The following is a 245,262-nucleotide window of genomic DNA, read 5'->3' on the forward strand; positions in this document are numbered from 1 at the left end:
TGATGCCAGGAAAAATTGAAGGTGGGAGGAGAAGGAGATGACAGAAGATGAGATGGTTGGATGGCGTCACTGACTTGGTAGACATGAGTTTGAGCAAGCTCTGAGAGTTGCTGATGAAGAGGAAAGCCTGGGATGTTGCAGTCCATAGGGTTGCAGGGAGTTGGACATGACTGAATGACTGAACTGAAACTGAACTTGCATCTTGGAAGGATAGTTATGACAAACCTAGGCAGTACATTAAAAAGCAGAGATATCACCTTCCCAAAAAGTTTTATATAATCAGTGCTATGGTTTTTCCAGTAGTCATGCATGGATGTGAGAGAAGGCTGAGCACTGAAGAATTGATGATTTCTAATTGTGGTGCTGGAGAACACTTGTGGGATTCCCTTTGACTGCAAACAGATCAAACCAGTCAATCTTAATGAAAATCAATCCTGAATATTCACTGGAAGGACTGATGCTGAAGCTAAAGCTCCAATACTTTGGCCACCTGATGCGAAGAGCTGACTGATTGGAAAGGACCCTGATGTTGGGAAAGATTGAGGGCAAAAGGAGAAGGGGGTGGCAGTGGATGAGATAGTTAGATACCATCACTGACTTAATGGACATGAAATTGAGCAAACCGCGAGATAGTGAAGGACAGAGGAGCCTGGTGTGCTATAATTCATGGGGTCACAAAAAGCTGAACATGACTTAGTGACTGAACAACAAGTATGTATATTTGTATGTATATTTATGTGTGTAAAATACCTAAAATCTTCATTTACTGTTTTAATAGGTCAATGGATGATGTTTTAATTTGATAAATCACAATATAACTGGGTAGCAGTAGACATAGTTAGAAACATTAAAAAAGTTTTTGCCTTTGGCAATACGTAAACTGGATAGTAAACAGAAGGAATAATCTTAAAAAAAAAAGTATATAGTGCTGTTAGTAATGGTCAAATTCTTCAACTGTATGCTCATATTTCTTTAATTTTTTAAGTTTGTAGATCTTTCCCATCATTGCTACTTGACCATCCCTGAATCTATCAGTTTCCTCTTTAGCTTCACAATGCCTCCTTTCTCTTTCTCCCAAGTTGTCCCTTCAGTAACATGGAATTGGGCTAAAATCACTATTATGCACATTCAGAGTTCTTAGAAAGATAAGAATTTATTCCCCCTGTGGTGCTTCTTTTTCAGTTCTGAGCACAGCAAAGACATGTTACATAACTCGGAGTTTCAACAAACACCTGGAAATCAGGCTGTGTGTATTGCTCAGATGAGCCCAGACATGAAGAGATTGGTAGTGACAAGTGTTGTCACTTCTCTCTCTGACAGCAGGCAAGTGGCACATTGTATATACAAGGTCTGATACCATGCTCTCAAGATGAGAAAAAAAGGAAAAGGTAAGTGAAAAATAACATTTCAGAGAGAGCTAGCTGGGGAAATAATGGCAAATTACACATGATTTAGCTTTGCTCTTGGCTTTTATAAAGACTCAAGAACTATGAACTGAGCGGTTGAGCCCTAATTAAGTCTCCTCTTGATGTCTGCACTGCACACCCAGTTCTCAGGCTGCGTTTTAAAAAGGCATCATATCATCCTCTAATTCATCTGCTTTTTTTCCTGCCTGGCTTTTTTTTTTTTAAATTTCCCCTTTGTTTTCCTTGAGTAAAATTGAGGTTAAAGTGAGTCATTAAGAATTTTTAAAAAATTAAATAATGAAAAAATAGCTCAGATGAATTTTAATTAGAGTCTAATTTAATGGGATTTGAACCCACCACACTGAAAGTCTATAGCTGTAACTTCAGTCATTAAATTGCAAGGCCTTTGCTTAAACTCAGTGGGAGTTTAGAGAGATTATTTTGGCTGCTTGAAGACACCATGTTTTTTCCATTAATGCCAGGGAAATATATTGAGCAACTAAAATATTACTAATAAAAATAAATGTGAAAGTTGTAAATTTCAAACAATGTAAGACCCATAGTTCATACCTGAATTTCCAAATGTGTATGTGACATTTCATTAAGCTTAAAGCTGAAGGCACACTGTATTATGTCTGACCTCTTTGAAATGAGGAACCTAAATATTTCTGCACTTTGTCATCCCTTGAAATCTAACAATAATAAGGCAGAAAATATGATAGGGTCTAAGTCTAGAGAAGGCTGTGATGGAAACTCCCTGGTCCTGAGCTCAGACATGAGGCATCACCATGAACTTTTAGCATCCCCAGTCCTCACGCTGCCTTTCAGTGGGTTGTTTTCATTCATAAAATGGGAACAGTGACATATATCAATTTGGATGGGAGATTATGAGGTAGATCAATTAAAATCAACACCTCAAACCTTTCCAGAAAAGGTAATGCATGTTAAGGGTGAGGCAGAATTCCCAGAGGGATTTGAACTCATTATCTCAGAAGTGAAGTGCTTCCACCTTGAACCACTAGGCTGAACAGCCTCGAGAAATGCCCCTGTTGGTTTCAGTCACTAAGTCAGCCACTGGAGGGAGCCAAGATGACTCCCAGAGTGTAGTTGAATATGCTGAACTGGTAGGGAAAGATAATTTTAAAATGGCACGTAAGGATGACAGAATTTGAACAAAATCCCTTTTATTTATTTATGCCAAAATCTGTGTGAATGTAAAATGCCATCTCAATCATGCTTTATTTATGGTGTGGTTTTTTCTTTTGGGGAAAAAAAGAAAAGAAGCAGAATGTTGGCTTGATGTTCTCCTCTGACTGATTCTCATTCCCACTGGCAAGGGAGCCATGTGGAGAGCTCGGACCCCAGAGCAAGCCCCAGCACAGGCCCAGCCAGGTGTGGGCACGCTCCCTGACTCAACTTGCCTGGTCTGATCTGAGCAGGTTAGAAAAGGCATTGCTTGTCATTTCATGCAGCTAGAAATCATGCCTATGCCTCTCCTTGAATAGAGAGATGTGCAATATGTAAAATTCCTAAAGACAATTTTATTTATAGCTGTTGCAAACAATGTTTATACAAAGTTTATTAAATATGTCACCCACATTGATTTATCCCAACCATTCTCTTCAATCACTAATATTTATGTGATCGGTTCAGTTGCAACAATTATTTTATATGCTGTAGAGTATGTTATAACGAAGGATTCACCCTGGCAATTATATGAAAGATAAAATGCTTCCTGAAGACCTTGGGGCAGGCCAGGAAGTATATTATTGGACACAAGGTGGTTTTAACTGAATGCCACAGCACTTAATTTAGAGCAAGAAATGTAGAGCATCTTACACTTTAAAAATGAAAGCTAGGTTTGTGTTCTTTCTGAATTTTTCTTATTTCTGGGATAGTAGTAAAATCTTCTGCACAATTCCTTTCTCACATCCAAACCTTGGGCCTGGAAACACTTTCATCTCTTTGAAACACTTGTCATCTCTTTGAAATTCTGTCAGTTTTTGCTTCTCTGCAGCATTTATCTTTATTTAGTGCCCAAAGTGGGCAGGAGAGTCTACTTGGCATTTATAAACACCTATGGAGGAAACTAGACACGTGTTCATTGCCTGAAAGGAATTGGCATCTGATGTGAGGGGCTGAAGCATGGTTAACAAGAAACCAGAATTTTCTAAAGAGCCCAAGGTAACTGTTGAAACTATGAGATGATAAGCCCAACAAAACATAAAAAGTTATTAAAAACTCAAGTGAATGCAACTTCTTCTGTTACCTAAGAAAGACTCAAAAGTCCTTTGTTTGGCAAAAATGATTTGACAGACCTATTTCAGTTAGGAGAGTAGGGCCTCGGGGCATGGCAGGAAAATAGACAATAAAACAAAGAGGAATCTAAACTGTTTTCCAAAAGAAATTAGCAGTCTTTCAGGGCTGTAAGTTCACTGTAGAAAGGAGAGAGGGCACAAGTTTGAGATCTAGAAAGAAAGAGGAGGGTGAACAAGAGGAGAAGATGATCACTGAAAATTGTTTTCTCCCAAGGCTGGGAAATGACCTTGAGTGCAGATGTGTGTCATATTCAAGTTGGACAATTTTGCTTTGTTGTTGTGTATGCCTCTGCTTGCTCCCAAATCAATGTTTTGGGACGTGGGGAGTCCAAACCAAAGTAAACTGTTTCATAAAAGCACATAGTAATAACTGAGAAACTGAGACAATTTGGTCTTTGGTCAAAGCAAAAATACAAAACCAAAGGTAACTAGAAGTGTTTTGTCAACACTCACCCTAACTTCCAAAATCTCTGGAGAGACTGGGAGGAATCCTCACTGAGAGATGAGGACTCCTTTTAAAATGATTTAATCTCAGGGGACAGAGTGAACCCTGACCTAAGGGTCGTGTAACATTGCCATAGGCAATGAATGGGTTCTTCCAGTTCTGCAGTAGCAACTGGCTTCTACCCTTTTCTTCCTCCTACTATGTATTTTTTCAAAAATACTTATTTCTCTGCCAGGGGAGATTTTTTTCCACTAACCAAATTGTCCTCTTTAGTTGCTATTAGATTTGATTTTCAGGCTGTTTCATTTCATAGCCCTTTCTAGCAATTAGTATAGACAATGAAGAACTTTGGGGCCATGGATTTGAAAATACTTGTGTAAAACCAATCACTCTCAAGTAGAATCTATTGAACTTGTAGAAACTTTGTGGTCAACTCTTTTAGGAAAGCAATTATCCATGAGTCACATGAATATATCAATTGATTGACTGTTCATTGAACAATCCTGACACCAGGCTGCAAGCTGGACAAAAGATGAAGAAATCTTCATCTGCAGCAAGTATGTATCTTCATGAGGAAGGAAGTGAATGACCATTCATTTAGGAGAACCATCAAAACAGTATGGAGTGACTCTCATCTTTTTTGGTCCAATTTATCATTTAATGCAAAGAGAAAAGATTTGACTTCAACTTGGTAGTAGAAATTTGGGCTTTGCCTCATATGTTCATAAAAGAGGGTTATCTGTTAGGAAAAGTTTGCAGAACCTAAGATATTAGAGACCCTCATTGTGGCTGCTAATGGATATGTTGTAACCTTAGCATTAAGTTGGTATTCAGAAAAAAAACTATATAACCTACTTAAGGGCTTCATAGTTTTACACGGTAAGATGTTATACTATTCTTTTACACTCTTCCTCTGGGAATCTTAGTTTACAACTCTTGACAAAGAATGCTCATTCAGTAAAGTCCTACAGGGATAAATATAGGATAACATTGCTGACAGTAAGATTCCCCAAATTTCTGTGTCCTATGAGACCGTGATGCAGAGTATCTGGGGCCTACTTGATATACTCCCTCTGAGTCCCAAGTTCCATTGAACTGCCAACCCGCATTGCTATCCGATTGCCACAATTCCTTGATATATGAAATCATGGTGGAATTTCCTTGGAATGATATATCTTAAGCCAGGATAGCATTCAATGACTTCCAGATGCCTTCACAATGATGGTCCACTGCGTAAGGAATTACCACAGATTATCTCCCCTTTGATTTGTCACAGTTTTGTATGGAGTTTATTATCAGAAGAAATATTAACCTAACCTTCAACAGCAGCCTATTTCTGAAATCTTCAGACAATATTGCAAAAAAAAAAAAAAGAAAACCAAAAAGGAGCCTGTTATTCTTTTTACTGACATGAGAATGGTCAGTTACTTCTGCTAAGCTCCCAGAAAAGAAATGAAGGAAAATCCCACAGTCCTGAAGTGCTTTCTCTCCTAAGCATGGAACAAATATCCAGTGGTCTAGAGAGTGCTCATCTAGAGAGTGAACTCAGTGGCAAAGGTAACAAAGTGGGAAGGTACTGTCAGCAGCGCACTGAGCGGGGAAGAGCAGAGTTCTTTCTGTCTGCCACCTACCTTGGCCTCTAGGCTGCTGCCATGCATGTGATCTTGGATTCTGCACCACAGACCTATACAAAACTAATTGTTCATGTGATTTTCTTTCTGAGCCACTGCAGATGTCCTTTTCTGTAACAATTTAATTAACACTTTAAAATAATGATGCATTAATTAATGCCAAATTACAATGAAAATCCTGGAGAATTACACTTTATATCAACATTAATGCAAAATGAGTTCCTCCTGGATAATTTTTCTTACAATGAATACAAAAAGAGATAATACTAATTAGGCCATCAATTTAAATTTACCATAATTTCAATCCATGTCATTTATCTGCTTCCCAGCACAAAACAATTCTGGTCTACCACACATCTGTACTGCAGTAGGGATGTCTGTGCAGCAATCAGGCCAGGGTCAACTTTAACGTATTGTAAGATGGGCTCAAATTTTGTATCTCAGTTATTGAAAACAGTGTGTGTGTGTTTAAGAAAAAGAAACAAATTCAAATCTTTAGTAATAAAATGTCTTGATTTGAATAAAGTTACATGCTCGATGTTATAATATGCATGGCATAAGTCATCAGTCTATCAAGTCACATATAATTCAGTTCATTTTTCAGTCTCAGGGTCATGACCCAGGAGTTAGAAGAACTGTTGTATCTCAGGGCCGTTAGTTCCTGAGCAGACCTAAATCACCTCTTCTCATGTTCAAAAGTGATACCACCAGCACCTGTTATATTTCATTTTCATTGCTTCTAATAAGCAGATGTTCCTTTCAGCATGAGGAAGAGAGCAGGTTCCAAAGGTTAACTTTACAACACCTGTGAAGAGGGAAAACATAGCAGTGGCTCTTCCATTTTATCTATTTTTTTTCTTCAGTGACCCCTCACACTTGCCTTTCATATTGAGATTCACTTCATGTCTAGAGCATTGAGGATCTGTAGACTATTGTGCTTCTAAGTTAAAATGCCTCAACTAAATATTTTCAGAAAATAAATGTTTTATTCTTACTTAACTCTTTCAACAGGAAGAGAGCTCGTTGGGTCACATTCCTTCAGGTGTGTGCATGCTAAGTTGCTTCAGTTCTGTCCCACTCTTTGCAACCTCATGGACTGTAGCCCGCCAGGCTCCTCTCTCCATTGGATTCTGCAGGCAAGAATACTAGAGTGGGTTGCCATGCCCTCCTCCAGGGGATCTTCCTGACCCAGGGATCGAATCTGTGTCTCCCACATTTGCAGGCAGATTCTTCATCACTAATGCCACCTGAGAAGCCCATTCCTTCAGGGCTTAATCTTAAATTATATTCTCTTTTTGACAAGGAAGTTTAAGATGATGGAAATTCCCATCTCTTATGTTTGGGAATCCTGACATACACTTTGCTAAACTGCTGCAAAAACATATTTAATAAAATGGCGAACTGTAATGCAGAAGTAGATATGGAAATATGACAGCTAAATAAAGAAACTTTCAACAGTAAGAATCTCTACCTTCAGAAGTGATAACATCAGAATGTGGTATAGTTCTTGTACCTCTGGGGCACTTTCCTGGATGTGGGCTAACTCCTTTTAGCAATTTATCACCATGCCCCTCTTGAAGATCACTTTTCCCTTGTATTAAATGACAAAAACTTTGCTCTTTATAGTTTGATTTTCCCATGTTCTAAATCAGCAGTGGAAATTTCTGCTTGCCCAGGTGTTCTCAAGGAAAGTAGGCAATGGGCCTAAATGAAGTCTGGCAGAAAGAAATTAATTTTAAAAAATCAATAAGCTCTACCTTTGTTTTTATTCAGCTTTAGGGGAATACATATCACTGACATTTACCTTGGACTGTGTCTCTATGCCTGAAATAACAAGAGCATGTCAGAGCGGATCGGGGGCATAGGTGATCCATTCCACCTTCTCTGCCTGGTTGACTGCCAGGTGGTAGATGATGAAGACAGCTGAAAACTCGGTCTTGTAGGACTACTTGGTATCATACAATCATCTTTCAACCATATGTACCTACCAGAGGCATCAAAATGATGCAATTCAACATGTGTTCCTTGTTTACATCTGTAGAGTTTTTCATGAAGATGGTAAAAATCTCTAAGCTAGTTCATCATATATGCCATTAATTATACGCTTGAAATTTCTTAAGGTAATTCTAGAAATTAAACAGCATATCCTCATAGCTTAGCTCAGTATCTCAATATTTGTTTATCTGCCTCTTATGATACTTATATTCTCTTCTTACTCCATTCCCCTATCAGGAAATACTAGTAAAAGACTATGCAAATTTACGAACTTTCTGAAATGCAACTGTTTTACAAAGATACGAATTGTGTCATGTTGCTGGCAGATGAATGTTTTCAAATCTGTTCTTTTAATAGTCTCTTAGCAAGGTTATTATACAAAGAAACTATTTAGACTATTTCTCAGTTGACATAATTTAATCCTTCCAGTTTTAGGTTTATTTTGAATGGTGAAGGCAATGTCTCTCAAATGCTGGATTTCATTGAGTTAGAAACAGTAACTTTACAAAAACAACAAAAAAAGTTAACTTTCTTATTAAATGATCTTCCTGATTTTATTCACCCACATTTATCCAAACACAGAACAAGCAAGAACCATAACACCCTAGTGGCTAGGTCTCAACTTAACCTCATGAGTAGAACCTGTTAGCCTCAAATCTTCTTCCCCTCTGGGATTTTTGCTTTGCTACTTTGCCGATAAACTCTGGAATTAGATGGGAATTCAAATTTCAGCTCTACCCTAGGAAGCTACCTACCCTCTCTAAGCTTTGGTTTTCTCATCTACAAAGTGGAAATGATAGTACAAGTGGTTTTGAAGATGGATGGAATGAAAGTACTTATACAGAGTTGTGTACCTTTAGTTCAATTTCTGTTGGTTGAAAATTCATTCGTTGTTTCTGCAAACCTTGACTGATCACCTATCGGTGACAGTCACAAGCCTCTGGCAATAATAAGATGATTAAGATAAATTCTTTATCTAAAAGAACTTCACAGTCTAGGTGCCCATTTAGGTACAAGATCAGTTCAGTTCAGTTCAGTCGCTCAGTCGTGTCCAACTCTTTGCGACCCCATGAACCACAGCAGACCAGGCCTCCCTGTCCATCACCAACTCCTGGAGTTTACTCAAACTCATGTCCATTGTGTCAGTGATACCATCCAACCATCTCATCCTCTGTCATCCCCTTCTCCTCCTGCCCTCAATCTTTCCCAGCATCAGGGACTTTTCAAATGAGTCAGCTCTTCACATCAGGTAGCCAAAGTATTGGACTTTCAGCTACAACATCAGTCCTTCTGATGAACACCCAGGACTGATCTCCTTTAGGATAAAGTGGTTGGATCTTCTTGCAGTCCAAGGGACTCTCAAGAGTCTTCTCCAACACCGTAGTTCAAAAGCATCAATTCTTTGGCGCTCAGCGTTCTTCACAGTCCATCTCTCACATCCATACATGACCAATGGAAAAACCATAGCCTTGACTAGACGGACCTTTGTTGACAAAGTAATGTCTCTGCTTTTTAATATGCTGTCTAGGTTGGTCATAACTTTCCTTCCAAGGAGTAAGCCTCTTCTAATTTCATAGCTGCAATCACCATCTGCAGTGATTTTGGAACCCAGAAAAATAAAGTCAGCCACTGTTTCCATTGATTTCCCATCTATTTGCCATGAAGTGATAGGACCAGATGCCATGATCTTAGTTTTCTGAATGTTGAGCTTTAAGCCAACTTTTTCACTCTCCTCTTTCACTTTCATCAAGAGGCTCTTTAGTTCTGCTTCACTTTCTGCCATAAGGGTGGCGTCATCTGCATATCTGAGGTTATAGATATTTCTCCCAGCAATCTTGATTCCAGCTTGTGCTTCATCCAGCTCAGCGTTTCTCATGATGTACTCTGCATATAAGTTAAATAAGCAGGGTGACAATATACAGCCTTGGGGTACTCCTTTTCCTATTTGGAACCAGTCTGTTGTTCCATGTTCAGTTCTAACTGTTGCTTCCTAACCTGCATACAGGTTTCTCAAGAGGCAGGTCAGGTGGTCTGGTATTCCCATCTCCTTCAGAATTTCCCACAGTTTATTGTGACCCACACAGCCAAAGGCTTTGGCATAGTCAATAAAGCAGAAATAGATGTTTTTCTGGAACTCTCTTGCTTTTTCAATGATCCAGCAGATGTTGGCAATTTAATCTCTGATTCCTCTGCCTTTTCTAAATTCAGCTTGAACATCTGGAAGTTCACAGTTCATGTATTGCTGAAGCCTGGCCTGGAGAATTTTGAGCATTACTTTACTAGCATGTGAGATGAGTGCAATTATGCAGTAGTTTGAGCATTCTTTGGCATTGCCTTTCTTTGGGATTGGAATGAAAACGGAACTTTTCCAGTCCTGTGGCCACTGCTGAGTTTTCCAAATTTGCTGGCATATTGAGTGCAGCACTTTCACAGCATCATCTTTTAGGATTTGAAATAACTCAACTGGAATTCCATCACCTCCACTAGCTTTGTTCATAGTGATGCTTCCTAAGGCCCACCTGACTTCACATTCCAGGATGTTTGGCTCTAGGTGAGTGTGAGTGATCACACCTTCATGATTATCTGGGTCGTGAAGATCTTTTTTGTACAGTTCTCCTGTGTATTCTTTCCAGCTCTTCTTAATAGCTTGTGGTTCTGTTAGGTCCATACCATTTCTGTGCTTTATTGAGCTCATCTGTGCATGAAATGTTCCCTTGGTATCTCTAGTTTTCTTGAGGAGATCTCTGGTCTTTCCCATTCTATTGTTTTCCTCTATTTCTTTGCATTGATCACTGAGGAAGGCTTTTTATCGCTCCTTGCTATTCTTTGGAACTCTGCATTCAAATGGGTGTATCCTTCCTTTTCTCCTTTGCCTTTCACCTCTCTTCTTTTCACACCTATTTGTAAGGCCTCCTCAGACAGCCTTTTTTTTTTTTTTTTTTTTTTAGGTACAAGAGTAAATAATTAAAATACACTATGTTATAATGGAGGCATGAACAAAATACCATATAGTAACAGAAAACTGGAGAGATTAACTTTGGGGCTTTGGAGGAGGGATTCACATAATAGGTGATATTTTCATTAGAGTCCAGTGAAGAACAAAGGCAGCACCATTCTAAGAAACCAAGACGGATGCAGAAAAGAGGCAGGTTCATCATGTGACAAGTTGTGGATATGGACATATATGGATTCATAGCAGCTTGTTTATGAGGACAGTGATTAAGTGAGTTTGGATGTTAATGATCAAAAACATGTATTTTCCTTCTTATAACTCTGGAGAGATTGGTAAACATAACCAAAGTCTTAAATTTTTAGGTACACTATGCCATAGCATTTCTGTTTGCAGGAATTTATTTTAGGAGAATTGCCATGAAATAAGAATAAAGTTGTGATATGAGTTTCTGATTCTCACCAAGATGGTGAACTAGAAGGCCTGTTGGATCCCTGCCTCTAATCAATCCTAGAAACACTAAGAAAAAATGAGAAACAGACTCTAAGACAAACAATATCACAAAACTGTGAAAAACCAACGAGACCACAGTGGATGGTTGACTTTTGAATGTGTGGTAGTACTGGACGCACAAAGAGACAACAAATGGAGACACAAGATATAACTGGTTATGGCAATGAACATGTGAACCTGGCCAGAAAGGTTTAATTTTTGTTCTCACCTTTCCTTTCATTATCTTGGGACCATTAATGTCTGCTATTTTGCTAGAGACCTACACTCTCAGTATTTGAGTCTGAGGGATAGGATCAAAGTAGCATAGCAAAAATCCCTGAAGGTATGAATAATCGGAGTGAACAGGTTCCTGCCCATCAGTTGTCCTCAGGTAACTACTGGTTTGCCCTGGCCCTCTTAACCCCAGAGTTGGGGGTCACTATGCAGTTTTCTTCCTGACACTGTTGCTTGGCAACAAGACTTTCCCAGAGGAGTTACCTGGTGGGGCTGCAACAAAAGGAAGTGGTCAACAATGATTGTATACTGACTCACATCTCTGCTCTGGGCTCATCCTTCCTTTTCCTTATACTTGCTTACCTGTCTTTGGTCCTTGGGCTCTTCCACTGCACGTTTTACCAAACAGAGAGCAGCGGCACTCACAAGAGAACACGGACTCATGGACTGAGATAGCAAGCATACTATGGCATTTAACTTTCTTACAGAACACACATCAGATTGGGCAACATACATCTTATGAGAGCAAACTTTTAGAAGAGATGGATGAATACTCTAAAATAAGTATGATCAAAATATTTTTGATTTTTGATTAAAATGTTTTTGGAAAACAGAACGAGGAATAATTTAAAAGATCAGAATGAGAAACTCTGGACTTCCCTTGTAGCTCAGTTGGTAAAGAGTCTGACTGCTATGCAGGAGACCTGGGTTCGATCCCTGGGTCAGGAAGATTCCCTAGGGAAGGAAATGGCAACTCACTCTAGTACTCTTGCCTGGAGAATTGCATGGACAAAGGAGCCTGGCAGGCTACAGTCTATGAGGTCACTAGAGCCTGACACAACTGAGCGACTAAGAACACGACAGACAGCAGGCACCCAGTCAGCAGGAGGTGGGATGAGGAAGTAGAAGACAGAAAAGCTAAGTCACAGCAGCTAGAAATAGAAGTGACATTATGTAAACACCAGAAAGCTCAGGGGAGAAAAATTGAATGAAATAGTTAAAGAAATAATGAAGAAAAAAGTACCAGGATTTTTGAAAATTTCAAGACCTTAGAATGACAAGGGCTAGTAGAGCACCAAACAAGAAAAATAAGGAAAGCCTCCCACAGGGACTAGCAAAGAGAAGTAGTGGACTTTACTAGAAAGAGCAGTTCATCTACAAGGAAAGAAGAATAAGATTGGCATCAGATTTCTCCACAGCAACAGTAGATGGAAGAAAAATTAGTGTGCTTAAGAACTAAAAGTAAATATTTAGTTACAAAAATATTTCTTGTTACATTTCTTGTAATAGCGAAATACTGAAAATGCCTTGAATGTCCATACAATGACATACCATGCAGCCACTTAAAATTATGTTACAGAAAAATGCTTTAAACTTAAGAAGATATTCACAATGAATAGATTTCTCTATGAATACAAGAGATTCTGCACATGCATAGGATGATGCCATTTTTGTGTATGTGGAAAGAATATATGCAGGAAGTTTAGTTTTTATCTCTGACAGTTAGCTGGAACTACAGATACTACTTCCTTTTTGCTTTTATAGCATCTACATTTTCTCGTATGAGATTTTGCTACTTTTTTAAAGGAAAAAAAAATAATACTTAACTATTGATTTAACTCTGAGAGAACTCCAAGACTAGATACTAATTGGGAGTGATTTTAGATGCTCAGAAGCTGTTACAACAGTTCTGGGAGATGTGGCAGGATTGAATTAAGACAGTGGCAAAGGGGATGGATCTAGGGGGCTCTATTGGACTGACATGCAGGAAAAATGAATTGGAATTTGTTAGCAGTTGGATAGGGGACATGTCAAGGATGACTCTGAAGTTTCTAGCTCCTCTCATATTTTACTTATCAACTCCTAAATTTAGGTTTGAAAGAACTATTATACATGCCCTTCTAAAGAAATGTTGTGATACAAAAGGCAGATATTTATACTGTGTTTCCAGCAGCTCCTTCTATGAAAGCACTTTTGAAGCTGATTTGTATGTACACCTACATTGTGAGCCACAGATATTTTATTTTCAAGAAAAACATGCTCTACAAACTCTTTCCCAACCTGTGTCATTAAGCAAAAGCAATTGCTTTATTCACCACCAACCTCTGCCTGAGATCTTTTGAATGCAGCTTCAAAGGTACATTCCATGAATATATCTTTTTCCCATGTGTGTTGAAACCTGCTGGCAAAATATGTGTTATTTCATACCTCTATGAAAAAAATGGGCCACGTACATGAATGGGCAATTTACAACAGAACCGAAGCAAATGATGGCTACTATAAGAAAACGTGTTAAATTATCTTAGTAATGAACTTTAAATCTAGTTTCAAATGGCAAAATTATCTCTTAAAAAGATAATGCACAATGCTGGCAGGTTGTTGGTGAGATGGACATTTTCTTACATGGTTAGCACACTTTGTGGAAAAATTCTTCACTATTTGAGAAGAACATTAAAACTAATCTTTCCTTCCAGCCCAGCAATCACATTTTTAGAAATTTATAGTAAAGAAATAATTAGAAATATAGTTAAGGATTAATTAATAGATGCTTAAGACAGGATAATGTCAAAATAAGTTGTATATTTACTAAAAGAACATTTTCCTCAAAAGTTTAATGATATGAAAGAATATTCATGATACCTAAGTGACGAACTCTGTATGCCATAGAATTTTTATTTTAAATAGCTTATTTTTGCATTTAAAAAAAGAAAAGAAAGAACCTGAAATATCAGCATTAATTATCTCTAAATAGTGGGATTATTGATAATTTTGTTATCATTATTGGTTTTTTAAGCTTCTAAAGTGAAGCATAAGGATTTCAAAATGGAGATAATTATTAAAAGTAATTTATTTCTGATACACTTTCAGTGATGTTGAGCACTCAACATTACCTTTTTTTTTTCTTTTTGTATATGTATATAAATAGATAACTGGCACAGATATAAAAATCAGTTCAGTAATTTAGGAAAATTACCACATGGCCATAGACATGTGTTTATTTAACTAGGATGTTGTCTAGGAAGTGCTCCTCATTTAGTAAGAATTTACTGAGGGGCATAAATCTGCAATCTGTCAAAGGTGGAAGGGACAGAAATAATACAGTCCAAGCCTCATTTTACAAGTGGGCTTTGTGAAAATTTTTTTTTGTTATGAGGCTCTGAGAAGCCATTGAAGGCTTTCAAACGCAGAAATGAGGTAATTAGACAATTTTGGTAATAATGTGGATGGTGGATTGGCAGAGTAATAGCTGAGGGACAGGACATCCAGAGAGAAGTCTATATTAATAATCCAGAAAGGAAGCAATAAAACCGTGTATTGGGAAAGTGGTAGTGGGTCTGAAGAGCTGATGAGTTAGGTTAGGTCACTATAGAAGGTGATACCATTGTCTGAGATAAATTATCAAATGTGCTCAGTCGCTCAGTTGTGTCTGACTCTGTGACCCAATGGCCTATTGCCTGCCAGGCTCCTCTGTCCGTGGGATTCTCCAGGCAAGAATACTGGAGTGGGTTGCCATTTCCTCCTCCAAGGATTCTTTCCAACCCAGGGGGAAAACCCATGTCTCCCGAGTCTCTTGCATTGGCAGGCAGGTTCTTTACCACTGAGCCACCTGGGAAGACCTCATATTTGTCCACAATCTTGCCATACTGTGCGCTTTTAATAAATATTAACTCATTGGCTAATTAGGCTACATTTATAGCTTCTTTAGAGGAACTTGAGTTTGTATTAATAAGTATTTACTTTTAACTTCATATATTTTGAGAAATATAAGAGGAGACCTATGACTTACGTAAATAGGACAGAGGCACTAAACTTTAAATATACATTAATACTACTTAGCTAGGTTATGACATATCTTCCAAGCCATTTTTGTCCAGCCCATCATTTTCATAGCAACAATGCCAAAAGTAACACCTAGAGAAATAGAACTATGTTTAAGTTTTCTAGTTTATGTCAATTAGAAACTAATTTGAAATGTTTTAGTGTAAAGGTGGAAGGTATTTCTGGTCCAGTCACCAGCTTTAATTAGTTGTTTTAAAACCAATATATTTTCTTCCCTTCTTTGGGCACCATATGTTCTTCTCCACTGAGATATGGATTTATGCCCTCACTGAGACACAGTAAAGAGGCATATTCAGAGGGGGTGCTTTCTTGCAGGCATGTTCTGTTGACATGATCTTGAATATAAGAATGATCTTAGGAAAAAGGAAATTAAATGATAGGAAGTGCATTCTTATATTTTACTGAAGTTGTTGTGGATTCAGCTAACAGCATTAGAACAATCTCAAAATTATTAAACTCCAGCCATCCAGCCTGTGATTCAAGTGGTCAAGTCCTTTTCTGAATATCCCACAAAGGGTCTATTTGCTTTGTAAATATATTGTAAAATTTATCTTTTATCTAGGTGAAATTTATTCCCTTGTAGCCTGTATTTGTTGATCTTAGTACAAGAAGCCAAGTTCCCATTTTGTATACCACTGCAAAGATCCTTCGTGTTGTTTTCTTCTTCATCCCCTTCACATGCTGTCAATATCTTTTATTCTGTTCATTATCCTGATTGCTATGTTATGAATGTGCACTAGTTTTGTACATATTTTTAAAATAAATTTATTTTTTAAAGGATGGAAATAAAAGTCCTTAACAATTTCTAAATTTGGTGAGCTACTATTTAAAATAAAATTTTAAGGAAGATTTCTATATTGTTCTTCCTGCCTCCAGATATTTCTGTTCAATTTCAGTTTCCAGCCAATCACTGGAGTTATCTGTCTAAACTGCACTTCCCACAAGTGTGTGTTAAGTCTGTCAGATAAGCAACAGCAAACCAAATTATCAGTTCTAGGGCATTATTATGGCTATTTCCTGTATGCCTGTAAAAATAAATTGGAAGGGGCTGGACAAGATAGTGAGAGTCTTTACTGAGAAGTGGATCTGCTACTTGTGAAAGAAGAGGAGGAACAGAAGGAGAGTGAATAGACAAAGTCTTAGGCTGCATAGTGCAAAAAATGTACAGAAGACATTGTGTGTGTGTGTGTGTGTTAGTCACTCAGTCGTGTCTGACTCTTGCGACCCCATGGACTGTAGCCTGCCAGGCTTCTCTGTCCATAGAATTCTCCAGGCAAGAATACTGGAGTGGGTTGCCTCCCCTGATAGCTCAGCTGGCCAAGAATCTGCCTGCAATGAGGGAGACCTGGCTTTGATCCCTGGGTTGGGAAGATCCTCTGGAGAAGGGGGAAGGCTACCCACTCTAGTATTCTGGCCTGGACAATTCCATGGACTGTATAGTCTTTAAGGATGCAAAGAGTCAGACATGACTGAGCCACTTTCACTTTGCCATTCCCTTCTCCAGAGAATCTTCCTTACTCAGGAATTGAACCTGGGTCTCCTGCATTGCAGGCAGATTCTTTACTGACTGAGCTACTACAGAAGCCCTATTTGCAATGTAATAAAGTCATGCTAGCTTGAACTAACAATTATTCAAACAATATATTATTATTCAGAGTCCGTTTGGGAAACAAAATTCACTACAGAGACATCCAACAGAAAGAATTTTTTTTTCCATCATGGTTTATTACAAAATATTGACTAGAGTTCTATGTGGTATACAATAGGACTTTGTTGTTTATCCATTCTATATATAATAGTCTGCATCTGCTAGTCTTAAACTCCCAATCCATTCTTCCCACAATGCACCTTCCCCTTGGCAGCCATAAGTCTGTTCTCTATGTCTGAGTCTGTCTATTTCATAGATAAGTTCATTTATGTCATATGTTAGATTCCACATATAAGTGATATCATATGGTATTTATCTTTCTCCTTCTCACTTACTTTGCTTAGTATGATAATCTCTAGGTCCATCAACATAGCTGAAAATGGCATTATTTCATTCTATTTATTGATGAGTAATATTTTGTTGGATATATGTACAACATATTTATCCATTCATCTGTCATTGGTCATATAGGCTGTTTGTAAATAGTGATGCTATGAATATTGGGATGCATGGATCTTTTCAAATTATAGTTTTTTCTGGATATATGTCCAGGTGTTAGATTACTGTACTGTATGGCAACTCTATTTTTAGTCTTTTGAAGAAACTCCATGCTATTCTCCATAGTTGTTTCACCAAATTGCATTCCCACCAACAATATGGGGGAGTTCCCTTTTCTCCACACCTTCTCCAGCCTTTGTTATTTGTAGATTTTTAGTGATGGTCACTCCCAACAGAGAGAATGTTCTATGAAGACACATTGATGAGTACTGGAAAGGTTAAGACAGCAAATAAGGAAAGAGAGTTGGAGGAATAAAGCTAACACTAAGGAAAGTGACCACCTGTGCCCACTCTTCTTTCATCTAGAATCAATCAACCTATTCCTGCTGCTACTACAGAACTGCCAGCAATTGCCAGCCACTGCCACAGTTTTGGAGCCAAAAGAGGAAGCTTTGCTCTGCCACAACATCGGAGCTGAAGGAGGAATCTTTGCTCTTCTGCTATCTTCTTATTTCTCATTAGTACCTTCTATTAGCAGAGCTCATCAGAAAGAAAGCAGTCAAGGAGAGCTGAGAAATATAGCTTGCAGACTTCTAAACTTCGATATACAGAAAAGCACAGAAGAGAGAATAAGGGTTGAGAGCAAATAGGCAAATGTCTGGCCTAGTAGGTATGCCAGACAGCAAAAACTCAAGAATATGAAAGTTATAGTGTAACATAAAAATGAGATTTTAAACTACAAAGAAGTCCTAGTTCCATGTTTTTCTTATAGTTTCTATTTTTTAATCATGAGAATTTTTTAGAATATTAATTCTTGTACAAATATTTTAAAAGAACTAGTATCCTTTGCTCCTGGGGTAAAAAAGATGAAAATTACACATATACATTGGTTTATTCTTAATATTCTTATTGCCTTCACCAATAATATTTTTTAAACTGTTCTTCCATGTAAGCAGAAACATAAATCACTATTTCCAAAAGAAGTTCTGGGCAATTGGGCGAGGTAGGAGGATGGAAGGAAATTAATCATGAATTGCAAAGCTTACAGATCTTGGAAGATCTATCAAAGAAACATCAGACTCTTCTTCATGTCCTGAGTAAAATCCTCTTTGTCTCACCTCTGATTTCAGCCATGGTTAGAACAGACATTTTCTTGAGCCTTCCACCCCTCTCATGCTGATAGTGTCTTGTTCAGACACTAGAAGACCTAGTATCTCTAGGTCTTTCATTTCTGGCTGGGCTTCTCTCATTTCACAGAAGAAGCTGGTAGGAGCAACCAGCCTGTGAAACCAAGAGGCACCAAGATGTTAATGTTCCCAAGTGCATCTCCTAATCAGTGGGAGACAGGTTGATATATAAATAATTCTCCTGGTCTAGCCTCTGTAATGCTACTGTGAGTTATTTTTTATGCTCCTCAGAAAGTTCTGCTTGGAATTGAACCCCATTTATATTTGATATTTTATTTTGTGGATTTCAATACACCATTTAGACTTTTTAGCTTCAACTCTTTTTTTCAATGATGGTTGTCTTCTCATAATTTTATGAATTTGGTTGACTTCAAAATTACCAGTAAGTATTTATTTGTTTATTTTTAAACTGAAGTATAGTTGATTTACTTCAGGATCAGGTTCAATCCCTGGGTTGGGAAGATCTCCTGGAGAAGAGAATGGCTACCCACCCCAGTATTCCTGCCTGGAGAATTCCACAGACTGAGGAGCCTGGTGGGTGACGGTCTATAGGGTCACAAAGAGTCAGACACCACTGAGCGACTAATACTTTCACACTTTCATAGTTGATTTGCAATGTAGTGTTAGTACAGCAGAGTGACTCAGTTACATATATTCCTATATGTAGCAATAGATATATCCTCGTTAGTATTCTTTTTCTTTATATATCCTCATTCGTATTCTTTAGTAAAAGATATGGAATGTTGTTCTCTCTGCTATACAGTATGACCTTGTTTCTTGTCTGTTTTATATAAAGTATCATGTATATGTTAATCCCAAGCTCCTAATTTATCCTTTTGCTGCCCTTTCCCTTTTGGTAACCATACTTTTGTTTTCTATGTCTATGAGTTTGTGTCTATTTTATAAATATGTTATTGATATCATTTTTTTAGATTTTACATATAAGTAATAAGTATGATATTTACGATTTGTAGCAACATGGGTGGACCTAGAGATTATAATACTAAGTGAAGTAAGTCAGAGAAAAACAAATATCATAAGACTTCTTTTACTCAGCATGATGTTTTTGATATTCACCCATATCATGTATTCTAATAGTTTGCTCCTTTTTTTCTTTTTGGTGAGTTATATTTCATTGTATAAATATGTCACAGTTGATTTATGTTTCCGTTTATGGACATCTGATTGGGCTATTTTGAATAAAAATATAATTTGATTCAATAATATTTTATTAAGTATTTTTGGAGATTTAAGTATAATGTTTTGGCATCTATGTCCATGAGAGATATTTGCCTATAATTTTTTTGTTAATTTTTTTGTGAGATATCAGTATCAGGATTATGCTGGTTTCACAAAGTAAGTTAGCAAATATTCCTTCTTCCTCTAATTTCTGTAAGCCTTTGTATAAATTTGGTACTATTTTCCTTATATTTTGATATAATTCACAAATGAAATAATCTGGGCCTGGAGTTTTCCTTGCGCAAGTCTTTTGATGATTGATTTGACTTTATTAATAGTAGGGCAAGATAGGGAATCTACCTGAAAAAGAATTTAGAATAATGATAATAAAAATGATCCAAAATCTTGAAAACAAAATGGAGTTACAGATAAACAGCCTGGAAACAAAAATTGAAAAGATACAAGAAATGTTCAATAAAGACCTAGAAGAAATAAAAAAGACTCAATTAAAAATGAGTAATGCAATGAATGAGATCAAAAACACTTTGGAGGGAACCAAGAGTAGAATAACGGAGGCAGAAGATAGGATAAGTGAGGTAGAAGATAAAATGGTGGAAATAAACGAAGCAGAGAGGAAAAAAGAAAAAAGGATCAAAAGAAATGAGGACAACCTCAGGGACCTCTGGGACAATGTGAAACGCCCCAACATTCGAATCATAGGAGTCCCAGAAGAAGAAGACAAAAAGAAAGGCCATGAGAAAATACTCGAGGAGATAATAGCTGAAAACTTCCCTAAAATGGGGAAGGAAATAGCCACCCAAGTCCAAGAAACCCAGAGAGTCCCAAACAGGATAAACCCAAGGCGAAACACCCCAAGACACATATTAATCAAATTAACAAAGATCAAACACAAAGAACAAATATTAAAAGCAGCAAGGGAGAAACAACAAATAACACACAAAGGGATTCCCATAAGGATAACAGCTGATCTATCAATAGAAACCCTCCAGGCCAGAAGGGAATGGCAGGACGTACTGAAAGTAATGAAAGAGAATAACCTACAACCTAGATTACTGTATCCAGCAAAGATCTCATTCAGATATGAAGGAGAATTTAAAAGCTTTACAGATAAGCAAAAGCTGAGAGAATTCAGCACCACCAAACCAGCTCTCCAACAAATGCTAAAGGATCTTCTCTAGACAGGAAATGCAGAAAGGTTGTATAAACGTGAACCCAAAACAACAAAGTAAATGGCAACGGGACCACACCTATCAATAATTACCCTAAATGTAAATGGGTTGAATGCCCCAACCAAAAGACAAAGACTGGCTGAATGGATACAAAAACAAGACCCCTATATATGCTGTCTACAAGAGACCCACCTCAAAACAAGAGACACATACAGACTGAAAGTGAAGGGCTGGAAAAAAATATTTCATGCAAACGGAGACCAAAAGAAAGCAGGAGTCACAATACTCATATCAGATAAAATAGACTTTCAAATAAAGGATGTGAAAAGAGACAAAGAAGGACACTACATAATGATCAAAGGATCAATCCAAGAAGAAGATATAACAATTATAAATATATATGCACCCAACATAGGAGCACCGCAATATGTATGGCAAACACTAACGAGTATGAAAGAGGAAATTAATAGTAACACAATAATAGTGGGAGACTTTAATACCCCACTCACAACTATGGATAGATCAACTAAACAGAAAATTAACAAGGAAACACAAACCTTAAATGACACAATGGACCAGCTGGACCTAATTGATATCTATAGGACATTTCACCCCAAAACAATCAATTTCACCTTTTTCTCAAGTGCACACGGAACCTTCTCCAGAATAGATCACATCCTGGGCCATAAATCTGGTCTTGGAAAATTCAAAAAAATTGAAATCATTCCAGTCAGGGTTAGCAGAAGGAAAGAAATCTTAAAAATCAGGGCAGAAATAAATGCAAAAGAAACTAAAGAGACCATAGCAAAAATCAACAAAGCTAAAAGCTGGTTTTTTGAAAAAATAAACAAAATTGACAAACCATTAGCAAGACTCATTAAGAAGCAAAGAGAGAAGAACCAAATTAACAAAATTAGAAATGAAAATGGAGAGATCACAACAGACAACACTGAAATCCAAAGGATCATAAGAGACTACTACCAGCAGCTCTATGCCAATAAAATGGACAACTTGGATGAAATGGACAAATTCTTAGAAAAGTATAACCTTCCAAAACTGAACCAAAAAGAAATAGAAGATCTTAACAGACCCATCACAAGCAAGGAAATCGAAACTGTAATCAAAAATCTTCCAGCAAACAAAAGCCCAGGACCAGATGGCTTCACAGCTGAATTCTACCAAAAATTTAGAGAAGAGCTAACACCTATCTTACTCAAACTCTTCCAGAAAATTGCAGATGAAGGTAAGCTTCCAAACTCATTCTATGAGGCCACCATCACCCTTATTCCAAAGCCAGACAAAGATGCCACAAAAAAAGAAAACTACAGACCAATATCACTGATGAACATAGATGCAAAAATCCTTAACAAAATTCTAGCAAACAGAATCCAACAACATATTAAAAAAATCATACACCACGACCAAGTGGGCTTTATCCCAGGAATGCAAGGATTCTTTAATATCCGCAAATCAATCAATGTAATACACCACATTAACAAATTGAAAGATAAAAACCATATGATTATCTCAATAGATGCAGAGAAAGCCTTTGACAAAATTCAACACTCATTTATGATAAAAACTCTACAGAAAGCAGGAATAGAAGGAACATACCTCAACATAATAAAAGCTATATATGACAAACCCACAGCAAGCATCACCCTCAATGGTGAAAAATTGAAAGCATTTCCCCTGAAATCAGGAACAAGACAAGGGTGCCCACTCTCACCACTACTATTCAACATAGTGTTGGAAGTTTTGGCCACAGCAATCAGAGCAGAAAAAGAAGTAAAAGGAATCCAGATAGGAAAAGAAGAAGTGAAACTCTCACTGTTTGCAGATGACATGATCCTCTACATAGAAAACCCTAAAGATTCTACCAGAAAATTACTAGAGCTGATCAATGAATATAGTAAAGTTGCAGGATATAAAATTAACACACAGAAATCCCTTGCATTCCTATATACTAACAATGAAAAAACAGAAAGAGAAATTAAGGAAACAATACCACTCACCATTGCAACAAAAAGAATAAAATACTTAGGAGTATATATACCTAAAGAAACAAAAGACCTATACATAGAAAACTATAAAACACTGATGAAAGAAATCAAAGAGGACACAAACAGATGGAGAAACATACCGTGTTCATGGATTGGAAGAATCAATATTGTCAAAATGGCTATTCTACCCAAAGCAATCTATAGATTCAATGCAATCCCTATCAAGCTACCAATGGTATTTTTCACAGAACTAGAACAAATAATTTCACAATTTGTATGGAAATACAAAAAACCTCGAATAGCCAAAGTAATCCTGAGAAAGAAGAATGGAACTGGAGGAATCAACCTGCCTGACTTCAGACTCTACTACAAAGCCACAGTCATCAAGACAATATGGTACTGGCACAAAGACAGAGATATAGATCAATGGAACAGAATAGAAAGCCCAGAGATAAATCCACGAACCTATGGACACCTTATCTTTGACAAAGGAGGCAAGGATATACAATGGAAAAAAGACAACCTCTTTAACAAGTGGTGCTGGGAAAACTGGTCAACCACTTGTAAAAGAATGAAACTAGAACACTTTCTAACACCATACACAAAAATAAACTCAAAATGGATTAAAGATCTAAATGTAAGGCCAGAAACTATAAAACTCCTAGAGGAGAACATAGGCAAAACACTCTCCGACATAAATCACAGCAAGATCCTCTATGACCCACCTCCCAGAATATTGGAAATAAAAGCAAAACTAAACAAATGGGACCTAATGAAACTTAAAAGCTTTTGCACTACAAAGGAAACTATAAGTAAGGTGAAAAGACAGCCCTCAGATTGGGAGTAAATAATAGCAAATGAAGAAACAGACAAAGGATTAATCTCAAAAATATACAAGCAATTCCTGAAGCTCAATTCCAGAAAAATAAATGACCCAATTCAAAAATGGGCCAAAGAACTAAACAGACATTTCTCCAAAGAAGACATACAGATGGCTAACAAACACATGAAAAGATGCTCAACATCACTCATTACTAGAGAAATGCAAATCAAAACCACAATGAGGTACCATTACATGCCAGTCAGGATGGCTGCTATCCAAAAGTCTACAAGCAATAAATGCTGGAGAGGGTGTGGAGAAAAGGGAACCCTCTTACACTGTTGGTGGGAATGCAAGCTAGTACAGCCGCTATGGAAAACAGTGTGGAGATTCCTTAAAAAACTGGAAATAGAACTGCCATATGACCCAGCAATCCCACTTCTGGGCATACACACTGAGGAAACCAGATCTGAAAGAGACACATGCACCCCAATGTTCATTGCAGCACTGTTTATAATAGCCAGGACATGGAAGCAACCTAGATGCCCATCAGCAGATGAATGGATAAGGAAGCTGTGGTACATATACACCATGGAATATTACTCAGCCGTTAAAAAGAATTCATTTGAACCAGTCCTAATGAGATGGATGAAACTGGAGCCCCTTATACAGAGTGAAGTAAGCCAGAAAGATAAAGAACATTACAGCATACTGACGCATATATATGGAATTTAGAAAGATGGTAACGATAACCCTATATGCAAAACAGAAAAAGAGACACAGAAATACAGAACAGACTATTGAACTCTGTGGGAGAATGTGAGGGTGGGATATTTCAAAAGAACAGCATGTATACTATCTATGGTGAAACAGATCCCCAGCCCAGGTGGGATGCATGAGACAAGTGCTCGGGCCTGGTGCACTGGGAAGACCCAGAGGAATCGGGTGGAGAGGGAGGTGGGAGGGGGGATCTGGATGGGGAATACGTGTAAATCTATGGCTGATTCATATCAATGTATGACAAAACCCACTGAAATGTTGTGAAGTAATTAGCCTCCAACTAATAAAAAATTTAAAAAAAAAAAAAAGAAAAAAAAAAAAGAAAATGCAATAAAAAAAAAATAGTAGGGCATTTCAGATTTTCAATTTAATTTAAAGTCAGTTTTTGTAAGCTGTTCCTCTCTGCCCCCAGGATTTATCTATTTCATCTACATTGTCAATAAATTTGTGATACAAAGTTGATCATAATATTGTTTTAATGTCTGTAAGATAAGCAATGATAGCAACACTTTTCTTCCTGTTATTGGTAATCTGTGTGCTTTATTTATTTTTGATCAGTCTAACTAGAGGCTTATTATTTTGTTGATTTTCTAAAGAAAACCAAGTTTTAGCCTTACTGATTTTTGTATTGCTTGTCTGTTTTTTATTTCATTAAAGTCTGCCGTTATCATGATAATTTCCCTCATTTTCCTTACTTTGCCTTTAATTTCCTCTGTTCCTATGTCTCTGTCCTTTTTGGATTTTTAAATATTTTGAAAGTTGCAATTTAATTTATCTATTGGTTTTCATTTGTATCTATTTGCATTATTTTTAGTAATTGCTTAATGTACATCTTTACATTTTCACAGTGAATCTAGAGCTAATATCGTGCCATTTTATGTAAACTGCAGAATGTTGGAGTTGTGTATAGGATCATATAATATCTCTCACTTTATGTTCCCATGGACATAAAATTTTATTTCTGTATACATTATAAACTCCATGAGATAATGCTGTAGTTTTTTCTTTAAATCATCATATGAATTTTAAAGAAATTTAGAGGAAAAGAGATTAGTCATTTATCTTCATATTTGCTATTTTCAATAGTGTTTATTCTTCCTGAGGATATGAGTTTCCAATTGGCTTAATTTTCTCTAGTCTCAGACCTGCCTCTGTCAATTCTTTTAATTTATGTCTGCTGGCAACAAACTCTCTAATATATATTTTTAATCCAAAAATGTATTTTCCCTACTTCTAGAAGGATATTGTTGCTAGATATAGAATTCCTGGTTGTTGAAAGATTTTGTTTGTTTGATATTTTGCTTTCATTACCTTAATGATATCTCCCGATTCTCTTCTGGGTCCCAAAGTTTCTGGTAAATAAATGGTATAATGATTTATTTTTTCTCTCTGTATGTAATGCTTCATTTTTCTTTGGCTGTTTCAGTTTATTTTCCTCTTTTTCTTTGGTTTTGTGCAGTTTTATTTTAATATATCTAAGTATGATCTCTCATATATTTCCTGCTTGGGAATTGCTGAGGTTCTTAAATCTCTAAATTTGTATCTTCATCATATTTTGAAAAACATTCAGCTGTTATTTCTTTAAAATAACACTCAGTTTTATAGATATGCCACATTTTGTCTACCTGTCCATCAGCTGGTGAGCACTTGGCTTTTTTCCCAGTTTTTGGCTATTGTGAACATCCTGTATAAGTTTTTGTGTGGACTTGTGTAATTTCTCTTGATATACATCTAGGAGGCTGATGAGTGGGTCATAAAGTAACTGTATGTTCAACTTTTTGTGATAAACTTTTTTTAAAGGGATCACATTGACATATTACCACTAGCAATGAACTAGGGTTGATGAAGGAAGATTTAGGTTTGTCATTTTGCTATTTGATTTCCATACGTATTTTATTCCCTTTATTTTCATCACTGCCTTCTTTTATATTAACTACATACTTTCTAGTATGTAATTATTTTGCTGTTTGTTTTATGAGTATTATGAGTTTTTAAAGTTGTTTGCTTAGTAACTTCACTAGGGAGTACAACTGACATCTTGTTTATAACAATCTAGTTCTGATTAGTACCAACTTAACTTGAATAGTATACAAAACAATTTGTCCTAACAAAACCCCATTGCTATTCCACTCTTTTATGTTATTATTGACATACAAATTACATCTTTATACATTTCAAGACCATCAACATAGCTTTATAAATACTGCTTTATGCAGTTGTTTTTCAACTGAGATAGAAGGAATTAGTTACCAACAAAAATATATTTGTACTGTCTTCCACATTTACCTGTGAGGTTACCACCACTAAAGAGCCTTTTGATAAAAGTGAAAGAGGAGAGTGAAAAAGCTGGCTTAAAACTCAACATTTAGAAAACTAAGATCATTACATTGGGTTCCATCAATTTCATGGCAAATAGATAAGTAGCAATGGAAACAGTGACGGACTTTATTTTCTTGGGCTCCAAATTCACTGCAGATGGTGACTTCAGCCATGAAATTTAAAGATACTTGCTCTTTGGAAGAAATGCTATGACTAACCTAGACAGCATATTAAAAGGCAGAGATATTACTTTACCAACAAAGTTCTGTCCAGTCAAGCTATGGTTTTTCCAGTAGTCATGTATGTATGTGAGAGTTGGACTATAAAGAAAGCTGAGTGCTGAAGAATTGATCCGTCTGAACTGTGATGTTAGTGAAGACTCTTGAGAGTCCCTTGGACTGCAAGGAGATCCAACCAGTCCATCCTAAAGGAAATCAGTCCTGAATATTCATTGGGAAGACTGATGCTGAAGCTGAAACTCCAATACTATGGCCACCTGAGGCGAAGAGCTGACTCATTGGAAAAGACCCTGATGCTGGGGAAGACTGAAGGCAGGAGAAGAAGGGGATGACAGAGGATGAGATGGTTGGATAGCATCACTGACTCAATGGACATGAGTTTGAGCAAGCTCTGGGAGATGGTGATGAACAGGGAAGCCTGGAATGCTGTAGTCCATGGGGTTGCAAAGAGCTGGACATGACTGAGCAACTGAAATGAACTGAACTGAACTGAGTTACCATCACTGATACTCTTTATGAATCCATGTGGATTCAAATTAATGTCTAGTATTTTTCTGGGCCCCAAAATCACTGCAGATGGTGACTGCAGCCATGAAATTAAAATACTCTTACCAACCTAGGAAGGAAAGTTATAACCAACCTAGACAGCATATTAAAAAACAGAGACATTACTTTGCCAGCAAAGGTCTGTCTAGTCAAGGCTATGGTTTTTCCAGTGGTCATGCATGGATGTGAGAGTTGGACTATAAAGAAAGCTAAGCGCAGAAGAATTGATGCTTTTGAACTGTGGTGTTGGAGAAGACTCTTGAGAGTCCCTTAGACTGCAAGAAGATCCAACCAGTCCATCCTAAATGAGATCAGTCTTGGGTGCTCATTGGAAGGACTGATGTTGAAGCTGAAACTCCAATACTTTGGCCACCTGATGTAAAGAGCTGACTCATTGGAAAAACCCTGATGCTGGGAAAGATTGAGGGCAGGAGGAGAAGGGGACGACAGAGCTGGTTGGATGGCATCACTGACTTGATCAATGGACATGGGTTTGGGTGGATTCCGGGAGTTGGTGATGGACAGAGAGGCCTGGCGTGCTGCGGTTCATGGGGTCGCAAAGAGTCGGACATGACTGAGTGACTGAACTGAACTAAAGTGTCCTGTTACTTCACCCTGAAGGATTCCCTTTAGTATTTCTAAGGCAGGCTTCCTAGCAACTAATTTTCTTATTTTGTTTACTTGCAATGTTTTAATTTTGCCTTTATTTTTAACCAATAGTTTTTTTTGTTATTGTTGTTTATAGTCTTAATTCAGTCCTTTGAGTTTATCACCTCCTTACGACATCCTGGTTTTCTTGGTTTTTGGTGAGTCAATTGTCACTCTCATTGAGAAATCCTTGTGTATGTTGAGTTTGTTTTCTCTCCCTGTTGCTCCTTCAAGGTTCTCTCCTTGTCTTTTGACAGTTTGGCTATGATGTGTCTAGACATGGATTTCCTTTTGTTTATTCTACTAGTAGTGTTTCAGGATTCTTGGATGTACAGGTTAATGTTCATCAAATTTGGGGAGTTTTCAGCTATTCTTTCTTCAAATATTATTTCTGCCCTTTCTGACTCTCTCTTTTTCTTCTGGAACTTTCACATAGGAGTATCTATCAGGCTTCTAAGTTTCTGGTAGTTTTCCTTTAATTATTTTTTCTATGCCTCAAAGTGGATAATTTCATTTGACCTATTTTCAAGCCTACTTATTTTTCTTCTGTCAGTTCTTACCTGCTGTTATTCCATGCTAGTGAAAGTTTCATTTTTACAATCAGACTTTTAAGCTCCAGCATTTCTGTTTGGTTTCATTTCATAATTTTAATTTGTTCATATTTTCTATTTTGTTGTTGTTGTTGACTCAGTCATATCCGACTCTTTCTGACCCCTTGGACTGCAGCACACCAGGCTTCCCTGTCCTTCACCATTGCCTGGAGCTTGCTCAAACTCATGTCCATTGAGTCGGTGATGCCATCCAACCATCTCATTCTCTGTCATCCCCTTCTCCTCCTGCCTTCAATCTTTCCCAGCATCAGGGTCTTTTCTAATGAGTCAGCTCTTCACATCAGGTGGCCAAAGTATTGAAGCTTCAACTTCACCATCAGTCCTTCTAATGAATATTAAAGATTGATTTCCTTTAGGATTGACTGGTTTAAGCTCTTTGCAGCCCAAGAGACTCTCAAGAGTCTGGTGTAAGACTTATCATACTTCCCTTTAGTTTTTAAAATGTAATTTTATTTCACTAGTTGAGCATATGTATGATATCTGATTTAAAGTTTTTGTCTTGTAAGTCCAGTATTTGGACTATTGGACATGCTTTTCTATTTCTTCATATATCATGTAATTCTTTTGTTGAAACTTGGACATTTTAAGTAACCTAGCATGGTAGCTCTGAGAATAAGTCTTTGCCTCCTCCCCCAGACTGTTCTTGTTGTGGTTTATTTGCTTAGTGAATTTTCTTGGAAATTATGTAATATCTTACTCTTTGTTATGTGTAGCCATTAAAGTTTCATCTCTGCTTAGTTATCTTTCTGGTCAGATAGTGACTGGACAGAGATTTTCTTAAATGGTTGGAACCAGGAAGTTTCTCACCTCTGTTGAAGGACCCAGTGTGTGTGTTGGAGTAGGCTTTCAATGCTGGAGTAGTTTGTACCTTAGCCTTTAGTTCTTGCTTGCACAGATCCTTAAGGTCAGCTATGGATAGAGATTAGAATCTCATCAAGTCTTTCTGTGGCATGTGTCACTGTACTGTACATGCAGATGGTCTTCTATATCCCCAGAAAAATGTTAGGTATCTTCAAAACCCTCCATGGAGATCTCATTTCCCTTTTAATTTTTTTGCTGCTCAGTTACCCCAACTGGCATTGCTGTCCTAGGAAACAGATGTTAAACTATTATCTCTGACTATTTTAGACAAATGCCCCATGGACTTTCCTCATCCACTGAGCTCTGAGTATGTTTGAGTAAGAACAAGCTCTGGGAATGTTTTTTACCATGAAGCTCTAAGACAGATCAGATAATGACATTTCTTTGGGGATGGAATTTTAGGAGAGTTCCAAACCCATTTTGTCCACTCCCATGACTGCTGAAGTGCTGTTTTTTAGTTACCATGGTTCCAACATGAATAGTTCTTAAGGCTATATAAAGCTGGAAGGAAGAAGATGGGAACGGGGTAAGTTAAAATGCCACAAAGCTCAATATTCTTACTGAGATTCAACTAGTTTTCAACTCCTTGGATTGTTGAGAAACTCTTCGGTTAATTCCAGGAGTTCTTAAAAAAGATGATTTAACAATTGTTTATCATTGTTCTCCTTGCTTTTATGTAAGGGTGGATTTTCAGAGACCCTTACTTTGCCAATGTTGCTTTCCAATAAACAGAGCAATTTATTTAATTCATAAATATTTCCATGTACTAAAATACTAATTCTTTAGGTACATCATAAAGTACATATACTTGAAAATAGAAATTTAAAACAAATACAATAAAAAGTAGCTATATATAAAAGTTCTAATATTCCTTGTTGTATTGTAATAGATCGTCTTCCTGGAATATGAGTTTCCTAGATGAAATTTTCTGGGATAGACTTTTGTCAAATTTCACTTCTGGTATTATTGAGACCACAGAAAATTTGTCAGGGATTGTATTCTCTTGATAATAAATGATGATATTATAAGTGTAATTATCAGTATATTTAAAAGGCTTTTAATTTAAGTTTTACAGCATGTGGGTCAAAGCCAGACTGCTGGGATCAATTCCAGCCAAGCCCATTTGCTTAAGCTGCTTTTGTGCTACAAAGGCAGACTTGAGTAGCTACAGTGGAGACTACATTGCCCAAAGAGCCTAAAATGTCTACTCTATGGCCCTTTGCATAAAAAGTTTTCTGATCTTTGCAGTAAATCAAGACTCAGAGTTTGCGCTGGACTCTGATGGTTCTCAAACTTCGGGTTATATCCAAACCATTACCATATTTGTAAACAAAATACAGATTTCTGGGTTCTACCCCAGGAATCATAACATCAATGAGTTACTTGTTCTCTGATTTTTAGTTCAGCTTGGTGGATGAGGAGCCCTAGGAGACTGGAGGAAAGGAAAAAAAGTGAGGTCAAAAGATGCATTTCCCTTATTTCTTTCCTCCAATCTCCTCTGACTTAGATGACTTTCTCCATCCATCCTTCTGTGTATCAGTGTCCCCTCAATCAGCTCCTCTTCTCACACTTTCAGGTATAGAAGGGGTGGTTGAGTTTTTTATTCTTTGGGGTATTTCACAATCCCTTATGGTTTTCCCTATACACACTCTTTTTAATAACCCTTTATTTAATTCTCCTAAATTATACTAATTTTAGGGTATTTTTTAAGCTGGAAATCACACTGAAACTCTAAGTCTTCCTACTCTTCTTTTTTAACATCAAAATTTTAACCTATCCTTTCTCTATATGAACTCCTGTCTTAAAAAAAATATTATCTGTCCCTTTCAGTTTTGTGCTATCTTGAATTTAAAAATTCTACCTTCTATTTCTTTCATCAAGTTGCTAATAAAATTGTGAACAGTTATGACTAAGAATGATATTTGTGGATGGTTACTAAAAAGCTTCCTGGTTGATTTGATCCATTTATAACAGTCTTTGCTGTTACTACACTAGTTACTAATCAGTTTATTAAAAAGCCTCTGGTCTTCATGCCTGTATTTTAGCCATTGTTGCTGTCCATGATGCTTTGATTTCCCTAAAGTCTCATATTCATAGGAAGTACAAAATTTCAGAGATTATACACATATGGTGATTTAGTCGCTAAGTCATGACCAACTCTTGTGACCCTATGGACTGTAGGCCACCAGGTTCCTCTGACCATGGAATTTTGCAGGCAAGAATACTGGAGTGGTTTGGCATTTACTTCTCCAGTGGATCTCCCTGACCCAGGGATGAAACCCAGGTCTCCAGCACTTCAGGCAGATTCTTTACTGATTGAGCTACTAGCCTCTCTCTATTCTCTGATCCTCAGCTTCTGCCAGATGGCTGACTAAAATTCAGATATGCTTGAAAATGGTAATCTAAGTATTTCAGTTTTTTTAAAACTTGACTTTCCTTTAATAGATCCTGTAGAAAGACTGCTTTATGACACTACTGATGTCCTTTTGACACTTGACCCTTTATACTTGATCACCCCTGTTACCTTTGAAGTTCATCAGCATTTTAGCAATAAACATTTCTTGAATTTCCTTTTTTGGCCAGACTGAATAAATCTAAGCTAGAGAATTAAGATCAATGTGAAGTACCTGGTAAAATAGGTCCATTTGACATGACAGCATGCTACATATTATTTATACTACATAATATATGTATATTTTCTGTTCAGAAAGTTCTCTGTATCTTTATTGATGGTGAGCATAAGCAAAGGCAGATTTTTCAAAATTGCCCCATGTATAATTTGCTCATAATTGCTTTTATGGAAATGCTCATCAGAAATCTGTCATTAAATCTTCTCCAGAGAGCATAACACAGGTGATCAGAAATAAATTGCTTTTAGTATTGTGTGTGTATAAAGATATTGTTTTTATTTGTATAATTATTTTCGGCTCCTCAGTATAGTATTTTCATGAGTCTAAGTCAACTTCAAGACTTTATCTCTTTATGAGAAGGAAATCAACATTAGGAAACAGAGGAAAAATATGCAGATAGATTCACATTTCAATTTTGATTCTTGGGAGAAGGGACAGGAAACATGTGCAGACACATTTCACTGTTTGTATTTTCTTAAAGAATTGAGGGGTATCAGCAAGCTAATGAAGAAAGAGGTCAACAGGGGACCAACTGAGTAGGGCAGAAGCATTAGTACTAGCTAGAGATTCCTCTGCCTTTGCTTGCTGGTGCCAAAATGCGATTATATCCAAAATGAAAACATAGTGAATTATGAAACATCTTTGTTCTTTCCTTAAATAATGAATACCACTAATAAATATTTAATAAGTACTTACTATAGATGGCCAAAAAGTATGAAAACGTAGGCAAAAATGCATAAAAAAGTAGTTACTCATATTACAATATATGATTTTGTTCAATGGTCTGACCTGATATGTTCAGTGCATTGCCCCTTATCATGACGGTCAGGATCCTGTTCCCATAAACTTTGCAGAACTTACATTATGTACGATTGAAAGGCATGTATCTGGGAACTCTCTTGTACAATTCTGCTGGTAACTCCAATTCCTTGAACCTTTGGCAAGTTGACCTCTTTGGACTGGCCATGGCCATGTGGCTATGCCAGTTTCATTCACCTTGTTAGAAATGGATGATAATTCACAAAAGTGTTTGCCCAACACACTGTCTGTATCTTTGAATTTTTGAACCAGCTTTCCAGTTGTGCTGTGGGAAATGGCAGCTCTTCCAAAATGATATGCATTAAAGAGTTCTGCTATTCATTGTTATTATCAGCCATTTCATCTGCATAGCAGTATCAGCTCGATCCATTCATTTTTATCAATATTTAAAAAACATAAAATTACAGTATTTGTCTTTCCAAAATTTAAGGACACCCTGTCTATACAGGGGATCTTCTAAGAATTTTTCATTTAATCCTCATGACAAGTGTATGAGTTGACTTCTCTTTTTACCTCCATTTTGCAGAGGTATAAATGGAGGCAGAGGGAGATTAAGTCATTTGTACAGCATCATCGAGCTCATAAATGGAAAATCATGAGTCCTGGGTTTAGGGAAGGAGAATAAATTAAACAGAACAAAATGAGTGAAGAAACACTATATTAACTAGTAGAACAGAAATATTTTGCTGTATGTTTATATAATATGATTAACTATTAATATAACCTACTCTGGCTTGCATATTAGGTGTCAATTTTAAGGGATGCCAGAATGATTTCCAGAGAGTTGTTCTAATAAGCATATTTCACCATGAAAGTGCTATGTGGCCTTTGACAATTTTTTAGCTTCTCTGTGCCTTCAAAAACTGGAGATGATTGTTTTAACCATCTACCAGGTGAGTTGCTATTTTGGAATTTGAATATAAATTGTTTTTTTGATTTCCTTGGAAGAAAGTCATACTATAAAAACAAATTTGGGCTATTATAATGACAAGTGTGTGAGTGTACATTAATTTCCCCCTTATGTTCTTATTGCCAGCAGATGGAGGCCGAAATTGAATTGCTGCTGACTGTTGTCCCTTGTTATGGCCTGTGGAGATATGACAATTGAGGAAGAACTTAGAGAAATGCCAAGTAGTAGAGCATGAAGGAGTGGGTGTGACCCACTGCCTTGGATATTTTATGGCTGATAGCATTTGGCAAGAAAAAATCTGCAGCCTCTATAGTAGTCTTGCAAACAGATTTCAACATCAACCATGCCCCCACTCTCATCCTTATTTGATTTGCCCTGTAAGGTATATGCTTGCCAAAATCCGCTCTTCTAATTTTCAGTTACCTCACTGGACCCCTTGCAAACACCTAAATATTGAGATAAATAACACTTGAAAAGTTCGTTGTTTAATTAAAAATTTGGGCACAGAAAATAGAGGCAAGGCACATGAAATTTCTTGTCCATCCTACTTTTCATTCCTTTTGGACTCGTCCTATTTTCCAGCCTGTTCGACCAGAAATTTTTACCAAGAGAGTCTTTGAATGATCTTCCAGGGGTGCTTGCCCCATGGGAATTAGAAGTACAATATCTGTGCATGCTACAACACTGGGGTTTTTTTTTCCACCAGGAGAGAGTCTGCAGCTTTCATGAGATTCTCGAAGCAGCTTAAAACTTCAAAAAGTTTATGAATCCCTGCTTTGGATCTTTGGTTTATGGGGCAGTGAAACTTTGTATGTTTGCTTTAATGATTGAGACACAGCATTTTATGTGAAAGAGAACAAGGGAGTGGTGGAGAAAAACAGCTTGGAGGGCATTATTACCTTTCCCGATCTTCATTTCTTGTCATGAATTATTAATCATGAGGTAACACTTCATCTGATGCTTTGAAAACTCTCCCTCTGGTAAGAACAGCCTAATTGAATTGGAGGAAGTAGAGCAGGAAGAACTAAACGTGGACGTTGATGGTTTCACCAAAAGCAATTATACACACTACAGCCTTCTCCACCTGTTTGAAAACCCAAGGCCCACTAATCCTCATTCTACAAGGGAACACATGGGAAAGTAGAAGAGAAATGAAAATTGTTGAGCTTCAAGCCTATCTTCCTTGAGAGCACTTGATTTTGGCTAAGGGGAGTATCCAGGGATAAAAGAGGAGAAGGGGTATGGGCAGGGGTCTGATCAACGGGAGATGAATGCATTTTGGCAATGTAACAGAAACTTTAACATAGCATATCACCTAGTAATTTCGATTTTAGGAGGTTTATCCCAGCAACTTGTATACCTAAAAATTTGAAATAATTGGCGAACATAATAGAATATGGAGTCATAGAAATCATGTTTAAGTATATTTTTGATATGAAACTGTATTTTTGATATTTTGTGTAAAAAAGTAAAATAGGCAATAAAATAATACATAGTCTGCAAAGTATAGTATAATTCACATTGATGAGAAATGTAATGCTATGGGGTTAAAGAATATGTGCCTAAGGCACTTTTTTATATGAGATAAACATGGAAAGAATGATAGGATATACATTAAATGATAAAAAAGGTCCCAGTGAGTGATCTGATTGCACTTAATTTATTTTTCCTTTACTTTCTTTTTTTTTTTTTTTTTCAATAGGCATGTGCCCTTTTTTATCATTAAGTGTATGGCAACCCACTACAGTATTCTTGCCTGGAGAATCCCATGGACAGGGAAGCCTGGTGGGCTGCTGTCCATGGGGTGGCACAGAGTTGGACACGACTGAAGAGACTTAGCATGCATGCATGCTTGCATTGGAGAAGGAAATGGCAACCCACTCCAGTATTCTTGCCTGGAGAATCCCAGGGACAGAGGAGCCTGGTGGGCTGCCATCTATGGGATCGCACAGAGTCAGACACGACTGAAGCGACTTAGCAGCAGCAGCAGCATATTAATACAAGTTTAGACAATATCTTCTTTTGAAAGTATAGACTCCAGGTTAAAAGTAGATCGTCCCATCAGCAAAAGACCAAGTCTTGCCAACTCTCAAAGGTTGAGTTCTACCTGAAACTGAAGCAGACAGAGGTGACTCAGAGGGTGTCCGGGCTCCCCTGAGACGAGGCGGAAAGGGCAGTCCAGGCTGTCTCCCTGGGTCTGCACCATCTCCTTCTATCCACAGCCAGGTCAAACTGAGAGAATTTCAGCCATGTGAAGTACCACACAGAAAAACTTTTAAAGACATTTGAACACAAAAGGAGAAAACAAAATCAACTCAGACCCTAGCAGAATTTCCTACTTCGTACTGCTTACATGCTAACTCCCCTTAGCTCCCTGTGCTTACTCTGATTGGATCATTTCCCAAACTCTGCTAGGCTCACCTTGCCTGTCTTTGTTACAGAATGCAGACTCTCTCCTTCTTGATTTTCACTGTATTCTCAATGCCTAGCACAACACTCCATTCGTCAGTGCTGAGTGAATAAATGATTAAAGAAATGCATGAATGAAGAGCATCAAGGAACAGCATCTTAGCTACCTTGGATTCCTCAGAAGCAAACACAATGAAATCCAAGACTAGAAAACAGATCTTTTACCAAAGATAACCAGAGTAGAACAGGTGTCCCTGAGGAATAAGAAATGATGACTCAAAATAGTGCACATGGGGATTTGGAAGGGTAACAAGGAAAGAACTGCTGCAGAAAACAAGCTGAAATGAAAAGGAAGAGGTGGGCTGTGGCAGTTATATTCTACCATTACACATGACATTACTGTAGGGATGGAGGAACAAAGGTTGTTTAGTTTGCAGAGAAGTGGATTCTTGAATGGGTGAAAATTAAATCTGTGGTATGATTTGAAGTGGAGACAGCACACAGGACGATTTTAGTCACATAAACAAGAATGGCTGTATGCAATGATTTCTATTCAACCCCCTGGCTTCCTGGCCTAAGCTGATTATTATTAAGCATTTATGTGGCATTTCATATGTACAAGTGCTTTACAATCATTTATTATTTATTCCTCACAACGTGAGAAAGCCACAAATCAAGGGCAGGGATAAAGTTAATACAATTTTATTAAACAAGAGGGGTGTACCTAGCAGCAGGCTCAGCTACAACCAGAGAGTGTGACCTCACAGGAGAGAAGAAACATGACAATTACTTTTTTTTTTCTTTTTTGTGTTGCAATTTACACTTTTAATCAGCATTAAGTCAGATGACCCTGCACACCTGGGAGAACTCCTGGGAGCCTGGGAACCTGGTGTGTCAGCTCCAGGGAGAGCCTGCCTCAGAATCTATCCCTTTTATCATACATCTCCTCCTCGGGTCCTGTTTCTCCCCTTTCTTCCTTCTGCTTTCTAGATTCAATTTCATATATCTCTTCTTTATTTTTCTTTCCTTTCTTTTATGCCCTATCTCACTTCTCTTTCCTTCCTATTTCTTTCTGTCTCATCTTTGTCTTTTTACTTTAGTCTTCCTCCTCATCTCTTATCTCTCTCTCTGACTCTTCTTTCTCTTCTCTGCATTTTTCTGTTTCTCTCTCTTTCTCTCCCTCCTCACCCCGGATACACATAGATACACATGGACACCAAATACAGAGAAAGAAGCAGAATCTAATTGTATGAGGTGCAGAAGGTCATTTTCCTCTCAAGACAACACTCCTTCACTGCCTTCTTCTGAGAACTGACACATGGAAAATTTTAACTCGATTTGTGCAGGGAGAATAATGCCAGTGTTAATCCAAGTTGCTTGGAAGGTCATTTAAAAACCATTCTAGGTTGTTTTACTCCCACTGCTAGTGTTCTTCAGGCACTTCTCATAAATGCTAATGAATAATTCACCTTGGTAGTATAGACAAACACAGGCTGGTGTGTTATTTGGAAATCATTCAAATTGACCAATTAGCCATTTCCTTTCAATTTTATTTAACAAAGAAAAAGGATTTTGAGATTTTCAGTGAATCATACATCATTACATTACAAAAATTCTTAATGATTCATATTAATTTGGGGAAGGGGTTGATCACATTTAGTATAAAAGCCTGAATGGTTTCAAATTTTTAAATTACATATACATTTATTACATTTTAGGCAGAATTTTATTAGACAGTGAATGAAAATAGCTTAGCTAGAAGTTTCACTGGTCCAATATTGAGAGTAGATAAGAATCATTTGTTATTGACAGATGTATTGGAAACAAAGAACAGTAGATGTATACTCTTCTTAAAATCTCTTTAAATACTCTTATTCATTCATGATAAGTGAATCCCTACTATGTGTAGGATACACAGTTCTACATGCTAAGGATAGATAGAAATCTGGAGGAAAAGTTCCTTGCTTTCATGGGATTTAGATTCAAATTGGGATATTTTACATTTAGAGAAAGGTAATTAGATGGATGATAGATGGAAGGATAGATAGATGATAGAGACATATGGATGTCACATAATGACACATGGTAAGCAGAAAATAAAAAGTGTCTGGGGGTTTTTTGGGGGTATGTTGAGTGCTGTTTAAGAAGGGTCAGGAAAAAGCTCTAAGGAAGGTGACAACAGATCAGAGACTAAATATTGAGAAGGAGCCAACGATGTTAAGATTTGAGCATTCCAAGTGGAAAAGCAAGGTGTAAGAGCCCTAAACTGAGAACAGGCTCAGTGTATTGTAATCCCATGTTTGAAACTTAGTGATGAAAGAAAGAGTGGTAGGACAAAAGGGCAAAATCTGGCCAGGGACCAAGTCACACTGATTCTTTCTCTGTTTATCAAACTCTCCCTAGTGCATAAAACAGCATTTCATCCCAGCAACTAAATCACAATTGTCAATTACTGGCTGGAACAGGATGAGTCTGTTCAGTTATGACCAATGCATTTCCCCTTTGCACACTTTTCAAATTTGTAACCCTCCCTATTTAAGGCAATAGATGTGAGTTTCCAATATACCAAAAGAGAAATCTCAGAGAATGAAAAAATAACTTGGTTTTTCAATAAAGTAAAAAACCGAGCATAATTGAAATGATATATACCGAAGTGCATTCTTGAATTTTCTCTTCAAGATTATACGAAGATCTTCTTCGATAGGTAGATGGAGACTATCTGGACTCTATTTGCACCCTATCCAACCCAGACCAAATCCAGAAAGAGAAAGATAGATGCCTAACCTCAGCAGCTGCCAGCTTTGGAGCTGCAGGCACTGTGTCAAAGTCCATCTCCATGCTTTACTGCTTCACTAGAAGGTGAGGGTTTGGCCAATTGGGATAAATCTTTACTAGTCCCAGTGGTCAGCAACCAGTGGTTGGAGTTTTAATATAAAGATTTACTGGGAGATGTAGCTCAAAAGAAATTTTGGAGCTAGTTGGGATGGATAGTATGATGTTGGGTGATATATAGAGTCTTTGATTTTACATGTATGAAGTCTTTGATTTAACAGAAGTTAACAAAATATTTGATTTTACAGAAGTTTTACAGAAAATATTGGATTTTAGAGAAATTATCAAAATATATGACTATTTCCAGTAGTCACATATGGATGTGAGAGTTGGACTATAAAGAAAGCTGAGCAATGAAGAATTGATGCTTTTGAACTGTGGTGTTGGAGAAGACTCTTGAGAGTCCTTTGGACTGCAAGGAGACCTAACCAGTCCATCCTAAAGGAAATCAGTCCTAAATATTCATTGGAAGGACTGATGTTGAAGCTGAAACTCCAATACTTTGGCCACTTGATGCAAAGAACTGACTCACTGGAAAAGACTCTGATGCCGGGAAAGATTGAAGGTGGGAGGAGAAGGGGATGACAGATGGTGAGATGGTTGGCTGGCATCACTGACTCAATGGACATGAGTTTGAGTAAACTCTGGGAGTTGGTGATGGACAGGGAAGCCTGGAGTGCTGCAGTCTATGGGATCACAAAAAGTCAGAAATGACTGAGTGACTAAACTGAAGTGAACCAAAATATCAGAGACAAAGTGAAAGGTAGGGTTTAGAACGTAGTTCTTTTACATTATTTTCCTTTTTCTTTTCTTTAATCTCTGTCACCTTCTTACTCCCCTTCCTCCTTCCCTTCTTTGCTATTGCTTTCTAAGTATTGGCCTCAGTAACCATGTGGTAAAATGAGAAATCTAATTCATGGGTCAAACATTTGAAAGTCTGAAAGCCCCAAGTTTCACTGCAATCACCTTGTCGTTGTCCTACTGGTGATGGAATACTTAATGTCTCCCTTTCTTCATATGCCTGAGTAACTTTGGGCTCATCTTTTCCCTAGACATTGCTACTTCTGCTAAATTCTCAATCACTTCTCTACATGTTATCACTTGCATAACTATCTAGTTTCCATGCTGAATCACACTTTTCAACACTGATATAATCTCTTCACTTTCTGAAATGCCACCTACTGAAGGCTATGTATGTAGTAGATTTTACTGAGGATTTGGAATCAATGAATGGAAAATGGGATAGTGGAAAGATTGAAAGGTGGATAGATCACAATCTGGTAAAGTCAACTTACAAAAAAAACAATTAGATGTCTTATTTTTCCTTCTTAGAAACCTCGATTGTAACAGACTCTGAAAATTTTCCATTTGTTTTCTCCAACCAGTTTTATTCCCTTGCTTTGTTGAAAATACTCTTCCTTTCTACTTTCACATCCTTCCCCAAGCATGCTGCTCTTTCCCTCCAAAGGCAGAACAGTTTATCTATCTACCTGACTCCCAATTAAAACAGAACAAATTCTAAGAACTGTATGCATTGGTCATGATTCTCCCAAGAAACAGAACCAATAAGATGTGTAGGAAATGGAAAGAAGTTATTTTTAAGAAATTGTTTCATGTGATTGTGGAGACCCGGTGAATCAAAAATCTGATAGTGTGTGTGTGTGTGTGTGTGCACGCGTGTGTGTGTTGGGGAGGTTGGAGTGGACGTAGCATGAAGACTCTGAAAGGGTTTCAGTCCAAGTTCAAAGGCAGTCTGCTCGAGAATAAGGAAAAGCCAGTAGTTCAGATGAAGTTTAAAGGCAGCCTGCTGGAAAATTCCCTCTTGCTCAGAGAAGGTCACACTTTTGTTTCATTCAGGAAGATGCTCGCTCACATTACGGAGAGAAAATTTCTTTACTCAAAGTCCACTGATTTAAATGTAAATACTATCCAAAAACACCTTGGAAGCATCCAGAATAATATATCATCAAATATCTTGGCAGTGTGGCTTAGCCAATTTGATGCATAAAATTAATCATCACACTATCCAAAACCTAAAGACAGGAGAGTGTTGTTTCAAAGAATTCTCTCCTCTATGACTTTCTATAACCAGCTTTTAAACTCATTTCTCTTCTAATCAGTACAGAAAATTCCTTATTTGTCACCACTTCTTAGTTTTCTCTCTTATTTGTCAAGACACACAAGGTGCTTAAAAGGTGAAGGTGTAGAGGGGTGTATGTGTATGTGTTTCTGTGCATATAGTGAAAAATGTAACTCATTTGGTAAGGTTTAGTCTGTCATAGGGGTTTCCCTGGAGCTCAACTGGGAAAGAATCCACCTGCAATGCAGGAGACCCCGGTTCGATTCCTAGGTTGGAAAGATTCCCTGGAGGAGGACATGCAAATCCACTCCAGTATTCTTGCCTAGAGAATCCCCAGGGCAGAGGAGCCTGGTGAGCTACAGTCCATGTTGTCACAAAGAGTTGGACACAACTGAGCGACTAAGCACAGCTCAGCAGTCTGTCATAAACTATGGAAGAACTTTTCTATCAGTCTGAACAAACAACTTTAACGAATCTAGATTATACTCAACTCACTGACCACCTCTATATTTTGATGTAGTCAAGGAGTAAAGGAAACTTGCTCCTTCCTTCCCTTCTTTCTTACTCCCCCAGAAAGAACTTATATATGTGGACCTTTTCTTTTCTTGTTACTGTTTTTACTCTCCATGATTTTGTTGTGAGCATGCTATTCTTATTTTTAAAGTTTATTTTATCAATGTATAGTTGACTTACAATATTGTGTTAATTTCTACTATACAGCAAAGTGATTATACATATATACATTCTTGTTCATATTCTTTTCCATTATGATTTATTAGAGAATATTGAATATAGTTCCCTGTACTACATAATAAGAGATGGTTGTTTTATTCATTCTATCAATATATGTAACAGTTTGCATCTGCTAATCTCAAACTCCCAATCCATCCCTTCTCCATCTCTCCTCTCCCTCTCCTCTTCTCCATGCCTGGTGAGTCTCATAGATAAGTTCATTTGTGTCATATTTAGATTCCACATGTAAGTGATGTCATTTGATATTTGTATTTCTTGTCTGACTTACTTCACTTAATATAATAATCTCTAGGTCCACTGATGTAGCTGCAAAAGGCATCATATCATTCTTTTTTATGGCTGATTAGTATTCCACTGTATATATGTACCAGATCTTTACCCATTCATCTGTTGATGGACATTTAGATGGTTTCCATGTCTTGGCTATTGTAAATAGTGCTGCAGTGAACATCAGGGTGTATGCATCTTTTCAAATTACAGTTTTTCCTGGATATAAGCCCAACAGTGGAATTGCAGGATAGCATCTTCATTTTTTCACTTCTCTTCTTTTCATGGCTATTTGTAAGTCCTCCTCAGACAGCCATTTTGCTTTTTTGCATTTCTTTTCCACGGAGTGGTCTTGATCCCTGTTTCCTGTACCATGTCATGAACCTCTGTCCATAGTTCATCAGGCTCTCTGTCTATCAGATCTAGTCCCTTAAATCTATTTCTCACTTCCACTGTATAACCATAAGGGAATTGATTTAGGTCATACCTGAATGGTCCAGTGGTTTTTCCTACTTTCTTCAATTTAAGTCATGGAAAAGAAATGCAAAAAAAAGCAAAATGGCTGTCTGAGGAGGCCTTACAAATAGCTGTGAAAGGAAGAGAAGTGAAAAGCAAAGGAGGAAAGGAAAGATATTCCCATTTGAATACAGAGTTCCAAAGAATAGCAAGGAGAGATAAGAAAGCCTTCCTCAGCGATCAATGCAAAGAAATAGAGGAAAACAATAGAATGGGAAAGACCAAAGATCTGTTTAAGAAAATTAGAGTTACCAAGGGAATGCTTCATGCAAAGATGGGCTCAATAAAGGACAGAAATGGTATGGACCTTACAGAAGCAGAAGATATTAAGAAGAGGTGTCAAGAATACACAGAGGAACTATACAAAAAAGATCTTCACAACTCAGATAATCATGAAGGTGTGATCACTTACCTAGAGCCAGACATCCTGAAATGTGAAGTCAAGTGGGCCTTAGAAAGCATCACTACGAACAAAGCTGGTGGAGGTGATGGAATTCCAGTTGAGCTATTTCAAATCCTGAAAGGGGATGCTGTGAAAGTGCTGCACTCAATATGCCAGCAAATTTGGAAAACTCAGCAGTGGCCACAGGACTGGAAAAGGTCAGTTTTCATTCCAATCCCAAAGAAAGGCAATGCCAAAGAATGCTCAAACTACCGCATAATTGCACTCATCTCACATGCTAGTAAAGCAATGCTCAAAATTCTCCAGGCCAGGCTTCAGCAATATATGAACTGTGAACTTCCAGATGTTCAAGCTGGTTTTAGAAAAGGCAGAGGAACCAGAGATCAAATTGCCAACATCCGCTGGATCATCAAAAAAGCAAGAGAGTTCCAGAAAAACATCTATTTCTGCTTTATTCAGTATTCCAAAGCCTTTGACTGTATGGATCACAATAAACTGTGGAAAATTCTGAAAGAGATGGGAGTACCAGACCATCTGACCTGCCTCTTGAGAAACCTTAATGCAGTTCAGGAAGCAACAGTTAGAACTGGACATGGACCAACAGACTGGTTCCAAATAGGGAAAGGAGTATGTCAAGGCTGTATATTGTCACCCTGCTTATTTAACTTCTATGCAGAGTACATCATGAGAAACGGTAGGCTGGAAGAAACACAAGCTGGAATCAAGATTGCTGGGAGAAATATCAATAACCTCAGATATGCAGATGATACCACCCTTATGGCAGAAAGTGAAGAGGAACTAAAAATCTTCTTGATGAAAGTAAAAGAGGAGAGCGAAAAAGTTGGCTTAAAGCTCAACATTCAGAAAACTAAGATCATGGCATCTGGTTCCATCACTTCATGGGAAATAGATGGGGAAACAGTGTCAGACTTTATTTTTTGGACTCCAAAATCACTGCAGATGGTGATTGCAGCCATGAAATTAAAAGACGCTTACTCCTTGGAAGGAAAGTTATGACCAACCTAGATAGCATATTTAAAAGCAGAAACATTACTTTGCCAACAAAGGTCCATCTAGTCAAGGCTATGGTTTTTCCAGTGGTCATGTATGGATGTGAGAGTTGGACTGTAAAGAAAGCTGAGCGCCGAAGAGTTGATGCTTTTGAACTGTGGTGTTGGGGAAGACTCTTGAGAGTCCCTTGGACAGCAAGGAGATCCAACCAGTCCATCCTAAAGGAGATCAGTCCTGGGTGTTCATAGGAAGGACTGATGCTGAAGCTGAAACTCCAGTACTTTGGCCACCTCATGCAAAGAGTTGACTCATTGGAAAAACCCTGATGCTGGGAAAGATTGAGGGCAAGAGGAGAAGGGGACAACAGAGGATGAGATGGCTGGATGGCACCACCAACTCGATGGACATGAGTTTGAGTAAACTCCGGGAGTTGATGATGGACAGAGAGGCCTGGCCTGCTGCGATTCATGGGTTCCCAAAGTGGCGGACATGACTGAACGACTGAACTGAACTGATCTTCATTTTTACTTTTATCAAGACCCTATATATTGATTGCACCAATTTACATTCCCACTAACAATGGAGGAGGATTCCCGTTTCTAATGTGGAACTGTTTTACTCTTCTTTGTGCTAAAAAAAAAAAAGGATTTTCATGGCAAATGAAAATGATTGAACACTGGTATATTTCAGAGTTTAAAAAAGTGTTCTAAAAACTAGTATAAATCTAGGGATTTGTTTGTAAAATAATGTGCTAGGCTGAAACATTCATAAAAAAAAATATAGAATGCAGATAAATTCAAGTCTGAAATTTCACAGAGTAACTTCTACTGCAGCCTTAGGAAGAGACTTTCTTAGGGAGTGTGAAAAACAATGTGCACTCCACTTCCTACTTGACCTTGTTGACATTCTATGCAAATTCTCTGATGGAAGTTGGGCTGAAAAGACAAAGCTGTTTTTTCAAGATTCTTTCATTCTTAAGGCCTAAATATTATTTTTTTATCTGTAAATCTATATCTACCGTTACAGGTGGAGTTTATTTTTCAAATACACATGGACTTCCCAGGTGGCTTAGTGGTGAAGTATTTGCCTGACAATGTGGGAGATGGGGTAGTTGCAAGTTTGAACCCTGGATCGGGCAGATCCCTTGGAGGAGGAAATGACAACCCACTCCAGTATTCTTGCCTGGAAAATTTCATGGACAGAGGAACCTGGTGGGCTCCAGTCCATGGGGTCACAGAGTCCAACATGACTGAGCAACTGAGCAACTCTGCACTCACACATACATATACACACAAAAGCCTGAATTTACAAAATGCAAATTGAGAAAATGATTTCTTTTTGTAGCACAATCTTGTAAACATGACACAGTTAGGAGGAGAGCTTTCTTGCCAAAGAAAGAAGAGATGTTGAGGGGAATGTGGAAGAAGAAACTAGAAGCTTTCTTGTCCTGCATTTGCCCCTTGTGAAGACCTCCTGTAAATACAGCTTGCACATTACTATAGCAGGGGGAAACTGTAAATTTATCTATATAGGAAAAACAATCTTCAAAGCGGATTTTAATAGCTGGATATTGAGTTCATTTAAAATATGTCTCAGTGTATGCTTATTCTAATTGCTACTCATTCTAATAAAACATCACCCCTGTGAAGCCCTTCCCACTGTTCCCCTTGGAGGAGAGGATCCTTACTATCTATAATGTCCCACCAGTATTTGTACATCTATTAGTGTCAGCCACTTTGTGTTTTCTTATATTGTGAGTTTCTTAAGTTTTCATCCTTTTCAACATTGTATCCAACAACCTAATGCAGAGCCAGGGTCAGAGTTATGTGTGACCAGTGAACACACCTATCTGGTAGTTTGTAGAATGTTTTCATGTTTTAAATAAAAATGTCAGGTTCATCCTTACAACTTAGTATACACAAGCTTGATTTTAGGTTTCCAACAGTATACTGTTTCTCCCCTTCAAATTCAGCTTGAATCGACAAATGTGTTATCAAACTAAATATAATGTTCTTCATGTACAGAATAAATTAAAATTAATTTTTCTTAATGTTTAAAATTATCTGTGCTTCATTGAAATAAGTAAGATGTTTGAGAGATTAGGATCTTAGACCTGTCAAATAATTAGTGTTAGAATCATTGAAATATTTTTTTACTATTTTAATATATTTCAAATTAGAAATTAAAGAGAAAAAAGTGGATATGAAGTAATGAGATTAAAACATTCTTGTAATCAGAATTGCAGCTTTATTCTGCTATCTATGTAAAGTAATGGAGAAAATGTGAACATAATTATAAGAACAAGAGGTTTAATAGATTCTACAATCATGGGTTGGAAATTATTTCCCAAGATCCCTCTGCCATGAGCACTTTGAATGAAATACAACTTTGGTTTGCTTTTGGATCACGAAGGTACAAAACCATTATATTTCTGAGTGATTGGGGGAAATGGGCATAGAAAAAGGATTGACCCATACTCCTCTCTCTTGGGGCTACCATCAGATAATCCGATTTTGAAAATTCTCATTGGATTAATTAATTATTTTTTTCTAACAGTGTGGAAATTTTGGCAAGAGAATACCCATGTGTAAGGGTAGAAATCCTGTGTAAGGGTAGGGATCATTGTTAGGGTATTGCTAAAGGAAATGCTGTTCTGAGACGTATTGTTTCACTTTGCTGGGGACTTCCATTTGGTGGATGGAAATGTGCTTCACTGACTACAACATGACATGCTATTCCCATTTCCTGTTATTCTAAAAGAAAAACTATGGAAGAAATATTCTTCATTATTGTTTAATAATTAAACAGAAAAGAATTTCTTTTGGATTCTTCTGAAGTAATCATAAGGAGTTTTTGAAATCTCAGTCAAGGGAATATCCCATATGTTTCTTTTCCTTTTTTTGTGATTCTATGTCATGGGAAGGATGAAAGAAAAGCCTTAAGAAGAAGACTACTGAAACTTATGACATTTTTTAAGCAAATATGAAAGTTGAGTAGTCACAGGATTAGTTCCTTAAGAATGCATATTTACAATTTACAAAGCTAGAGAAGCTTTTGAGGGAAACTGAACTGAAGCACTAGAAGCATATAAAATTCTAGAAAAGGCCCAAGCTAAACATCTGAATGATTACGAAAGAAGTACCAGATCAAATTCTGTAGGTAACATTAAGACTGATATGGATAAAAATTAGTTAGGATTTACTGAGAAAGATACCAAATAATTTGTGTGTGTCATATTATTTAAAAATGTTTCTTTAAAAGTTATGCGCTTTATTACTTATCATTTTCTTTACTTAGATATTTTAATGGATGTATAACATTTATTAAAACTATAATGTACTTTTGTATCAGCTATAATGAACCATGGCATGCACATTACACACACATAAACAGAGTCTTTGGCTTGTATTTTTTGGCCATGGATGAGCACTATTGCTAGCACGAATAGCCAAATATGATCACGAGAAAACATGTAAGAGGAACGTTTCTTAAATGCCAATGCTTAAATCCCAGAGCAGGCATTTGGGCAGAAGGAAAATGAACACTGAATGCTTCTGGCTGGTGTCTGCCTGCCTCTTTTGTATATCCTTTCTAATTGGTCAATGCCGATGACATTTTGATTTAAAAATTTTTAATGTCACTTATGGTGGCATATATAATTATAAAGTGACAGACAGCACTGTAGAAGCTGTCACAAGCTCACTTCTATATGTTGTTGTTGTTCACCCGCTAAGTCATGTTGGACTCTTTGCAACACCATGGACTGCGGCAAGCTAGGCTTCCCTGTCCTTGACTATCTTCCAAAGTTTGCTCAATTTCATGTGCACTGATGTTATCTCACCATCTAATTCCCTTTTGCCGCCTTCTCCTTTTGCCTTCAACCTTTCCCATCATCAGTATCTTTTCTAATGAGTCAGCTCTTTGCATCAGGTGGCCAAAGTATTGGCGCTTCTGCTTTAGCATCAGTACTTCCAATGAATATTCAGAGTTGATTTCCTTTAGGATTGACTGGTTTTATCTCCTTGCAGTCCAAGAGACTCTAAAGAGTCTTCTTCAGCATCACAATACAAAAGCATAAATTCTTCCACGCTCAGCTTTCTTTGGACAGGGACAGAATCCCATTGACAGAAGAGTATGGCAAGCCCCAGTTCATGGGGTTGCAGAGAATCAGACACCACTGAGTGACTAACAGTTCACTTCACCCGGTTTCTTTGTGGTCCAACTCTTACATCCACACATGACTACTAGATAAACCATCACTTTGACTATATGGTCCTTGGTTGGCAAAGTGATGTCTCTGCTTTTTAATACACTGTCTAGGTTTGTCATAGCTTTCCTTCTGAGGTGCAAGGAATTTAATTTTAATTTCATGGCTTTAATTTCATGGCTATAGTCACAGTCCACAGTGATTTTAGAGCCCAAGAATATAAAATCTCTCACAATAGCCTAGAAAAGTTATTAGCATATTCACAAGAATATTCACTGCAGCATTGTTTGTAATGGGAAAACATGGGAAACTAAAGGTGGCACTTTTGGTAAAGAAGCCACCTGCCAATGCAGGAGACATGAGAGACACAGGTTCGATCCCTGGAAGGGGAAGATCCCCTGGAGGAGAGCATGGCACCCCCCTCCAGTATTCTTGCCTGAGAATCCCATGGACAGAGGAACCTGGTGGGATACAGTCCATAGGACTGAGAAGAGTCAGACACAACTGACGCGACTTATCATGCAAAGGCCCATGAGTAGGAGATTTAATAAATTCTGATATGCCCTCACTTTCATATACTGTGCAACAATAAAAATGAATGAGGTAGATCTATTTGTATCCTCATGTAAAAGTTACAAGATAGTTTTTATTGAAAAAAGTTTCAAAAAATAAATACATATAATTTGTGTATAAAAGAAACCCAAACCAGAGAAATTATTATCCCATATGTATGTGTAAATTCAGAGAAAACTGTCCTGGAAGAAACATATCAAATCAATGACAATGATTCCTTCTATTGATGGTATACGATACAGGGCTTGTTGTCAAAATAGACTTTAATCTTATTTCCAATGTCTTCCTTTTTATGAGGGGGATGCATTCTAATATTAACTAACTAAACTTTATTTTAACTTGCTATGGCTATTGGAAAAAAGTCAAAGGGAGATGTATAGCAATGTCTATTACATGGTTTTTCTTCTTTATGCCCAGATAACGCCCTTCAAACATGCGAACATTTCTAGGGACTTGACAAGGCAATTGACTTTATGCAAAACCATCCATTCATTACTGTAGCAGAGTGTGTGGGGAAAGACTGCTGGGTCTCCTGCCCAAACATAAACCTATTTGAAAACACTCTAGATATATAATAGCCCATCTAGGTGTGTCTATTTTCTTTTCCTGCTGTGGCTGTTACATGTGGTTCTTACTAATGAATGCAAAGCATGTTTTTCAGAAGATATATAGGGTTTAATAAAAAAAGGTATAAACTAACATATTATAGAGCTAATTTGAGAGATTTGAACAAAGGATCCATGGAATATAAATGTACTTATTCTGGTGAGTCAGCATTCTGGATGTTAGAAAGATGAATTGAACTATGGACATGACAGAGAAGACATGCTAATAATAACCCTTGGCTATAGTAGTTCTTCGGTGGAAACCCTGGCCCACCTGCCCCTGTCAACAAGGAAAGACTTCTTGGTCATATGCTTATGTGCTCTCATGGAACTGTATTTTGTTCTGTGGGTGAGACATTAAATTAATTGTTGTCTCCTAATAGACAATGAGCTTTATGAGGACAGGTACCACACATGCTCTTACTCACCTTTATATAGGCACAATGCCTGGTAAGGAATTAACAAATGAATTAATGAATGAAATAAAGGAAATTAAGAGCTAATTTTACATGTTGAGGGTGAGCAAAGACTTTTAATGAAATTTTTCTTAATTTTTCTATTAGAAAATAGAGACAAAGCCATGTTGTAAACTGCAGAGCAGTTTAAATAGCATTATTGCTGTTTTAATGAAGATAATGTAAGTAAATATCCATTATGTGCCACTCATTAGTCTACAAATAAGGGATATGGTGATGATGAATGAGCTGTACCACAAAGAGCTGAAATCACAAGGAATTTCACCCTGGGGACTTTGCACAAATGTGAGCAATTACACCCTAAAGCTAAGGAGGCTGCATGATTGTGGTGATTGTATTGCAATGTTCTGGCTTTGATGTATTACTTAAGTGGCATAGCCATAGTAATGACTGATACCATGAACCAATACTTTAGAGCTTACTCTGGGCCAAGCACTCTTTTGAGGTGTTAACATGTATTCATCTACTCCATTTTCCCCCTAATTAAGGAGGTAATACCTACTTGTAGAAAACTTGAAATTATAAAAGACTGAATTTCTGATTGTCCTTAATAAATCTTGCATTTCAATACTTATAAAGTTGTTTTATTCTTAGGGGATTATATTGAATTTTTAAAATATCAATCTGAGAGGCCTTACTTTTTTAATAGGTTACACAATATATTTATATATTTTTATAGCATAAATTTAACCTTGCATTTGCCATGTTTTAGGAATATTCTTTTTTTTATTGTTTGTATGGTTTTATTTTTTCTGATCTGCCCCTTCCTCAGTTTTCTGTGTTTCACTGTTATAGACTTTATTTTAATTTTTTTAACTTTTACACTTATTTGGAAGATAGACATTTTTAATTCTACTAATGGTTGCCTTTTGGTTTATGACATACATAATTTAATCTGCATTTCTTTAATTCTCAAAGATTAGCACAAAGAGATAACATTCATTGTTCTTGGTGCCTAACAGAGAATTTAGCAGCTTGGCCAATGTCATACCACATTCTAACCTTCATTAATTGTCTGGGGTTGTAAATTCAACACATTATTGTACAATTATTGTCTTTACCACATAAGGTTTTCCATTAGTTGTTTTTGGATTTACCACTAAAACTCAAAACCAGTGCTACAAATGCAATCCACAGCCAGATCTGTAAACATATTTTATCATTTAGTAACAGTACTGTTTAGTAAAATAATAAGAATTGTGTATATATATATTTAATACTTTTATGTATCAGACACAGTGCCATATGAACTATGCAACTGTATATACACTCTCTCTCTCTGAGGAGGTATCTATTTTTATCTCCATTTTCTTACTGAAGGATCTGAAATTCAAATAATGTTAGGCAATTAATCCGAGGTCAGTGAATTAAGCAATTAATCCGAGGTCAGCTTGGTGGTGCCCAAGCACCACTCAGAGGAAGGAAGGCTGAACTCTCATTTCTGGCTACACCAGGTGGCAGGTGGGATCTTAGTTCCTTGGCCAGGGAGTGAATCTGTGCCCCCTGAGTGGAAGCGCAGAGTCTTAACCACTGGACTACCAGGGAAGATCCGAGGCTGAACTCCTATAAACCACACTACACCATCACTAGAAAGTTTTCTTTATCTATTTCCTCTAATGTTGCACTTCATTTTTTCAATACATACTGATAAAGTACATAAAACTTAGTAGACAATCTGTTGAATGAAATGGTAAGGCCTCGCCCTCCTTTGATGTGAAAAACTGACTCATTGGGAAAGACCCTGATGCTGGGAAAGATTGAAGGCAGGAGGAGAAGGGGACAACAGAGGATGAGATGGTTGGATGGCATCACTGACTCGATGGACATGAGTTTGAGCAAGCTCTGAGAGTTGGTGATGGACAGGGAGGCCTGGCATGCTGCAGTCCTTGGGGCCACAGACAGTCGGACATGACTGAACAACTAAACTGAACTGACTACCCTCATTTTCCCCAAATCTGATGTTAAAGGTATTTAATCAAAGAAAAGTGTTAAAAAAAAAAGTGTAATCAGAAAAATAGCTGATGTTTTTTAATAATTTTAGTATAATCTATAAGGGCTTCCCTGGTGGTTCAGCAGTAAAGAATCCACCTGCAATTCAGGAGACTTGCAGGAGATGCGGATTCAACACTTAGATCCAGGAAGATCTCTTGGATTGTTGCTATTGTTCAGGAACTAAGTCATATCCAACTCTTTGGAACCCCAATGAGCTGCAGCATGCCAGGCTCCCCTGTCCTTCACTGTCTCCCTGAGTTTGCTCAAATTCATATCCACTGAGTGGATATCTAACCACTGATGCTATCTAACCAACTCATCATCTTCCGCCCCCTTCTCCCTTTGCCTTCAATCTCTCCCAGTATCAGGGTCTTTTACAATGAGTTATCTCTTTGCATCAGGTGGTCAAAGTATTGGAGCTTCAGCTTCAGAGTCAGTCCTTCCAATGATTAATTTCCTTTAGGATTGACTGGTTTGATCTCCTTGCTGTTCAAAGGATTCTCAAGAGTCTACTCCAGCCATAATTCAAAAGCATCAGTTCTTCAGTGCTCAGCCTTCTTTATAGTCCAAGTCTCACATACATACATAACTATTGGAAAAACCATACCTTTGACTATACAGACTTCTGTCAGCATGGTGATGCCTCTGCTTTCTAATATGCTGTCTAGATTTGTCACAGCTCTCCTTCCAAAGAGCAAATGTTTTTTAATTTCATGGCTGTAGTCACTGTCTGCAGTGATTTTGGAGCCCAAGAAAAGAAAATCTGTCACTGCTTCTCCTTTTCCCCTTCTATTTGCCATGAAGTAATGTGACTAGATGCCATGATCTTCGTTTTTTGAATGTTGGGTTTTAAGCCAGCTTTTTCTCTCTCCTCCTTCATTCTCATCAAGAAGCTCTTAGTTTCTCTTAACTTTCTGCCATTAGAGTGGTGTCATCTGCATATCTGAGATAGTTATTTCTTCTTGCAATTTTAATTTCAGCTTGTGATTCATCCAGCTTGGCATTTTGCATGATTTACTCTGCATACAAGTTAAATAAGCAGGATGACAATATATAACCTTGCCACTATCTTTTCCCAATTTTGAACCAGTCCGTTGTTCCATGTCCAGTTCTAATTGTTGCTTCTTTACACACATAAGGGTTTCTCAGAAGATAAGTAAGGCGGTCTGATAGTTTCATCTCTTCAAGAATTTTCCACAGTTTGTTGTTATTCATACAACCAAAGGAAATGGCAACCCACTACATTATTCTTGCCTGAGAAATCCCATGGACAGAGGAGACTGGTGGGCTGCAGTCGATGGGCTCGCAAAGAGTCGGACACGACTGAGCAACTAAACAACAACAACAAATAAAAATATTGAATCACCATGTTGTACACCTGAAACTAATATAACATTAAAAGTCAATAAAAAGCTTAACAAATGTTCTGATAGGGGAATTACAAAGTGCTGCAGCAGCAGCAGTAGCAGAAAATCTCTTGACAAGGATTGAGCTTACTATGTGCATCAGGGCAGGCGCTGCAGAAAGAGGGACTTTATGATGCCAGCATGAAAGGTGAAGAGGAGCTAAGTGGAGAGAAAGAACCTGAAAGAAGGTGAATATGACTGGAAAGTCAGATTATCAATCATTTTGATGGGAAAAAATTAAAATGATGTATTTAAAGAAGATAGAAGAATGAGAAATAAGGCTAAAGAGGTGCCCATAGATTAGATAATAGAACTTGTCTCTGCCCTGGACTCTTGCTTTTAGCCTGTGTCTAATGCTGGAAATCTGCTATTATGTTATTGTGAAATCTAAAATGAAAATTTAGCTTCCAGAAATATTTGCCATAATGAAAAGGAAATTTTAAGAGGACAGCTCTGAATATGTGTTTGTTGAGCTGTTGGAAATGATGAGAAGCTTGGTGGAGCTCATTTTTAACATGTTCCTGTTGGTTTTTGAGGGAAAGGCTCTGAAAAAGTCATTGGAATATTAATGAAAAGTTTTATTATGAGATAAAAATCCTACAACTAGAACAAAAAACACACATTAACCAAAAATAATAGTGGGATATAATTTCCATGGCTACTAAAATATTATTCTGGTTTTTGTTAAGTTGAGAAATGAAATGGATATCTCATAAAGAGGTAAATGGAGTTTAGCCCAGTTACGTTGGCTGGGAAGAAGCACAAATCTCACTTTTTCAATTCCTGCAATCAAAAAAGGTGAACTATCTAAATTTTCAATCTTTGAGATGAAAATTCTAATAGGAATATTTGCCCTATTAATGTGATATAGGCGAAAAATGATCAGTGAAGTCCAGATAAAATACAATATGTATATTCTATAAATAACAATGATTTAACAAGAATAGAAATGATAGACTCTAACATCTTTAGAGATTCAAAACTATCAATTGTAGCAGAAATCAACTTCTCTCACATATTTGCAAAATGAATATATTTTCACTTAAAACCAAGTTCATAGAAAAAGGTAATTGAAAGCCTGACTTTGGAGAAGTGATATAAATGAGGTGATATATGTTAACTTGTGTAGTGAAAACCATAGAGGTGCTTATCTCACATCCTTGTCCTCCACCAAAAAACAACAACAAAAACAAAACAGAAAAATAACACAGCAACCTCCTGCTTAAGGAGAGAAATTCCTGGGAGTGGGAATGGTGGTGGAAATGGGAGTGGAGCCATGTAAAATACACTAACATCTAAAGAGAGAGTTTTCAGATTTTGAAATCTGACAAAATATTTGTCAGAAAGATGGATGGGGTAAGGGTTTGTGAAAGATTTGCAAATACTTTTCCTCAGAATTTTGGTAAGTTCTTGGTACTTATTTTTCTTTATGTGAACTAAATTTATTTTACCGAAAGTAAGCCAGGCACATGAAAAAGCTGGCTTAAAACTCAACATTCAAAAAAAGAAGATCATGGCATCCAGTCCTATCACTTCATGGCAAATAGATGGGGAAACAATGGAAACAGTGACAGACTTTATTTTCTTGGGCTCCAAAATCACTGCAGATGGTAATGTTAGCCATGAAATTAAAAGACACTTGCTCCTTGGAAGAAAAGCTATGATCAACCTAGACAGCATATTAAAAAGCAGAGACGTTATTTTGCCAACAAAGGTCCATGTAGTCAAGGCTATAGTTTTTCCAGTGGTCATGTATGGATGTGAGAGTTGGACTATAAAGAAAGCTGAGTGCCGAAGAATTGATGCTTTTGAACTGTGGTGTTGGAGAAGACTCTTGAGAGTCCCTTGGACTGCAAGGAGATCCAACCAGTTCATCCTAAAGGAGATCAGTCCTGAGTATTCATTGGAAGGACTGATGCTGAATCTGAAACTCCAATACTTTGGCCACCTCATGCAAAGAACTGACTCATTTGCGAAGACCTTGATGCTGGGAGAGATTGAAGGTGGGAGGAGAAGGGGACAACAGAGGATGAGATGGTTGGATGGCATCACCGATTCTAAAAACTCTGGGATTCGGTGATGGATAGGGAGGCCTGGCGTGCTGCAGTCCTTGGGGTCGCAAAGAGTCGGACATGCCTGAGAGACTGAACTGAACTGAAGCCAGACACATGAGAATCATTAAATCAGAAGCAGAGGCATGATTAAAAGCATGGATCCTGGATTTAGACACCCTGAGGTCTTAACTGTGTTATTTTCAAGCATGCACTCTAACCACCTGTCTCATTTTTCCAGTATGTTAAAATAGAAACAAAACTTTCTAACTCTCTGATTGTTGTCAGGGTTAACACGAAATAAAGACAAAGATCTTAATTCAGGAGCATGTATAGATCCTACAAAAATGATTAGACAATGAAGACATCAACAATGACTATATAATAATGATGATGTAGGAAGAAACCTCAATTGAGTGAAAACGTATATTCATCTCTTTTTAAATTCCAACTTCTCAAGTTGGAAATAAGTAGAAAGTAGAAGGTGTCCACCTTGAGACAGCAGCAAGAACTGAAACATTCAGAGAGAGAAAGCTGGGGGGGCACCCCCAACATCAAGTAACTCTCAACCTAATCTCTGTTAGGCAATCAGACCCCAGAGCAAGTCACTGGATCATGGCTTTTGAATCTGGGAAGTTGCCTCTTCACGGTGGTTCTTGGAGCCATAGCTGCAAGAATCCAATTGTCTGTTCTGAATCCTTCTTCCTCCCAGAAATAATATATACACTTGGCCTGCTGGACACTTTCTGTCTTGGTTTTCCTCCTGTTCTTACTGACTGCAATTTCTCAACCTCCTTTGCATGATGATTTTTTATATGCCCAACCTCTAAGTAATGGAATTCCTTAGAGCTCATTTCTTGGAATTCTTTCTTTCTTTATTCTGCACTCACTGTCTAGGTGCCAGGCATATAATGTATACTACATCCTTGTAACTCTCATATTTACATCTAGGCCCTGATTTGTCACCTAAACTCCAAGTTCCTGTATCCAACCATCCATTTCTCATCTCCACTTATATATCTAATCACCATATTAAATTTAACACAAGAAAACAGAGTTCTGCCTCAAACACTATCCACCCATCCCCCTGCCTTCCCCCACTCATTAAATCGTAAGTCTATTTTTCAGTTACTCATGTTCCAAAATCCTTATTCATCCTTGACTTGTATTTTTTCTCTCATACCCTAAACCCAGTCCACCAAAAAAATTCTATTAGTTATAAGTTCAAATAGATGCATTAAATGACCTCTTTTGCCACTTCTATCCCTCTTATTTCCTCTCCCCTGGGTCCAAGCCATCATCTTTTCTCTCCTGGATTATATCGTAGTCTCCTAAGTGGTTTCCCTGCTACAACCCTTGCCCTTCCACCATCTGGTCTCAAATAGCAACTAGAACTATCTTTAAAAAATAAGTTAGATACTATCACATCTCTGCTCAAAACATTCTTAAGATTTTCAACATCACTCAGAGTAAAAATAACCTACATTGACCCAGTGGCCCATTTTCTATGATTCACTTCCTGCTTTTTTCCTTGTTTGCTGTTTGCCAGCCACATTGTTTTCCTTGTTCTTCTAACACTCCAAGTATGTTTCTCCCTCAGGCTATTTGAACTTATTGTAGCTCTGCCTAAGATGTCATCCCCTCAAATGTCCAGAGGACTTGTTCATGTATTTCATTCATTCAGGCCACTTTTCCTCGAATTTCACATTGTCATGGAGCATTCCCCTGTCCCGCCCATTCTAAAGAGCATCTTTCCCGTGACTTTACCTGCTTCTTTTGAGTTATTTTGCCTCACAGAATGTAACACATTCTAGATTGTTTATTATATCTTTTGGATAACTGCAATATTACTTATACCTAGAAAAGTGTTTGGCTCATGCTTGAAGAAATATATCTATTAAATATGAGTAAGTGCCTGGGAAAGAATAGAAGTTTTATCTTGCCAATGAGAAAGGATCTCTTCCAATTCTTAGCTGGGATCTTTGGAACCAAAGCTGAGATGGGCAGTGAGTACTTATAATAATACCTTGCCTAGTAAGGATTTTATTTTAAACACTTGATTTAAAATAGGCTACCTTATGGTTTAAAACTGTCAGTACATACCTCGTGATACATATCTTCCTACAGTTATGCTCTTCTCCATCAAGGAGGGTGTTTAGGATCTTTTTTTTTTTTTTTGGTAAATAAAATGCATCCCCCATGCACTTCCACCAAAAGATTGGTAAAGATTTTTCTGAAAAATGTGTTTATGTCATTTCTGGGACAGAAGGCAAATTGACCACACATTAAAATAAGATTTTTGGAGCTATGGAACTCTCTTCTTCCTTTCTCCCTGAGGTCTCTACTCTCCCTTCCAATAATATCTCTTGGTATAAGCCTGGCTAAACAAAGTAAACTGCACATATATTAATAGGAAAACAGCTGTTGAGCTGTTGCAAGAGCAATATCACCAACTAATATTAGGGCAATATATTTTGGTCTCTGAAGACAAAGAGCTTTTCAGTTCACCTTTGCATTATAACATTTGCACATTCATTAAAAGGGGAGAGGGGGAGGTATCTCAAACCAAGAACTGGAGCCCTTTAGAGGAGACTTTGAATTAGGATTCAGATCATACACCCTAGAAAGAAAAATAATGGAGCCAAGACCTCGTTAACTTGTATTTGAAAAGCTTTTGGTGTATTTGCTTGTTTGTTTAACCAACATTATTGATCAGATAGTGATCCACGGGACTTGTATGCATAGAACCAGTTCTGACTATTATGAGCTTCCCTTGCTAAGCTCCTCTGTTCTCCGACCTTAGAAGGTCTCTGTCTTGTTTCCTCTTCCCTACCTCCATGTCTCTCTCAGTTCACCCATTCTAGTCCTCTTGAGTCCAAGAAGGTTTCCCTTCCATCTCTAATAAATGTTCATTTTGGCCTCCAGTCAGATACAAACTATAAATAATTTTTGCATCATGTCAGCATGTGTAGTGAGTGTCATGTGAGTATATATGTGAGTATGAGTGTTTTCTCTCCTCCAACTAATCTGTAAAGTTATTGAGAGGAGACAGTCGATTTTTACTGAGCCATGTCTCAAAGAATCTCACAGTGCTGTGTACAAAGTTGGCCTCCATGAAGTGTCACTGGGGAAGTATGTGTTTGCATGTATGGATCTGTATGGTGTTAATGTGAGGAGTCTAAGATTTGCAATCTGGACTGGCTGCCCACTCACTGTGTGACTATTGCCAAGTTTATTCACAGTGGAAAATAAAAATGTCTTCCTCAAGGTGGGTGGTTGAAGGAATTGAGAGGTCATACGTGTTAACTGGGTTAGTTCAGAGTCAAGCAAATAGTAACGTCTTACTAAATGTTGAAGTAAGTGAGTGAGTATACAGTTGATGATGGACTATATATAAGTTATTGTAGAGCTGGATGGAGCAGCTAAAACCTTTGAGGGCTTACTCTACCCATAGTGGTATAAACTAAAAAATAAAGAATCAAAAACAAAGCAAAAGCAGTCTTCTGTGGAATTAGATCTGAGTTTGACTCTCCCATTTGCTATTAATAGCTATCTGACTTAAAGATACTTTTAAAGACTTTCAGACCTGTATTTTCCTTTTGGAAATTTTAGTACTTATCTCGCAGAGATGTTATGAGGATAGAATGGGAATGCTGCGCGAAGTCCCCTGAGGAGTTAATAGATGTGAGTTTGTTGATTTATTTCTGGAGCTGATCACTCCTTGAGCTACAGTTGTTGGATTCCACTTGGCTCAGTCAGATTCCTTGATTCCTCAGAGACTGCTGTTCGACTGCCCAACCCTGTTTCTTGGAACACACAGCTAGACGACATTTCCTAAGCACCATCATACTCACTGTGGCCCAAATGATGGCAATTTATCCAGTGAATGTGAACAGAAATGCCACCTGCCTCTTTCTGGAGGGTGTAAAGAACTTCCACTAATTCTTTAGTTTCCTCTCCACTGGATTCAGATGTCAACCATGCACATGGAAACAGTAAAGCAAAGAGATGACAGGGAGCCTGATGTCTTGGATGACCAGATCAAAGCTGCTTCACCAGCCTGAATATCTGCCCAGAAATCTTACATGAAAAAAGGAAACTTCCTTTTAATCAGCCACTAAAAGCTTAAGATCTCTTTGTTATTGCAGGCTAGCCTACTCTACTATTCTAATATAGTCCTCTACCCTCCAAAGTCTCATACATAAAGGTTACTCTGTGCTGTTAAGAACACTGTGAGTGCTAACTTTAAATACTATTTCTACTAGCAGTAAGTGAAAGTGTTTTATTTCTAGACCTGTTGACTCTCGAGGTCAAAAATGTCATATCTTTTTTTCTCATTTTTTTAGTGGTATGGATTAAAACCTTTATATTATTATTGATGATTTATTTTTTTGTCTTATGAATATTCTTTGTCATAAAATGTGTTCATTTTCTATTGGATTATTTACCTTATTCTTTGAGGATTTGGAAAGCTTTTTTACATATAATTATTATTATCTCTTGTTATACTTTGTAGTTTGGACTTCCCGTGTGGCTTATTTGGTTAAGAATGTGCCTAAATGTGGGAGACCTGGGTTCAATCCCTGGGTTGGGAAGATCCCAGGAGAAGGGAAAGGCTACCCGCTCCAGTATTCTGGCCTAGAGAAATCCATGGACTGATAGTCCATGGGGTCGCAAAGAGTTAGACGTGACTGAGCAACTTTCACTCACTCACTGAAAGTGAAAGTGAAATCGCTCAGTCATGTCCAACTTTTGCGACCCCATGGACTGTAGCCTACCAGGCTCCTACATCTATGGGATTTTCCAGGCAAGAGTACTGGAGTGGGTTGCCATTTCCATTGCCAGGAGATCTTCCCATCCCAGGGATTGAACCTGGGTCTCCCACATTGTAGGCAGACGCTTTACCCTCTGAGCCACCAGGGAAGTCTCTACTCACTCACTATTTTGTAGTTTTTGACAATAAATACTTAATAGTGTATAGTCATTAAGTTGACCAATATCTTCTTTATGGATTCATCTTTTGATTTCATGTTTTAAAAGTCATCCCTAACCCTAAGATTAGATCTGAATGTTTCCTATTAAAAAATTGTGAGGCTGTGAGCACACACTTGCTTTCTAAGCTCTCATGTCACCTTATATTCCAGGATATGAAGCACTGATCTGCAGCACTTTTTTAAAATCAGACAATTTTATGTTTCTTAGTCACTTTCCTTTTATTTCTAATTAAAGCATTTGGGATCTAAGTGATCTGAGGAATATTTTCCTCTCTGATATTTAACTTTTATTCTGTCAGTGTATCTCTCATATCTCTTTAAGTTCTTTGTTTAATTTATTAATGCTCTTACAAATGCTTTGAAGATTTCATTAACATGCTGTTTACCCCTTCAGATGCTATTAGTGATGATGGTCCAATAAAGCAGAGTTAAGCTGATCCCCCATTATCTGATTAGCCAGTCTGCACATTCTAACCTGACACCTTCCTATATTATATTCATCCCATGTTTGCTGTATTTGGATATTTAAGATCTACATATTCAGCCAATTTAAATTAATTTAGCTATCAAGATTTCATGAGATGCTGTATCCAGCACTTTACTATGTGCACTATCAAGACACAAAATCGAATAATCATCTACCACATTCCCTTTAGCTAATATAATCTTTGTGATTTCAGCCAAAAAGTTTCTAGTTAGTCTAATCTGTTTTATTCTTTGTGAATCTAGGCTATTTATTGCCAGTGGCCCTGTTCTCTCAGAGTTGGATTATCTATTAGGAGCAGTCTGGATAAATTTTCTACATTATAGGGCTCAGAAGGAAATATTGAGAAGGCCAGGAGTTTAGCAGGAACCAGTTGAGCAGAGTAATCTAATTCCAATATCAATTGATTAATCACTTATTCAACAGGTTTTTATCAAATCAACCATATGCACAGTGCTGAGTGCTACAGGGGCTATAGACATTTAAAACATAGATGTTATAGTCAGGATTCTTTTGGTTGCAAGTCACAGAAGCACAACTCAAGCTAGTTAAAGCATCAGAGGGAATTTACTGGAAGAGTCTAGTTTAGCCTTAGAATTGAAGGAAACAGAGCTACAACCATGAACTAGGAACATCAGAAGTGAGATAAGAATCCAGTACTTGAGGCCTTGAAGCCACATCTCTCATTCTCTGCCTCTTGTCTCTGGATGTCAGTTTCATTCTTGTTCTCCACATAGCAGGACATATGTATTAGTCAGCGTTCTCCAGAGAGACAGAAACAAACAATAGAATGTCAATACATATATGTATCTGTGTGTGTAAAGAGGTTTATTATAAGGACTTGGCTTATATGATTATGGAGGCTGGAAAGTCCCAAGATCTGCTGGGTGAGTCAGCACAATTGAAGCCCAGGAGAGCCAATGATTTAGTTCCATTCTAAGTCAAAATGTCTGAGAATCAGGAAAACTGATGGTGCACTTCCAGTCCAGTGCACTTCCAGTCCAAAGGTCAAAATCAGGAAGAACTAAAGTTTCAGTTAGAGTCTGAAGGCAGGGAAAAAAAAAATTTTTTTTTCCCTGCTTTCAGTCAGGCAGGAAAAGGTCTCTTACTCAGAGAGGGGTCAGCCTTTTTGTTATGTCTAGGCCTTCAAATAATTGGATAAAGTCCACCCACATTGGGAAGAGCAGTCTGCTTTATTTATTCTATCAATTTAAGCATTAATCTCATCCAGAAACACACTCACAGAAACACAGAATAATGTTTGACTAAATATCTGGGTGTCTTGTGGCCGGATCAAATAACAGATAAAATTAACTGTCATAGAACATACCTGCCATCAGTTAAGAAGTCCCACCCCAATGACTTGAATACCAAAGAGACAGGAATATTTCCTTCCTTTCTAGCTGCCACTGGGAAGTACTAGAGAAAACATCTTATTAGTTACCCTATAGATGACCCATTATAATCACTAGAATGTAGTATTATAAATCATCAAACCTTGCTCACCTGGCTATTTCTGTGATGGAGAGATGAGGTGAGTATTTTAACTAGCAATATTGATCCCCAGTAGGAGCATACAGTTAAAATTGGCAAAAGGCAGCTTCTCAAAAGAAATAAGGGTAGGGTGCTGAAGTGAAGGCAGCACAAGACAAAGCTACTATGCAGATCATGCCCTCAAAGAGCTTGCAAATTACTGGAGGAATCAAGCCAACACAGAGATTCAAAACAGCATATACTGTCCTCCCTCAGTGTCCATGAGTTTGGTATCTGCAGATTCAACCAACGAGGCTGCTATTGTTTGAATCCACTGATACAGCAACTGGATACAGAGGCATCTGTGCTATGCCATTTTACATAAAGGACTTGAACATCCTCAGATTTTGGTAAATGTGGGGGTCTTTGAGCCAATTCTTCATGGATATAGGACACCTGTAATGATATACTCCACATTAACATATCCAAAAAATGCCTATAAGTTCATAGAATAGTCGAGAAAACTGTTATAATCTGAGAAGATTTCAGGAGAGAAGTGAAGTGAAGTGAAGTGAAGTCGTTCAGTCGCGTCCGACTCTTTGCGACCCATGGACTGTAGCCTACCAGGCTCCTCCGTCTATGGGATTTTCCAGGCAAGGATACTGGAGTGGGTTGCCATTTCCTTCTCCAGGAGACCTTCCCAACCCAAGGATTGAACCTGGGTCTCCGCATTGTAGGCAGATGCTTTACCGTCTGAGCCACCAGGGAAGTCTTTTCAGGAGAGAAGTAGGATTCAAACTGGGTCTTTAAAGACTGAAGTGTAGGTAAAGAGATTAGGCAAGGCTTTCGAGGTGAGGACAGTGAAAAGATAATGACCATAACAAGCTACTGAGAATTTCCAGAATAGAAAAAAGGGAGGGTAGCAACACATGACCATTTATGGAGGCACTCAAACTACTTGCACAAACTTACCCCATTAATCTTCTCTATAACATTTTGTACCTAGGCACAAAATATTTTCCCTACTTCCTTTGTTAGGAAATATGGGCTTTCCTTAAAGATCCATTTCCCCACTGGCTTGATGGACTGTATGCTTTATAATCAGACTGAGATACTTGTGACTTGAACTGGGAATGGCCTTGGCATTCTTCTCATTTCTCCTGTGACTTCCTTTATTTACCTGTAAAATTTCCGAATCTGAGATTCATGATGTTAGATAATTTTTATCAACTCACTGCTTTTTGCCTACTCACTTCTCCCTAGCTTTGAGTCACTGGAGACTCTGAAACAGTCCCTGAGTCCTCCTTTCCCCACCATATTCAGTAACATCATGAGCTCATGTGTAGTATCCATGCAAAAATTCTGAATTTCTGGATTTCTGTCTCATCCAGCTCTACAGATTGTTGTTCACTTTTGCTTCATTCTCCCTTCACCATGGCCACAGTCTAAACTTGTGGCTGCTCAGAATGGACTACACCATTTCTAAGGTCATAAATTCAAAAAGGTTGTATCATGAGTCTTACCAACAGATTTTCTCTATCCACAGCCTGATTCCTCTCCCTTTTTTCTTATTGCATAGTTGCGTTCTGTTCTAAACCTTTCTCCTTTGACCTTCATCTTTCTTCCTGACACTATGACTCCTCATTTGCCCTTTGAGGCGTTAGTCCATCTTTCCCTACCATTACCTAAAGTATCTTCTACTTTTTCTTTTTCAGGATTCCATCTTCGTGCCTTGTAAAAATGTTTAAAATTTTCTCTCATTAAATACCTCTCTTGTTATCGTACATTTAAGAAATGAATATATGATTTTCTAGTCTTGATTTGCAATTCCCTTCTAAATCCTACTGTAATCTTCCTTAATGTCAAATCCAGTGGAAACTTTCCAGATCATAAATTAATACACCTCTGCATTTGAAAGTTTTGTTATTATCAGCTTCTTTCACAAAACTCTGGTTTTCCTTGATCCACTCAGTTCTTTTTATATCTAATCTGTGGACTCCTTTCTGAATTTTGGTATTCTTCTAGGCTATGACTCTCCTCAAATTTCCTGAATGACCTCACCCACTTCCAGTTTCAACTGACACTTATAGGTTGATGGTTCTGTAATCTACCGAACTACATTTTTAGTTTAGACTCCGTTCTGGATGTTAAACCTAGCTATCGTATTTTTTTCAGAGATATATTTAGATATGCCCTTAATGCTTCACCATCAATAAATACAAAATTGAATTAGTTACCTAAACCTTGTCCTCCAAAAATATCCTCCTCAGCTTCAGGGATCTCACCCACCCAGTCATCCAAATTAGAAATCGGAGAATTTTTCCTAAAATTTCCACCTTTTCCACTACCATACTCAAGTGTTCAACAAGTACTGTTGATTGAGTATCTAGAATATTTCCAGAATCCAAATATTTTCCCCTAATCTGATGTCCTTTTCTACTCCTCCACTTTAAGCTTACTTACAAAATAGCCTTCTAATTGGCTTTCTAGTCTTTATTTTATTCATTAGCTGATCTGACAAACTTAACTTTCATGTTGCAGGGCTTATCTAAAATTCATATGTATGCTTTAATATCCTTCCGTGGCTTTTCCCATTGCTGTCATGTAATGCAACTTCATGGGTCTTAATATGAGGCACAATATCCTCCTTCTCTAACCACCTCAACAGAATTTATTATTTATCTCCAAACTTCATTTTCTATAATATCAACATATAAATTTAAATATAGATCTCCATCATGCTGTCATTTGTTCCTTTGTTCAAATCCTGTCTAGAATGTCCTTTTCCTTAGCATCACTTATTTATTCATTCTTTTAGATATAGTTTGTGCAAGACGTTGTGCAAGAAGTTTCTCCCATTATCTCCTGGTTGGATTAGGTAGGTACCTGTATCAGTCAGATTAATGCAGGAAAATAAAATAAAGCTGGGAATTTAAAGCAGAAAGCTATTTAGTACCAGAAATATTATGATTATAATATCACTACAAATTTCTATGCTAGTCAGAAGACCAAGGTTATATTGAAGAAAGAAATTAACCTCTAACTCATGGCTTAGTGTAACAAAGGATTGTCATTTGTCCCTCATTGCAATGTCTAGCTTGGGTCAATAGAAGGGAATTTATTATGTTTTACATAGTCACTTGAGGCTCAAGCAGACAGAGACTCAAATATATTACACTTGTGCCATTAGAATTTCTGGTCTTCTAAATTGCTACAACAGAGAAGAGTCAATCTGGAGAATTTCACATGGCTTATCCTTATCTTCAGTCATGTCTTTTCATGACCCCATGGACTGTAGCCCACCAGGCTCCTCTGTCCATGGGATTTCCCAGGCAAGAATAATGGAATGGGTTGCCTTCTCCAAGAGATTTTTCCCAACCCAGGGATCAAACCCCCATCTCCTGTGTCTCCTGCCGTGCAGGTGGATTCCTTACTGCTGAGCCACCCTGGTGGCTTACCTTACCCTTATTTTATTCTGAAAATGAAGCTTATCATTTCTGCTTATTTCATTGGCCAGGACAGGTCACATTGTCCCATTCAATGGGACTACTAAAAGGGTGCTAAAAGGGTGCTGGGATTTGTAGTTTTCCATGTGTCCAGAAGAAGGAGTTTAGATATTAGTGAGTGCTGCTCAAAAATGTAGAAACTGAAGCCCAGGGAGTTATTTCCCCACATTTTCACACTTAATATTTGGCAGAACTGGAGTTCAAATTGTACTATTTCTCAAAAGTATCTGTTGCTCTTATTAGGCTCCTCCCTGGAGGAGGATTTTATTTCCAGCCCTTCTGATGTTAGACTTGCTTAGACCAAGTGAGGATGAGTGGAAATAACACATGCCCACTCCCAAGCAGAAGGTTTAGCAGGCATCCTGTGATTTCCTCACAGTGCTTTTCCATCTGCTACCAGAGTAGCAATTTCCCTATTAGAAGCTGTACATTCAACCTGGAATGAAGGGTGTACGGAGCAGAGCTTCGGGCAACCTGCAAGCAACATTTAATATGAGTAAGACATAAACGTGTATTGTTGTAAGCCCTTGAGATTTGGGGTTTGCTCACTATTTCAACATAAACTAGTGAAATACAGCTAATACAAATACTGAAGAACTCACAAAATCCAACCCCAAACTGGGCAAGCATGCTTCAGAACAGAGTGGAATCTAAGTACTATAAAGAATTTCTTTTAGGACTCATGGACAAACTCTACATGGCCTTGAAGTGAAAATTATTTTTTTTCCCAAACTCCTTATTATGTGTCTCTCTGATTAAGATCCAAATTCCTAAGGGAGAGGGAGTGAGACTCTCACTTTTCCAGAATGGCCACATACCCATCTGCCCCTTTGCCAAGGAAAGTGGTAGCTGGTGGCAGGCAGACCAAATAGCTGGCAGTCCTGCTGGAGCTACACAGAATGGGGAAATGGTAATTCCCCAAAACGAATAGGATGCTGACATCCAAAAAGAAGGGAAGAAATGGCATTCTTAATAGCAGTGCACTGAAATAACAGTAATTATTCATCATTGGCATGGCCCTTTATCCCTCTCTTTCTCCTTCGCAACCATGTGAAATCATCTTGCCACTCTCCGCTTTCCAAACCAAGCATCTTTAATAACCTTGTAGAAGTCTTTCATTTGGCAGTGCCCAGCTCCCGTCCCCTCTGCTCAAATCAATAGGAAGAAATAAAGATAATCTACATTAATTTGGTTGCAGTTGTTTTAACATCCCCTGAAACCTTCAAGTTCAGCAGTACTGGGCCAGTTTGAAGAAAACCTTTCTGACAGGAAAGCGAGTTTCAAAAAAAAAAAAAAAAATGTTCCCCAGTTTGCTAGGCTTATAAGCCTAGGGCAAGTTTAATTAAACTCAATGGAGCATTTTAAAGTGAAGAAAAAATTAGGACAGCAAGAAAAACGTGTTGATTGTTTCCTAATTATGCTGTGGACTTTTTCTCTAATGCATCCCCCCCACCTCTCTCTCTCCCTAAATAAAACAACTGGCACGTTAAGTTTGCACACAGAAGATTATATTTCAACCATGCATCTTGCATCAGCCAGGCACTGTGCCTCCCGTTTCACTACTGGGACTGCTTTCTGGAGACATTCATGTTTTTGTTATTTCATGGATACACTTGCATGCTAAATCTCTTCAATTGTGTCCAGTTCTTTGTGACCCTATCAACTGTAGCCCACCAGGTTCCTCTGTCCATGGGATTCTCCAGGCAAGAACACTGAAGTGGGTTGCCATGCCCTCCTCCAGGAGATCCTCCCAACCCAAGGATCTAACCTGTCTCATGTCTCCTGCATTGGCAGCCGGGTTGTTTACCACTAGTGCCACCTGGGAAGCCCTTCATAGATACACTTAATCAAATATAAAAAAAGAGAGAGAAAACAAGGGATACTACATTAGACTCCAGCAACTTCCAAAATTTTTTTTTTTTTCAAAATTTTGTCAGTGAAGATTCCTTTGATTAGTCCTTCCCCCAAACGTGGATGGACTCCTTATTTTAAAAGTTAGTCTTGTGAACAATAGGCATTTTTAAAGACATGATTAATTTACTTCCTTATTTTTATTCACAGGAGACATGCATTTACACAAACTGATTTGCTTTTTCCCTTGGACTGCAAGGAGATCAAACCAGTCAATCCTAAAGGAAATCAGTCCTCAATTTTCTTTGGAAGGACTGATGCTGAATCTGAAGCTCCAATACTTTGGCCACATAATGTGAAGAACTGACTCCTTGGAAAAGACCCTGATGCTGGGAAAGATTGAAGGCAGGAGGAGAAGGGGACGACACAGGTTGAGATGGTTGGATGGCATTACTGACTCGATGGACATGACTTTGAGCAAACTCCAGGAGTTGGTGACGGACAGGGAAGCTTGGAGTGCTGCAGTCCATGGGGTCATAAAGAGTCAGACACAACTGAGCAACTGAACTGAACTGATCTATTTTTCAGAATAGGATAACCATACCTCTGATTAATTAACTTCTGAAAGCAAACAAATAAGACCAGGAGTTATAATCCATCCATTTCACTAACAATGACTACTATGTGCCAGGCACTATACACATAGCTTTATTATGAGTAAAGAAACTCATAGGATTTGAAAAATAATAAAGAAACTCATGGATCTCAAGGACTCCAGAGACTCTGGCTAAAGACCTATGTGCTATTATTATAGTGACAATTACAGCTGTTTAGGACTCCTAGAGGACCACCAAGGAGAAGACTGTAAGTGTGGACATAAATGGAAAGCCCGGAGGCTTCAGGAAAAACCCTTGAGCCAGAGACAAGTAGGACCTAAAGAAAAGTCAATGTGACTCAAGGGGTGCCACCAAATTCTGTTAAATGAAATAAAAATAGGTAAAACTTAAAGGGCCCTTACTGTGAGCCAGCTACTCCTAGAAGCAGTTTACATATATTAATTACTTTTATCATCTCATCCTTCCTATAAGGCACAGGGAAGTTGCATGGTGGACCCAAGATCACACAACCAGTTAGTGCTAGAACCAGGATTGGAAGTGATATAGTCTGCTCTTAATCTAGTGGTTAAGCTTGCACATAAAAGATTGTTAACTAGACATGACCTAACAGAAAAAAAAACAAGACGCAGGACACACACAACTCAGCCATTCCCAACTCTTTCAGCACCGGGGGCCCTTTCGTGTCTTCTTTTGCCATCGTGGGCGCCTGTGCTTTGAAAGATATCCACTTCTGCCATACTAAAGGGGGGAGGGCTCAAAATAAAATAAATTTCATTCAATTTTAAAAATAAATATATCAAGTAGAATTTTGAAAGACTCGGGAAGAATATATGCCAGAAAACTATATTAGCAATGGTACAGAATTTAAACTGCCCCCAAATTCAAGAATCCAGGTAAGCTGAATTTTATTAGATTAGGCTCCCTATTAAAACCTATAACACAGTCTCTCAACCTTTTCTCCCACTTGACAATGAGTTTCTAAAGTGATGATTCTCCAAAGATTCATGAATACAACTTAGAATCTCCCCTGGTGGCAAGTTAGCCTCTCTAAGGGAATAAATTGAGGAAAACCTTCAAGTGACTGTGAAATAGCTACAATGGAGACATTCATGTAGGGAGGATGAATGCTCCCTAATTCTCCTCCACAGCAATCAGATCCCAGTGGAGAATTGGACCCTGCTCACCAGACAGTAGTCAACTGTTCTTCATCTCCATCTAGATCACAGAGAATACTGTATGTGGGCACTTCGGTCTTCTGTGTTGAAGGTAGGTTGTAACATCTTCCAGTAGCATTCAGGTTTATAAACCTCTGCATTATGGTGTTTGGGGTTAGATAATGCTTCATTATGGGGACTATCCTCTACATTGTAGGATGTTCAGCAACATCTCTGGTCTCTACTCTCCTGATGTCAGTACCATGAGCCCACCAACTGTAACAATCCAAATTGTCTCCAGAGTTTGCCAAATCTCCCCTCAGAACAAAATTGCACCAGGGTAAGAACCACTGGTCTAGGTTTTGTGTATCTGTCTTAGCTTCTCTTCCCCACAGAACTTAGTTTAGTACCTGCTAACATAAATATTTGTAGGGGAATAAATTACTAAGTTTTGAATAAGTTTTATAATGAATGGATTATTATTCATTTTACAAATAACTATTTGTATAATGAATGGATTTCTGTCAAATTATTATATTTAAGCTATCTGTTCTATTAAGTCTTGCAGTAAAAGTAGAGGCAAACATTTTTGGTGGTCGGCTGAAAAGACTGCTTGGCAGGACTGAAATTTACCTGATGTTCCTCTCGAACTTTCACTCTGCTTGACTCCATGCTAAAGCATAAACAGCTTGAACTCCTCCTTTGTTTTCCCATCATGACCCCCAACCAACACTTGCCTCTTTTCCAGATACCCCTGTCGTGGAGAGAATTGGCCCCTGCTTCAAGAGACAGTGCCTTTGAGTTTATGTTGCTTGCCAGGGCTGAGAATATCAGGGAATAATAGCAATGGGGTAGGGTAAGGAGGAAGGTAGGGAAAGGCTAGAGCTTGGACATCAGAGATTCCAAAGAAATTCCAGGCCTGGAATGACTATATTTTCCAGAGCAAGTTCATATGTTTTCATGTAGGCTATGCCTTTAGGATATGATGAAATATTTCACAGTAAGGCTAATTCTTTTAATAGATAGGTAGAACTTCTGGCCTCAAGAACATAAGTTAAGGGAGCTGGAATGGAGAGGAGATTTGGGTAGGGAGTGGTCGACAGTGCATGTGAGATGTAGGCTTAGTGAGGCTCTTCTACAGTCAGGGCTCCTGGTGTGCTATGAGGGTGGCAGGTCCCAGGTCACCAGCAAAGTCAATTCCTCTCTCAGAGATGCAGATGAGTATCAGGCACCTGCCAGCTACTAGAACCAAGAGCCAGTACAAAGAGCATCAGCTGACAGTTTGTTTTTCTGTATCTCTGAGGGGATTTCAATTTTTAAAAAATGCCAGCTTGTTGAGTCAGCTGTTGTTTTGGAATTATTTTTTCCTCTCTATTAGCAAAGATAATTTGAGAGCTGACTTAGAGCCTGAGCAGTAAGATTGATGTCTGTTCTGAATGCATTGCCTCTTTTCCTTTCAGCTTAAAGCGCAATCATTATGTTTCTTCCACTACTTCTCTCAACTAAAAAGTTTTATGGATTGGTCCTGGGAATCATTTAATATTCTCCTATATTAATAATATAACAACAGCACAACAACAGTGAGAGTAATAACCCCACCACTACAACAGGTAAAAATTTCAGAGTATTTGTCATGTGACAGGTATCATGCAAAACCTTTACAGAAATTATTAATAATCCTCCTCAGGATAATTCTAGGGCTTCCCTGGTGGCTCAGATGGTAAAGACTCTGCCTGCAATGCAGGCAGATCGAACCCAGGTTCAATCCCTGGGTTGGGGAGACCCCCTGGAGAAGGGCACAGAAACCCAGTCCAGTATTCTTGCCTGGAGAACTCCATGGACAGAGAATCCTAGTGGGCTACAGCCCCTGGGGTCGCAAAGAGTCAAATACAATTGAGCGACTAACACTTCCACTTCTACTTTTCAGGATAATGCTATGAACCATTTTTCTCATATCGAGGTTAAGGGAACTAAGGCTTATATACGTGGTTTAATAAATGCCCAAGGTAACACAGGTGTTAATTGGGTAGATCTAGGATTTGAATCCTGGAAACTGTGTTCTAAACTTAGTTCTAGAAACCGTGCCCATAATCAGAAAAATGATAATTTCCCCCATGATTCCTGGCGTAATACTTTCGATAGGGAATTATTCCAGTGAAGAATAAAACTATGATAGAAAAGTACCCACTAATCTCTCAGTGTCACTCTATTGAGGGCCTCCCAATGCTGTCCTATTCCAACCATCAGTGCAAAGTACTCTTCATTCAGTGGCCTGTATCCCACACACGCTTCTGGACTTCATCGTGCATGGGTCCTGGAATTCACGTGTTAATTTTTTGAGATTATGAAATACAGCTGAGTTTACAGAGATATCTTATTTGTTTGTTGTGCGCCTTCTTTATTTCAGTTTCAGATATTGTTATTAATTTTGCCAAAGAAAGAAAATAAATGGCACTGATGTTTTGAGGTTGACTGACTGCTGAGAGAGAGACCTGAAAGAATGAAAATCTTACCTGAGTAGATGGTTAGGGATAGGAACCCTCATAAACTATGCTGTCTCAAGCCTGACCTTTGTCCCAATCTCAGAATCAAAGTCCATGGAGCCTTTCTTTGGTTGCTACTTTGAATCTGGCCCAGGTCAATAGCCAGTAAAAGGAAATTGTGCTGAATTATCACAATTTTTATTTGTGCTGACTTATTGGAAATAAGGCAAGACAGATGAGTTGCAGTATCTGCACACTTGATTACCCCCTTCCCCAATTTTTCTGTGGCTTCATTTAGATCTCTTTGCTACAGCATTTTAGCTCTAACTTGGGGCAGTGAATCATGCTACAATGTCCCATCGAGCATCTCGGTAATGCGATAAATTCATCCAAAGTCTCGCAGTGCCATCCTGCACGTGACAAATGCAATAACACGTCAGGCTCAGAACGATACCCATCTTAGGCAGATACTCCCTCTGCTGACAGCAGGTGTTTCTGCTTTATCTGAAAATAATTCACTGAATAGATAATTGGTGAATCCCCAGTGGGAACAAAACTTGATTCTGTCTGAGCATAGGTTACCAAGTGTACCACCATAAAATAATTGATTTTGTGATATATTAAGTGGGGACATACTCAAGACTACTGAACTTTTCACTTAGGGCCTGGGGCTGAAGTTGAACTAGGTTCCCAAAGGTGAAGAACCCATGCATGACAAGGGTAGGGCTTCACACTCCAACAGCCAATTTAACTTTCATTTTCTTTATTAATCTAATATGTTCTACCTTTCACCAGGACGTGATGTGCAGGGAGTTTCATTAAAACAGTTGAGTTGTTATTGGAGATAATCACAGAAGGAATGTATCACAAAAGTCAAGAAATTCTGAATCTTTTTTTTTTTTTTTTTTATGCTGTTGTCTTAGAGAAGAGGTTTCGGATGCTGATAGGGAAGTTGCTTTAGCTATAGGGCAAATTTAATTGCGTTTTTAGAAACTTCTTTTAATCCTATAATAACAAAAAATTAAATCAGTGCTGACATTTTTTTGTTGCCAGAAGAAGGTAGTAAAAGGGTAAAGAAATAATTGTTAGTTCTGAGAATATAATTAGGAACTTTAATGCTTTAATCTAAAAAATGCATATTTTGAGCCTGGGTGAATGATTAAAGAAAAGATATCAAAAGTCTTTGAAATTTCTAACTGTGTTTGTTTTTAATTGTGAGTTATGATCACTATAATTAGCTCATTTTAGTGCATTTATAATGCAAACAAATATGAATTTCTACAAGTTCAGGGATATTTCAGGGCAAATATGATCGACATCTTGACCTCTGGCTCTTTGTATTAAGTCTTTCTTATAATGTCTGGTAGAAGTTTATTCTTTGATTTGGATGGGGGAGGAAAGGGCATTAAGAAGCCAGGATTAAATACCCGGAGACTAGAATCAAGGTTGGTGTGTGTTTGGAGGTTTATTCCAGAGTGATAAGGATGGTCCCATTAGCAGCCTGGGCTTCCTCTGGCCCAGAGGGATGACTGTGTTCGGCTCTCTCTGCCCCACTGGATGGAGCCTGAGGCTGGGTCTGAGTTACAAGCTTGGGAGGAAGTGCTGGGTTACAGATAAGGGTGAGCTCTCTGATGTTAAACCTCTGTGAATAAACACGGAACCTGCCTAGCCTGCTCCAGCTCTATCCTGCCCCACCTTGACAAAACCAAGTAACCTCATTACTATGCACTAGAAAAGGGAAAAAGGAAAAGGAAAAAAAAAAAACCCAGAGGGATATGGGGAATGAACTTTTTGGGGGTCTCATTTCTCTCAGAGGTGCACATTAAAATTCTCTCTTTCATTCATTAATGTGAATACAACCTGCCTGAGAAAATAGCTGGTGGGACCTCCCTTAATGAATAGTGGGGCTTTTCTATGCTCTAGAGGCTTAAAATTGGGTTTCATCCCACTGAGGATTTTTCTTTTTTCCTTCTCCTTCTGTCTTCTTAACACTGCATGTTTGGTTATATTTCTAGAACTCACCTAGGCTGTGACCGGCCTCATCCAGTTCCAATCGCTCATACGATTAGATTGGGGCCACCCACAGACTGGCAGGAGGGGGCCACTGTTAGGTATTTTTCCAATATTATTTTAAAGTTTCTACTCTGTCAATCATATGTGATCAAACTCACTCTTGTGAAGTTCCTCATACTTCTTGGTTTAGAATAGGCCAGATATAAATATAAAAATCTTTTTTGTTGCTTTCAGGGTTTTTCACTTTGGTTTGAAATAGAATTAACTCTTCTTAGCCTTTTACAGTTTAGGTTTTTTTAGAATTCTGGTCTTGATTTCCTTCTTTTTCTTCGATACATCCCAGGTATGTTCGACTACTGCATCCCAGTGCACTCATGCTCTCGTTCAACAATTACTGCCCACATCATGCATTTGGGACATTTTCTTGAACTGTCTTATATTGCTAGTTATTTTCCCAAGGACATCTCTAAGTTTCTGAAGGATTTCATATTATTTTATTTGTCTATGTCTTCAGGATCCAATGAATAGTAGTCCTTGATGAGTGAGGATGAAGCTCATGGACATGAAGCCATATCTTCATCAATTTGCTCCTCACTCCCACCACAGGAAAACTAGAATGACGGGAATCCTCAGTCATTATTCTAGATCCTTAGGCCAATTTGTCTGGGGCCAGTAGGGAAAGTGGTTATGGAAAGGGCTCTGCCAATCCAAATACGATTGTGGCAGGAAGAGAAACACTGAGGTATACATTCTCATGCAATTTGAGAAAGAGGTGACAAAGTGACAGCAAGCTCTAGAAGAGCTTGTGGATCAGCCCCAAAAAGATGCCAAAAAGCCTCACACTAGGAACCACAGAAACACTCACAATGGACAGTGACTGTGTTGCACATCAGTTGAAAAACACAGAGTTGTTTTTCTAAGGGGAAAGGTATTTGGAAGTCTGGTTTAAAAGATGCTGTTTTCTTTTGTTTCTCCTTGAGAGTTCTTTTACCTTGTGGTATTTAATTAACTTTTATTGCATCCCATATATTATAAAGCATAAACAACATTTTTACAGTGTATCATATTATTTAGAACAGTATTAATCAAGTAAGTGTATATAGAGAAAAGTAGAAAAAGATGGGGGCAAGTAATAAATACGTAAAAGCCTTGATACAGTTACCAACAGCTCTAGACATGGTTCTGGATCACTATTTGTTTGTTTATATTTACTGAGTGTCTACTATACCAGGTATTATGCCAACATAATTTTATCTGTTCATTGTTTAATATTGTAAAACTATTCCATATACTTTATGAATCAATGAAATTTATAGTCTCATAGATATAGACTATCCAGTATGTTGAGCCATTTAAAAATTCTATGACATATTTATAATCATGACATTCTGAACTTCACATTTGATAGAGAGCTACTTTATCTCCAATTCTACACCAATTTGCCAGTAGACTTTAAAAGCCAGATCATTTTTCTCCGTGGAACCCAAGGAGAATTTGGTGACAGAAATGCCAAGATAAAACTCTTTTTTGAAAATTAGGTTTTAAAGACCTACCTTTAGCACCATGGGCTTTATTTTGTGTCTTCAGGACATATCTGACTGCTCGAGATTTGGCACATATGGTGTAAGGAGTTAATATGAGGGAACGAATAAAGGCAAGGTAGTGCCTCCTCTGTAGGATCAGATCTGTTCCCCATTATTTGGTTCTGCTGCTGAAAGAGAAAAATAAGTCTTGGATATTACAGCTGTCACTGTGACATCTGTTGTTTCAGGATCCGTGACTGCTTCAGTCACCACCTGACCCAGATCATCACCATAACATTCTGTCCACTATTAAACTGTGAAAGGTCCTCGCCCTCCAGGTGGTACTTCAAGGTTGACATACCAAGGTGTTTGTCTCTGTCCCCACAACTGCCTCTCAATTGAAAAATACAGCCTCACTTTGTGCAGAATTGATGGCAAACCAAGTCTCCCAGGGTTCAAGGGGAGCAGCGGAGAGCAAGAGTTCTTGAGGCGTAGCCCCGTTCTGCTCTTAATCACTTGTCACAACTCCTGGAGGGCCTCGGGCGTGTTGCTTTTTGTTCTTTGTTGTTGGTGCTTCTCCTTTTGCTTTGAACAGATGACTCCAGCTATTAAAACAACAGTAAGCGAGCTGCAAGCACATATCCAAGCTTACAAAACAGATATGTAAGGGGATATCTGTTCTCCTGAACACATAAGGAATAGTTGACTTTTGGAAAGTTCCTCTAAATAGAACTCCGCTTCTGGTTGTAAGTGTTTGGTTCAAATCATTAGTGACTTAACAGAATGGCTACTGCTAAATTAGATGCAAAGTGGATGCATTTGGGGGAGAGAGGATACATGCACTTGCTTGGCTGAGTCCCTTTGCTATTCACCTGCAACTATTACAATGTCGTTTATCAGCTATACCCCAATTAAAAAAAAAAAAGTTTAAAAAAATAAGTAAGTTTAAAAAAATAAGTAATTTTAAAAAAGTGTATCACATGAGTAACCAAAATCAGGCCCACACATACATTTACAGGAATGTAATAAATATGTAAAACCAGACACATCTGCACAGTAAAGAGCTTTCATTCCAGGAGCTCATTTGATAATTCATTCATTTATTTATCCACCCTTTCATTCGAAACCTGCTTATTGAGCCTCTATAATGGGTGAGGCACTGCACTGGGAACTAGGGTTCAGCACTAGAGGAGAATTTTCGGTTCTCGTGATGTTTAACCTGACAAGAAAAGGCAGGGTTCACACTTACATTTGTGATCCAGCTTTCTCCCAGAAAAATCTAACCACTCCCAGCCACACAGCCATTTAATAGTCATCAATAAGCAGTTTACTTTCATTACATAATAAAGGTCCCACGTGACCTAAATCATAAAAGAAAACAGAAGAACCACAAGCTGGTTCTCATGTGGTATACTTTGATTTCTTTTCCTACTTCAGTTTCCCTGCGATTTCTAGCCCTAATTCTAGCAACTAGTTACATGATCTTAAACAAGTCACTTAGCTTTTCTAAACCTTGATTTTTTCTCACATGTACGATTCCTTTAGTTAATGTTTAGAAGATTTTTTTTTAAACCTCAAAAATGTACTTTCAGACAAGCTTAAATCTTTTCAGATTCACTGTCTTCAAAGAGCCTCAGGACATTTGCATTATGGTTGATCAGGCAGGACAGGATCACACAGGGTCGGAGGCTGCCCAGTCTCAGCGTCAGGAGTTTTCTACTCACCTGGAGAGCCCCTGGAGTCTGATCCTGAACAAAGACACATTATCCGGACCTGGCATTATTTACCCAGCTCAGAACACAGCGGCAGTCTTGGCAAGAGAGGAGGTTGGAGACTGCTTTTGTGGCACTTGCTGCTGCTTTATGGGTTTGCATTTGTAGTGCTAGGACTTTCTTTTCATCTCTTTTCTTTCCTTTTCCTTTTCTAATTGACACAGTGCCTGTACATTTAAATACTTGCAACCGGGTGTGGACATCTTGTATAATAGCTGTATTGGTTATAATGGCCTGTAACAGAAGTGAGTGATTGAGACCCAGAAGAATGTACTAAAAATGAAACCCCATATTTGATGTTTTCTCTATAACAAAAAAAAACTGCCTAATTATTTAATTAAGAACAATGATCAATTATTATATAGCTGAAAAAATGTTGGATAAAATTTAATATATATACATGTGTATATATATGGCACTTAAAGCTTTTGAATTCTTTTTCCACTAAACCTGGATTTTCAATCTCTGTTTTAGTTATTTTGGTTCTTTGTTCACATGAACTTTCTTTCACAAACAGCCAGTATTCTGAGGTCTTTTGCTGACCAGATCAAATACTTCGAGACAAGTGACATCAAAAGGCCTTGTTTAGATAAATGGGCTTCTGAAGTAGCAAGATTACGGGCATATGTTGATATCATGACAAAATATTTTCAAATATGTTTTTTTTTTTCTTCAGGTTTTGTATTTGTTTTAATGAGGGTTGGAATTTGGAAATGAAGTGCCCCATAATCCTCATGCTCACTGGCTGACAGGTCCTCCACCTCAGCATTCCTCCTCTGGATCTTTCAGGTTCCTTACTTCTGGTAAGGATATGGTAGGGTGGGACATCCCTGGTGGTCCAGTGGTTAAGGATCTGCTTTCCAATGCAAGGGACATGGATTCAATTCCTCGTCTGGGAACTAGGATCACACATGCCCTGGAGAAAGTCTGAGTGCCATAGCTAAGACCCGACACAGCCAAATAAATAAATTAGTTAATTTGAAAAAAAAAAGTGGTAGGACACATTCATTTACACTGAAGGAAGCTTTGTTTTGTTTTTAGGTCCCAGGCCTTTATATAAGAACAAAGTGATGAGTGATGTGGGGATTAAAATCAAGAGCATCATCCTACTTCACCTTCCCTCCAACCAGTTTCTCCAAACTCCCTGCCTCCACACCCTTTGTGTTCCCAATTCCTTTCTTAGTGAATGAAGAACTTAATCCCAAAGCCCTGGTACAAACCTCAGGGTTCTCTCCCTAGCTCTCCCTTCCTCTCCCCCAACACCCCATTCCTGGGGAGAGCAGGCACCTCGGTCTGAATGCACAGGAGAGCCCAGAGAGGTGACAGACACCGAGGGAAAGGCCTCACCCTCGGGGACTGGGACGCAGGGGTACAGTGTATTGACGTGAGGGCCCCCATGGCCTGGGGTACCAAAATGGGGCCCTGGTGTCAGAGGAATGGATAGGGGTCCCCCTGAGAAGGGAGACCCAGCAGCCTCAAAATCCTCTCTTTGGAAATAGTCGCTGCTTGATTGTTTGCCCTTCTGGCAATGGTTGCAGAACCACAGCGGGACCACGTCCTTCAGCCCAAGCTGCTGGGCGAAGTGGCCGAGGTGCTGCAGAGTGGGCTTTGGGCACTGCAGGCTCATGCTCTCCGGGCTGCCTCTCACTTGGTTCTGCACACTCGTCTGCTCGCTCTTCTGGGCCTGCACCAGGGTCTCTCCCTTGCATATCTCCTGCAGATTTTGCTGTTGTCAATTTCCTCCACCCACTTCTGCAGCAGAGGCCGCAGCTTATACGTGTTCTTTGAAACTGAGTTGCAAAGCCTCCAACTGACAGGTAGTCCTCTGGCTGAACACCTTTCCAAAGAGAACCCCCAGGGTGAGCCCCACATTGGTCTGGGTATATCCCAGGGTGATCTGCTTCTGCTTTAGGAGTTTGGCGAATTGTTCCAGGTCTTTCTGAAGAGCTTTGATGTCCTGGGACTCCTCAGGGTCCACTCCAGTTTCTCCTTGCCCAGCTTCGTGGCGCCTGAGTGGGGCGGCGCCATGGTCCGGGGAGGCCCCCTCAGAGTTGCTCTCCACCCTGGCTCCTGCCTCGCCCTCGGGCTGAGGTGCCCTTCAGGACGCCTCGGGGCACCGGTAGGCCATCCTTCTGCACAAGTCATAGGGTCGGGGGAACGGGGAAAGCCCCCACACGTCATGCTGGGCACAAGCCCTGGCTGGATTCCTAACCCACCCGGAGGCCCTGGAAAGCTCATCCAGGTCTGAGGATCAACCCAGCCCGCCTGGCTGTGGCCCTCCCTGCCGATGGCCTCCACCGCCCAGCCGGGGCGAGAAGGCCTGAAGAAAGTTTTAAAGATCCATTAGTGAACTAATAAAAAATCTTTTTTAGGGCAACAACTATGAAGGTACTTTTTATGTCTTCTTTGTGATTAGGGGTGAGAGAAATGAAGAAGCATATGTTTTTGTACATATATATTTAAGTTTGTACTTAAAAACTGCCCCGAGTTCTTGATTATCTCAAGGTGAAGACAGTGTTAAATTACTTGTGGTGACTGCCTGTCCGATTGAATATATAGCAGAAGGACAAGGTAAAGGGTAAAATGGACTCAATGCAGAGTGAGCTGTGGGGTTTGAGACTGCGCTGAAGGAGCAGGCAAGGGAGATGGGGATGGTGTCCTGCCTTAATGAAATCCCACTTGTAGAATGTGGATGGCTTTCTTTTGACTCCAAACTGGAGTCTCTCTTCTCTGTGGTGATTGGCGTGTAGGGACTGGTACTCCTATGAACACACATGAAGGAAACAGGCAACTTAAAAGATGACGATTTATGTTCTCAGAATAAACATTGGGAAGTATCAAGTTCACCCCCCTGGAAACTACAAGGGTCTGTTGTTATATGATAGGACCTGGGTTTACTCAGAACTCACAGGACATGTAAGGTTTTAAAGCAGATGTAGTTGGTAAGAAAATGGTAGCAATATAGACCAAAGGGACTAGAAGGGAAGATGGAATCAGAGAAGGTCCTTAACGCATTAGAGATTTCTGAGTCTACAGTTGCACTGTCTAATTTGGTAGCCGCAGTGACTATTGAGCATTTGAAATGTGGCTGATCTGATTTGAGATGTGCTATAAGTGTAAGATGTAAAATGTCTTCAAGAAAATAGGTTCTGAAGACTTAGTTATGAAAAAGAATGTAAAATGTCTTGTTAATAAAGGTTTCATACTGCTTATATGTGAAAACAATAATATTGTGAAAATGTGGGTTTCAATAACATGCTGAGTTAATTTCACCTGTTTCTTTTATGTTTTTTCTAAAACTAACCCTAACCCTAACCCTATCCCTAACCCTAAGCCTAATTTTGACTATCAGAAAATTTTAAATTACTTATGCAAGAAAATTTTATATTACTCACATTTACAATGTACATTATCTTTCTATAGGGTAGGACTGCGCGCAGGAGCAATCCCTCTATATTTGAATGTGGGTAGATATAAGAAGGATGCTCATGTTAAGAATTTTAAAACCTGTGTTTCTAAAATAAATTCTGTAAAATGGTGTAGCAACATAGCTTATTATGATGTGGAATTGGCTATGCCATAGGTTAAGTAGCTTATCCCACAACTTAATAACACTATTCAATAAAATCCCATGTATGTATTGGCTTAGAATAGAAGTGTCCTATACCTACCAAAATGAAAAAAAGAGAAGGAAAGGATATAAAGAAACTGTGTTAACACTGGGGAATAGAAGCCATTCATTCAATACAACTCCCACAATTAGAGAAATTTCAGAAACAATTAAAGGATTTGGAAGTCCCTGAGGATTCATTCTAAGAAAGTCTGTCATCTTCCTCCTGGAGAGTCAAAGAAACATATGCTTTAATGCGATTTTTGCTATTTGAGGACTGTGTTCTAGGTAATTTCCAACATGCTGAGCATTTCCCCTCATTTTTCTCCAGAAGAGTCCTGCATGAATTGGGTCTTCAAAGAGAAAATTTTTTATTTCCATATGAAGTCACTCAATGTCCCCTCCACGTTAACCCATCCTTTAAGGAAAGATACCTTCTCAGAAGACTGTTCTACCACATCGCTCATCACTCCCGAGATGTTTTTCAGTCCCAGTGTAATTATCTCCATGATGGAGGAGGCTCCAGATGCATTTATTTGCCCCTCTCTGTGACTGGAAAATGTATTCCATATTCAGTTAAAGTCAGTAATTAAAACGACCTAATCTGCATTCACTTTGTAACCACCAGCTGAAACTCCCCCTCCGTCAACCCCAGAGGTGGGAGGGCTGCTGCATTTAAACCCACACTGAAGATCTCTGATTGGCTGGTGCGCAGTTAGAACAGGTGAAATAATCTAATCTGGAATATTGCTCTCCTCACCTTTTTTTAATAAAGATTTGCCTCACCACAGACCTTAATATAACAGCAGTAAAGGCAAGAGAGGAAATTGGAAACACGGCCAGGAGTGTGCCTTATGGTTCATAACAGCCCCAAATTGTTACTGTTTATTAAAACTAACACCCTTTTGTGAGTGAGGGTGTGGATCAAAATATCCAGTGGTTTCTCTTCTTCAATATTCCCTTTTTTTATAGCACTGAGTTTAATTTCAATTTTAGAGTTTCATTAAGTTTTTAAAATTGTTTCTGACTGAAACATTGACTTAAAAAGGCAACTTGTCTGTAATTTGTCCCTGTTCCTTATTTCCGTTATTTATTTCAATCCGTAGGAGATGTCTGTGGATGGATGACCTCTTGGGCCACTGGGACAAGAAAGAGTTAAGGCAGGTGAAGGACCAGAGGAGACAGAAGTCCAGAGAACTGCCTCACAAAATACAATTAAGGGCCTTTCCCAGGCCCATGGCGCTCTGGTGCTGCCAGAGGTAAGGAGGCTGAGCACAATGTTCTCCTTGTCCACACACCTCCCTTTTGTTTCAGCAGCATTTTGCCTCCCACACATGCAAAAGTTTGAATTTCCTGTTGGCTCTGAGGTGAGATTTATAACATTTATTAAGGTTACTATTCATTGTGAATTTACTGGGCAATAAGCCTAAGAGCTTTTAGGGGTTTAATTGCCTATGTTTACGGGGGTTGCAAAGCTCCCCGCAGAGTCACTGTCAGCCAGGTTGGCCAAATGTGGACTTCTTGGAGTGCCCGGGGCACATGTCCTAGTCCAAGGGGAAGGTCAGGGAGAGCTGAAGGGCTCAGAGGAGACAAAGCCCTCAGGGCATGAGATCGGTTTTTTTCTGCTCTGGCTGTTTTGGTCCACTTCCCGCTGGCTCATCTACCTCATTCTGGCCAAGTCTGAAGACATATTTGAATGTTCCATTCTCTCCAGGAAGAAAGAGAAATAATTTGAAATAATTGCATGAGGGAAGAAGAGAGGGAAAGAAGGGCTGGCAGTGGAAGTAAACACATGTTGCAAACGTAATATGGGCTGCATAAACTGTTTCATGTGTATTGTCACATTTAGTCTTCACAGCAGTCCTGTAAGGCAGGTATTATTACTCCCACTTTACAAATGAGGAAATTGAGGCTTAGAGAATGAAATCACTAGTAGAAATGAAGACCGCTAGTGAATGGAAGAACCAGGATTTCAACTCTATTTTTCTGTGGCTCCCCAGTCCTGGTTGGGAGCTCCACATTTCATTCACTCCTGTTTAGCCCTTAGTTGCCACTCATTTAACCTACACAATTGGTTCAGGTGTGTCGTCAGGACATTTGAAAGTACAAGGTTAAACTTACTTTTAAGATGGTGGGTTTGTTTTATTTCAAAAAGGTAGCTTTTTTGCAACAGCCTTAACCCTTGACCTCACCAAACCCTTGTAGAATGGAATGAATGCACAAGAGTGGAGTAAAATAATTGAGCAACGCTGTGGGCCAGGCAGGACAAAGGGACTGTAGAGGGTCTGTCAGTCTGTGAGAGGGAGAGCTACTGAGGCATTTCACTAATTTGACAAAAGAGTGGGGAAAAGAAGTCCTCTGGCTCATTTCATCCATTCATTTATTCAACAACTATTTGGAATGCACTCACTGTGTGCTAAGCACTGCATTAGGCACGGGGGATGCTAGATACTTCAGCACTCTGCCTGCTCCCCTCCTGCCATGCAGAGGCAGACAGGATGCTGCTCACACCCTGTCTCTTAAAGGCTCTTTCAAATCTACCCAAGTTCTGTCACAGTGACAAATTTCTCAGGTTTCTTAAAGAGATGGTTTAACAAAGGGAAGAAACAAAGCAAAAGACAGAAGTGAAAGAGTTGATGAGCAGACAGTGTACTCTTTATGTGAAAAAAATAAGCAAACACATATACATACGCCTACATTTGTATATATACATAGTGCTGGGCTTCCCAGGCTGCGCTGGTGGTAAAAGAATCTGCCTGCCAATGCACGAGACGTCAGATATGTGGGTTTGATCCCTGAGTCAGGGAGATCCCCTGGAGTAGGAAATGGCAACCCACTCCAGAATTCTTGCCTGGAGAATTCCATGAACAGAGGAGACTGACAGGCTACAATCCATGGGGTTGCAAAGAGTCAGACACGACTGAGTGAGCACACACACATACATAGTGCAGTCTTCATATCTTCACATGAAATAAATAAATTAGTAATATATATACATGTATACATACACATACATAAAGATGCATGTGTTCACACCTGTGTGTGTGAAATTAGCCTGATGTACAGTCCAAAACGCCATTACAAATTTGATTGGTCTTGTAACAGGCAGAAAACCTACTGGCACAGAGGACTAAGCGGTGGAGCCATCATTGTTGGAAATGTATTGTTCAGGACATTCGTTCACTTATTGATGCAGCAGTAGAAGTTGAATCAGATTCAGTTATTCAGTTGAAGAATAAATTGGAATATTTCAGTGCATTTCTTTTAAAAAAAAAAAAGCCACTTTAAGCTTATGTATTAAAATGACAAAGTCTTAAATAGGGGTCTCTTTTTCTAAACAAAAGATATGCAAATTGCAATTCAAGATTTATATTATGATAAAAACTGAAATACAAAAGAGTCATTATCCTGCAAAATGTAAAAGTACATTGCTTCATGAGTCTATAATGATATAATGGGATATTGATGTAATAAAAGGTGTCAGAAAGGAGACAATGACCTTAAAATTTTAAGTCAGAAACATTAGAATTGAACAGTAAGTATCTACCCACCTAACTATCCATCTATCTATTGCATATTTTAGAAATTTGAGGTGAGGAAGAGTATATTTTTATCTGCTGATGGTGTAGCCATAATAAGGGGTGTGGAGTTAGAGAACGGGAATTGTTTTTCACATAACCATTCCGACTCTGAAACTGGATAAAGATTTTACCTTGAATTTTAGATTAATAGTACTATCTTTCCTAAAAATCAGTGGTGTGTTATGAGGCTTGGAAATCATTCCTGGCCTAGCCACAGGACAGCAAATGTCAGAGACGCCAGTTCTCCCTGCCTAAGTATGAAAGACTTGCCCACAGTGAGTTTGCAAGGACTCTTAGTTTTTAAGATGATGGGAGCAATTTACAGTTAATCATTGTATGTCACTGCAAAAGAATGGATCAACTTAAAGACACTGCAATAGAACACAAAAGATTTACTCTATCAAATCACAGGGAAATTGTAGCAAACTATTTACATTTGAAGTTATTCTATGGCTTATTTTAAAAAGGGGAAGCATGTGTGTGTGTGTGTGTGTGTGTTTCAGGGGAGACACACTTTAAGTAATCAAGTGATATACCACATGTGAAGCAGACGCACAGGCTTGTTCCCACTACCAAACAGAGCAGAAGGCCTGGTTTAGCTTTATTTGGCAGGAATTTATATACTTGCTTCACTATTTGATCTTAACTTAAACAAAGGATGTTGGTCTCAGCCACCACTGATTTCAGGGTAACAGCTCTGCCTTCTCTCTGAAAGGCAGCAGGATTGTGACACTTCGAAAATCAGATGGTTGCACAGTATGGAAGTTTCTTAAATGTTTATTTATTGTAGTGAGCCAAACCCTCCTTTTCTTGTTTCTGAGTGTGCGATCAATTGCACTGAAAGCTGTAGGCAGAAGGATCTTACTTTCATACAATTGTCAGAACCTTGGCGAGGCCATGCAGAACAAACCCAAACAAACCAGGGACTCTAAATGAGGCCTAAGAACCTACTCTGAGCCCAAACTCCTGATAATTTTCCAGTTCAGAAAGTTGCTGAGGGTCCTCTGTCAGGGTGAGCTCATGGTTTATGATTTCGGAGCCTGTGCAACGCTCCCTTCTATTTCATCTTGACTTAATGTCATTAGTCTTCCTTCACAGAAACCTGAGCACTCATTTTCTAATCTGTCTAGATGATACGCTGACAGCATTTTCCCTGATCGAGACTTTACCATTTATGTCTCTGCCTCTGTTAATCATTTGCAGAAATGAGATTTATAGTAAAAAGGATTAAATCAATTCTGACTACCTCCCAATTCTTAGGTTTTCGGGGATTTTTGATGAACACAGAAACCATGGCCCCTCAGAGATGCTTTCCTAAGAAGATCTTTCTTAGCTTTGTGAGGTGGCCTTTCAGCGTCTCCGAGTCTCTGTGGATCATAGCAGGTCCACTTCTCCATGTTTTGTTTGGCAACCACGCCCGAGAGGCTACACTCGGAGCCAACTCAAGCTGTTTTTGATTAGAATCGATGAGTGAGCCATCCATTCTCTTCTCCTTCATTCTCCATCTTTCCTTCATTCTCTTCTTCCCAGTCCGAAGATGAGTACCCTTAGGAAAGGTATCAACCGATTTCAATTAAGTGTTTGTCTTTTGAGTTTCTCATCATGGGGTAAATTGTGACATTTTTAGCCGGCAGGGATTGAAGAGAAAAATTGCACTAATCGCAACTAAATCACAGTTTATTTTGTTCCTTTCTAATTTCTCTAATCTTTCACTGACTTGAAATTCCTACTATGTGTCAGGCCTTGTGCAAGGCCAGGGACTTTCACGAACTGCAGTCTTCCTTCCGTATTCACAGGGGACAGGTTCCAGGACTCCCATGGATACCAAATCTGCAGGAGTTAGTTGAAGTCCCTTATATTAATATAAAATGATGTAGCATTTCCATAAAGCCCACACGCACCCTCTTGTTTACTTTAAATCATCTTTACCTACCTAATACAGTGTAAATGCTATGTAAGTAGTTGCCAGCACAGCAAATTCAGGTTTTGTTATTGAGAACTTTCTGGAATGTTTCTCCCATATATTTTCAGCTGTTTGAATCCACAGATGAGGGTAGTCGTTCCCTTCTCCAGGACATCTTCCCAACCCAGGGATCAAACCCAGGTCTCCCACATTGCAGGTGCATTCTTTACCACCTGAGCCATCAGGGAAGCCCTATAAAGGGTCAAGTCAACTGTAATCATTTTCTTTCTTTCTCCTCCTCCCTTTGTTCCTTCCTTCCCTCAGTGGTTTTTTTTTTTTTTTTTTTTTTTTTTTCCAAATTTACTCTTATTATTTTGCTTAGTTGCCTTGGATTTCTTCCTCTGATCCTCATGGTGAGTGCAGGGATAGCATTTCCTGAGTTTTTTCTTCATTCTGTAAATCCTGTTTATCCCACGAGCTATGCTATCTAGCAAGAAGGACAGTGATCATATTGACATATCCTTGGCCATGTGTCTAGACCAGAGTCAATGCCTTTAAATTCACTGAACTACTTACTCACCAAAAGTCACTCTAAATCATCTGCTCTATGTCATTCCATTTGCTGTCTACTGCAGTCTAGAAAATATCTGGACCACAGTTCTCTCTGTTTGATTTCCTCTGTCTGGCCCTGTGTTCATCCCCTTGGTCTAGGTAGACATTTTGGCTTCTCTGGCTTTTAACCTTATTACTAGATAGATTCTAGGTCCTTTAACACAAAATGCAGATCTTTCAGACTCTCCCCTTTTGGGGCCACTCTTGGAAACAATTTGATACTAGAGATATAGTTAACCTATACACCCAGAATGTTTTTACAGTACCATCTCACTTGGTAGGTATAGGGCTTGCTGCTGTCCCTGGGTTTAACGTGGGAAAGATGAGTAATGTGTCACACATTTTGGCCTCAATTTGGAGTGTATTTTTTCACCATGGTGAACTGGCTTATGTCTGTATATTTTAAAGTCATTGTGTCATTTCATTTTCCCACTGAGGGTTAAATATTTGTATGTGTAGGATTTGTATCTCATACACACAAAGATTTGATTGTCCAAGATCCTAGCAGTGGTTGCATACATTGTGTCTTCATAGGGATTAGACTCGGAGGTGGTAGAAGCACCCTACAAATTTTGGACTGAGATAGTATGGGGACCTGCACACTGTAACCACAGGCTAGGAAAGAACCAGAAGTTTCACCCATACTATAAAGGTAAACTTCTGGCACTTCCTCAAGATATGACAGGTTAAAAAGGAACATCAGAAGTAGGATCCAGGGTACCTCACTTTTTTGTTAGTTTGACATAAAGGATTTAGCAAGTAGGAATAGAATAAGAAGCATTACTAACTCTGGTTTCAAGGATTCAGTCAGTCACATTGTGTGGGGTGCTCACCGCCATCAATATTCACAAACAACACCTCCCCTATACACAGCATTCTGCTGAAGATGCAAATTCTTATAAAATACAGTTCTTCCTTTCCAAGAGCTTATGATGAGTCTAAAAGAGACCACTACAGGCTTAAATGATAGAAGCCACTATATATAAGACTTGTTTGGACTATATCATGCCGAGGGTGCACCAAAGACAGTACAGTAACTGAAACTGAGATGAAGGAGAACTTGCTTAAAGATGTGGCCTACTTCACTGGTGTGTGACCTGCACTGTCTCATGGGACTAATGATACTGGGCTGTCACGATCTTAAAATTCTTAGTAATTTAATCTTTGAATGTGTTCCGTAGGTGACACCCTAAGGTAGAATGGAGCAGGCACATGAACAGGGAATATACATATACAATAAGCATAGCTGTCTGTCTTTGCTGCCCCATTCAGACTTGGAATTCACAATGCCCCAGCTGAGTGTACAATTCTGGTGGACCTACAATATGCGGGAGTTACTGTGGAAGACTCAAAGCAAGTACAAGGTCAAAATGTTATATCCATGACTATAAGCAAGGGAGAGCGGACGCTGATATGTCCCGGAGGCCAGGTTTTTCATTCCACCAGAATTTGCTTCAAACACAGATCACAGAAAGAAGGCATGGTGTTCTAAGAAATGCAAACAATCAAAGCATCATATCATATCCTTCTTTTACTCATGTTACGTCCATGTGTTAGCCAATCACTTAAGCTGAAAATGATGACACAGAAGTAAAGGAAGTGGTAGGGCAATCCAGAGTCCTTGTTTCCCTTCTTCCTTCCCTTTTCATCAGTAAATTGAAAGCATGTTGGTGAATGTGTATGTATAAATAAAAGTGATAAAAGCAGTTGAGTTAGTTTTGTGTACCATTTCCACTCTTTGGTAGCAAAATACATATGCATGTACAAACTATGAAATAAAACTAATGCAATTTCAGTAATTCTGCACATAATATAAATACTTTTGTATTTACATTTAAAACTGGCATTGCACATATAAAGATGACCAGTAAATAAAATTCATGCTAATAATTAAAAATCTTAATTTTTGTTTACTTAGAATTGCATTAATAGAAAATTAAAAATGTGACAATTCAAAGGAGATACCACAGAAGAAATAAAATTTTATACTTCTTCCTGTTTTTTGAACAAAGGCCTCCATATTTTCATTTTTCACTTGGTACCACAGACTATACATCCCCTGCCTGAGGGTCTTGACGGAAAGATGAAACTTGCAAAAGCAAAAAGCTTCTATTGGAAGTGCTACTTTTATGCCCTAAAATTGATCTATTTGATTTGGTCTGTGAATACCATAATGAAAGTGTGAACACTCAAAAATATTTGATCTATTGATTCAAAGCTTCGAAAATTAAACCTACCCCAAATACTTTTTCATTTAAAATTTTCTCTTCTGGTTACTCTATGCTCTTTAAATTTTTTTGTACATTCAACCCTTAAACCTTCATCTGTAACAGACTTGGAGTAAGGTATAGGGCAAGTCAACCTAGGTTTTTCTTAAAATGTTGTATCATCACCCATGACCTTAGTTGTCTCCAGAATCACATTTAAACTCCTGATTTTTCTTTGTAAGTTCTTTATAAATATTTATTTTAATTTTCATTCATTTCTATTCACTGACTGTCCATGCCCCTGGGTTGCTGTGGGTTCTTGGTTCCAACCCAGCAACCATCTCAATAGTTCCTTTATGGAACTCATCTCTTCTACCTCTAAGTCACATATACCACTCTTTCTACCTGGAACAATCTCAGTGAGCCATCTGATTACTTCTATTTCTCCCGTCTCAATGCAAAAAGAGAAAAATGGAGATTTCTCAGTCTCACTCCACCTCAGCTCCACTACAGATCCACCAAAAGAGAGGAGGAAGTACTTTATAACTATAAAACACTATACACACACAAAGCATGGCTATTAAAGTTGTTTTAATTATGTTGAGAACAGTTAATACTTCTTTAAGGCTTACTATAGCCAGGCAGTGTTCTAAACCTTGTGTGTATTAATGCATTTATATTCTCACAACAACACAGAAAGGTTAAGTAACTTGTTAAACAGCTAGTAAGTGGTGGAGGTGGGATTCCACCCCAGCAATCCCCCATTTACCTTCCTAAGGGAAGGTGTGGAAAGTCTCATGACACCATACTTTGGTGTGCCATCACACTGATCAATTAGCATGTACTTAAGAAGACTCTGCTTTAATGTGCCCAAGAGAAAGGGAGGACAGAACACCCCGATTTTTATATTGATGATTGCCTGCCAGAAAAATCCGCTCACTGTTTGCCTCTATGTTTCTGTCTGGTTCAGCTTTGTGTTTTAATTTTGAAGCGCAGACCTTCTCTGGGAAGTTAGATTTTACTTTGATATTTCCACCCGAGGCTGGAGCTTGGAGAGCGTGCTCTCTCGCACAGATGCTTACTCGAGCTGTGTGACCACCAGCCTAGGAGACTCCACTGCAATCTGCTTGGAACTTCCTACAGGACCACCCAGAAGCTGCAGCTGGTGCTGAGAACTGCGGTGGCCGCCTGTTTACATGAGAACGTGAGTTGAAGGAAGTGGACAATACCTGCTTTCTGCTGTCAGCCAAGGACTCCATTCCCATGGAAAGATTTGATGTGTAATCTAGAATATTCAAACGTTTTAGGCCCCAACTATTTTCCAGACATGGGAAAAAACTGGGGCAAAAGGGAGTTTCTCCCAGGATGCTGGCAGCCTCTCTCTGGTCCGGGAAAACCAGCTGTAGGTCTGGGACCATGGTTCGGACAGACTCCAAATGTGCTGATCCTCAGATAGACCACGTTGAAAGAGCCATTTTCTCATACAAAGACTTTCCATTGAATCATATCCTATGCACTATCTCTGGCTTCTCAGAGAGGAACAACACTGAACTTGTAAAGAAAACAAAAAGTGTCCTTAAAACCCTGGCCCATATCTTTTGCGGATAGCCAAGTTCATGCCTAGCCACCCCGGGAGGGCATTTGGCAACAGTCGCAGAAGAAAGCTTTTCTGTCCTGATGAATAACAGTGTCCGGAAGAGCTGTCTTGCAGGGTGAGGGGTGCCTGTGGAAGCAAGGCAGAGTTTTATGGAGCTGTTAGTGACGCCTTTATAGCACACTTTAGGTAGCAGATTTTTCGCTGAACAGGTTATCTTACTTCTGTGTTTTTGTAAATCAAACTCTTCTTTACAATTTTGTTTTGGACTACTTCAGAGGGCTCACAAATTAAAGAATTCCTAACATCTATTTCCACAGTAAATTCAGATTTTCAGAGATCAAGTTGCCTTAAATTAAGGGGGACCTGTATCACCAACTTGGTCCCTTCAGTTTTGCCATTTCACCAGGGCCATGTTAAACCGTCTGGACTCCATGAAGCTAACATGCCCTGCGAAGGAGAAAGAAGCAGGCTAGCCACCTGGAGACAAATGTTGCAAGCCGATGAGGCCTGTCCTCTGTTGAAGGCATAAAGCATATTCTTTGGGGTTGAGCCTTGAGAAGAAGAGCACACTCAGATTTACTGAACTGGTACTATGCACCGGGCATTTAATTGCACGATAGCCCCATGAGGGTAGAAGATAATGAGATAAAACTTAATAAGCACCTACTAGCCAATGGGCATGAAGCTAGTAACTTCATTTTTAAATGTATTGTTTCATTTAGTCTTTGTAATTAGGGTTGCCATAGTTAGCAAATTAAAATCTAGTTAACATCTAGTTACATTTGAATTTCAGATAAGTAACACATTCTTTTCAGTATAAATATGTCTCATACAGTATTTGGGATATACTTATACTTAAAAATGTTGTTTTCTACTTTAAATTCATATTTAAGAGGGGGGTTCTGTATTTTATCTAGAGGAGGAAATGGCAACCTACTCCATTATTCTTGCCTGGGAAATAACATGGACAGAGGAGCCTGGCAGGCTACAGTCCATGGGATTGCAAAGAGTCGGACACAACTTAGTGACTAGATCACTACCACCACCTGTATTTGACCTGGCAATGCTGTTTGGAAGAATCCTAAGAAGAAACGATTATTATTCCCATTTTACAATTGAGGAAACTAAGACTCAGAGACATTTTTAAAAAATTGCCCACAATGGCAAGTAAAGATAGAGGAGTTGGGATAACTGTTTCTGTTTGATTTTAAACCCTATACTGTCAGCAACTATACCATACAGTCTCCTCATCTAGGCTAATAAATAGAGTCAGTTTTATTCAGTCAAATAAACTGCCTCAAGAGAAAGAGCTAACTTCAATATTAAGTACTAGATATTTATTAATGATCTACCGAATCCAAAGCCTTGTGCTAGGGCTGGAGACAAGAAAAGATGCATATGAGGATACTTTAAGAACCAGGACCTGCTCTCATAGGAAAATATAATATAGTGGAGAAGATGAATGAGAGATGAGGAGAGGGAGTTGAGGGAGAGGGGAAAATGCTAAATATATTTCTAGTCAATTTCAGGTGTTTTAAGCAGAAACATCAGTGTTGTAGTTGACTCTGCTTTAAAAATCCTGAGGTCCACTTTTGAGAGCCTTGGTGGTATGGAGGTGGGGTCCTGAGGAAAATGGATGACCATCCTTGGTGTCCCCAAGGAGCAAGATTCCTATAAGAGATTAGCAGCTGCCACTTTGTGGAGTCACCAATGCCTCAGGTCCATGGCTCCAGGTCACACAGAGACTTTCAGAGTTGGTAGTGGCTTGTCTGTCACATTGCCCACCTCACTGATACCAGGGTCACCCTGGCAAAGCTGCCCAGGGAAGGCTACCCCTTCCTCCCTCAGCACTTTATGTGAAACCTGCCCATTCTGCCAACTTGTGTGAAGATGGCCAAAAGAGATTTGTTTTAGAAAGGCAGAATCCAAGAAAGCAAGTCTTAGAAGCACAAAGAAATTAGAATCATCATAGGATAATATTTGAGTTCTTCCTCAAGTACCACGTCAGATGTTTCTTAAGTTTTATTCCTAAACATCACAAGAAAACAATAAGGTAAAAATTTCTCTCTCTTCCTTACAGATGAGAAAACTGAGACTCAAAGATGGTAAGGGACACGCTGAAGGTCACACAGTCAGGATGAAGAGCTATCTGCTCTGAACTATGTTTTTTGTAAAGCATTGTGTTCCCTCCTTAAAACAAAGGGAATGGGACCTTTTCCCCTGCAGGCAGGCAGAGAAATTCAAATAAACAGCAAGCAGAAAGAGATGATGTTCAGGGCCTTGGTGAAAAGAAATGGGGCTGAATCTAATACCATTCTCTCTTATCTCTAATTGAAACTGAGGGTAGACATGCCTGTTTTTGCAGCTAACATCAAAAATAGAAATCAACACAGCACAAATGAATATCTAATGTTATAGCTTACGGTATGATTCTTTTTCCTATGTCATTTTACAAAATAGAAAAGATTTGGGAAGAGAAACTTAGAAACAGACACAGAAGACGCTTATGTCTTGATAGTAAGGACCGTTTTAAAGTTGAAGTTCTGGTTTTGATAAGAAAAAGCTTTTAAGAATGCTTTTTATACAGCATTGTATATCTGTATTTATAGTCAATTCCTTCCTTCACTTTGCCTCTCTTGTGCTACAATGGTAACTTTCCCTTCATATTTTCCCAATGGTTAACATTCTACTTCTGAAAATTATCCATTAAAATTTTATCAATTTTGTGTTTTGGTGAGACAGTATGAGGAAATGCCATTGTGAAATTAGATTTTTCTTTGACATCAGGCGCCCAGTCAGCAATCCAATCCCATGTGTTTCTATTGAGACATTAGGGTTTGATATAATTTTGGGCAGAAAACATTTTAAAAATGAAACAATTGAATTTTCTAGATGGTCTTGGGGACCACTTAACTTAAGAGAATACACTTCCAAATCAAAAGCCTTTCAATCATTTTAAATATTATTTGGATGATATTTGCTCTGTGTGTAGTAGCAGTTTGAATTTGTATTGAATGTTTGACCGGCTCATGCACACATAGATGATGTATGAAATTATTATTTCATATTTTTCTAGTGTTTGCATTGCAAGTGACATCTGGCTGACAGGAACTTGGAGAAATGGGATACGAAGTGAATGCTGCAGTTACCACAAGCATCGTATTTATCAAAAGGTTTAAGGTTGGCCTGTCTTTGTTTAACATATGAAACTTGGAACATTGACTGGGAAGCTCTGTGTTTTTGTGTTGCCTGCATGTTTTAACAGAGCTGTTTAGGAAAAGAGCAGTCAAAGAATAAACACTAATTGTATTATTTGTTCTGCTCATGAAAGTAAATATTATACATTCTAATTTTAAGAAAACACACTTAAATTAAATTTGATATAATTTCCATACATTTTGCCTGTATTCAGAGAATTTACAGACTTCATGTTAGACAAACATGCATATTGAGCACTAGTCATCATTATTCAGAAAAGGCAATGTGGAAGAAAAAAAAACTCAACTGCATTTTTAGTTCTATTTTCTAATTTGTGAACGTGCAAAATTGAAGGAAGATGTGAAAACATGTAGTACAGTGTTTGCAAGCTCTGACTCTGTTGAAATACACACATATAAACATACACATTTTCCTATTCTGCCTTTTCATGGAGGTCATGGTGCCAATTATGAATTTAGTCATGAGAAATAGTGTTCATTCAACAAAAATTTGTGAGCGTACTACTATGAACTATGTTCTAGCTGGGTATTGGAAAATGCAGAGGAATCAGACAATTCCTGCCCTTAATGAACTCACAATCAGGTAACAGAAGAGGTAAATATGGAAACCATTAAGTTCAATAGAGGGGTTTAGATACCATAAGAAAAGAGTGGAAGCATTGACAAAGTTGGGCAAAATGGTTACAGTGGTCCGTCTACCAAAGGCAGATTGGGAAGCAGAAAATGCATTATGTGGGCTGCTGTGAAAGCCTTTCAGGTATAAAAATAAGACATGCTCATTTTTTGAAACTTGAAAATTTCAGGAAAGTAGAAAGATGACAAAAATCATCCTTGTTATTATTGTCTAAAGACAAATATTGCAAACTTGCTTCTAACCTTTCCCTCCATTCTTTGCTCTCTCTCTCTCTAAATATATATATATATATATATATATATATATATATATATATATATATAATTTTGGGAGCATTGTGATAGTACTGCAAAAATATTGCATGTATTAAAAAAGAAATTAGATGCTGCATTCCCAAAACCCCAACATTACTGTTGAATGTGTTTCCATGTTATCTTAAGCTCTTCCTATATACGTAGTTGTTTATGACTGAACAATACTCCAACTGATATTTAATGTCATAAACTAGCCATTACTCTGCTAGGATATTTGGTTTGTTTTCTAACTTCCTCAATGAGCAGTAAGTTGATGACTTCTAAGGAAAAATAATTCACCTGAAGAGAAAGAAATCTCCAATATGAGACAAGTGCTCGGGGCTGGTGCACTGGGAAGACCCAGAGGGCGCGGGTAGAGAGGGAGGTGGGAGCGGGGATCGGGATGGGGAATACATGTAAAACCATGGCCGATTCATGTCAATGTATGACAAAACCCACTACAATATTGTAAAGTAATTAGCCTCCAACTAATAAAAATAAATGAAAAAAAAAAAGAACTCTCCAACAGTGGGATCCCTGGTACTAGAGTAAAGCATGACAAAGGTAAGTAACATATTTTCAGAATCTGTTAGAGTGCTAGGTACTTTACCTGTACTACTTTGTTTATTGCCACCAGAACCCTGATTCAAGCATGGTACAGTAGAAATAGACTGGATTCACCTGGAGCTACATTCAAATCTATTTCCCAACTTTGTCTAGCTGTATGATTTCTAGAAAAATCAGTTAATCGTTCTGATTTTCAGCTTCCTCATTTATGAATTGGGGCAGTACTAGCATTCATTTATCTAACAAGAGCTTATCAAGCTCACAGGGTATATAAGGTATCTTGCTAAGAATCGGGGACGTAAGAGAAGTGCCATGTGTCTCATGTCTTTGAGGGGCTGGCAGCCCAGTGGCAGTCCCAGACATGGAAATAGACCTGACAGGTCCCAGGGGAACACAGAAGAGAAAAAAATGCATTCTTTCTGGTGGGGCAACATTTGGTCTGGATCCTAGTAATGAGAAGTAAGTTTCAACTTGCCTTTCTGTGATGGTAGCATTCATCTTCAGCTCCCCAAGCAGTCATATGGCGGGTGTTGTGTCTATTTGTTCTGGTCCCTGCCCTGAAGAACCAGCTAGTATTAGTCCTAATGCCCAGAAGAACATGGTTTCTGTTTTATAGATAGACTTGAACACTGATTTATTTAAGAAGTGATTGTGTTGGTTTGGGAGTGATTGGTTTCTTTCAAAGTCCTTCTTCCTAAGAGATGTGTCTGACCTTGTAAACAGAGGTTACTGTTGACCCATCAAGGGATCAAGGGCCATCTTTTGACAGAGTATTTTGAAAGCTTTGTTAATCTGAATAGAACTCCTACTGAAATATGTAGGTTTTACAAAAAGAAAATGATATTAAGCAATATGCAGACATACTCTATAATCAGATTTGGACCTACATATATTAAGTCCCTCCCTGCTTAAAATTCCCAAATCTAAAATTAAAGCTAGAATACTCAGACCTAATGGCAAGTTTTCAAACATTCATAATCCAGCAATTTAAAATGCTTCAGATACCATTAAACTTGTCAATTGAACTAAAAAGATAATTTTAGCAAAACTTCTTCCTTCTCCTCTCAAAATTTTACACAAAAGTTTATCTGAAGTTTCACCAAATATGGAGAAATAAATATATTTGCAAATTTCACTAATGAACTCTACTTTTAAAATAAAGCAATCTCCAACTCCTGTCTTCTAAACCAATGATGTATCAGTTAGCTACTGTCATACAACTACCACATAACAATCCACTCCACATCTCAGTGGATTAAAACCAGAATTTGCTTAGCTTTTGAGGGTCGAATTAACTGGGATTTGTCTTGTCTAGGCTGGTTATGGCTAGTGGTGGCTCTTTTCCACATGCCTCTTAGAGAAGAGAAATAGAAGATTGTTCGAGTACCTACGATATGATACAATTGGTGTCCATGTTCTCCTAAACTTTACCAAAATATGAAATTCTAAACTCCTGCGTCAGTCTACTTCAACCCAAGTATAGGACAGATTTTCTCTTTGGCACTGACTTATTCTACATGTCATGGAGGCCAAGTTGGTCTGGGAGGCTGCAGGAGCCAGGCAGGCAGTCCAAGACTCACCGCTGCCACTGACGGTGAGCACCTCAGTTGCCTTTGGCAGCTGCGTAACAACACAGAAACCATACAGCTGCCAGATCTCAATGAGGGTTGACCTTAAGATGGATTTTGCAAACCACTCAAATAGATCTCTCTTTTTGGCAAGTTTTCAAAGTAAAAAAGGAGAAAACAATAAAATGTCTCCAATCTGCAGTCTCTCCATCAGATTTGCTGCATGCAGCCCCCATGCTCTCCCTAGCACTGAGCCATTATCCCCAGAGGGTTCTTCAAGCCTAGGACTGAGGGAAAACAAGTGGAATATGTCTGTGAGCTGCTTGCATGAGATCAGAACTGCCTCCCCCTGTGCTGCTGGGCCCATTTTATTAGCTCTGGGAGGTACTCGGGGTTGGGGGGGCACATGAAGGGTATGGAGGAAAATTGGAGGCAAATCTTCCTGGGTATAGGAGGTATCAGAACGAGTCATGTGACTTTTCTCTTCTAAAAGAGAAGGTGACACTCGCACCCAGGCTACACCCTGGCAAATAGTAGGTGTTTGAAAAATGTTTGTTGAAAGAATGATGATTAAATGAATAACTATTTTTCTAGTGCTATTGCTTGTCTAGTTTTGGTTCACTTGATGTCGGGGGATACCTGTTTGCCCAGTGTCTTGGTGGCTCAGACGGTAAAGAACCTGCCCACAATGTAGGAGTCCTGGGTTCAATCCCTGGGTCAGGAAGATCCCTTGGAGAAGGAAATGGCAACCCACTCCAGTATTCTTGCCTGGGAAATCCCATGGACAGAGGAGCCTAGTGGGCTACAGTTCATGGGGTTGCAGAGTCAGACACGACTGAGGTGCATAACACTTGATATGGCATAGAGGTTAATGTTATAGGTTCTATATTCAATCACTCTGTCCTTCTGTGTGAGTGTTTACTGTGTTCAAGGCATCAGAATTTGACAGCAAACCACATGCAATTACTACTTTCATGGAGCTTACAGTCTAATGAGATAAGTCAGACTTGAGTTGTGAATCTAGACTCTGACACTAGCTCTTTGTTGAAGGTTATTTTAAATCTTTGTGCCTGAGTGCCTTCATATGTCAAAAAACGTATCATCATATACCTAAATAAATTTATATACATATATATATATATATATATAAAGTTTGGAGATGCATGTGTGCTCAGTTGTGTCTGACTCTTTGCAACCCTATGGACTGTAGCCCACCAGGCTCCTATGTCCATAGGATTTTCCAGGCAAGAATACAGGAGTGAGCTGCTATTTTCTCGTCCAGGGGATCTTTCCTACCTAGGGATCAAACCCGCGTCTTCTGAGTCTCTTGCATTGCAGGCAGATTCTTTCCTGCTTGAGCCATTGGGGAAGCCACATAAAATTTACATTATATATAAGTATACATATATATATATATATATATATATATATATACATACATATACACACACACACACACACATGTATAAGGTATTTAGAATATCATCTGACATTTAAAAAGCGCTATGTAAATGTTTGTAATTACCTCATATATTGCTGTGAGGATTAAATGTGAAAATATGCCACAATGCTGGCATATATTAAGAACTCCATAAATGGTAGATATTATTATTTCCCATTATAAGTAGCTTTAAACAGTATTGCCATTCTAAGCTTCATGTGGGGGGTAGAAGTAGTAAGAACTGGGGTGGTGGGAGACTACAGCTGTGTCCATTGCAACTAAAACTCTAATCTGTGTTCTAATTCTCAGGCAGATACGTTGAGCAACACACACACACACGCCCCTTACAGTATATTTAAGAACACAATTAGAAGGAGAAGTGCCTGGGCCCCTGAACTAAATGTTCCTAAAAACTGAAATCCATTTTTTTTTTATTCATCCTCATCTATTGCCACAGTTATTTTGCTTGGCCCTGATGGAATACAGCTGGAGAGAATTTCCCAGAAATATCAGGAGAAGATGCCATGCCAGCTAGGGTGCCTCTGTGTGTGTGTGGTTGGGCGGAGGTGACAGCTCGTTTCTGCTCTGGAGGGATCTCTGCCCATCCTCAGAGCCTGTCAACATCTGTAGAATGATGCATTTTCCTTCACACTTATATTCCTTTCCTTTATCAAGTGTTTTTTACTCTATATTGCCCTGGTCCTTTGGATCCAATGAAAACATTAAAGATCTGCCATTAATCATTCTTAATTTTATTCCCTTCTTCCTTTCTCATTGGATTTCTACGAGGGCCTCTCCTCCTGTACATAATCACTCCAACCTGTTATTTTTCCTTCTCTGTGGGTTTCTCTCTCCATTTGAATAGCTCACTCATAAACAGCATCATTGAGACTCAAGATAAGTAGATGTATAAGTGCCTGTGTACTTGAGGCTTCCCATCTGGGCAAATCCTCATCCTTCGCTGAAGCACGTCTCTGACTTCAGTTTCCACAGCCCTCTTCAACAGCCAAGGAATGGCTGCTCTCTCCTTTCCCCTCACATTGCACACCAGCAGATGTGGCACTCACAGAATCAGGCCTAGCTGTTAGCTAGGCCCCTACACAGCCCGAGTCAGTGGCTTACTCAGCACACATCTCCTTTGATAAAGCAACAGCGTGGTGATCAGGACAGGAGGAGGTGCAGAAGAGACAATAAGTACATTAGATTACATATCTTAAGGGTCAAAGCATAAAAGAGTGACAGTAACAATCAGCATGCGTAAGAAAAGTTATTATAAGCAAGATTCCAAAGAGTTGTTCTCTGTTTTCACAGGAAACAGAAGGAGAAAAAAAGCAACCTTATACTGTAGCGGGAAAGAGTTTTGCTAAACAAACAGAAGAAGCCCTTGACTTCAGAGGTGAATAATCCCAGAAATAAGCTACCAAGCAAGTTCCTGAAAGCTGTGTTATACAATGAAAGAGAATCATTTATTCTGAGTGGTTTAGAAAGAGACTTTTCTAGAAGATGAGTTGGGAGTGGGGAGGGGTTGAATTTGACAAATACATACAGTCTTAGAACTGGAAGGAGCCTAAAGGGCCCACACCATCTGTTTCATAGAAGAGGCACAGAATACATTTGCCCGAAGTTACAAGGCTAGTTCACGTTTGATACTTCAGGCTTTCCAATGCCAAGTCCAGTGCTCTTTTTGGAGCCCCAATTTAACTTGGAGATTGCGTCCTACTTTGAGATTTTTTTTAGGAGAAGAAGGAGAAAGAGGAAAATAAATACAAAAAGAAAGAAAAATGATGGGTGATTGATTTACCCTTATGGATCCTGATAAATCCAGGACGTGTTAAGGATAATTGCCCCTTCTCTGGGAGAAGGAACAGTGAACAATCACAGGTCACCATTAATCCTGAAGCTGCTTGCTAAGCCAGGGCCTGTGAAGACCTGCAGTCATGTCTTCATTGTGTTGTTTAAAGGAATGGGTTCCACAAGCAGAGACAGAGCTGTGCTGAATAGCAGCACTTACCATCAGCTCCTCCAAACGCATTCTGTGGGAGGGCGTAGGATTTCACAGCAGTGAGAGCAAAACTATTCACAGCAGTACCATATGCTCCCCACCATCAGGAGCGGTGGTCCTGGTCACTGGACTTGGCAGGCAAACCAACTGAATGGAAATTCTGAAGACCACAGTAGGAGTTTTCTCTTTGTGGGTTTTGGATGGTAAAATCTTCAATCTGTTCCACAGGCAGAAATCAGAGTGAAAAATAATTCTACACAAACCACGTGTGTGGGATGTGTGTATGTGTGTGTGTAAGAGCATGAGTGTGTGTTACTTCTAGAAAAGTGAAGGGGAAAACAAAGGCCCAGCATTTATCTCGTACTATCCTACAGAGGTAGGAGGGCTGACATTGAATGCAAGAGAGGTAAAGACTGAGGAAGTGAAAGATGGAGAAGAATTATTTTTAGTATAAATTCCATGTTTTCGGTTTTTATCTCTAAGTAAAAAAGTAAGATGGAGAAGAATTTCCCAAATGCCAAGACCATTTAATAGTAGAATTACACCAGACGATAAATGCAGCACTTTTTAAAGCTTGTCCTTTCTCTGTTATTAACTTTGTTCTTTCAGTTGTGCCAGAGAAAGCACAAGAGATAGAAATTGGCAGAAATATGGGTCTGAAGAACAGAAATTCAACCTAAATGAAAATACCGTGAAAACCTCTAGTTAAAAAAAAAAGTTTTTGTTTAACAGCACAACTTTCATCAAGAAAAGCTTTATTTGAATGAAAAGTAAAATTTAGGACAGTCTATTGTCTAATCATTAGTAATCCTGTGCACGTATGAGCTATTTTCTATTTCCAAAGTGGTTTGCAATCATCAGTTAATCCACTCAGCATGCTTAGTCTAAATTGTGTTATATGCATATAATAGATAAGGATGGTTGTTGGTGAGAGGGAACAGGACACAGCCGCTGAGGAACGGATTGGAAACTCAGAGGCTGAGACTACAGTCCTCATCTTAACCACCCAGTTAGTCTGCAGTAGGAGCTGGGCCCATCCCACAAGCCTTCAAAACAAGGATTCAACTTGTTTATGAACTAAAAATATATACATATATATATATATATATATAAGATATCTTTTCCAACAATTTTTGGTAGGCTTGGAGTTTTAATTTTCCATTAAGTTCCTTTGGCATCATGTAGGCCCAGTCTCAGGTTTCACCATACAGGAAATATATTTTAAAGGGCTAGTCTGTGTAAATAACTCCATTGAGGAGTAGCACTGTGGTTACTAAGGGCACATGTCCATGCTAACCAATGCCCTTTCAACATGAGAAAATAGTCTGGAAAGTTTAAATGCACCAGAACAAATCCATGGTGTAATTTTTTGTTCTTTTTGGATATCAGTACTCATCTATACAGTTCATCCTCCATATCCTTTGGTTCCACATCCGTGGATTCAACCAACCACAGATAGAAAATATTTGAAAAAAATTCCAGAAAGTTCTATAAAGCAAAACTTGAATTTGTTGCACACCGGCAACTATTTACATAGCATTTACATTGTATTTACAACTATTTACATAGCATTTACATTGTATTAGGTATTATAAGTAATCTACAGATGATTTAAAGTATATGGGAGGATGTGTGTAGGTTATATGTAAATACTATGCTATTTTATGTAAAAGACTTGAGCATCTGAGGATTTTGGTATCTGGGGGAGTCCTGGAATTATTCTCTGCAGATACCAATGTAATGTTATCTGAGGTTTACCAAGTTCAATTTTTCTCTTGATAAGAAGAATCCTCTAAGCAAGATTATTGCTTTTAAGTGTTCTAACGCACATTTTTCAAAGATGAACCAGTGCTTTTGCCCAGCAGAGCTTGTCTACATCATGTCTGGATTACAACCGTATAGCTTTCCTTTATTTTCATTTGTTTGCTCCCACCCTATCCAAACACATTAATATGTGGTCCAGATAATGTATTCCATATGTTTAATTAGCCATTACATGAAATGTAGGAAGGTGTGGCTCTTATAGTATTTTTTCCATTTTCTCCCAGTTTCCTGAATTTCAACTCACATTCTCTGGTGGCTTTTTGTTGTTATTTTTTGTTATTTAAAAAAAAATATTTTTGTAATAAAGAATCTGTTCAGACTAAATTTATCAAACTGCTTCAAGTTTTAGATTTTCTTCTGATAATAATATTTCAGTTCCATCTATAGACAGATTAAATTAATTCTGTCCTACTTTACTCAATGTGTATAATGAGTCATTACTCAGTTAACAGATACACATAATAAAATATTACTCAAATAAACTGTTAAGGAGTTCCCTTTTATAAAGTGTCTGGATTTTTAAATTGCATTTAAAATGTTTATAATTTACAAATTTCTGCTTAAATGGTTTTCTTGGTAAGATTTTAATTTCTTGCAGAATGTCTAATATGTCTTGACTATGTTCTGATGTCAAAAAAAGAAGAAAGAAAATGACCAACATCTCATTTGGAGACTATTCAGAAATTTTTTTCCTTGGACTAATTGATTACCAGTAACAACGGGCCTGAAATGCCCCCACAGAGCACATGGCCAGCCGTGGGGTGATTCACTATGGCGTCACTGGGAGAGATTATGAAGCCCAGGGTTGCGATGGTGCCAGTTCATGCCTTTTCAGTGAGAAAGCACTCAAGTTCCACAGAGTGTTAATCTGGCCACAGAATGGGAGACGGCTAAGTCTGCCTGGAATGTCTGGCTGCTGGTTGGCAGACATAGCCCTTTCTTCACCTTGGGTCTGCTGGGTTAAGGATGCTTTCATAGTAATTTTCCAATGTCTTCCTTGATCAGTCGACTGCAGCATTTTATCATTTTGCAGATTTTGTTTTCTTCATGGGTTATTACTTCCACTGAACTGCACTTAACATCTATTAGCTGAGGTCTCCAGAAGATCAAAGTCCCTCTGTGTCTGATTATTCTGCTCTTTGCAATTTGTGTCTCCCCCTCACCCCACCCCCCTCCTCCCCAAACCAGGAGCCTTGCACGTTTACAGATTTGGTTTCAGTGTCTTTCCCTAAATTGTTTATAGACATAAAAGCATCATAAACAGGACCTTGTGTCTCTAGAAGGAGAATAAGAGAGGAAAAAAAGTGAAGACAGCCATAGTAATGCTTGTGTTATTTCTATCTCAATATGAATCTTTTAAAACTCACACTTAATTTTTTTTTTTCTTTCTGTTTGAAATGGAATGGGTGAGGTTGGGAGAAAGGGAGGGAAGGAGGGAGGGAGAAGTGCTCATGTCATAGCAGTTAACTTTCTGTTGAAGTTTATTCTCTTTTCTCATTCACTCAATCATTCACTCAACTCCCATCCCCTCCTTCCAAGGCCTGTCTGATCTCCCCAGTTTTAGTTAAAAACATTAGTACTGTCTTTTTTGGGAACCTGTTCACAGGGCCAATATTCCATTCATTTTATGGTTTACTGTTAACCTTAATGACTAGGTTCTAACGGAGGATTTTATTCCCCTTTTAAGCCTTTAGTAAATAATAATCATCCTCTAAATTTGGTCTCCCAGCTGTGATGTGCAGAAGATCTTCTCTCAAATGCCAACCTTGTCTCAACAATAGACCAAAGCTGGCCAGATCAGGGTATTTGCAAGAGCTCTAGAAGGAATATTTTTAGAAGCTAAACAAGAGGCCCAGTGCGCATCTATCAGCAGACATGAAGTGGGTGCTTGTGAGTTGAGACAGGTATTAAAAACTCAAACGACGTGTGGCAGCTGAAAAAAAAATAATAATAAGGAGATTTGAATCTGAGGAGACTATTGAAATAAAGACCAGGGGTTTTCTTTGCAAGGGTATTCTCCATGGTGAAAAAAGGAAATCCAAGCAAGAAGGAGAAGAAAGAGAGAGAAAGGATGTGTTGGAGCATGGCTTCTCCAACTTGAATGTGTGTACAGATCACATGGTGACCTTGCTAACATAGAGGCTCTGATGCCAAAGACTGAGATGGGACATGAGAATTTAACCTGCTCCCAAGTGACTCAGATGTTGCTGATCCAGAGATCACAGTTGAGCAAAGAGAGTGTTTCCCCAAGACCTGTAGCTAGTCCAACACTGCAGAAGGCCCTTCACTCTACCTAGCACAAGGGACCATCTCCCTGTGAAATATTAGTCTTTGAAGAGGGACACTGAAGGACTCTGGAGAGATGGTTCCCAGACTTCCTGTATATTATAATCCCCTGAGAGCTTTAGAAAAGCCCACTGCTGCCACCACTCCCCAATCAGTTCAATAGGAATCTCTAGGACTGATACCCAGGCCTTAGCACTTTAAAAACAACTCCATTATTAATAAAAGCATATTAGTGTATATTTTAAGGCAAATACGCAACTATAAAAATTAAGTTTTTGAAAATCTCCATAGTTTGAAGTTATGGATAGTGAAACTCAATTATAGCTTATTTAAAAAATGAAAATAGTACCATTTAAAAAAGAAAGAAACAACTCCAGGTGACTCCAATATGCAGTTAAGTTTGAGAACCAATTAAAAATAATAATAATAACTAACATAATAGCAATAGTCAATATATGTTGGCTGCTTCTATATAAATGTGTGGCATAGTGATCAATACATATTCTTTTTTCATTGAGTCGTCAAATAAATCCTTTTTACAGGGCAGAAAACTGAGGCAGAGGTTATGTAACTTGCCCTCAACTAAAGAGCTGACAGAGCTGCTATTAGAAGTCAAGAATGACGTCATCCGTGCATGAGCAAGTGATGGAGACTTGCAGAACTTGCCGGGGAATTACACGGGCATGGGAGTCCAAGGTATTCTTTTACTTGCGGTTTGGATCTTCAACCAGTAGTTGATGGTGACATGTTTAAAATCCAATCCCCCTCTCTCTGCCCTCCCGCACTCAAAGACCCACACCTGCCTTCCTGAGTCATTCACTACCTTTCCTCACTCTGAGCATGCTTAAGGCCCTAGAGTTTTAAGCTGAGGTGAACAGCCTTCCATATCTGGCTCCCAGGGCCACCCTGATTCCAGGTAGGCCCCGCCTTGTCTCTTTCCAGAGGTTCCTTCAGCCTCTCTTGCCACTAACTGGGCAGCAGGGGGAGCTATGGCTACCAGGAAAAACATCCTGTAAAACTGCCCCTAAACAGATAGGACTTATATATTCTTTCCTAAGAGGAAATCTCTCTAGAAGCGCTTTGCCCTAACGCTAGTGCCTACTGTCCCAAACCCCATAGGCCAGGTCAAAAATCCATTTGGGCATGAGGATGGCAAAAAATTCAGAAAGATTCTCATGGGCCCAGAGATAACTGAGAAAGGGCCACGTAGGTGCAACAGTCAGTAATAATCAAGGTGGCTGATCAGTCCAGAAAGGAAACATAGACAGTTGCATCTTCTTGAATGATGTTTCTCAATCAGAATGGACTGAACAACTGTAATAAAATGTATAAAGTGTAAATATGAGCATTCTTTTTTTAACTCTGACCCATGACTAGAATAGAAATGTTGGTGTCAGTCCTCATTTTTCCAGACTTTAAGTGGTTATATTTCAGGTTCATATATGTTCATTTAACTCAGGCGGTATCTGTGTCAGAAGACATAGGGTTGGGGAAGGAGTAGGAATCCTGGAGACAACACTATTATGTCAAATGGTTTAAGGAAAATTTGAAAAATCCCAGAGAGAGAGAATTCTCCCTCAGTTCATTACAGAACAGGGTACCGAGTTATCCTGATTCACAAATTAGAGAAGTTGTTTTCCAGTCCTGAGGCGCTTTTCAAAATGGCTGTGGCCCAGACCCATGAATGGTGATGCTCTCAGGGGAGATCAAGGCACATTACTCTGACCACATTAGGGTGACTCAGCAGGACCAGAAGCTAAATACACCAGCTGCATTGCATAGGAAACCCCTGTTCTTCCAGCTACTCTGCACTGTGTCCCTGTTCCACCTGCCTACCTCACCTCTGACCTGGGAAACCACAGGAGGAGGAGTGGTGAATATCCAGGGCCGTTCTCCATTCACAAGGAGAGTCTCTTCAGAGCTGCCATTCCACCTTTGATTCTGGAGTATTTAAGTGTCTTCTCTGGGTAGAATTGAAGGATAATGGAAACAGACGCTTTTCCATTAAACAGGCTTTGACATCCATGATGCTAGGGGTCTTTAATGTGTCACCATGAGTTGGTGAAACTCTTGGAAAGTGGATATGTAAACTTCATGAAGGGCATCATAGAGTCTCTGAAATGGATTTTCAGAGTGTGATCTATATGGCTTTGAGACACTGAAGCAAGTGCTAGCAGAGGGATGTGAAAATATAGTCAGTGCTCATCAATCTTAATTTCAGTGCTGTATTGTTCACAAGTGTGTCCTAATTGTGTGTAAGCTTGCTTCCCTTCTCCTGGCTGCACTTAATTCTAGTAAAGGAACTGGGCAATTGCATCGCAAGCAGACAGATTAGTAGTGGCACAAATGCATGCAAAAATACACAGACAAGGCTTTGGTCTCTAGTCAGAGCCTCTGTGGTAATTCTCCTGTGTACTTAAATTGAGTTACCAGTTCACTTTTACCAGCTGAGGAGTCTGCTTCTCTTCACTGAGTTCTGTCTGAGGAGCCCTGTGTTTCTCTAGCTGTGAGAATTACATGCTCCACTCCTGTCTGCTGAGTCTACCTGGCATCAGACAGACACATCTGGAAGTGTACAGGATCCATACCTGGGGAAACATTTCACATGTAAAAAAAAAGAAAAAAGGGAATTGACGGTCTTACTTAAAAGGCTGACCTTTTAAAAAGTTTTTTTTCTTGAATCTCACAGACTACGGAGCTTCCATCACAGTGAAGGCTCAGAGGAAAAGTGGCCTGTGGTTGGAGACACTTTCCAACCGTAGCACAGTTCAACTTCTCCAATTCGTGGGATCAGAGGTCAAGGAGGGAAGGGGGTATAGGTGGGTGGTCAGAACTGGGAGCTGTACCTCGTCTCTAGGAATAGAAACTGAAATTCTGCATGTTTTGTTTCTAAGTTAAAAAAAATGGTGGGCAACTGTGCCCTAATGTCCTAATAGGCTGCCCGAGGCATAAAAGCATGAATGATAAACCTTGTTAGAAGATAAGCTGAACAGAAAAATTGAGACCTTATTCAAATTTGATGGAGAAATCACACTTGCACACTCCCTGCCCTCTTGGGAGTAAAGGAAGGCTCTCTCCAGGGAAGCAGTAGAGGATCCATGCACATCAGATGGGCCAACCAATTTTGGAATTGGGAACACATGCAACTGTTGTTTTGTTGTCGTTTAGTCGCTAAGGTTTTGTGTCCAAATCTTTTGTGACTCCATGGAGTATAGCCCACCAAGTTCCTCTGTCCGTGGGATTCTCCAGGCAAGAATACTGGAGTGGACTGCCATTTCCTTCTCCAGGGGATCTTCCTGACCCAGGAATCAAACCAGTGTCTCCTACACTACAGGTGGATTCTTTACTGCTGAGCCACTGGGGAAGCCGCATGCAACTGTACGGACCTTCTCCTTCTGTGTCTCCAAATGCTGGGTCAGATTTTTTTCAAGGGCATCACACAAATAAGCAATTTGATTTTTCTCTCCTTGGCTTAGTCTCTCCCTGTCATACCTTACAATGACTAAGTTTGAAAGGGCTAAGCTAAACTAGATTTCTTTAGTAATGGGTTCCCATCCTATGTTTATGGATGCATCACTCTCTTTTTCTCCCTCTTTTCTTGTGCTTTTTATTCATTGCTAAGCTTACCTTCTAGCTAAAGAAATCAGATTTTCCTAATTCACCTTCGGGGGTGGGCCAGATTTTCACAAATTTGGACCAAAGAAATTACTCAAAAGCTCCCACCGTGCTTGAAGCAAACTCCCAGTGGGGGCTGCCTTTGCAAAGTCTCAGCTCCAGCCTAACCTTCAATGCTTTTCTTCTAGAGAAATGATTCACTTGCCTGTGTTTGATGGTGCTCTGTTTAGCAGGTGCGACAGATGCTGTTGATTTGCTCACTCAACACCTATTCCCAGCCCCTCCTTTCTTGCCCCTTTCACTGCGGAAGCAAGAAAAGTTGTGCAGGGCTTTCTTCCTCACATTCCCAGCTTCCCTGGGATTTGAGCAGGAGTGGGAGGAGAAGCAGTGCTATTGATGGGCATCCAAGCCATTCACGGCACTGCTTCTGGGAAAGTGATTGTCTTCCGGACAAATGGGAGAAACAAAGCTAGCACCAACCCTTCTTTTTTCCTGCTGGATGTAGACATGATTCTTAAAGATACAGCCACTCTCCAACAATAAGAAATGCTAAGGACATTGGAGTGGAAAGACAGAAGCAACTTGGGCCATGGATGACGTGGCTGAATTACCATAGCTGCATGTATTTTGTATGGATATCCTGGATTGCCTATCTGCCAGTTTCTTGTTATAAAAAAAAAAAAAAATTGTAGTCAGAAATATCAGCTATCTTGTTACTTACAAGTGAATATGTCCCTAAATAGCATAAATAACATAGCAACAAAACCCAAAGTAGCATTCTTCCCATACCCCACCCCCAAGAAAAGCTCTGTCCCACCAAGTTCCAAACCTTTTGTTAGAAGTTATTTACATGATCAGTCATGTATCCATATTCTTATTTTTGCCATTTTACAGATAAGGTAACTAGAGGTTGGGGATCTAAAGCTGCCTTACCAAGGTCACATGGTAAGCCACTATAAGCTGGGGAGGGAAGCCAAGAGCTCTATAATCCCAGGCGAGGCCTCCTCTGCTCTGTCTCTCCCCCTCAGCTGGGAAAATGTCAAAGGATTTATCAAAAACAGCCTGCAGCTAGATTAGGTATGTTAATACCCAAAGCACTTAATTACTAATACAGTTTAAGGTACATTAACCTAATTGGAAACTTTCTGCATATGGCATAGGTTTTTTTTTTTCCTGAAAATATTAATTGTATTTTTTTTTCAAACTTTTCTTCTAGACTACCTCATCTTTATGTGAAATTACTGGTTTTCAAAGTTAGAAAGAATATTGCAGCCAAGAGTCAAATGAATGTTATTTTATCCTGTAAAAACAGGACAAATAAAATAAAAAATGGTAACATATGAGGAAAAGGAAAGATTAAATTGTATCATAATTGCACGTCTCACCCACCCAAGCACTGAAGCTTGCGGGACTCCATCATCAGAATCCAGGGTCATCCATAGCTCCTCCCTCCATCACGTCCATGTCCAATCAGCACCACATCCTGTTGTGTCCAGTCATTTCTAGCCATTCCTCTATTACTACCTAGATCAGGCGCTTAACTTTCTCCTTCAGATTACTGTGATGGTCATCTAGCCAGTCTCTTGTCTGGTGGTAATCTGTTCCCCGTGCTGCAATTGGAGAGCTCCTTATAAAATGCTTCTGCAGAAGGAAATGGCAACCCACTCCAGTATTCTTGCCTGGAAAATCCCATGGACAGAGGAGCCTGGTAGGCTACAGTCCATGGGGTCGCAAAGAGTGGGACATGACTGAGCGACTTCACTCACTTCACTCACTTATAAAATGCAAATCAGATCTGTCAATTGCCCATTTAAACCCTTCAGTGATTCCCCGTAGCCCTCAGAGAAGTCCAAACTCCTTACTATGACTTCAGATGCCCTTCATTATCTGGTTTCTGTCTGGTTCTCTTACATTGGATGCTTCAGCCATACTGAACTACTTGCAATTCCCCACACTGAGGCTTTGCTTTTCCTCCCTCCAGAGCCTTTGCAGAAGCTGACCACTGCTGGGAGCATCTTCCTTCCTGGTCTTCCTTTCCTTTCCTCCCATGAATTCCCAAGCTAATTCCTTATCTTGCCCCACTGTCCAAGCACCACTTGTTCTGGAATCCTTCCCTGACCACCTCCTCCCCAGACTGGGGTAAGGGCCTCTCCAATGTGTTCTCATGGCAACCTGGCCTAAAATACACTGAGATAATACTGAAATGTTTCTGCTTATATGTCTGTCTCCCTGGGGGCATCTTGAGAGCTATGAATGTATTTTGTTCGTTTTTGCCTCATCAGTGCCTAACACAGTGATGCTTACAAAACAGAAACTCAGAAAAAATAATGGTGAAGTGAATGAAAAAGACAAGCAAACTATTGGTGGGGATGTAAGTGGTATAACCACAATAGAAAACTGTATGAGATTCCTCAAAAAATTAAAAATATGACCCAACAATCCTACTCCTGGGTATATATATATACAAAGGTGATAAGATCACTAACTCAAAGAGATATCAAAAAAGAAAAAAGAAAGAAAAAGCAACTAACCTTGTATTAAGGACTATTGTTGTTCAGTCACTAAGTCATGTCCAACTCTTTGCAACTCCACGGACTGCACAATTCCAGGCTTCCCTGTCCTTCACCATCTCTCAGAGTTTGCTCAAATTTATATCCATTGAGTCAACAATGCCATCTAACCATTTCGTCCTGTTTCCCCTCCTGCCCACAATCTTTCCCAGCATCAGGGTTTTTACCAATGAGTCAGCTCTTCATATAAGGTGGCCAAAGTATTGGAGCTTCAGCTTCAGCATCAGTCCTTCTAATGCATGTTAAGAGTTCGTTTCCTTTCAGATTGACTGGTTGGATCTCCTTGCTGTCTAAGCGACTCTCAAGAGTCTTCTCAAGCAACATAATTTGAAAGCATCAATTCTTTAGTGCTCAGCCTTCTTTATTGTCCAACTCTCACATCTATTCATGACTACTGGAAAAAACATAACTTTGACTATATGGACTGTTGTCAGCAAAGTGATGTCTCTGCTTTTTAATACTCTACCTAGGTTTGTCATAGCTTTCCTTCCAAGGAACAAGCGTCTTTCAATTTCATGGCTTCAATCACTGCCCACTGTGATTTTGGAGCCTGAGAAAATAAAATCTGTCAGTGTTTCCACTTTTTCCCCTTCTATTTGCCATGAAGTGGTGGGACTGGATGCCATGATATGGTTTTTTGAATGTTGAGTTTTAAGCCACCTTTTTCACTCTCCCTTTCACCCTCATCAAGAAGCTCTTTAGTTCCTTTTCACTTTCTGCCATTAGAGTGATATCATTTGCATATCTGAGGTTGTTTGCATATCTCCTGGCAATCTTGATTTCAGCTTGTGATTCATAGCCCAGCATTTCTCATGATGTACTCTGTATATAAGTCAAATAAGCAAAAAATACAGCCTTGATGTACTCCTTTCCCAATTTTCAACCAGTTCGTTGTTCCATGTTCGGTTCTAACTGTTGATTCTTCACCTGCATACATGTTTCTCAGGAGACAAGTAAGGTGGTCTGGTAGTCCCATCTCATTAAGAATTTTCCACAGTTTGTCGTGATCCACACAGTCAAAGGCTTTAGCGTACTCAATGAAGAAGTAAATGTTTTTCCCTTGCTTTTTCTGTGATCCAATAGATGTTGGCAATTCAATCTCTGGCTCTTTTGCCTTTTCTAAACCCAGCTTGTACATCTGGCAATTCTCAGTTCAGGTACTGTTGAAGTCTAGCTTGAAGGATTTTGAGCATTACTTTGCTACCATGTGAAATGAGCACAATTGTATGATAGTTTGGACATTTTTTGGCATCACCTTACTTTGGGACTGGAATGAAAACTGACCTTTTCCAGTCCTGTGACCATTACTAAGTTTTCCAAATTTGCTGACATATTGAGTGCAGCACTTTAACAGCATCATATTTTAGGATTTCAAATAGGTCAGTTGGAATTCCATCACCATTAAAGACTATGCAGGAGACTAACAGGCAGATTACCACACAATAAGAAAACTAGGGCATGGTGGGCAAGACTCTCACATTCATGAAGTCATAGAGAACATGTTGACTTGCTCTTAGTAAGGAAAGCATGAGGTCTGATATCCACCCCCTGGGTCCCAGATTGTTCTCTTCACAAAAGCCAAATAGGAAAAAGTGGAAGATCTAGAAGCTGACCCATGCTCTCTGAGAAGAAGAAGAGGGAGAAGATTCCTGCAGGTCCTCACAAGCCTCATGGAGGTGATGATGTGGGCTCTTCTTTCTTCTTTCATCTTTCTCATCTGTCCATCACACCTTTCTGTTAATGCCATTATCCTAATGTTTTTAGTAACCAAATCAGAAGAGACTCCAGAATCCAATTCTCCTCTATAAGGCGGATAATTTCATAAATTACCCACACACATAACCTATAGAAGCTAGAGCTGACATTTCCAATGAACACATAAAGTATGAAGAAGCATTAAGTGGGGAACTGATAACATTTCTGCACTGTCTCCTAATGCACCTTGTTACCACTAAGTAACAAAGTTGTTGGCACTGTACTGATGTTAGCCTTCAGCTGACCCTAGCTTAGCCACACAATGGTGGCCTGCATGAAAACACAATACCTCTTGAGACTTCCAGGGTCTAAGGCCTTTATTCATGACATAATTATGACAGCCGACTAGGCTACCCTTGCTTCTTTCTACACACATGAAGAGGGCAGCCTGTGGACATGGGAGCCTGTGGGAACACACTTCCAAGAGGTTGACCTCAACGTCAGGAAATCTGTGCATGGCACTCCCAAAGAAACAGGCAAACTGCCTTTGAGAGGTCAATGGTCTGGAGCAGGCTATTGAGCACAAGGGAGAAATCCCTATTAAAGTGACTCAGTGTACACAACAAATAGCTGTGTGTCAGTTTGGGGCAGCCATTGTCTGTATGTGTTTAAATTGTCCATTGTGGCTCTTGACTTGAGTGGCCACAGTCAACTTGGGAGAGGATTTGGGGTTGTAGAGAGGTGGTTTCCTACCAATATCCCCAGAGACTGAGATGTAATCAAAAGAAATGTTCAGAAGACCATTCAAAGTAATATAAACATGAAATAGCAACAGAAATGACAGCTCCAGGTACATGCAAAGTCCTTTAGCCTAGAACTTTCTGAGGTCTCGCATCTCTTTCAATCAATAAACATTTATTGAGGGTTTAGTATATACTTTCCAGGTGGCTCACTGGTAGAGAATCTGCCTGCCAATGCAGGGAGACACAAGAGATGTGGGTTTAATTCCTGGGTCAGGAAGATCCCCTGGGGGAGGACTTGTCGACAACCACTCCAGTATTTCTGCCATGGGGAATTCCATGGCCCACGGAGCCTGGTGGGCTACAGTTCATGGGGCTGCAAAGAATTAGACCTGACTGAGCACACCCACACACACAGTAGTATATGCTGGTCGTGATACTCTACCTTCAGGAAGCTGTCCCTCTAACGTGGGTGTAAGAAATTTACCTGATAAACTAAGTCACACAGTGAGTGAAAAAGTACTACAAAGAAACACAAAGGGAATCAGAAAAGGGGGAATTCACTGCTGGCCAGAATGACCTGGAAGGCGCTCTGGAAGCCCAGCTAGTTGCCTGATCTCGCTGGAGTGACGGGTGACCACAGGCCCTCATCCCCTCCTGCCCTCACTACACTCCCAGGTGCCACACTCAGGACTGAGGTCTAAGCTGCTGTCAGACTGAAAATTCCCCAGATAGACACCAAGGAACATGTAGAAACAATGACCAACTTTTACTAACTTACTTAATGACACATGGGGCCTCGGGGAACTCTGCTATCTTTTCTTTGCTTGTAGGACTCAAATATTTCTATTCTCCACTCTTACCTGGGGAAAAGTCTCAGTCTTCCCCCACATGAGGTCTTTCCGTTTCCCTTAACAGGTAATTGCAAATAATACCGAGGCACACTGAGGCTTCTTCTAATGGACACTGTGTAATATTTTCATATGCAAAGGATACATTGATTGTATGCACATTGTAAGCATCCTCTCCATCAACCTAACTGTGGTTCTGTTCCCCTTAGTTTCTTCCCTCTCTTAGCCCCCTGGTGCTTTTTTCTTCTGTCTGCTTTCTGTTTCTGATTGGAGAACACACTTAAACAGTTTGACCAACCTAGGGAACTCTTTGTCCTAAATCATAAGGCTTTGTTCTTCTTCCCTCGCTCTCCACAAGGCCTCGTAAAAACCTTCCCAGAGTGTGAGCCTTCCATCCCTCAAATCCCTTCTCACTTTCCCCTTTAACTCCTCAGTCTAATTACTCTAAAGGTTTTGTCCTTTTTGAATGTTACCCTGATACTCATGTGTTCATATGTTTGAAATGGAGCTCAGGGCCTACCTTTTAATTGTCATTATTTTAATTAGCATTTAGAACAGGCAAACAGAATGCCAGAATAAAAATAGGAAGACCCTGCATTTTGTCAATTTAGTACAAATTGGTGTCAATAGGATTCTTTCACATTATCTTTCCCACCACTCCCAGTAATAAGTGCTTCCATGTTGCATACACTTATCCACACATATTCACAAGTGAAAGATTGATGTAGTGGAAAGTAACATGAACTTGAGTGTCAGACATACATACACACTCAGGCACAAATGCACATACACATGTACACAGCCTTGATTTAGTGATGTGAGTTGAATTAGAATCAATGGTAAAACACCCTTATTACTGAGCATGGTGTGGGAACCAAGGAGAGGCATCCACACCAGCAGAGCACATCATTGAAAAGTATTTCCTGTGTTGCTCCTTATCTTCTTCATGTCTTAATGTCTTCTCCTTTAAATGGGGCTAACAATAGTGCCTGAGCTTCCCACATGGCTCAGTGGTAAAGAATTCGCCTGCCAATGCAAGAGATGCAGTTTTCAATCTCTGGGTGGAGATCTCCTGGAGAAGGAGATGGCAGCCCACTCTAGTATTCTTGCCTGGAAGATCCCCTGGATGGAGGAGCCTGGTGGGCTGCAGTCCACGGGGTTACAAAGAGTTGGACATGTCTTAGTGACTAGCCAACAGCAACAACAGTGCTGCCTTATAGGTTACATGAATAAGTGTCTTCAGAGCACTGAGAAGAGAGCTGGGTGCACTGTGAGTACTGTGAATGATGGTAGACAGATAAAGCAAACATATAAATACAGAGGCTGGCACATAGCCCATGTCTGTCTATATTATTCAAGAAGTTCCATTCTTTGCTATTGTTTGGAAGATCCTTCAGCACCCCTCCTTTACAGAAGCCCCCAGCTCAGGGTTCTTCTTAGAAATAGCTGTTGGGTAGTGCTGATTTCCCATTCATCACCCTCTCCACATGATATGGCTTGTGGAGAATACTGAAATTGAAGGAAGCATAGTCATCATAGAATCTGTGCACCTCTCCATTCCAAAGTGGGGCTAAGGTTTGATTAAGTCCAGCCTATAAAAGTGTAAAGACACCAGCTTTCTTCCTGAAGCCAACAGACCAGTCTGCTGCAAGCAATTTTTCCTAGTGACCCACTGTAAGAGTAACATTTTCTACTGTGGCCCAGCACACAGGCACAGAGGTTTATGGCTGGGGGAAAAAAAAGCATCCTAAAACAATGTCTTTGTTATATACACTGGGATATTTTCTCTTGCTTCTATTTCATTTCTTAAAATACTGTACATGACTATTAAATTGATTTCACAACCAACCAATGGGTCATGATCTGCCCTTTGACAAACACCAAGTCAAACCAAAAGCATCTTTAGGAATGGGCTAATGATCAGAAATGGAATCCTATAAAAGACTCTAAAAGTTCTTTAATGGAAGAAAGATGACTATTGATTTGGGTTTGTGTATCCATGTTTCATTCTCCTTGGGAATTTAAATTGCAAAGATAAATTCTCACCTTCAGGTATGTTTTTAAAAAATGCCTTTGCCTCATAAAATAGAAGTAATGACACACCAGGCAGCATTCTGAGACACAGATTTCTCTAGGTCAAGTAATTATACTGAGGATTATCCAGTTGAACTCTGACGGGGCATAACCATGTAATAGAGTGTGGTAGAAACGTGGATGTCAAATGTTTTTCTTTGGCCCTATTCCTGAATTGCGAAAATCTGAAATTCACTGACACTTGAAAATCTGTGAGCTCTTTTGGCAACTGATATCAAAATAATTTGAGGCTGAGATCTCATTCCTACTGGACAAGTTGCCATGGCATTCTGGTTTCCCGTGTAACAAACATGAGCAATGCCTTACTTTTGCATAGCACTTGGCAATTTATGAAGTGTTTTAATGCATGTTATCTCAACCTCATAACAATTCTGTGAGGTATACTGGGCAGGTATTTTCATACATTGCATTTATGACTGTACTGTCATTTAAGACTTAATGGTTTCTATTTTCATCATAAAGAGGGATCATTTTGAAATATGTTGGCTAATAGAAAGAGACAACGCAATGTGGAAAGAACACTAGATTTGGCCTCAAAGACGTGAGTTAAAATTCACAGTGTGCTAATTACCAGGTGTGTGCTCTGGGGAAGTTTTTCTAAGCCCTAGCCTCAAGTTACATTCAGCGAGTAAAGAGGCATATGTTGTACTCACAAGTGGAAGACTGGTGTAGTGGAAAGTAACATTAACTTGAGTGTCAGACAGAACTGGATTCAAATTCAGACTTCAGCACAAACTCAGTCAACTTAGGCAAAGGGTATAGCCTCTCTAAACCTTAGTTTCTTCAACTGTAAAATGGGCATTACAATGAAATATCATTGGTTAGTTAAACATTCTAATTGATATGCTATACCTGCATCCAACTGCCTCTAATTTATTCTTTTTTGGTGCCAACTTTAAAAAGTAAATTCTGACCTCTGTATCCAAGGGCTATGCATTCAGAGATTCAACCAACTTCAGATCAAATTCAACCACATAGAACCCACAGATACAGAGGACCAACTGTCCTGGCCATTCTATGTAAGACACTTGAGCATCTAAGAATTATGAGCTCCGTGAGGAATCCTGGAACCAGTCCCCTATGGATATCAAGGGATGACTATAAATCTAAGTCACTTTTCAACTAAAATTATGGGAGAGCTTCCAATTGCACTTCAGATAGCAGGCCAAAATCTTTGCCCTGACATAAAGGTACCACATAGTATGGTTCCTGCCCCTCTCTCCAGCCTTACTTCCTACCACTCTCTTTTCTCCTGTCACAAACCTTTAGCCAATTCTGGTCTTCATTGACTTCTTCTGTGGCTCCAGGCATTTTGTTATTTAGAGTCTGTGCCCATTGCTGGTTTTCTGCCTGACATAATCACCCCATCACAGCTCTAACACCTTCCACTCTCACCCATTAGGCCTCAGTGTGTTCTCAGCATGTTGAAGAAGATTTTCAGAACTCCTAGACCAGGTCAAGTGCTCATATGCCTTCTATGGTCTATGCCTTCTAAGGTCTATGCCTTCGCAAGAGCCTATTCTTGGACTTTAGAGGCTGCCTCAGCCATGTTCCTTTGCAAAGGAGATGTTCCTTTGCAAAATGAACTAGCAGCAAGTATGTGCAGAAATTAAAAGAAAATTGGATGACTTTCACAGGTATTAAGATGCACTGAACTTGCCTGATGTGCTGACATGGATAGGGTTTGACAGCAAGACTCACTGGGGGTTTGAACTGAAGATCATGAAAGATCATAGCTCATCAAGGCAAGATGAGGAAGGGAACAGGAAGCCAAAGAATTGCCAGTAGGGATTGACTACAGATAGCAGCTATAAGGAGGAAGTTGATGCCTAAATTAATAAATAATTTTTTAAAGCCCATCAAGATAAGATATCAAGAAAAGATATCTTTGATGTTGTTGTTCAAGATTCAAGGTAAAAGTTCAGTTATTCACTTCAGCCTGAAAGACAGGAACAGAGGTGTACTTGTCAAGCCTTGGATCTGGTAAGATTCATGTATGCTCTCTCCAATCAAGTCTTCCTACCTGACAATTAATTCAGCTCACACTGGGGACTTGATTTCTCAAGCATAGAATGCCATTTGGCAGCCAGGAAGGAAGGAGTTAAAGAAGCATGGTTGTAGCACAGCTGGGAGCCATTAACAATTAAGTTCTTGGATAGAAACCCAGCAGGAAGCTGACAAGGGGCCGAAGAGACACAGTGGCCTCTAAAAAGTAGAAACTTGATTTAGAAATGAATGAACTGCCTTTACCACTGAACATTTAGCAAAACCTAAATCCCCTAATTAAGACTGAAGAGCAGATATTGGTTAAGAGTTTATATTATGTTTTGCCATAAATCAGGTACTTGATAAGAAAGATAATGGGCAAGTTAATAATTTCTGAAATACATTTTTAAAAACTACATAAGTTAAGGGAGTAGTTTTGACCGGACTTAAAAATCCTAATTGGTGAACCAACATAAGGTATCTTAGAGCTCTCAGCCATTTGCCTCTAAGTTCTGTTTCCATTTTTTATGGCAAGAAGTCTGATTTTGGAGATACACTAATAAATTTAGTACTTTAGAATGATATTGTTGCAGGAAGGGGGACCCCTTTCCAGGGCCCGAAACTGGGCTCTTGTCTAACACTCAGAAATGAATTGTCTGAGGAGACACATGTGCTGACAAAGCCAGAGATTTTATTGGGAAAGGGCACCCAGGTGGAGAGCAGGAGGGTAAGGGAACCCAGGAGAACTGCTCTGCTGCGTGGCTTGCAGTCTTGGGTTTTATGGTGAAGGGATTAGTTTCCGGGTGGTCTTTGGCCAATCATTCTAATTCAGAGTCTTTCCTGGTGGCACATGCATCCAGCCAAGATGGATGCTAGCGAGGGATTCTGGGAAGTGGACGGACACACAGTGTCTCCTTTTGACCTTTCCCGAACTCTTCCGGTTGGTGGTGGCTTATTAGTTCTGTGTTCCTTATCAGGATCTCCTGTCATAAAACAACTCATGCAAATGGTTACTATGGTGCCTGGCCAGGGTGGGCGGTTTCAATCAGCATGCTTCCCCTAACAATATTATCTCAAATAGATTTCCCAAGTCTCATGCTTTTCAGCTAACTTTCTCCCTGCCTCTGATCTTCTCACTTTAAAGACCCCTCTTCCTCCTGATTTCTCTTGTTTCTCTCTAGCCCAACAGGATCCATACTAGACATCTACGGTTCCCTAATATCCTCCTCTGATAAAACTTAATTCATGATATATTTGCAGAAACATATGGGTTGCTCCAGCCAGTCTTTATTTCTTCCTTCTCCTATCAACTCTAGTCCTTACATGTGTGTTTCACCTGTACCATCTCTGTTGACCCAATCTGATCATGCTGAGTTTGGCACTTTATTTCATGTTGTCTTTGAGCAATTCAACTGTCTAATATATAGAGTATATAGAGTATATGCTAATATATACAGTATATTAGTATTTAGTATTAGTATTTAGTATATTCTACTAAAGATTTCCAATCATTCGACAGGAGGGGAATGCCTCACGATTCATGTTTATCTTCTATACTGCCTTAGTCAGTGCTATTTACACAATAACTTAAAGGTTATAAGTCCTTTTAGAACTGAATGAGCACCTCCATGTAACTGAAAGCTGCCTGGGCTTTTTCAGAAGATAGGAGGTAAAGAAGGAGCAAGAGAGTACATTGATATATAAAATAGTAGGTGTAATCTAAAAACTTTCTCTGTATAAGACCCTTAAGTGAAAGTCACTCAGTCATGTCTGACTCCTTGAGACCCCATGGACCATAGCCCCCCAGGCTCTTCTGTTCATGGGGATTCTCTAGGCAAAGATATTGGAGTGGGTTGCCATGCCCTCCTGCAGGGGATCTTCCCAACCCAGGGATCGAACCCAAGTCTTCCACATTGTAGGCGGATTCTTTACGAACTAAGCCACAAGGGAAGTCCATGAGACCCTTAAGGAGAACATAATATAAAGAGTCAGACAGAAGAGTATTCAGCCAACATAATTTACATTTGTGTACATAAGGCTTAAGACAAAATGAATATGAGAGTGAGAACTATTTCCTTACTTGTATTACCATTACTATTGACTAGCATAGCACCTGACACAAAAGAGGAGCTCAATCATATGTATGAGCTTCCTTGATGGAAGGAATAGATGAAAACAGTCAATGATAATATTAATTATTGGCTGGATTAACCAGGGAATATTTGCCAGATACACTGGGGGAAAATATTAATTTAATGTTGGGAAGGGACATAATTTGAGGCTTCACAAGAAATGAGACTGTTTAGGCAAAACTTGTAGCCTAGGAAATCATAGGAAAGAGAAGGTAGTCAGTGGCACAGAAAGAGTGATTGTGAGCCCTGGAAAGTTGCGTGCATTGGAGCTTGGGATAAAGAATAATTTAAGTTGACTGAGTCAGAACTTTGAGAGGCTATCAGGAAGTTACGGCAATTAAGAGGGATTAACCCAAACAGATTATTTGGATAGTCTATCAGGAATAGGAAGATATAGGAGGGGGAAAGAGACTGGCTTTGGCTTAATGTTATTAGGGAGTATCATTTTCTGGGACCCAGTCCTACACACTTCTGTGATGTTAAACTCAAGCTGATAAGTCCCCAGAGGGCTTAGAAGGCATTTTACTGCCCTCATTTGGAAGGTGAAGCCATTGACCTCAAATCTGAGGAATGTGTTACTTTGTTCTCTTAATAATAATGAGTTTTCCCAGCGCTAGCAATATACAAATGCAAGATGCCTGGACGGAGTTGAAAGTGCTGTTAAATGGATGGTCCAAATGATGATTGGCCTTGGAAATCTGTGCCAGTGAGACCAGCTTCCAACCCGCCCAAAGAAGTCATCTGACCAGTTTTCACAGCTGAATAAGAGCTGAAAAGATCAAAGGGTCCCCTGGTGATTAGGTTGTGTCAGGAGCAAAAAAACTAGATAAGGAACCACATTTCACTGGCACCAAGAATCACACTCATTCTTCACCTCTTTGAAATGTCAGCTGAAATTTTGTAAGTGGACATAAAGGAGGATGTAGCTATGCTAGGCAACCATCAATTCATGATCAATGGTCAAGATATTCTGGAAGCAGTGTAAGTAGCACAGATACTCACCACTTCTGTGATCAGGTTTTTGTCTTTCTTTTGAGAGATAGTCCCAAATTTTAGCAAAATCTGTGGCTGGAAGGAAAATACCGACCTCACATCTCTACCAATTTTGATTTATATTCATTTTTCTGCATGAATTTGACACACATTTGTCAAGGAAAAATATTTTATAGAAACATTTTCTTTTAATTCTGTAGGTAGGAACTGGTTGTGCTCTCTAATTAGACCCTATAAAAAGACAGTTCCCACGTGAACGAAAGTTCCCTTGGGTTACCAATAGTGGGCCTCATTGGAATGTTGGGAAATTCAGGCAGAAATGTTGGGGCCAATCTCATACCATCTGCTCAGCGTCCTCAAAAATGCTATTCCAGAAGGCAGTTCTTCGAGTTTTTAGGCGTGTTTTTGACTTGACTCAGTGTGGCTGATAAAAATAACCTTCATATTTTGAATCACAATTCCATGCACACGTTCCTAAAAAAATTGGGCAAAAATTTGTCAGTCTCTCTAGTCTCCCTCATTGTCTGTCTCGCAAACTGTACTTAGCTGTGAGAGCCCGTCTCCTTCCTTAATGACGGTATATTAAGAGATGCTGTCATCTCATTAAAGAGTGTGCCAAGTGGATGACTTCCTTTGATCACTTGTCCTGTTTCTGTGGACTTGCAGTTGCAGCAGCCTCTATTGTTTGAGTGAGAAGTCCATGTCTGGTGAACAGGGGAGTTCTTGCTATCAGGGTGAGAGGAATGTCTTTAACTATTTATTATCTACTCTCTGTAAACTCAACTCAAATATAGAAGAAGGCAAGCAGAAGCCAAAATGATGTCTAGTTAAGATTCATAGTGTTTTCTCTGAAAAGAACATATTCTTTATCAAGGACTGAGAAAGTGTCCTTTTCCCTTTTTCTTCAGTGTATGAAATATTTACTTGTTAGGCCGCCTCTGAAATAACCATTTTCCATAGAGCTGTAGCAGCCCAGCCCATCAGTGTGCTGGTTAATTAAGTGTGACCTAAACCAACTTGACTTGAGCTCTGCATTAAATGCACAAAACCCATTTGAGCTGACCAGCAGCAGAAGTGGTACTCAGAGAAATTGGAAAGGATTTCTCCCAAATGCTTTCTACTTACTTACAGCACTCAAGTAATGGTTGAAGATTAGCATATGACATGACAGATTACATTAAGTCATGTCTTTGCAGTGCTTTATGACAGCACTATCACATTAGCTTCTTAGCACTGGCACATCGAGGCATGCAAATGTTTTCAGACCCTCTTATTCAAATCTACAAGCTGACATGGCAGCCCTGATATGATTATTAGTCATTTGAGAGACTTTAATTCACGTCATCAGATAACAGGTTCTGCTAAAAGGTTATAGAAACTGTCTGCTTTTAATGAAGCTCTCAAAAAGACCCTCAGAAACTCTGCTACACACCAAGAGCCTTGGTTTGACTTTATTGACAAGACCCCCCCTAAGAATGAACTTGAGTGGAATAGCTAAATAGACATCCAGACATTGGCAATATTGTCTGTTTTTTAGAGAAGACTGTGTGAGATGGTTGTAAAGGTCTCCCCTCTCACCGCCCTCCCTCCAGCCCATTTTAATTTGACTGTGGACTCCAGTACACAGCATGGATGACCCTTAAATATTTTTAGAATCTGATATCCAGTAAAAGTCTAACATGTATAAAGATAGTTATTTCTAGAATATCCTTTACAGTTTGGGCATCAACACTGCCATAGCTCACAGCAATGGGTTAATGGTGTCTGGCCAAGCATGGCATGACTAAGTGTTGATGTGATTGAAGACCTTTGGGATTTGTAATCCGTAGTTTGTTTGCTGTAAATTGGTTTTGTAGTCAAATGATTTGTTTTCTAATACGGTGGTATGCACTTGAGCTTCAAAGGTGACGCAGTTGTAAAGAATCCACCTGTCAATGCAGGAGGCCCAAGAGACGCAGGTTCAATCTCTGGGTCAAGAAGATCCCCTGGAGTAGGAAACTGCAATCCACTCCAGTATTCTTGCCTGGAAAATTCCATGGACAGAGGAGCCTGGCGGGCTTCAGTCCATGGGGTCACAAAGAGTCAGACACAACTAAGCGACTGAGCAAGCACAGATCTGCACTTAGGCCCCGATAGAACCTACCTTTCAGAAATGCTCCTGCATAGATCAGTGGAGTTTGGCATTAATGATAGTCTTGTTAGAATGAAGGAAGATGCCAATGGGAAGATGGGCTGATGAGCTACAATGAGCAGAGTGCCAAAGAGAGACCTCTGCAGGCAGAAAAAGTGTTTCATGAAGGAGCCAAGAGAAAAGGCATTCCCTGAAGCCTGGAAGAGTGAATGTAAATGCACTTTTTCTTTTCTTTCTCTTTTCAAATTTTTTTTCTTAAAATCCAAAACAATGAATACTGAAAAATCATTGCTGGAGAACTCGAGCAGATAGTAAATGTATTGATCAGTCTCTAAAGTCTGTTTTGTTTTTCCTTTTTTTTTTTTTTTGTTACTAAGATTCAGTGTCAGTGTGTTTATTCAGATCTCTGGAGAAAAGAAAGAAGCATTCACAGTTTAAAGTAAACTAATTTATAGCCATTCCACAAAGAAAATATTCCAAATTATATGATTTGTTGTTTATTTCATTTCTTTCTATGCAGAGATGTTAACATATATTCTTTTAACTAAATTATGAATCCAATGTTATTCATATTACCTTTTCCTCTTTTCCTTGCTTCTCTTCAGTTTAACAACTATATTTAAGATTATCTTGTATATTCTCTATCTCTGTCCTTCTTGCAGCTTTCTTCTAATCTGAATGACAGTGTTTCTGAAAGTAATCTAGGCTGAAAATGTAAGATGCCAAATATAGAGCATATAAAAGGGAGATTGATAAACTATCATGTAAACAAGTTGCAGTTTAACTAAGAACTGCTCTTAGTCTAAAGACAGCAAAGAAGTCAGAAAAAGGCATTATATTGTATAAATTAGATCGTTTTCTTCTCTCCTCTTTCCATCATCCTCTTTGCTCCTTTCACACCTCCAGTCTGTGATCACAGACCTTTGCACCACAAGACAAAGAGCAGACGCACACCACGCGCCTGAGGGGAGACGCTCCCTGGAGAATCTTGGGGCAGCAGGAAAATCCTGCTGACTTCCCCTTTCCCCTCCCTTGATGACTGTTGCCACTTTAACCTGAAAGGTGAGATCCAAGTGGACACGGCAGGTGTACACGTATGCAGTGAGCATCTACAGTAAGCTGGACTCTGTTCAGAGCAAGAAACTCGAGCTATACATGCAGCATGTGTCTCCTGTGGCTTGCTCCCTTCAGACTGCAGAGCGGGGAAGGTGAGCCACACTCTTTTCTTCAAGTGGCTTTGATTTTGTGAAAATTCTACATTATAAAGGCAAGGGCAGGTTTTGCTTAGTACCCCTAAACTCACTTTCCATTTTGGTTGATGTCCCTTCCCCACCTTCTAATGCCGTTGAATAGATTTTCTTTTTCTTCTTTCAATTAGAGTTAGTCTCTTTTTCACTTTTAATAACACCACATCAAAAAAAAATTTTTAAATCCTCTTTTCAGTGATTTTCTCCTGAAAACTATTCCTCTAGGTTCAAGGTAGCCCAAGGATGCGTGCCTGCATGCTCTGTCACAGTTATGTCCAACTCTTTGCGACTCCCTGGACTGCAGTCTGCCAGGCTCCTCTGTCCATGGAATTTTCCAGGCAAGAATACTGCGGTGGGTTGCCATTTCCTTTGCCAGGGGATCTTCCCGACCTAGGGGTAGAACCCATGTCTCCTGTTTCTCCTGCATTGACAGGCAAATTCTTTACTATTGAGTCACCTGGGAAGACCCAGCCCAAGGATGGTGGTACCTTCTTCATCTTTGCACACACCCACTTCCCAACACAGTGAATAGCTCATACATGGCATATGAGCTATAGGTGTTTAGTAATTGAATAAATGAGTAAATAGAGACATATTATAACCTTGGAAACTATCACAGCTATGCAGAGATCTGCATTCTCATTCTTGGTCACGTTCTCTTTTTCCTCTCTTAGAAAGACAGTGTTTCTCTATTGATGGCCCCTTTCGCCCCTCTGTGATTCTCACTTTGTGTGTGTGTATAAGTGTGTATATGTGTTTGTGCATGTATATGGGTGTATGTATGTATATAAATGTGCATTACATAGTGGCTTCACTTTGAATGTTTCTCCCACGCCATAGATTAGGAATTTAGTAATATTTGATGTGTAGACACATGCCCATGGATTGTAGCAAAATTATGGGTTATATGTGCAACCAGCTACTGCTGGTACTTTATAATTTCCTCTGCCTGTTTGTTGTAGCAGCCCCCACTGGAACTTGGTTCTGGTCGCCTTCACAAGCTCCACTTTAATACTGGTACACAATCCTCCCAATATTTTTGAATTAAAGGACCTAACAAATGTTCTGAATGTGTTTTTGGTCACCTGCCTGTTCTGTGGGCCTTGGAGATGAAATCCTGGCTCTCTGGTCTCCAGAACATATAAAGAATATACAGATAATTTAAGAATATCGTTTGGATGCCAACATTTAATATCCCACAAAATTTGCACTGGCTTAAGCCAATTTCCCAGCACAGTGTTCTCTTATTTCTATTTCTCTCCATCTCAGGGTTTTAAAAGAAAACAAACCTCTGCATGAATAGATTAGAGCCCTCCCATAAACACATGTTCCTATCAAAACCAATCAAAACAGAAGAAAGAAAGAACAGAATATTATACATTTTTCTTTAGATCTGCTGTCTGATTTTCATTAGGTTTAACCTTACTTCTCTTGGATCCTAGGCAGTGACCCAATATTTATTTTCCTGGCTGGGCCCTCTTCTTGCCAATATTTCGCTCTGGCTCCTAGAGGCCTGGCTGAGGAGTTCAAGGCTCTCACACTCCCTCTTTTTTTCTGCTGCACTTCAGAGACACACATCCATCACATGTATTCTTCGTTTCGTCTCAGAGTTAATTCTGAGCACTTTCTTCCCTCCTATTCGCAACTTCTTAATTTCTCCCTTTCTTATTGGATTTATAACAGAATACTTTAATTTATTCATCATATAATGTCTTTGTAATTCATTTTTTCTAGTAATTTACACTGGACCATATGCTTTCTGCTGCTGCCTCTTATTATATTGATCTGTAAAGCTTCTGGGGGCAATGATTAGCATGAAAGCAGCCCTGCAAATGAAAGTTATATTGCATCCTATTTGTTCTCTTTTGAAAAAAATATATTTCAGAGTTCTCCAAGTGGTATCAGATGTTCCTTAATTTTGCAGGGTTCTATATGATTTCAGTTATGCATATACATTTGTATATGTGTGTGTGTGTGTGTTATATGTATGTGTGTATGCCTTTTTTGAAACAGGAAATAAAAACATCATTTTAAAAAAATTGACATTTACTGAAATTAGTACAGTCCTCAGTTGTATTTTGCAGACCATGTTGATCCTCAAAGCTAAAACTTCTAAAATTCATTATAAAGGGAGCTTGAACCACATGGCAACCAGCTTACATGCATAGCGTGTTCTCTGTTAAATCTGTCTGATCCCTTTGCATAGGTCACATAAGATAACATGTAAACTAGTACTTTAACAGTAATGATGGCACAAATACCAAGGTAGGAATCATACTTCAGGGATGGCACTCACATCTCTTGACTTCTGATTTCCTCAGGCATAAAACATTAACGCCTAGCAGTGTACTGAGGATCATGAGGGAAAATGTGTGCAAAGAAACTTTACCAATAGAAAAGAAAGTTACGAAATATTGATGAACATTTTTTAAAGGCACAACGTAATATTCATATTCTTTATTCTTTGCTCATATTCTGTTCTTTGGATTTCACAGGGACTAAAGCGTGTCCATTTGCATTCCATAAACAAAGCTTTGGCCAGGGTTATCTGTGCTAACAAGTAATATGCCATGTCAGCTGAAAGATATCAATCAACCAAAATTATACAGTGCCACTATTTCTAAACAAGAAACTTAAAATCTGTGGCATTCACTCTCAGCAAAAGGACACCAGAAATAAGTAGCCTCACAGCCCCTAAGTGGTCTCTCATGGGCCACAGCATGTGGAATGCTGGGAATTTTGTATCCTCAGATCATTTTAGGAATTAACCCTAAGCCCAGTCCATGACTTTGAGGATTATCTTCCTTAATTCTGAGAAGAGCCAAAAAAGATAAGCCCTGGAAAGAAGGTTAGGACAACAGTTTAACTGGGCCTCTACATAAAGCTCCAATGGATCCAATACTGCATCCGATAACCATATTGCATCCGATATGACCTTGAGCCAACCTGTGAATCTATGAGAGAGTTGAACTGAACCATAGGATGGCAAAGCCTTTATCAAGGGAACCCTGAGTTCAAAGTTGTGTACATGGAAGCCCATTTTATGAAACAGATACAGATGAAAACTCTTGGAGTTGAAATGGGTGTGGATGTCTAAAGCTCTGCTCACACGAGCTCTGCTTACCTCATACGATGCAACCTTCCACTTTAGAGTCCACAAAGCACCTCAGAAAACCACTGAATGAATGAAATGATTTCCTGTTTCTCTCTGGTTTCTTCCTAGGAAGATTTTTTCTTTCTGTCTTATGTCATCCAGGTCCTAACTCCAAGTCTTTTCTGCTTTTTGTCCTCCAAAGTTTGCTACTCCATTCTTTTTATTTTGAGAAATTAAAGAGTTAGGAAAAAACAGAGAAACGGTAAAACAAATGCTCACATTTATACCACCTAATATTAGTAACATTTTGTCTTATTTGCTTTTAATATTTAAAAAAATAAAACTTTGCACATATATTTAAGAATATATATTGCACACAAATATGTAATATTACTTGTTGTATTTATTAACTAATAAATTATTTAATTAAATATTAAATGATTATTTGTTTATTTCTCTCTCCCTAGAGGCAACTATTATCATGGAGTTGCCATGCATGCTTCCCATCTATATTTTAATACAAAACAAAACCTACATATGCTTCCATAAATAATATATGACATTTTTGCTATGATTTTGTAATAGACGTAACATTCTGTTTCTTATTTATTTTTAAACACTTCTAAGGATTATGCAAAAAATATAGCCAGGTTGATTATTTTATTAAACTGTTGTGTAGTTCTTCATGTGAATAGTCCACATTTTATTTATGCATTTCCCTATCTATTAATATGATCTTTTAGGAAAGTTTTTCTTTCCATTAAAACAATTCTAAAATACATATTTTTATAGCTTTTTGTAACTGTCTCTACTCTCCACAACTGTAAGAGTCTCTAAGAGTCTCTCTATATTGTACACCCAAAGGTGGTATTGTTGGACCCTCAGTTATTTACCTTACACAGTTTATTAGAGGCTGCCAAATTCTCTCCAAAGTGTTGGTAACAATTCAACTCTTAGCATTCTCAGTATTCTATATTCTTGAACTGTTAAACTGCTTTACATATTGATTAAGAAAAGATACTATAGAAGAGGTCCTAAATTGGGAAATTATAATTTTTATTTGGAGATTATATTTCAAATTTCTTGTGAATTTTTTTGCAATCCAATATTTTGACTAATTTTCTGATTTTGCTGCTGTCTTTTTCTTACTGTTTTTAAAAGTTATTTTTACATATTCTGGAAGTTAATTGTTAATCAATTGTTTATCACATATTAAAAATATCTTCTCCAGTCTCAACATTATTTGATCTTTATATTATCTCCATTTCACAGGCCAAATAATGGACTATAGGACACAAGAAGTGAATTCTTCAAATTCACGGGGAAGAGTAAAAGTATAAGAATAAGCAAGAAAGTTTGAAATAGATGAGCAAAGAGATGGTGTTGGCAGCTGTTTGCAGCTACAGGATGGAGGTCGCCGTATTTTGCTGGCTATCAGAGCCAGAGGCTGGATTCAACTTCCAGGGGACAGCCACTTTTTGCCACTTTCCTTGCCACATTGTCCCATCCATGTTTAAAGATAAATAATGGAGACTCTTTCATCAAGTCCCCCTCACTTCAAATCTCTAACTCCAGGAAGAGCCTAGGCCCTTTTAAAAGTTCATATGGTTAAGTCAGTTTCCATATAGCGTAATCTCTCTATTTTAAGGTCAATTGATTTGAGACCTTAATTAGATCTGCAGATCCTTCAGCTGCACCAAGATTAGTGTTTGTTTAAATGACAGGAAGACTATATGTACAACAGGAGGAAGTAATCTTAGAGAACATCTTAGAATTCTAAATATATGTGGAAAATCTTTTCTTTTCCTCCCTTTCAATATAATTTTCTTTACGTCTGTGTCCTCAGCCAGAAGTAACTTGCCCCAGGTAATATTCAGTAATGTCGATATCCAGCAAAGTGATATTCAAAATGTCTGGAAACATTTTAAGTCATCAAAACTAGGGGAGAGGGTACCACTGTTGTGTAATAGGGTAGATACTACAATGCACTGGTCAGTCTCCCACAACAAATATATTGCCTAAAATGTCAGTGGTACTGAGGCTATGAAACCCTGCTTTATATTTGCATTGATTTACTGGTACACTTTGGTTAGTACTTACCTGATCTGTTAGTGCTAAGTCACTTCAGTCATGCCCAACTCTTTATGACCCTATGGACTGTGCCTGTCAGGCTCCTCTGTCCATGGGATTCTCCAGGCAAGAATACTGAAGTAGATCCCCATGCCCTCTTCCAGGGCATCTTCTTGACCCAGGGATTGAACCTGAGTCTCATGTCTCTTACATGGGCAGGTGGGTTCTTTACCACTAGTGCCACCTGGAAAGCCACTTACCTTCTCCCAGATCTTTATTTTCTACCTTCTCTATTATTTGCTTTTAAAATAGTCTCTTGAAAAATACATATATCTGGATTTGATATTATCTAATCTGAGAATCTGTATGTTTTAATCCATGAATTTGCATATTATAATTTATATGTTTGTTATTCTCCTATAGTCTTAGCTTCTTGCCCCTTTGTTTTTGCTTTCTGTTTGATAGTGAGTTTTGGTTGTTTCCTTCCCTCGCCCCCTGTTGAAAAATATTTAGTTTATTCTTTATACTTAAGTCATAGTACATTTTTAAATTGATATTTTTCTAAGGAAGTTAGGATAAATATCTTTATTTTCCTCCTGATAAAGATACATTTTAAATTTATCTAACATATTTTAAATTTTCCTTTAAATGAGCATCTTTTCTAATGTTCAAGCCTTATTCTTTCTTGTTCTGTAATGAATGCTATTAACTATAGTTAAAATATTATTAACTATTGTTGCATCATATTACTATCCATGTTATTTATAAATATTTATAGTAATAGTATGTTTATTATGTTCTTCATAATTTCTGCTTTAGATTTGCTGCCATGATTTGTCGATGTCCTGACACATCTCTTTTCTTCTGGAAGCCCACACTTTCCTCCTAGTATATTTTTACCTCACAGAAGCAATTTTAAAGTAGCCCTTTCAGTGAAGTCCTGTAGGTAGCAAACTTTATGATTTCTAGGTCAGTTTTCATTCCAATCCCAAAGAAAGGCAATGCCAGAGAATGCTCAAACTACTATACAATTGCACTCATCTTGCATGCTAGCAAAGTAATGCTCAAAATTCTCGAAGCCAGGCTTCAACAGTACATGAATCGTGAGCTTCCAGATGTTCAAACTGGATTTAGAAAAGGCAGAGGAACCAGAGATGAAATTGCCACTGGATGATCCACTGGATCATCGAGAAAGCAAGAGAGTTCCAGGAAAACATCTACTTCTGCTTTATTGGCTACACTAAAGCCTTGGACTGTATGGATCACAACAAACTGTGAAAAATTCTTCAAGAGATGGGAATACCAGACCACCTGACCTGCCTCCTGAGAAATCTGTATGCAGGTCAAGAAGCAACAGTTAGAACTGGACATGGAAAAACAGACATATTCCAAATCAGGGAAGGAGAACATCAAGGCTGTATATTGTCACCCTGCCTTTTTAACTTATATGAAGAGCACATAATGAGAAATGCTGGGCTGGATGAAGCACAAGCTGGAATCAAGATTGCTGGGAGAAATATCAGTAAACTCAGATGCATAGATGACACCACTCTTATAGCAGAAAGTGAAGAAGAACTAAAGAGCCTGTTGATGAAAGTGAAAGAGGAGAGTGAAAAGTTGGCTTAAAACTCAACATTCAGAAAACTATGATCATGGTATCTGGTCCCATCACTTCATCGCAAGTAGATGGGGAAACATTATTTGCCCATACAATGGGAAAACATGGGGAAATTATTTTGGGGGGCTCCAAAATCACTGCAGATGGTGACTGGAGCCATGAAATTAAAAGACTCCTTGGTTTGCTCCTTGGAAGAAAAGTTATGACAACCTAGACAGCATATTAAAAAGCAGAGATATTACTCTGCTGACAAAGGTCTGTCTAGTCAAAGCTATGGTTTTTCCAGTAGTCATGTATGGATGTGAAAGTTGGACTATAAAGAAAGCTGAGCACTGAAGAAATGATGTTTTTGAACTGTGGTGTTGGAGAAGACTCTTGAGAGTCCCTTGGACAGTAAGGAGATCCAATCAGTCCATCCTAAAGGAAATCAGTCCTGAATATTCATTGGAAGGACTGATGTTGAAGCTGAAGCTCCAATATTTTGGCCACCTGATGTGAAGAACTGACTCATTTGAAAAGATCCTGAGGGTAGGAAAGATTGAAGGCAGGAGGAGAAGGGGATGACAGAGGATGAGATGGTTGGATGGCATCACTGGCTCAATGGACATCAATTTGAATAAGCTCTGGGAGTTGGTGATGAACAGGGAGGCCTGGCATGCTGCAATCCATGGGGTCACAAAGAGTCAGACATGAGTGAGCAACTGAACTGAAGTGATGTCTATTAATATATCTATTTTAATCGCAGTTTAAGTGATAAGTTGGTTTGTTTTCAGTTCTAGATTTATGACAATTTTTGACAAATTTATGACATATTTTCAAATATATTAGATTATTTTAGACATTTATAGCTGCTACTGCTGCTGCTGAATCTGGTGCTAAATTTATTGTCATTCCGCTTGGGATGATCTTTCTCTCTTCTTGTGAGTTTTATGATATTTTAATTTATCTATGATATTCTATAAATTCTCTATAGTGTTTCTAAGTGATAGACTTATTTTTAATTCTACCAAGTCCTCAATGTGCCCTTTCAATTTAAATTCCTTTTTCTGTCATATCTGGAAATTTCTCAACTGTTCTTCTTCAAATATTACCTACTCACTATTCTTTCTACATTTTGCTGTCTAAACTCCTGTCAGAAGTAGATGTACCTCTTCCCATTCCTCCTTCTAAATACATCTAAGAAAACTTGCATCACATGTAAAGTGAACATCAAAGGACTAAAAAGCAAAAAAGAAGAAGGCAGAGCATTGGGGACCTCAGCACTTTCAGACAGCAAGGGTAGTGGGCTACTATTTTTGCCAGATTGGGTACTGGAGAGGCCAGCCATCCAGAAACATGATGGGCGTAAACAAAAAGAGACCCAAGAAAAGTTAGCTCATTTTGCACTAAAGACTAGGAAGAAAAGCCTAGCAAAATTGAAAACTTTTAAACAATAACACTCAGCCTCAACCAGACATGGCCTAACCCCTACCTTATCCTTAGTCAAAGTGTAGGGCACCTAGACTTCACTCTTGCCTAACTTGAATGAGGTGTTTCTCTGCCCGCCAACTACCAGGGTGATATTAGAGAAAGCGAAGTATGAAGACAAAACTTCAACTGAAGACAGTAACAAGGAAACTCTCGCCATGTGGGGCTCCTACACTTCCTCCATGACTTATTGGTGGTGAGGCATGCCTCACCTCCCCGCTCCTTTCTGCACTGGTGGCAAAGGAAACCTAGAGGACAGCCAGAACTTTCACTGCTTTTCAGAGGTAATGGAGTCCCCCCACCTTTCCAGTGTCAGTGGAAGTCCCGTGGGGAATCTGGACTCCTGACCTCACCTGGCAGTAATAGCAAGGTGATGCTTCCCTTTCCCACTATGAAGCATCATAGAAGGCCTGTTAAACAGAAGATCTAAACAAAATCTTGAATCTCAAAACATAACACCCCAAGTAGCCAGTGAATAATTGAAAATCACACTTCATACCATGAGTGAGGAAAATCTCAATTGGAGTAAGAAAAGAGAATCAGTGGATGCCACCACTGGGATGGCATAGCTGTTGGAATTATCTGAAAAAGATTGTAATGCAGTCATCAGAAAAATGTTTTGGGTGAGTGATTACAAAGAAGCTTGACACAAATGTAAAAATAGAAAGTCTCAATAGAGAAGTAGAAGATATAAAGAAAAGCCAAATTGACATTTTTTTAAAAATTTGAAATACACAACTAAAGTGAAAAACTCATGGATGAACTCAGCAGCAGAATGGCAAGGACAGAAGAAAGACTCAGTGAACTTGATGACAGAACAATAAAATCACCCAATCTGAGCAGACAAAAACAGACTGGGACCGTAAAAAAAGAAAGAAAGAAAGGAAAGGAAAAAGAGAAAATAAAACAAAGCAAAAACCCAGTGGCTCCAAGATCTTAAGATTGCAACAAAAGATTTAACATTTGTTTAATTCAAGTCCAAAGGGCGGGTGTAAGAGACAACTGAAAAAGTATTTGAAAAAATTAAGGGCTGAAAATTTCTCAGATTTAGAAAAATAAACAAATGAAAACAAAACAACCCATAAAGTCTATAGATTCAAGAAACTAGGAAAACTCAGAATAAACTCAAAGAGATCCATGCCAAGACACATAATAGTCAAACTTCTAAAAAGCAAGCAAAGAAAAAATTCCTGGGAGCACTACAGCACTTTACCTTTAAGGGAAAGCAAGTTTAATGACAGTGCTTTTAAGTTAACCAAAAGGTCAAGGTTAAAAGTCAGCAATGATAATTCATGTTGGTAGTATGTATCCTTGATATGATGGGGTTAAATATCTCATTATCTCCATGGATTTCCCCGTAAAAATCATACTTCAGTCTAATCGTGAGAAAAAGGTCAGACAAATCCTAATTGGGGGAAATTCTACAAAACACTTCCCCAGTACTTCTTAACATAATTAAAGACAGCAAAAATAAGGAAAGCCTGAGAAACAGTCACAGCCAAGAAAAGCCTAAGGAGACATGACAACTCATATAATGTAGTACCTTGAGTGGGAAATCGAACAAGAACATGAAGTAAAAACTGAAAAAAAAAAAAAAGAAGAGATAACATGAACATGAATAAAGGTAATGGTGTATCAATATCGATTCATTAATTGCAACAGAAGTACCATAACAATGTAAATAATAGGGGAAGTTGGAGTTGGTTATATGATACCATTCCTATACTACCGTTGCAATTTTTCTATAAATCCAAAACTGTTCTAAAAAATTAAATCTATTTTAACTTTAACAATAAGTAAATAATTTAAATACACCAATATCCAATTAATATGCAGTTTAGCTTAACTGAAGCGTATGCAGCCTATAAGAAACTCACTTTAGGTTTACATATAGAAATAGGCAAGTTAAAAGTAAAAGGTATACAAACATTAATCCAAAGAAAGTAGGAGTAGCTATACTAACATTAGAGTAAGTGGACATCATAGCAAAGAAAATTACTAGGAATAAGGAGACATTGGTACAACTATACATATTATACTGCTATTAATTTAGCAGTTCTTCTTCCCTGGTGTTTTGCTTCCCTGGTGGCTCAGATGGTAAAGAATCTGCCTGCAATCCAGGAGACCCAGGTTTAATCCCTGGGCTGGGAAGATCCCCTGGAGAATGATGTGGCAACCCACTCCGGTATTCTTGCCTGGAGAATTCCATGAACAGAGGATCCTGGCAGACTGCAGTCCATGAGGTCGCAAAGAGTTGGACACGACTGAGCAACTAATACACATGTATATGATATTATATTAAGTGAAACATTAAGATGTAAGATGTAACCTTTAGAAGAAACTAGGTCAAAGGTATATGGGACCTCAGTTTACTGTTTTTAAAAATTTCTGTGGATCTATGATTATTTTAAATAAAATTTTAAAGTAACTATCATACATTTGTTAAAGCTTCTTAGTCTACTTTTCAAATATTTTTACTTTTCTTTCATTCATTTCATTTCTCATTTCTCTATATTTTTTTAGGAAAGATTTCCTCTGTAATCTTCCAATTAATTAATTCTCTCTTTAGCTTTATCTTTTTACCTATCTAGATTTTTTAATGAGCACCTTATCTCCATCTCTTTTTTATTCTTTTTTATCTCTTATTGCTTATTCTTATTTCATAGCTTCACTGTTACAGTATGTCTCTTATCTCTAATTCCCCTGAGTAATTTTTTTCCCTTTGCTACACATTATCTCTTAACAGTAGAATTTCTCACATTCTATAATTGCTTTCTTCCACATGTATCTTGGTTATGGAGATCCACTATGAGATGGTTTTGCAGTTACTATGTAATCAGGCCCTAGAATATTTAAATAATGTTTTTGCTCTTTATATTCCCCCAACACATGGCTTAAATCAGCTCAATTCCTACATGTGAACTTCTGTCCATCATAGATTATTGTTTATATTTGTGGGCAAAAGTTAACAGCTATCTTTAGGTTCCAACCCAGTCAGAATAAAGAAGTTTTAAAATTTCCTTTTATGGAAGTTGGCTCGTTCTTGGCTTCCATCTTTAGATGCTAAGATCCCAGTTTCACCTCCCTTTTTGCATTTCACTTCCCAGGTTGCATATTTTAACTACTATCACCATATGGCTGTTAAAACCCCCTCTCAACATTTTCCTTCATAACTCATTTGACTCAATTACTTTAATGGATTTCTTAAACTTATCTGGTACCTGAATATTTCCCTTCCTTGCATTCAAGATCAGCTATATGTTTTTGAAGAGAAAAATTAACTATTTTACTTGGTACACCTAAGCACTTGGAGCTGAAGAGGAAGATGTTTAATAGTTTCTGAATATCACCAGTTTGTCTCAAATGTTTATATATATTATCATGTATTTCTGAGTTTATCTGAGTTTCTTCTTCTTTTAAAGCAGAAAGCATAGTTCATCAAACATTGTATCCCTCATAATATCTATAATATTTCCTAGCCTGGAGTGAATTCTTGTTGAATAAATGCATTAATTAAAGGATTAGATAACTGGACAAGCATTTTCTTGCCACACCCTACTTTTGATGGATACTTCTGTTTAGACATATAACTCATACAAGATTTATTATCTCTAGATGTCTGAGATTCTATTAATGACTTGTCCAGAACAACAGAGCTGAATAAAAACAACACAACAAAGCATTCACAAAATTATTAATTTTCTTCACTCCCAAGCCTATTTTACAGTTTAAACTGGCTCAATTCTTTCTACTGACAGCAGCCTAGTGAATATGTTCTTACCCTCTAATGGCAAAAAGACATTAAGTTCCACAGTTAGTCTAGAAGGGGCCTCCAGACTCAGAGGAAGCAGCTACTGAAAAATAATAAATAAAGGAGTCAAGGAAAGCAATGTGACGAAGAACTAATTCTGTTTATTTTTAGTGGTTATGAAATATAACTTGAACAAATGTGTCAATGCGTTATATTCCTTACAACTTTTTTCTCCCTTTCAAATATTCATTTTTCAGGAATTGCACTAAAAATAAACCCAACAGTTGTTAGTTTGGTTTTGACCACATACTGAGAGCTTTATCCCTTTCAGTCATTTTATTACATAAAATAATCCTTAGTTGGCTCAAGATTATTCGGGCGCACATAAGCTCTCCTTGCCTGACACAGGTAACCTTTCTAGCTTCATCTACTTTTATAAAAGCTACTCTGTTCTCATATCTGATGTCTTAGAATTGTCTGGACCAGACAAGTCTTCTTCATGGCTCTGTCTTCAAGCATTTGACTCTGGAAAATAGATAGTATCCCCTTATTTGCCTGAGACATACCTACCTACCCAAATTTCAAAGCCAGGCTCTAAGCCTATACTGTTGCTCTCTTCTTGGGCAAAGGTAAATATTACTTACAAATCTTCCTATTTAGACCTTTTATTAAAGTCACTAGTTTAACAAGTATAATATGAAATAATGTTCTGGGTCTTTCTTTGGGTATAAACTAGAAAATTTTAAAAGGAGACATTTTTAGGGCACTGTGTTGCTGTGTTAGTCACTCAGTCGTGTCTGACTCTTCACCACCCCATGGACTGTAGCCCACTAGGCTCCTCTGTCCATGGGATTCTCCAGGCTAGAACACTGGAGTGGGTTGCCATGTCCTTCTCCAGGGGATCTTCCTGACCCAGGGATCGAACCCTGGTCTCCTGCACTGCAGGAGGATTCTTTACCATCTGAGCCATCAGGGAAGCCCTTTCTAACTGGTACCTAGTAGATACCCAGTGTGCATGCATGCTAAGTCATTTCAGTTGTGTCCAACTCTTTGTGACTCTGTGAACCATAACCCACCAGGCTCCTCTGTCCATGGGATTCTACAGGCAAAAGTACTGGAGTGGGTTGCCATGTCCTTCTCCAGGGGATCTTCCTAACCCAGGGATCGATCCTACATCTCTTATGTCTCCTGCATTGGCAAGCAGGTTCTTTACCACTAGCACCACCTGGGAAGTCAATATACCAATAAAATTTGATAAAACAAACTTATATCCAGAAAATTTTATACATAAGGACACTTTTTACCCATGGATTCTGACTCTCAAATGAGGAGGCAACTGACCTGTTGAGAGCTCAGCATCAAAAGTTCTGGGCTTGCTAGGACTCTTCTGCTTTCTTCACCAGGACTCAGTTGGTTGGTGCTTGTACCTGCTCCTTTCTGCCTTAGCTGACCAGTGAGGACTTAGCCTATTACCAGAATGACCATATCATCCATCACCGAATGAAAGGAAGCAATGATAACAATTATGCCAAGACAATGGGTATAAATTGGTGCTGTCCTGAGAAGACTGGGATGTATGACCAACCCACCTATTGACTGCTTAGCCCAGTATATCTTGCCTGGTATTATAGCCCGGTATTTTTCTGACTGAAGGTCATATTCTTTTATAATAATAACCACCACTTACAGAACATCCCTTATAGACTAAAGTCTATAATAAATTATTTCTTTTTGACAGATCAGGAAATTAAAGCTATAGACTAAGTGATTTGGCCAAGACCACCCAGCTATGAATTGATAAAAGATTTGAACATGGGTCCATCTGGCCCCAAGACATCTTTCCCTTTTGCCCTGCAATCCTTATTTTATACCACACCAAAGGATCGTATAAATTCCATTGCTGTGGGCAAGTTTTACAATATAAAATCTCCCTTAACATAAGTGAGGCATTTTCTAGGACTTGGAATTGTTTTAGAGGATTGAAAATATTCTTCGTTATGATAAGACTTAACCCGAACAGCTTAGATTTTCATTTCTCACTGTACAATTTTCCAAGGGCTCCACACCTGTCTAGTCCTTTCTTTCTCTGTTACCCTTGCCCCTTTTAGTCTTCTTTATTCATACCCCCCACCATGATTAAAAGTTCTTTGCATGACTGAGATTCTTTGACTCTCTTGTTCAGGGAAATAGGCTTAGGTGTTGATTCAGCTCTTCAGCATATCAATATATGGAGCTCACAGCAATTTGACGCTCCATACCTGATGAACCAGAAATTGAGTGAACTGTAGTTGTTATGTTTCCCTAGGTTGTTATAAGGTTTAACACTTACAGACAAGGGTGCAACTCCAGGGAAAAGACCAGTTTTCCAGGGGTTACTGAACCCCTGGGCTTGGTTTAGACTAATCCCTCCTGTTAGCAGCACTTATTACTATTACAAGACAGGACAGCCTTCAGTGCCAGAGCTTCCCACCAACAGAGAAAAGCTCAGGGACCCGACTCAGTAGCCACAAATTCCAGGTATGATGTGGGAGAATGTCTGAGATAAGAGACAATAAAAGCGGTAGGAACTGTGAAAAAATCTGTTGTACAGAAGCTGAAAAGGGAGAGATTAACTCAGTAAGTTGTCAGCTCATTTTCTTACTGTGCTATCAGGAGCTTTAACTAAAAATTAAAAATAAAAAAATCTGTTTGATCTCCTGTATTGGAGATGTATTTCAAGGCCTGTACCTGTCACTGAAATCTACAAAGTGTGCTTCAGCTATAAATCTCTGTCCTTGAATGTACACATGCAATTATCTTAGAGAGATCTGGCTCCCATAAAAATGACAATTGTCATTCCTGGTCTTGCTTTCCTTCATACAAATGTAATGTTTATGTTTTAAAAATAGCCTTCAATTGATAGGTAACAGAGAAATTTGCCATTATCATATTAAATGCCATATCCTTAAGTATTTTTTAGTAGTGAGGAAAAAACCAAACTTTTTCTTTAAACTTTATTTCTTCTGGGGAGCAACGCTGAAAAGACATCAGTAAAATGACAAATTCAGTGTGAGATTCTGTGTTTGAAACATTTTGGATTTTCATGCATCTTGACTGTGATGATGTTTCTGATTATAACAGTGACTTGAGCTGCTTCCTCTAAGCTGCTGTGCAAAAATTGTACAATTTTGCCGTTGCCAGACTCATTTTTCCAAATGAACCTAAGTCCCTACTAGTTAATGACTGTGCTCTATATTTGAGATCTGGTAGTGCTTTTCAAATATAAGAGCCTAAACTTAAAATGAGTTTTAGTTTTTTAAAAAAATTAAGTCTATATGGTAGGGTCTAATAACCATGAAAAACTCTCCGAGTTTTGCATTCTTGTCAGTCAGATTGTGGTTCTGTGGGGCAGGGACTGTGCCTGTGCCTAGCATATTCTGTACTAGGTGATGGAGCAAACATACAAACACCTGTGACCTGAGTTCAAAGACCGTGTTCTCAGTTACTATTAATATATTACGCTGAATGAATGCTTTGACATTTCTATAACTAACTTACAGCTTAATAGCTTTTGTTTCATTGTTAATAGTAATAATAAGTAGTGGTTGTTACTTTTTTGAAGTCATTATCCTGTGTCAAATTCAGTATGATGAACTTGCCATACGTTATCCTTTTTTAATCTTTCACTGGCCAAGAGGTTGCTGTTACTATTTTGATGATACAGCTGCTGCTGCTGCTGCTGCTAAGTCGCTTCAGTCGTGTCCGACTCTGTGCGACCCCATAGACGGCAGCCCACCAGGCTCCTCTGTCCCTGGGATTCTCCAGGCAAGAATACTGCAGTGGGTTGCCATTTCCTTCTCCAATGCATGAAAGTGAAAAGTGAAACTGAAGTCGCTCAGTCGTGCTGACTCTTAGCGACCCCATGGACTGCAGACTACCAGGCTCCTCCATCCATGGGATTTGCCAGGCAAGAGTACTGGAGTGGGGTGCCATTGCCTTCTCCTTGATGATACTGATGAAGTAATAAGCTGTCAGAGAAGTCAGGAACCAACCCCAGGTCATATAACATATAACGTAAGTGTCATACTGAAGTTCTGATATATATATGATACAATTTTAAGAAATTAATTGCCTCAATTGCTCCTGTGAGGCTGGCAAGTCTGAAATGTATAAAGCAGGAGAACAGGCTGGAAATTCAACAGTGTCTGACATTGCAGTCTAGAGGTATACCCAATGGGGTTGATTATAAAGACCCTACATTGAGGTCCACTAAAAACATTCTACCAAACTGCATTCAAAAGAGAGCCCTCAAGGACCCACAGGATGGTTTCCTAGTCTCCACCTCTGCTCAGTCAGTACTGCCCTAGACTTGGGTAAGAGAGCCTTTGGGTCAAGGATGTGAGATAGGTTGGGACCTGGGACCTGGGACCCTTTGCTGCAATGCTTGCTCCTAGACAAATGTCTCCCTAAACAACACAATACAGAGAAATTATAAGGGGTTAAAAAATAAGCATGCATGCACAGTTGGGGGAAAATTATGGACAGCAAAATACAAAAAAAAAAAAAACCCAAATTCCCAATTGCAATTGTCACTTCCGAAGAGCTAGAAGCAAAATCAGGGTACTACACATGCCCCCTGCACACACCACCACCAAAGGGCTGGGCAAAACACCCAAGCCACCCCTTCAGCCCAACCTCGGGACACACCCTTACCCTCACCTCATGTAAGGAGCCAGCTTGCCTCCCCTCTACAATGAGCAAGCCAGCAAGGGAAGCTGCCACTTCTTCTCTTCCCACTACTACATAGCGGCCCCAACAAAGCCTTGCCTGAATTTCTTGCCTGGCCTTTTGTCAATTTCCATTGATTAAGGAGGCCAAGAACCCTGGTTGGTAACAGTTTCACACAAAGCACCTTGCCTGGGTGAGTGTAACCCTCCCCAGGCAATACTATCTGAGATCTGTGGGCCTGATGGACATGGGCCCACCAGGAGCCACGGCCTGCTCTCTAGGCCATTGTCTGGGTGGCACTCTGGGCTCTGGATTTCTTTGCTCAGATGGTCTGAACCTAAATAATCCTCCCCTGCAAGGTTTTATCATCCAAGGATGTACCACAAAGCCACTTCACAGAAATTGTGGGCAGTGCTCACAAGATGCCTCTCAAGTTCCACCATGGGAGATGGAACTGGGAATAGTAAGAAAAAATGAGTGGAGTCTAGGCTGGGCACCAGGGGCTAGGGGCCAGGAGCTGGCCTATCTCATTCCAGAATTTTCCCTCACAAACTCTGAGGAATCTAAGAATTCTATATTTGAGTATGTTCTTATCCACCATTATGAATATTTATTTGATGAAGTAGGAGGATGGAATATGCTTATTTTAATGATTAATTTCATTTATAAATGCTTCATTTTAAATGTTTACATGTATGGTCTCCATTTGTATCCTTGCCCTGGGATCCATTAATGTTTCTTTTTAGGACCCCTTATGATCCTTCAGGGGTCCTTGAGGAAATGAAGAGGCTGAGAACACAGGGTATGGGCTTCCCAATCTTATTTTTAATCAGAGTAGTGTTTTTATTTGTTTCTTATTTCAGATTTTGTTGGAAAAAAAAATAATTTTACTGGCTTAAAAATAAATACTTAAGGGACTTCCATGGTAGTCTTGAGGTTAAGACTTCACCTTCCAACATAGGGGGTGAGGGTTTGATCCCTGGTCAGGGAGCTAAGACCCCACATGTCTGGTGGACAAAAAGCTAAAGCATAAAACAGAAACAATATTGTAACAAATTCATTAAAGAGTTTAAAAATGATCCACATCAAAAAATCTTAAAAAGTAAATGTTTGAAGAAAACCCCAGCAATTATAAGACTAAAATTTAAAGGGACTTTCATGCTTATGCTCAGTTGCTAAGTCGTATCCAACTCTTTGTGACCTCATGGAGTGTAGCCTGCCAGGATTCTCTGTACATGAGATTTTCCAGGCAAGAATACTAGAGTGGGTTGCCATTTCCTTCTCCAAAAGGGCTATAGAAGTCTACTAAAACACTGATTTTACTAATGAGGAAACCAGGTATCATGGAAGATTAGAGAGTTTCATAGTACTTGCTTAATGTTCTTTACCTCCTTGGTTATGGTTATGGCTTGCCTTTGGCTAGGCTCCTTGAAGCAATCTGAGGTGGAAATACAGAAGCATTTAGTTTTCTTTAAGATACCCAACATACCTTTTCAGGTACCTCCTCACACTTACTTCAGTGGCTCAGTTATCCAGATTCCTCTCTCCTTGCATCCGTATTTACTGAAATTTGGGCATAAGAAAACTCAATCATTTTAAGAATAAAAATTATGTGGTACTGTTCCCAAGGGCAAAAGCATTTTAAGCTATTGTCTAATAGTAGAACAAAGTGTTTTTTTGGTGGGCAAGTGTATTTTGAGTATGCAATGGATTTAAAGCAGCAGGAATTTTTTTCGATTTGGGATATTACACCATATTTATCCCCATCAGTCCCCCTCGAGAGGTAAAGAGTTATTAATGGTATTAGTTACCTGGAAGAATTTAAGTTTCTCACTTTTTTTTTTTAACCCCTCAAGTTGTAGGGAGAATCTAAAAGCAGTAATCCTACCTAACAGTGGTCTCAGATTTGCCATCCCACAACCCATGAAGCAGTAGAATGTCATTGGAAGACATCTGGAGGTAAGAGGAGAACCTGTTCTACAGCAATGAGATCTTTAGCTTTCTGCTTGAGAGACCAGAGACTTAGAGTCCATCTTCCCTGGGCTGAGCACACCTTCACAACCACTGCTTCTCTCCATACTTCCCATTCTGGACTTTACCCCAGCCACTGCTTTCCCCAGTCCTTCTCATCTCCCTTTTGTAGCTTTCGTCTTTTCTCTGTTCTCCACCAGCACTCTCCACATGCAGCTGACTTCAGCCTTCCACAAGTCTCTTCTCAAGACATCCTCTCCGTTAAGATTTTACCATCTCACGTTCAATAGCTCAGTTTGCGTCCCCTCAGGGTTGCGATTAAACTCCTCTGGGGGATGGAGGAACACTGACTTTGTCTAAAATTTCCATCTCTGTGTGCTGGTAGCCCAGAATCCCCATCTTGAGGCTGTGGGGACACAGGAGCTCTTGGTGGATGACTTTTACGTTCTGGTCAGGAAGCAACTCCATTGCTCCAGGCAGCATACCAGGTGCAAAGAGCATTGTTTCTGGTTGCAGCAAACCCTGCAGGTAGAGGAGCCCAAAATGCTAGCTTGTTGAATTCAGGACATTATCTTCTGATATGCATAGCAGTTTGAGTAGGTGGCAAGACCTAATTATATATACTGGAAAAAATCTGCTAATGATGATGATGACTCTAGATTCTGGGAACCAACAAAATGGGAATAAAAAATATAAAAGCATGATTTTGCTATTAAGAGTATTACCCATTATAGTACTTATACTGTGCTCTCTGGTTTTTATACCTTACTACTACACCACAGTGATTATGCATTTTCTTATACATATTTTGCAATAATATTTTATATGTTTAATAATTTGATTATATACTATTTTCTCTTTATGTTTAGTTTTCAAAATCTGTTGCTCAAGTAATATAATTTTTAATGCAACATGATTATTTGCTCTCTTCATGCAAAAACAAAAATTAAAAATCTGTATGTTTATCCAAAATATAGTGATAATGCAAGATATTCTTGACAAAACCACATATGCAGTTTGTATAGTATACTTTGAAACTCCATGATATTTTGCCTGCATGTATTTATTATAAGATGTATAATATTAACAATATATGATATGAAAAAATGCATAATTTATTAAATAGAGTATAATCTTGCTCTCTGAATTTGAAGTTGGGTTAAAGATGAGCTAGGGGACCATAAAGACTACTGAATAATTGGATTTTCTAGCACATTTCAGGTGGAAGAGACCAGAAACTACCCTTCCTCTTAGGAAGTCGGTTGGCTTATTGGAGAGGTTGTAATTGTTGTGGTTAACAATGTAAACTCTGGAGCCCCATTGTGTGGGTTTAAATTTCAGTTTTGTTACTTATTGAACAAATTACTTAGCCTCTCTGTGTCTTAGTCCCCTCATGTGCAAAATGGAAATAACAGAACCTACTCCACAGGGCTTTTGTAAGAACCAAACCTCTTATTACATATTCTATTTTTTTAACTTTTTTTTTTTTTTTATCAAATCAGTTTTACCTTTCTCAAAATGGTTAGGAGACCTGTGAATCCAGATAGTGAAATAAATTGTTTGATTGTTCTGGCAAGGGAATGTCAGCCTTCATTTGTGATGAGTTATAAGCAGAGATCAGTAGAATCCTATGAGAAAATTAGACATCTTCAACTGAAGATTCCCGAATGCTTGACTCAGTAGCTGCCTATTTATCCCAGTGGACTTCAAGATTAAGTTCAAAGTTATTGTGAATATTGTGTTCTATTTGAACAGAAGGCTGGAGTTAGACATAAAAATTATTAATAACTGATTGTATTAACTTGCACCTAACCATTATATTTCTTTAAGTTTTATATATATATATATATATATATATATTTACTTAAACAAATATGTATATATATGCATACGTATAGTGTTAAAATAGCAAAAAGTTAACACAGTAAGAATGGCATATGTATGTATAAACTCCATACACACATGAATGGAAGCAGGTACTAAAATCAAATATTCAGTCTATTTGGGAAACCTATTTGCTTACACAGAAGACCATAGTCTAGGCACCATTATTCACCCTGTGACAGGTACTGGAGCTGTAGATATGGTATCTGAGAGGAAATAAACAGTCTTACACATGCACACTTTGCAAACAAAACTAAACCTGATGATTGTTGTCACTTCTCCAGCAACTTTGACAAAATTTTTCATTCCACTAAATTAAATGGGAACACCGGGAATCTTAGATGCTAAACCTGCCTTTGCCTCTGAGCATCTCTGTGGGCTTGGGCCAACTACTTCACTTCTCTGAGCCTCAGCTTCCTCATAAGAAGGCTTGGTTAGATGATTGATAAGGCATCTCCTAGATCTAAGATTATATAACTTTGAAATCCTTACATGTGAGGAGTTTGAAGCAAGATGGAGCCAAAACAATTTTGACAGGAAATAAAACATATGGGGCTCAGAAATAAAACTACTGAAAGAACTGAAATAAAAATATAAACTCCAGGAGAAAGTTCTTAGAAATTTGTATCAATAATTATTTTACATCCTTTTAAAAGGCTGTATACTTTTCCGTTTACTAATTTCTAGTTTTAGGTATGTTTTTTAGAAACACCATTGTTAACTATGAACAATTATCATCTCTCATGTCATAAATAACCATTTCTTTTTTTGAATGTTGATTAAAAGGGGAATAAAATCTTTCCTTTTGATAGGTGCCATTGCTTGACAGTTACAAGTCCCAAAATACATCATAAAATAAGATGTTGGTTAATCTTTAAAACTGATCTTTGTTAGTTTGAGTCCTTAAAATCAGGAAGATTTTCTTCTATAAGAACCCTACTTCTTGATAACTATACTGAAGTTTCATTACCAAAAATGTATGTGAAGTGAAGTCGCTCAGTCGTGTCCGAGTTTTTGCGACCCCATGGACTGTAGCCTCCCAGGGTCCTCGGTCTGTGGGGTTTTCCAGGCATGAATACTGGAGTGGGTTGCCATTTTCTTCTCCAGGGAATCTTCCTGACCCAGGGATCGAACCTGGGTCTCCCGCATTATAGGCAGACACTTTACCGTCTGAGCTACCAGGGAAGCCTCCTAATTAAAAAAATAAAATTCTCCATATTACTGGATGGTTGCTATATGTCAAACACTGTACTAAACATTTATTTAGTCCTCACCATAATCTACTGCAAGAAGTGCTATAAAAGCTCTTTTTACAGATAAGGAAAGGAGAATGCAGAAATTTTAGTTACAAGTTTGTAAACATCAGAGTTAGAACTCAAAACCTTTGTCAGTTTGGCTATAAATGTTATACAGTGTTTTAAATTATTGTCGTTGGCAATGTTGTAAATGCTTAGTTTTCAATGATTCCTTTTAATTTGAATACATACCATGATGCTGGAATATTTCATAATTGATGGATTTAGTTCTGTGTAATGTAGGCATTCTTTCCTCCTATAGTACTTTCAAATCTGACAAGGGAATATTATCCTCTAATCAGTGACCACATCTTAAGAGTATTTTATTTAACAAATATCTAAATGAACTTATTATATACTAATCACCAACCTCTTACAGATATCAAGTCAATTAATTATTACTCTAATAAAATGAGTAAATACTATTATTATCTTTTATATATATCTGATTTTACAGAGGAGAAAACTGAGACAGAGAAAGGTTAGAACTCTTGCCTGAGACCATAACGGCTAGTGAATGGCTGGAACTGAAACTCAGGTAGTCTGACTCAAGAGTCCAAGATTTTAACTAACTTCTTACACTTGGGATATTTTGTTTGTTTGCTTGCTTGCTTGTTTTAATTTTTGATATTGTCTTCTCACTTCATAGTTTTAGAGGTTTGAGCTTAAATGAACTGCCCTGACTATTGACAGATATTTGCCACCTCTCACAGGACTGCATAGTGAACCCACACACGAATAACCCAAAACCACCCCCAGCACTTGAGAATGTGCTGCCTAGTAGGCACTGGACAAAGGCCACAGGCAACGCAAGTTACAGGAAAACAAATACAGTGTATGTTTTTTTATTGCACTTGATTAACATCATAAATAGTTTGGCAGTGATCTTAGATAGTTTTGCAGTGACAAGAATTCTAGGAGGAAAAGTAGCAAGCATAGAGTTTGACTTCAAAGTCTGTTCACGCTAGTTACTGAGCTACTTTTTTCTCAGTATGGCAGCATTTCCCAAAGGCTTATACTCCAAACCTGAGTCTTTCTGGGCTCCGCTGTATTGATGAGCTCCTTATTTTAGAAAGCTCAGCTAACATGAAGGCCATCAGCTCACTATTGGGTGGGAAGTCTTGAAAGGTGGGTAACTCTGGCAGCATACCAACTATATCAACTACACACCCCCACTTTTCCTACCCTCTATGTTCCTTACTCCCCACAGGGTGCCTAAGAAAACAATCGGGTTATATTAGCTTGGCTTTATGGAAAAACTCAACTAACATATTTAACACACTGGCTACGGGTTCATTAAAAACTACCTTACGAAAAAAAAAAAAACAACTGCCTTACGAAGTTGGCCCTGATACCAAGCAATATGAAGAGGAAGAAGCAACTTGTATGGAAAATCAGGACTTTCCAGCTGTTAGAAAGAAACCCCCCAAGGGCTGTGGAGTTGTAATGTCTCAAGAATGGAAAGAAAGTGCTGATAGCACTGCATTTCTGAAGGCACCCACAGTTAGCAGATATGCAGGTGATCCTGATGAGTTTAAGCTTCCTTCCCAGTTGGGGGACAGATGCTGTGACTGTGGTAATAGTGGGTGCATAAAGAGACCCCAGCAAGAGTATAAGTGAAAGGGAGGGCGCCTTCCTGAAGACATGAATATCAAAGCCGAATGCTGATAGAGGACACAGTCAATCGGCTTAGCTGGTGATGGCAGGCTCCTGCTGTGATAAAAAATATGAGGCAAAATATGAGGCAAATCTGATAAAAAGCATATTTTTAAACTGCTGTGCTTGAGACAGTATGGTTTAGTGCTTGGGCTTTCTCCCCAGTTCAGTTGCAAACTAAGCTGGCTCTGAGAACCTCTCCCCTGCTTTGGGAAAGCTGCTCCTCCAAGACAGGGCCGACATTTTTGGCGTGGTGGTCTGGAGAAGTTTGCATTGGCACCCTCTGGATTGAAACTGGACGCTGCATAAACAAAGTTCTGCAGTTCCCAGTGCTGCCAGACCCTTAAACTCCATAAACATCAGTATTCATCCCCCACCCCCACTCCAGTGAAAATGAAAAGAAAATGAAACTGCGTTGGAGATTGTTTCCCTTGAATAAACACCAAACATACTCAAAAACCAAAGCTGCTCTCCTCTCTGATATTAAACCCAGTAATTATACTATGAAACCCAAGCCTATAAATTCAAGCTTGGGAAGGTAAAATTGTGGAGAGGGAGAAACCTAGTAAAACGTGTCCACCCTGTCCATGTATAGACCTTTTTCTTTTGAATGCTCTTCAGTATGATATAAATCTCCCTCCACTCCAGTGAAAATCATTACACCCCACTGTTCCTACGATGTACCTCCCTTTCATACTCAGAATACTTGACTCAAATGCATAAGCATTCCAGGTACAAGAAAATTGGTGCCCTTCAGTATGTTAGAGTTTATTTTGTCTGTCTGGCAATGCGTGTTTCCCCCACATACCTGAAATGATGAAATCTTTGAAAATAGATGCTGGGGCTGCGTTATCCTGTCTAACAGGTAACCAGCTTACCAGGAGGCTAAGTGTCTGAGAACAAGTTATGTTGTTTCAAATCAGGCCCAATTTTGGGTTGTCCGTTTGCTCAGGTGGCCACCATTCTCCTAAATAAAATAATATCTTTCAGGTTTCCCCAGAACTCTGGTTACAATGACACTCTTCCCTTAGTCATTCAGAATGAAATTCAGGCAACGAGACTTTGGCACTGACAACTAGGTGCAAACATTAGAAAGAAGATTTTTTTGGCCTCACTTCTTTATCCCTATTTTGCCTTCTTCTGAAGGTTGCATTCATCTGAAAATAATGACAGAACTTTGAGTTTCAGTTCAGAATTTATTTGATTCATTTAATCTTTTAATATAGAGAAAGGTTTGGAATAGTTTGGATAATTAAAAGAAACTTTTGTAAAGAAAAGTTTTCTTATACTTGAAAAAATAGACCTTTTCCTGTTTAATAGAATGTTTTATATGCCCGAGAGGCTAAAGCTAATATAGCAGTGAAATAAATAAACCCTCAGCCCACTTGGCCAAACGTATCCCTTCGAACTGGATTTCTCAATTTTGTATTTAAAGGGAATTTGTCTACATTTTGGGATATGTATTTGTGCGTACTTTTGTCCTTTCTCTCCAATCTATTCTGTTTACAATATCTTTCTCTCTCTTTCCAGAGAGATGCGATTCGGGTCTTATCTTGCTTTTTTAATGTGGCTCTCTGCTTCCTTAAATTTAGGTCACAGCTATATTTGTGCCAAGCAGGGCCTTGTACTGGGCCATCTTGCCACATCTCTAAGTGCACCTGCTGGATGGCAAGGTCAATGCCTTCTAGCTCCCTGTGGTGCATACCCCTTCCACTGACCCAAACTGGAAACAATTTAAACTTTGCTTGTGGCCTTTTCTTTCTCTCCCACATTCTATTTCTATATGTTCTCAAGCCTTCTTTTCCTCAGGCAAAGATAGATGAGAGTCACCACTTTTATTGTCCTGGTGCCATGGGGTGTTTTATTCTGCAGATGATAGCCTTTCACACACCTGTGAACACACAGATAAGCAGGATGATGCATGAAAACTATTTTATTAAAGGCTAAGATTTGCTAGAGACACAGCTATGCGGGGCTGTGGGCTCCCATTCTAGCACAGCTTCCTTCAGCTGCCTAATGTTCAACTTTTATAATTGTCTGTCTATTAATTTCTACTCTAAAATGACACATGAAAGAATCCATCTTAAGAGTAAAAGTAGAACAAGATAGTAAGCCCAAACAGACATAAGACACATTTCTGAATTAAATGGTAAAACTAGAGTCTCAACTTTCTAATGGGCTGATATTTATAAACTTATGCTAAAAAAATCAAGAGCTCTGCTAATGTGACAATGGAATAATAGTGATGTTAAATACAGTTTTTTAAAAACTGTCTTGGCCAAAGGGTAACTTCACATTTGGGTAACAGAAGAGAGGATGGGTTATCAGAGTGAACATGGATTGAATAGAACAAGGAAGATGAGAAAGACAGAAAATAAACTATGAAGTGACTTCCCTGGTGATCCAGTGTTTAGGGGTTAAGAATCTGTCTTCCAATGCAGGGGATGTGGGCTCCATCCCTGGTAGGGGAAGATCCTGAATGCTGTGGGGCAAATAAGATCTATGCTGCAACTAAGATCCGACGCAGCCAAATAAATAGTTATTGAAAAAAAGAAGAAGAAAGAAAACACATTATGAGAAAGGCCCACAGACTTAGACTTTGGGGTCTTCTGTGTTATGATGTTGTTTTTCAGTAAATACATCCTGGAAAGTCAAGGGATTATCTAAAGGGTTTATCATGTGTGTGGTATCTCAGGTTCAACAGAGCAATATAATTAGTTCATTTGCAAATTTCAATTAGGGTGGGCAGAACAAAGTAGGAATGAACACTAATTGTTGTCAACCACATTCACAATGGCTAGATTTGTATCTCAGAATGCCCATTCTGTTAATTTAGAACAGCAGATATAACTGATAAAAATATCTCTCTTAGCTGTGTGGAACTGTGTTCCTCATAGAGAAGCCTATTTAAGAAATATATTCAATGAGGAATGAAGTTGTATTATCTTAAAGAAAGGTTACTGTCATCAAGTAACAATCAATTGTTCTCCAATAGAATCATAAACAAAGGGAACCGACCATACAAATGAGTGAGTAATTAGTGTCAGAGTGTATACTCACTCCCCTAGATCATGTGGATCAAGGTACACCTACATTTCCCAAACTAACATTTTTCGTATGACTATAGCATGGGGTATAGTTGATTAAAATTTAAAATTATTTTACTTTATGACTTTGCTGCTGCTAAGTTGCTTCAGTTGTGTCTGACTCTGTGCGACCCCATAGATGGCAGCCCACCAGGCTCCACCGTCCCTGGGATTCTCCAGACAAGAATACTGCAGTGGGTTGCCATTTCCTTCTCCAATGCATGAAAGTGAAAAGTCAAAGTGAGGTCGCTCAGTGGTGTCTGACTCTTTCCGACCCCAAGGACTGCAGCCTATCAGGCTCCTTCGTCCATGGGATTTTTTCAGGCAAGAGTACTGGAGTGGGGTGCCATTGCCTTCTCCAGGTTATGACTCTTTAGTTTCCTCAATCAGAGGACTCATTAGCAACCAAATTACAAATAACATAAAGGAATATCTTCTAACAACTTGTTTCCTAAATTCTATTCTTACATTTTGGTTTGGTTAAGATAATTTAAGGACATGTACAGTTTTTTAAAATGATGAATTCATAAAAAAGGAGTTGTTAAGAATCAAGGGAAGAACAAGAGAAAATTACAGTCAAGTCCTCCTTCCCTTGCTTCACAAAGAAAGTGGTGAGGAAGCGGCACAACCCACTCAGTTATTCTGAATCTTTGTTTCAGCCAGTTCCCCTGATGCTTACCCCGTTCCCACTCTCTTAGTCCGGAAATTTATGGCCCTATACTTTTCAATGCTTTGGATAGAAAGAATCACTTCCTCTGGAATCTCAAGCTCCCTATTTCCCTGTTATACTTTCCTGGTTAATCAAGCACCATGTGTTTTACAACTTTCATGTTTTTCTCTCTCTTTTTTTTTTTTTTTGTTTCTAGTAGTCTATTCCTGCTCAGTTTTTTTATTCTACTAGCATTGCATGGTATATGTTTGTAAATATATAACATCCTGCACTAAGTGGAACCGCAAGAGGAAAGGAAGGTTGAGTCACATAGGAAGTCTGCCATTTTGAACCAGTCTCTCATAAAAAGATTTCTTGGAGAAAGACTACAAGTGGCTCAGTACTGGGGTAAAAAATGACCAGGAGTATTAGAGGACGGTGCTGTGCTTTTAGTTAGTAGTTCTGTTCATTTTTTAATCTGCCCTGTTTTCTATCTATTCTTTTATTAAAAAATTATTCTGGTTTTCATAGCTTTATTTTACTCTTTCATATCTGCTACTACAAGTTCCTCTCATTCTCCTTTGAAAAAGTGAAGTCGCTCAGTCGTGTCCCACCAGGCTCCTCCATCCATGGGATTGCCATTTTCTTCTCTCATTCTTCTTTATTTCTTAGTTATTAATAGTATTATTTTTTCTAAACAATCTTGATCATTCTTTGTCATTGATGTAATTGTATTAACTCTGGGTACACGATGCAACTGGTTTTTGATATGTAAAAATATCAATCAAACAATTTTATAATTTCAGATAATGTGTATTTTAAGTTAGCAAACTTGATTTATGAGATATAATAGTTTTCCACAGACTTGGGAAGACATAGTCATAAGACTACATTATTAAAAGGGGTGTAGGACATGTTTGAGAGATTTTTCAGATTTGCAAAAGACGTCAAAAATTAAACTGTATCATAAAGATTATAATAAATTTGAAAGTAATTTCAATAAAAATCTCATTTTCAACATTAAAACTTCTTATCCAAGAATATGATAAATCTCTTCATGTATTAAAGACTTCTCACATCTCTTAGTAAAATTTTATAATTCTGAGTGTTTTGTATAAACTTAGGTATATTTGGTTAAGCTTATGTCTAGATATTTTATATTTTTGTTTCATATTAAGAAGGATATTTTTATGTCATGATTTCTAACTTATTTTATTGAAAATCTATAAAAGTTACTTTTTTATACAATTATTCTGTAGATGATCCACTTACTAAATTAGTTCATAGTAATTTGAATATATTTAATTGATTCATTGGGTTTTCTAAATAGGAACTTTTAGGCAAGAAATTATATTATGGGCAAATAATTTCCATGTCCCAGTATTCATATATTTCATGCCTTTTCCATGTTTTATAAAACGAGGCTAAAATTTCTAAAGGTGGCAGTTTTTCATTCTTTTCTTGTTCTTTGTTAAATGATAATGCCTTTAGTGTTTAAACATTAAACATATATTGGCCAAAATTATTTATTTATTTATTCATCACCTTTTTTTTCAATGTGTCTGAGTCTTGAGAATTATTGAAATACAGAAAGCAAAATGAAGACTTTTGATAAATTTAATGCAATCCCAATAAAAATACTTAGCAAAATGATTCTGAGATTTATGCAGGATGGAAACCTCTTAAAAATAAGCAAAATCTTTTATAAAAGAAGAACACTAAGAAGAAATTTTCCCTGTATGATAAATATATTTATGAAATATAATAACAAGTGTAATTACAAAATTATAATGGAGTGTTCAATACATACCAACTGTACAGTTTTAGATTTAGCTGGTAAAAATATGGGAAACCAGTTAAATTTGTATTTCAGGTAAACAATGAATAATTTTTCTTATTGTATGTTTCATTCAATATTTGCAACACAGTTATACTAATTCATATTTAACTGGAAGTCTTATGCTTTACTGGCACATTAACTGAATGCTTGTATGTATATGTGTGTGTGTATGTATATATACAGATATACCCTATGTACCACTGAAGTACAGAATGGAGAGACAGACATAATTCTCATAGAACTCTCAGAATATAACCTTCATAGAACTCTCAGAAATAGCAAAAACAAATACTTTAAAAAAATATTTAATTAATTTATTTTAATTGGAGGATAATTCTTTACAATGTTGTGATGGTTTTTTCCATACATCAACCAACATCAATCAGCCACAGGTATACATGTGTCCCTCCATCCTGAAACCCCCTCCTACCTTCCTCCTCACCCTATCCCTCTGGGTTGTACCAGAGCACTTGCTTTGGGTGCCCCTGCTTCATCAAACTTGCACTGGCCATCTATTTTACATACTGTAATATACATGTTTCAATGCTATTCTCTCAAATCATCCCACCCTTGCCTTCTCCCACTGAGTCTGTTCTTTCCATCTGTATCTCCTTTGCTGCCCAGCATGTTGGATCATCATTACTGTCCTTCTTAAATTCCATATATTTAGTATTAATAAACAGTATTTGTCTTTCTCTTTCTGACTCACTTCATACTGTAAAATATGGTTCAATTTCATCCACCTCATTAGGACTGACTCAAATATGTTCCTTTTTATAGCTGAGTAATATTCCATTGTGTATATGTATCACAACTTCCTTACCATTCATCTGCTAATGAACATAGAGATTGCTTCAATGTCCTAGCTATTGTAAATAGTTCTGCAATGAACACTGGGGTACATGTGTCTCTTTCAATTCTGGTTTCCTCAGGGTATATGCCCAGCAGAGGAATTGCTGGGTTGTATGGCAGTTCAATTAAACTTAAAAGCTTTTGCACATTGAAGAAAACTATAAGCAAGGTGAAAAGACAGCCTTCAGAATGGGAGAAAATAATAGCAAATGAAACAACTGACAAAAAATTAATTTTCAAAATATACAAGCAGCTTGTGCAACTCAATACCAGAAAAACAAACAACCCAATCAAAAAGTGGGCAAAAGAACTAAACAGACATTTCTCCAAAGAAGACATACAGATGGCTAATAAACAAATGAAAAGATGCTCAACATCACTCAATATTAGAGAAATGCAAATCAAAACCACAATGAGATATCACCCATCAGAATGGCCATCATTAAAAAGTCTACAAACAATAAATGCTGAAGAGGGTGTGGAGAAAAGGGAACCCTCTTACACTGTTGGTGGGAATGCAAACTGGTACAGCCACTATGGAGAACAGTGTGGAGATTCCTTATAAAAACAAATCATTGATAATCAGTAGATAGTTCAAAACAGTTCTGGGTGTACTTAAGAACTTAATATATGATAAAGGTAGTTTTCAAAATTAGTGCAAGAGCCGATAAATTAATTTTAAAATATCAGTGGTATAATTAGTCATCCATTGGAAAGAGAGCTAATTAAACTAGACTGCTACCTAACACTTAAATTCCTGGCAACTAGGAAAAAAAAAATGAAGAAACTGTAAGAATACATTTCATCTTTTTAGAATGAGCAAGATATTTCTAAATAAGATGCAAAACTTAAAATATGCAAAAGGAAAATATTGTAGACTTTAAATTAATTATAATTTCTTTCAACAAGTCTATAAAGATAAGTAATAGACTGGTAAAAATATAAGAATAAAGTAATAATGTTAATTTTAAAATGATTGCTTACAAATTAAGAAGAAAAGTTGAAAAATGAAGAATGAGAAACTATATAGATAAAAATTTTTAAACCTATTAATAATGAAGAGAATTCAAATCAACAATGATAAGTTGTCAGTTTTCACTTTCCAAATTTATAAGAACAAAGATAAAATACATAATTTTGACAAAAATAGGAAAAAAGCACTCCATGAAGTATTTTGTATACAGTGTTGTGAAACAATATTTTTCAGAGAATACTTGGCATTATTTAACAATATTTTGTAAACTGTACTCTTTGATTTTGAAATTTTGCTTTTAGGAATCTCATCTACCAAAATAGTTACACATGTGTACAAATATAAATTTCAATGATCATAGTTTCTGTATTGTTTTATTAAGAAATATAAAAACCTAAATACCCACCATAATACACAGCATAATGACCCCCACAGTTACCAAGTTTTAATGTCTAGAGCCTGTGACTATTACTTTCTATGACAAAAGGAGGACCATAATTTAGTTCCAAATTTGACTTATAAATTAGAATATTAATAAGCTAAGAATTTTGAGATGAGAAAATTATCTTGGATTATCCAGATGGGCCCTAAATACCATCACGAGTAGCCTTATTAGAGGGAGTCAGAGGATAATTTAACACACACTGAAGAGAAGGCCACTTGAAAACAGGGCAGATAGAGATCTGAAGATGTTGTCCTTGAAAACTGCAGTGATGTGGCCACAAGTCAAGGAGTGCTGGCAGGCTTCAAAAGGCAGGGAATGGATTTTCCCTGAGCGCCTTTGGAGAAATCAAAAGCTGGAAGAGGCAAGGAATGGGTTCTCTGGAGGGAGTGTAGCCCTACTGCCAAGCTGATTTTAGCCCATCAATACTGATTTCAGGCTTTTGGTCACAGTATCATGAAAAAATATGACCCTGTTGTTTTAATTCATCTAGTTTGTGCCTAATTGTTACAGTGGCCACGGGAAATTAATACACCCACCAAAAGGGGAAAAGTCATATAAATTATGTTCTGTCAATATACAGGAATTTAATCATTGCAATAAGTGGTAGCTTTATATATACACATGAAAATTTTTCTAAGATATAAATTTAAGCAGAATAATATTTAGATTATGTATGTGAAAAAGAAAAGTAAGCCTGTATGTGTGTTCTTATAAGTACAGAGTTGGGTACTTATCTAGATATTATTTTTAAATGTAAAAGTGCAATATTTACCTATAGAAAGGGTGTAGGTTGGAGGGAGAAGGTAGAGAATTTTCACAGTATTAGTTGTTTAGTTGTTCTGCAACATGCATCATTTGTATAATATTTGTATCATTTTTGAAAGTGGTAAGAATTTCTCCAAACTATATTTCTTTGCAGATTCCAAATATCCAATCTCTTGACTACTCATTAAATATTTGTCTCCGTCACTAGACTTAAAGTTGCTTGAGAGTAAGAACTTTGTTCACTCTTGTTTCCAGCACCTAATGCACTGCAGTCACATAAAATACTTTAAAAAAATATATCTGGAATGAATGATGGGCTGTAATGTCTGTCAGCAGCAGCCAAAGGTGAGTACACCCATAAACTGACAGCCAAGTCAGGCAATACCTAAGGAAATGACAGCTCATACCTTCGTTTTGCCTGTCCTTTCCCTCCAAGAATATGACAGCAGCAGCATCAGCTTAAGCAGGAAGATAATCCTAAATAACCCACCCCTGTTTCCATCAGACAGCTAGTTCACTGTCACAAGCTTGGGATATTCTAAGGGAATCCCGGCTGGTGTCGCTCTTACTGTAATGCCAAGGACAGAGTCTTGTCAGTCAAAAGCAAAGCGGTGCATCAGTGCATAGACACAGGGCAAATCCAGAATGCCATTTGTAAGAACAAGTATGGCTCCTTTCCTGCAAAAGTTTCCACGGCAGGGACCAGTGTCTTTGCCACCCATTCATCCTGTGAGAGAAGGGCATGCTTGACTGAGGCAAAGTAGGGAACTGAGCCAGTTGACTGCCTTGGCCGATTAGCATCCCATACTAACTGTGGCTGCCGTGGACGGGATCTGTGCAGGCTGAGTGCGTGAAGGCTCTGGTGCATGATACATTTAAGGAAAAATTAATCTGAAAAAAAAAAAGCCCATAGCACTCAAATGTCTAGTTATGCTTATAGAAGTTGTGGGTTAAATTTCACTTCACAGGCTTTGTCCCTTACATTGACAAGTTAGATAAGATGATCTCATTTTTTAAATAATTTTTTGTGTTTAGGTATTTCTCTGGCAATTTTGTATTACAATTTAAAAATCAACTAGCTTATGCCTATACTCATGTTGGTTATGTTATTTTGAACTTGATTTCTGAGACTCCTGACAGCTTTTGAAAGATTTAACAACTGGCAGCAAGAAAAACTCCTATAGAATCTGTTTGACAAAATTTTTTTCTTCTGAAAAAAATGGCATCATTTAGCAGGTAATATATTGCAATAAAAATATGGTTATGCAATAATGGTTCATTAACATGACAAATCATAACATAACCTTTTCTATTAAATGTAGAAAGCAATTTATTGAAATGAAGACATCTTCTTCCCTATGGCACTTTTCCATAGTCATTGGTTTAAAAGGATTTTTTTATTATTATTCAAAACAGTCATTTTGATTTGCAAGGAGATAACAGTTGTTCATGACATTTTTATTTCTGCATAAACAGATTTCCATTTTGGCGAAGGTTAATACAGTAGGAATTTGTTTTTACTTTTGGATATACTATGATACCACTAGAGCACTTTGTTTGGTATGGAACTGCTAATTTGTCCTTTATGCCTTTATGATCTTGTCAGGGCTGCATGTCTCCCTTAGTTTTTCTAATCTAAAATAATCCCAGTGAAATCCTTTGATTGTCTGTTTGGACCTGCTCCATTCCTAAAACAGGAATGTAATGGGCTTTATGGCACTACTTGGGAGTAATTTATCCAGCAGAGTGACTATAGATACTTGTTTTAATAAGAATATGCTTTATGGTAAGTGGGGACTGCTATTTAATTAGCCAAAGGGAAAGTAGTTCATGATACAATCTGTTCCAATCATCTTGGACATTAAACAAAAAGTCAGGCTAAGTTATTTATGTACATGCACTTTATTTGTAGTTGCTTTGAGCAAACCTCTTCTCTGAAACTTTATAGCATTTTCTGAGTGAGCTGAATTGTAGCGGGGAGGAATAGGGGAAGAAAAGGACATGAGATTATCCCATAAAAATTTTGAAGAAGAAACAGAAGGTTTGCTTATTGCTATCAAGGTTGTGAGTACAGCCATACCAAATGGAAAACAGGCAGAGAACTATGATTTATCATCTGCCACTTGGTACTTTGCATCTTTAGTGCTTTGTTGGTGGAAGAATGTTACAGGATGTTAGTAAAGCATTATGGGGGTGTGTGTGTGTGTGTGTGTGTGTGTGTTACTGTGTGTGTTTCCCTTAGATTTCCATTGCCTTCCACAGAAAGATGTTTCTGAAATTCACAACTATGGTCTTATACTTTTTATTTTAAAAAAAGTAAAAGAAATTTAAGATGTTCAACAAAGATCCAATCATTTCAATTCTTAGAGCAAAATTAAGCAGATGGACATATCTTAAGAATTTTTCCTTCCTAAGAAAGTCATAATGATGATATAATGAATGCGCACATATGCTCAGTCGTGTACAACTCTTTGTGACCCCATGGACTTCAGCAAGCCATGCTCCTCTGTCCACAGGATTTTCTAGGCAAGAATATTGGAGTGGGTTGCCATTTCCTCCTTCAGGGGATCTTCCCAACACAGGGATCAAACCCATGCCTCCTGAGTCTCCTGCATTGGCAGGTGGATTTTTAACCACTGAGCCACCTAGTAAAAAATGTAAGTAGTATTTATTTCTAATTGGCCAACACTTGTGGCAAGTAAGTAACTGATGATTCAAAGGACTGCTACAAGTATGTTTGTGGATGGATGAAAAAAGGAAACAAAATATGAGGCTTTAATCCTAGGATATCATCTCCCAGATCATGGCTTGTTCAGTAGGTATATTTTTCTCTCTTCCTTGGTATAAACTAGAGCTTCTTGGTGCTTCTGCTGCTGCTGAGTCACTTCAGTCGTGTCTGACTCTGTGCGACCCCATAGACGGCAGCCCACCAGGCTCCCCTGTCCCTGGGATTCTCCAGGCAGGAACACTGGAGTGGGTTGCCGTTTCCTTCTTCAATGCATGAAAGTGAAAAGTGAAAGTGAAGTTGCTCAGTCTTGTCCGACTCTTAGCGGCCTCATGGACCAAAGCCCACCAGGCTCCTCCATCCATGGGATTTTCCAGTCACGAGTACTGGAGTGGGGTGCCATTGCCTTCTCCGAGAGCTTCTTGGTGGCTCAGCAGTAAAGAATCTGCCTGCAATGCAGGAGCTGCCAAATACTCAGGTTCGATCCCTGGGTCAGGAAGACCTGCTGGAAGAGGGCATGGCAACTCACTTGCCTGGGCAGTCCCACGGACAAAGGATCCCTGGTAGGCTAGAGTCCATAGGGTCATAAAGAGTCGGACATGCCTGAAGCGACTAAGCATGCACACACAGGTGTAAACTACCCAGAGTCACCTGCTGTAAGCACAAAGAACCCAGGTGCTGAATCATGGTTCCATTCCACTTCACTCTCAGGTGTTTGGGAAGCAAGGTCTAAACCACCTTCCCTAGGTTCTTTCTCCACTAGGTAGCCCTGCCCAGAGGATCTCATGAGCTAACATTTGTGAGTGCCTTTTGTAAAGTGCATGTCTAGTGTAAGCTAACACTTGCTTGTAAAATTCTGCGAGCATAAGGTTTGGATTATAATTGTGTTTGCACACCCTCATGCAGGGCATTCTGCATAGCCAGGTTCCCTGAGTGAAATCTAGGTGAACTGGTCTCTGCTCTCCAGCAGTTTGAGGCATTCGGCCCCTGTTTCCTGTCACGTCTATTATTTTGTCCATAGTGCATGTCTTGCTCTTTTCAAAATGGCTTATAAAACTACAACTCAAACTAGTGCATTTCAAATTATGTAGTTTTTCTCCAGTCATCTGAGCAACAAATCATTACCTTCACAATTCACCAGTCTCTCGGTAGCAAGGCAAGGAGGTGGTGTCCAGTCTAGAGGCACAGTGTGAACCGAGAACTCTAGTGGCTGGCCAGGAAGTCAGTGTTAATGATTACCTTCCATAAGACCGTTGTATAATTTTCCTGTTATTTTCATTTTACACCTTTAGCTTCTCTCTACCATTAGCAGGTTTTCTCCATGTCTTTGTTTTCTCCTGGGAAAGTCTTTTCTGCTGCCTAAACAACATCTCAAGAATGGTTGCATATTGTCATGTCCTAGACAGCTCAGAGAGGTTACAAAAGGTTTTGGAGTCATTACTGTTTGAACAATTGACTGCCACACAATCCAGGTCATCAGGAAACAGAGGCAGTGCAATTGCCCCCATGAAATGACACTGGTCGAGTCTGTGTTTAGTGCTTTTAATGTAAGAAGACAGAAAAGGAAATACTAAAGACCAAACTTTCCTTCAACTCTGCAATCTCACACAACCCTCAGTGACTTGGAAAGTTTTCTGACAGGAGACAGTGTGCAGAGCGAACAAGTCACTCCCCTTCCTCCTCCTGGAGACGTGTAAGCAGCTGGTGCCTGCAAGCCCTGGCTGGAGGGGAGTAAATGCACGACTGATATTAAACAAATATAGGCTTGTGCCAGGAACTCAGAAAAGATTCTATATACAATGGAATGGTACGGTTCAAAGGGCCTGGCATGGTTCATGATCACTTCAAGTGTTAGTGTCAAGGGTTGGCATATCAGAGTCAATAATTTTTTAAAAGGCACTTATTTGATTTTTCTTTGAAGTTCTCTAGGTTATTTTGCTACACTTTTCTTAGCACGGCATATTGTTTCATTGTGAAAATTGTTAATTACTCTAAAGCTAGTGTTCTTCAATTTTTGTTGGTTTTCATGGTCAGATTTGATTCACTTTCAAGTGTCACATTATTTTTATCTTTTCTTAACAAATCAATTTAGCATCATTTTTCATTCAACCCAAGGCTGCAACTCATTGTCACCAATCTGAGCTGAAAGTGGGGATAAAATTAAGTTTAAGTTCACTTCTTCTCATTACACTGGTGTTCAATGGTCTGGGTCAGGCAATAGAAAGCTTGGACACACAGTTAGCAATTCAGACATCTCATTCATCAAGTAATACTTATGAAATGAGTCTGAGTGGCACTGATCTAAGTGGTGAGTAAAATGAATTAAATACCGTATACCTGTTTCCTGATGGTTTCCTGATGGTGTCAGTCTTGTTGACATTGAAGCTGAGTGAGCCACAGTTGTCTTCATATTGTTACGTGATAGCTACTCAACTGATCTGTTGACAAAATTGAATGAGATGTATAAAAAAGAAAAAGAAAAACCCTGAAAGTCAAGCAAACATGGAACTTAATAGGAATGAACTAGATGGGTTAGCACCTTTTTTATCATCAACTTCGCAATGCTGAAAGTTCTGGAAGAGTTTAAGAGGAGTGGAGTGGATATCTAACTCTATATTAAGATTTATGCTTATTGTTACCATTATGGTGTCTTTCAGCTTCCCAGATTAGCCCTAGTGGTAAAGAACATGCCTGCCAGTGTAGGAGATGCAAGAGACACCATTTGATCCCTGAGTTTGGAAGGTCCCCTTGAGGAGGAAATGACGCCCCATTCCAGTATTCTTGCCTGGAAAATTCCATGGACAGAGGAACCTGACAGACTTCAGTCCATGGGACTGCATAGAGTCAGACATGACTGAGCATGCATGGTGTGTTTCACATTGTATGGCTTACTTTTTTCTTTCTTACCAAATCACAAACTCCCAGAAGGCAGATTTCATGTTTTGTTTTTTTCTTTTTTTGTCCCCAGCATCTTTTACAATTTCTGCAGCAGGAAAGTGCTCAAGAACTGTTCCACATTGGATGAATAATGTGAATGAATGAACAAAAGAATGAACACAGCTTAGTCAGGAGTAGGACATTTGTGCATCAAATCCTAGTTGTTGTTTTCACTTTCCCAGGGTCACCTCGCACCTCAGATGATGCTCTTTCCTATTTAAGTAAATTTTCAGAGAAAATAATTAGGTTATAATCCCATTCAAAATGGACCTCAGCCTGAAATTGCTGCACTAAAATGATTATCTTGTAGGAACCTGAGTGTCTTAAGAATAATTAGCATCCTGTGCCTGTTGGTGTTTTTTCTTCAGTCAGAGGTCCCATATTATGGATTTCCTAACATTATTTTTTAAAAGGAAAAGGAAAAGTATAAATTATGGAAATTAAGATATTAATATTTCTATTTGTCCTATTGTTCATAATCATAACCCAATTTGTAAGGTTCTGTGCTAAGAATTTAGTATATATAATCTGAACTTTATTCTGTTTGATTTGCTTAAACATTTTACTATTTCTTGTTCTGGGAAGGCAACAAAAATAATTCATAACTTGTTTGGTAAAATGTTAAAAACCACCTTTAAAAACTTAAATTCTTTCAAAGCGCCCTTGAATCGATTAGCTCCTTTTTCTCATGTCAGCCATGGAATGAGATCATACCTGTATGATAGTGTGATCTCTATTTTACAAATATGTAAAATATCCCTATTTTACATATGATCTCTATTTTACAAAGAACACTGAAGTTTTTTAATCTATTTAATGCTTGGATAGAACACTGCTTACGTATGAGCCACAGGAGGTGCTGGATCTGCTTCCAGTAACTCATAGCCTAGATGAGGCTGGCTGGTCCTTAGACTCAGGTATCCAGGGCCCCTGCATTAGACATGGGGCTTTAGAGCACCCTACTGCCCTCCTCTGACTGTTTTTGTTTTTTGTTTTTTCCTATTGGACCAAGGAGATGTGTTCACCTAGAACTTGAGCCATCATCCCTTCTAGACCACAGGCCAGGTACCTGAGACCCAGAGTTCCCCACTCAGTGAGGAAGCCTTGCTTCCTGGGTTTGTGTAGAGCCTCTTCCCCAGGTTCATTCTCCCAAGGGCACACCACTAATTCCTAGGCCAGATAGGTTTCTGCAAAATAAAAAAAAGAAAGAAAGAAAATGGCCAACATGGAGCAAGAAACAGCAAAGGATGGGAAGAGAAGAGTGGGCAGCTCCAAACAAAATTTAGGGACAGGTCTGAGAAAGGGAGGTTAAATTAGGAACTACAAGTTGAAGCTTACTACCCATGGTAAGAGGTAGGGTGGAAGCGAACGCAGAATGCTATGGAAAGATGGGAGAAGGACACAACTCAGGTGGGCAATGTTGGGGGGAGGAAGACATGTTGGCAAAGGCTCTTAGAGAAGTTAAATCTTAGAGGCTTGGTTAGAATTATGTTATGGGGGCAGAAAAATGGAAGGTTTTTTAGTAGAGGGAAGGATGTATAGAGGCATGGAGGCATAAGATCACTTATGAGGTCTTGAGTCTTATGAGATCTTCAGGTCCAAGAAATTCATGGACCTGAAATTTCTTCCATGTGGCTGAAAAAAACAGAAAGAGGGGCACAAATAAATTGGTGGGGAGAGACGGACAATTGTTGCTATTTAGCTGCATTCACTACCTTTCTTATGGAAATATGAATTTGATTTTATTTGGACTCTTTCCATTGGGTACCATTGGGCAGGACTAATATAATGCCTGGTTTCTGTTAGCCTGAGAACAAAAAGAGTGACAAAAGACTAAAATTACTGAGATCCTTGTGTTTACAGAAGCATTACCATGTGAAACAGTCAAGCAACTTCTAGCTTTGAGACCTTTTGAAATACCCTGGTATTCCCCAGCATCTAATCTTGCTTCTGCCACCTTCTATTCCAACCTATTAGCACCACATAGCCTTCTAAGAAATTTGATTTTTAATTAAATAAATTATAATCAGTATCAATAGATTGAAATCAGAGTCCTGGCTGGTATTAGAAGAAAGCATGGCCTGATTATCAAAGGCCTTGAATGCCAGCTGTGGAATTTGGACTTTATTTTGAAGGTAATGAAGAATTGAAATAAACATGAATGAAATGGGGCTAAATGACTTGTCAAAATGTCTGGCCATTCTAACTTACCAACTTCCTAAGAATCTGGAATTCTCTGTAAAGGTAATATACTAAACATGTAGCCCTCAGTAAGACAAAGAAAGCATGGTAAGTGTTATTATTCTTCCTAATACTATTAAAGTCATTGTAGCTTTCCAAATGATTTAATTTTGCTCAAGAATGAATGAATATTGAACTCATAGCACTCCTTGTACTTTCCCTTTTTATATTTGGAACACAAAATAATAATTGTTGCCTAGATGAAGACATTTATAAATACATAGGAATATTGCTGTGTATGCATTCTTCTTTGTGATTTTCATACACTTTTATCTGTTCCATGTATAAATATTAAGAATAGATTCACTATGAATTAGTTAAGTGAGAATAAACTTGTCTATTCTGAAAGCACATATTTATTATGATTTATCTGTCCACATTGACCAAAAGTTATTTTTATGTTTTAAGAAGAAAGATAATTATGCAAGGAGATCCAACCAGTCCATCCTAAAGGAGATCAGTCCTGGGTGTTCATTGGAAGGACTGATGTTGAAGCTGAAACTCCAATACTTTGGCCACCTTATGCGAAGAGTTGACTCACTGCAAAAGATCCTGATGCTGGGAGGGATTGGGGGCAGGAGGAGAAGGGGACAGCAGAGGATGAGATGGCTGGATGGCATCACCGACTGATGGACATGAGTTTGAGTAAACTCCGGGAGTTGGTGATGGACAGGGAGGCCTGGCGTGCTGCGATTCATGGGGTCGCAAAGAGTCGGACACGACTGAGCGACTGAACTGAGCTGAACTGATTTAACTCTTGAACTGATTTATTCATTCAATTAGCAACTATTTATTAAGATATTTTAAAGCAAGGTACTATACTAGGCACATTTTATGATGATTCACCCAAGTAGTTCTTAAACATCAAGTGGGTGACAAAACAATTGTGTGCCATGCATTGTTTTAGAATCACTCTGGCAATTCTAAGTTTAGTCTTTTTGAATAAAATCTCTTCAAATCTTTGAAAATATAAATGTTCCAGGGATCTGGCAAATGCAAGAAATTATGTGTGACTGTCTGGGGGTGGGGTGTGCATCTGTGCATCTTTGTGGTTTTTACAAATATGGGGACCACAGAGTAGAAATGAAACCTTGATGCCCTTATGACTTTACTGGCTATTGTACTCTGAAGACAGCAAGCTTAGATGTTTTGAAATTTACAGTTTCCTGGAGCTTTTCCACAAACAGTTTTGACGTAGTATAGAATACTTAATCAACTGTCACCCAAGGCGATTTGAAGGAAATGCAGGAAAAGGAAAGGCCTATTTTGAACCTTGAAAATGCAAGGTCTTCTCTTCTACCATGATGAGGAAAAATTGCCCTTTTCCTTCTAGAGAAGATCTATGGAACACTGAGGTTGAAATCCCAAACTCTGCAATACTAAGATTTCTGGAAATCATCACTAAACTGCTAAGGAGCATTTGCAGCTCTTTGCAAAGCTTGCCAGAAGACAACTTTAGTAAGAACTGGAACTTTATGATCATAGATATTATACCTGACACCATCTCATGGTTAAAAATGAATTTGGAAAGATACATGGACTCAATTAGCAAAGCAATGACGAACAAGCAGCATTCCAAAAATCCTCATTCTGATACTTTGACATTTATAGCTGTCTGATTTTAAGAATGATGCTTAATCTTATTCCGTCTCAGTCATCTCATCTTTAAACAGAGCTAAGAATACCTACTTCTTCAGATTACTGGGACAATTTCATGAGATAACGTATATAAAGTGCAAAGTGAAATTCCTGGCGTATACTAGGAGTTGAATAGATGCTGTATCCTTTCTGCTCTTGTTAGTGCCTCACACGATTTATGCCTAGGAGAAGGTTAGGTTCTCTGGAAAATGGTATTCACTTTATCAATAGTAGGAATAAGAAAGTTATCTACCAATTATTGAACACCTACTTTGTTCCAGATTAAGAAGGTATTCAATATTATGTCTCTATCACACAATGACTTCAAGTAAACCTTATTATCTTCATTTTGCAGATAAAGGAAATAAAACCCAGAGAGGCTAGATGACTCATCTAAGAACATATAGCTAGTCACTGAAGCTGCATGTGGTTTTAGGCCTGATTCCACAGCTTATACTCTTTCTATTTGTCCACACATGTCAGTTAAGAGACTGTAATTAAGAAGTTAATTAATCACTTATACAAATGACTACAGGAATGGATACATCAAAAGTGGTTAAGCATTATAGACATCATAGTAATGTCTGGGTATTTTTCTTATATTTCTGAACTCTATTGATAGTAAACATTTTATTTCTCAGTTTTCTTAAAATCTCAGTTAAAAAAATATTAAGATTTGATATTTACAAGCATGCTCATTTAAATTTTTTTAAAGTGAATTTTCTCATCATGTCTCATCTATTAATACACATATGCTGCCCCTATACACACAGAGTAATGTGAGGCTTTCTTGTCTAACAGGAACAAGCTGGAGGAATTGAAGCCAGCATCTATACCTTAGTTCCCTTGGTTGGAGTGTTAATGTATGAATATCACTTGGCCTCAGGGTGCAGTCACATGAGGCATTCTCAGTTAATTTCACTATTTGATAAAGAATCAAGAATGTCTTATCAGAGGTCCTTCCACAGGGATTTGCCTTCCCATTTCATACTGTCAGTACCCTCTACAGTAAGGCTTGATAAATTCTCACTAATGATTATGATCCAATGTACTTATATTTTACTGTCAATAATTACATATGTGAACGTATGCATGGATGCCCAGCTGCATCAGATGAAGAGGGCCCAGAGGCTTATTTTCCCAGGTGATTTTTCTGAATAACTATTTTGCCTCATTGTAGCCATTATGGAGAGCAGTGAACTTTATTTCCCTTGCTGTTCTCTCCTTCTACTTGCCTGGTCAGAGTACTGTGGTGTGAGTGGGTACCCTCTGTAATCTCAGTGCTAAGCACATTGGTATGTTGTTCTAACTTGCCATTTTCTCCTCTTAAAAGTCTTTCTGTACTACATTATAAATACCAAAAGAATGTTAGTAGAAAAAAACACATAAATGCATGTTATTTTGTTTTTAAAGACTTTATAGGAGGTTGAGTTTTTTGGGGGGAAGCTGGGACAAGGAGAAGTATTGTTTTCACTTTTAATTTCATGTTGACCAATATTTTTACTGTGGGTAAAATTAAAATAGACTTTTTCCTGTGTTTTAACCAAGATATATATATTTAAGCACTAGGCATTCTAGGGTATATACCTAACTTCTTCCAAGAGTCAAGCCAATGGACAAATGACTTTTGCTTGAATATATAGTTCCTCCCACCACCATCCATTAAAACTTGCTTATGATGACAAATTCAAGTTTAGCAATAAATGATTTCCCTTTGCCTTTTATCCCCTCTAAAGAGAGAAAGTGAATTTTCTTCTTGAATATCTGAGAAATGCATATGGAAACCAGTCATTGGGCCTAGTCTAGTGGGTGATAATGAAACAAGTCAACTAAAAGAAGTGAAAGGAATGGTGAGACTCAAGTATATGGGAGAGAGTGTCAGAATGTGTTAATGCAGTCTAGTGAGAAGCATGACAGGGTTGGATTCCCACACCAAAGACGCCAGTGAGATTCCCTCCTCATGGCAAACAAATGTTTGTTTCTGATTAGTAGTGATAATAATGCCAACCCTAAAATGAAAAGCAACATGTGAACACAGTACTGCCTAAGAATTGAAGCCTTTGAATGGTTACTTCTTGAAAGCATGAAATATTTTTCTTTGAAGAATTCATGAGAAAAAAATTGAACAGCAATTTTAAAGATTAGTTTAGGTACTCTTTAGACCAAAATGTGTTAGTTGATTTATTTTAGGAATATATAAAGACACTATGCTTAATAAATGATAACATTATAGAGTAAACCAGAATCCTCTTTAATCACAGCATGCCTGCATGCTCAATTGCTTCAGTTGTGTCCGACTCTTTAGACCCTATGGGCTATAGCCCACCAGGCTCCTCTGTCCATGGGATTCTCCAGGCAAGAATACTGGAGTGGGTTGCCATGCCCTCCTCCAGGGATCTTCTTGACCCACGGATCAAATCCCTGTCTCTTGCATCTAATGCAGGCAGACTGAAGGCAGATTTTTTACCCACTGATCCACTGTGGAAGCCCCTCTAATATCAGAGGTAACCACTATTCTGAGTCTGATGTGTATTATTCTAATTCATTTTTCCTCCCTAATTCCAACAATTTGTGTTATGACTTCTTGACTGAAAGCACAAGTGTGATTATGGCAATAGCACTGATTTTCAGGTATGGCTTGTAGAATTAGTCTCATTACTTTAAAGTCAGATCTTGTATAATTCATTTTTGTAATTCTGTTTAGTATTTCCCCAGGCCTTCCAATACTTAAAAAGAAACACACAACAGGGAAATAACTCCTGAGGCAGCACTCAGATGGCGAGAATTCTACAATCACTTATTAAATTGTTCTCCTAAATCTTGAGTGGCTTTAGTAAGATGGATTTCAAAGGATGCTACAATGTATTGAATACCATTATACTTAAAAGAAAATGGAAGTTCAGAAAGTTAGATCTAGCAGGGCTTCTATGGGAAGCCTTTTTCTTTCACCTCTCATCACCTACCCCTTCTCTTAGTATCTTGCAGAGAAAGGGAAGAAGAACAAAACATCAAACTGAAATTATCCAAACCTTTGCTCTGCTTACTCGAAGTCCGTCACTCTACTCTTTTATGATGCTGCTTGGTCAGAGAGTTATTATTAGGATTTATAAGCAGTCCCATGATAGACTTAGATTTTTTAGGTGTTTATAACTGTCATAAAAATTTAGTATGGCATGCAAGGTCTCAACCTGGCAGTAAATTTTGCAATAATACTTCTCTATATTATAAGAAAGTTGTTTGTCCATCCTCAAGGAGTTGGAAAAATGGTGGAACAGAATAAGATTTTATTGTACCTAGAAAATTTTGACAGTGAGAGGAAGAAGCCATCTTGTTTTACACAAAGTGTTCTATGTGCCAAGAGGAACGATAACATAGGGCAAAGTATATTAGACCACAGAGCAGTTTCTGCACTTACAGCTAATTCACTTTGGACAAATTGTTTAACATCTCTGTCCCTAAAATTTCTTATTTGCACAATGAGGATAATAATAGTAACTGCCTTAGAAGGTTCAGGGGAACATTGAATAAATTAATATGCGGTAAACATTTAGAATAGTACCAGGCATATAAAACAACTATGTGTTTGTTATTTAATATTATCTTAGAGAGCCAGCTAAATTCTCTAAATTCTTGTCTAGACAGCTTCGCTGATGATTAAGGTATGTTTTCAGGTTACATATAGGTTAACACAAAATATAATTCTTATAATTATTATGTGACATATATAGTCAGAGAGTAACTGTGAGTAGCATTTCTCACTTTTATATTTTTGTTCGACACAGTCTAGGGACAAGAAACAGAACTTTATGAAATGCCATCATACACCCAGAAAGGGAGAGGCAGACAGACAAAGCTGACTCCAAAGTAGAGTAGAGGGTATGCATTGGACTGCAAGGTAAAGTATGTAGCAGAGATCATGGTTTTGATCTTGGTTAACTTGAGTCTCAAGCAGATGTTAGTCTCAGATCTCACTTCTCAAAGGGTCTTATCGTTTAGGATTAGATATGATTGGCTCTAAAGAAAACATGAAGTTTCTTTTAAACAACTTTCCCCAAAGATAAGAATCAGTTTAGTGGGTAGACAGGGCACTTTCTCAATAAACCCTTGGCAGGCTGGTGTTTGTAAGAAGCTGCCCTTTGAGTTCTTTGACTGCTGAATGACAATCTCTTTCTAAAGATCTTTGTAAATCTTTAGCATGACATATAGGAAAAAATGGGGTCAAAGCATAATGCTTCTATTTTTCACATTATAAAAGTGCCTGCTTCTTTTTTTTTCTCCCTCCCTCTAAGCCAGTGATGTGTGTGGTGTGAGTGTGTGTGTGTGTGTGTGTGTGTGTGTGTGTGTGTGCTATGAGCATTTGTGAATTTTTTTTTCCGATGGTACATTTATCTCTACTATGTCTTAGGCCTGTACTGTGGGCATTACACATTATGTCACAATAATATTGAGAGAAATGCTCTCATTCCCATTTAAAAGAAGAGAAAGAGGTCCAGTTAAGGTAAACTTGCAGAACTAGTTAGATAGGGAACCTAGGCTTGAGCACAGGTATGACTCCAAGACACGGGCTCTTGCTATAATAATGAGCTCATTTTTGAGGCAGGCCTGGGTGTTCACTGGAAGAACTGATGCTGAAGCTGAAACTCCAATACTTTGACCACCTGATGTGAAGAGCTGACTCATTTGAAAAGACCCTGATGCTGGGAAAGATTGAGGGCAGGAGGAGAAGGGGACAAATAGGATGAGATGGTTGGATGGCATCACTGACTCAATGGACATGGGTTTGGGTGGACTCTGGGAGTTGGTGACAGACAGGGAGGCCTGGCGTGCTGCGGTTCATAGGGTCGCAAAGAGTCAGACACGACTGAGCGACTGAACTGAACTGAACTACCTTTAGGGGTTCCTAACTTTCTAAGTCATGGAAATATTAGTTGTCGTATAGAAGAGATAGGTAGAATTTGTTTCTGGCTCTCCTTTCACTCATTTTCTTATCATCATCCTTTCTAATCATTCACTCTCATGTTCCTTTTTTCTCATTTTGTTGTAAACTCAACAAATCAAATTCATTTGAAACTTAATTGCTTAGGTCTCAGTTATCAAGGCTGTGTTTGGTAATTAGAGCTAATTTAGTAGACCAGTTTATACTAAATCTACTCAGTTTCCCTTGCAGAGCTGCATTTCTGGCCCTTCTACCCAGCCTACTCCACTGCTTCCAAACACCATCAGGACACTTTAACATGGAACACGCCAGCGTGAATTGAAATTGACATGAAGCAGAAACAAAAAGTAGCTCTGACGTCTTTTCCCACAAACAATTTCCACAATAGGCAGTACTGAACTATTTCCTCTTCATTCTTCCTGCGCCAGTGACAAGTTCTTATTTGAAACTTTTTGAGGCTGAAGATTGATAACTTCCATGTTCAGTTCACATTGAGCACTTTCCCCCTCCTCTGTTTCCCCTCTTAATTGTGCTATTTGTGCATATACCTCAATCCTAGTAGATAATGGATACGTTTGCCTACCTAGGGTTTGGTGATTTTATGAACCTGTGAGTTCTCTTCTTCAGCATTAGTGCCCTGTATGAGTTGCAGTGAAGCAGAAGTTAGAGTCAAGTTAGGGGCATTTCAAGTTCAAATTCTTGCTCTGAGTTCAAATTCTTACTCTGTTAGTCATTAACACAGTGATAATGGGCAGATTATTAAGCCTTACTGAGTCTCAATTTACTCATGTAAAAGGTAAAGAATTATAGAACCTAGTTCATGGAGTTGTGGATTCAACAAGACAATTCATATAAAATATTGCATATGTTATGCAGTTATATCTCAATAAAACTAGGAAAGAAAATGCTTCATGTAAGATCTGACACATAATAATGTATCAGTGTTATATCTGGCAAAACTTTTTTTTTTTTTTTTTTTGACAAAGCAAGAGATTTTATTGGGAAAGGGCACCCGGCTGGAGAGCAGTAGGTAAGGGAACCCAGGAGAACTGCTCTGCCGCGTGGCTCGCAGTCTTGGGTTTTATGGTGATGGGATTAGTTTCCGGGTCTGGCAAAACTTTTAAACTGTGAAAGCCAGCATCAGCAGGCCTGTAGTGCTATGATTTGCAAAGACTGAAGTAGAACACTGAGAATCACGGGAAATGTATATGGTGAAACTAACCACTCACTCTAGCTTGTTCCCTTTGTAATCTGGATTTGTGCCTTATAAGAAATATAAAAATATTGTGGATTCTGGATCCAAGATCATTAGTTATTTTTATTTAGTTATACTCTCAAATAACTATTGAATGTTTATTATTTACCAATGCTAGTTACCAGAGAACTAGTTATCTGAGAACAAGCTGGGTTTATAAAAGGCAGAGGAACCAGAGATCAAATTACCAACATTCCCTGGATCATATAGAAAGAAAAGGAATTCCAGGAAAACATCTACTTCTGCTTCATTGAGTATGCTAAAGATTTTGACTCTGTGTATCACAACAAACTGTGGAAAACACTCAAAGAGATAGGAATAAAAGCCCACCTTACCTGTCTCCTGAGAAACTTATATGCACGTCAAGAAGCAAGAGTTAGAATTGGACATGAAACAACAGACTGGTTCCAAATTGGGAAAGGAGTTCGTCAATGCTGTATAATGTCACTTTGTTTATTTAACGGATATGCAGAGTACATCATGTGAAATCCCAGGCTGGAAGAAGCATAAGCTGGAATCAAGATTGCCAGGAGAAATATCAACAACCTCAGATATGCAGATGATACCACTCTAATGATAGAAAGTGAAGAGAAACTAAAGAACTTTTGATGAGAGTGAAAGAAGAGAGTGAAAAAGCTGGCTTAAAATTCAACATTCAAAAAACTAAGATCATGGCATCTGGTCCCATTACTTCATGGCAAAAGAAGGGGGAAAAGTGGAAGCAGTGACAGATTTTATTTTCTTGGGCTCCAAAATCAATGAGGACTGTGACTGCTAGCCATGAAATTAAACGACGTTTGCTCCTTGGAAGGAAAGCTATGACAAACCTAGATAGCATATTAAAAACACAGACATCAGTTTGACGACAAAGGTCCATATAGTCAAAGCTGTGTTTTTTCCTGTCATGTATGGATGTGAGAGGTGGACTGTAAAGAGTTGAGCACCAAAAAATTGATTCTTTTAATTGTGGTTGCTGGAGAAGACTCTTGAGAGTCCCTTGGACTGCAAGGAGATCAAACCAGTCAGTCCTAAGGGAAGTAAAACCTGAATATTTATTGGAAGGACTAATGTTGAAGTTGAAGCTCCAATACTTTGGCCACCTGACTTCAGTCCATGGGGTTACAAAGAATCGGAAACGACTGAAACAACTTAGCACACAAGTACCTGATTCAAACAGTGTACTCATTGGAAAAGACCCTGATGCTGGGAAAGATTGAAGGCAAAAGTAAAAGAGGGGGGCAGAGGATTAGATGGTTAGATAGTATCACTAACTCAATGGACACAAATTTGAGCAAACTTCGGAAAATAGTGACATATAAGGAAGCCTGTTGTGCTGCAGTCCACTGGGTCACAAAGAGTTGAACATGACTTATCAATTGAACAACAATAACAAAAAAAAAAAACAACAAAATTTGTCAGAGCAAGTATACTCAAAAGGCAGAGGTTAGTAAACATTATCCCAAAAAAGGTATTTAAAAGTAATGTGCTTCATTTTATATAAATCTATCTCCTATTAAAAGAAATTTGATGCCATATAAAATGCATTCAGTAATATGACCTTTTCTTGATCTGATTACAAGATATGAGTTTTCTTGCTTGAAGGCAGAGTTAATTTTCAGTCTACAGTCAGCTTGGCGACTCTAAAATGATTTTTACTATTTGGGACAATTTTTTTTGCATCAGTCTGGTATAAACTATTGTATATTGTTATATAAATTATAATACGTGATAACAACCTTTGTAGTTTACAATGTGTATTGCAAGAACTGAAATTTTTTTGTACAGTCTGTTCAGTCCTGAATGCTCAGCGCCTAGAACAGGTCCTGATACATACTGCTAATGATACATTTTGCTATTATGTACTAGATTTTTGTGCTATAGTCTATCAACATTGATAAGAAATGGCTCCTCCTAAAAAGATACTCGCCATAAGCTAAGTGGGAATATAAGTAAATCCATTAAAATAATTAAAAGATACATGCTTGGGTAAAATAATGGCCATTTGCCTGCTGAATTTAGAGATGGAGAATTTAGGTTTTCAAATGAGTAGTTTTCCAGATGAACATAAATAGAAGTTGGAAGACATTTAAGCCTAAAATGATGGATCTATGGAAAACCATGTTACCTTCAGTATTTTCAAATAGTTTGGAATGACAAGATATCATAGCATGAAAGAAGGGTGTCAAGGAATAAGGCAGGAAAAGAGGGCAGCACCCAGGTCTTAGAAAGTCTTTGTGCCCTTGAGAAGCAAACTCTTGTATCTTGTGGGAAAAGGGGAACTATTCATGTAGAGTTATGAAAGTGGAGACATGTAATTTTTCCTCTGATAAAGATCAATTTTTATATGGTAATAAGACTGGAGGAAATCAGCAGGCAACTTGCTATCATTTCAGAAGAAATAACAAAAGCATTAAATAAGACAAAGTCAGAGTGGCAACTTGAGGAGATGTTAAGAGGTGGAATAAAAGGAAGGAATGAGGCAAGCAAAGTGGTCATGAATAAGGCAAGCAGAGGAAAGGCCAACCTTTCTTGCTTGGGTAGAAAGTGGATGGTAGAACCATTAATCAGAAAGGTAAATTCAATTTTGGAAATGTAGGATTTTCATGTGGAGATACCCAATAGGTAATTATTACATACTCGGTTTGTAGCACAGAAGTAAAGTTCAGGTTGGTGGTATATCTGGCATTTTCAGTGTTTATAAAATCATCCAGAAAGATTATTAAAAATTAAAAGAGAAACAGTATACCTTTAAAGAGAGTTCTCTGAGCAATTGTCATAAAGCAGAGGTCTCCAATGGACAAGTCACATCTGCATACACAAGGCTCTCCAAACAGCTTTCTGTATTACACCCTCATCCTAAAAAGATGAATGGAAATCTTAACATTAATATCACCAATAATAAAAATAATAATAACCCATTGTATAAGATGATCCATTGAGATACAGAAAGAAAATACTGCAGCTTTTAAGTATGTTTATTGTACATATTACAAAAAAGAAGGCAGTTAACTTATAAGAAAAATCTAATAACAAATTAAAATAACTCTCACTCAGTCCATGTTTCAAGGTCCTTCAGTTCAGTCGCTCAGTCGTGTCCAACTCTTTATGATCCCACGGACTGCAGCACACCAGGCTTCCCTGTCCATCACCAGCTCCCAGAGCTTGCTCAAACTCATGTCCATCGAGTCGGTGATGCCATCCAAACATCTCATTCTCTTTTGTCCCCTTCTTCTCCTCCCTTCAATCTTTCCCAGCATCGGGGTCTTTTCTAAAGAGTCAGTTCCTTGCATCAGGTGTCCAAAGTATCGGAGCTTCAGCTTCAGCATCAGTCCTTTCAATGAATATTCAGGACTTATTTTCTTTAGGAATTACTGGTTTGACCTCCTTGCAGTCCAAGGGACTCTCAAGAGTCCTTTGAAGAGGATACTAATTCTATAAGGCAAAATACTTAACAGAGTCCTCCTCAACTCATTTATTTTACCTGCATTGTAGTATTTTCTAGTTGGTGTAGGGCCAGTGATGAGAATTCATAGATTATGTTATCAGATTTCAACTAAACTAACTCTTCTAAGGGCTTCCCAATTTGCACTAGTGGTAAAGAACCCGCCTGCCAATGCCGGAGATATAAGAGACACAGGTTCAATCCCTGGGTCAGGAAGATCCTCTGGAGGAGGGCATGGCAACCCACTTGAGTATTCTTGCCTGGAGAATCTGATGGACAGAGAAGCCTGGCAGGCTACAGTCCAAGGGTCTCAAAGAGTCAGACATGACTGAAGCAACTCAGCTGCCCAATACTTCTAAATTAACAAGCAGTTCACAAAATTTCCAGTAAGGAAGCAATGTCGACTAAAGATAACACCAGTAAAGCAAGCACAGATGATATAGGAAACATATACAACTGACATGTCCACTCACAGAATAAACTCAGGAACTAAAAACAATGAAAATTTATTTGGATATTCCAATATTCTTTCAAAATGAGTTTAAAAAAATCAAGAAAAGGTACTTGAAATACAGATTATCATCCACTATCATGACAATGAGCTTCAAATAGAAAGTATGAATTTAGATATTAGCTAATGACCTTTAAAATAATATTCATTCCATTATTGTAAACTTATATTTTGTGCATATATTTTAAGGTATTCAGAGACTATCACATAATGCAATTAACAAATAAGGTACATATATAGAAGACTGGTTTCTGGTGCTTAGATATTTTAAGTGTAGAAATGAACAATCCACAAGATTTGGAAAGCAGTGAATGAAGGAGTCAATATGTCCTTCAAGTAGTATTCCCTGTTAGTTCAATGGTAAAGAGTCTGCCTGCAATGCAGGAGACTCAGGAGATGGGGGTTTGATCCCTGGGCTGGAAAGATTCCCTAGAGGAGGAAATGGCAATCCATTCCAGTATTCTTGCCTGGCAAATCCCATGAACAGAAGAGCCTGGTGAGCTATAGTTCATAAGGTCACAAAGAGTCAGACACAAATAAGCATCTAAACGCACACACACAAGGATTGGCCAGAGGGATTGTGACTTTATACCAGTCACATAAGTCACTGCTTATACCCTTCATCATACCAGCTGAGAAAGGAGTTCATTTTATTTCTCTGTGTAACGCATCCCTGAAAAGAAAGCCACAATCTTCTCATCATACTATTGATCTCATTATTGAAATTAAATCTCTGAGCTGTAACAGGGCACAGAGGCAAGAGAAGAAATTTTAGCAATGTGATGATTTTATTAAATGTTTGAAGGTCTTAGTGCCAGAAATTACAAGTGCAATCATTGGTCCTACTTTCACAGTCCATTAAGCAAACAAGCTGTTTCTGTTTGGACTATTTTATTTGATTCAGGTAACATAAAAGTCTTTCATAACAAGAAATCCATGAAGAAAAGTTGACTTATCAATATGTTTCCATTTAATCATGTAAACTTTCATATAAACAATGTAGCTATTGTTTATATATATATTGATTATAACATATTCAAGCTGTGGCATACTGGCTATCATTAAGATTCATGAATCTTCCCATAGCCCTCAGTTGGTTCTGGGTGATCAGAGAGTGCAATCTTCACTAGAAATCTTAGTTAAAGGTTTATAGGGGTAAGTCCAAAATAGAATCTGCAGTGTGAACTCCATTTACCTTCAAGGCTTGAATTGCTTCAGTAATATGTGTTCCCAGAATGTAAAAGGCTATAGGAAAATAGTAGCAGTACATTCAGTAAAACCGAAGAGTAGACTTTCAGTGGCAGCTACTTATGCACACATGTTAATGTCTAGGAATTAGATAACTATTGATAAATAAAATAACTATGAAATTTAAAGAGAAAAATGGAGGCTATAGTAAATTTGTTTTTTTTTTAAGGAAATACATATTCTTCATAACTTATGGGGGGAAATTAATAAAATCTACAAAGCTGGAGATAAAAATAATAACACCTGCTTTGTAGGTGGCATATTATAAGAATTTGTATTTGGCATTTAAGATTTTTAATGGATGAGCAAAGGAGAGGTAGAACTCAATGTGGAGAAGAATGTGGCAGTGATGGGGCTTGTTTGTTGTGGTAGGAGAGGTCTAGAAGCTGGATAATATTTATAAAAAGTATAGCTGTAAGAATGTTAAGAAGCTACCTTCTTTGACCCACTCTAATCATCTACCATCAGGGACACATGCAAGTAGTTATGGGAAAAATGTTATAGTCATCACAAGGATTCAGAATTTTACCTAACCATAATATTTCTTAACTTGCTTCCAAGTTGGCTCAAGAAGTAGAGATCAACAATTTCTCTAAGTTCTCAAGTTTTCTGAGAGGGTTCACCAGTGAGCAATGAGGATAAGGAAAATGATCATTCAAGAATAAATTTAACCATTGGATCAAATATGGGATCTACCATGATAAGGCCTTACTCTTAACAAAATGAAAAAATATGGTTTGCTGGAGATATTTTTTCATTTTGTTAAGAGTAAGGCCTTATCATGGTAGATCCCATATTTGATCCAATGGTTAAATTTATTCTTGAATGATCATTTTCCTTATCCTCATTGCTCACTAAACAAATGAGTTGACATGGGAGCAAAAAAGCAAGAGTAAAAAACCCATGACCTTCTGATTAGGGGAGGGCTTGGGAAGTAAGAGAGCTAGGTCGCTTAAGTCTTATCCAGAGACTTAGAGAGGCTCCAGAGGGAAGACATCTTTGGCCACTTGTGTTTATCTAAGTAGAAACTCGTGTGTATCTTTGGGCAGTTTTGTGAGTCTACTGAAATTTTTGCATTATGTACAAATCAATTGTCATCAAATAGTGATCAATTTTATCTTTAATCTATTTTGAACAATTTCATGGTGATAATTGACAGAGATTTTCTTTGGCTTTTAAAAATGGACTGTTTTCCTCTTTTTCTCTGTTACTGTTTTCTACTCCTGCCAACAGAGCCTACCCTGAATGAAATATATTAAAAACAAAGCCCCTTGCACCCGGTCTTCTTTACTTCATGCTGAGTCACTGATGAGTTCTCCTTTTGCCAGCTTTTGATCCCAGATGTAACCCCAGTTTTGGTTGTTCTTCCCTTAAGACTAAGCTTTTCATTTTCTTGACATTTATGCCTCTTTTTGTTTGTTTGTTTGTTTTTTCTTCTGTCTTCTGTGACCACCAGCACGGCAGATCTCTTGGAAGGTTTTTCATTTTCTTGGATTTTCTTCCTCTGGTACGTCTCTTGATTGTGCAGCTGATATTTCCATGTCCTGGGCCCATTTCACGTGGTCTCTCTTTTACATAATATAGTTCTAGTTGGAGAGGTCTACTTACACTAAGTAAGTTCATGAGCCAATTCTTCTTATATCTCAAATACTAATATCTAACTTTCCTCTAAGACATCACTGGAGCTTCACCTCTGAGCATACTCCAGAATTTATGTCTAAATACTTGCAGGGATTGGCAGACACTCCTTTTAATTACACACAAGAATCTACCTCTAGTTTGCTGAAAATGGAGCATCTCATGCAAGCAGTATTTATGGATACAGTAGTGAGAACTGAATATCAGGAAGCAGATGGATATGGGAAGGGGAAAGGGGGTATGAAATGTTTGTCTTTCATAGATGACCAAGAAAAAAAAAGAAAACAAAAAAGGACTGCTACTATTCTGACAGTCATTGTACAAAAGTACCAAAATAACCAATTGGGATAAATCCCTTTCAAGCTCCTCCTAACTCTGACTGCTACCATTCTGACAGTCATTGTATAAAAGTACAAAAATAACCAATTGGGATAAAACCCTTTCAAGCTCCTCCTAACTCTGGATATTTTGTTTCTAAATTTGCCACCTCTGTCATCTTGAAATGGTTGCTAACCTTTGCCAATGCTAGTAGTCTTACCTCCTCACAGAAAGCAGCTGACATATAATTTCTAGATATCAACAGTGACAAGAGGGAGAAAAAGGCAGCAACAGAAGTTTTAGTATAGAATAATAGTAACAGCTAAATAACAATAGGAGGCAGAGAGATGCGTCTCTTGACTGTTGAAGGACTGCTCCTGATGATATGTAGAGCAGTTCCTGGAGTTGGTGGTAGTGAATACACATCTCTGGGAATCAAAGCAGAATCTAATTATGAATGAAGCCCAGTAGAATTCCCCCTCATCACCTGGTACTCTTACTATTGTCAATGAATGCCTCTCACTATCTATTAGGACTTTGGGGAATCGGCTGCATAACATGGGTTTTTGTGAGCTCCAAAAATCATAAGATATTTAGCATCTCTGCACTTACATCTTCCTGTAACAATATGCTTTATCATTTGGAGAAAGAAGGAGTAAATCTACTTGAAGCAAAAGCGGTGAAAGCTTTTAGTAATGTTTATGGTTGTATGTAAATACACATTTGGCAGACTCCATTGCTGAAAGATTTGTTTGTGTGTGTGTGTGGTAGTAATGGTTTCCCCCCATTTCTCCTTCTGATGCCTACTTTTCTCCTCTTGCTCCTGTTGGCAATGCTCCTCTCTTTCCAATCACTTTACTTCCTCCCTCTGAAGAACAGAAGATAAACTGAGGTTGACCACTCTGATCCTTGGGAGAAGAAGCTTCTCTTCAGATACAGGTACAGATACAGATACAGATTAAAGAACAAAATGACATGCTCCCCACTCCTTTTCCATGATCTCTGTGTATCAATGGCTGTGTTTCAAATGTGATTTTGTAAGAAGCCCAAAAGAGGCAAGTTACCAGTGTGAAGCAACTAATACCAAACCTGGCCAACCTCAAAAGGATTTCAATTTAGACTATAGAGAAGACGTCAAAACTGAGGTTTCTACTTATCCTCAGCCTTTCACTGCCTGTAGTCAGGGTGAGGTAGTCCACACAATAAAAATCCAGGGCAGCAAGGTGGTTGAACCAAAGCTTCAAGTCCAAGTATGTGCTCTGGAATCAAATGAGAACACCTGATGCTTAGAGCCTGCTGAAGTGCCTGGTCATAATAGGTTTAAATGAATAAGTTATTAACCTGTGAGTTTTCTAATGTTGTGGGTTGAAAGGCAGGTCGTTGGTGCTGTAATTCTAATAGCAGTGGTGATGATGATGGAGGTGTTTCCTCTGTGTATGTGTGTGTGTATGTGGTGTGTGAATATTTATTGCAAACTTATTCTTCACTCAGGAAGTTCTTGGCAGGAATTTAAAATGCAAGGGTTATAAACTAACACATGTGCTTTGAACAGCGCTAGGTTTACAGTCAAGAGAGGGCAGTACATGGCACTATTAAGGATAACAAGAAGAAGAATTCTCTGATGGGAACTCTAATAAATGTAGTAGCATGCTGTAATAAAGAGCACTGGAAAATGGATGAGGTATAACAAAATTATTCATAAAGAGAAATGGAAAAGGATGTCATGCTGAGTGGATACATGCAGTTATATAGACACTAACAAGGTTATCAAGAGAAGCTGAGTGCTAGGACGTTCACATATGTTTTCTAACTAGCTCAAAGAGAGACTGTTTTTATCTTGAAGAACAGGAGAGCCTGGAGTTAGAGGTGTGCTAAATCTTGCTACTGATTTTTAATAATTCAGAGCCAAATAGCAATAATGGTTCATGTAGGTCAGTTTAATGAACAAAGCAACCTCACTTCAGGTTGTTTGATGGAAGGTTCTCTGCCGAGTTGCTAACTGGTATACTTTAAAGCTATCTCCAGGGTTCTTTTTGATATGATATTATCCTCCTCACATACTGTGCTTTCTATACACCAAAATATAATGTGATGCCACGAGCTAGAATGAAAACACTAAAAGAATTTTCAAATGAGCCCATGAGCTCTTGCTTTGAAGGGGCAGTAATACTAGAAAAACTGAGGCAGTTCCCTGCTCACACACTGTTCAATAAAGTTTTCTAGGAATTGCAGTAATTCAGAGTTGGCTAGGAAGTCTTCCCTTGGGAAGGAAATGGCAACCCATTCCAGTATTCTTGCCTGGAGAATCCCATGCACAGAGGAGCCTGGTGGGCTACAATCCATGGGGTCGCAAAGAGTCAGACACGACTGAGGGACTAACACACACACATGCACACACACAAGAAGTTTTCTGTCAGTCCTTGGAACTGAGGAGAGCTTATTCACAATATGTTTATTATCTGAGGCTAACCAGCATAACATTACAACACATCTGACTGGTGTTAAATGGACCGATTGAAACCGATTCATCTAATATATTGATAAGGAATCATTTTATTGTCATGCAGGATATGTAGGATCCTCTATTTCTGTGAATTTCCTTTAATCATAAATTAAATAGTGCAATTACATGTATGTCTTAAGTTTAACCCATGAAAAGAAGATTAATTATAAATTTGAGGCACTCAAGACTTTTTCTAAAACAAAATTATATCAAGACATGGCTAGGAGTATTGGTGGCTTGAAAGCCAATAAAAATAATTGAAAGTATTTTCCTACTGAAATGGGCCCTTGTGGATGTGGATTCCATATGAGAGGAGACCAGAAAGCCCACTAATGTTGGGATGCCTTGCAGAATTTGGCAGTTTTGGCCATACAACTTTCTTGACTAACCTGAGCCTTATAGAATGGAGACTTGCTTCAGTTCCTTTTCATTTTAGAGGCCTCTCATGATATTTGGTTTTCTATTTAGCAGCACATGTATTTTTCAGTGTATTCACTTTTGGAATATTTCTTCTACTGCTTTCTCTGCTCTCCTCTGGCACTTCAAAATGCACACTTACACATTTTGGAAACACTTAGGAAGCAAAGGCTCAGGCATGAAGAGTGGACCCCCTCTGATTCCCATCCTTGAGGATTTTGTACTGAGAGGGCTCCTTTGACAACCAGCTTCACACCTCGCCACACAATGTTCAGTTATACTCAGCCTCTCTTGCCAGAGGTTCCTAGTGTCTTTGAGGTATGTTCCATCCCTCTCAAGCGCCACTTGCCCTGGATTTATTTAGTGGGGCTATAGGCCGAGAACAGAGGCTGGGTTCTTACTCCCAGCTTATAAATACTATTATTGTGCATGCACTGGTTCTCTAAGGCAAGTCACCTGTCCAAAGAGGTTGGGTTTCTCAGAGAGTTTTCACACTGAAGATTTGCTAGAGCTAAAGCATTTATGAATCAAAAGCTTGAGGGCCGGGGGCTGGCTGTGGGGTTCAAACTGGAAACTGACTACCTGTTTCTTAACTCAGAAAAACACACCATACTCTGCTCTCCAGGAAAAGCCCTGCACACTGGGTGGAGCAGGGGGTCAAACTTTGTGCTAAAAGTAAAAAAGGGTTACATTTCTTCCCCAGTCACATGAATTAAAACAATATTGTACTGCTGTTGAACTTATAGTTGGCAAGGAAAGTCACCTACTTCACCTAATTTGAGCCTCTGAAGGCTATGTATTGTCAATTCCACTTTATAGGTGAGAAAAGCAAGTCTTATAAACAATCAGTTTGCCACCCAAATGCTAAGTGGAAGAACTGGTATGGGAATTGAAACCTTCTCTTTCTAAGTCCACTGATCTTTTTTAACCTCCAAAAACATCTATAGGTCCTTTGTCAGATATTAGCAACTTAATTCTTTTTATAACTGCTGTACAAAACAGGAAGCAGAGATCTCAGGTAGGAATACACAGGCAGGTGACCTTAGAGGAAGTTGTGTAGATTTGGGCTGTAACATCATGTCTGGGTCAATTTTCAGGCCCAGGGAAGCCAGTGCACCAGGTACTGGGGAGGAAGCAGATAGTGGATGTTCCTAATAGAGGAGAGAAAGAGAGCTTGGATAAACTCTCAAGACCAACTTCTTCTCAAGTTTGCCTTAGGGAGCAATACAATCAGAGTCGATTAACATAGGCCTTAATGCTTTGTAGCAAAAGTGAATAACACTTATTGAGGGGAGACTAATGCAAGCTAAACTTTCATTTCCAAGGATAAATTAAAATTCTGCTTAAGTTTTCTAATTCCCTAGCTCCCTGGGTCATACAGGTCAATAGATAGTATGGTAGAATCCCTGGAACAAGTTCTCCTAAAGAGACTATGTTAAAGAAATGAGCGATACAGAAAAAAGAAAAAATGATAAACACCAGAAAATGCTTCAGAGACACTGTATCATTGTTACTGGGAGGAAGTGTCACACGTAACTTCAGACTAACTGTTTATATGGTGGAAAATCAATTTTGAAAAATGTAAGCAGTGGCCGCTGTGGGGCCCTAGCTGGGTTTGAAATAAAACTCCTTTAAGTAGGACATAATTATTTTCTTTGGTTTCTAAAATATTGGCTATCATAAGCCATAAAAAATATTTATTTAACACAACTGGCCCTAACCTATTTATCAAATGTAACCATAGCCCCAGGCACAAAATCCCAGCACTGGCTCATAGGCACGTGGGCGATGCTGCTACCGATGGAGGGCACGTCTTGCTGACACACTCTGGAGAGGGGGTCACAGTGAGAGGCATGCAGAAGGCATGTACCATCTTACTCTCCATGCTGAACCCCCACCAACCTTACCAGCTACATTTTATTACGAAACAGATTTACGGTTCTAAAAAACAGAACAAACTCATCAAATGAATTTATTTTAAATACTGAAGCCAAATTAGCAGTTTTCTTTGCATCTGTGACTTTTTACAATGAATCTGTATAGGGTTTTGTTCCCACTTTCAGGCTGGAAAAAGACCGATCTTACAAAGTATTTGGTCTACCCACCTTCCTCTGTGAACCACCCTCACTCAAGTGGGTTTCTCCAAAATCTACAGCTCAGTAGGTATTTTCACAGCCTGAGAAGTGAAGTTGCTAAGTCTGTTGTTCTTTATACCCCTGGCCTGTGAGAAAGTGTCGCATTTTAAAGAATTTTATGCTCTTTGAACTTACTTTCATATAGTGAGAGATAAACAGAGTCGGTGCTCAATAAAGCTTTAGGTTGTAAATGACTAACTAGGTTTTGCTACCTAGATTGTTGTTCAGTCACTCAGTCATGGCTGATTCTTTGTGACCCCATTAATTGCAGCACACCAGGCTTCCCTGTCCTTCACTATCTCCTGAAGTTTGCTCAAACTCATATCCATTGAGTTGGTGATGCCACCCAATCATCTCATCCTCTCTCATCCCCTTCTCCTCTTGCTCTCAGTCTTTTCCAGCATCATAGAGTTGGCTCTTTGCATCAGGTAGCCAAAGTTTTGGAGCTTCAGCTTCATCATCAATCCTTCCAGTGAATATTCAGGGTTGATTTCTTTTAGGATTGAATGGTTTGATTTCCTTGCTGTCCAAGAACTAGTTGGTATAGCTAACAAATAAGTAATTGAATGTGACTTGAAGCTTAAAAGAAGCCTAGAGTTTCTTGCCTTCTTTATTATGAAATACAAGGCATACACAAAAACCTCACAAATCAAAAACGTGCAGTTCAATGATTTCTCGTAAGGCAACACCTCTGTGACTACCACCTAGGCCTAAAAACGTAAAGCCTGTTGAAGTGTTTCTTATAACATTCATTAATTAATTTAGAAATTTTTCATGTCCCTACTATGCCCAGCACTATCTTAAGAATCCTTAGAGTCAGTGGGAAAGACAAACCATATGCAAATAAATATATAACATGTTAGGCAGATAAATGATAGGCAGAGAAATAAAGGGGTTTAGGGAGACACCAGTGAAGGTGCAGAGGGTTATTTTACATGTAGAATTACAAGGAGAGCCTTTGAAGGACAGGGATCATGTTTCGTTTTAGTCTGTGTTTGGGGGTGACTCACCCATAGTATTAACTAATAAATGTCTATCAAGTAAACTGGATAATGATGGAATCAAGTATTCATGAGAGGACAAAGCAATCACAAAAACAAACAGAAGACAGAAAAAAGAAAAAATTTTAAAAAAAGACCAATTGCAAACTAGTTTACTATGGAACAAGTCTAGGCAAATGGCATTTTGTTTGGAGCAGAGGAAAAAAAATGGTTCAGACAATGTGTAGCATTAGGACAGGAAATCTTATTCATTCTCAGGCACTTCCTTTCAAACTATTACACTAAGCTTTTACAAGTTTAAGAGAGCTCCAAATGCAGAGATGCTCAGTTGTGTCTTTGCAACCCCATAGACTGTAGCCTGCCAGGCTCCTCTGTCCATGGAATTCTCCAGGCAAGAATACTGGATTGGGTTGCCATTCCCTTCTTCAGGGGATCTTCCCAACCCAGAGACTGAACCCAGGGTCTCCTGCATTGCCGTCAGATTCTTTACTATCTGAGCCACAAGAGAAGCCTAAATACAAACACCAGGCTATAAAATTTGGGCCAGTGTCCACCTATCTGTGGCTGGGCTTCACTTTCCTAAATGTTTCCAAAAATCAGTGATTGTGTATTTTAAAATGTCAGTGGAAGATAAAGAAAGCAGTAGGCACAAAGTATTACAAAAAATAAAAATCTCAAGTAGTTAGTTAAATACTCTTCAATTTTAATATTGACATTGCTAAACAACCCACCAAAGATCACTTTAGACCTCTGAAGATAAGAGGAACTAACTAGAGAGAGAGAGAGAGAGACTCTTCCTTTAATATTGAGACCCAGGTCAATCAAGAATGTTATTTGGTCAATACTGCAGAACCCAGACATATAATTGGCTCAGAGTTTTAAATAAAATGGAATCTAAATGGAAAATTTCAAGGGCCAATTTTAATAGAAAAAGAAATATTTGCAGGGTTGTTTTTTTTTTTTTTGGCTTAGACTATTTAAGGATGTAGCCTGTAAGAGCACTGTAAAGGAAAGAGAAAGAGAGAGAGAGAGAGAGAAACTTTTTTGGGGGGAGAGAGGGTAAAGCAAGCAGAGGAGAAGACAGGAAAGAAGGAAGGGGAGGAGAGCAGGAGGGGCCCTTGATATCAACAATTTGAGGAAAGTTAGAGATTTGCAAAACAGAATTGAAATGTCTGAGGAATTGTTACATGGCTCCTTTATTAGAAAATTATCTTCATGTTAAGCTGCCTCTGTATTTTGCTTCCTTTTCATGCCCATTGCAAATTGATACAGTATTCCAAGCAGTGTGCTCTCCATGTAGTAGTCCTTCAATAAATGCAAATGATGACATTGATTTTACTAAATCTATTTCCCACTTCCTTTTTAATGACTCCTAATAATCTTCATAATTAAGTTAAATCAATAGTAGCACAAGTAGAGAACGGGGCATTAAAAAAAACTCATGCAATCAATCATTCCATCAACCAATAAATATTAATTGTACTTCAGGCAGTGTACTGGGGCTTTAACTATAAACAAGGTATATATGGTCCGTGATCTAAGGATTACAAAAACTAGCCAGAGTGATATTTGACAACAATCTTTATTATTGCCTTGGTCATCGTCTTTGTCTTCATTATCATTATTGCTAACACATTCTGAGAATTTCTTCAGTTCCGGGTAGTCTTTTAGCATTTACATATATTACCTTATTTGGGCTTCCCTGATAGCTCAGTTGGTAAAGAATATGCCTGCAATGCATGAGACCCTGGTTCAATTCCTGGGTCAGGAAGATCCCGCAGAGAAGGTATAGGCCCACTCAAGTATTCTTTGGCTTCTCTTGTGGCTCAGCTGGTAAAGAATACGCCTGCAATGTGGGAGACCTGGGTTCGATCCCTGGGTTGGGAAAATTCCGTGGAGAAGGGAAAGGCTACCCACTCCAGTATTCTGGCCTGGAGAATTCCATGGAATGTATAGTCCATGGGGTCACAAAGAATCGGACATGACAGAGTGACTTTCACTTTCACTTTTCACCTCATTTAATCTTCACAGCAACATTTTGAGTAGACGATATTAGTCTCATTTTTCTAATGAAGAAACTAAAGCTCTAAAAAATTAGGAATTATACAGTGAATTTCAATACACTGCTAAAGTTGTTATGAACCATAATGTGATGGTTTAAATATATGGTGACTAAAAGCAGCTATCAAAATTCAGAAAGAGAATCAAGATTCTCTTCCTCCATATACCCTCCCTCTGCTTAAAGAAAAATATATCTGAAAGTCTTCAAGTAGCTTTATTTTAAAGGTTATCTTTCACTTTCTCAACTTTTCAAAGAGGGAATCACTGGTGATAATGGTTACAGTGTTTTATATACTTGATGCTTTGGAAGTTGTTAAGATAGGGAAGGTAATACAGATGATGTGATGTGATCCAGAGCCTTCTAAAATGAGGGGAAAGGGCACACCGATTGAGATGTAAGCCAAGGCACTCTCCTTGGGAATTTAGAGCCCTGTGTTTCATTTTCTGACCTCACTACAGAGACTTCCACATCATCCAGACCTGCCATTGGATAATAACTGTGTCCAGCAACCCCTGGGACCCAACCAATTTATCATCTACTCTGCTAGAGAGATTTTTGGTTCCTTGCATCCCGTCTTGTGCTGTGGGGTCTAGCGAAGCCAAAGGGTTGCTAATTGCCATGTTAAATTCTCCTGGCCTCAGCTATTCTCTCCCTGGTGTCTCTCAATCTCCCAGTCCAATTGGGGACATTCATAGGAATTTATCTGCACTCCAGGAGTTCAAAAAGCATTTACTGCTAGTTTGTCTGTATCAGCAAAGGAGAATGGTGGTTTTAGTCAGGGTGACTGTGCTCTGCATTTTATGATGCTATTTCATAATAGGAGGTTGCAATCTTCTGCCTACTATAAGATAAAAGGGAAAAGAATTCACAGCAAGTTGTGTTTGGGGAAACATTTTCTTGAATTTAAGGTTATCTATCAAGATAACAGTTATTACTAATGTCCTTATCTGATGTTGTCTAAATAAAGTCCATTAACTGACTTTACATTCCCAGGTCCAGTTGCAATAACTTTATTATAGCTGTCAATACCCTGTTGAAAATAATAATTCCAGCATTGATTTCTACTTCTTTTTTGCTTAAAGACCCTTTGGCATCTCCACCAAATTTCTGGATTTAAAAAACCTGCGGCATTGGGTAAAGGATTTTAAAAGTTATTGTGTGAACAAGAGTCCCTAGGTGATCCTTCTTATGCAATATTTTAGACAATTTAATTCTGTTCCACAAAATATAGAATCTGTGACTCAGGGTGATTTTTTTTTTCTCCTTCCACTTTCAAGTTTAAAAATATTTTAGGCAGCATGAAATGCATTTGCATCATTTTCACATGCATCATAATAAACAAGGGCATGCCTACTGCAACATAGTTACCATACCACCATCCCTGATCTGACCTACACATTTTAAGGCTGACCTAAGAACACAGAAAAAAACCTTCCTGCAGCTGACTCAATGTGAAGGATTATCATTTCTTTTAGTGAGGATATGTTTGATATATATTTGATGGGAAATGGGCTTTTTTTTTCAGAATTTGGAAAGAAGAACAGTGTTAAGTGCATCACCAACCAAACACAAATGAACAAAATGAACTTCCACCTCCCTGTGCAACAGTGGCAGAGGTGGTTTGCGGGTGTCAGGTATATTTGAATATGTTACTGACTTACATAGCACACGATGTGATTGATGCAGGTACCACATTACAAATCACAGTGGTCTGTTCCATTGGAACATGAATTTGAAAGACTGTTGTTGTTCTTGGTGAGACCTTTTTGACTCCTTTCTGCTTGTATACTTCTTTTTCTTTCCAAAGCAGATGATGGGGACTAACGTCGCAGCCCCTGAACAAAAGGAGTGAAAAATTTGGACTTTATTCCTGGCTCAGTCATACAACGTTCTCCTCTCTAGACCATGTTGATTTTTGTCTGTTCATTTGTTTGTTTTTCTCTTTCAGGTAAGACTTAAGCCCATGGTCTTTTTAGAGGTCACTTAATGCAGTGAAGAGAACACCAGTTTTGGAGTCAGCAAAACCTGAGTGGTGGTCCTGATTCTGCCACGAATAAGGTGTGAGACTTTAGGCAAATTATTTATTCTTCTGGAGATTCAGAGTCTTATCTGAAAAATGGAAATCAGATCGCCCACCTTGCAGAACTGTTTGTGAGAATTTAATTAAACTTCATAAATATAGTGACCAGCACAGTATAAGTTACATTGTAGAGACCCAATTATAATAATAATGGAACATAAACAGATAAGTGAAAACATAGGGTATTGTGATCTGGTATCTGTTTTTCTTTTTTTTTTCAATGGATGCTGTGTCACTTCTGGAGAAATATTAGTTGTTTAGTGAAAGAGGAATTTGTTTTTAGACACTTTCTCCCTTTAATAAATGACAATGAAGTTTGTATTATTTCTCTGCTTCTTTGATGCAAACATTGAGTGGAATAGTGAGGAAATTAAATTGTTAGGTGCGTCTAGTTGGAAAGCCTAAAAACTAATTGCTTTATAGCCTGTTCAGGAAATGTAGTGATCTGATTTTAATTTTCTTATTTAAAGGATATTCTGAACACCCATCCACTGTTTGAGCTGTTTCTTTGCATTTGCAGCTTCTGTATGTCCCTGAAGGTATTTTTCTGTGATGCGCATATGAGGGGATATGAACCTGAGTTCCCTGAACTCAAGAAGGGACACTTCTTTCCATATGATTAAGTCATTTCTGGTTTGCATGAATCACCCTTGACGTGGAGGCTCACATATGCTGACCTAGTCAGCCTCCAAGATGAGGACAACTTTCAATTTACCTCCAAAGAATTTGTTTTGAGGATTGATATGACATAGGCCTTGAATCCTAAATTTTCTGTTTAAAAAGTTATAATATCATTTTACAAGTTAACAACGAGTGTTTGATATTAAAACAGATGGTAGTATGATGAGCTGAATTTACTCAGAAATTTTCGTCTTAGATTTTTTTCTTAAACTGGCTGTGACTTCCCCCAGTGTCTTAACTTCTCTATTCTCTGATCTTTCATCTATAAAAGGTTTTTCAAGTAGGAGATGCCAGATTTTTCTTCAATAGTAAGTTATAATAGTAAGCATAAAAAGGAAAAAAGGGCAACTCCCAAGATTAATCAGTTTTACAGTCATTTGTGAGACCCTGAAGTTTGCCTGAATTCAAAGAACTAGTTATGTGACCTTGGGAACTTTAATTTCCTCACCTGTGAAATGGGAACACAAGTAACATGAACTTCAGAGGGTAGTTGTGAAGGTTAACTGAATAATACATGTAAGATGTTTGCCACAGCTTAACCATAAATGTCAGCCACTTGTAGCAGTGACGATAGCAGTGGGGACCAGGAACTAGCTCCTTAATTCAATTCTCACAGCCTGAAACTTTATAAGTATTAATATCCATATTTTATAGACGTAACTGAAGTTCAGAAAGGTTAAGCAATTTTTAAAATGTCATGTGGTTACGAAGTGACAGTCAGATTTTGAAACTAGGTCTGTTTAATTTTAACCAGTAGGAAGGATATTTTCTAGCTCTATGATTCTGTGAAAATTCTATTTTGATTAGAATTACAAAATGGTACTTATGAGTTAATCGTTCTGTATTTTTGCTCCCAAAGCACTTTATACATACATACATACATACATACATATATATGTGTATGTATATATATATATACACACATACATACATATATGTGTGTGTGTGTGTGTATATATATATACACATACAAAACTAGCAATGCATTCATCATTTCTTGTAATTTTTTTTTAAACTTGTCTGACCAACAACAGTAAGATTTGAGGACAATCTTGGTTTATGAGGCCAAGAGACAGATCTTGGCACACAGTAGGCATATAAGAATTGTCTTTTGAACAAAATATATTTTAAGAAAATACAGCATCTAGGGTGAAGCAAAGCAGAACAAAACAAACAATTTTGTTGGGTTAATTTGGCTTCAGGGAAAAAACAGAAAAATAGAGACTACAGAAATAGGATTTTATCAGGGCAGAAGGATAACAGACATTTAAGGTCAGATACTATTTAGCCTTGAGGCAGGGAATGGGATTCATTTCAGGAACTTCCTCCTAAAACAATTGCTCTGAACTAAGATTTGACTGGTTCCTGCAATGAACATAATTAAAGTCAATCACATTTTTTTTATATCCAGAGTAGTTTTAAACTTAGAGACCTGATTATTAAATTTGGACCAAACAGACGCAGTTCACTTTCAAAGACATTCTAGGAGAAATTCACTACGGTTGATGTTTTGTATTAAAATTTATATCATCCATCATCCTAATAGATTATACATATGATTTGGCCATCCCATTATAAGAACAAAATGCTATCTTGTCTCCTTGATACAGTGTCTTAAAGGGAAAAAAAAAAAAAAAAGAAAGAAACACCGCACTGTTCCTTTTCTGGTTTTTTTTTTTTTCTTTGAAGTTGTTCATAGCACACAAGGTCTGGCATCGGGAGTAATTAGAGTAAACCATGCAGAAATCCCAAAGGAAGCAGGCAGGTAGGGTAATGTTTGCTGCATTAAAAACTTAAAAAAGAAAGCTTGGTGTTTTAGAGGACAAGAAGGTGAACAAACCCTTCCGAGGATGATTAAATGAGTGAATCTGTCTTACCTGTCTAAATGAGACTCCCTGGACATACTCTGATGTAATGATAATTATGGGAAAAGCTTAAGAGGAAATTTTTAATAATTAACAATGCTACCCTATACAATAGGTGGACAAATGTTTTCGAAGATTATGACCAACAGTAACTGTGCCCTAGGATCACCTGAGATGCCGGTCGCCACCCCAGGTAAGAAAGCTGAATCTACTATCCTTATGATGCATTCAGTCCTCGCCCCCGACAGGTCCCTTGGGAGACTGTAAAAGTTCTATTGACAGGAGAAGACCTCTGACAGATAGGGCCCTTACAGAGGGAGACTTCTTTTTCCTCAGTGTCTTAATTTTTTTCAGTTAATTTGGTTTGTGTCAAATATATCCCATGCGTATTGCCTTCATATCTCCTTTCCTTATGAAGGCAGAAGGAAGCAAAGTATTTAAAAGCAAAAATAGTGTGAAAATAAGGTTTCTGGATTTAGCTAGTAAAAAAAACCCCACATGTTACATGAAATATACTTATACTAAACAATTATTCATTATTTACCTCCAATTCCAGTGTAAATGAATGTCCTATATTTTATCTGTCTACTCTATGCAAAAAGGCATATGTCACAGCCTGGAGGCAGCCAGCACACTATTTGCAAATGACCTTGCCTGTGAACTGATGCAGAGAAAATTGCATTTGTCACCTAAAATAATTAATCTAAATCTTAAAATGTTTCCTTTATTTAGGAAACAAGAGTTCAAAAGTAGTTTTCATAATGTAACAGCCTCTGTTATAGACTTTGATTTTACTGTGTTCCTGAATTCAACCTAATTCAATGCTTTATGGTTGTGATGGTGGTTTTTTAAAGAACTAGGTTTTTAGTCAGTGAAAATAATCTGAAAGAAATGTATCTGTCCTCCAAACTCAAAGTCTTACTTGATTTTTCACCTAGACAAGTGAAGTGGCTCTTTAAATAATCACCAACACTAAAATGGACCAAGCTACCAAGAGCTTCAGGAAATCGACATAAAGTAGGTGATGATAAGCATCTCTCATACACTGAGGTCTGTCTTAGCGTCCTGAACAGGGCAACAGGTGTGGCCACAATGTGAACAGATGCTTCCACATGTGGGAGTTGGGGTTTGAGTCCGCCCCTGCCTTTTCCTTTGTGTCACTCACTGTGGTGATGTGTGTTTCAAGCTGTTGAACTCCTTTGACTCACTTTATGCCTCTATTTGGTAGAGCTGTGGGCTGTGGTGTGCTATTTCTTTCTTGCATATTTTTATAGGATTGTTAAGAACTTTTTTCTTTTTTTTAATTTTAGTCTTGCTGTTTTGAGACTTCTGAATCAGACTTTCTGGTCACTGGTTTAGGATATGATTTTATAGCAGAGGGAGAGGAAAAGAGAGAAACAGTAGAGGCATTATTCTTAAGGGGGGAAAAAAGCCCCAGCCAAAGGCAGATGACCTTGCCCTTGTTCTGCCTTGACACGGGAAGTTGAACTGCCCCAGGAAGTCATTAACAGACTAGTAGTGACTGTTTTGTCAGGTCTTATTGTTTAATTAGATCACAACTTGGTCCCAATTCTAAAATCCTTTTGGCACATGCCATAATTCTCAGTACTTAGTATCAAATACTTCCAAGCAACTGCCTATATAAGGCAAAAAGCAAGTAAATTTAGCATTTGAACTAATTTAATTAAAAACATAACAGACTCTTAGAGTAAGAAGTTTCTAGTGGTCAGTCACTCAAACTTTTGTGGAAGTGATTGCTCCCTGTGGCTGCAAAATGCTCAATTTGACTACAGGCTTCCTTTGAATCACATTAAGTGTTTTGCACCATGTCTGGAGAATAAGTTTTCATCTCAACAGCATATCCTAGTTTGAAGATGCTTCCTCTGTGTTCATGGACTGTGATGTAAATACCTTTAGACACAAAGCTGAATCAAAGTTCTAAACCTGGAGAATGAGAGTTGTTGCAGACTTTACATATTTGGCTCTGAGATTCTGAGCCATCAGAGCTGAGCTTTCTGGGGGTGCATCATCACAATTAATGCCATGCAAAAATTAAAAAGAGGAAAGATCTGCAAAGATCTGAGAAATCTCAGTTTAAAATAAAAAATTTCCTGATCACTCAGTTTAACGCTCAAGGGCTAGGTATTTTCAGTAAAAAATGCTTAAATGCTGGGAGTTATCAACCTTTCCAAGGAGAAGATGCCAGAGACCAATGAATTTGATTCTTGAGATATTTCCCCTAGAGGATCAGCCTGCAGTTCATTTTGATTAATTTCATTCTTCTGCCTCTGGTGATATTTCTATAGACATCTTCCCTTTTCTTTTTTTCTTTTTTTAAAAAAATGTGTCAAAGTCCATCAATTAGTTCTGTTGTTTATATCTTCCTCCATTATCTCCATTTAACCAAGCTCATCCTGTTGGGTTGTGTTAATATTTCCCTTTACACATCTATCCATTTCCTGTATCTGTAGAGTTATGATTTTGTTTTTTCAAATTTTGTTTTCAATGTTTTTCCAAAATGTACTAAGTATTATACAAATTGTATTAAGAGGATGGTATAGAAAAACTTAGGCGACATCCTACCTCAGATTGCTGAGGTTGAACAATCTTGGCAGAAAAGGCACCTTATGTGTGAACTCAAGAAGAGTATGAAAAGGGAGAATAACTAATGAAACTGTAAGCGTGATTTCAGTGTGAAAAGAAAATAAATTGTGAAGGTTGAGCAATAGATGATATGGCTAAAAAGAAAAGCAAGAATAGAATTGTAGAGAACATTGCACATCCCAATAAGGCTTGATTTTCATCCTGGTGGGAAAAGGGCATAGTAAAGGATCTTAAAGAGAATAATCTCTGCTTTTGAAAAATCACTCTGGAAAAATGTGGAGAATGGATATGAGTAAGGAAAAATATGAAGTAAAAGAGTGGTAGAGGCTCTTTTGGTAAATTAAGCAAGAAACAGAATCAGAAACTCAAATAGTAATCATGCAAAAAGCTAGGTAGAAAGAATCCACCATGAGCAGTTAAATGATGAAAGTGAATGAGTGGCAAGACAGTGAAGGGTGACTGTTTCCAGTCTTGGTAAAAAGAGGAATTGTGGAGACGATTCATTCATTTATTGAGAAAGCAAAAACAAAGATGAAAGCTCCAGTCTGGACAGGGATCAAATCCATTTTGGACATGTTGAGCTTACAGTATCTACTGTACACATAAGTGCAGATATTCAGTTAGCTGAGACTCATAAATAGGGGATCCATCGGTCTGTCTGTAGAGTGCTGTGGAATCTCGAGAATAAATGAGATCACCAAAAGAGCATTCTAGACTCCAGAGTAGAGTCTAGGACAAGAGGTAGGAATAAATTAAAGAGGACTTTATGTAACCAAAATGAGGAAGAATTTCATGTAAAGATGGGCAAAATAAAGGACAGAAATGGTACGGACCTAACAGAAGTAGAAGATATTAAAAAGAAGTGACAAAAATACACAGAACTACACAGAAAAGATCTTCATGACCCAGAAAACCATGATGGTGTGATCACATCTAGAGTCAGACATCCTGGAGTGCAAAGTCAAGTGGGCCTTAGGAAGCATCACTACAAACAAAGTTAGTGGAAGTGATGGAATTCCAGCTGAGCTATTTCAAATTCTAAAAGATGATGCTGTGAAAGTGCTGCACTCAATATGCCAGCAATATGAAGGCTACACTCAATATGTCAGAAAACTCAGCAGTGGCCACAGAACTGGAAAAGTTCAGTTTCCATTCCAAACCTAAAGAAAGGCAACACCAAAGAACGTTCAAACTACAACACAATTACACTTATCTCACATGCTAGCAAAGTAATGCTCAAAATTATCCAAACTAGGCTTCAACACTATGTGAACTGAGAACTTACAGATATTCAAGTTGGATTTAGAAAAGGCAGAGGAACCAGAGATCAAATTGCCAACATCTGTTGGATCACAGAAAAAGCAAGAGTTCCAGAAAAATGCCTACTTCTGCTTTATTGACTATGCCAAAGCGTTTGATTAAGTGGATCACAACAAAGTGTGGAAAATTTTTCAAGAGATGGGAATGCCAGACCACCTGAACTGCCTCCTGAGAAATCTGTATGTGGGTCGAGCAGCAACAGTTAGAACCTGACATGGAACAACAGGCTGGTTCCAAATTGGGAAAGGAGTCAATACTGTATATTGTCACCCTGCTCATTTAATTTATATGCAGAGAATATCATGTGAAATGCTGAGCTGGATGAAACACAAGCTGGAAGCAAGATTGCCAGGAGAAATAACAATAACCTCAGATATGCAGATGACACCACCCTTATGGCAGAAAGCAAAGAGGAACTAAAAAGCCTCTTGATGAAAGTGAAAGAGGGGAGTGAAAAGCTGGCTTAAAACTCAACATTCAGAAAACTAAAATCATAGCGTCTGGTCCCATCACTTCATAGCAAATAGATGGGGAAATAATGGAAACAGTGAGATACTTTATTTTGGGGGCTCCAAAGTCACTGCAGATGGTGACTGCAGCCGTGAAATTAAAAGACTCTTGCTTCCTGGCAGAAAAGCTATGACCAACCTAGACAGATTATTAAAAAGCAGAGATGTTACTTTGCCAACAAAGGTCCATCTAGACAAAGCTATGGTTTTTCCAGTAGTCATGTATGGATGTGAGAGTTGAACCATAAAGAAAGCTAAGTGCTGAAGAACTGATGCTTTTGAACTGTGGTGTTGGAGAAGACTTTTGTGAGTCCCTTGGACTGCAAGGAGATTAAACCAGTCAGTCCTAAAGTTAATCCGTCCTGAATATTCATTGGAAGGACTGAAGCTGAAACTGAAGTTCCAATACTTTGGCCACCTGATGCAAAGATCTGACTCACTGGAAAAGACCCTGATGCTGGGAAAGATTGAAGACAGAAGGAGAAGGGGATGACAGAGGTTGAGATAGTTGTATGGCCTCACCAACTTGATGGACATGAGTTTGAGCAAGCTCTGGGAGTTGGTGATGGACAGGGAAGCCTGGTGTGCTGCAGTCCATGGGGTCACAAAAAGTCAGACAAGACTGAGTGGCTGAACTGAACTGCTCAATACTATCAGTTAGAGAAGTGGGCCCTGAAAAGTTCTTTGCATTCAGTAGATGGGCACTCACTGGTGACTTTATCAGAGATGGTTTCATAGACATAATATTGTAGATCTAATTGCAATGAGATTTGTTGAGTTAGTTTTAATAATTTGTGTCTTTCAAAAATTTGAAATTTGAAATTTCTCCATTTTTTAAATTTGTCCATTTAATCTAAGTTGTCATATTTATTGGTACAAAATATTTCATAATATTCTGTAATTATGATTTAATCTCTATAGGAGTCATAATGATATCTTCTCTTTCTGGATGTGGGTAGTTTATCTTTTCTCTTTTTATCTTGATTTGTCTAGCTGGAAGTTCATATATATTTTTTGTTGTTCAAATAAACAATATATGGTGTCATTGTTTCACTATATTATTTTTCTATTTCATTAATTTCTCCTCTTTATTATTTCCATTCTTATGCATATTCTTCCTCTTGTTTTTCTAGTTTTTAAGTTGGGAACTTGGACCATTAAATTTTGAATTTTATCTTTTCCAATAGAAACAATTAACACTATAAAATTTGCTCCAATTTTTAGCTACACTCATGATTTTGATATGCAATATTTTAAGTTTCATTCCAAACATTTTATAATTTTTCTCATACTCTTTCCATGAGTTATTTAGAAGCATGTTGTTTTATTTTCAAATATTTGAGGATTTCCCAGATAACTTTCTGTTATTAGTTTCTCTTATGTCTAGATAACATATACTATGCAATTTCAATTTCATTTTTAAAATTGCTGCAATCTGTTTGATGATTTAAATGAACATTTGCAAATCTTAAGATATGTATTCCAAGGACTTTGGGGCATTCTGTATACACTAACTATAGCATATACTTGTTGCTTAACATAGTTCAACTCTTTTATATTTTTACTGACATTCTGTCAATTTGCTCCATCAATATTTGTCCTTTTGGTTTATTCAGATTTTGCTTTGTGCATTTTGAAGCCCTATTATTAATTGCATAGATATTTAAAATTGCTTTGTTTCCTTGATGGACTGACTCCTTTAACATCATGAAATTTCAGGTAATACACCTTGTTTTATAGTTTATCTAATATTATTTATAGCCACTCCATTTGCTTTATGCTAAGAGTTCGCATAACATGACTTCACTTCCCGTTTTGTTTTTAACCTAGCTATGCTATTATATTAAAGTGAGTTTCTTGTTAACAGCATAGAATTTGGACTTTACAGTTTGATAATTTCTTTTAATTAGAAGTTCAGACCATTTGTATTTAATATGACTATTTATATGCTAAGGTTTGTTAGGCGAGTGTATGCTCCTCGATTCTGTCTCCTCACAACAAAGATCTGGAGTGATGGACATTAAAGCCCTCAGCAAGTCGCAGCTTTCAGGTCTTGGACAGACCATGTTACAGCTCTCAGGTCTCTAACAGACCGTGCTATAGCTCTTAGACAAATGAGTGTAACAGCTCCGTGTTACAGCTCTATTTTATTCAGAAAATAGCAGGAGAATCCATCCTTGAGGCATGAGGGCATGCCGACCCAAAGATACGAAGAGAAGAGAGTTGGGGAGCTTGCCAGGGCATGGGAGAGAAAGAGAGCCTTTTGGCGCCTCTTTTTTTTTTTTGGCACCTCTTTTTATGTTTTTCTTTTTTTTCCTCCCCATGGGCCTGCCCTTGTAAATTGAGCTAGTTCCTTGTCTTTTAGCCACCGTCATTTTGGACTCCTGTTTCCTATTCTAACTACCTAACAGGTTTAAATTATCAGTTTGCTATTTTTTCTATTTGTGACATCTATTTTTTTATTCCTTTTTTAGTCTTTTCATGCCTTTTTATGGATTGAATATTTTTAGTATTTTATTTTACTTTTGCATATTGGCTTATTAGCAATATTTTTTTGGTTATTTTTTACTGATTGCCTTGGAGATAACAAAATGCATTTTACTATCATACTTGCTTTTCCATTTTGGATGACTAACCACAGCAGTGTGCTAAGTCTTAGGGATTCCCAGTTTGAAATTTTCATGCTAAAATCAGGAAAGTCTCAGGCATACAAGAATGAAATGGATCACTACTTTTCTCATATAGTATAAAAATATTAAAACATCACATTATAAACCCCAAAATGCACTACTATTTTTCTTGTTTTACTTAGTTGTATTTATAGTTTGTTTTTTTTTTTTTAATAGGAAATTTTACCATGTTTATCCACATATTTATGTTTCTCACACTTTTTATTCCTTTGTGAGATCCAAATTTCCATTTGGCATCTTTCTTGGGGGGAAGGGGTAAGCTTTTGTTATTGATTTCATTTAGCATTATTTATAATTTATATTTGCCAGTAACAAATGCAAATTTTTTTAATTTAAATTTTATTAAGATTTTATTTTTTAGAGTAGTTTAAGGTAGCTACCTAGAACAAGTCTTGTAAGAAATTTACATTTTATTTCAAGTGCAAAGAAGTCAACGAAGGGTTTTAGTAGGGGAAGGATGAAAGGTCTTATTTGTATTTGAAAGGAAACTTTGGAAAGTGGAATCAAAGAAAGTGAAAATTAGAGAAGGGAAGCTTAGCATTTGAGGTATGAAAGTGGATGTTTTGGTAAAAACACGATCTAAGGAATGACTGGGTTTCAGGATCATTGGAGTCAGCAAGCAGAAGAAACTGGAGAAACATACCATCTGTTTAGATGTTTAACTCTTTGAAAATGATAATAATCAATGATGAAGAGATATGAAATGTCTTCCAGAAAAGGGAAAGCCTTATGTATTTGAAAACATGAAATAGTGACAAAATATTTGCATAGGCCTATGATGTATTTATATGTTTAAAAAAAAAAAAAGAGGAAACTGATGAGTGATGATGCTAGGAAACGAGTTGGGCAACTCAGTCAAGTGCTAGTGTGCACTGGGTAGGATGGTGGGCTGTAATGGGTATCCAGAGGATAAAGTTTGGTTTCAGTTAAAGTCAGAAATGGATTGAGGAAAATGGTGGATCTAGGAGACCTGCTAATAAGAGAGCAGGTGTTCCACAGCCCATAATACGAGAGTATCACAGAGAGAATAGACAACCCACACAAGAAAGTCTCTGCTGCTCTCACTCCAGGGCTGTTCAGGCATAGCTTCCGGAATCACTTTGATTTGGAACCAGCACATCTGGCAGCTTTGGACAGAGTAAACACTTCCATTCCATTTATAAAAATACAGTGGAAGTTGGTAAAAGTGGCCCAAACTGAAGGGGAAGAGGGGAAGATGAAGCATCTTAATTAGCTCAGAACAAACAACATTAATGTGGTAATCAGAGTGAGTGGCAGAGAGTGAGATACAGGGGGAAAAAAAGCACAAGGAAACAAAGAAACAAGAGTGAAATTAGAGAAGAATGATAAAACTGACAAAAAAGGAAGAGACCAGACAGAGAAGCAAGCATAGGATGTTAGTGTGGGTTTGTTTTTTTTTGTTTTTTTTGTTTTTTGTATGCTGAGATATCTAAATATAACTGGACTTCAATGAAAGAACTGAATATATTTCCTTGTCTATTAATTTGGTAATCTGATCAAAAAGCATTTGGGTTTATGTAAAGATTATTAATAGACAACAGAGCCAGAAGAATTAGAGCAATTTTCTTTTTTTTTTTTTAATATCATTTAACTTCCATACATATGAAAAGTAAATATTTCCACTAGGGAATAAAACACTGAGCAACCTGCTTAGCATCTATAAGTGAGTTTATCATATGGTTACTAAAATGAGTTATATTCAATCTTCAGTTTGTATGTTCATTTTGTATATCCCTGGGCCTTGGCCTTAGGGATAGCACACATCTGCTGGAAGTCACATACACTCTGTGAGAATCAAAATTAAAAATTATAGATACTTCATCTAATAAGACAATAGGGAATGTCAGCCTATTACAGCCCTGCAGAAAAAATTTTCCCAAAAATGTTTCAGTCACATTCTGTGGGAAGATACTAGGCGCTATGGTTTAACAAGTGTGTTGGTTCATTGCTTCATAAACAGAGGGCATACTGCAGTACTTTGGGGATGGGGTGTTCCCTTGACCCCCCTGAACCCTGGACTTCCAATAAAACATCCATCAACCGACCATCCTAGAGCTGTCATTATTCCCTAACAAGCCTCTTTGCTCCAACCACACCATCCTGCTTACTAGTCTCTACCTATGACTTGCTAATTTTAGTACATATTGCTCTTAATCATAGCACGTCAAAGCTGAAAGGGCTCTTAGAGATTTAGATCAGCCCTCAATTTACACCTGAAGAAACACATTTCAGAAGTCCTTCAACCCCTAACTCAAAATTTACTTCCCACAAAATCGCTTTCCCTCTGAAGTTGAAGCCAGCTCTGAGAATCACTCCTTTCCTTAGCACTTCTTTTGCTATTATAATTTCTGTTTGTCCAAGAAGGAAGTCTTGGAAAAGTCAGTGTTCCTCCCCTGGCTTCCATTTCTTCCTCTGTAACAAGAAAGGGCTGGATCTGATGACCTGTAAGGTCCCTTTTTACCATAGCATGTTTGTTTTCCAAATCTATCTCTGAAGTCTCGGATCCTTTATAAATTGTTCTTCGTCATACATGCCGGCAGTTGTTACTTTGCATGATTCCTTGTAACTGAAATTGGTACCTATTGATACCAGTTCCTCACTGCAACATCCATGGTGTCAGAGGTCAAATGTCAGTTACCACAGAACTGTGCCAAGTTCTGTGCCAAGTGAAGAATCAGTGCCAGTGTGCATGGGTTTCAGCTAGTATCACACAGTGCCAAATAAGAACTGCCTGTATATTTCTATTCCATAGTAGTGTTTTACTTCTTGGACCTCATTCTTCAAATTTTCTTTGAAGAACGAACCTTGCCTTGGTAGATAAACTGTATTTCAAGGACCTTGTCCTTCCCTTGCCAAATGTGACTACATGACCAGAACTAGGCCAGTTAAATGTTCCCCGTAGAACTTATATCTTCAACCATGGCAATTCAAGGTTTGAAAAGGGCTGGAGTGGAGTCACAAGATGGCATTGCTCTGAAGGGACTGTTCACCAGTTCCTCTCTGCTACTTGCTGTTAGAATTGATCTTGTTCCTGTACTTTCTCGGGTTTAATTCTTTAGCGGTGAGAAAAACGTGCTGAGGAATCCTCTTCATAACCTGCCGGAAAATCTGCTAAATACCTAACCTGTGCTCACAGTTTTCATTGGCCTGATCCTTGTCACAAAGAAGATTAAGGACAGAAGAACCCCTAGCACTTGGGCAACAGCTATAGGGCACCACAGATAGTAGAGCCTTCAGAACACCCTGGGGCATGCACTGCTGCTCGCCTGTTACCGGTGAGGGGTTTGAAGAAACAAGAAACGAGAGATTGTAAAGGAATTAAGATTTTGTTAGCAATATGTCCTTCCAGCCATAGGAGCGAGGACCTCCTACCTGAACCTGAGGTCTTCTGGAATCTGAGACTGAGTCGTGTGAGCTTTCTGCCGAGTTTGTTTTTGCTGTCCCAGTTTCCAGCATGGTGGGCTTATTGTCACTTCCACCGCGCTGGGTTTTCTTGTGTTCAGCTTCCACCAAGGGAGCTTTTGCCAAGTTGGGCTTCTGCTGTGCTTGGCCTCGGCCTCGCGGGGGCCGAGCCGAGGTTGTTTCAGCCAGGTTAAATCCAAGAAATGGCACCGTATATGTTGGGGGATTGTGTAATTTCCTTGGTTCTGTCTCGCCACAGCAAAAATTTGAAGCGATGGACAAATCGGTGTTACAGCTCTGTTTTATTAGGAAAAACAAAGGATAGTATGCCATCGAGGAGTAAGGGTGAGCTGACCCAAAAGACGAAGAGAAGAGAGGCCTCAATCCTTCTAGGCTTCCTCCTTTTATACATTTATCTCCTCCCCCATGAGCCTGCCCTATGTAAATTGTGCTAGCCAGGAGGGCTGTTTGTTTTACCTGAGGGCCTCTCTCCAGTTCTTGGACCTTCCTTTGTTCTATTTTCATGGGCTTTTCCCTTCTTTTTCTTATAGCTACCGACATTTTGGACTCCCTTTTTCTATTCTAACTACCTATCATTTTGATTCTGAGAATTACCCTATCTCATTGTGCTAAATCCTTATTTTGCTTAGGTTATGCAATTTGTGTTGTAAGCAACAGCAGCATCTCAGCTGTTTCAGGGTTTCTGGTTTTACTTGACCCAGCGTATTCATTTCTTCCTACAAACTTCACAAACCAGTAGCATTCACTGGTTGCCCTTCCAATTTCTGAGCACTTACTTGTTTCTTACTTTTATTCAATCTGACTCTTACCTCATTTGAACTCCACCTTTGAAAGTTACTTCTTGCTAAATATAAAGGTCTTTTAAATTTTATTTTAATTTCTCAAACTTTGGATATTTCCTTTCCAGCGTCTGACAGAATGGAAACTCTCATCTACCTTTTTGTGTCAGTTCGGCCCTCACTTCTCTGACAACACTTCCATTACTCTTTTAAGCCCTCCTTCTTCTTAAATGTTGACATATATAGGCTTCTGTCCCTAGCTCCCTGTGTTCTACTGGGGTCTATGTTGCTCAGCCTGGATCCTTCCTTCCCTAAGAACATCTGATAGTCTGCTAAGAGTAAAGGCAGAGGTTACATAGGGCACATCTCCTTAGATTATAAATTTCACTTGACACTGTGGAGTAGAAAACATAATTTTTATATTAATTCAATATTAGGATGGATTTTTAGGATAAGAAATTTCTTCTTTCAGTGAGAGTTCCTATCTACTTCTTAATAACTAACCCTTTTCACTCAGGCAGAAATAGGATCAACTAGCATACTTCTTGGCCACAAGATACCTTCTGGAAACAGCCTTTGAGAAGCACTGTTCTGGATGATTGTATTTACTCTTACAACAGTTCAGCAAAGTAATTAAGAGTAGGGTCTTTGAAATCTGAAGGACATGGCTCCACATTCCACCACTTACTAGGTATGTGACCTTGAGAAGTTTTTTTAACATTTCTGAGTCTGACTTTTCATCTATGAAATTGGAAAAGAATATCTATCTCGTAGGGTTGCTGTAAGAATTAAGCAAGTGCTGAAAAATAAAATGTGTCTAGTGAAAGCTAATTGCTGCAGAGAATTGGTCTTGATCTGTATAAATAATAGTCAAATCTTTATCTCTAGCCTTAGGCATCCTCTCAAGTTCTAGTCCATAAATTACAATGATCATTTAGTTGTCTTACTTGTTCCTTAAATTCTATTTATCTAACTGAGGTTATCTCCCTCTTTAAACAAAGTATTGCCTTCGAACTTCACTATTTTTACCAATGGCACCACCATTCTGTCTAGAATTAAGGCATAAAGCTCTGACTCTTTCATCTAAATCACCACCACATGTCCAATCTCTTGACTAGAATAAAACTTAGCATCTTGCTTCTGCAATGTCTCTCATAAATCCCTTGTACCATCCTTCTTTTTTTTTTTTTTTTATTTTGGTTACAGTTGATGAACTTACACTGATAAATTGCTATCACCTAAAGCCTATAGTTTACATCAGGATTCACTCTTGGGTGTTGTACATTCTGTGGACTTTGACAAATGTATAATAACATGTATTCACCATAGTATCATGAAACAGTCTTAGTGCTCTATCTATCCCTACCTTCCTCCCTGCAAACTCCTTGAAAGTTGTCTTTTAGTGCTCTTGCTCATCTTTTATTGGGTTGTTTCTTTTCACGTTGTTGAATTTTAAGAGTTATTTGCACATTTTGGCTAACAGTCTTTTACTGAATATACCATTTGCAAATATTTTCTCCCATTCTGTGGCTTGTCTTCTCATTCTCTTGACCATCTTCCACAGAACAGAAGGTAATGTGACAGTGAAGCAGATGTTAAACATCAGTTCAGTTCAGTTCAGCTCAGTTGCTCTGTCATGTCCGACACTTTGCGAGCACATGGACTGCAGCACACCTGGCCTCCCTGTCCATCACCAACTCCTGGGGCTGACTCAAAGTCATGTCCATTGAGTCAGTGATGCCATCCAACTATCTTATCCTCTGTCATCCCCTTCTCTTCCTGCTTTCAATCTTTCTCAGCATCAGGGTCTTTTCAAATGAGTCAGTACTTCGCATCAGGTGGCCAAAGTATTAGAGTTTCAGCTTCAGCATCAGTATTTCCAATGAATATTCAGGACTGAATAACTCTAGGACTGACTGGTTGGATCTCCATGCAGTCCAAGGGAAACACAAGAGTCTTCTCAACACCACAGTTCAAAAGCATCAATTCTTCAGCACTCAGCTTTCTTTATAGCCCAACTTTCACATACATACATAACTATTGGAAAAACCATAGCTTTGACTAGACAGATCTTTGTTGGCAAAGTAATATCTCTGCCTTTTAATATACTGTCTAGATTGGTCATAGCTTTTCTTCCAAGGAGCAAGCATCTTTTAATTCCATGGCTGCAGTCACCATCTGCAGTGATTTTGGAGCCCAAGAAAATAAAGTATCTCACTGTTTCCGTTATTTTCCCATCTATTTACCATGAAGTGATGGGACTGGATGCCATGATCTTAGTTTTCTGAATGCTGAGTTTTAAGCCAGCTTTTTCACTCTCCTCTTTCACTTTCATCAAGAGGCTCTTTAGTTCTTCTTCACTTTCTGCCGTGAGGGTGGTGTCATTTGCTTATCTGAGGTTATTGATATTTCTCCCAGCAATCTTGATTCCAGCTTGTGTTTCACCTAGCCTGGCATTTTGCATAATGTACTCTGCATATAAGTTAAATGAGCAGAGTGACAATAAACAGCCTTGACATACTCTTATCCCGATTTGGAACTAGTCTGTTATTCCATGTCCAGCTGTAACTGTTGCTTCTTGACCTGCATACAGATTTCTGAGGAGGCATGTAAGGTGGTCTGGTATTTCCATCTCTTGAAGAATTTTCCACAGTTTGTTGTGATCCACACAGTCAAAGGCTTTGGCATAGTCAATAAAGCAGATGTTTTTCTGGAACTCTCTTGCTTTTTCGACGATCCAAGAGTTGCTGGTAATTTGATCTCTGGTTCCTCTGCCTTTTATAAATCCAGCTTGAACATCTGGAAGTTCCCAGTTCACATACTATTGAACCCTGCCTTGGATAATTTTGAGCATTATTTTGCTAGCATGAGATGAGTGCAATTGTGTGGTAGTTTGAACATTCTTTGGCATTGCCTTTCTTTGGGATTGGAATGAAAACTGACCTTTTCCAGTCCTGTGGCCACTGCTGAGTTTTCCGATTTTGCTGGTGTATGCAAATGATGCAGCACTTTGACAGCATCATTTTTTAGTATTTGAACTCGCTCAACTGGAATTCCATCACCTCTGCCAGCTTTGTTCATAGTGATGCTTCCTAAGGCCCACCTGACCTTGCATTCCAGGATGTCTGGCTCTAGGTGAGTGATCACATCATCATGATTATCTGGGTCATGAATTTTTTTATTGTTGTTCTGTGTATTCTTGCCACCTCTTCTTAATATCTTTTGTTTCTGTTAGGTTCAAACCATTTCTGTCCTTTATTGTGCCCATCTTTGCATGAAAGGCTCCCCTCATATCACTAATTTTCTTGAAGCGATCTCTAGTCTTTCTTATTCTATTGTTTTCCTCTATTTGTTTGCATTTATCACTGAGGAAGCCTTTCTTATCTCTCCTTGCTATTCTTTGGAACTCTGCATTCAAATGGGTATATCTTTCCTTTTCTCCTTTGCCTTTCACTTCTCTTCTTTTCTCAGCTATTTGTAAGGCCTCCTCAGACAACCACTTTGTCTTTTTGCATTTCTTTTTCTTGGGGGTGTTCTTGATACCTGCCTCCTGTACAATGTCATGAACCTCCGTCCAGAGCTCTTCAGGCACTCTGTCTATCAGATCTAATCCCTTGAATCTATTTGTCACTTCCACTGTATAATGATAAGAGATTTGGTTTACTATGGCTGATTCATATCAATGTATGACAAAACCCACTGAAATGTTGTGAAGTAATTAGCCTCCAACTAATAAAAAAAAAAGGAAAAAAGGAAAAAAAAAAAGAGAGATTTGGTTTAGGTCATACCTGAATGGTCTAGTGGTTTTCTCTACTTTCTTCAATATAAGTCTGAATTTTGCAGTGAGTTCATGATCTGAGCCACAGTCAGTTCCCAGTCTTATTTTTTGCTGACAATATAGAGTTTCTCCATCTTTGGCTGCAAAGAATATAATCACTCTGATTTTGGTATTGACCCTCTGGTGATGCCCATGTGTAGAGTTGTCCCTTGTGTTGTTGGAAGAGGGTATTTGCTATGACCAGTGCATTCTCTTGGCAAAACTCTGCTAGCCTTTGCCCTGCTTCATTTTGGACACATAAGGTCATCTAGGGTAAACAAGCAACCACAAATGAAGAGCTACTAATATCCAAGAACTTTCATAGCTGGAAGAGACAAGGAATGGATTATTCCTTGGGGCCTCCAGAAGCAAACAGCCCCACTGACTGACTTTACTTTTTTCCCCATAGGCTGATTTTGGACTTTGGGTCTCAGGAGCTCAAAAAGAACCCATTTTTGTTTGTTGAGCTGGAAGATCCAGCTATCAATCACTGGTTTGGTTTTACATCTTGTGGAAGAGAGCAAAGAGCATGACACTGCCAAACATCAGAAGTAGGAACTCACAGGTTGCTACTCTGAGCCACCAGGGAGAAATCCACTCACGAGGTGCTTGTTGGAAGAACATTTCAATCACAAAAAGAAGACAAAGCCTAGCAAGTATAGGGTCTGTAGCATGAGCCTGCCTCCCATGGGCAGCAGGACAGGGTGGTGAACTGCACAGGCCCCGCTTGTCCTGTGAGTGGAAACTCTGTTCCCTTCCCTCAGAGGAGAAATGCTAGTGGACTGGCCAGATGCTACGCCATGCACCACTTAAGCAGTACAAGGAAGTTCACTTTGTACTCAGAATAGGAAAATATTTCCCCTAATAAGGAAGGAGAATCTGAGCTATGTCTCAGCACTGGTCATAAGGGAATGTTTCAGGCTCAGGGCCCTGACTGGGCAATGTCAGAGACTGGTGATAGGTTACTATTGTTTTAAAGCATTAAATTCATCATGTTTTTACAGAAACAATAGAGAATGAATACCATTATATTTACCAAATTGGGTTTTTAAGAGGATCAAATGATGTAATTGAACTATATAAAGTACCTACCACAGTGCCTGGCATAATGTCTTATACAGAGTAAGTATCATGTCAGATCCTTTAAAAAATGATCCCGATTACAGAGAGGCAAGTGGATTGAAAATATTAAGATGTGTAGGCAGCAATTACATGTTTATAGCACACTCCATATAAGAAATGAAGGTGACAGCAAATTAGAAAGAAATAGAAAGATTTCAAGTATTTCAAGAGGGTATAGAAAATCAGGCCATAGATTACATGGAGAGGAGTAGAGGTGGAAGAGAAGATTGACTTCCACCTTCCTGACGTGAACAATATAACCATCTACTCTTTCCTTTTCTCTTTGGGGATCTAAGGTTCACATTTGCTAAAGGTGAAGTTCTTAGGTTGTGGCAGTGAAACAAAATATCTGGCCCACTGTTCCACTGGTGTGATATTTATTTGTCCTAAACACTCACAATCTGCAAATAACCAGAGCCATGGTTCACATTTGTTTGTTTGTTTTAATTCAGCATTTATTTCCTTAACATGCAGACTTATGGCACTTGCAACTTTGCTCTATAACCTCAGAATGGCCTGAAGTCTGGCACAATGACAGCAGTCTCAGGTCCTTCCAAAGTACTGTGCTCCATAGAACTATTCCCTGGAAGAGAACAGTCAGGAATCAAGGACCTGATTCAGGAAACAAGGTACCCAGTCCAGAAACATTTGGCAACAGTGTGACCGTTCTGCTTTGCTCCTGGATAATTTAATCAAGTGACAGATATGTCCAATGGGTCACCATTTAGTAAGTGGGGTAGCCAGGAAAAAAGAGATTAGAAGAAAAAGCCATCCAGCAATTTTGTTTGTCTCGGTCCACAGCTTATATGATGATATCCGATATAGAATTCTTTCTCTTCTGATACAATCAATTACACTGACAACTTTTTTTCCTAATCTCAGATCTGTGTATACCTGCACATTTCAATGTTTCCAGAAGACTCATTATAATCATCACTGAATATTTATTGAGAACCCACTGGGCACAGAGAACTGTACTAGGCATGTGATCAAGAGAGAGCCTATTTCCAGCCAAGTTCTTTTGTTTCCATCCTGTTCTGGGAGTAATAACATACCTAAGGAAAGTGGAATTCTACACATAATCAAACTTATTATCTGATTTGATCATTATTTTGATTGCTACTTATGATTTATAATAGAGGTCATTATTTTATTACATACTTTCTGTATATAATTAAGTTACTTTAAATGAAGACTTTCATTCAGCTCTAGTTAGTAAGAATAATGTATTTCTGATTTTCTCGTCAGCAACTGAAGAAAAATTGAGCCACACAAAAAAAGGTATTATACTACTGAATAGGTTTTTTTTTTTTTTCCAAAAGCTTAGAATTCATTGTATATATAAATGGGAAGATTGATGGCATTTAGTATGAGATAAATTTCATTGTTTCAAAAAATTATCAGAAGTATGTCAAGAAAACGAAGTTCCTAGTGTTCCATGTGGGGTTTGAATTCTCTGATCAAATTACAAGTTTCAAGTTTTAACAGTAAAAAAGATCACAGTGTCATAGTTGCACATATATTTTGTAAAAGACAAAGGGCTAAATTGATAAAGGAAAAAAGAAAAATCAGTGGCTTCCAAAACAGAATTTCATGATTTTCATTGTTAGTGAGTTGTTTTATGTGTCAGGTAAACTTTGATCTTAAAATATCTTTCACAGGCAGGATTTCCTCCAGAGACCATTTTCTGTCTTGATATCCTCATAAGAGAAGCAAGAATAAATATTTTGTTCCATAAAATATTCCTCCCATGACTACTCGTATCTCTCAAATTTGTCTTTGTGTGAAGACGGTTGTAGCCAATTTTGGGGAGACATATTTAGCTTTTAAGAAAGCTTCTCTCTGCCTTAAATGGGAATCATTGTCTAATATCCTAAAAATTGGGACGAGGTTTAGGGGGGATATTCCCATATCACAACACCTTAATTTAATATCCATTGTCCTGAACAAATTTCATCTGGTTTCCATCCCTTTATTTCTTTGCTCTCTGCTCTAATCTTTCCCTTCCTCTCTCCCGGTGCCCTCCCTCTCCTCTTAACAGGATGTCTGTGTCAGTGCAGAAAGTGAGAGAATGTTAGCAGTTGCACGTCGTTCCTTCCAGCTCTGATCTGGCAAGTGAAGACGCCTCACCCTTCTGCCCGAGCCATTTAGTACCAAAGCCATTTAGGTACATTCTGTGCACCCCCTCAGACAACAAGTTTTCCTTACTGTGCCAAAATCTTCTTGGAAACCTAAGCCAGATGAATTAGTCAAAAGTACGTTCTCTATGATCACAAAAAGTAATCTGGACTGTGTTTGGGCTATATTTAAACTGAATTTAAAATGATAAGGTCTGCTTGTGTTTCCCTCTCCAACAGAGGAGAGGCAATTGACTTTCCCACTGGCTCCTATTTTTGTTATCAGAATTTTTGAGTTAGTCGTGTCCTATTTAATTCATTCATCAATGTAAATTTGGATATTTTTGCATTCTGAGCTCTTCCTTAACTCATTTGCAGTGTTTATAAAGACATCATGACTAACAGAGGCAGACAATCAGCTTTGCTAGGAACACCCTAAGTTTATCCAACTGAGGGAGTCCAGTTCATCTTCCCATTATTGAGAATTCCACTGCACAAGTTGAGTCCTGGATTCCATCCAGGACAAAACTCTCTCATTTCTTCAAAGAATTTGTTTCCTATGGTCTTCCCCAAAGAAAGTCAATAAACTTCTGTTTAGTACTTTCGTAAAGGATTCACTAATAAGAACAGGTACCCCCCACAGGAAAAGCTTACAATTCCTTTTAAAAGGCTGTGTATGCCGACCCTGATAGTGATTTATACACATTTTATTGTAGTATTTAAAGGTAGTCTGACTTTTCTCATAGAATGTTCCACACTTGTGAATTGGGAACTTGGTAATAACCTGAGACTATGAATAGGCAGTGGCAATGATGGCCAAAACTTTGCTCCCCCGTACCTTCTTCCCACCACCCACCATCCACTCCATCACTGCTGAGATGATGAACTGGGCCTTGTTTCAAAAGTCTGAGTGCCAGACCCAAAGTATTACCTCTCCTGTGCCAAATAGACAGATAAGTTATCACTGGTCTGGATTCATCTTACCCAATACCGGAGTTCTCTCTCCGTCTCTAATAGGTCCTCTGATTGTGAATTTCTACACTTCTGATTGGAAGAGAGATGTGAATTATTTTCCATTTTTCAAATTAAAAGTTAATTCATTAGAGAGTAACATGTTTTATTTTTACCATGGTGATTGTCCAAAAGAAATAGTCTACAAGCAGTATCTGACCTGTCATTAGTTCTAAGTCAAAATGTTTAGACAGCATGATAACTGGTGTCTTGAATTCCACACGCACATACAAGAAAATCTGTATTACTCTGGTATATATTTAGTCTGGAATACAGTACTAGTGGCATCAGTTCACCTATGTCTGAGTACCATATATCACATAGAGTCCATGAAAAATCACAAATGCATTTACCTGGAACTCATACCCCTCTCATTTTGTGTTAAAACATGACAAGGAACAGTAAGTACTTTGAGGGTACCAGTTAGATGTTTACTACCTCTTCAAATGACTCTTGCCATCAATCAGTTCTTCACCTACTTAAAATGGAGAGTTGAGAACAGAAAGTTTACACAGACAGAGGTATCAGACTAAATCTGCCTGTAAACCTTTCAGATTGACAGCATCAAGATGAAGAACAGAGACTATGCTGTGCAGACAGAAAGCGTAGACTTTAGCTTTAGGCTCCACTACTTATTAGTTGTTACCCTTTTTAAATTGTAATTCTTATAAGTTAAATGATAATAATAAAACAAATCCTGAATATTCTTCGGAAGGACTGATGCTGAAGCTGAAGCTCCAATACTTTGGAGATTCTTCTGATGTGAAGAGCCAGCTCATTAGAAAAGACTATGATGCTGGGAAAGACTGATGGCAGGAGAAGAAGGGGACAACAGAAGATGAGATAGTTGGATGGCATCACTGACTCAATGGACATGAGTTTGAGCAAGCTCCGGGAGACAGTGGAGGATGGAAAAGCCTGATGTGCTGTAGTCCATGGGGTTGCAAAGAGTCGGACATGACTGAGTGACTGAACAGCTGTGTTAGACTTCTTGGGGAGTTTTCAAGTTGGAATGTAAAAGGTATACTTAGCACAATGTTTAACCAAGGGAATGCTAGATGTTACAGAAAACACTTTTTCTAACTATCTCATAAGATTTCCCCTTCTCAAGGAATTACCTCCTCCAACCCCCAGTTTTCAGGAATGAGGAGAAGCATTGCCTGTAATACTTGACTCTGTTCATTTAACCACAGCTAATTCGGAATGGACAGTGACTCAAGCTGGGCTAATTCTGGTTTGTTAATCAAGAGCCAGAAGCTGTTTCACTTTAATGGCAGCAGTCAACAGACAATTTTTCAAAACTCTTGCAGTTGAGGCTGCAAAAGTTCAAGTTTCCTGATTGTTGATCTCTTCTTCAGATCCCATGAGATATTCTAGATTCTTTGAATAGATTCTTATCCCCACCCATTTTCTAAGTTAAATTGGATGCAACTGGTTTTTGAAACTTACAAAATAAAAGTTTTAAACTGTAATTAGTAGGAGTCATTGTAATAGCGAATGAAAGTGACACCATCACTAGGAGTACTAGGGATAGTGTAATCCAAACTGTTTGGCTTCTCATGCAGTGTGTTACACCATCTAGTTCCAACCCTTATGTTTATTTCACCTTTATGTTTTGTTTATATCCATGATGATAAAGTTCAGAGATTACTCTTGAATCTATGGCTCTATGGAACCAATAGATATTGCAGAGAGAAGTCACTCATTAAATATTTGTTGAATAAAAAATGGAAAAACTTGTGAAGGGAATTAAGTTAGATTAGGTATGTAAAAGTGTAGAGTATGTAGTGAAAAATGAGGTTTTTGAAAGTACTTTAAAACAAGGCACTTTAATGGGCAGAGGTAAAAGTATATACATCTCATGGTGTCACTGGGTTACAGAATAAACCTGGACTGATTAATAAATCATTTTCTTTCTCTAAGCTAAATAATAGTGAGTAGAGGTTAAAGGATAAAAGTTTTTATAAAGTTTTTAAAAAACTCTCACAAAGTAAATGAGTCATAACAAACATATCTCTTTACTTGCCAAAACACAACCGCTCCCTTCAACCTCCATAACACTTTTACTGTTATAAGGGTCATGTATCTCAGTGACTTCTGAAGGTAGTTTTTTGTTTGAGAATCTGAAGCAAATAGGTGTTGAGTGCAGCTTTTGCAATCTTTTGAGTTGAGTTGCCTTTTGAAACTTGGGCATTTACCTAGAAGGGACTGGTTACTTTGGTGAGAGATCTGATTTTGAAAAGTCAAAATATTATAATGATGAGACATTGGAAAACACCTGTAGAAAGAACTTTAAAAAAAAAAATTATTTTTCTTGGCAAAGAAATTGGAGGCTCTGTGAGGAGGTATGGATATAAATATCCAGCAGACTACTGTCCTCCTGGACTTTCTACATGGGACTATCTCAGAAACTTAACCTGGTTGAGTTCCTGTTCTGTTGTTTTTATGGGGCAGAGATTCTTTTATGGGGAAGTGGGAGGAGAATGAAAATGTATTTTAATTTATTTTATGATAAATATCATTAAGTCAAAATTTAGAGCTATATATTTTTATTTTCAGTTTGATGCCCATAATGCAAGAGGGAGTCATTTAATAAGAGATTGAAATGAGCATTTGCTAACAATGAAGTCATTATTTTAATGAAACCTGATCAACTTTCTTGAATAATTTGGGATTTTTTTAAACAACATATTTCAAGGCAGAAAAAAAGGGAAAAGACCATACGTTTGGCAGAAATGAAAAATGGTTACTATGGCAGCTTGATTTGGACATGGAAAACCTGTTTCAAGCTATTCATAAACCCAACTCTTGCAAACTATTTATTATGTACAATAAATTATATGAAACATGTAATGAAAAAATGAGAGAGACTTGTTTTAGAACTCGGAGAGTTAATGTAAACTATTTGAGAAGGAAGGACTGGGTAAGAAGTGGATCCTGGTGTTTGCTGCTGAACTAGCTTAATGAACTTGTACCCATACCAAAAGGACACCCCCACACTTCTCCAGTTGACACAAATGTCCCATTCTTTAAGAAGAAAAAATGTGGAATGTGCCCTAACCACATAAAGCACACCATTTTCACAATTCCAACACAATTCATTTAGCCTCTATTCTTCATGCCTGAGTGGACATCCCTCATTACACACCCAAGGCGAAACTTGGAGACGGTGATGGGAGAGATGCATTGCCAACCCTCATATGCTGAGCTGCTTGCTCAACATGAGGATTTAAAAAAAATATGATTATATTTTCCAAGTGGAGCATGTATGTTCCCCTGAGTCCTGAGAAGCTGGTAATTCTGTATCAAAAATATGTGTTTCTGCATATGCATGACATAAGATGAAGACTTGGTTTCTGATCTCAAAGTCATTGTCAACACAAAATTTACATTCTCAGAGTAAGAATCATTAGAAGCAATACTCAATCAAAACTATGAGTCGTACCTGGATAATGAATGCTTTACAATGAGATGAATCAGTTTGTGTGGGAATAAAAATAGGTGTCATATTGCTGTATTTATTTCAAAATCTGAAGATTTGTGCTTTGTAGAATGGAATCAATTCAGAAAAGAAGTAAAGAATAGGGGCACAAAGAGGTTTTAAAGCAGAAGTCTGGTGGGCAGGACACCGTGTGCTAATGAAAGCAGAGCTTAGTATGTGTTAAAGTATTATCTTATAAAAAGGCAGTAAGGAACCAACCTGCATGCAAAAATCTATTCAAGATATGTGGGCGGTAAGAAAATGAAAGTAAAATTCTATGGTACAGTCACTGAATCTGTGAAGTAGTCAAAATAAACTCTCTTTTTAAGCAAGATTAAACAGAGCTGTATCCCTGAAGCCAGACCACCTGGGTTGAAACCCAAGCTTTGCATTTATAAAACGGCTACTCTCTGTGCCTCAATTTCGTCATATGTAAGATGGGTATGTGTTAAGTCGTTTCAGTAGTATTCATCTTTTTACAACCCTATGAACCATAGCCCGCCAGGCTCCTCTGTCCATGATATTCTCCAGGCAAGGGTACTGGAGTGGGTTGCCTCCACCAGGCGATCTTCCTGATCCAGGAGTATAACCTGATCTCTTACGTCTCCTGCACTGCAGGCAAATTCTTTACTAGTGCCCTCTGGGAAGCCCAAATATGGGTATAGATAATGCCATATACAATGAATAGAATTACCACATAGACTAAATAAGTCAATACTTATAATGCACATAGATTAGTACCTAGCACAAAGTAAGCAATTACTGGTCATTAAATTAAAATTTTGAAATTTAAAGATTATTTGCCTAATTTCTTAATGCTTTAAAATACCTCTCCTCATGTAAGTTTTAGAATTAACATCCTTATTAGGATCTTTTAAGTTTTTAATTTAATGTAATCTGTAATAGCTTCAAGTTATAACTAACATGGTTTTTCCAGTGGTCATGTATGGATGTGAGAGTTGGACTGTGAAGAAAGCTGAGCGCCGAAAAATTGATGCTTTTGAACTGTGGTGTTGGAGAAGACTCTTGAGAGTCCCTTGGACTGCAAGGAGATCCAACCAGTCCATCCTGAAGGAGATAAGTCCTAGGTGTTCAATGGAAGGACTGATGCTGAAACTGAAACTCCAGTACTTTGGCCACTTCATGCGAAGAGTTGACTCATTGGAAAAGACCCTGATGCTGGGAGGGATTGGGGGCAGAAGGAGAGGGGGACAACAGAGGATGAGATGGCTGGATGGCATCACCGACTCGATGGGCATGAGTTTGACTAAACTCTGGGAGTTTGTGATGGACAGGGAGGCCTGGCATGCTGCAGTTCATGGGGTCGCAAAGAGTCGGACATGACTGAGTGACTGAACTGAACTGAACTGAACAGACCTGCACACATTTAAAGTATAAAAGAGGTTGCCCAGGTGTATGCAGAGTACATCATACAAAATGCAAGGCTGGATGAACCACAATCTGATAACAAGATCACCAGGAGAAATATCTATAACCTAAGATATACAGCCTTGCCTAACTCAATGAAACTATGAGCCATGCCATGTAGGGCCACCCAAGATGGATGGGTCATGGTGGAGACTTCTGAAAAAATGCTGTCCAATAGAGAAGGCAATGGCAAACCACTTCAGTATTCTTGCCTTGAGAACCCCATGAACAGTATGAAAAGGCAAAAAGATAGGACACTGAAAGATGAATTCCTCAGGTTCATAGGTGCCCAATATGCTACTGGAGATCAGTGAAGAAACAACTTCAGAAAAAATGAAGAGATGGAACCAAAGCAAAAACAACATGCAGTTGTGAATGTGAGTGGTGATGGAAGTAAATTCTGATGCTGTAATAGCAATACTGGGATGTTGGGTCCATGAATCAAGGTAAATTGGAAGTGGTCAAACAAGAGATGGCAAGAGTGAACCCCTACATTTTAGGAATCAGCGAACTAAAATGGACTGGAATGGCTGAATTTAACTCAGATGACCACTGTATCTACTACTGGGTGCAAGAATCCCTTAGTAGAAATGGAGTAGCCATCATAGTCAACAAAAGAGTCTAAAATGTAGTACTTGGATGCAATCTCAAAAACAACAGGATGATCTCTGATCCTTTCCAAGGCAAACCATTCAATATCACAATAATCCAAGTCTATGCCCTGACCAGTAATGCTGAAGAAGCTGAAGCTGAATGGTTCTATGAAGACTTACAAGACCTTCTAGAACTAGCACCCAAAAAGATGTCTTTTTCATTACAGGGGACTGGAATGCAAAAGTAGGAAGTCAAGAAACACCTGGAATAACAGGCAGATTTGGCCTTGGAATACAGAGTGAAGGAGGACAAAGGCTGATCGAATTTTGCCAAGAGAATTGACGGATCATAGCAAGCACCCTCTTCCAACAACACAAGGGAAGACTCTACACATGGACATCACCAGATGGTCAATAATAAAATCAGATTGATTATATTCTTTGCAGCCAAAGAGGGAGAAGCTATATACATTCAGCAAAAACAAGACCAGGAGCTGACCATGGCTCAGATCATGAACGACTTATTGCTGAATTCAGATGTAAATTGAAGAAAGTAGGGAAAACCACTAGATCATTCAGGTATGACCTAAATCAAATGCCTTACAATTATGCAGTAGAAGTGACAAATAGTTTCAAGGGATTAGATCTGATAGACAGAGTGCCTGAAAAACTATGCACCGAGGTTCATGACATTGTACAGGAGGCAGGGATCAAGATCATCCCCAAGAAAAAGAAATGCAAAAAGGAAAAATGGTTGTCTGAGGAACCTTGCAAATAGCTGAGAAAAGAAGAGAAGTGAAAGGCAAAGGAGAAAAGGAAAAATATACCCATTTGAATGTAGAGTTCCAAAGAATAGCAAGGAGAGAGAAGAATGGTTTCCTCAGTAATCAATGCAAAGAAATTGAAAAAAGCAATAGAATGGGGAAGACTAGATATCTCTTCAAGAATGTTAGAGCTACCAAGGAAACTTTTCATGCAAAGATGGGCTCAATAAAGGACAGAAATGGTATGGACCTAACAGAATCAGAAGATATTAAGAGGTAGCAAGAATACACAGAAGAGCTATACGAAAAAGATCTTCATGACCCAGATAATCACAATGGTGTGATCACTCACCTAGAGCCAGACATCCTGGAATGCGAAGTCAAGTGGGCCTTAGGAAGCATCACTACGAACAAAGCTAGTGGAGGTGATGGAATTCCACTTGAGCAACTTCAAATCCTAAAAGATGATGCTGTGAAAGTGCTGCACTCAATATGCCAGCAAATTGGGAAAACTCAGCACTGGCCACAGGACTGGAGAAGGTCAGTTTTCATTCCAATCCCAAAGAAAGACAGTGCCAAAGAATGGTCAAACTACTGCACAATTGCACTCATCTCACATGCTAGCAAAGTAATGCTCAAAATCATCCAAGACAGGATTCAACAGTATGTGATCATGAATTTCCAGATGTTCAAGCTGGGTTTAGAAAAGGCAGAGGAACCAGAGATCAAATTGCCAACAACCATTGGATCATTGAAAAAGCAAGACAGTTAAAAAAAAAAGAAAAAGAAAAAGCAAGAGAGTTCCAGAAAATCATCTACTTCTGCTTTATTGACTATGCCAAAGCCTTTGACTGTGTGGATCACAACAAACTGTGGAAAATTCTTCAAGAGATGGGAACACCAGGCCACCTGACCTGCCTCCTGAAAAATCTGTATGCAGGTCAAGAAGCAACACTTAGAACTGCACATGGAACAGCAGATTTGTTCAAATTTGGAAAAAGAATATGTCAAGGCTGTATATTGTCACCCTGCTTATTTAATTTTTATGCAGGGTACATCATGAGAAACCCTGGGTGGGATGAAGCACAAGTTGGGTTCAAGATTGCTGGGAGAAATAAAAATAACCACAGATATGCAGATGACACCACCCTTATGGTAGAAATGAAGAAGAACTAAAGAGCCTCTTGATAGTGAAAGAGGAGAGTGAAAAAGCTGGCTTAAAACTCAGCATTCAGAAAACTAAGATCATGACATCCAGTCCCATCATTTCATGGCAAATAGCTGGGGAAACAGTAGAAACAGTGACAGAGTTTATTTTGGGGGCACTCCAAAATCACTGCAGATAGTGACCACAGCCATGGAATTAAAAGATGCTTGCTCCTTGGAGGAAAAGTTATGACCGACCTACACAGCCTATTAAAAAGCAGAGACATTACTTTGCTAACAAAGGTCTGTCTAGTCAAAGCTATGGTTTTTCCAGTAGTCCTGTGTGGATGTGAGAGTTGGACTATAAAGAAAGCTGAGCGCTGAAGAATTGATGCTTTTGAACTGTGGTGTTGGAGAAGACTCTTGAGAGTCCCTTGGACAGCAATGAGATCCAACCAGTCAGTCATAAAGGAAATCATCAGAAGGACTGATGTTGAAGCTGAAACTCCAATACTTTGGCCACCTGATGCAACTGACTCATTGGAAAAGACCCTGGTGCTGGGAAAGACTGAAGGCAGGAGGAAAAAGGGCTGACAGAGGATGAGATGGTTGGATGGCATCACCGACTTGATGGACATGATATAAGCAAGCTCTGGAACTGCTTAACTGAACTTAACTGAAAAGGTATTTAGAGGTTTATCATTTTGATTCTAATCTTTTTTACCCTAATGATTAATAATGTTAAGCATACTTTATATGCTTATTTTTTATTCACATATCCTCTTTGGTGAAATAGCTATTGTACAGTCAAGGTACTCAAGATAGCTGTTCTGTTATTCTCTGTATATCCCCTGCCTGCCCAGGGTCTGCTGCACCTGCACCCTACTCACATGACTGACCTTTCTGCAAACTTGCCCCATTGAATAATTGTTCTTATCAAAGGAGTGGTGAGGGGTGTGTGCCTATCTACTGGTTTCCTTGGTAACTAATGAGCCCACCTGATATCAGTATCCCTATAAGTGGCAATCTCCCCTTCCCTGGGAGAAAAGACTGCCACCACGTCCCGTCCTACCTGCCATAGTCCACACACAGGGGCGTGTCACTCTAAGACTTTGCTTCAGAGTGTCAGCTCCCCCTTCCATTAAACCATTGTCTCTATGAAACACTGAGTTCTCTCTTCAGTCTTAAAACTAGGCAAGCAGAGGACTATGAGGTGTAGCGGAACAGCTATCTAAATCTTTTACTTATATTTTCACTGTTTTATTTGTTTCCTTATTTTTGAGTTTCATTTCTTCCCAGTCTCTCTTGCTTTTCATTCCCTTTCAAATAAAATATTTTAAATTTTAAGTTGAATTTATCATTTATTAATTTATGGATTTTGCATTTAATGTAGCCTAAGAAATCTGCATAACACAAGAGCATGAAGATTTTTCTCTTTTTTTCTTTGGAGCTTTTATAATTTTGGATTTTATATTAAGTTTAAGGCCCATTTTTGGTTAATGTTTCCATAATGCAAAGTAAAAATTGAAGTTTGTTTGTTTTTACATAGAGATATCCAATTATTTCAGCTCTATTTGTTGAAAAGATTATCTTTTCTCCTTGAGTTACCTCACACTGTTGTCAAAAATTGACTGACCATGTATATATGGGTCTGTTTCTGAATTCTATTTCATATCAGTTTCTGTTCCACATTTGTCTATGTCTTGAATATTATATCTTTAACAAGTCTTGAAATTGGGTACTATAAATTGTTCAATTTTATTTTTCTTCAAATCTGTTCTAGCTTTTCTAGGTTCATTGCATTTCTATATGAATTTCAAAATCAGTTTGTTAATGTCAACACTGAACTTTTTTTTTTAAATTCTAATTAAGATTGTATTATATCTCTGGATCAATTTGAGGGATAGTGGATATCTGAACAATATTGAGTATACTGATCTATGATTCATATCTCTTTATTTATATAGTCTTTTTCAACAGTTTCTAGTTTTCAGTATGAAAGTTCATCACATATTTTTGTATATGTATGCATTCCTAACTATTTTATATTTTCATGCTTTGTAAAGGGGCTTCCCAGGTGGCGCTATTGGTAAAGGACCTGCCTGCCAATTCAGGAGACATAAGAGACATGGGTTCGATCCCTGGGCTGTGAAGATCCACTGAAAAAGGGCATGGCAACCCACTCCAGTATTCTTACCTAGAGAATCCCATCAGCAGAGGAACCAGGCAGACTACAGTTTGTAAGATCGCAAAGAGTCAGACACTGCTGAAGCGACTTTAGTAAATGATATTTTCAATTTCAATTGTTTAATGCTAGCATATAAAAAATGTACTGATCTTTTTGTATGCTGAACTTGTGTCCTGAAACTTTGATAAATTAACTCATTGTTCAGTTCAGTTCAGTTCAGTTCAGTTGCTCAGTCATGTCTGACTCATTGTGACCCCACGGATTGCAGCACGCCAGGCTTCTCTGTCCATCACCAACTCCCTGAGCTTACTCAAACTCTTATTGAGTCAGTTGTGCCATCCAACCATCTCATCCTCTGTTGTCCCCTTCTCCTCCTGCCTTCAATCTTTTCCAGAATCAGGGTCTTTTCCAATGAGTCAGTTCTTCGCATGAAGTGGCCAAAGTATTAGAGTTTCAGCTTCAGCATCAGTTCTTCCAATGAATATTCAGGATTGATTTCCTTTAGGATTGACTGCTTTGATCTACTTGCAGTCCAAGGGACTCTCAAGAATCTTCTCCAACACAACAGTTCAAAAGCATCAATTCTTCTGTGCTCAGCTTTCTTTATAGTCCAACTCTCACATCCATACACGACTACTGGAAAAGCAATAGCCTTGACTAGACGGATCTTTGTTGGCAAAATAACGTCTCTGCTTTTTAATATGCTGTCCAGGTTGGGCATAAATTTTCTTCAAAGGAGTAAGAGTCTTTTAAGTCCATGGCTGCAGTCACCATCTTCTGTGATTTTGGAGTTTGGAGCCCCCCCAAATAAAGTCTTTCACTGTTTCCATGTTTCCCCATCTGTTTGCCATGAAGTGATGGGACCTGATGCCATGATCTTAGTTTTTTTGAATGTTGAGTTTTAAGCCACCTTTTTCACTCTCCTCTTTTACTTTCATCAAGAGGCTCTTTAGTTCTTCACTTTCTGCCATAAGGGTGGTGTCATCTGCATATCTGAGGTTATTGATATTTCTCCCAGCAATCTTGATTCCAGCTTGTGCTTCATCCAGCCTGGCATTTCACATGATGTACTCTGCATAGAAGTTAAATAAGCAGGGTGACAATATACAGCCTTGACGTACTCTTTTTCCAATTTTGAACAAATCTACTGTTCCATGTGCAGTTCTAAGTGTTGCTTCTTGACCTGCATACAGATTTCTCAGGAGGCAGGTCAGGTGGTCTGGTGTTCCCATCTCTTGAAGAATTTTCCACAGTTTGTTGTGATCCACACAGTCAAAGGCTTTGGCATAGTCAATAAAGCAGAAGTAGATGATTTTCTGGAACTCTCTTGCTTTTTCAATGATCCAATGGTTGTTGGAAGTTTGATCTCTGGTTCCTCTGCCGTTTCTAAATCCAGCTTGAACATCTGGAAATTCATGATCACATACTGTTGAATCCTGTCTTGGATGATTTTGAGCATTACTTTGCTAGCATGTGAGATGAGTGCAATTGTGCAGTAGTTTGACCATTCTTTGGCACTGTCTTTCTTTGGGATTGGAATGAAAACTGACCTTCTCCAGTCCTGTGGCCAGTGCTGAGTTTTCCCAATTTGCTGGCATATTGAGTGCAGCACTTTCACAGCATCATCTTTTAGGATTTGAAGTTGCTCAAGTGGAATTCCATCACCTCCACTAGCTTTGTTCGTAGTGATGCTTCCTAAGGCCCACTTGACTTCGCATTCCAGGATGTCTGGCTCTAGGTGAGTGATCACACCATTGTGATTATCTGGGTCATGAAGATCTTTTTCGTATAGCTCTTCTGTGTATTCTTGCTACCTCTTAATATCTTCTGATTCTGTTAGGTCCATATCATTGTAACTCACTGTTACATAATACTTTATACATAAGCAATTGTGTCATGTGAATAAGGAGAGTTTTACTATTTCCTATTAAGCCAGATAAGTTAATATCTTGTCTCATTTTGCTTTCTAGTGTTCAGTACAATTTTGAATCAAAATAACGATAGTATGCATTCTTCCCATTTACTTGAGCAGATTGGAGAATGCATTCACTCTTTCAAGATTATGATTGATTTTAATGTTAAAGGTATGTTTTTCATTGGTGCAACTTAACAATTTGAATAAGTGCTCATGTATTCCTAATGTATTGATTTAAAATGTTAAGCCAGTCTTGGATTCATGGCATAAGCATCACTTGGTCATGGTATTTGCATTTTATATATTGTTGGATTAAATTTTTGTATCTTTTTTATGAAGAATTTTGGTCTGTAGCTGTTTTTTGTTTCTTTGTTTATTTTATTTCCCTGGTATCTTATTGGCATAATACTGGCTTCACAAGCTGAGCTAGGACATCATTCCTTTCTCCTCAATTTTCTAAAAGAGTTTGTGCTGAATTGGTATTATTTCTTCTTTAAGTGATCCAGTGATGTCATCTAGGCTTATAGTTTTCTTTGTGGGAAGGTTTTTAACTACATAACAATTTCTTTTCTACATACAGGACCATTTACATTATCTGTTTCTTTTTGAGAATGCTTTCATAGTTTGTGACTGGAAGAAATTTTTCTCTTTTCCTAAGTTGTCAGATACTAAGCTGCCATAATATTCCCTTATGATCCTTTTCATTCCTGTGAAAGCTGTAGTGATGTTACCTCTTTCATTCATGATGTTACCAATTTGTATCCTCTCTTTTGTCTGATCATCTTGTTAGAGTTCTATTAGTTTGAGTGATCTGTTCAAAGCACCAGCTCTTGGATTCATTAATCTTACCTATATATATATTTAAACTTTTTGTTGATTTTTGCTCTGATCTTCATTATTTCCTTTACCCTGCTTACTTTGGTTTATTTTTTTTTCTACTAATAATTCCTTAAGCCAAGGCTACTAATTTATACCTTTATTTATTTCTGATGTAGATATAGTAATTTAGTAGTAGTTTAGTAATATAAACTTCCTTCTTCATTTCCACAAATTTTTATTAGGTTGTGTTTATATGTTTATTGACTTCACTTTCTAATTTCCATTTTGATCTCTTACTTTACCCGTTGGTTATTTACACTTATGTTAATTAGTTCCAAATATCTGGGGACTTTTCCAGAGAGCTTCCTACTATTGATTTCTACTTACATGACATACACCTACATTGTCGTCAGAAAGTATTTTTTAAGTTTCTTGAGACTTATTTTATTGCCTAAACTATGGCTTATTTTGGTAAATTCTGTGTGTATTTTGCTGTTTTGAGATAAGGTGTTTTTAAAATATCAACTAGATCTATATGGTTGATATAGTGTTCAAATATATGTCTTCATTGGTTTTTCTTTGTCTCTTTTCCAATTATTGAGAAAGGAGTGTTAAAAAACTCTATTTATAATTAAATATTTGTTTATATCTCTTTATAGCTCTATTTTATGTTATGTATTTTGAAGTTCTGTTATTAAATGCATAGACATTTGTTATTGCTGTTCCATTGCCAAATTATGTCTGACTCTTTGCAACCCCATGAACTGCAACATGCCAGGGTTCCCTGTCCTTCCCTATCTTCTGGATTTGCTCAAACTCATGTCCATAGAGTCAGTGATGCGGTCCAATCATCATTATATCCTCTTGATGATTTCACCCATATCTCATTAGTAAGATGTACTTCTTGATCCATGGTAATATTTTTTGCTCCAAAATCTACTTTGTCTGATATTAATTTGGCTACTCCAAATTTCTCTTGATTGGTACTACCAGATTATATATACTTTTTCTCTCCTTTCCTTTTGTCTGTGTCTTTATATTGAAAATGTTTTTCTTTCGAGCAATGTCTTCCTGTTTTTTCCAATTTGATAATCCCTGCCTTTTCATTATGGGCTTGCCTGATAGCTCAGTTGGTAAAGAATCTGCGTGCAATGCATGAGATCCGGGTTCAATTCCTGGGTTGGGAAGATATGCTGGAGAAGGGATAGGCTACCCACTCCAATATTCTTGGGCTTCCCTTGTGGCTCAACTAGTAAGGAATCTGCCTGAAATGTGGGAGACCTGGGTTCGTTGGGGCATTTAATATATTTACCTTTGAATGTAATTGTTGATATTGCTGAGTTAAAAATCTACCATGTTTCTACTGGTATACCCCCTGGTGGCTCAGATGGTAAAGAATGTTTCTAATAGCTTCTAGTTATCTGATGTTCTTTATTTCCCATTTTAAAATTTCTCTTTAATAGAAATTGGCTCTTTTGGCTTATTATCTATAACTCTGTTTTGTGTGTTTTATTTGACTAGTTTATGGTATGTATCATTTACTTATTACAGAATATTTTCAAATGATTTTATGCTATTTATTGTATCAGGAACTTGCAGTGATATAGTTTAACTTATCCCACCCTGTCCATGTTCTATTATTTTTATACATTTACTTCTATAGGTGTTATAGATCCCACAATACATTGTTTTGTTTTGTTTTGTTTTCCTTTCAAGAGTCAACTATCTTTCAAAGAGATTTAGAAAATAAGAAAATATACATAGTTACCTATATAATTACTACCTTAGGAGTCTTTCAGTCTTGGATGCAGTATTCCTTTTTGGTATAATTTTCCTTTTGCTTGAAGAACTTCCTTTAACCATTCTTCTTATAGTGCAGGTGAACCAGTGATGATTTCTTTCTTCTTTTGTATATCTTAAAAGCTTTACTCTTTCTTCATTTTCAAAAGACATTTTACCTGGGTATAAAATTCTAGTTAGCTTTTTTTTCTTGCAATACTTTAAAGATATTATTCCTTTGCCTTCTGGCCTGCATTCTTTTTTTTTTTTTCCTCTAAAATAAGTCTGAATAAATCTCATTTTTGTTCCTCTACATGTAATTTTCCAAATGTGTTTAAGATTTTTTGCATATTACTGTGTGCTTAGTTGCTCAGTCATGTCTGACTCTTTGTGTCCCCATGAACTGTAGCCCACCAGGCTCCTCTGCCCATGAGAATTCTCTAGGCAAGAATACTGGAGTGGGTTGTCATTCCATCCTCCAGGAGATCTTCCCAATGCAGGGACTGAACTCAGGTCTCCCACATTGCAGGCGAATTCTTTACCATCTGAGCCACCAGGGAAGCCCAATATATTGCTGGTTTTAAGCAATTTATTTTGAGTGTTGATATAGTTTTCTTCAACTTTCTTATGCTTGGGGTTCATTTAGTTTCTTGGACCTGTAGTTTCAGAGATTTAAGCACTTTGGGGAAAATATTTTAGCCATCATTTCTTCAAATATATATTTTCTTATCCTTTCTGCCTTTTCTTTCCCCCTTCCTTCTGGGACTCCTATTACATGTGTCAGAATGCTTAAAGTATTTCTGCTAATCATTAATGCTTGATTACACTTTCCTTGATTATTTTTGGTTTCTTTTCCCTCTGAGTTCTGGGTAATTTCTATTTCTGTATTTTGAAGCTCATTATCTTTTCTTCTGAAATGTCTAATATGCAATTAATCCAATCCAGTGTTGTTACTGTTGTTTTTCATCTCAGAGTTGTAGTTTCTGCCTGAGAAGTTGCATTTGGGCCTTTCTCATATCTTCTTTTTTCTCTACTCAGCATGCTCAGTTTCCTCTTAAGCCTCTTGAACACGTAGCATACAGTTACAATGTTTTAATGTCCTTTTTTATTAGTTTCATCATCTGTGTGATTTCATGATTAATTTATTCTTCTCCTCATTAGGAATTGTGTTTCCCTGTTTCTTAGCATGTTTTGGTAATGTTTGATTGTATGCCAGACATTGCAAATTTTGCCCTGTTGAGTGCTGGATAACATCTCTGTAAATATTCTTCAGCTATGATTTAGGGTGTAGTTAAGCTATTTGAAAAAAGTTGGACCCTTTAAAGTCTTGCTTTCTAGCTTTCTTAGACAGGAGCAGAAAAGCGTTCAGTTTAGAATTAATTTTGTGCTATTACTGAGGTAAAAATCTTTGTGAGAGTGTATCTTATCTACCATTAGCTATGAGGATTTTCTACTCTTCTGGGAACAAAAACTTCTTTCTGTGTGAGCTTTGGGCATTGTTTTTTTCAAACTTTTTCTGGGTTTGGGAAAAATCCAAGTAATGGCTAAAATATTTCCCAAAGTACTTAAAGTTTTTCTGGGGTTTACTTTTCCAGCTACAGAGAGTTTCCTCATACATTTGTACCTGCCAGTACTCAGCTGAACATTGAGGGGAACCTTCCTTCTAGAGATCTCTGGAACTTCCTCTCTATACTGTTCTCTCTCTGTTATTCTCTTTTGCATGCTCAGTTGCTTCAGTCATGTCCAACTCTTTGTAACCCAGTGGACAGTAGCCCACTGGGCTCATCTGTCCCTGGGATTCTCCAGGCATGAATACTGGAGTGGGTCTTCCTACAGAGGATCTTCCTGGCCCAGGGATCAAACCCGGATCTCTTATGTCTCCCGCATTGGCTGGTGGGCTCTTTACCACTAGTGCCACCTGGGAAGCCCAATATTTTTCCTTTTATTAAAAAGAATTTAAAATAGCTGAGAGAGTGACCCAGGAAGATGCTTACTCTCTTTCAGAAGCTCCTAATTCCTTGGCTTCTCAAAACCCCAGTCTGTTTTTTCTCAACTTAAGGGAGATCACTGGGCTTTATCTAGGTTACCTCTTTCTGAGCTACAACATGGCAGCTCTCTCCAGAGAGCAAGTCAGGGCAAATGTGTGATTCATCTTATTTATTTCTTCTCTGTCAAGAATCCTTGTCTTTCATTAGTAATGGTAAATATCCTGAAAGCTTTTATTTCATGTATTCCATCTAGTTTTTCAGTTGTTTCACAAAGAAAGATAATTCTTGGCTAAAGTAACTTCCTCTTTGAAAGTAAATCTTTCTTCTTATTTACTCAACTTACTACTTTCTGATGCAATTTACTCCTTTTTTCCTCTGATATTCCACAGGCAGTGGGCTATAGGCTATGCTTTTAATATATCCAGAATACAACCTCATCTTTCTGTCTCTTTCACAAATAACCTCATGAAAGCCATCATCATGTGTTTCCTGGGTTATTGCAGGATTTTCCCCAGGGCTTTCCTGGATTATTTTTAATTGTTCTCCTTGATCTGTCCTTTAATCACCTATTAGCTATTCAAAATCCAATAACTGGAATAATCTCTTTAATTTCTATGGAAAAATAAACAAACAAAACTGCTCTTCTGCTAAGAAACCTGCAGTGGTTTCCCGTTATATCCATAAATAATAAAAGTTAGATTTTATGAAGAACCCATGCACTTGATTCTGCTTTCACTTTATCATTACCTCCAAGTATAATTCCCAGCTGTTTCAGCTGCTAAAGAATCCACCTGCAATCCAGGAGACACAGGAAACATGGGTTTGATCCCTTGGTTGTGAAGATGCCCTGGAGGAAGAAAAGGAAACCCACTCCAGTATTCACGCCTGAAAAATGCCATGGACAGAGGAGCCTGGTGGGCTACAGTCCACAAAGTCGCAAAGAGTGGGACAAGACTGAGCGACTGAGCACATCAAGAACACTCAAAACTGGTTATTCCATTTTAGTTATCAGGTCTCCTTCTTGTTCTCTGAACCACCCAGACTCATGCCTTAGAGCCTTTCTACTTGCTATTCCTCCTATCTAGAAGGCTATTACCTCCACAACCTGCAAGGCATGCTTCCTTGCCAACTTTTTCAAGTGAGTCATTTTATGTACTTAAAGTTGCAACCACCCATGACATCAGCCCAGACACTCCTAATACCCTTTTGCATTTGACCTTTGAACTTAGCTCGAATTACCATCTGACAGAATTATTCTTTTCCAGTCTCTGGGACTCCTTTCTATTCCATGAACACAGTAAGTTCTTTCTTGCCTCCTTTTTGTATTTACTATTTCCTCTTCTTGAAAGAGCCTTCTGGTAAAATGTTTCCGAGGTTCTCTCCTTTAAGCTTTTCTTCATATGCACCTTATGCATGATCTTTATTAACCATTGTATTTTAAACTGAATCTCTCCCCTGACTGCCTGCTTTGTTTGTCCCCTCTCCTGGTTTATTTTTTTTAAAGACATATAAAATGATGCACTATATATTTTATTATCTGTGTTTTATTTTCTATCTCTCCTACTAAACTGTAAGCTACATGTGGACAGAGACTTTTTTCTTTTCGTTTTTCTCTCTCTGGTTTATCTCCAGAATTTAGAAATATACCTAGTATGTGGTAGGCCCTTAGTAAGTATAGCTGATTACATTTTAAAAATAGTATTTTTCTAAAAATTACCAAGTTCATAACCTAGAAGAGAATAATTAAACTGATTTAAAATATTTTCCATATTACATATGGATTTCAAAATACCCTAGTTGCATTTTTTTCCCTACAGAACTCCATTTTATGTTTTACATAAGAAGTATCTCTGAGTGCCCAATGTGGACGTCACAAAGTCTATATGGAAGAAACCTGAGAGTACTGGTGTCTTATTCCTCAAAAAACTCATTAACCTGAATTTGTATGTAATTCTTTCAACTCTACCACCCAGCTTCCATTTCCACAGCAGAATAAAAATTGCAAAATTCATTTTTATTAGTAAGCACCCTGATAAGGAACAGGAATTAACATTGGTTTATTTTTCACTATACTTAAGATCTATTATTTAATCTTTACTTGCCTGCAATGTGGGAGACCTGGGTTGAATCCCTGGGTTGGGAAGATCTGGATTTGATCCTTGGATTGGGAAGATCCCCTAAAGAAAGGAAAGGCTGCCCACTCCAGTATTCTGGCTTGGTGAATTCCATGGCCTGTATAGTCCATGAGGTCGCAAAGAGTCAGACACGCCTGAGCAACTTTCACTTTTCACTTTCACATCTCAATTAAGTGAGTTGCTGTGATCATTTTACAGATAAAGAAATTGGGTTAAAAGAGTGATTGACCCCCAAATTAAGAGCTTGGATCTGAACACAGTTTCTCTTCCTTCTAATCCCACCTCTTTTTGCTTCACTATGAGCAGCAAGAATGGAAACTGGGGATCTATCAGGAAAGGAAGAATATAACCTAGACACAAATATTCATAAAGACTAATAGGACCACAGGCCATCCTACATACTACAAGCAGTGTCTAGGACAGCATCTCTGGATAGAGCAGCACAGTCATTAATGTTCATAATGATAAAACCAAGTCATCAAAAAAAGATTAATTACATTCCATCCACTCTGTTTAAGAAGGCAGGGAAGTGTGAAATCCATTTTAGAAAGATTTCCATCAAAAATGATTAAAATTTTCAGCTATCCAGAATGATTCATTCCCTGGGGTTTCTACATAGCCAAATATGTAAATGAAAAAGCACAAACACTGCCCATTTCTCACAAAACAAAACAAATGAGCAAAACACAAAAAGGTGCAGTGGAGACTCAAGTGAACTGAAGACTGGATATCCCTACAGTGGACGCCTAAGCTAGTAGACATTCATTTCTTTATATATCTGTTCTCATTGGTCAGGTCTACACTTAATAGTTGGTACCTTTGCTTGGAAGGTTTTAATTATTTTGATAGTTCTTCTGCTGTACAATCTTTTAGGGTGGGTTAAATGTATTTCTATACTCCTGGGTGCATAGCTGGAATGATTGAGTCTGCCTTACAGCTTCCTCAAAAACTTGACATTGCTTCAAATACAAAAGAGGCTAACTTAACACTAAAAGTGAAGCTAGCCACTACTTAATTCAGATTTCAGTTATAAAACCAAAAACAAATGTACTCCTTACCTCAGTGTCGTACCTGTGGTATCTGTTAGCTAATTAATAAAGGTTAGTTAAAAGAATTTTTGCTGTTTAGCAGAATGATTAAATGAATTGTGTGAAATTATGGACTATCTAGGTGATGTAAGTCTGTATATTTATTTCAAATGATGACCTGACAGATGTTGACATGGATGTTTATTCACTCCTCAATCTCCATAGCCTAGAAAAAGTTTTGGCATTTACAAGCATCCATAAATAGTGGTTTCAAGAGTGAATGAATAGGTAAAACATAATATAAATGTTGGGAAGATCCCCTGGAGGAGAGCATGGCAACCCACTCTGGTATTCTTGCCTAGAGAATCCCACGGAAGAGGAGCCTGACAGGCTACAAATCCTAGGGTCACAAAGAGCTGGACACAACTGAAGTGATTTAGCACAGCACAGTGCAATATAAATGAACAAGTGGTTAAAACTCTGATTATTGATATAATGATATGACTAATATGATATAACTTGGGGAGGGGCATATGAATTTAGCTGAATCGAGAAATATTCTGGAATGCCACACAATAGTTCCTCTGGTAAATGTGGTAAATTTAAGAAACACTCTCACTTTTTACTTTATTTATACATTATTTAAATGTCCACAATACATATATACAACTTTCATAGTTAAAATAGTTTATTCTATATTTATCACAAAAAATGATTTATTACATCAGACAGTTTGCAATTTAAATGTTCATTACAGAAATACAAAAACAAGATGATATTAGCTGCCTACAATATAGAACACTAAACAGAATAAATGCTAATGAAGTCAGAAACTATCTTTTAGCATAAAAATTCTTAACTGGGCAGAGAGTAAGAGGTCTGAGAAGTTAAGCAGAAAAGAAACTAGCAAAAGTATTCACAAAGTAGACAGTAAATGGGGAGAAACTGCCTAAAGTCTAGGGATATCCTTTTGGGTTTTTAAAAAATGCTTTAGAACTAGTAGAGGTGGTGATTACACATTATGAATGTACTAAATATCACTGAATTGTTCACTTTAAAATAATTACTTTTATGTTATGTAAATTTCACTTCAGTGTAAAAAGAATATAACTGGGACTACTTTCCAAAATAAAGGGATAGAATTGGTTCTAATCACTAGAGACCAATTCTTTGAAAAGTAAATCCTAGAATGCATTCTTGAGATAGGAGCTTTCCAACTGAATTATCTTCCAGAGAAAGATATAGAGGAAACATAACCAAATCCCGATACCAGGAAAGATCAACCTGTCAGCTACCAAATCCTGATACCAGGAAAGATCAACCTGTCAGCTACATATGCTGTGCCTAGCAATGAGCTCCTTACCAGCAAAGACCACATGTACTCAATTTTTGTGTCCTCAGTACAAGGTATAGTGCCTGACACAGTAAATGATGTTGAACAAGTGGGAGTTTACAGGAGTAGTGAGGCTGGAGGGGGAAATGGCCCTCAAGTCCTATTTGATGTTGACTAAAGGAGAACTGATTCAGGAGCTTACAAGGCCATGTCCAAGGCAAAGCAAGAAACTAAAAGGGTTCATTCCTTCCCAGAAGGGCCTTCTATCCACCCAGACATCCAAGAATCAGTAAGAAGCTAGTGAAAAATATATATTCCTGGCTCCACCTAAGATATTCTGGTTCAGAAGGTGTCAGCTGGAGTCTGGAAATCTACATTCCAAAAGAAGTTCTCAGGTGGTTTCATGCAGGTGGTCTATGGACCAGTTTTAGAAAAATGGAAGCTCAGGATTGGGAATGGCCAATTCCCTTTTACATAAGAAAGTTCAAGATTAGTAACCACTGCTTTCTTTCGACATGTCTTCATTTAATATCAGGACTTTATAACCACTAAAACTGTCCAGCAAATGAAAAATCCTTGTGGTGTCATGAGCTTTAGAAACATTTAACAAGGTTGAATAGAGCCTCTCTTGAGCTTCTTAGTGGCTCAGATGGTAAAGAATTTGCCCTCAATGCACAATATCTGGGTTCAATCCCTGGGTCAGAAAGATCCCCTGGAGAAGAGAACGGCTACCCATTCTAGTATTCTAGCCTGGAGAATTCCACGGACAGAGAAGCCAGACAAGCTACAGTTCACGGGGTTGCAAAGAGTCAGACATGGGGAACAACTAACACTTTCATTTTCACAGACATGTTATGACAAATTCCTTTGCACTAAGCAGGGTTTCAATTGGTTGACTCCTAGGGTTCTTGCAGCTCAGATTCTCTGATTCAGTAATGAAATCAGGTTGAAGGAGAAGAGACAGATAATTCACATATATGTAACTTCTTTGAAAAAGTGGATTACTATAAAAATGTGAAATACCATTTTTGCTATTCATGATTTAGAGGTCTAACTTAATTTTTGAAAGTATCCGAACTTCATTTCTATTTTTATGAAAATATTTAATAGGATATTGTTTACAAACAGGTGAATCTGGGGAAACTTGAATTTTATTTGTAAAATACAATAGATATGAAGTTTCCAGAACTTATTTTGTCTTCAGTACTGATCATTTTATTTTCTTTCTGATTTTAAAACTAATGAACCTTTTGGTAGGAAATTTGTGAAACTCATAAATATTAAAGAAGAAATGTTAAAAAGAGAAAAGTTAAGAAAATTTTACCACTGAGAGATAAAATCTATTAGCACTTTGGACTATTTCTCTCTCCCTCCCAAATATACCCACACCAACAAAAATGTTCTTAATCAGCAATTTATTACATCATTAACAAAGGAATTGCCATTAATTGCCAGAATGACATGGCCCCTTGGGTCAAGTCTGATGTTGGCAAGTAGAGAATTGAATTCAAGAGCCCATATTGCCATTTTTAAATTGGGCAAACAAAAACAGTTCTGTTTGATTTAATTAGCTTCATATCTTTGGACATGTAGAGAATTTCCATTTTCTCCCTTACACTATTTCAGTGAAAGTGCTTTCATATGATTCCCTGACATCTTTAGACTCTTAGGTATGGAGACTGTGGTTCAAACTCCAAGAACATTTGTTGATATTCCACACATATTTTCAAAGTACTTTACAGAAAGATTGCACCAAATTGTGCTTTCACCAAGGCTTCCCAGGTTGGTCACTGGTAAACAATCTGCCTGCAATACAGGTGTTGCAGGTTCGCTCCCTAGGTTGGGAAAATCTCCTGGAGGGGGGCATGGCAACCCACTCCCATATTCTTGCCTGGAGGATCCCATGGACCAAGGAGCCTGGAGGGCTACAGTCCATAGAGTCACAAAGAACTGGACACCACTGAAGTGACTTAGCATATGTGCTTGCACTCACCTCCACCAACAGTAAATAAGAGTATCTCTCTCAGTGCCCAGTGGCAAGTATGAGTATTAATAATAAAAACAAAACACATAACTTTTTGTCAAATTTAGTGAGCAACAATTTGAAATCTTGTTTTTACTTCTCCTTTGATTACTAGTTAAGTTAAATATGTTTTTATATCCATATTATAGCTTGTATTTCCTTTTAATGCTTCCAGCTTTACTGTAATAACATTGCTACACCTAAAGCATAACTGTAGGAAATTCTTTTTGAGGGGGAGGGACATGAATTGGGAGGGAGAATATTTTAAAGAAGCAGATATAATTATCAAGTTATTTCCATATTTTATTATAAAACTTGAAAAATGGTGTGGCATTACATGGTATTTGCAGAGCTATGAAGCAGTAGTTGTTTTCTTCAGAAAAGTAATATAACAATAAATATGAATGACTTTTTCAAGAGCATTGGAAGACACAGGTGATAATAAATATACATCTTACAAGTAAATATACCAAAGTTTTTTCTAATAAACTGAGAGTTTTCAGCCAGAAAGTAACAGTTTCAGTCTTATTTTTTATATCTTTAAAAACCCAAATCTCAAAAAAAAAAAAAAAAAAACCCAAATCTCAAATTGACAAGATTTCTTCAACTTCTGTGATAATATAATTATCCTAAGCAGATTACTTATGAAATGATGTCTTTATTAAAGTGATATCTGTTGCCACCTAACAGCTTTGGGACACGTCCCTGAAACTACATGTCCTGTTTCAGTATCTGCCAACAGGCTATTGGTGATATTTGACTTGCGAACATGAGCCCGTTCTACAAGGCACTATGTGTGTGTGCTAAGTTGTTTCAGTCGTGTCCCACTGTTTGTGACCCTAGGAACTATAGCCTGCCAGGCTCCTCTGTCCATTGGATTCTCCAGGCAAGAATACTGGAGTGGGTTGCATGCCCTCCTCCAGGGGATCTTTGTGACTGAGGGATTGAGCCTGCACCTCTTATATCTCTTACATTGGTAAGGTGGGTTCTTGACCACTGAGTCACCTGAGAAGTCCCATAAGGCACTGGACAGGCATACATTTCTGAATTTTATACAGTATATGTTTTCCCTCAATTAAACTTTTTCTTATAAAACATTTATTAAAATAAAAATAGATAAATTGCTTTTCATGTTTTTGCTTAAGTTGCTTTAGTTGTGTCCGATTCTTTGCAACTCCATGGACTGCAGCCCATCAGGCTCCTCTGTCCATGGGACTCTCCAGGCAAGAATATAGAAGTGAGTTGCATGCCCTCCTCCAGGGGATCTTCCCAACCCAGGGATTGAACCCAGGTCTCATATCTCCTGCCTTGGCAGCAGATTCTTTACCACTAGTGCCACCTGGGAAGCCCAGATAAATTGCTACATTTTATCATTTCCACAGTATATCAAAAGAGGGACACAGTTTAGAGCAAGATTTAAATAAACACAATTTTCTAGAAGCTATACCTTTAGTAATAAACTATCCTAATCTACTTTATTTAATCCCAGTTTGTTTATTTTAGAAAACAAGCTTTTTCCTTTCATCTATGATGCTTCAGGTTTTGAAATGTGGATTGTGTTCAGTTTCCTAGGAGTAGCACTCATCTTAATAACTTAATCTTGTGATGTGAGATCGGCCTTGCTTTCCCATTGCTATTCATATTGCACTACATAGTCTATTTTCTTGTACAAAGGAAAACTTGTCTTTTTTCCAATTATTTTTTTACCTACTTTTCACTGTAAACAAAAAAAAAAGACAACAAAATATCATGACAACTTAAAAAATGGTTTTCACAAAACCATATTTTCCAACATATTTGTTACTCTCCTATTAGTTTATGTATCAAAATGTGTAGTCTGTGATTCAAAACATGCGAAAAAGAAATGCTGCTACTCATTGCCATGACTAATGTTCAAGCCCTCCATCCTGTTGGGTATAAGTAAATACAAACCTAAACCTGGTAATTAAAAGAATCCCAAACTTCTGCATTTAAACAGTCTTCTGGAAAATATTCAGTTAATTTAAAGGTAAGTTTCTTCATAGTGGTATTTCTCTTTTTTCAGTCCTTTTTCTCAAGATGATGTCTGGGTTTATGGAAAAGCTTCTGCATTCTCCTTGCAAAGAGAAAGCTGGTCTACATGTTGTCCTTCATATCTTTGCTGGTCTATGATGTGACAAAGGCAGTCTGGTTTCTTTAGTTAGTAGCCATATGGCACTAGTGCCCACTGAATTGTTGTTAATACTCCTTTTTTTTTTGGTGTGTGGTGGGGATTGGGGTGGCACTCAGTAATGCCATTACTGAAATTTATGGCTTATAAATGTCAAAGATAAATCTATCTCAGTTTCCATTGGTCTATCAGCTTTACCTCACTTCTATTGATTCTAAAGAATCTCTGGTTAACTTCCTTTCATCTGCCTCTAGCCTCACTATGGTGGTCTCATTGAACATCTGTTGCTTCTCAATTCAGCTACTTTCTTGTGCCTCCTGCCTTCATAAGGGAACATCTAGATTCCTCCCCACCACCCTTTCCACTCTCCTTCAGTATGCCTTTCAGCCCTTTCTCCCTGTAGAAGCTACCCTGGTGTCGATGTAAGCCCACCTGTGAGGTTTTTCCAGGACTTCCCTCTGATTAAACACTTCTAGGACAGCAATTCTTTTTTTTTTTTTTTTTTTGACAGCAATTTTTAGAGGACATCCTAGAAACATCTTAGTTGGCTTCATGTGGTCACCATCATTCTGATCTGAGGTATTTTCTTCAGAGGTCTGTCATTTTCCTGAGCTACATCTGAAACATCTAGTACAGGGAATTTTTTCAAACCTTCCCTCTTACCTTTTGCAACTTCTTTAGGGGAAAGCCAGGACACATAATTAGGATTCTTGCCTCCTCCCCTTGAATTCTCTCAGAATCCCTATCAGGACCACATCTTTCGCTTTGTTTTGTTGAAGTTGAGCTTTCCCTACTTTTTTTTTCTTTCTATATATGCTAAAGCATATTTTCATATCTTCAAGATTTAATTTGTATAAGTAAGTAGCTCTTGGAATTTAGAAAGCCACTTTCTTTTGCCACAAATCCTTATTCATAAACTTTTGTCTCACTACACACTGATAAAAAAAAAAAGAACAACAGCCTTCCTAGAACACTGATTTTTTTTCCTCTTTGTATCCCTTCTTTAATAATCCAAATCCTGCCTCAGATAATGAATGCCTCTGGCTGAATGGGGGAGGGTCAATTAATTTATTTCAAAAAGTCTTATCCTTGTTACAGCTGAATTGATGATATTGATAAATTACTCTTATCTTCCAGTTGTTTCCAAATTCATTTCTTAGAGGAACCATTCCTTTTCTCCAGAACCTACTTTTTAAAAAGCACAGTGTTTTAAACAAAGATACACTATAGTTTATCTTCAGCTGCACAAGAGTTACTATGTTGTACTATACATAAAGATTTCAATAAATAAACTTTTTTTAAAATTTTCAATCCAATTCAATAAGAATCAGTTAATGTTTTTTTAACCAGCCTATAACTGTGCCCTGTATAGGAAAGAAAGGTTTACAAAAGGACAATATAAGATTTGAACTTTTCAAACGTAAACAGTATAATTTAATATGTCAAATATATTAAGAGAATGAGAGGATGTATACATGAAATAATCAGAATACTGTACAATGCAAGACTTGGAGTAATTGTGTCCATGTATGTGCACTGTTTATAATAGGTATTTAATGGATATTTGTTGTTCTTTTTTATGCATTTTATAGACAGTACAGTGTAGTTTATCTGGGCATCTTGAAACTACTGTGAGTTAGAGAAGATATCAAGGAGGAAGTATGATGGACTAGAGTTCACATTTTGGGTAGAATCTGGAAATGTGTTAATGAGGAAATAATCTATTCCAGGCATGAAGAAAACAACATGGGGAACAACTTGGAAAACAATTGTGGGCTCAGAAGATAATTTTGTTATGTTAAGCTTTAAACTGGCTGAACAACACAAGTAATTCTAGAAAAATGTGTTTTTTTCAGATATTTGTTCTTGGCATTGTCTCCCTCTTTCTCGCTACCCCCATATTTTTCCTAAAGCAAATGCTTTGTCATATTCTTCCTCTTCATGGGATTGATGTTGGCCTATTCCACTGCTTCTGTTTGCTTGGTCACACTATCCATGAGAGTCTCTCCTCTCCCAAGTGGTCTGACTAAGTGAGGCTCATAGCATGTATTGGGCAGCCCAAGGGCAGCCCCAGTGGGGCTCACAAGCCCTTAACTTTGGACTAAAGCCGTTTTTGCTACTAGTGAGTCTTATGAGAGCTTTTTTTTTCTTCTAATGTTGCAGCTAAATTTCCATTGAAATAATAATAGCTCAAGAAAAGAAAAACAAGAGGCTACCCTTTCATTTTTTCTCATTCCTTTTGCTGTCAAATACATTAAGAGAATGAGAAGATATACACTGCTCAAACTCTCTCAACCTACAAGTCTGCTGAAACTGCATCCTTCAGGGCCCTAGTGGCCTAAAGAGATTCATCTAAAAGACTTTCACGAAGACTTTTAGTTCAATTTAATCATCCTTGACCTCACTGCCACCCTTGGCACCTTAGCCAAACCCTCTTAAGATGTGTCTTCTTGGTTTCTAGAATGGAACACTCTTCTGATTTGCCTCCTACCTCTCCAGACTATTCTTCTCCTGCCTCCTCTTGTTCCCCAAATCAGATATTTTCTCAGATCTGTCATTATTTCTAATTTTTCTCTCCCTGAATTCTCTACTAAAGTAATTTTATTTACCTTTAATATAATGTCTGTGCACAGGACTCCTATATATATATATATATATATGTATATATATATATGTAAAACTGATTTTGTCACTGAACTACAATCCAGATTTCCAACTGTTTGCTAAATGTTACCATTTAGACCAATTTGCCAAAACAAGAGATGTAAGAGAAGCAGGTTCAAGTCCTGGGTTGGGGAGATCTCCTGGAGAAGGGTATGGATAGAGGAGCCTGGAGGGCTACAGTCCATAAAGTCACAAAGAATTAGACACAGCCGAAGTGACTTAGCATGCATGCATGCAATTTTGATACTCTCACTAATCCCTAGACAGATATTAAAAAGCAGAGTCATTACTGTGCTGGCAAAGGTCTGTATAGACAAAGCTATAGTTTTTCCAGTAGTCATGTATGGATATGACAATTGGATCATAAAGAAGGCTAAGCGCTGAAGAATTGATGCTTTTTTTTTTTTGAAAGTCGCTCAGACATGTCCGACTCTTTGTGACCCCATAGACTATAGTCCATGGAATTCTCCAGGCCAGAATAATGCAGTGGGTAGCCTTTCCCTTCTCCAGGGGATCTCCCCAACCCAGGGATCAAACCCAGGGCTCCTGCATTGCAGGCAGATTCTTTGCCAGCTGAGCCACCAGGGAAGCCCAGAATTGCTGCTTTTAAACTGTGGTGTTGGAGAAGACTCTTGAGAGTCCCTTAGATAGCAAGGAAATCAAACCAGTCAATCCCAAAGGAAATCTATCCTGAATATTCATTGGAAGGACTGATGTTGAAGCTGAAGCTCCAATACTTTGGCCACCTGGAGCAAAGACCTGACTCATTAGAAAAGACCCTGATGCTGGGAAAGATTGAAGGCAGGAGGAGAAGGGGACAACAGAGGGCAAGATGGTTGGATGGCGTCACCAACTCAGTGGAATAAGTTTGAGCAAGCTCCAGGAGATGATGAAGTATGGGGAAACCTGCAGTGCTGCAGTCTATGGGGTTGCAGAGTTGGGCACATTGAGTGACTGAACAACCACTAATCCCTGTAAATTCAATATGTGCAGGGTTGAGGTTCCCAGCTCCCTTCTCAGAGCTCCTCGACTTCACTCCTTCATGTCCATCACCGGCAGAGGTGTGCTAGATCTGACTCTTATCAGAATATGAGGGCTTACTGTGTGTGTCTCTTCCCAACACTGAGGTTGGCCATACTGGAAATATTTACACCACAGATAATGGCAAATGCTACAAATCAGGGCTTCATTGCCTTCTTCCTTCTTTCTTTCTCTTTTTATAGCTGATTGTTGAACATTTTCCAGCACACCATTTATTATCATAAGCCCCAGTAAACTGAGCTTAAAACTTGGAGGTAATTTTGGACTATTTTCTTCTCCTCAACTTCTAAGTCCATTCAACTACTCAGTCCTCTAATGTTTACACCACTCCAGACTTTATCCTTTCCACCGCTCCTGGCCAGGTTCTTACTAGGCCTTGCCTTATCTCTAACCAACTCAGGAAAATGCTGCTAAATTAATCTTCCTAAGGAACAGCTGTGACCATGATCAAAACTTAGGTGATTGTCTTTGCTTACCAAAGTGAAGTCATTAATTTTCAGTCAAGATCAGCCATAGTCTGGTCTCTAGTTCCACTTTAGCCTGTCTCTCAATGTTCCTGTCATGTAACTCAGTATCCTGACCTCTTAGCTTACACTTGCTTCTTAAGTACCCGGGAAAACCTGGAGGACAGATTATCTGATTGATCAAATGTGAAGGCATTTTTGATTCTGTGCATATTTTTTTATCCTGGATTCTTCCTTTGCCATTTCCACAAGCCTACATCTTACCTATAAGTTAAGGCTCAGACCAATGACCATTTCTCCAGTCTAAATGATCTTTTTTCATCATCTGAGAGCCCAATATCAGAACATTTTACTTCTACAGTCACATGATCATTATTATTCTTTGCCTTTTTTTAAGATTTCTGGTGAACATACTATATTCTAAGTATATAAAAGTGAGCAGGACCATGATGAGTTTCTTTTTGAGTCTAATGAGCATACAACCAAACTGTGCTGAAATGAATTAATATAAACAAGAACATCTAGGATTTATATAGCGTATTTTCTCTCATAGATTTGTAGTATTTGTTTTATTTTTCATAATATTATAATGAAGGGAAAAAAAACAGAAATTTTATCTTATTTGTACTATTACTCACTGGGAAATTGAGAGCTACTACTGAGATGAAGTTTATGTATGAGACTTCAGATTTCCCACTTTTCCAACATTATTTCCTAGCATGCACACCTTTGCTCTTTAAATTCTAGGTAGAGTTTATATGATTGGATGATTGATTAATATCTCTCTTTCCTGAATGTAAAAAGAAGGATAACTGGGATACTAAGCAATAATATCATAAGCTCTATGAGGATAGAGACCGAGTCTGTTTTATTCTCCAGAATCATATCAGCACCCAGTTTGGTTCAACATTATTCTGTTAAATCAACAAACTGCACTGCCTGTGTTTTTTCAACACCATAGGTAGAAAGATAAATATAGTTCCTAGTATTATTTTACAAAAGTTTATTTTCCAAAGTATTTTTTTTTTCAAGCTACAAAATCACTGTGTTGTAGATTAAGGACTTTCCCCCTAGGGTTTTATTGGTTTATTTATTTACTGAGTTTGACTATAGCTTGGCAGATAGTATCAGTAACCGAGCACAGAGAAAGAGTAATTGGGCGCTGTTTTAAAATTTACAGATGGTCTCTTACAGCTGTAATACTTTAACATGGGCAGTGTGAGTAACATCTCTAAATATTTTTTATCCTTTTTATCTGTTAGATGATGTCTGTCAACCTTAAGTGCATAAGGTTAGAGTTAATGATCATTGAGCATATTTATCTTGCTTCAAATATATTTACCTTGTTCTAATTCTAGAGAGTTTTTTTGTTTGTTTTTGCTTTATTTCTTAACATAAAACTGAGAGGTTTCTCCTTTGTTTTACTCTCTGATCTGGAAATGGCTCCACTAGCAAAAGCTAAATATCTCTTCAAAATGTATGTACACGGACTGGTTGACAATATAAATTGATAAACCATGTGAGTAGCTATTGCAATCTAAAGAATATCACCATAGGCCAAGGTCTAAAATGAGAAAAAGACATTTCTGAATCCTATGAAGGCAATAGATAACATGTCAGGCTTAAACAAAGTTGGTGACCCAGCTATTAATATGCTATGTATACTAGTACATCTTATTTTGCTTCTCCATATCCTTCTCTCAATACAGCACATATTTTTGTCATATTAATATTTTATCTGCAGTTGATTGCCTTAATTATTTTATACCATGCTCCTCATAGCAATATTTATGATGGAATCCTTGGTCTACTAAACATACTTCTCTCATGGAAGGTTTTAATGTTCTTCATGCCTCTTGTACAACTAACTAGTATTAGATTTGGGTTTATGGACGCTTGCTTCAAGGTTCAGATTCAATAAACTTTTTTTTTTGGTATTTAGTATCAAAATGGACCATTAACCCATCTGACAACCTATTTTAAGATAGGATTCTAAAATATGAATATAAAAATGAAAAGGCATTATCTTAGCCTAGTCTCCTCCATTTCTGTCTCTGGGTAGTATTTTCTCAGATCAGTGTAGTTGGTAGACTTGTTTAAGCTACTCAACGCAAATTAGCCTAGTAATTTCCTTTGTAATAAAAGTCTGTTCTTACTCACCTCATCTGTAGTTGAGTATTATTCAGGCTGTTGCTTTGAGCTCCCATTAAAGACAGAGGAGTCAAAAGAGTGGTAGATGTAATCCACAGTCATCTACTTCAGGAATGGGTTTTAAATGATTCTTTTTTCTTCACATTAGTTTTTCTTAAATTGGATGAAACATTGGTTGTTATTTTGAAAGAGCTGTACTCTACATTTTCAAAATAAAGTTCTTGGAAAATAGTAAATAATTAAAACTTCCACCACTTATGGCCAATGACCAACACTACCTAATTCTTACACCAATAAAGGAATAACATGTAAATTTATAAATGATATGAATTATATTTTCATTGCAAGAAAGTGGTTGTAAATTAAACAAGTCCTTTGGCTTTCTTAATAATGATAATAATAATAATCGCCATAATAATAGACATCATTTATTGAATGCTACCTATCTGCCAAACTCTTAAGGTAACTTAACACTAATCCTCATAACAACTCTAAATATGTATTATTCCTGTTCTGCAGGTAAGGAAATCAAAGCTAAGAAAGGTTATACAACTGGCTCAAAGCTTCATGTTGGACAGTTAGAGTTAGAATATAGGACCATGTCTCCCTGGTTTCAGTGTCCATCCTCTTGAATATCTTTCTCTCCATCCTCAAGCCCCATATAGCTAGCTCCATCTATTTGGAAAATGTAAACTTCCTGGTAAGATTTATACACTTCCTAATGGACTTAATTCATAATATTTTTTCATAAGCAAGATTTTTCTTATCAATATGTTTAAATAGAACTCTAAATACTGATTTTTATGGATTTTATTTCAATCTTCCACATGGCGTAAAAGTATATGTTGACTTCTGACTCACACCTCAACTCCCACAATCAACACTGATGACCTTCTCAGTCGGCTAGTTGCTACCTCAACCTATGTTCCTATGCTAGGAAGGACCTTTGCCTGGATGCCTCTGCCGAGCAGGAAGCTTCTCTACTTCATTTCTTATCTTCTGCATCTCTCACGATGTCTGGCACTAAATGAATGGGAGTTTTTTAGTTAGTTGCTTCTTTACATAGACCTAGAGTTCCTTGAATGTTAGGACCACCTCTAAGTCTTCTAAGGTGACTGCCTCAGTGCCTGGAAGGGTAGAGGCAGAGCCCACACCCACATGATAAACTGCACTGAAGTTAATGATTAGTTAATCATTCAATCAATTGACCAACTTCTTGAGCAGAAAGAAAGAGACAAAATAGAATAGCACCCTTCTGAAAAAGAATTAGAACAATAAACAAAAAGTCTAAGCATTGGCTGTTTTTCTTTTTTTTTTTTGCTAGAATTCTTTTCATAATAATACAATTAATACCAATAATAATAATAGTTATCACTCAAGGACCCACTACATCCCAGAAGCTGTGTCAGATTTATATAAGTATTTATATAGTATTATCTCATTTAATTCTTAGAGGATATGGGTAATTTTTTTTTTTTTTTCTGTTTTAGAGGTGAAGAGCTTGAAATTCAAAGTTACTGCTATGAAATGCAAAGATACAATTTGGACAGAGGTTTGTTTCCCTTTAGTTCACATGCTTTTCCAAAATGCCAAATATGGAATTTTTCCAGGAAAACAAGAGATTCCTACATCTTTTAAAATACCACTGATTTTTTCACATACTTTGTGTAAGTACATATTTACAGCAGATTAATGAGCTTTTATAAATTATTACACACTTAAAAACATACTCTGCCCTAAACAAAGTTATTTTTATAAAATTATCAAGTGTACATCCAAGAACTGGAAGCCAAATAAGGTAACCATTAGCCACATTGCTACTGTTAGGTTTGTTTTACGGAGATGTGTGTGTGTGTGTGAGTGTGTGTCTGTGTGTTACCCACCATATTAAGAGATCTCAATTGTTGAAATTGATAATTATTTTCCATTTATCTCCAGGGTTAAATAAAGAAGAAGT

The 245,262-nt window shown here is 38.2% G+C and overlaps 1 pseudogene; it reads right to left on the reverse strand.

Moving 5' to 3' along the window:
* Window positions 1-77,009: 77,009 nt before the first annotated feature.
* LOC122676771 lies at window positions 77,010-212,282 on the reverse strand (annotated as a pseudogene).
* Between the last annotated feature and the right edge of the window lie 32,980 nt (window positions 212,283-245,262).

This window comes from Cervus elaphus, chromosome 20 (genome assembly GCF_910594005.1).
Source record: "Cervus elaphus chromosome 20, mCerEla1.1, whole genome shotgun sequence".
Lineage (NCBI taxonomy): Eukaryota > Metazoa > Chordata > Mammalia > Artiodactyla > Cervidae > Cervus > Cervus elaphus.